The 288,358-nt window shown below is 43.4% G+C and overlaps 7 protein-coding genes and 1 pseudogene across 26 annotated transcripts in view; 5 read left to right on the top strand and 3 right to left on the bottom strand.

The window, feature by feature from the left end:
- The window catches only part of CNOT4 (CCR4-NOT transcription complex subunit 4), a 141,726-nt gene extending 35,557 nt beyond the window's left edge, over positions 1-106,169 (top strand). Inside the window, exons 2-12 of one of the 6 annotated variants that reach the window (XM_081243816.1) lie at positions 26,822-27,087; positions 40,441-40,638; positions 47,549-47,635; positions 48,383-48,484; positions 49,231-49,356; positions 52,324-52,448; positions 70,884-70,941; positions 72,763-73,012; positions 73,894-74,394; positions 103,895-104,107; positions 104,792-106,169. In XM_081243816.1, coding sequence (XP_081099942.1) covers positions 26,914-27,087; positions 40,441-40,638; positions 47,549-47,635; positions 48,383-48,484; positions 49,231-49,356; positions 52,324-52,448; positions 70,884-70,941; positions 72,763-73,012; positions 73,894-74,394; positions 103,895-104,107; positions 104,792-105,093 — 2,136 coding nt within the window. In that variant the 5' untranslated portion in view covers positions 26,822-26,913 and the 3' untranslated portion in view covers positions 105,094-106,169. Of the gene's footprint in view, positions 1-26,821; positions 27,088-40,440; positions 40,639-47,548; positions 47,636-48,382; positions 48,485-49,230; positions 49,357-52,323; positions 52,458-70,883; positions 70,942-72,762; positions 73,013-73,893; positions 74,395-79,585; positions 81,753-103,894; positions 104,108-104,791 lie in introns of those variants that run through there. The other 5 variants (XM_081243815.1, XM_081243818.1, XM_081243817.1 and 2 more) reach the window with 5 other exon arrangements.
- Positions 106,170-137,912: 31,743 nt separating this feature from the next.
- LOC308622250 (solute carrier family 23 member 2-like) lies at positions 137,913-189,265 on the top strand. Of its 5 annotated transcripts, none has more exons than XM_081243557.1 (12): positions 137,913-138,036; positions 143,986-144,132; positions 146,919-147,076; positions 165,195-165,354; positions 173,473-173,618; positions 174,541-174,661; positions 175,754-175,910; positions 176,738-176,991; positions 185,151-185,315; positions 185,713-185,821; positions 186,984-187,079; positions 188,361-189,265. In XM_081243557.1, exons 1-12 carry the CDS (start codon positions 137,995-137,997, stop codon positions 188,618-188,620), a joined length of 1,815 nt encoding a protein of 604 aa, XP_081099683.1. In that variant the 5' UTR covers positions 137,913-137,994; the 3' UTR covers positions 188,621-189,265. The 5 variants fall into 5 exon arrangements, with proteins under 5 accessions (XP_081099683.1, XP_081099681.1, XP_081099682.1 ...); XM_081243555.1 differs by having other exon boundaries at positions 173,437-173,618; XM_081243556.1 differs by having other exon boundaries at positions 137,915-138,036; positions 143,989-144,132; positions 173,437-173,618.
- A 227-nt stretch (positions 189,266-189,492) lies between these two features.
- On the bottom strand, positions 189,493-209,159 carry STRA8 (stimulated by retinoic acid 8; the record flags this gene model as incomplete). Its single annotated transcript, XM_081243675.1, has 9 exons — positions 189,493-190,517; positions 193,470-193,581; positions 195,226-195,299; positions 199,769-200,054; positions 200,879-201,088; positions 203,899-203,983; positions 204,637-204,712; positions 208,641-208,865; positions 209,115-209,159. 9 exons carry the CDS (start codon positions 209,157-209,159, stop codon positions 190,443-190,445), a joined length of 1,188 nt encoding a protein of 395 aa, XP_081099801.1. The 3' UTR covers positions 189,493-190,442.
- On the top strand, positions 201,506-258,291 carry WDR91 (WD repeat domain 91). Of its 6 annotated transcripts, XM_081243811.1 has the most exons (21): positions 201,506-201,592; positions 202,858-202,998; positions 203,421-203,497; positions 203,692-203,778; positions 204,674-204,853; positions 205,577-206,392; positions 210,297-210,387; positions 232,414-232,593; positions 233,608-233,815; positions 235,554-235,636; positions 236,866-236,996; positions 238,113-238,278; positions 245,378-245,533; positions 247,954-248,147; positions 248,758-248,908; positions 250,160-250,254; positions 250,386-250,554; positions 252,553-252,661; positions 253,473-253,585; positions 254,854-255,051; positions 257,519-258,289. In XM_081243811.1, exons 7-21 carry the CDS (start codon positions 210,385-210,387, stop codon positions 257,681-257,683), a joined length of 2,121 nt encoding a protein of 706 aa, XP_081099937.1. In that variant the 5' UTR covers positions 201,506-201,592; positions 202,858-202,998; positions 203,421-203,497; positions 203,692-203,778; positions 204,674-204,853; positions 205,577-206,392; positions 210,297-210,384; the 3' UTR covers positions 257,684-258,289. The 6 variants fall into 6 exon arrangements, with proteins under 6 accessions (XP_081099937.1, XP_081099936.1, XP_081099940.1 ...); XM_081243810.1 differs by lacking the exon at positions 204,674-204,853 and having other exon boundaries at positions 202,858-203,026; XM_081243814.1 differs by lacking the exons at positions 201,506-201,592; positions 202,858-202,998; positions 203,421-203,497; positions 203,692-203,778; positions 204,674-204,853 and having other exon boundaries at positions 206,281-206,392; positions 257,519-258,291.
- On the top strand, positions 218,468-219,393 carry LOC308622780 (protein S100-A10-like; annotated as a pseudogene). The gene has a single exon. The product of its transcript is annotated as a protein S100-A10-like (transcript).
- On the bottom strand, positions 226,053-226,404 carry LOC308622779 (BET1 homolog; the record flags this gene model as incomplete). Its single annotated transcript, XM_081244407.1, has 1 exon — positions 226,053-226,404. Exon 1 carries the CDS (start codon positions 226,368-226,370, stop codon positions 226,053-226,055), a length of 318 nt encoding a protein of 105 aa, XP_081100533.1. The 5' UTR covers positions 226,371-226,404.
- A 3,956-nt stretch (positions 258,292-262,247) lies between the features above and the next one.
- CYREN (cell cycle regulator of NHEJ) lies at positions 262,248-266,512 on the top strand. Of its 5 annotated transcripts, none has more exons than XM_081243823.1 (4): positions 262,248-262,408; positions 263,534-263,795; positions 264,755-264,830; positions 265,704-266,512. In XM_081243823.1, exons 2-4 carry the CDS (start codon positions 263,662-263,664, stop codon positions 265,953-265,955), a joined length of 462 nt encoding a protein of 153 aa, XP_081099949.1. In that variant the 5' UTR covers positions 262,248-262,408; positions 263,534-263,661; the 3' UTR covers positions 265,956-266,512. The 5 variants fall into 5 exon arrangements, with proteins under 5 accessions (XP_081099949.1, XP_081099948.1, XP_081099952.1 ...); XM_081243822.1 differs by having other exon boundaries at positions 262,248-262,458; XM_081243826.1 differs by having other exon boundaries at positions 262,248-262,458; positions 265,707-266,511.
- Positions 266,513-266,918: 406 nt separating this feature from the next.
- Positions 266,919-282,207, bottom strand: TMEM140 (transmembrane protein 140). Its single transcript, XM_081243821.1, has 2 exons — positions 281,501-282,207; positions 266,919-268,130 (listed from the first exon to the last, which is right to left on the bottom strand). Exon 2 carries the CDS (start codon positions 268,092-268,094, stop codon positions 267,534-267,536), a length of 561 nt encoding a protein of 186 aa, XP_081099947.1. The 5' UTR covers positions 268,095-268,130; positions 281,501-282,207; the 3' UTR covers positions 266,919-267,533.
- Positions 282,208-288,358: the final 6,151 nt, after the last annotated feature.

The following is a 288,358-nucleotide window of genomic DNA, read 5'->3' as shown; positions in this document are numbered from 1 at the left end:
GTCCCTAAGTGGAATAATTTTGTGACTGGCTTCTTGTACTTAGCATAATGCTTCTGAGATTGTGCATGTCATATCTATCAGCAGTTCCTTTTTACTGCTGAGTAGTATTGTAGTATTCCATTGAATAAATACACCACAGTTTGTTTATCCATTCATATGTTGGTGGACATTTGGGTTGTTTTCAGTTTGGCTACTGTGAATAAAGCTGTTTATGAACATTCATGTATAAGCTCTTATGGACATGTGTTTTCATTTTTTCTTGGGTAAATATCTAGAATTGGAATTGCTAGGTTATATGGTAAGTGTCTGATTAAAAACTGTTTTCCCAAGGCCAGCGTTTAGAGGGGAATGGAAGTGAGAGACACCTTAAAAGGCTATACCATGGGGCTTCCCTGGTGGTGCAGTGGGTGGGAGTCTGCCTGCCGATGCGGGGGGCACAGGTTCGTGCCCCGGTCCGGGAGGATCCCGCGTGCCGTGGAGCGGCTGGGCCCGTGAGCCGTGGCCACTGGGCCTGCGCGTCCAGGGCCTGTGCTCCGCGGCGGGAGGGGCCGCAGTGGTGAGAGGCCCGCAGTACTGCAAAAAAAAAAAAGGCTATACCATGAATGACCTTCGAGGTCATATTAAAGAAGATTTATCCCAAGTACAGTATAAAGCCATGGAAGGATTTAAGAGGAGAGAGTAAAATTATCAAGTGTATAATTTTACTCTGACTGCTCTTCGAAGAGTGGATTAAAGGTGAGGCTAAAGAAGGAAGATCTTGTGAAGAGGACTCTTTTATTGCAAATGACATAAAACTTGACCCAAACTGGCTTAAACACAAGGAGAATATTTTGGGTCACATAAATGAGATAGCCCAGGTAGTATCATCAAAACTTTGAATATTAAATATGTGTCTGAGTTAAAAATTTATATTTCAATAGCCCTCATATCACTGAACTCTAGACAGGGTTATTCAAGTGACCCCCATGCTTAGGAAAGTGCATTGTGTATATTAGATGCTCAGTAAATATTTTAATGAATGAATGAATGTTCTTGGGCGTCTCTGAGTCATATTGAGAGTCATTCTTAAAACCTCTTGGGGGGCTTCCCTGGTGGCACAGTGGTTGGGAGTCCGCCTGCCGATGCAGGGGACACGGGTTCGTGCCCCGGTCCGGGAAGATCCCACATGCCGCGGAGCGGCTGGGCCCGTGAGCCATGGCCGCTGAGCCTGCGCGTCCGGAGCCTGTGCTCCGCAACGGGAGAGGCCACAGCATGAGAGGCCCGCGTACCGCAAAAAAAAAAAAAAAAAAAAAAACACCTCTTTCTCTTCCTTTCTCTAACATCTAGTCTATCCTCCTGCCAGAATATTTCTCAAACTTGTTCACTTTTCTCAGTCTCTACTGTAACTATATTCTTTTTTCTTCTGCCTCTCTCTCGAGTATCTTCATGGTCTTTATATGCATCCCTTTCTCCACTGCAGTCTCTACAAGGTTGGAATCACTCTGGTCTTGGTCCTGTGTCCTCATTTCTTTCTCTCTGCCCTTCCCTGGGTATAAGGTAGATTTTTTAAAAAGGAAGGTTAAAGGTGTGGTATTTGGAGTAAGGCATGGGGTTTTAAGTGATTGTGATATACAGTGAACTACATACTGATTTGCTTTAAGGAGAAAGTAGAAAATATACCAGTGGTTATTATAAAACTTCAGGGAAGGAATAGATATGTAAAATTTGAAGGAAAATTTCTAGTAGAGTTCTTTCTGGTTTGCTTGAGAATTGGGAAAATATATTATTTCTTTGCTTTCAGTCTATAAATTAAATATACAAAATAAAATCTTAATGTACATATCAAGTAATCTGTAACCATTTTATTTTTCCAAGCCAATAAATTACTTTAAAATCTGTAAAGGAGATGAAGAAAAAAATGTGTGTGGCATAAATCAGTTAAAGTACCAGCATTTATACTTTCTTTTTGCTCTTGACTTCATCCTTACCACTCCACCCTTTATTTTCCTCAGACATTCAGATTTTCTGGAAAGTTTACATCTTTACATCACAGACTGTTAACTAAAAAGGGTTGACTCATAGTGATGATGGGGAAAATCACGGCAGCATGGAGTAGACAGAATTGCACAGTAGTTTGCACAGCTATGTTTAGAACATAGCTGATTTATTTTTAAATCTGGAAGAACCTGAAATTTGCCTGTGTAAATAGAGTAAAGGTCATTGAGTGTATAATAAATTTATTAGTCATTAATTTTTCTCCCCCAAGAAACAACAGCTTCATTATGATTATCAACATCATCATCATCTTCTTCAGTGCCTAGCACTGTATCTGACACATAGTAGGTACATAGGATTTGCTGCTTTAAAAGTGATGAACTTCAGTTCCCTGGAAAATTCACAGATGGTGAAAGATAAAGTAAACACTGCTAAAAATGCTCAGTTCTAGAAATGGAAATGTATTTTAGGGAGGAGTAAGAATTTGGTCTAAATATCTAGTCTATATAAAGTTCTTTTTTTTAAATGTGAATTTATTTCTTGTCATTTATCTTTTTTCTAGACATTTAAATATAGCATGTAAACCTGCCCCAACCAGTGATCATTGTATTGTAGTAATATGACTTTTTTCAAGTGTATTTTTCTGAAAAACTTTGTTCTTAAAAACTAAAAAATTTAACTTTAGTCACACAAGCTATGAATTTTTAGAAAAATTCAAACTGTGCAAATAAAGCAAAGTCCCTCTTAATTGAACCCCACTGCCCTCTGCCCATCCAGATCACTTAGATAGCTAACTCCTCTGGTCAGTTGGGCATTTATACTTCTGAGATTTTATACATACACACACTTAAAAAAATGTTTAAAATTATAGTTTCCCTTAAGTGAGTTTTAGGAAGCTTTCTGCACTTTCTCATCTGGTTTTATTACATATATGATACAGCACTTTTAGTTTATGTAACCAAGTCCTATCCTTTTATTTAAAATTAATTTACTAAAACTAGAGAGCAGCAGCCTAGAAAATAAGCCAGACTTATCTAAGAATCTGCTTTAGTAGACAAGCTGTCTTCCATATCATCTTTGGTAATTTATGCCATCACTAGCAATCCTAATGTATTAGATACAGTGTGTATACAAAGAAGTAGCCACAGTTGGGAGTACAGTGTTTGTTGGCAGTAGCCTTTCAAAGAGTATCTTCTGAATATTTGATAAAAGTAGTTGAAGAGTCATGAACATTAGCAAAACCACTGATTCTGATAAGCACCTTTAAAATTGTTCATCTGTGAACAAACTGTGGCCTGCAGACCAAATCCTGTCCACGGACTGTTTTTGTAAGGTCCATGAGCTAAGAATGGTTTTTAACATTTTTAAAAGTTTGTAAAAACAAAACAAAACAAAAAAAGAATATGCAATAAAGATTGTATGTGACCCTCAATGCCTAAAATATTTACTATCTGGCCTTTGAAGAAAACAATTGTCGATAGCTGAACAGAATCATAGAGAAGGCTCTAAATGGTCATAAAGAACCATTTTAAGCCATTCAGATTTACAGTACAAATAATAGAAATGAAGAAAGTAAACACAGATGGACTGTTTGTTACAATATTGTTCACAGTAATAAAAAATTGGAAACAAATTTTTAGTAATGGGACTGATTAAATAAATTACAGGACATCTGTGTAGAAAAATATTACACATTGAGTGACATCACCCATGACTTATGCAAGGGAAGATATGAATTGCATTAAGCAGTGGGCTAGATTCCAGAACAGTGTGCAGCATGATCCTCCCCCTTTCAAAACACACAGACATTTATAATATGTACTTGAGGTGGGTAGGTACAGAAAACTTTATATACTAGAAAATTGGATTGTGGGTAACTTACACATTTTTTTTTGAATTGTTGCAGTTTTGTAACTGCTAATTATTTTATAGTGAAATTAAATAATTGACTTTTTGGTATAGATAAAAATTAAACTTGAATAGAGTTTTAAGTCACAAAGAGAAGAGATAATATATTAATATGTAACATAGTATTAGAAGTATGGATACTCTGTTGAAACTTAGAAGTCTTTGGACAAATGAAAGAAAATAGAACTGCTGTCAAAATCCTCTTAATATATTATCCTTGGACAGTCAGTAGGCTGAACATGTAATAATGGCATTTCAATGGGCTATTCAAAGAAAATAATACAATTTTGAGGTATATTCCTAACAGTTTGAGGGACTGTGTATCATAGAGAACACTCCCTTCCACAAAAGATTTGTTGGTGTCCCTTTCAGAGATAAAATTTTGATTTAGACCATGAAATTTAGATTAAAATGGCACTTCTTTCCTTCACCTCCCTTTCCTTCTTTTCCTTTGCAGAGTATATAATTGAGGGACAGTTCATATAAAAGTAAACATTTGACCTTTTACATATGTATGCACACTTGTCTCCGACACCTAGATCATTATATGGAACATTTACAGTCACTTTAGATAGTTCACTTTTGCCTCTTTCCAGTCAGTATCACTGTTCCCACTAAGAAGCAAGCATTCTGACTTTTGATTAGCTTTGCCTCTTCTCAGACTTTGTGTAATGAAACCTTGTACTCCTTTGTGCTTGGCTCCTTGCTCTCGACATAATATTTTTGAGATTTATCAAAGTAGTTATTTGTATTAGTAGTATCTTTTCTGTTGAGAAGTAGTATTCCACTGTATGAATATAGCACAGTTTATCCACTCTTCTGTTGATGGACATTTGAATCATTTCCTGTTTTTGTTGGGGAGGGAGGGGAAGCTATTATGAATAATGCTGCTGTGAACATTCTTGTACAAATCTTTTTGTAGGCATATGCACTCATTTCACTTGAATATATACCTAGGAGAGGATTTTCTGGGTTATAGGGTAGGTGTGTGTTTAACTTTATTAAAAACTGCGTTTCCAGAAATAGTTGTCCCATTTTATGCTCTAATCAAAATATGGCAGTTTTTTAAAAATTAATTAATTAATTAAAAAAATTTTTTTGGCTGTGTTGGGTCTTTGCTGCACATGGGCTTTTCTCTAGTTGTGGCGAGCAGGGACTACTCTTTTGTTGTGGTGCGCGGACTTCTCTTGTTGCAGAGCACGGGCTCTAGGCGCGTGGGCTTCAGTAGTTGTGGCACTTGGGCTCAGTAGTTGTGGCTCGCAGGCTCTAGAGCGCAGGCTCAGTAGTTGTGGTGCACAGGCTTAGTTGCTCTGTGGCACGTGGGATCTTCCCGCACCAGGGCTCAAACCCGTGTCCCCTGAATTGGCAGGCGGATTCTTAACCACTGCACCACCAGGGAAACCCAAAACATGGCAGTTCTAGTTGCTTCATGTCATCACTAACACTTGGAATTGATTATAGCTATTCTGGTGATTGTGCAGTGATGTCTCAACGTAGTTTTAATTTGCTTTTCTCTGATGACCAGTGGTGTTGAACATATTAAGTGCTTATTGACCATTTGTGTAAATTGTATTATCTTTTATTATTGATTTGTAGGAGTTCTTTATGTATTTTGGGAGTGGATTCTTTGTTAGATGTGTTGTGAATGTTTTCTTGCAATATTAGCTTCTCTTTTCATTTCATTATTGGCATCTTTTGATGTGCAGAAGGCTTTAATTTTGATGAAGTCTGTTTTATCAATTAAAATTTTTATGGTTATTGCCTTTTGTGTGCTGAGAAATCTTTCCCCTGCCCCAAAGTCATGAAGATATTCTCCTAAATATTCCTCTAAAAGCTTTATGTATATTCTTATTTACTTTTTTTTTTTTTTTTTTTTTTCTTCTTTTTGCGGTATGCGGGCCTCTCACTGCTGTGGCCTCTCCCGTTGCGGAGCACAGGCTCCGGACGCGCAGGCCCAGCGGCCATGGCTCACGGGCCCAGCCGCTCCGCGGCACATGGGATCCTCCCAGACCGGGGCACGAACCCGTATCCCCTGCATCGGCAGGCGGACTCTCAACCACTGCGCCACCAGGGAGGCCCCTTATTTACTTTTTAATTGAATTATTTGTTCCTTTATTTTTTGTAGGGATTTTTCATACAGTTGAGATACGAGTCTTTTATCAGCAATATATATCAATAGCTTGGCATTCAAATTTAAATCTGTGATTCACCTGAAATTAATTATGTATATGATGTTAGGTAGAGGTTCACTTTTTTCCCACATTGGTATTCAGTTTCTTCAATATCATATATGGAAAACACCTATCTTTCTCCATTGAATTTTATTGGTGTCTGTCCAAAAATTATCACGAATGCCAACACTGTTTTTACTTACTGTAACTTCACACTGAGTTTTGAAATCTGGTTGTGTAAGTTCTCCAGCTTTGTTCTTCTTCAAGATTGCTTGAGTATTTTAGTTCCTTTACATTTCCATGTAAATTTTAGAATCAGCTTGCCAATTTCTGTTTTTAAAAAGTCCATTTGGATTTAGATTTTAATTGCATTGAATATATACATTAACTTGAAGACAACTGATATCTTAAGAATATCATGTCTTCCAATTCACAAACATTGTGTATCTCTCCTTTTATTGAGGTCTTCTTTCATTTCTCTCTGTAGTATTTTGTGATTTAATGTAGATGTGTTTCACATCTCTTGGTATATTTATTCCTGAGTAATGTTTTATTTAGTTCTATTAATAAGTGATGTTGTGGTTTTACTTTATATCTCTATTGTATGTTACTGGTATTTAGAAATACAATAGATGTTTGTGTATTCCTTTTGTATCCAGCGGTCTTGCTAAATTCACTTAGTAGTTCAAGTAATTTTTCTATTCCTTTGGATCTTCTATGTATGAAGTTACATCATTTGCAAATAAAGACTGCTTTTAGTTTAACAATATTTGTTTGTTTACTTTTCTTGTCTTGCTGTACTGGCTAGGACTTCTAGTAAAATGTTTGAATAGGTAAGTTGAGAACAGACTGTCTTGACTTGTTTTTGACTTCAGGGAAAGTGTTCAGTGTTTCACCATTAGGTATGATGTTAGCTGTAGGCTTTTTATAGATACTTTATCACATTGAGGAAGTTTCCTTTTATTTCTAATTTGCTGAGAATTTTTATCATGAATAGATGTTAAATTTTCTTACTTTTCTATGTCTTTTGAGGTGATCATGATTCTTTTCTATTTGGTTAATGTGGTGAATTCCACTGACTTTTTTGGTGTGTGTGTGAACTCTTAATGTTTACTTCACAAGTATTGTTTGTAGTTTTTAAATACCTTTTTGTCTTATACTTTATAAGACATTTAAAATATACATATGAATGAATAAATGAGGATGAATGTAATGGGGTCATTAGAGCCCACTGATAATTCAAGGTTTATATCCAAGCAGCTTTATTCTGATTCCGTGTTCATCAAGCAACTTCATCTTCACATGAACTTGCTCATTGAGGCTGTAGGTTGTGCAGGCCAATCTTCACACCTGGTCTGCTTGACATTATATTCTGTTCTTCAGTGTCACTGGCATCCTGGTATACTCTCCTTGGCAGTTTGTACACTTATCCACTGACTAATTTTTGAATGTTAAATTAATTTTGCATCCCTGGGATAATCACAGTCATGATATATTTCCTTTAATATATTTGCTATATTTTGTTTGTTAAGTTTTAAAGAAAAAAATTTTTTTGGTCTATGTTCATGAAGATTCTTGTTCAGTAATTTTCTTGTCATGTTTTTGTCAGGTTATAACAGTGTGCTGCCTCATAAAATGCCTTGGGAAGTGTTTTCCTATTCCACTCTTCTCTAAAAGAGTTTGTCTAAGTTTGGTATTACTTATTTTTTAAATATTTTGAGGATTCACCCATGAAGCCATCTGGGGAGGTTTTAAAATATATATTAAATTACATTAACCTTTAGAGGACAATCTAGATTTTCTATTTCCTCTTGGGTGAGTTTTATTTATTTATTTATTATTTTTGGCCATGCCCCGCGGCTTGTGGGATCTTCGTTCACTGACCAGGGATCAAACCTGTGCCCCCTGCAGTGGAAGCGTGGGGTCTTAACCATTGGACTGCCAGGGAAGTCCCTTGGGTCAGTTTTAGAAACTTGTGTATTTACAGAATCTAGGCATTTCCTTTTATGCTTTTACTTCTTCTTATGGTATCTGTAATAATGTTCCCATTTCATTATGATACTGGTAATACATGTTAGTCTTCTACATTTTGTTTTTAATTGTTCTTTACATATAATAATATTGCTTAATTTAAAAGTTTTATATAGCATTGACTACAACTTCTGGAATAATGTTAATAGTAATGATAGCATCCTACCTTATTCCTGATTTTAGTGAGAATCCCTTTAACATTTCATCATTAGAATGTATTGGGGTAGATATCCATTATCACATTATAGAATAATCTTTTTATTCCTATTAAGAGAGTTCATAAGGACAAGATAGTGAGTTTTATTAAGTGACTTTTTAGTATTTCTGGAGGTGGACAGTTTTTTTGTTTTGACCTTTTTTTTTTTTTTTTTTTTTTTTTGTGGTACGCGGGGCTCTCACTGTCATGGCCTCTCCCGTTGCAGAGCACAGGCTCTGGACGCGCAGGCTCAGCGGCCATGGCTCACGGGCCCAGCTGCTCCGCGGCGTGTGGGATCTTCCCGGACCGGGGCACGAACCCGTGTCCCCTGCATCGGCAGGCGGACTCTCAACCACTGCGCCACCAGGGAAGCCCTGTTTTGACCTTTTGAGGTGATAAATAATTCCCTATTATGAAGTCCTTGCACTGCTGGGAAAACTCTACTTAGTTTAATATTGTTGAATTCGGTTTTGCTAATATTGTACTTAGGACTTTTGTATATATGTTTTCATGAGAATGATCTGTTGTTTTCTTTACTCAGATTTTGATAGTAAGCTTATGGTATAGTTCCCTCTTGTCTGTTTTTCCTCTCCTTTTCTCCTTCCCTCCCCATTTTATCGAACTTCATCCTTCCCTACAATTACACCTACAGAGCACTTTATACTTGTTCCTTACTGTAAGGCTAATTTGCTTATTAGTCTCTGTTTAGGAGACATAATCTTATAAAGCTAATTTTGCTACTTGAGCAATTTTTTTTCACCTAGTAGGTTGTAGTCTAGGTTGCTACTCAGAAGCTTCAAGCTAGTTCTTCTCTGATTCTTAGTTCGATGTAGATTTCTGCTTGGTTAATGTATTCTTATACATTTCTGTTGCTTTAAAGCAGAATTTTCTTTTTTAAAAACAATTCTTATTTTGTGCATTAAAGCTTCTAGAAGCATTGTAGGTGTTCCAAACAGTTTACTGTAATTTGCCTCGTCCCCCAAATTGGTGGATAAGTGCTGAAGTTCTAGCCATTATCAAAAGTTAGACCCTTTCACAGGTTATAAATGTAGTAACAGAGTTTACAGTTATCTACAGCAGTTTATTATGCATGCATATTATTGATATTACCAGCTTGATTCTTAAACTTTCCCCTTAATAGGTATACTGTGATTTTTACAATAATTGGAAGGTAATGGTTGCATACTTCTATATAATGACTACAACTCTATTGCAAAAATGATTGGAGGTGGATTGTAACTAAATGGTGACTTAATTTTAATGTTCTATTTTGATTATTTTCTTTTTTATTCCCTCTTTCTCCTTGCATCCCTCACCACTGTTATTCATATAAACTGTTTTCTCTTTAATAAAACCCAGCTGCTTCCTTTGTGATGCTAAACTCAGTAGGCTACCTTTGGCTATTCTCCTTTCTTGTTAAAACATAACTTAGACTCTAGTAATTTTTTTATCTCACTTCCATACCTTTACTTTCTTTGCTCTTGCATTTTTCGGTATTCATATTTTATTTTCATTATTACTCCTTTTTGCACCCCCAACAGAATTTCTTCCTTCTATGAAATATGAAACTTCACCCAATTCTAAACTTCTAGATAATTTTCTCACTCTTTGTATTTTTATATACAGATAGTATGAGTTTTTAGAATTTTACTGGGGCCCTCAACATCAGGAACATTTTGTAAACGTTTAGTAAGTGTTGGTTAACATCACTAGGGACAGTTTTACTTAATGCTTCAACATGTATTGTTGAGAATGATCTTGGTTTCATTGTAGTTGTCATGTGGTAGGTAAGTATTTCATGTCAGTATTTCTCAGTTACTGTATTTATTTCCTGAATTTTGTCTAATTGAAAAACAAGGCTGTGTCCCCGAATTATTTCAAGTTTGTGAAATTTTATAGTTACGAGTATAAAGACGCAGAAAGAATTTTTTTTTTTTTTTTTTGTGGTACGCGGGCCTCTCACTGTTGTGGCCTCTCCCGTTGCGGAGCACAGGCTCCGGACGCGCAGGCTCAGCGGCCATGAGGACCGCTGAGCCTGCGCGTCCGGAGCCTGTGCTCCGCAACGGGAGAGGCCACAACAGTGAGAGGCCCACATGCAGCCAAAAAAAAAAAAAAAAAAAAAAATAAGGCTAGTAGTTTCTTTTTCACATTATGCTAGGGCCAACTCAGCAGGACATGTAAAAGTAAATGCTTAGAGTGGAGAGAAATCATTTGCCTAATAAAATATGAAAAAGATTTCCTCAGGGAGAAGGTTGAGAGAAATAGATTTGAAAGCAGTCCAAGACTTAGACTCATAGACTCATGTTCAAATTTGTGAGGTTTCCATGTTAGTTTAGAGCAGGAGTCCATGATGCTTATTTTTGTAAGGTCTAAGGGAATGGTTTTTAAATTTTCAGGTGGTTGAAAAAATTAAGAAGAGTATTTTGTGATATGGGAAAATTAGATGAAATTCAGATTTTAGTGTCCATAAATAAAGTTTTATTGGAACACAGTCACACTCATTTATTTAAGTATTGTCTGTAACCGCCTTTGCATTTCAGCATCAGAGTTGAGTAACTGCAAGTGTGTATGGCTCACAAAGTGTAAAATATTTAGCATTTAGCCTTTGACAAAAAATATTTGCTGACCCCTAGTTTAGCAATTCTGGGAGTATTCATATGTAAGCTTGATTCCTGTATTTGTTTAGCATTAATGTTTAAAATTCATTTTTTTCCATTTAAAAGGCACTTTTAAACCAGATTATCTCATATCTTTCCTGTCTACTGTACCCTTCTACGTCTCACCCAGACAAAAAATTGAAAGGATGTACTTCCTTATTAGTCGGTGCATGACATGAAGTGGGAACACCAAAGTGCTGGCAGGATAAAAGAACTTAGGGATGGTTGAATTGGAAATGATCTCATGGTGGAAGAGGAGCATTTGATTGGCACCATGTGATCTGGGATCAGAATTGAGGAGCTGGTAGAATCTAGATTTGGGTAAAGAAAAGGTCACACTTAACCATGCTAATAAACATTATTATTTTTTTATTTTTTAATTCTGAGAGGATGATACTGGCCCTTGCACTTCAGTTTTGTATTTCTCCTTGGATTAATTTTTTTCTATCTTATCTGTTACTACTGGTATATTGTAAATTGATATACAGAAGCCTCTCTAAAAGAACTAATTTAATAGGTCCAGAGTGACTTGGAGGGTTTTAAGCTTTTGGTAGCTGGATGCATTTGTTTCAGATAGTCTCTGGGTCAGTTCTTAAAAACTCTATAAAATAGGCATACACTTCTACCAGGCACTTTCCCCCAAATAGATCTGTTCTTTTTCCTGAATTGAAAATACATTGATGTAGGCAACTACTTCTGTTGACAACCTGCCCAAGTATGGCAGAGAATTAATTGGCACATTAATTAGTCTCTGCTTTGATTTTATACAGATTTGATTTTATCTTATTAATAAGACCTTCATCAGGCCTTTAATTTTTTATACTCCTAGCCTTCTTCTGAGAGAGCATTAAGTTAATAGGAAACACATTAATGCTAATTCTCTAATTATACATTTAAAAGTTTTTTCATCTCATCACTTGTTTCTTTTTATTTGTCAATAGTACCTAGTTTTTAACTAATTTAAAATAGCTTTTCCCATTGTAAATATAAATGTTTATTTTCTAAAAATTGGGAAATAGAAGAAAATAAAAGGAAGAAAAGAAGCTACTTATAACTGCTCTACTAAGTGATAAAAGTCTGGTACTTTGGTATATTTCTTTTGAGTCACTCTTCCATATCTCCCTCCACCTCTCCCAGTTGTGGGAACCTATTATTTGCTCTACATTTGCCCATGGTACAATGTTGAACACAATAGACACAATCTTTAAACGGAAAGAATTCAAAGTTTAATGTCCTTAAAGTTATTTTTAAAAATTAATTTGTTGTTATAGAGAAATACATAAATATAGTCTGTCTTTACAAAAGTCATAGACAAGGCTCAACTTTCCAATCCATCCCATTTTCTTCATTGTTTCATAGGTGTAGCCACTATTATCACCTTGTGTTTAATTTTTTTCTGTGATTTTGCATATAAAATTATATATTTTCCTCAACTTATTATGGGATTATATTCCAGTAAGTTGAAAATCTTGTCAGTCAAAAGTGCATTTAGTACATCTAACATGCCGAACATTATAGCATAGCCTAGCTTACCTTAAATGTGCTCAGAACACTTATATTAGCATACAGTTGGGCAAAAACACCTAACAAAACCTTTTTTATAATAAAGTGTTGAATATCTCATGTAATTTATTGAATACTGTACTGAAAGCGAGAAACAGAATGGTTATCTGGGTACAGAATGGTTTAAGTGTATCGGTTGTTTACCCTTCTGATGGTGTGGCTAACTGGGACACGTGGCTGACTGGGAGTTGCGGCTCACTGCCGCTACCCAGCATCACAGGAGAGTATTGTACTGCATATCGCTAGCCTGGGATAAGATCAGAATTCAGAATTCGAAGTATGTTTTGTCTTCTCCGAACACATATCGCTTTTGCATCACGATAAAGTTGCAAGTTGAACAATCATAAGTTGAAGACCATCTGTATGTTTGTATATAAAGAAAACATATGGTTTCTTTTTTAATGTAAAAACTCGTATAGTACCTGCAATTAGCTTTTTTCATTCAGTATGTTTGTATGTACAGATCTACCTTAGTCTTTTAAATTGCTGTAGTATTTCATTTTGTTGATATGCCATAAGTTTGCCATTTCCTATTGATGGACTTCTTTTGTGTGTGTGGCCTCACTGTGGCATGCGGAATCTTAGTTCCCTGACAAGGGGTCAAACCCGTGCCCCCTGCAGTGGAAGCACGGAGTCCTAACCACTGGACCGCCAGGGAATTCCTTGATGGACATTTAGGTTTCCAGTTTTTTTTGCTGTTACAAACAGTGCTGGAACTATTTGTACATGGTGCCTCATTAAAATGTGCACTGGTTTCTCTAAAAAAGATAAAAGGAAGTGCAATTAGTAGATCTCAGAGAATATGTGGTTATCCTTGAAATTTTACTATTTGTATTGCTCTTAAAGTTGGATCTTATAGCAGTTTATCTTATATCAGTCCTCTCTCAACTGGCATGTTATTGTTGTTTAATGTTTTATTTTATCCTTGTTAAATCCAACAAGTTATATTATTTTATACAGAAATAGAATATTCTATAGAAATATTCAATTTACATATATTTTTACTATATTCTTTCCTCACCATCTTCTTTAATCTCTGACTGTTCTTCTGAGATCATTTTCCTTCTTCCTGAAGAATATCTTCACAAATTCCTTTAATGGATGTCTCTTACTGGTAAACTGTCTCTATTTTTGTTTATTTGTTTTGATTTTAATTTAGCCTTATTTTAAAATCAGTTATTTTTATCATGGAAAATTTTAAGCATATGTGAAAGTAGACCAAATAGTGTGATTAAACCCAATTATTTCCATCCCTCAGTTTCTGTAGTTACGGACTTTTGCTATTCTAATTTCATCACTTCCCCATTCTGTGCTCCTTTCCTGCTAAGATATCATACCATGAAGTCTGTAAATACTTTAGAATGTATCTCCTCTAGAGGAGCTTTTTAACAAAATAAACACAATACTACTATCATATTTAACTAATGTCTTCTAATCATGTGAAAAGCTCGATTATCTCAAAAAATGTTGTTTTATCATTTACTTTCATTCTTAAGGGTTATTGTTTTCAAGGAGCACAACTGTAGGTTGACAGTAATTTTCTCTCAGAATCTTGAATATTGTCTTTGCCTTCTGGCTTCACTTGTTGCTATTGAGAAATCTGCTGTAAAGTCTAATTATCATTTCATTGGGTGAAGGGTTCTTTTTAAATGTTTGCTTTTGAGATTCTTGTTGCCTTTAGTGTTCTGCAGTTTTACTGTCTTGTGTCTGGGTGTGAATTTATTGATCTCACTTGGGTATGTTGTGCTTTCTGGGGCAGGGGGTTATTTTTAACCATTCTGGGAAAATTGCAGCTATTATCTTTTCCTTGTAAGACTTTGAAAAAAGTAAGAACTGTATATTCGGAAACATAAAACATGTACATGTAAAACATGTAGACTTTAATTATATAAAAAACATCTTTGTAACCATTTCCCAGGTCTAAAATAGAATATTTCATTGAAGGTGAGTCAAAGAAGGTGAGCAAAGTCAAATCCCATGCTCTTGGATTGGAGGAATTAATATTGTTAAAATGGCCATACTACCCAAAGCAATCTACAGATTAATGTGATCCCTATCAAAAATACCCATGATGTTTTCCACAGAACTAGAACAAATAATCCTAAAATTTACATGCAGCCATAAAAGACTCAGAATTCCCAAAAGCAGGAGGCATTACCCTCCCAGACTTTGAACAATACTACAAAGCTACAGTAATCAAAACAGTGTGGTATTAGCACAAAAACAGACATGTGGATCAGTGGAACAGAATAGAGAGCCCAGAATAAACCACACACCTATGGTCAATTAGTCTTGGACAAAGGAGGCAAGAATTTACAATGGAAAAAGACAATCTCTTCAACAAGTTGTGTTGGAAAAGTTGGACAGCCACATGTAAATCAGTGAAGTTAGAACATACCTTCATACCATACACAAAAATAAATTCAAAATGGCCTAAAGACTTAAATATAAGGCATGACACCATAAAAATCCAAGAAGAAAACGTAGGCAAAACATCCTCTGACATAAATCGTACCAATGTTTTCTTAGGTCAGTCTCCCAAGGCAATAGAAACAAAAGCAAAAATAAACAAATGGGACCTAATCAAACTTACAAGCTTCTGTACAGCAAAAGACAACATAAACAAAATAAAAAGACAACCTACAGACTGGGAGAAAATGTTTGCAAATGATGCGACTGACAGGGCTTAATTTCCAAAATATAAAAACAGCTCACATATCTCAAAAACAACAACAACAAAACAACCCAATTGAAAAATGGGCACAAGACCTAAATAGACATTTTTCCAAAGAAGGCATACCCATGACCAACAGGCACATGAAAGGATCCTCAACATCGCTAATTATTAGAGAAATGCAAATCAGAACTACAATGAGGTACCACCTCACACTGGTCAGAATAGCCATCATTAAAAAGTCTTGGGTTTCCCTGGTGGCGCAGTGGTTGAGAGTCCGCCTGCCGATGCAGGGGACACGGGTTCGTGCCCCTATCCCGGAAGATCCCACATGCCGCGGAGCGGCTGGGCCCGCGAGCCATGGCCGCGGAGCCTGTGTGTCCGGAGCCTGTGCTCCGCAACGGGAGAGGCCACAGCAGTGAGAGGCCCGCGTACAGCAAAAAAAAAAAAAAAAAAAAAAAAGTCTATGAACAAGTGTTGGAGAGGATTTAGAGAAAGGGAATCCTCCTACACTGTTGGTAGTAATGTAAGTTGGTGCAGCCACTATGGAAAACAATAAGAAGGTTCCTCAAGAAACTAAAAATAGAGTTGCCTTATGGTCCAGCAGTCCCACTCCTGGGCATATATTTGGACAAAATTATAATTCAGAAAGATACATGCACCCCCTATGTTCACAACAGCACTATTTACAATAGCCAAGACATGGAAACAACCTAAATGTCCATCAACAGATGAATGGATAAAGAAGGTGTGGTACATATATATATACACAATGGAATATACTAAGCCATAACAAAGAATGAAATAATGCCATTTGCAGCAACATGGATGCAGCTAGAGGTTGTCATACTAAGTGAAGTAAGTCAGAAAGAGAAAGACATACCATATGATATCACTTGTATGTGGAATCTAAAATATGACACAAATGAGCCCATCTACAAAACAAATAGACTTGCAGACATAGAGAACAGCCTTGTGGTTGCTGAGGGAGAGGGGAGTGGGGGAGGGATGGATTGGGAGTTTGGGATTAGCAGATGCAAACGGTTACATATAGAATGGATAAACAACAAGGTCCTACTGTATAACACAGGGAACTATATTCAATATCCTGTGATAAACCATAATGGGAAAGAATATAAAAAAGAATGTATACATATGTATAACTGAATCACTTTGCTGAACAGCAGAAACTAACAACATTGTAAATCAACTATACTTGAATAAAAAAATAGAATATTTCAAGTACTTCAGAACACATACACCCCATCCCCCGCCAAGCATACACACGTCTTCCTGTTCACCTCTTCATAACCCTCTCCCTTTCACCCAGAGGCAATCGCTGTCCTGACTTTTTATCACCTTATGTGCACCTCTAAAAGTTTTCTTTTATCTGTTGAAATTTGTATGAGCATGGTTATATTCTACTTCTTGCTTCCTTGTTCAGTACTGTATTTCTGGGATTCATCTTTGTTGTGTAGCTATAGTTCTTCATTTTTATACCATTGTTTCTTCAAATATGTTTCTTCTTTTCCTTTTCTCTCCTTCTGGTATTCCCATGATGTGTATGTTGACGTGCTTAATGGTGTTTTACATTTCTCTGAAGCTCTGTTCATTTTTCTTCATTTTTTCCCCTCTCTGTTCTTTGGATTGCTTAATCTCTATTGATCTATCTTCTCTTTCACCAATTCATTCTTCTGCCAGTCTACATGTACAGGCTTTGAGCCCCTCTAGTGACTTTTTAATTTCAGTCATTGTACTTCTAACTCCAGAATTTCCATTAAAAAAATAGCATCTATCTCTTTATTGAAATTCTCTATTTGATGTGACATTGTCATTATATATTACTTCTTTAATTATGGTTCCCTTTAGTTTTTTGAACATACTTAAAATGGCTCCTTTGAAGTCTTTGTCTGTTAAATCCAACATCTGGTGGCTCTCACAGGCAGTTTCTGTTGCCTGTTTTTTTCCTGGCGTACGGGCTATACTTTCTTGTTTCTTTGCACAGTTGTAATTTCTGGTTGGAAACTGGACATTTTATATAATATTATAGCAAGTCTGGGTACTAGTCTCCTCCTGCCCTTCCCAGGGTTTGTTATTCTTATTTGCTTATTTGTTTAGTGACTGGGTGGATTAATTTAGTGAAGTCTGTTTCCCTCTTGCAGTGTTAAGCATCTGTTGGTGTCCCTGGGGTGTGCAGATTTGGGTATGTCCACATGCATCCTGGAATGATACTGTTTTGGACAGGGCCCTCTTCCACTGTCTCTTTCATTGACCACACCCAGATGTTAAACTCCGCAAATTGCCCTCTGACTGCTCAACAATGCCCTAGGACATAAATTGCTTCTCAGCCTGATTGAAAAAGAATATTGAGCTCACTTGAAGGCATAGTTCTTGAGGTCAGACCTTGAAATTTGTTCTGACCCCAGGAGGGTTCATACCAGCAGTTAAGAACCTGATTCTCCTTATTCTTTCCTGTAAAGTAGCTGGTTTACAGTTCAGCCTGTGTCTGACTCTCCTCCCAGTTGTCTTTCACTACAACCTTCATGATTCTGAGATTGTGCTTAGGTTTGGACTTCAGACACCATTACAAATGAAGCCAGTTTTTGGCGAAGAGATTCAGAGCTGTTTTAAGACCTGCTTTACCTTCATGTTAAAATCTCTGGCTAAGCTCTGGCATTGAGTAGGGGAGGCAGTGGTGCACTTTTTTCTCTGTGTGACACTCCCAGTTTAGTAACTGAGCACTCATTGGAGGGGTATACAGTAACCTCAAGTCTTATCTTGCCTTTCCTGGTGCAGGACCTCAGCTTTATGAAGTAGGTGGTTGGAGGGCGGTCTGGGTCATAGTATTTTCAACATGCAGCAGCAGCATAGGTCTTCTTTCCCATGAGTGGCAGTTGGGTGGAAGAGGGGAGCCCTCATCTATCGGCTGCACTTGACGTGGAACTTTAGCTTCAGCATCAGGTAGCTTTGGGCAGGATGAGAGATGCTAATGTCCTGCCCCTCCTAGGAAGATGGCTCTCTGAGTGGTAACCCTGTGTTCTTGGCAGCGCCAGCCTGGAGTGAAGTTTGAGGCTCACTGAACTGAGAAGAGGGAGGGAAGGAGAGAGGGAACAGTTTTTAGTCAGATACCACATAGTATTGTTGTTTTTCCTGAGTTTTAGTAGATTTTCTTGAATACGCATTTCTTCATTTGCCTTATGCTCTTAGCATCATTTCTGGATAGTTTAAATGATTGGTTTTAAATAGTTTTCAGCAGTTTTGCTGGGGAATGAGCTCACGGAGCTCCTTACACTGTCACGCTGGAAGTGGAACCCAGGGAGATCTTTTGAAAATATAAGTCAAATCCACGCCATTTCTCTCTCTAAAACTCTCGGGTCCTCTTCATGTATTTCGCAAAGAAAGCCAAAGCTATTCCAATGGCCGATGATGAACCCTTGCCAGTTCCTGGACCTTCACGTCGCTCTGACCTTATCTCAAATTGTTCTTCCCCTCGCTTATTCTACTCTAACCACTCTGAATTTGCTGTTCTTCAAGCATTTCAGGCAGTTTCCCTTCTTGGGGTCTCTCTACTGATTTTTTCCTTGCCTGGTCTGTTCTCAGTGTATGCATGGCTTACTCAGGTTCCTCTGTTAAATGTTACCTTTTCAATGAAATCTACTCCAACTGGCCCATTTAAATTGCAGCCTGACTCTGGTACCTTCTCTCACCTTTTATCATACTTAATTTACTGACTTACTATGATTTTTATTTAGATTTTTAATTAGAACAGGAAACAAAGGTAGAGATATTTGCCTGTTAGGGTCACTAAAGTATCCCAAAAACCTAGACTAGAATTTGAAACAAGGGCTTAATAACTATTTATTGAATCACTGAGTGAATGAAGGTAAAAACGAACTTTTAGATGGCAAAAACCTTCAGTGGTCAGCCATCTAAGTTTTCTAATAAAGTTAAAACTTTTTACCTAGAGAGAATAATAAGTAATGTTATTGGTATACTGGGTACAATTAGAATAACCAGTTAACTTTCTTGATTAGAGAGCCTAAATGTATTTTTTTTTAAACTCTCTCCCCCTTTAAAAGACTAATCATTGTTAAGTTCTGCCTACTATGCTTTTCATAGTAGAGATCTTTACCAAATTGGCTTGAATTAGATATTTTTACTTGAACCATTTTAAATGTGTTTGAAAACATTTTTATTTAAAGGAAAGTTGTCACAAGCCTTTTTTCTTTAAAATTGATTTTTCACAAAATGATCATCTTCAATTTTTTTTATACATTTATATTTTCATAGTGTTAGGTTTTTGAAAATATATTTGTATGCAGCAGTTGCGTTTCTTTATGGCTTTGATTTAAATGGTTTGTCATCTTTGTTGTCTTTGTACAGCTGATAAATCGGTGGATTTTGTTGAACAACTCTCCCAAATCAACATCACATTGCTCTAACTATGCAAATGAATACTACATGCAAATTAGAAATTACTTTTTTTAGTAGTGTTACATCATAAGAAAATAGAAAAGCCTTTGCCTTTTCAGTGAGGTGTTCACAAAAGTCTATTACTATGTCTAATGTGCATTTGCTACATGTAGACTTGTAAAGATTAGCACAGTTTTGTTCAGTGACTCTTACAATATGTGCGTACACATTTATGGATGAATGAATAGGTACTTCCCTTTCCTTCACTCCCTTCCTTCCTCCATCCCTTCTTTCTTGTTTTCCTTCCATTTGACACATGTTTGTTAAGTGTTTGCTCTCTGCCAGAACTCTTCTAGGATTTTTGGATACGCTAACAAGTGAAACAATCTCTGTCCTCATGGAGGTTGCTTTCTATTGGAAAAACATTGTTTGTCTCCTTCCACCCGTATCTACCCCTTCTCCTGAAAAAGATACTTAGGGGATATGATATATTATGTGAGATGACTTGTATGCTGATTTTTATTTACATCTTAAGAATATAAAGTACAGGGAATTCCCTGGCGGTCCAGCGGTTAGGACTTGGTGCTTTCACTGCCAGGGGCTGGGTTCAGTTCCTGGCTGGGGAACTAAGATCCCACAAGCCACGCAGTGGCCAAAAAAAAAAAAAAAGAATATAAAGTACAAATAAGTTACTAAATAAAGAACAAATTGGTGGGGAGGTAGAAAGCAGCCCCACATAATCGATTTTTTTGTATAACTGCAGCTTAACCTTTTATGAGAGAGACTTTAAATTCTTAGGTAGATTTTTTTTCTATGAGAAAATGTCTAAATGAGATGTTTATTTCTATGGGAAAATGAATAAGCTTTCCTGCCTTCCTAACTTGGGTATATAGGCAGTCTTAAGTTCCATTGTAAATGTACATTCATGGTATATGTATACTGGTATTTTGGTATTTAATTTAAACAGGCGAAGAGGTGTTGGTGCTGATATTTAGTCAGTTGACTTACCTTGCTCTTTCACTTGCAAACTGTTCATAGCTACTGTTCAATCTGTTTTTGCCTTTGTGTAGTTTATATGAGTAACATGCTTTGTGAAGTATATGCCTAATACAGAAACAGTGAACAACCGTTGGAGCATTATTTCCTACTTTTGAAGAGTGTTGTCAGTCAAAACTGACATATAACAAATAATTCATTCCTCCTTTTATTTATTATTCATTCATCAAATACGTGAGTGCTTACTATTTACCCCCAGTCATGTTGTAGCTGCCTGGTATATCATCGTAAATGTGATGCACCAGTTAACTTCTTTCCTGGAGCTTCCATTCTATTGAGAATGGACTGATTGTTAAAGAAACAAGAATTTCTAGTTATAAAACATTGGCTAAGTAAAATATAAGCTGTGTGGTGTTGTATGTAAATTTATTATAGGTTTTTAAAAAATGTTATTTTATAGTTATATGTATATATTGAATTTATGGTTTTTATGGAAACTTAAGATGCTTTTCTAGTTACCATTCCAAGTGTGTGTGTGTATATTTCATATCTATAAATAGCTTTTCTCTTATGTGTAATTATAGTGTACATATAATTTGGGGTGTATAATGTATTCAGGAATGTAATTTCTATGTAACTATTCAGTGGAATTGCATCATACACACATTTAACTTATCACAAATTCACTGCCACATTGGCAGAAAATTAAAGGATTAATTAAATAAAGCAACCAAATACTTAAGTTTTTTCGAAAGTGCTGTTTATTACATATTTCATTTAAGTGTGTATAGTTATATTTTCATTTTTAATTTTGTAAAATATTTGTAACGTAAAACTTGTCATTTTAAGTATTTTTAAGCGTACAATTCAGTGGCATTAAGTACATTCACAGTGTTGCATAACCATCACCACTTTCTATTTCTAAAATCCTTTTATCATCCCAAATGGAAACTCTGTACTTACTAAACAAAAACTTCCCATTCTCCCTCCCCCTCCCAGCCTCTGTTCTGCTTTCTGTGTCAATGAATTGCCTATTCTAGTTACCTTGTATCAGTGGAATCATACAGTTTTTGTGTTTTGTGACTGGCTTATTTTACTTAACATAATGTTTTTAAGGTTCATCCACATTGTACCATGTATCAGAATTTCATTCTTTTTATGGCTGAATAACATTTCATTGTATGTATACACTATCTTTTGTTTATCCATTCATCTGTTGATGGACACGTGGGTTGTATTGTGAATAATTCTGCTATGAATATTTGTGTACAAGTATCTGTTCAAATCCTTCCTTTCAGTTCTTTTGGTATATCCCCAAAAGTGGAATTGCTGGATCAGATGCTAATTCCATGTTTAACTTTTTTTTTTTTTTTTTTGCGGTACACGGGCCTCTCACTGTTGTGGCCTCTCCCAGCACAGGCTCCGGACACGCAGGCTCAGTGGCCATGGCTCACTGGCCCAGCCGCTCCGCGGCGTGTGGGATCTTCCCGGACTGGGGCATGAACCCGTGTCCCCTGCATCGGCAGGCAGACTCTCAACCACTGCACCACCAGGGAAGCCCCCATGTTTAACTTTTTGAGGAACCACCAAACTGTTTTCCATAGCAGCTGCAGTTCTTGACATTTTATAGTGGTTTTTTTCTTTTCTTTTAATTTTTATTGGAGTTTAGTTGATTTACAATGTGTCAGTTTCAGGTGTATAGCAAAGTGAATCTGTTATACATATACATATACCCATTCTTTTTTAGATACTTTTCCCATATAGGCCATTACAGAGTAATGAGTAGAGTTTCCTATGCTATACAGTAGTGGCCCAATGTTTTTTTTTTTTTTTTAACATCTTTATTGGAGTATAATTGCTTTACAATGTTGTGTTAGCTTCTGCTGTATAACAAAGTGAATCAGCTATATGTATACATATATCCCCATATCTCCTGCCTCTTGAGGCTCCCTCCCACCCTCCCTATCCCACTATAGTGTATTTTATACAAATCTTTTAAACAGGGTCCTAAGTACGAAACCATGTATACAGCACTTTATGAGTGATAAGGAACTTTTGAGCATGATTTTGAGTGTATGATTTTTATTTTGTACACTTACTACATGGGAGGTTTTTGGTGATGCAGGAGCATTTTTATGTATGTCGGAATTTGTACTGTGTTGTCTGTTTACAATAGCCAGGACATGGAACCAACCTAAATGTCCATCCACAGATGAATGGATAAAGAAGATGTGGCACATATATATAGTGGAATATTACTCAGCCATAAAAAGAAATGAAATTGAGTTATTTGTAGTGAGGTGGATGGACCTAGAGTCTGTCATACAGAATGAAGTAAGTCAGAAAGAGAAAAACAAATACCGTATGCTAACCCATATATATGGAATCTAAAAAAAGAAAAAAAGGTACTGATGAACCTAGTTGCAGGGCAGGAATAAAGAGGTAGACATAGAGAATGGACTTGAGGACACGGGATGGGAGGGGGAAGCTGGGGCGAAGTGAGAGTAGCATGGACATACATACACGACCGGATGTACAAGAGTTGGCTGGTGGGAAGCAGCAGCACAGCACAGGGAGATCGGCTCTCTGCTCTGCGATGACCTAGAGGGATGGGATAGGGAGGCTGGAAGGGAGGCTCAAGAGGGAGGGGATATGGGGACATGTGTATGCATATGGCTGATTCGCTTTGTTGTGCAACAGAAACTAACACAGTATTGTGAAGCAATTATACTCCAGTAAGGATCTATTAAAAAAAAAAATGACCGCTTAGAGTTGAGCCCAAGAAAAGTCTGCCCCAACCAACACATGCTTGCTACCCTGCTCTGTCTCTGGCTCACTCTTAACCTGAAGTGGAGGACTTCCCTTCCCCCAGCTCATTGTGATCCCTCCACACCCCCCCATTTCTGAGATTTGTAAGTAATAAATCTTGTTACTTAAAAAAAAAAGAATGTATACTGTGTTGTGTTATTAGTTGCAGGTGATATAGAGAACAAGAACTTAGATAATGAAGTAGAGATTTCCTGTAGAATTTAAATTTTTGAAAAAGTAATGTCACTTTTACTTTCAGGACATTTGCACTATATACCGAAGAATATGCAACTGAGCCTTCAGTAATCATAACTTCTGTCTTACCATATTGGAAAGGACATGGGCTTTGAAATTGGCAGTCTTACTTTTGCATTGTCTTTAACACCCCTCATTTTATTTATTTGTTTGTTTGTTTTTGAATTTTTATTAGAGTATAGTTGATTTAGTGTTGTGTTTCTGCTGTACAGCAAAGTGGATCAGTTACTCAGTTATACATATACATATATCCACTCTTTTTTAGATTCTTTTCCCATATAGGTCATTACAGAGTATTGAGTAGAGTTCCCTGTGCTATACAGTAGGTCCTTATTAGTTATCTATTTTATACATAGTAGTGTGTATATGTCAATTCCAATCTCCCAATTTATCCCTCTCCCCCTTTTCCCCCTGGTAACCATAAGATTAAACCCCTCATTTTATATATGAGGAAACTGATAGTGGCAAAACTGGGTCTGCAGACCAGGATTCCTGAATTGTTTATAAATACGTATACCATTTTTTTCTTTTTAAAAAACTTATATTTTGAAATAATTATAGGTTCATAAGAAGATATTTCATTTTATTTTTCTTCTAATTATTAACAAAAGTCAGATTGAATTTTCCTAAAAGAGATGAAAATAATTTCTTTTTTTAAGTTTGGCCATTTGAATTGCAAAAATGTTTGTTGTAGCAATACAGATAATACAGATTTTCAAAATAAAATTAGTATCTCCATTTTGTCTTTTGTGATATGGATAACGTTTTGGTGTATAACCTTCAATGTGCTTTATTTTCTTCGAGAAACAAATCAAATATATACACATAGAGTTTTTATATTTACGTGGAAGTAATTATATATTTACGTTAGTCTCCAGTTTACTTTTACAAATTAAAAAATCCTATATAATAGACATCTTCTGATTCAACACACATCAACCTTATGGCTATATCATTATTTACTTAATGATTTGCCAACTGATGGATAGTTAACATTGTTTGCAGTTTTCTACTCTTATGAACAATGCTGCAAAACATATAGCAAAGTACTTGGTGCACATGTGTGAGTATTTATGTAGGATAAAGTCTAAGGTGCTTTAAGGGAGTGGTTAAAAGCACAGATGTGGGGCTAATTCCTGGAATGAATCCAGGCCGCACCACTTAATAGCTGTGCAATTTAAGGCAAGGTACTCTTTGTGCTCCCATTTCGCTTTGTAAAGAGGAACTTAGATCAGTTGATAATCTCCACTTTGCTGGGAGACTAACTTTGACAGGCTGGTGGGGGAAAAATGCTACCTCACTGTTTACTAAAGAGGTTGATCACCTTTTCATATGTTGTAATCATTTGTAATTCTTTTGTGAACTACTCATCATATTCTGTTCTCATTTTTTCTTTTGACTTGTTTGCTTTTTAAAAATTGCTTGTAAGATTTCTTTATATATTCTGGATAGTGACTCTTGTATACAGTGAATATATACTTTACTCTTGCTTGCTTTACTCTGTTGCTTTAATTTGTCTGTTTTTTTCTTTTCACATTGCTAAGTTGATCATATCTATCTTTTATGAATTTCTGTTTCTGCTTAGGAAGACTTTCTGTATCCCAAGATTTTTTAAAATTCTATTTTCTTCTAACACTTTAATAGTTTATTTCAATGTATAGCTCTTTAGACAGATCATATGGGATTTATTTTGATTGCAGTATGAGATAGCTATATACTGTTTCTTTCTTAAAATGGATAGACCAGGATCCTGTTACTGCTTTTAAATTGGGTCCATCCTTGCCATGTTGATTTGTTATGTCCCCCACACCTTTTTAAAATAAATTTATTTATTTATTTTTGGCTGCATTGTGTCTTCGTTGCTGTGCATGGGCTTTCTCTAGTTGTGATGATCAGGGGCTACTCTTCATTGCGGTGCATGGGCTTCTCATTGCGGTGGCTTCTCTTGTTGCAGAGCACAGGCTCTAGGCGCATGGGCTTCAGTAGTTGTGGCTCACGGGCTCTAGAGCGCAGGCTCAGTAGCTGTGGCACACGGGCTCGGTTGCTCTGCAGCATGTAGGATCTTCTCAGACCAGGGCTCGAACCCATGTCCTCTGCATTGGCAGGTGGATTCTCAACTACTGCACCACCAGGGAAGCCGTTGTTATGTCCCTTTTATCAAATATTAAAATCTCATTAATTCATCGTTCTGTTTATAGATTCTCTATTTAGTTTCTTTGATCCTTTGTCTGTTTTTGTACCAATATCAAATTATTTGTTACTGTAGCTTTGTAGTACAGTTCAGTATCTGATAGTGCAGATCCCCACATTTCTTCCACAAAAGTTTCAAAGCACGTCTCATGCATTTACTCTTTCATGTAAACTTTAGAATTAGTTTGTCAAATTATGTAAACAAAATATCTCCGTTATTTTGACATAGCGTTTTAATTTAATGGTGACTTTAGCCTGAAAATTTTCAATTCTCCATAATCTAAAAAGATAAATTATTTAATTTTTAAAAAAACTTTGAGGCATGGAGGTCTATTTGTTCTCTTCCCCCTTTCTGTAGGCTTTTTGTAGCATTTCTATAATAAAAGAATATTTTAATTTTATTTAATACATGTGTATTTTCCCAGAAGTGAATTTTTCATTGGCATATTAATACATATTTAATTGTAAACAGTTAGGTTCTATGGCATATTTTTTTCAGGTCTTATGTTTTCTGTGGTAATGGTTTGATATTAACATGTAATTACAGGTAACTGAAACTGCTCTTCTTCATTAGTTTTATTTTGTAAATTAGGAGACATTTTAGACTACTATAATACTCTTTTAGTTATGTGGCAGTATTACTACTAGCTTTTAGGTGAAAGATAAGACAGTTTAGAGTATGTTTTAAGGTGAAGATGTTTCTGTATAGTATTTATTCCCCTAAAATATACTGTGATTAGTACTGGTTAGTATTAAATGTTTTAGCTAAAAAAAGGAAGTTCTTTTCTGTTTCTGTTGAATCAAAAAATTTAACAACCTCACGCCTTTTATCTTGACATGAAGAATATACAGAATTCCATCTTCTGAGATAGCAAAAATTGATCTGATTAACATTTTTCAAATTTTTTATGAAATTTGGTTCTTGATCATTGAATATGCCATTTTTTTCAGTAGTAAGCAGTATATTTTGTTTTTTCTTATGCAGGTCTTTGAAGTTCTACAGTTTAGTTCCTAGCGCTGAACCTCCTTCTCCCTTAAATTATTATAAACTTTTGCTGCTGTTTAATAAACGTGAAGATGTCTCGCAGTCCTGATGTGAAGGAAGACCCTGTGGAATGTCCTCTTTGCATGGAGCCCTTGGAGATAGATGATATCAACTTTTTCCCTTGCACCTGTGGCTACCAGATTTGCCGATTTTGTTGGCATCGAATTCGCACTGATGAAAATGGGCTTTGTCCTGCATGCAGAAAGGTAAATACTCCAAAATAACTTTGTGTTTAGTTTTTTTCCCCATGCCTATGAGTAAGTAGATTTAAAAGAATCTACAAACCTCAGATGAGATAATGTGTAGCATTGTATTTTTAAGATTTAATGAAGTGGAAAGAACACGGCCCTGAGAGTCAGTCTCGGCTTTATTGTTAACTAAGTATATGACCTTGGTGAAGTCACATAACCTCTCTGGTTGGCCTTAGTTTTCTTATCTGAGGAGATTGACAAGATTGGTGGTGCTGGCTGTTTAATAGGATTAGGAGTAGAGAGAGGCAGTAGATTTAGATAGGATGGTGTGAAATTGGAAAAACACAATCAGTATTACATCTGAGGGGAAATTTGCTTTAGTTTTCTAGTACAAAAGAGTAGAGAAGTTTTGATGTTTACTAAAAAAGATCATGAGTTAAAATGAAAAGAGAAATACTGGTTTAGAAGGTAATACTTACTCATTTGTTGGTGCTTATGACAATCCTAGGCTGATGGTGCTATCCCTATTGTATGCTTAAGGAAACTAGGCCTTTTAAGTAACTTATCGAAGGCATCAACTAATGGGTAGTAGGTTTGGGGGTCAAATGCAGGTTCTTTGAATCCTTTCTAAATCTAAAATATCTATGATTTTTAAAATAGTATTCTGGGTTTTGTTGTTTTTATAAGCAGATACAGCAGTTACAGTGTAGTAAGTGACCTATTAGGGTGAGTAGGATTGCTGCATCTCTGTTTTGAAGGACTTTGTTACCACCTTAAGGATTAATGCAAATAGCTGTTTTTTGCCTTATCCTTAATGTCTGTTTGTATGATTTAAACTTTTTTTTGTTTACCCATTCAAAGAGCTCTTGGTTCATTATTACCACATTTTGAGAATTGGAAATGTGTTTTAGATACCTAGATTAGTAAAAAAAATAATATCTCAGAAGGCAATGCATTGTCCAGTTTTTTTTTTTTTTTTTAAATCTAGTGGGCAGTTAACGTATATTATATGAATGAAAAAAGGTGAGCTCTACTTAAATGTTAATTAATGTAGTTTATATATATATATATATATAAGTTAGATAACAGTAGGTGTTTATAATGTATATATATATCTTTTTATATAGTTCATATACTTTAAGAATGTGAATGGAAAGGTAAATGAACATGATAACATTAGCTTTTTAAATCTGTGTTAATGAATTTTAAAACATTCAGTTGTATTTTAAAAATCAGTTCCCCATCATTCCATTAGAGGACAATTGTATTGAACTATTATGTTGAAAGTGGTGACTTTCAGGATAACCTAAGACTATTTGAGGAAATGGCAAAGAAATTCATTTCAGTTTTAAGGGATTACCTAGAATCACCTCAAATCCTTAGAAAGTGGAGCAAAAAATAGAAAAAAAATTAAGATTAAAAACTAAATAGAGTGACTTCAGCAAAGCTGGTTGTTAGTAAAAGGGTTCCTTTCTGGGAGGACTTAGTGTGAGGAATCTGGAGGGCAGAAGCCATTGGGATCAATTTAAAGAAAAAGTGTTAACTCAAAGCATATTCAGGAGAAGACTGTTGAAAAAAGGTAATAATAGTGGTGCTTCAAGATCCTAGGAAAACTGTCAGTGTGGTTGGTTGAGTACAGAGGCATTGGAGCAACAGTCCAATTTTATGCCAGGTAGCAGATACAGATGCCCTCTAGTTGGAACACTGATTATAAATTTAGGTCAGAGCCTTAAAGGGGATAGAAATACCCTGGAGGAACTAGGACCTCCTATGCTCAGAAGATGAACTATTAACATACCCCTTTGAGCTGTTTTTCCTCTCTGTGGTCACAAAAAAACATCCTGCAGCAAACAGAAATAGCATTTTATAGACTGGTGGACAGTGCTTACATGTGCAACAACCAAGAATCAATAGGTATTTCAGGAAAGCCAACATTATGGAAGGGAAGCACAAAAATCAGTATATAGAAGAATCTAACATAAGTAAGCAAACAGAAAGAAACTTTTCAAGTGTCATTGGTACCTCTCAAAGAGGTAAGAGAGAATGACATATTCATGTAGAAGGAACACTTTTTAAAAAAAAACAGATCTTCAAAATAAACAATCTTGTAGATAGGTTGAAGAAAAGAATGAACACAGTTCGAGAGCAAATTAGCAAGTTGGAAGATTGTGCTGAGTATTTTTTTGTGGGATATAGTGCAGAAAGATAAAAAATAGAAAGCATGAAAGAAAAGTTAAGCAATGTAAAAGAGAGATCTACTGGTTCTAATCTCTGCTAAGAGAAGTTTTAGAAGCAGTGAGCTAAGAATGGATCAGAAGAAATAATGAAAGAACTAATAGAAGAAAATTACTATGAAAAGCAGATGTCCTCAGATTAGAAGGGTTCTGTAAGTATGAAGCAAGATGACTGAAAAATATCAACATCTATTTACATAATTGGGAGATTTTAGAATATCTTGAATAAAGACAAAGTTCTGAAAGTCCATGAGAGAAAAATACATAGATTACAAAGGAACAAGAATAAAACGGATGCCAGTGTTTTTGTTTTACAACCATAGAAAAGAGAACACAAATGAAAAATTTGTTTTTCCAAATTTTTGAGTGAAAATAAGTTTTAATGAAGAATTCTCAATTTCATTCAGATTTGAAAGCATAATAAAACATTTTACAGACATGCAAAGATTAATCAGATTTAATATCCACTATCCAATACAAGGAGAAGAGTTGAGGATGACTGCAAGATTTTGAACTGAGCAACTAGAAGTAGAATGGCCATTAACTGACATGGGGAAGACTGCATCTTCTAGGAATAGGGTTTTTGAGAAGATCAGGAACTCGGTTTTAAACATGTTAAGTTTGAGATTCCTATTAGAGAGGAGATATTGACTAGACAGGTGAATATTCAAGTTTGGTTTGGGCATGGAGATATAAATTTGGGAGTTAATCAATATATAGAATTTTTTTTTTTTTTTTTGCGGTACGCGGGCCTCTCACTGTTGTGGCCTCTCCCGCTGCAGAGCACAGGCTCCGGACGCACAGGCTCAGCGGCCATGGCTCACGGGCCCAGCCACTCCGCAGCACGTGGGATCTTCCCGGACCAGGGCACGAACCCGTGTCCCCTGCATCGGCAGGCAGACTCTCAACCACTGCACCACCAGGGAAGCCCAGAATATTTTTATAAATTAATGACACTGGGTGAAATCACAGAGAGGGTCAGTGGAAAAAATGAGAGATTGTCTAAGGATGAACACCAAGGCTCTCCAACATTTATAGAAGGAAAAGAAAAAAAAAATCCAGATTAAAGAAATATGAGACAGCCTCCTTTTGGGTCTCCAAGTTAGAATCTTTAGCTGAGGCACTTATTGTTAATAGTCAGACCAGGAGTTTTTTTTGTTTTTGTCTTTGTTTTTTAATTTCTTGTTGGCTTAATATCCACTTAATATCCACAACTCTTAGAACCTCTCCTTAGTTTCTTAACTACCAGACTTTGCTCATACCTGTCTCATGGCATGAGTCACGGAAGGCAGACAGTGCAGGACACACAAAGTCTTGGAATCTGGCTTAGCTTTGCTAGAGAGTGCTGAACACACATAATTATGAAGCTGCCCATCTCAGTCAGGGACCAGCAAATCTTTACATCTCTGGAGCCCAGCCTCAGTGGTTGTGTTAACACAGAAGGAAACCACAAGTGTTTCTGGAGAGGACCATGAAGCTACAATTTAGATACAGCCCAACCCTGCAGGGAGAAGCCTGTAGAAGGCGTTCTGTGAGATGTCAAATTGAGATGATTTAAATAAACTTGGAGATGCAGGTGGCGCTAGTTGAAGCCAGCTCCTTATTTTGGCTCACAAGATCAAACCTGTCTGTTTGCAGAAAGGGCCTCTTTTGTTTTAATAGCTTTGAAAAGCAGAGAGAGAGGCAGGTTTTAAAAACATATGAAGTTGGGCTTCCCTGGTGACGCAGTGGTTGAGAGTCCGCCTGCTGATGCAGGGGACACGGGTTCGTGCCCCAGTCCGGGAAGATCCCACATGCCGCGGAGCGGCTGGGCCCGTGAGCCATGGCCGCTGAGCCTGCGCGTCCGGAGCCTGTGCTCCACAACAGGAGAGGCCACAACAGTGAGAGGCCCGTGTACTGCAAAAAAAACCCCAAAAAATAACCATATGAAGTTGAATGTTTCTCTTTGGTCCTAGTGGCTGAGCCTAGTGGGGTCAAAAGGACCTTAGTGCTTGCCTAAACAGGTGCAGGTCATTCCTTAGACTGCCTTTGCATGTCTTTTTAGTACAGCATGTCTGAGAAAAATATCTGGTGGAAACAGCAGATGTGGGAACATGGGTGGTTTACTGATGTAGCACCATACAACATTGGCTCACATGGAAATTAGAGACTGGCCAAGGAAATGAAAACTTCAACAAGGGTATTATTTTTACCTCAGAAATAATAGAAGATATTGAATCCATGAAACAAGAACAGTATGGTATAAAAAATTCAGTGAATAAGAAACAGTTATTGAAAATTAAAATATGATAGCAGAAATAACTCAAGCAAAGAGTTAGAAGATGAAGTTGAGATGATCTCTTAACAAGTAGTGCAAAAAGGCAAAGGAGAATGTTTGAGAGAAGAGATAACTTTTATTTGAGGATCAGTCCAGGAGGTCACATAACAAATAAGTTAGTATTCTTGAAAGAGATCACAATGATACAGAGGAAAATTGTCTTCAATAATATATGATTGAAGAATATTCCCAGAACCAAAGGACATATTTTCAGATTAAAAAGGCACCGAAGAATACAAAAACATTAATTCAAAAAGATATATGCACTGTTATGTTCCTTGTGGTATTATTTACAGTAACAAGATATGAAAACAACCTAAGTGTCCATCAATGGATGAACTGATAAAAAAGATGTGTATTCCACACACTGGAATACTACTCAGCCATCAAAAAGGTGGAATCTTGCCATTTGTGACAGCATGGATGGACCTTGAAGGGTCCATGCTAAGTGAAATAAGTCAGATGGAGAAAGACAAATACTGTATGATTTCACTCATATGTGGAATATACAAACAAAACAAAATAAATGAACAAACCAAATAAAAACAAACACATAGATACAGAGAACAGAGTAGTGGTTACCAGAGGGGAAGGGGCGGGGGGGTGGAAGGTGAAATAGATAAAGGACATCAACTGTTTGGTGACAGATAGAAACTAAATCTTTGGTGGTGAGCATGCTGTAGGGCACCCAGAAGTAGAAATATAATGTTGTACACATGAAACTTACAGAAGGTTATAAACCAGTGTTACCTCAAAAAACAAACAAACAAAAAAAAAAACAAACCACCAAAAAAGCAAAAATGCCCATCAAGTGCCAGGCACAAACTTTTATTTTTAAGTGTCAAAATACCAAAGAGAAAGAACTTCTACAAGTTTCCGAAGAGGAAGAAGTAGGTTGCACATGAAAGATCAGGAATCAGTCATTTCAGACTTTTCTAAATCAAGTCTTAAAGCTAGAAGACACTTCTGAAGGAAATTTATTTTCATTTTAGAACTCTGTATCTGCTTGACTGTTAATTAAGTATGAGGGAGTTATGAAAAGACATTTTCAGACCTGAAAGTTCTCAAAAATATTTTACCTTCTGTGCATTCTTTCTCAGGAATTTAGTAAAGGATATGCCCCATCAATATAAAGGAATGAAGAAGAGAAAAAAAATACATAGGATAGTGGAAATAGGTAATCAAACATAGGCAAGAAGCAGTGGGATTTCTTGGATGATGGGGAAAGATGAAAGATGTGACCTGTAGAGGGCAGTTAATCCAGAATGTGGCAAATCAGAAAGCTCCAAGAGGAATATCTACAAAAAGATCAAAATGAAAGAATACTTGGTGTTTTTAAAGAGAAATGTCTTGTGAAGCCATTTCAACAATTGGAGGAAATTTGATGGTTGAATTGGTAATAAACACATGGAGATCTAATCAGACAAAACACAGTTATTAACTCTATGGGAAACAAAAACTTGTACAGAAAAAGTAATCATATTATGCTGCAATGGCTCAGATATGAAGCAGGGGTTGAAATTTATTTTTTTTTCCATACAGATATCCTGTTGTTACTGCATCTTTTGTAGAAAAGACCACCCCTTTACTTTTTTTTTTTTTTTTTTTTTGTGGTACGCGGGCTTCTCACTGTTGTGGCCTCTCCCGTTGCGTAGCACAGGCTCCGGACGCGCAGGCTCAGCGGCCATGGCTCACGGGCCCAGCCGCTCCGTGGCATGTGGGATCTTCCCGGAGTGGGGCATGAACCCATGTCCCCTGCATCGGCAGGCGGACTCTCAACCACTGCACCACCAGGGAAGCCCCCCCTTTACTTTTGAATGGTTTTGGACTCTCATGAAAATCAGTTGCTCATAAATGTGTCAGTCTATTTCTAGAGTCTGTATCTCATCCACTGATGATTATGTCTCTCTTTTTGTCAATACCATACTGTCTTGACTACTCTAAATCTTCAAATCTGTTATAATAAAAACTTTCAAATTTGTTATTCTTTTTAGAATTTATTCTGTGTATCTGAACCTTAGCCTTTCCACAAATAAGTTTTTTAATTAGCTTGTCATTTTGTACAAAAAGCCTACTGGAATTTTGGTTGAGATTGCATTGAATAAGCAGGTCAATTTGAGGAAAAATGACATCTTGAAAATGTTAACTCATATAGGTCATGAATAAGTTTTATCTTTCCATTTTTCTAGGTTTTAAACATTTCAGAAACAATGTTCTGTAGTTTTCATGTACAGAGTACAGCATGTTTTGTTATATTTGCCTATAACTATTTTTTTTTAGGGGGGATTTTTTTTGGATTGGTTTTTTTTTTTTTTTGGCCATGCCACGCAGCATGTGGTATCCCAGCTCCCTCACCAGGGATCAAACCTGTGCCCCCTGCAGTGGAAGGGTGGTATCCCAACCACTGGACCACCAGGGAAGTCCCTGTGTTTTTTGAGCTTTGGCACATGATACTGTTTTTAAAATTCCATTTTCCAGTTATTCATTGTCATTATGTAGAATAATTGATTTTTGTTAAATAGATTCATTAGGATTTTCTAAATAGATGATCACATCTTCTGTGGATAAAGACAGTTTTATTTCTTTCCAACCTTTATTTCTTTAAATTGTTTTTCTTGCCTTATTGCAGTGGGTAAGCCCTATACTATAACCTTGGATAAAAGTGGGACAAACACATATCCTTGTTTGTTCCCAATCCTAGTAAGAAGACGTTGAGTATTTCACTATGAAGTATGTCACTGTTTTTTTGTAGGTGGTCCTTATCAGGTTGAGGAAGTTTGCTTTTATTCTTTGCCTACAGAGAGTTTTTATCACGAGTGGGTGTTGCATTTTATCCAATGCCTTTTCTGCTTCTGTTGAGATGATCGTGTGTTATCTCCTTTGTTCTGTAGAAACAGTGATTTAGGTTGATTTTTTTAATCAACTTTCCCTCCCAAGGGTAAATCTCATATGGTCATGATGTATTATCCTTTTTATTTTCAATTTGCTAATATTTTCAGGAGGAGTTTTGCATCTGTGTCATGAGAGGTATTTATCTGTGGCTTTCTTTTATGTTGTTTTTAGATTTGGCACCAAAGAAATACTGGTTTCAGGAAATGTTTCCTCCTCTATATTCTGAAAGAGTACATGTGACTGGTGTTCTTTTTTATTTCCCCCCTAAATTCATTGTTTACACTCACTCTATCGGAGTGTCTTCAGGAGGGCTGATATGAAAACTGACTACCACAGGATTCCTGTATGTAGATTTCTGGAATTCTTTTTGTACTGGTTCCCCCTCTGTGGTATTTTGACCCATAAATTTCAGTTGCCTCAATCTCTTCAAATTTTGAACACTGTCCCCCTCTGCTCATTGTGACCGTTGGACCCAGTGCCAAGGTCCAGTAAGTGCCAGAAGAGCAGAAAACTGGGACACTTGTGGTTTTCATCTGTCTTCTTTCTTTTCTCTCAGAGGTCATAGACCTGCTGTTCACTGTCTGTTGTTTGGTGTCTGAAAACAGTTATTTCATATATTTTGTCTAGTTTTCCAGTTGTTTATGCTGGTATCCCTAGTCTTTTACCCATCTAATCTGCCATGGCTGGAGGTCGAAGTGTATAAATAATATTTGAACTTCATAATAATGTAATTGTGACCCTTGACCTAACCAAAATTAGGATGGACGGTTGGAAAGTGGGCTTGGAATGTATGGTTAGGCTGGCTGAAAGAAATCTAAATCTTCAATTTGCATAATGTAATATTTAATACTGAAAAATCAGGAAGTAGCAATACAAGCATGTTATTTAATGATGTGGTAGTGAACGACAAAAGAATCATCCAAGAGAATAAACAGTTTATTTTTAGGGAGAGGCAACTGTTGAGGGGGAGTAAGGATATGGGGGACTCTGCTCTTTTTCCTAATAAAACTTGTAGAACTGTTTGACTAGGAACACAGATAAGAAAAATACCAGTGAAACTAGGGGAAAAAAGATAGAGTGGACAAATGGAAATCATAGGAAAGAAAGTATAATAGCAATGATATTAGTTAGTCATAATCAGATTCAAGATTGAACACATTTAAAAAAGATAAAGAAGATATTTTTCTTCCTGATGAAAGGTCCCCTAAAGTCACGAAACTTTTATTTACTTAACAGAGCTAAGAAGTATATTGAGCTGATGTAAATACCAGGAGAAACTGCACCCACATGCATAATGGAGAGACTTCTAATTTCTGTATTTTAGAAAAATATGAAGTACACAATAAAAAGGAAATGGAAAATTTGATTAACACAGTTAGCAAGCATGTGTGTGTTTGTGCATGCACATAACTCTGTACAAATAAATTTGTACAAAGCTTTAAAATACAGGTATAGTGGGCAAAAAAATTGACTGTTAGGCCACAATGGATATATTAATCAGTTCCAGAAAGTAGAACTCACTTGTGTATTTCTATTTATTCTTCTTGGGGTTTGTAGGGCTTCTTGAACCTGTGGATTTGGTGAGTTTCATTAGTTCTGGAAAAAATTAAGCTGTTATCTCTTCAGCTGTTGCATTTATTCTCTCTCCTCTCTTTCTGAGACTCTGATTAAATATTTTCCAGATCTTTTCACTATCTGCCATGTCTTTTAATCTCTTTTCTGTTTCTTTCTTTTTCTTCCTTTCATGCATTAATGGATGATCTCTTCTGATCAATCAGAATTTTTTTTTTTTAGGTCTAGTCTACTGAGTTTTTAAATTTTGCCATTGTGTTTTCCATTTCTAGAAGTAACGTTTGTTCTTTTTTTTATTATTATTATTATTTTTTGCGGTACGCGGGCCTCTCACTGCTGTGGCCTCTCCCGTTGCGGAGCACAGGCTCCGGACGCGCAGGCTCAGCGGCCATGGCTTACGGGCCCAGCTGCTCCGCGGCATGTGGGATCTTCCCAGACCAGGGCACGAACCCGTGTCCCCTGCATCTGCAGGTGGACTCTCAACCACTGCGCCACCAGGGAAGCCCCGTTTGTTCTTTTTTGATACTTGATTTTTTAAAAAGCTTTTTATACCATGCAGATATTTTCAAGTTTGTCATATATTTGTTTAAACAGATTAGAATTATTGTTTTAAAATCTGTCCAGTAATTCCAGAAGCTGAAGTCTTGTGAGGGATGTTTCTGTTGTTTGTTGTTTTATTTCTTTATGTGATTTGTTGTCTGTATCTGCTTCATGGTTGTCATTGAATTATTTTTAGGGTTCTCCAAGGCCCCAGATGAATTTGCCCTCTGATAGAGAGGCTTTGATTTGGCTTCTGCTGGATCCTGTAAACATTGCCATTAGGGATGCCTTAAGCGTATAGGTCTTTGCTCTGGCCAACCATAAAGGTCTTTTGTTCTCCTGAGTGCACATCTTCCCTGGGATTGGTTTCAACTTCTCTAGGATGGGTTTCTTCTACACCCTTTTCCTTTCTTCTTATCTTGTACTGACCTCTGTGTATTTTGTACTTACCCTAAGACAAAATGAGTTCTTTGAGGGTGGGCTGGGTCTCAGCTTAACGTGGGAGTGATCTCCCCCAAAATTCTTCACCTTGATTTGGCCTTGGACTTTTAATGCTGTCCCTCTTCCCCCATTTGTACCTCTCTCCCATTTGTTGTTACTCAGACTTTCTGCTTATCTCTCTGGGTTTTGACTTTTATCCAAAAATTGTCTTGGGACTTCCCCACTGCAGATCATTATTGTTTTTAAGATGTTGGTTAGAAAAAAGTCTTATACAGTATTTTTCGTTGTCTTTAGCAAGAGGAAGAGATAAAGCTGTAAATGCATTAATTAGGAAATGAAGAACAAAAATAGATGAACTTATTTCCAGGTTAAGAAACCAGAAAAAGAATAAACATTGCGACAGTGGAAAGTAGGGATTGAGTAGAATTTAGTGAAATAGGAAAAAAGCAATATTTCAGTAAAGGTTAGAGCTGGTTCTTTGAAACAACAAATAAAATAAAGTCCTGGTAAGTCTGATCAGAAAATAAAACAGAAGACATATGTAAATACACATGTAAATTATGAATAAAAGTGGAAACATAACTACACATTTTTATTTTTTTGGCATTTATATTACTTTGCATCATCTTTTATCAGGATTTTACAGTGTCAGAGACTGTTAGCAAAGAAAAAAACCGGAGTGCTTGTCAAATCCTTCATGTTTTCAGAAGAGTTAAAAGTTACATCAGTGTTTTTCAGACTATCTCTGATGCAAAACCAGATTTTTTGTATCCCCCCTGCCCCAGTCTGTTGGTGACTGATACAGGGTCCTATTAAGCATGCCTAGTACCCAGCTTGTGTCATGTGATTTACCACCTAAGTTCGATAACAACCACACAGATAACTATCTTATTCTTCAGAGCCCACTGATGATGTACTTGAATGTTGTGGCAACGTTAAGTTGCTATAAAAGTTTCCAAACGCTTTTTCTCAATTTTTATACTTCTCTTCTCATGGACTGGTAAGATTCAGTGCATGGATTAGACTTTGAAATGGAACTAGGAACAATCTATATGCTTGATCCACTCAGGGAGTAGACTGTCACCACTATAGATGTTAGTGAAGGGCCACAGCTTTCAAATAAACTTAATGATAAACACTCCAAAAGGAGCTACCCAGAAATCCTGTGGTAGAAAATAGCGTTTCCATGTGCAAATGAAAATTTTAAATGATCTTGTGGAAAGATATTTTAATTGGTTTGTATGTAGTTCATTTTTATACTTGTGCCCATATAGCTTTGAATAGCTTCATGGGATTAAAATCATCCAGGCAGATAGATTAGGATTTGAAAGGAGATAATATAGGTACAGAAGGGTGAGTGGAGAGAGAGAAAAGATTTAAATTGGGAAGATTACATCATTGATTGAAGAATTTAATTTATTGTAATAGATCCATAACCATTTGATTCCTCAAATTAAAATGTAAGAACACTTTGAAGTAAGTTTTTTTTTTTTTAAAGACGGTAGCCAATTCTTTTTATTTATTTATTTATTTTTGGTTGCTTTGGGTCTTCGTTGCTGCACGTGGTCTTCCTCTAGTTGCGGCGAGCAGGGACGACTCTCTGTTGCGGTGCGCGGACTTCTCATTGCGGTGGCTTCTCTTGCTGCGGAGCACGGGCTGTAGGCGCACGGGCTTCAGTATTTGTGGCACGCGGGCTCAGTAGTTATGGCTTGCGGGCTCTAGAGCGCAGGCTCAGTAGTTGTGGTGCATGGGCTTAGTTGCTCCGCAGCATCTGGGATCTTCCTGGACCAGGGCTCGAATCCCTGTCTCCTGCATTGGCAGGCGGATTCTTAACCACTGCGCTACTAGGGAAGTCCCCCACTTTTTTTCTTGACGGCAGGATTTCTGTTAATCCCCACTTCTGATATTCTGATAGGCAGTTTCCCATTTCTGAGATCTCTTCACATTCAGCTTTTAGATATTATTATTTAGTGTGTTCCATCTTCCATTTATTATTAACTGTTTTTTGTAGTAGTACAGTTGTCCCTTGGTATCTGCACAGGATCATTTCCAGGAACACCACACCCCACCCCTGCAGATACCAAAGTTCCTGGATGCTCAGGTCCCTTATATAAAACAGTGTAGTATTTGGGTATAACTTACGCACATCCTCCCATATACTTTAAATCATCTCTAGGTTACATATAATATCTAATACAACATAAATGCTGTATAAGTAGTTGTAAATACAGTGTAAATGCTACGTAAACAGTGGCTGGGTGCATGGCAAATTCAAGTTTTTTTTTTTTTGGAACTTTCTGGAATTTTTTACCCCCAAATATTTTCAGTCCATGGTTGGTTGAATCTGAGGATGTGGAACCTGCAGATATGGAGGGCTAGCTGTTATAATAACTGACTTATTGAATAGTTCTGTGCAGAACACAATTTTAATTACTTTATAAGTGTGTTGTCTTTCTTAATTCTCACAGAAACCCTCTGAATAAAGTACTCTGATTCCCATTTTACAGAATAGAAGACTGAGGCAGACAGATTACATAACTTTGCCAAGGTCTCTTGGTAAAGAATGATCCAAGATTCAAAGCCAGTCCGTGTGAGTCCACAGCTCTTATTCAGGCCATCAGTAGTCTTGGCATTAGCAGTAGGAATGAAAAAATTATAATGATGAGAGAGGAAACCATTGTAAGAGTGTAATTACTAGTATTTATTGAGGGATTACTGTGTGCCAGTTACACATAATAATTGCTTTATGAATGTTATTTTTACACCAGCCTTTAAGATTATTTTCATTTTACTTATGAGGATATGGAGGCATAGAGTTTAATTGACTTGCCTAAGACCACGTGGGTAATAAGTGTTGAAGCTAAGTTCAAACTCCTGGGCCAGAGGATCTATGTATTGCTGTTTATTTGCTCATCTGTGTCCGTAGACTGGGAATGTATTAAAGAATAAGTACTTAATTAATCTCCAAGCACATAGTAAGTTTTCATTAAATATTTGTTGATTGTAATACATAAACCCATATTTAGATGAGAGAACTTATACTCTTTGCCTCTTACACAGTACCTTAGAAGCTTAATTTTCCTCTAAACTGTGTGCTAGGCATTGTAGGGAATACCAGGATTGTTGTTTTAAATTTTAGAACCTTTGGTGATGTTTCAAATTTCAGCACAAAAAGTGGTTTAAATAGTATTTTAAAACAATTCTATATAACATTTAACTTTTATTAAATAAAAACTGAAAAGATTCAGAAAAAGGGAGTTGTAACAAAGGGAGATGTGATGTGCATACACATCATCCAGAATTTGATAATTGTTATTCATACAGTTTTCTGTTTATTTAATGCTAACTTCTGTATTTGTTTTATGCCTACAGCCATATCCAGAAGACCCAGCAGTTTATAAACCACTCTCCCAGGAAGAACTGCAAAGGATAAAGAATGAGAAAAAACAGAAACAAAATGAAAGAAAACAGAAAATATCAGAAAATCGCAAACATTTGGCTAGTGTACGTGTTGTACAAAAAAACCTCGTCTTTGTTGTAGGTCTGTCTCAGCGCCTAGCAGACCCAGAGGTAAGTCTTCTTCTCTTTTCTTTCTCAACTTGGCATTTTTTCTTTTTGTTTATTTGGAAATAATAGCTGACTCTGCCCAATTTCAGGATTTACCTGAAAATATTAAAACTTAGGAGAAAATGGGAAATATTTTTTTAATGATCACTAAGAAACCAATGACCAGTTGTGATCTTAGGCAAGTGTATTAATCTTCCTTGGCTCATTTTCTTCAGTTGTAAAACTAGGCAGTTGAACTAGATCTCTAAAGTCTCCTTTAGTGCTAATAACCTGTGAAAGTTGGATAATGGTTCTGTTTTGCTCTTAAGGCTAATGTGACATGACTACTCTGTTTGTTTCCTCTTTTCTGTAGCTGTATTAAGGACCAACAGTGGAGATGCAGTTTCATGAACCCACCAAAGATCCGTATTTTTTTTTTTTAAATCGTGCCCAAGTAGTGAACCTTGGTTATAGAACAGTGATAGAACTGTTGCTATACTGTATCATCATTCTTTACTCATTCATTTTAAGCCAGTTTTGGGGAAAGAGGGAGAATTTGATGAAGGGAAACTATGGACCAGGTTCTTTGTCATTCGTTTGGAGGCAGGGGAGGTCTTAACCCTTTTGTTTATTACTTAACTCTTTTCTCTCCTTCCTCCACCAGCCTTATTAGAATAATGTTGAACTCATAACTTTCCTTGATGCCCATGGATGCACATCTGCTAACTTTTAGTTTCTGATATACCAGGAGGTGCTGACTAGATTGTTGGGAAGGCAGATAGAAACTGATTGGCAGCCAGAATGTTGGAGAGAGCCGAATTTGGGGGATCTGTCAAAAGTACTCCTTGAGAAGGGTTTGAAGTAATGCTCATGATGGTTGCAATCAGAGGGAGGATTATAGTGAATATGATTAGGGAGGTGGGAATCTTTGAACTTGGCTAAGTGGGCTAAAGGCCCCAGAAGGAGGAAATTTAAGGTGCCTATACATTGATTTTGTACAAATCAGTTTAGAGACAATAAAAAATATTTATTGCTGATAAGTTTACTATGTATTGAGGCTGTGAAGGGCTTCATGATCAGTAGAGGAGAAAAATCAGGGTGACCTTACTAAGAAGGCTTTATCATTGGTAATAAATGTGGAGGCAGCTCAAGGATTACTAGGACCTAGGTCCAGCTCAAGAATTACTAGGACCTGGGTCCATTAGTGGGCTGCATGATCTTCCAGAGACGTTCTTTCCAAAGTCAGAGGGTTCATAGTGGAGAAGACTTCTTTAATAAGAGATGATAAGGAGAGTGCTCATTTTAGGTCTATGGCTTAACTTCAGCAGCCACTTCTCCCTTTTTCCTAAATCTAGTACTTAACTCCCCAGACAGGCAGAATCCCACTTCACCCTTGAACACTGCCACAACTTTGTCCCAACGCTTCTGTCTCCCTCTTTCAACACTACTTTTTTTTTCCAACCAGAGAGCATTTCTTGCCTCTGCAAGTTTTTTATTTACCTACCTCTATTTATTCCTACTATTTTTTTTTTTTTTTTTTTTTTTTGCTGCACCATGCAGCTTGTGAGATCTCAGCTCCTTGACCAGGGAATGAACCTGGGCCACGGCAGTGAAAGCGCAGAATCCTAACCACTAGGCGACCAGGGAATTTCCTGCTACTCCAGTAAATTAATGGAACTTTTATTTTGATTTTATAACTCTTGGATATGGATGTACTTGATTTTCTTAATACAAAATCCAGTCACCTGTGGTACTGGAGGCATACAGAGCACCACCCAAAGGCTGGATAAAATTAAGCCATAGTCTCAGTCTGATGTTTGGATTATAGGTTTCCTACCTCATCTTTGGAATCTATGGCTTGTTTTTACTTATGTACAGAGATTTCTTATTTTCATTTCAAATAACATGATGTTAGTAAGATTAATCTGAAGAACTATTACACAGAAAGAAATTAACCTAGGGGGTGACTAGTGAGAGAGAACATTTTATCATGAGTCTAAATATACTTAAAAATCACTGTCCTGGGCCTCCCTGGTGGCGCAGTGGTTGAGAGTCCGCCTGCGGATGCAGGGGATACGGGTTCGTGCCCCGGTCTGGGAGGATCCCATATGCCGCGGAGCGGCTGGGCTCGTGAGCCATGGCCGCTGGGCCTGCGCGTCCGGAGCCTGTGCTCCGCAACGGGAGAGGCCACAACAGTGAGAGGCCCGCATACCGTAAAAAAAAAAAAAAAAAAAAAAAAAAAAAATCACTGTCCTGGTTTTATACTTTTGAAATCATTGTTGCTTGGTGAGAGGACAGTGAATTTTCTTAAACATTAGTTTCTCTCTCTTATTTCTCTTGAAAGCCTAGGAAGACCAGAGATTAGTGTTTTAGTTATTAAATCCTACTACTTCTAAATATTATCTTTAAAATTTTTCTTAATGTAACTGTCTAACCCTTTCAGATTGGAAAAATTAAAGTCAGCTTCATTAGAAAACTCGAAGTTTCAAATTGTTAGGGTAACTTTTGAGACAAAGAAGATCCCTGTGATTTACTTATTTTGGGATGATGACAGTTTGATATTTGACTGAATTCTGATTAGCAAAACAGGAACATTTAGGAAAATTTAAAGCTTGTTTTGAAAATAATTTTTGTACATCTGAAAACTTCATACCAAGATTGATAGTCAAATGTATTCATTTATCGCTCAATAGAAAAAAAAACTATCGTAGAAGATATGGTAATTAGAGGTAATGATTAGAGGTAATCATCTCCTAAATCCTAAAAATTTATATTGTCAGAACCTAATTCATTCATTCTGTAAATTAACTCTTGAATACTTACAATCTGTTAGGTACTTTGATGTTGGTGATGAAGTGGTTTAGCAAGCAGACAGTCTCTACACGTACAAGTTTACAGACAGTGGAGAAGACAGAATTAAGTACTTGTAAGCATGCCGAGCATTTATAAACAGGGAAGTACAGGGCTTTTTGAGAACATGTAACAGTGGGGAATTTAGCTAGTACAGAGATCCACAAAAAGCCTCCCTGAGGAAAGGATGATTAAAAATCATTAGGGATTAGCTGGGCAGCGAATAAGGACAAGGATGTTTCAGGTTCGTGACTGCGTGAAAGAGCAGCTTGTTTGAGGAACTGAAAGACTTTAAAGACACAACCATTTCATTTTACAAACGGGAAACCGAGGCCCAAGGAAGTTGAGTGACTTGCCTAGGATCACTCAGCTATTTCATAGCAGAGCCAGGGCTAGAAACCACCCCCATCCTCCCCACCTCCCTGGTCTTAGAGCTCCTATTCCAATGTATTTTACACCAGTGAATGGTCTGTTGTTCCTCCATCCGTCCATTTATCCATCCATCCTTCCATCTGCTTACCACATTTTTTATTTTCTCTGTGGTGGTCATGAACACTTGACTGTGTTCCCAAAGAATAAATAGGAAGACATTTTACACATTAGGTATGCCATTGGGAATTTATAATTTTATCATGTGGCCTTTTATATGGTAATTAGTACTAAAGTTGGCTCACTGTGAAGTAAATATAGGACATTAAATATATGGGTAATGTGGTGATATGCAAGGTGTTCCGCCTACTACCCATACTCTTTACCTTTTTTATTTACTAGAGTATTGTTTTGCTCATTGACTTATGTTTCAGACAGAATCTGTAATGTGCAACTTAATATAGAACGTCTAAATTATTTAAATTTCCCTTGCCTGGGCAAACCATTCCTTATCAGCCATAGGCCATTTTCTAATACATTAAGGCCCACCAGTGTTTTATATCCATGTTATTCTTTTTTTTTTTTTTAAGGTTTAGATCTGTATTTATTTATTTATTTGGCTGTGTTGGGTCTTAGTTGCAGCGTGTGGGCTTAGTTGCCCTGCAGCATGTGGGATCTTAGTTCCCTGACCAGGGATTGAACCCACATCCCCTGCATTGGAAGGTGGATTCTTAATCACTGGACCACAAGGGAAGTCCCCCATGTTACTTTTTTTGTTCAATACTAAGACAGTTTAATTTTTCAATAAGCATTTATTGAGTACCTACAGTGTGCCAGGCATTGTGTAAGACATTGAACATAAACCAGTAAAAAGGTAGCCCCTGTTTATTTATAAAAGCAGCAGTACAGTATGAGGAGTGCTGTGTGCTGTGGAGGCACAAGAGATGGTACCTGACCTTGGGGGGAAGATGTGTACTCTCCTGCTATCTCTGGGGTAAAGTGCTTCAGGTACAGGAATTATACAAATGCTTCTGGATGAGAAAGAGCTCAGTCTGCAAATGATTTGTTTGGCTGGAAAATTAGAGTGAAATGGTGAGAGAGGAGGCTGACAAGGTAAGTGGTAAGGGATAATGAAGGGCTTTTAAAACATGCTAACAAGTTTGCACTTTATCTTAAAGGCAATGGGAAGCTATTAACTATTCTTAAGAACAGAATGACATGGCTAGATTTGTGCTTTGAAAATATTATTCTGGCTGCTCAGTGTACTTATGTACAAATCTTATGTTGTTATGAAGGTGTTACTCAAATACTGGCCAGAATTTATTTCCATAAGCCAGCTTTTACCCTTTTCAGACCCAGTACCCACTTTTTTTAAAACTAATATTTTATAACACCCTTTAAGTTTCATGCAATGACTTCTTGATAATATCTGTCTGTGTAGATACATAATTTGAAAAAAGTGAAGGAGAAATTAAAAATTATAAAAAGACTGTTTCTGCATGTAAATACTTGGGTAGCTCTGCTCTAGAACCTTGCTACTCAAGGTGTGGCCACTGGGCTGGTAGCATTAGTATCACCTGGGAGCTTAATTATGCGGACTCTCAGGGTCTGAAATATGTATTTTAACTAAATTCTCAAATGACTTGTATGCGTATATAAGTTTGTAAAGTACTTTTTTTCCAGTATGTTATAAAACAGGTGCTTGCATCTGTTTGTAGAATCACTGTGAATATGACAACTACAAAGGCAGATTGTTACGGGTGTATGTATTGGCACCTCAGGTACCATGAAGTGCCGATGATGTTATTTTTCTGAAGCAATTCTTAGTAAAATTTCAAACAAAGCACTTGTGGTTGTCCCTTAATTACACACTATTTGCTTTTAAATTCAACATATGTCCGAACTGTGGGGAACTACTTTATGTTTATAATTTGTTTCTAGGTTCACTTAATTGTAAACAGGCCTCTCAGCTAGATGAATGTCTTGTAGAACATTCAAGTGGTGCAGGACAATTCTTTGTGGTGCAGGGCTAGCCTGAGCGCTGCTGTCAGCTTTCCCTGGCTCCCATCCACTGAACACGAATAGTGTCTCCCAGTTATTTTGACAACCTCCCCTAATAAAAGCTCCCGCAGAGTTCCAAAATGTTCCAGCTTCCCTTGGTGCTGCCTTTATTGAGAACTACTGCCGTAAACTTGGATATGATATGAGCTGCTGATGCAGCACAACTTGTAACCAGCCTGAATCCTTTGAAGCAGGTATTTTGGCTGAGGCCTTTTGCTGAGTTGGTATGCATCAAGCTGGAATATTGAATACAGTTCTATACTCCACTGGCCAGAAAGCTTTTCAAGATATACTCTTCCCTAACCCTCTATTCTAAGCCTTTTTTTGTGAACAACCCAAGAGTTATTGCCTTTACCACACTTACCGCCATATCCCTCGGGGGATTTGGGTAGAAGACAGATTGAAAGCCAATGTAGTCACTTCAGCTTCTAATCCATTAAAATTGGCTGTAGAAAACAGAAGGCCTAAACCCTATACTTATAAAAACCTGAAATAAAATAAGGTAAAAAAATATATAAATCAAGTTGAAAACTGTTAAGAATTAATGACACCCCAATCACGGACTGTTTCACAAAGCTTTGGTTCTGTCAGGTGCAGAACATACTAGCTAAGTTGCAAGTATGTGAGAATATTATCAAGAGTATAAGAGTATTTGGAAAGGATACTTTGCACACACTTGAACAGACATGTGCATAAAGCTTTCATTGAAAGAGAGCTTGCTATTTGGAGAGATTGTAGGAACAGTAGGTCTATAGATGAATTCTAGGAAAAGAACAAAATTTAATTTTGAGGAGGTTGCAAATCATAGGAGAGGTTTTTGTATCAGGTTAGCCAAGGTTAAGTAAGGTTTAGAGAAGCTAAGTGAATGCATATAGTGATCCCATAGTAAAGGAGATGACACAAGTATGAGGGAAAATGACCACCAAGAAGTAACCAGGTAGTAGAGAAAATAGTGTATAAATCTGTTTTCCCAGTTTTTTTTTTCATCCATCACCTCACATTTGTTATTTATTAGGAAAAAGAGAGAAAAAAAAACAGGAGACAGTTGAGAAATGGTGAAATTGACATAAGGAAAATTTATTGACACACACAGAGTAATAAATCATAAAGCATAAAAGTTTGAGGAACATTCTGTTACCATATTTGGAATGCGTAACTTATAAACAATGCTTTAATATATAAAATATTATATACAATAGATTTATGAGTAAAGACTGTCTCTACTGGTGTCTGTTCTTGAGTTTCTGTTTCTGTTTAATACATAATCTTGGTCATTGTTCTGAGAATTACTTGCTTATAATGATCATCTATTAATGAAAATGTGGTTAAGATATTTGATCTGTTTTGTGTTTAAGAATACTGTGAAGCTAAAATCCCTTAGATTGTTGGTGTAGATATTAGAATGTAATAGATAATACTGAACTTAGTAAGTCTCAGTTTCTATTCAGTGGGTCAATAAAGAATAGCTTTTAGACTTTGTTGATGATTTCCTGTAGGTTAACCACACAAATTGTAATTAGGAAGTAGTCACATTTACTAGAAAACTTTAAAAATTATTTTATTTTCACTGAAGAGGGATGGTGTATGTCCCCATTAAAAGGATAAAGTTGATGAAATGGGGACAGTTTATACCTTATTTCTTCTTCTTTTATAGGTTTTAAAACGACCAGAATATTTTGGGAAGTTTGGTAAAATACATAAAGTTGTCATCAATAATAGCACATCATATGCAGGCTCACAGGTAACTAATTATAGGGATTTTTGCCTTTCCTCCCTATGGTCTGGGCTTGACCTGGGCTGCTCAGAAGGAAAACTTGCTTTCTGTGATTAGCAAGCTTAAGGGTCAAAGATTTAAGCAGTGTAGTGACCTCTGTTGGTGGGGTGGGGGAATTTTTGGTGCTTATTGGACCTTTTCAGGACTTAACAGTGAATTGATAGTAATAAGACGGAAATAGTAAAACAAAGATCTAGTGATGGTTTGAAGGGGAGGGGGAATTGAGTATATTATCAGGCAGTTAAATTATATAATGATTTCTAATTAATAATGTTTTCAGATATTGTGAACTTAATACAGCGTCTTTGTTATGCTGGTATTAGCAGATAGAATACTCCTACAGATTGCATTTATTTTGGGGAGAACATAGTTTGACACTGTCTTCAAATCTTATTTTTTTTTAATCTAACTTTCAAAGTTTGTTTTTTGTAACCTTGACAAGCCTGTCAGATGACTTTTTAAAAAAATAAATTTTATTCATATTTATTTTAGTTTACTTAAAATCAGATAAAATTCATTAAGTATGATTGTCTTAAGATGAACTAGTATATGGTTTAATCAAAGCTACTACTACTTCTAATCATTTGTCATTATTATTAATGAAAGTAGTAGTAAAGGCCTTTAGAATTCCTTAGGCAGGTTGTAAGATAATTTTGTTGTTGTTGTTAAGTTTTTGTTGAATTTGATACTAATAACAGTGGGTTTTCACTTTAGGGTCCAAGCGCCAGTGCTTACGTAACCTATATCCGGTCGGAAGATGCTCTCAGAGCCATACAGTGTGTCAACAATGTGGTGGTAGATGGCAGAACACTTAAGGTAATACGGTCCTCTTGATTTTTTTTTTTTTTTAAGGGGGAAGGGATAACATGTATTAAGTAGAGAAGAGCATAGCTTTTACATATTACATGAAGGGAGTCTAATTTGAAGATTGCTTCTTAGGCATCCATTCCAACCTATGACAGCTAATTTGTTTATAGCTGACCTATGTAGGGTCCTGTTTTACCAGCTAAGAGTAAACGCATTCATTATTAGGGGCTAATCTTTAAAAATCTCCTTATATTTACACATATTTTATTTTGTGAAAATGGATTTATTACTCTCCTTGTCAGAAATAGATAATTGTTCTGATTTGTTGTCCTTAAATATTTGGGCATTGATCAGTTCAGGTTTGCATGAAGGGTCCCACCAAGCAATGCTTTTAAGTAAGTGGAAGAAGGATGGCATAATTAGAAAAAGGAATTTGCCTTACGTGCCTATAACCACCTAAAACATGGAACAGATTTTGTCTTTCTACTCTTCTGACCTCTAGGGAAATGATCTGGGTGCTCAAGCTCTGGAAACCATAGGCCGAGATTTTTTTTTTTAGTTCTTTTAAATGATCATCATCTTTAATAAAGCCTGCTAATAATAGTTTAGTTCTCTAGTATTCACAGCCATACTTTGTTTTGTTGTGCCTGTGCCTCATTTTAGGTAAAATGAAAACACTAAATATGGAAATTTTCATTGTGGTGTCAGTTCACATTTTGGGTCTTTTTCCTCCCGCTTTCCTCCTCTTGCTGCAGGCATCTCTAGGTACAACAAAATACTGCAGTTACTTCTTAAAGAATATGCAGTGTCCAAAGCCTGACTGCATGTACCTACATGAATTGGGGGACGAGGCGGCCAGCTTCACAAAAGAGGAAATGCAGGTAGTAAAGTAATGTGAATTATCAACTTTGCAGAAAAGGAAGTATTTTTCTTTATAAGTTAAAATTACAAAAGCAAAAACTAAGAATTTTCTTTTTCTTTAAACTGGTATTACTTTAAAGTAGCATTTTCCAGGGCTTCCCTGGTGGCGCAGTGGTTGAGAGTCCGCCTGCCAATGCAGGGGACACAGGGTCGTGCCCTGGTCCGGGAAGATCCCACATGCCGCGGAGTGGCTGGGCCCGTGAGCCATGGCTGCTGAGCCTGTGTGTCCGGAGCACCGCAACAGGAGAGGCCACAACAGTGAGAGGCCCGCGTACCGCAAAAAAAAAAAAAAAAAAAAAAAAAGGAGCATTTTCCAAATACGTAGTGTTCCATGGAATATCAGTTCTGCAGGATATTGTTACAATAAAAGTGGGTCTGTGGTCCACTAAGTTTGAAAATGCTTGATTAATGAAGATAAATAGATTCCCCCACCCCCACCCCAGCAACACTTCTTAGAGTCTTTAATATGCTAATACATAGCCCAGAGGGGTATGTAGAACCAGGACTTAATTGACCAAGGAAAGCATTTTGGTAAATGCTACTTTAGGGGGAATGTCAGCAAAATGAAAGCTAAGTGGGATATTGTAATTATGAGGTTCCCCCACCCCATCTCTACTCTTCACAGAGCATGCTAGAAAATAATACTCTATTAGATGCTGCTGAAAAGCTAACATTATTTTTATAAAATGATTCTTCCCATGAAAGTATCCAGTGAGTCAGTGTCCTGTAAAGGGTGAATTGAAGGCTTATTTTCCTGTGTTCTTTTTTACATTTCCTGTTCTCCTGTCTCCTTTCAATTTGTAGTATAAACATGCCTTTACAAGTAAAAATGTTGACCATACGGCATATTAAATGAGGATTATGCCAAAGCACAATACTGCACTTCCCTGTTATAGGTGAGGACTTCAGATTGTTGCTGTGGACTTTTGCAGGAATACTTCTCATTTAGAAGGTGGGGGGCATTGATTACTGCCTTTCATTCTCCAAGTCAAACTAGAGACAGTCTAGGAGGGGCTCCTTTCAGAGCAGATTGTTAAATGAAATGAAATATTACCTTTTTTGACTTGGAGTTACTACAGATTAAATCCCATTATAATAAATACATTGGGATTTCTTGACAGTATGTATTGTCTTTATGATCTAAAAACAGTGTTAAAATAAGTTCTCTGTGATACTTAACGGGGATGGATGACTTACTTATTTCTTGCTTATCCAATAAATGTATCTTGATTTTTTTCTTCTTTTGGATGAAGTCTAAGGTTGAACCATTTCATGCTGAATTTTGACTAGTGGGAACTGTGCTTTACCTATGGGTACTATTACAATGAAAATCTCTGTCAAGGAATTTCTAAGCCCCAGTTGATCTCACTGAAGTATTATTGAAGAGTAAAAGGAAATGGATGGACAGTCCCTTAGAATTTATTTGTAATGGGATTTAACCTGTCTCTATGAACTGCCCCTGTTAAATCATTTGAATACCAATTTGAGCTCTTTGTGGCTAACGAAAGCCATAATATCTCCTGAAGTATTGCTTGCAGAAAGAATTTTCAGGGCTTTTTATGTTTTAAAGATGTAAAATCCACATCTAAACTGTGTTTTTTCTTAACAATTTAAAATTCATTTCATATTGTTGTCCTGAATTCATCTTGCTCTTCTTTATCTTAGTTCAGAATTACTTTGGTTTCCTCGTTAAAACACTTCGTCAATGTAGAAAGGAAACGAGCAAATTATATCATGGCAGAAACCAGATCCTTCCTTGTTACTGCATAACTCAAAATTTAGTACCATATGAAATATTTATAGACCCAGGTGAACAGGCAAGAGCCCTCTCAGAACAGGGAACAATGCATTGTGCAATATATATGATACAGTTGTGCTCAATTTGATGATACTGCCCTTGTTTTTATTGTTTTGATTTTGCTTTGATCTGTTCTGTTCTGGTTTTGGTTTTCCCATAACATCTATTTAGACCACACTTTTAAAATAATTAACAACCCTGAAGGTAAGTAAAAAATGTCATTGCAGTCGTAATATACATGTAGATAGTAAAAAGTTATTCAGAGTAATTTCATTGTATTGTAATTTATTTTTTGTATGTGCCTAGTTTCTACAGTCAGTCTTTGTCTGATTTATTCCATCACATTTGTGACACTGCCTTCTGATAGACAGCTACCAACTCCAGTAAATACAGAGTTGTCTTTGTTGTGTATAGAGCAGAGATTGGCAAACTTTTTATGTAAAGGGCCAGTTAGTAAATATTTTAGGTTTTCTGGGCATATGATCTCTGCAGCAACTACTCAACTTTGCTGTTGTAACACGAAAGAGGTCATAGATAACACATGAATGAATGAGCATGAGTGTTCCAGTAAAACTTTATTTATAAAAACAAAGTGGCTGGCTCTAAATTGCCATCCTCTGGTCTAAAGTTTAAAATATATTAATTTTTATGTAAAAACAAATTAATGTGCTAATTAGTGTTAGGATAATGAAAAATATAGTAAAACTCTTCATCTGTGTGTTACTTCTCAATCTTCTAAAAAGAGAGACTGATTTTTTAGTGATTTTCAGAAAATTCTGTAATGACCTGTTAGAAGACTTAATTCTTATGTGAAAGATGGGGAAGTAAGTTTAAAAGGGCCCCTCTAGTTTTTTAAACTAGCAAAAATGTTGTCTGTTAATATTCTTTTCTCCACATAAAGTGGGTGATGAAATGCCTTAGTTAATGGAATATGTCTCATGTAGTTTTGTTGCAAGAACTTTCATTGGTCTAGAAGTTCTGTGACATTTTCCTCACAGGTTTCTCTGACGCCATGACAAATCCTTATGTGTTTTATTTAGAATAGCTTTAGTAATTCATAAAGTACATCAGCATTTTATACCAGCCACTTTGTGAGTCCCACTGCAGTTTTAATTTCTTCTTCCACTAGGCGGGTAAACACCAAGAATATGAACAGAAGCTACTTCAAGAATTATATAAATTAAACCCCAATTTTCTTCAACTGTCTACGGGTTCAGTTGATAAGAATAAGAACAAAGTGACACCACTGCAGAGGTATGATACGTAAGTACCGATATTAGTGTAATCAGATACCTTGCCTTCATGTCTGTCAATCTTCTCTTTTCATTCTACATCTTTTTCAGGCAGGATCCTTCTTGACAGTGTCTGTCATTTGTGCAGAATTGTTGTACTATATAGGAAATGTTGAGTCACAATTTCTGGGTTTGAATATTTGCTGCCTGCTGCTCCCTGGTAATACTGCAGATGAGCCTCTTGATGCTTCCCCTTTGCATTGATTTGCAGACTACCCTGAGCCCTGGGAACACTCTCCTTGATAAAAAGGAAATTAAGAGATGTGGGTTATTTAAAAGGCTCTTGTCACCTAACTGGGGTTTCCCTCCCGATGTAATGAGAGGGAAAACACTGTAAAAGGGACAGTGGGCGTTATCTGAAGCATTTTTTGTTGGGGATAGAAGTATTCACGGTTGTCTAGTCTCAGGAATCACCAAAGTCTTATGTCCTCTGAGTGAGGAGGGTATCCCATATTCAGATCTTCTTCATCTTGGAGACAACTTATTTTTGCGTAGACCTATATTCTGTTGATGTTTAAACAAATTTATAATTTTATGTATTGAGTCTTATTCTGACATGGTGATCTTCACATCTTGGATTGTATTTGGTTATGGCCTGTGAGAAAATGGTATGATTAATAAAACAATAATTTGGGGGTTATACTTTATTCTGAATGTACCTTAAGTTTGATGTGTCAGGATCTTTTTTTTTTTTTTGATTTGTTAAGTCTGACTTTTGTAAAGTGAATTCATTTAAAGTAAATAGCTGTAATTAATTTAAATAGGTCGATTTCTTTTTTAAAAAATTTATTCCAAAGTTAAATTCATTTAAGTGATGTTTTAAATGTCTGGTTATTACATAGTCCCATTGTAGTCCCATGTTTATTTAGCACTAAAATAATGTAAGGGCCATTTTTTAAACATAGCTAATAATAACTACATGGATTGTTATCAGAGTCAGTTTCTTCAAAACTTATTCTTGTATTTAAATTCTTGAAGTCCTTGTTAAGTTTATTCACTTAGATAGTAAAGATTATTTATAAAGGCAATTCAAATTTAAATACTTCCTGTTTATTTGCACACACATATGTACATGTGTATATAAATATATGAGGCCATAGAGCAAAACATAAAATTACTATATAATAAACTATGTGAAATTTGTTTTATCAAAGCTAAGAATAAACGCTAAGGTTAAAATCTTTTTGGGTTGATGAGCTTTGACCCTTTCCGTTGATCTTTTTGTCCCCACCCCATATGTTTATTTTATTATGAACCTATGCTATTATTTACCTCATTGGTTGCTAACTCTGTAGTGCATTATATAAGAATGAGGTTATTGCAGTAAAAATTTATTTCAGATGCTTTTAAATACACATCTTTATTCTCATTAAAACTGTTGTCATTCTAATTGAAGTCATATTCTGGGTTTACAGCCCCTAGAGAATTCAGAGCAGAAACGTAAAATTTAGATGATCTCTTTGCTACATTTGTTATTCCCTGAATATAAAAGTAATGTTTCTATTGAAGGAAATCTGAAAAATATACAAAAGCATAAAGAAGAAAGTAAAAATTGTATGTGATCTCAATACTCAGACGTTTTCACTGAAAATGATTTGATGTATCTTCCTTGCAGTGTATATTTCCTTGTAGTCCTTTTCCTTCCTGTGAATGTATATATACACAAAACACATTGGTTTGTTACATTTTAAAACTTAATACCCATTATTATGGATATTTTCCCATGTTATGAAAGCAATTTTCATGACTGTGTAGTATTCCATTATATGTGAGTATTTAAAATTTATTAAACCAGTCTCCTGCTGATGTATATTATCTTACTTTCATTTTGGTGCTATTATTTATAACACTGTGATGAACATTTTTTCATGTAAACATTTTGGTTATAGTTTTGATGCTCTTAGAACTGCTGAGTCAATGATTGTGAGTACCTGTTTCCTTGAATTGAGTATTTTTTTCTGCACATTTACCAATTTGATAAACAAAAAATCTCATTTTGATTTATAGTTGATTAATATAGTGAACTTATGCATTGTGAATTCATATCTCTTTGCCATGTTTTATTGGTATTTAAGTGTTTTCTGTGCAGTATATAAACTGGCTTCCCCCATTAGTTGACCAAGTCTGTTTGTTTCAAAATACTTGAGTTTATAGATCAATTTTGGGAGAATTTATATTCTACAGTATAACATTGAGTCCTCTCAATCATTAGTGTGGTATATCTCTCTATTTAAGTCTTTTGTCTCTCAGGAAAGATTTTTTTTGGTCTTTTCCCTGCATTTTTAAATCGGATCTCCTACCATCATCTCTTCCTATTTGAGAATCCCTAGGCTAAAAATTAAAGAACAGTGTTAGAGAGTGGTGCTAGCAGGCATCCTGTTGCATTACTTTTATAGAGATCTCTCCAGTGTTTTATTCACTCTTAAATATGATTTTAACCATTTATTTGAGATAAATTTTTAATCACAATGCGAAAGTACCTTGCTATTTTTAATTTATTGGGCTTTTCTCTTTAGATTGGAAGTGAAAATTGGAATTTACCAAATGTCTTTTTAGCGTTTTAACAGTAGTTAGCTTTCTTGAAATTATTTTTTTTGTGATCCCTTATTAATAGATTTACTAATATTTTATTGACTTTGCCTTCATATAAAGTGTAGTCAGAGCACATTTGTAACTGTTTCAGTAACAAGAAAGGAGTGTCATAGCAGCCACAAGTTGTAGAGAAAAAAAAGAAGAAAAAGGGGGATTTAAAACAGTATTCCCATTTGATAACTTTGCCCAAAACCAGTGCAACTGAACCTCAGCTGGGACCAGAATAAATTTTGACATAGTTACCTTTGCTTTTCATAAGTACATGATATAGGAAGGTTTTGGGGGGAGGGAGAAAGGTTGTTTTTTGTTTGTTTAATGCAAGTCCCCCAAATTTATTAAGGACAGTTAATGGCCCAGGTTACAGAGAGTTGTGGGTTTGTTGTTTTGGTTTTTTTGGCAGCTCCTATAGCTTGTTTTCTTTCCATGCCAACCCCTGTAAGAGAGTAAGTTTGACTGTCAGTATTACTGAAAGTCTGCTTTGGTCTTCATTTCTACGTTGCCACCATACAAGGTACAGTGGTAGGGATGAATTTGTAGATAAGTTTTCTTCTTCCCACAGGGAAGAACTGCCAAGTTAGAAAGATGAGCAGTACAACTCTTTCTATGGTCCTACCCTACAGAGAACATTTTTCTTATTCAAGATAAATTGAGAATTAGACTTTCCAAGGACACAAAGAAAAAGAATGTTCCTTTTCCTCTTTTCTTGGCATTCCTGTGTAGTGAGTAGCAGTTTTAGAAGAACTGCAAGAAAGCAAAACTTGGAACTTTATAGATTGACATTAAACTTAAAATGTACTTTTTTCATTTGTAATTAATCCAGAGTACAAATATTAAAATTATCATAGCTACTAATCGTCACTGAACCCTGACATGGTCCCCTGGTACGCATTAATGTTAGTAAGTGAAATTTTCTATAATATGTCTTATTCCTATCTCACTTAAATGCATAATAAATTAGAGGGTGTGTGTCATTTGTTCTTCACACACACATCCCCATTATTATGAGTTTGAGAGTGTATCAGTCAGATTGAGTATTGACTGTAGATATGCTGTTTTTCTATATTAGTAAGTTACTTTGAAATGATGAATACAAATGTAAAGAATGGGGAGTAAGGGAGCCATGCAGTAGTGATGCTTATGGACTGGATATTTTGTTTTTAAGTTTGGGGCTTTGAGATACCTTTATTTACATTGAGGCACTATTTGTGCACCAACTGAAGACTGAGACAAGAATAGTAGTAGCTAGATGGCTGCTCTATGCCCAGGACAGTGCACAGGCCTCCCTACAAGTGTTTGGGGGACAGATTATGGGGTGTGCAGATCACTCAAGGTAAGTGGTTCTGACTTGATGTTGTGGCTCCAAGAAGCCACCGTTGAAGGACTCGAGATGTTCAGCTTTAGGTTTAGGTAGAAAGAGGGTTGAACAGAAATTTGGTGTCTTCTGTGTTCATTTAATCTCCTCAGTAGTCCTGTGTGGTAGACATCATTGGTATTTTACTACTGGCAAGAATACTAAGTCTCAGAGAGTTCAGATAATTTACCGGTATCCTACACAAATAAGTGATAGACCAGATTCTGACCTAAAGTCTCTGTCAGTTTTAAGCCCAAGCTCATTCTCCCACTCTGCCATTTCTTAGTCTAGAATAGGTGAAATTTAAGACTCTAACATGAATTAAAAACTCTGACATGAATCAAACTAAATCAATTAAATGAAACTATGCCATAACTGTATGTAGTTTGACCTTAAAGATCTCTGGTACTTAAGGCTTAAATATAGTGGATGTACTATAAATTCCAAGGAAGGTTAAGCAAAATCTTCCCTAAACCACAGATTGGTGGCAGTAGAGGATAAGCTAAAGAAAAGATGAATGGAAAACTTCTATAGAAATTTGTCAGTTTTTATCACATTGAAGGAAAAGGTTCATCCTTAAAAAATATATACAGCTATATTTTTATTGAAAGTCAAATATAATCTCTGATAGACGGAAGCCATAGCCAGAGTGCCTTATTTATTTAGCAGAATGGGGGTAGTCACTGCGTGAATCCTGTTCTTCTGTCCTAACATCATGTGGTGAATCCCTGAGATTTAGAAAGGATATGGTCCAGAGGCTTGTACAAAATAGTCTCAGTAGAGCATGTTAAATCACGCATAGGCTTCTGAGTATCTGTGAACTCTGAAATTTTATGTAAAATGTGTGTGTGTTTGTGTGTGTGTGTAAATTTTTCTGGAGGAGGAGCAGTGTAAAGCAGTAATTCTCAAAGTATGGCCAAGCGCCATGAAAGGTAGCCTACATTTTTTTTGTAAAATGGATCCCCAGAAAGGCATTCCCATTTTTGAAATAGGTAAATGGTTTGCAGTTCCCTACTTTTATTTTTGTATAAAACTAAGGGCTGCTTACTAGTAAATTAAGTAGATAGTAAAGTTTGCTAAAATTGGATATTTACATTAAAATTCGTGAATTATGAGATTTTTCTGAACTTATTTCTCAGTCTTTCCTTATTTTTCTTAAATTTTATTCCCATGATGTATTTGGATATATAAAGTTACTGCACATGTACACATACATACTTGGAAAACTAGTAAGTCAACTCTGGTATCTTGCTCCACCTAAGTAGAATATTTTCAAAAAGGATAGAGAGCTACTGGTATTTTTTCCAGAGGGTGGGTGTAATGAGTGAGGGGAAGTGGGGGGGAAGGGTTATGTTGGGAGGGATGGGAGGAAAGGGTTAGAGATAGAGTTTTTGATGCCCTTATTTCTTAGAATAGAAGAAAAGGCACATCAAATGAGCAATTGTGTGTTTAAATTCAACTTAGTATCTTTTAAAGATCAAACTTTATTACTGAAATACAAAATTATAATGAATAGATGGAGATTTTTCTGTTGTTTTTGAAAGCTTGCCACAGTCTTATGATATGTTTAGGATGGTGGATGTCCACCTTTCAGTTTTAATATTAAGGATAATTAATTTTTTGTGCTTACTAGTAATCAGAACATTTATATTCATTCATATTTGGTATGTCCTGGAGTTATGAGAAAATTCCAATTAGAATCATATTTGCCAACTACAGTTAGTCTAGGTTTATTGAGGCATTTTTTTCTTGCCATGTTAATCGTGTCATGTTACTTAAGATGTGGCCATATTTTAGTAGCAAAGTGATATTTTCAATGTTAATGTATATTTGAAGCCCCTGTATCAAAATAAATTCTATAAAAGCAAGCTTCCTGTCTATAACTTAAATTCGTCCTTTGCAGTAGCAAATGTTTATCTCAGTTATTTAAGACTCTGGTGAGCATGAAAAATTAAAATGAATTCTTCTCAATAAATACGGGAATATTTAGGAGCGGTGTGAATACGTACTTGGGTATATAGTAACATGACAGAAATTTGGAAATGTCCATTATATTGACATCTGGCTTAAATTTTACTTTATATTCAAAATGCAACAAAAATTAGTACAACCATGACTACTATTTTTATCTTGTGAATGTGAGAAACAAGGGAACTAGACTTCCTCAGTATTTTTCCTATCCCACTCCCAGTTCTTAAAAATGATTTTTTCTTTGATTCTTCTACTATGTGACTACTTGTTTTATGTTGAAAATTTTAGAAAGCAGCCAAGAAGACTATATTTAGGAATTTGGTGCTGTCGCCACCAAGGAAATAAAAGGAAATCAAACTCAAAACTGCCCAAAGGGCCAGTTAGAAGGTAGCAGAATTGGCTGAGCATCTGAAGATCCAAACAGAGGCACAGCTGTGTCACACTACCTGCTTCAGAGAGTTGTGAATTTTGGTTTCTTTACCTGTAAAACAGAGTATTTAAATTTGATATTAATGATTGCTTCTGGCTCTAAAGTCTAATAACTTCAGAGACTTTGAGGAGACTTGATGCCTTTTCACTGTGTTCCTTTTGCACTAGTGCAGTGATCATCAGACACCAGGTATCTCAATTTGGACTAACTGAATCAGAATCTCCAAGGACAGAATCTAGATAGATATATACTCTATACTTTCAATAGATAAATATAAATATTTATATTTTGAAAAGCTCCATAGCACCAGATCCCAACTGTTGGGTTCGTTGGAAAATATTTAATCCTGAGAAATCTGTAATTTCACCATAGGTTTCAGAACTATTTAGGACTAGAACTTAAAAATTTTTAATGAGACTGTATGGAAACACATTTACAAATTTTAATCTGCAGGGATTTATACACACAGCATTAACTTCTGGAAATAATATCTTGATTGTGTTATGAACCCTAACTACCTATTAGAATTTCTCAGTCCCACTTGAAGCCAGTGCTTTTCAGTCAACTCTGTGGTTCAGGTGTCTCAATTTCTCTTTCCCTTCGTATTATTACTGGACAGCGATGATTCCAAGGCCAACATGCTATTCTTCCACTTCTTAAACCAATTGAAGTATAAGTGTGGATGCAGCCAGGACCTTGCATGTTTGTTACTACAGCACAACTTGCAAAAATTCTGTTGGGACATTCTGGCCTTTCCTCGGGGCCATACCTAATTGGCTGAGACAATCTTTGATCTCTTTAATTCTGATCCAGGCTCAGAGGGCTCATTCGGAGCAAGGAGAGGCAGACCTCGAAGCACCTGTGGAAAGCCAGCAGCATGAGATTGAATCCTGGACCCTAGAATTAAGGGCTATGATGGAGAAGCTGGTGAAATCCATCAGCCAACTGAAAGACCAGCAGGATGTCTTCTGCTTCCGATGTAAGACCCAGACCCCAGTGAGAATACCCTCTTTGGGCGCCCATCAGACCAGACAGCAGCAGCTTTTGCAGGAAATTCTCAGTGAACTGGACTAAAGGAGAAAGGAGGTGCTAGATGCCTCCAAAGCACTGCTAGGCCAATTAATCACCCTAATGAAGGTCCAGCAGCAAAACACCTGCATTGGAGCCCTCCGGACGATGGGTTGGATCAGCTGGAGAAGTGTTCACAGCTGGAGCAAAGTTGTTGTTTCACCTGAATCAGCTGCTGAAGGAACTCAGTTGCCTGGTTAGCTATCAGGATGACCTTCTGACTAAAGGGGTGGACCTGTGGAAGGCCCCATACACGGAGTTGCTTTTAGATCTGTTCCTGGCCTTTGTGGTAGAAACCCAGCCCTATGTTTCCTAAACTCCCCATTGACCCCTCATCCTCAAGACGGGGAGGAAGTTCACTGTCCAGATGAGGCAGCTGATGAGATTCCAGGAAGACAGTGGGTCACTGACTGCAAAAGTCTCCACTGACTGTAAGCTTCATCAATTACAGTCATCCCTCAGTATTCACGGGGATCAGTCCCTTAGGATTACAAAATCCTCGGATGCTCAAGTCCCTTATATAAACTGGTGTAGCATTTGCACATAACCTACACACATCCTCCTGTGTACTTTAAGTCATCTCTGGATTGCTTATGATACCTGATATAATGTATATGCTAAGTAAATAGTTGCTGGCACAAGAGAAATTCAAGTTTGCTTTTTGGAACTTTCTGAAATGTTTTCTCCTCTGAATATTCTTGAATCTGAGGATGTGGAACCCATGGATGTTGAGGGCCAACTGTACAGAGTTTCCAGAAGTTCAGCATTCTGACTTCAAACCAGAAAACTTTGTCCCCCAAGAAGGAGTAGAGTCAGGCTTTAATTTGGGACTCTGGCTGCCTGACTGGTGGAGCCGTGTTCAGGTGGTTCTGGAAAGGGCAATGATAGGGGACTGCTGGGTGCAACAGGAACCACACATTTATCAGCTTCATGGTCGGATATACCTACCAGGATCTGAAGCAGGAGCTGAAGACAGATACCCTCTGTGTCGTGATTATTTCTAACATGAAGCTACTCTTGATTGCCTGGTCCTTGGTTCTCGGGTTCAGTCTGGTCAGCTCACATCCCTAGAATCGGCAGTTCTTTTCCAACACCGCCAGGAATGCCAGCTGCTGAAGACCATCTCTAGTACCTTTCTGTTGCACTTAAGTGAATCACTGGGAGGGGGTATTACCTGTTCTTGGTTGAACGATGATGAAGTGCAGCCTTGCACCAGGAGATACTGCAGTCATTCATGCTAACTGAAGTCATCCACCACTACCAACCTCTTACTGAGGTGGACTTACCCGAGAACCTGCTGTACTTCCTCTACTCCTGAAGCCCCAGGGATGAGGCTTTTGGGTGCTACTACCAGGAGAGAGTTAACCTTCAGGAACAGAGGAAATAACCTGAAACATAGGCTCATTGTGGTCTCTAACAGACAAGTGGATGAGCTAGAACAACCACTAGAGCCAGAACTTGAGTCATTAGAGCTGGAGCCCACACTGGCACAGGGGGCCAGAGCTAAGCCTGGAGTTAGAGCCACTGCTTGAGCAGGGCTGGATCTGGGACCAGCACTGGAGCCCACACTAGGCATGGTATCACAAAGAGTGCCAGAACCAAACCCAGGACCAGTACTAAAGCTGGAGCCTGTTCTAGAGCCATTCCTAGGGAACCCCAGGAAACAGGTCTCTATCTTCATTAGTAAATGTGATATTTATTAAAGTTTGCTTTCCTTTCTTAACCATCTTGGCATGATAATGGGTGGATGGATGTTGAATGTAACACAACAAATGTGTTAGTATGACAGAGCTTAATGAAGAAGGAATTTGGACACCTGATGCCAGGAGAGTTGCGAGAACTCTGACCTGTTAGTGGTAGCTTTGAGATATGTGTTTTCTGTTCAGCCATCAGAGTGCAAGAAGTTCACATTTATTGCAATTAGACTTCAAAAATACACTTTTTCTTTCTTTTGGGTTTGTACATGCATTTGCAGGGAGTCCCCCATCTTTATTTGCCATTTTTGCACTTATAGTTGCACTTACTATGGCAGGTTTAATTTTAATTGACCTTTTACCTAAAAAATAAAACTTTCTAGTTATATCCTTATTCCTAAAGCTCTCATTTATTATTCCTTGAATTTGTTAATTATTCTTAAAATAAATTGAAGAATATACTAAAACTGAATGGAACTTAAGCTTACTAATATCTTGCCCTGATCCTGATTTTTCAGCAGCTGTCTTTGGATTGATGACAGTGATCTAGAAATTTTGATCTAGAGATCTTTGATAAAACCTTCCCAGGTAAAGCGTTAAGTGTTAATGAATCAGTGCTTATGAAACTGCAGTTGGCATGGTGGAAAAGATGATATAAGTTATCCTAATTAGTTGTAATCCAGAAACAGTCTCAAGATTTAATTCTGAATGTCATAATATTTTCATATATTGCCCTTGACATTAGCAAGATTGACCTCATCTATATTGAAAATTATTTAGTGCTTTTTAATGGTGGCGACTGAGGAGGTGAACCAAGATCAAGACACTGAAGTTCTTCCTATGTAATAGCTTGATTTCATCCTTCTGTTTCTGTGACTACTCCTTCCTCTCAACTTGAAGCCTGTATTCCCTTATTATAAGAATAGTGCAAATTCGGGGAAGGTGGCAGAGTAGGTAGCACCAGGAATCACTCTCTCCACCTGGACAACAGTTGAACTTGTATAATCTGTCTGATATAACTATTTTGGAACTCTGAGGTCTTTTGAAGGCTTGCAACTTCCAGGGAGAGACTTGGCAGTTAACTTCGGTCAATTTCAGCTCTTAGCACAATAGCAGCTACCCCTCCCCCACCCCCAGCCACACGACAGCGCTATGTACATGTTCCTGGAGCAGCTTGCATATAGCTTGTGGGAGACAGGGTGGAGAAAGAGGACCGTGTTCTCAAATATTGAGGATCTCTGCTATGACTGCTGATTATTGCTTCCGATCACAGGTGCAGATGAAGAGGCAGGCAGTCATTGTTGCACCTTCCCCAAGTTGGAAGTGCCTTCCTCTCTGAAGTGATTTCAGGGGATTTAAAGGACTGACACCCTCCTGCCATACTCCTTTAATTTTTGCTTTTTCCCCTTTTGGGAGCCAGACACTAAGACCTAGGACATTCAAAAACAACCATATATAATGGGGAAAGTTAGAAAGTGACTGCATGTCCAGGGAAGGCTCAGACCTGAGAAGACCTTAAGTTTACACCTAAGACCGATTCTCAGCACAGAGACAGCCCATAACAACCAAAAAAGGAAAAAACAAACAAAACAACAACCAGTAACAAAAAGAGCAAACACTGGGGAAGGGGAAGAATCTGATTTCCAGAGGTACCACATTACTAGATAGATTTCAAATGGCCAGTGTTAAACAAAAAATCAGACGGCATACAAAGAAACAGAAAAGAATGGTCCATTCGAAAGAAAATAAAGCAACAGAAACCATCCCTGGAGAAAAGACCTAATGGCAGATATACAGCAACTATATATATATATATATATATATATATATATATATATATATATATTATATAAAGCAACTCTCTTAAAGATTCTTAAAGAATTAAAGGAAAATGTGGAGAAAGTCAAGAAAGTGATGTGTGAACAAAAAAGGAAACATCAATAAAAGGTAGAGGGACTTCCCAGGTGGTCCAGTGGTTAAGAATCCGCCTTCCAGTGCAGGGGACATGGGTTTGATCCCTGGTCGGGGAGCTAAGATCCCACGTGCCGTGGGGCAACTAAGCCCACGTGCTCTAGAGCCTGCATGCCACAACTAGAGAGCCTGCGTGCCACAACTAAGACCCGATGCAGTCAAATAAATAAATATTTTTTAAAATAAATAAAAGGTAGAAATTTTTAAAAGAAACTAAAAAATTCTGGAGCTGAAAAGTATAATAATTGAAATGAAAAATATTCTAGAGGAGTCAAATGCAGATTTGAGCAGTCAGGAGAAAGAATCAGCAAACTTGAAGATAGGGTGATGGAAATTATCTACTCTGAGGAACACACACACACACACAAAGATTGAGGAAAGGTCAACAGAGACTAAGGGACCTGTAGGACTCCAAGTGGACCAGCAGATGCATTACTGGAGTTCCAGGGAGACGAGAGAAAGATGCAGAGAGAATATTTGAAGAGATAATGACCGAAAACCTCCCCAATTTGCTAAATGTAAACATCCAAGAAGCTTAACAAATTCTAATTAAGGTGAATTCAGAGATCCACAGTGAGACACTGAGACATGATAATCAGGACAAAGGAGAGAATCTTGCAAGCAGCAGAAGAAAATCATCACATAGAAGTGTATCTTCAGTAAGATTATCAGGAGATTTCTCATTAGAAACTTTGGAGGCCAGAAGGCAGTGGGCTGATAGATTCAGAGTGCTAAAAGGAAAAAAATACATATATACACCAGCCAAGAATCTTCTGTCCAGCAAAACTGTCCTCAAAGGGTGAGGGAGAAATTAAGACATTCCCAAATAAACAAAAGCTGAGGGAGTTCAGGACCTCTAGATCTGTCCTGCAAGAAATGCTCAAGGAGTCTTGCAAGATGAAATGAAAGGACACTGGATGGCAACCCAAAGCGGTATGGAGAAATAAAGATCTCAAAGTAAATAAGTGAGCTATTATGAAAGCTAGTGTTATTATAACAATGGTTTGTCACTATACTTTTTTCTTCCTATATGACTTGAGGTTAGTACATTTAAGGTCCAGTACTTCAGTGTAAAAGCTAGTATTACTGAAACTTCGGTTTGTGACTTCAAATCTTGTTTTCTACATAATTTAAGAAACTGCATTTAAAAGAATTATTGGGGGCACACAATGTATGAAGGTGTAATTTTGTGACATCAGTAACCAAAAGGGATAGGGATGAAGCTGTGAAAGAGCAGAAATTTTGTATATTATGAAAGTTAAGTTCGTATAAATTTAAGTAGACTGTTGTGACTTTAGAATATTAAGTGTATTTCCCATGATAACAACAAAGAAAGGAGCTCTAGAATATACACAAAAGGAAATGAGAAAGGAATTTAAACATTTCACTACAGAAAAATCAAACATAAAAGAAATGGGGAGTGTGGAGGAAGCTATAAGGCATATAGAAAACAAATAGCATGATGACATAATAACTCCGTATCACTAGTTATGTTAAATGTAAATGGGTTCAGTTCTCCAATCAAAAGACAGAGATTGGCAGAATGGATAAAAATACACTATCCAACTATATGCTGTCTACAAGAGACTCACATTAGACCCCAAAACACAAACAGCTTGAAAGTGAAAGGATGGGAAAAGATATTCCGTGCAAATAGGAACCAAAAAAGATCAGGGGTGGCTATACTAATATCAGACATAATAGACTTTAAATAAAACAGGATTATATGAGACAAAGAAGGACATTATACATTAATAAAAGTTTCATTACAGCAAGAAGATAGGACAGTGATAAACATTTACACACCCAATGACCATCAAAATATATGAAGCAAAAACTGACAATATTGAAGGGAGAAATAGTTCTGCAGTCATAGCTGGAGACTTCAGTATCCCACTCACAATAATGGATAGAACAACCAGACAAAGCATAAGGAGAGGATTTAAACAACACAAACTAACTAGATCTAACAGACATATACAGAACACTGTACCCAACAATAGAGTACACATTCTTCTCAAGTGCACGTGGGACGTTTTCCAGGATAGACCATATGTTAGGCCATAAATTAAATTCAGTAGATTTAAAAAGATAAACATACCAAGTATCTTTTCTGACCACAATAGGATGAAATTAGAAATCATTAACAAAAGGAAATCTAGAAAATTGTGGAAATTAAACAACACTTTTAAACAACTAATGGGTCAAAAAAGAAATGACCAGGAAATTAGAAAATACTTAAATGAATGAAAATGAAAGCACAACATACCAAAACTTCTGGGAAGCAACAAAAGTGGTGCTAAGGGGGAAATTTATAGCTATAAGTGCTATTATTACATTAAAAAAAATAAGAAAGATCCCAAGTCAACAATCTAACCTCACAGTTTAAGGAACTATAAAAAGAACAAATAGGCCCAAAGCAAGCAGAAGGAAGGAAATAATAAAGATTCAAGCAGAGATAAATGAAATAGAGAATAGAAAAACAGTAAAGAAAATCAATGGAACCAAAAGTTGGTTCTTCAGAAATATCAACAAAACTGACAAACCTTTAGCTAGGTGAACTAAGAAAAAAAGAGACAGCTCAAATTACTAATATAAGAAATTAAAGTGGGAACATTACTACAGATTCTACAAAAAATAAAAAGGATTATAAGAGAGTACTGTGAACAGTTGTACGCCAACAAATTGGATCACCTAGATGAAAGAGACAGATTCCCAGAAACATAAAACCTACCAAGACTATGTTACAAAGAAAGAAAATATATGAATAAATGTATAACCAGTTAGGAGATTGAATTAGTAATCAAATATCTCCCAACAAAGAAAGGTCCTGGACCTAATGGCTCCACTGGTGAATTCTACCAAATATTTAAAGGAGAACTAATACCAATCCTTCTCAAGTTTTTCAAAAATTGAAGAGAAGGGAATGATTCCTAACTCATTCTTTGAGGCCAACATTCCCTGATAACGGAAGCCAGACAAAGACACTGTAAAAAAAGCAAACTTTAAACACCTAATGAACATTGATGCCTATATCTTTAACAGAACACGAGCATACAGAATTCAGCACATTAAAAGGATTATGCACCAAGATCAAGTGTGGTTTATTCCTAGAACGAAAGGATGGTCTAACGTGTGAAACTTGAGCAGTGCAATATGCCACATCAACAGAATGTAGGATAAAAACCACAGGATCCTCTCAATAGATGCAGAAAAAGCATTTGACAAAATTAAACACTCTCATGACAAAAACAATTAACCTAGGAACAGAAGGAAGCTACTTCAGCATAGTAAGAGCCATATATGAAAAACCACAGTGGTTTTTCAATGGTGGAAGGACTGAAAGCTTTTCCTCTGAGGTGAGGAGCAAGGCAGGGATGCCTGCTGTCACTACTTCTGTTCAACACAGTATTGTATTTTCTAGCCATAGCAATTAGCCAAGAAAAAGAAGAGGCATTTAAATTTGAAAAGAATAAGTAAAATTATCTCTTTTTGCAGATGGTATGGTTTTATATATAGAAAATCCTAAAGATCATACACACACACACACACACACCTGTTAGAACTAATAAGTGAATTCAACAGTGTAGCAAGATACAGAGTCAACACGCAAAAATCATTTGCATTTCTGTACATGAACAATGGACAATCTGAAAAGAAATTACAAAAGCAATTTCATTCACAGTAGGATCAAAAGAATAAAATACTTAGGAATTAACCAAGGAAGTGAAAGACCTGTACAAAAAAAACTATGAAACATTGCTGAAAGAAATTTAAAAAGCCACGTAAATAAATGAAAACAGCATCTCATGTTCATGGATTGGAATACTTAATATTAAAAAGTCAGTTCTACCCAAAGCAATCTACAGATTCAATCCCAATCATGTCAAAAATCCCAGTTACATTTTTTTTTTTTTTTTTTTTTTTGCGGTACGCGGGCCTCACACTGCTGTGGCCTCTCCCGTTGCGGAGCACAGGCTCCGGACGCGCAGGCTCAGCGGCCATGGCTCACAGGCCCAGCCGCTCCTGGGCATGTGGGATCTTTCCGGACCGGGGCACGAACCGTGTCCCCCGCATCGGCAGGCGGACTCTCAACCACTGCGCCACCAGGGAAGCCCCCAGTTACATTTTTTGCAGGTAAAAAATCCATCCTAAAATTCATATAGAATCTCAAAGGACTCCAAATAGCCAATATAATCTTGAACAAGAAGAATAAAACTGGAGGACCCACAATCCCTGATTTCAAAACTTATACAAAGCTGCAGTAATCAAAATAGTGTGGGATCAACATAAAGATAGATGTATAGACCAGTGAAATAGACAGCCCATAAATATTAACTGTCACAAATATGGCCAAATGACTTTTGACAAGGGTACCAAGCCCAGACTACTGGGGAAAGGACAATCTTTTCAACAGATGGTGCTGGGAAAACTGGGTATCTACATGCAGAAGAATGAAGTTGGATCCTTACCTAACACCGTATTCAAAAATTAATTCAAAATGGATCAAGCACCTAAGTTTAAGACCTAAAACACCCCCCCCAAAAAAACCTTAAGAGAAAGTATAGGACAAAAGCTTCATGACATTGAATTTGGCAGTGATTTCTTGGATATGACACCAAAGGCACAGGTAACAAAAGAAAAAATAGACAAATTGGACTTCATGAAAACTTTAAAATATTTGTAAGTCGAAAGACACTATCCACAAGCTACAGAATGGGAAAAAATATTTGCAAATTATATATCTGATAAGGATTATTAACCAGAATATGTCGAGAGCTCCTAAAACTCAACAACAAAAAAATCAAATAACCCAGTTCAGAAATGGGCAAAGGACTTGAATAGACATTTCTCCAAAGAAGATATGTTAATGGCCAATAAGCATATGAAAAGATGCACAACATCACTAATCATTAGGGATATGCAGCTCAAAACTACAATGAGACATCTCCTCATACCCATTCTCCTCACACCCGTTAGCATAGCCACTATCAAAAAAGCAGAAAACAAATGTTTGAAAGAATGTGGGGATATTGGAGTCCTTGTGCACTGTTGGTGAGAATGTAAAATGGTACAGCTGTAGTGGAAGATAGTATGGCAGTTCCTCAAAAAATTAAAAGTAAAATTACCATATGATCCACCAATTCCACTTCTTTATACACATGTAAAAGAATTGAAAGCAGTGTATCGAAGCGCTATTTGTACACTTATGTCATAGCCCCATTACTCACAGTAGTTTAAATGTAGAAGCAATCTCAGTGTCCATGGACAGATGAATGGACAAGCAAAATGTGGTACATATATACAATGTAATATTCAGTTTTAAAAAGGAAGGAAATTCTGCAATATGTTACAACATGGATGAACTTCGAGAACATTATTGTTTATGGAATAAGCTAGTCACAAAAAAGACAAATACTCTGATTCCACTTATATACAAGGCATTTAGAATAGTCAAAGGCATCTAAACAGAAAGTATATGGTAGATGCTGGAAGGAGGGGAAAATGGGGAGTTGTTGTTTAGTGGGTATAGAATTTCATTTTCATAAGATTAAAAGAGTTATGTGGGTGGATGCTGGTGATAGTTGTACAACAAGGTGTGTGTATTTAATACCACTGAAGTGTACACTTAAAAATGGTTAAGATGGTAAATTTTATACTAAGTGTATTTTACCACAGTAAATTTTTAAAAAATATTGCAAGTTTATCTCAGATTATCTGAATTATATTCCAGCCTGTTCTTCATGCTATCACCAAATTAATCTTTCTAAAACACTACTTTATTTATTACATAACATTTCTGTGCTCAAAAAAATCTCCATTGGCCTCTGGTGTCTTATCTTTCTATCCTTATCTCCCATTGTTAAAATCATCCTATATGTTAGCTAAACTACTTACCTTTCTCTCAGCCTTTTCTATGACCTTTTGATTCTTGAAACACTTGCTCTTCCTACCTTTAATGCCGTTTTTTCCCCTTTCCCTTCCTCCTCCCAATGTGCAAATCTTTTTAAGGACCTAGTTAAATTTGAACTTCCCTAGGAGACTTTTCCTAATTGCCCCACTTGGGGTGGCTCCTCTTTCTTCTAAAGATCTATGGCATTTAGTGTTTAAACAGTTCATTTAATAGTTGACACTGGCTGATATTTGTTGGTGTGTACCTGTCTTGTTTCCCCAACTGCCTCTAAATTAAGTGGGCTCAGTGCTGTATCTTAAAATTATTTGTATTACCCACTTGACAATAATATGAATTGATTTATTGATATACGGTGTATAATAAGAAGTAAAGATGCTCTTCAAGTAAATTTCAGACTTATCAATCAGATTCAAGAGCATCTGGCAGTGTTTCTGCAGAAGATACACTTGGTATTCAGGTTGCGTTCTTGTTAAATTTTTCTAGAACAATTAAATGTGGTACCAGTTAGTTGTCTATTTGTAAGGTGACTTTGTATATGTTTCCAGGCAATAAAATAATTTTGAGAAATTTGGAATCTTAAAGTTTTTTGCTATAATATTGTATCAGAAATAAGTATTAGTATATGGGTACTAATACTTATCTTTTGTTCATGTGCTGGGTTAAAGTTAGTTGTAGAAATGACTTGCTAGGTCAGTGTTACAATGTTTATAAAGATTTTTGTTTTTAAGTCAGATGAGTTAAAATGGACTTGAAGTTAGCAAATCTGTGTTACTTTACTGTGATACTGCATTTTCTCTTGTGGAAGTCAAGTGTTACTGTTTTAGTTTGAGGCAGTAGTTTGCACAAAAGTTTCCTTCTGTTACTCTCCTGTGTGTGTGTGTGTACACTTACATATGCCTTCTCTAGGGTTATGATTAGGATACTGAAGTATTAAAAAAAGGTATTGCCTTTAAGAAATGTAATGAAAGCAACATATATTTATAGGCTGTGATAATATTGGAATACATTTCTGATAAAAAAAAAAAGAAATGTAGATAACATTTCAGTAACTTTTACGCCCTCCATTAAGCTCCTAGAAAAATAGGTGAGTATTATTTCAAGAATTTTAATAGGGAATGTGTTTATCATGGGCACAAAACTAAATAATGGATTAGTGTCCATTTTAGGCAATACTTTTTTTTCATAAGCTATTGTTTCACCCGTTGTTTTTTGAGAATCTAATTAAACTGTAAATTGCTCAAGGATAGAGATTTTATCTTATACTTCTTTGTGTCCCCAGCATCTAACCTAATGTCTTACATCAGAGTGCTTCAGTAAATGTTAAGATGATAAAATGTCTATTTTTCTGGCTTTGGTTGTGGGGAATAAATGTACTCTGATTTGATTTGATTTTTTCCTTTTTACAGCCCCATTGACAAACCTTCCGATTCTCTCAGCATAGGGAATGGTGATAATTCCCAGCAGGTAAGATTTTGATACTGTATTCCTTCATTTATCTGCCGTCTGCTGAAACAAGACATTCTATGCAAATGAATTTTCTAGATAGTGAAAAATACTTTAAATACTGAAACAATTTAAGAACACTTTTAGTGGACATCTTTGTTAAATGTATTATAATTAGCCCTCTTTTTCTCCACAGAATAGAGCATAATTTAGCCCTTTCTTGATGACTCAGAATTATCATTATGACCATATGTTATTGTACTGTGTGCTAATACATTAGTGTCCTTGGAGTCCCTGATATTCTTGGTCTTTTTGACCCTACATGAAATGGTCCCAGACTAACATGCCTTCTGCATTCTTGATTTTGAGTTGTTTCTCTGCCCCATGCTCCCCTTGTCCCTTGCTGTCAACTTTAATTTTCTTTTCTTTTTTAAAAAATTTTATTGAAGTATAGTTGATTTACAATGTTGTGTTAATTTCTGCTGTACAGTACAGTGACTGTGGTTTATCACAGGATACTGAATATAGTTCCCTGTGCTATACAGTAGGACCTTGTTGTTTATCCATCCTATAGATAATAGTTGGCATCTGCTAATCCCAAACCTACTTTAATTTTCTATTTCTCTCAGTGAACTTGCCCCCAAGTTTTCCCCCTTCCCTCAAATGACTTTTGGCTTTGAAATGATAAACCAAATAGTTAAGTTCAAAGTTGCATCCACTATGATACAGAATGAGGTCCTGATCTTTAGAGCATGCTTTGTATCATCTTGTCTAGTTGTTAGCTTTTCACTACTTAAGTTTCTGTACACCTCTTACTTTGGTTTAAAAAAAAAAAAGTGTAGTTCTAATCTCTTCTGTAAAGAACAGCCAGTTCCCCACAGTGTGAGAAACTTAGATATCTAAAATACATTGTTTTTCTCTTGTTGTTCACAGTTTCCATGAAAGAATTAGAAAATCTGTATATCCCCTTGTATATTTTAAGTTAACATTAAATTTTTTTCATAATAAGTTAAAAATAGCTGCAAAGGATGTAATTTCCAGCTTATTATAAATTTTGGTATTTTTAGATAAACATGCTACATTGGGTTTTAATAAGTATCTGAGAGATTTAAGTATCAGAATGTTTTGTTACTCCCTCATCCATTTACACAGGCTATTCTTTAACAATCAGAAATTTTACATCATTACTTGAACTCATTTTTAAATTTTCACTGGCATTACAGAATTTTTTCCTTTTTTTTTTTTTGCGGTACGCGGGCCTCTCACTGTTGTGGCCTCTCCCGTTGCGGGGCACAGGCTCCGGATGCGCAGGCTCAGCGGCCATGGCTCAGGGGCCTAGCTGCTCCATGGCATGTGGATCTTCCCGGACCGGGGCACGAACCCGTGTCCCCTGCATCGGCAGGCAGACTCTCAACCACTGCGCCACCAGGGAAGCCCCAGAATTTTTCCTTAATGCAATATAGTTTATGCTTGTCATCACTAATCTTAATATTTCTAATAAAGTTTTGTTTGGCTCCCAGAAAGTTTTCACACTTGGGCAAAATACTATAGTTAGATCCCAGAGAGTGAGAAATAGTATTGTCTTTGTAAAGTAAGAGAAATTAAGTTGTAAAAGGAGAGGATACTGGCTGTGTCTTTTCAGGAGGGTCAGTTTTATAAAAGAGTACATATGTAAGTTGATGGATTTTTTTGAAAATTTATGCTCTCATAAAAAAGTCTTTAAGTACCCCAGTTTTTGAAAGTCACTATTCTAATACCTTTCATTGCAAGCCTTTTAAACTATGGTTTATTACATTGTATAAACTTATATTGATTATTCTTTTCTTTTTCCATTTTATTTAGATATCTAACAGTGAGACACCTTCACCACCACCTGGTTTATCAAAATCCAATCCAGTCATCCCCATCAGTTCATCCAATCACAGTGCACGGTCTCCTTTTGAAGGGGCAGTAACTGAGTCACAGTCATTATTCTCAGACAATTTTCGTCATCCCAACCCTATCCCAAGTGGGCTTCCTCCTTTCCCCAGTTCCCCACAGGCATCCAGTGACTGGCCTACAGCACCAGAACCACAGAGCCTCTTCACATCAGGTATATAACAATACTATGTGTGTTAGTAATTATACTCAGACTAAAATGAGACCTTTGCTGGATGTGTTTTTATCCCTTTTTTGTCCACTCCCTTTTTCATAAAAATGTAAACTTTTAAATGGCAAGGAATTGGATGGTTAGGTAAGTAGTTCTGTGACCTAGAACTTACCATGTTAACAGACAAATTTCTCCAGAAATCAAGGGTTAGATCATTTTTCCAATAATCAAATGCTTATTCCTCTAGGAAGTATTAAGGGCTTACAATTTTTAATTAGATTTGTGTTTGTATAGTTATATTTTTAAAAATGTTTCCCCAGCTGACAAAGAAGTATGTTAGTTAATTTTTAAAGTTACATTTTGAGACATTTCCAATTTCATTCATTGTAAGTTCTCATTAATGTGAAGGATAACACAAAATCAAGACAATTTAAAAATATAAAGATTAAATGGATACTTTTTTCATTAAGTTATAGTAGTAGTATGTAAAGCATATATTCAAAATTATATGTCTTTGATAAATACATTTCAAAAATAAACTTTACTAATTGGATTCTGTTATATTTATTACTTTATTTCATTTAAATGACTTACTTTGGGTTTTGATGATGAATAGTTGAGAGTATAATTTGGGTTTCAAGTAGTACTTTGTTTTCTTTGATGAGCAAAATCAGTCTGTATTGTTCAGTTTTTGAAGTCAGTAACTTATGGATGAAATCATTGCTAGAAGTATCTGAGGCCTTTTGTAATTTTACAATCGTAATGTTCTAAGAAATTATGTAGATTTTGCACATATTTGCCTTTGTGTTATAGTATGATGTTGCACTAGTGTGGAAGTGAGCTATATATTTTAAATTCATCACTCATTTTTTTTTTCCCACCAGAAACAATCCCAGTATCGTCTTCTACAGACTGGCAAGCAGCATTTGGCTTTGGTTCTTCTAAACAACCAGAGGATGACTTGGGTTTTGATCCCTTTGATGTCACTCGAAAAGCCTTAGCAGACCTGATTGAAAAGGAACTGTCAGTCCAAGACCAACCTTCCCTTTCGCCCACATCTCTTCAGAACTCCTCTTCACACACTACAACCGCCAAAGGTCCGGGCTCTGGATTCCTGCATCCTGCTGCACCTACAAATGCCAACTCGAGTCTCAATAGTACCTTTTCAGTCTTGCCACAGAGGTTCCCTCAATTTCAGCAGCACCGAGCGGTTTATAATTCATTCAGTTTTCCAGGCCAGGCAGCCCGCTATCCTTGGATGGCCTTTCCACGCAATAGCATCATGCACTTGAACCACACAGCAAATCCCACCTCAAATAGTAATTTCTTGGACTTGAATCTCCCGCCACAGCACAACACAGGTCTGGGAGGGATCCCTATAGCAGGTAGGTTCATTTATAGCCTTTGAGAATTTGTGAATAACTCATGCCGTCAGGTTGTTGGGTGGGCAGGGAGGGAACTTCTGAATAACAGAAAGTATTTATCATCAGTCTTGGAAATTTCAATGGGAAAAATTCTTTATCATAATCTAAAAAAATTTTAATTGGATGGATGCCTTGTAATAGTGAGCTTTATAAGGATGGTGGAGTATTATACCTACTTATTGCTTGGAAGCACTTTACTTAATAGAATAGTTACCAGACTTTCTTATGGCATATAAATGCAAAAAGACAAAGAAAAAAAATGGGCTCTGAAATTATGGTGCCATAAAGTCCAACACCATGGTAAAAATTCTGATTATACATTCTAAAAGTAAACTGGTTCAAAAAAAATTTTTAGAGATGGTAATTAGTGAGAGCATGAGGGATAAAGCCACTCTCTTAACTCCTTTTGACAACTTACTTATTTTGACTGATAAACACATACAAACACACACATACACACACACACACATCAAAACTGTGCTATATGTTAATAAAGGACTTCATATTTGAGAACTCTCATTATTAGTGTTTCACAGACATATGTGTATAAGTATACCTTCTGTGAAAAAGAAATTGTTCAAGGAGAGATACTTTTCCTTTTGGTCTGTCATGTTTTTATTTCTGGGGTAAATACTAGGTTCCTGTAAGTGATGCCAGAATACTTCTGGTTTTGTGCTGCTACCCTTGAAGATTTCAGAACTTTTGGCTTTTAAGGTCCCATATGATATTTATTAGATCAAGTGACCTCTATATCTAAAGGAATCTTTCTTATTAATAGTTTTTCAAAATTTAATTTGGGCTTTAGATATGACTGGTAAAAGAGTTTGTTCTCTCCTGATTCTCTCAAGTAGAATAGAATAGTCTTTCACTCTGTTATATAACTTATAAAATTTATTTTTATCCCTTTTCATGGCCTTTGTGATATGACATGGCATAGCATTATTGTAATAATGTGCTGTTACCAGCAAAGTGTTCGTTCTCTTGTTTTTAGCAAGGTTGATAGATAAATTTACAGAGATCCATCAAAATTCTTTGGCTCTATTCTCTTTGTGACCAACAACATTTCATCTTCAAGACAAGTAGTTGGGTTAAGAGAGTATGGTTTGTGGCTGTTGATACAGTGAAGTTAATTTACACATAAGCATGATAGCACCTAATGTAGTGGTTTGCACATTGGTGGGACTCATGTTATTTGTTCATTTGATATGGTAGTTAGTAGGTAATCGAGAGTGACATTTTTCAGTCCTCTTCTACATGACATTCACTTGTGAAACACTAAGTGTTTAGTTCCTGGTACTCTTTTTTTTTTTTTTTTTTTTTTTTTTTTGCGGTAGGCGGGCCTCTCACTGTTGTGGCCTCTCCCCTTGCAGAGCACAGGCTCCGGACGCGCAGGCTCAGCAGCCATGGCTCACGGGCCCAGCCGCTCTGCGGCATGTGGGATCTTCCCAGACCGGGGCACGAACCCGTGTCCCCTGCATCGGCAGGCGGACTCTCAACCACTGCGCCACCAGGGAAGCCCTGGTACTCTTTTTTTCATCCATTGTAGACAGCATATTAGAACATAATTGTGTTTTGTTTTGCTTTGTTTCAACCATTTAGAAATGTGGCATTTAAATTACTAGTAGTGTATCTCATACCATTATAACACTAAAAGTTAAAGTTCCCCTAAATATTCTAAACATTTAACAATAAAATATTAAACCAATACTATAAATATTTGGGTATCTGTTTGCCCAACAGTGAACTGGGCCATGTGGATAATACAGAACAAGTGTAAAATATGGCTGCTATTTCCAGGTACTGTACAGTGTAGTTGACGAGATAAAATAAGACTGTGTATGAAAGTGGTAACCATATGATACTGGAATCCAAAACACATCAGTGGAGCCTGTAAATTGTTGGGGAGGCTTCATTGAAGAAGTAGGAATTGATCTGAATCCTGGATTTGGGTTAGCAGGAGGGAAAGGAAAAAACCTTTTATGTTGATGGAAACTCCTGAATGAAAGCATAGAGGCAGAATTTAGTATGTCATTACATTAAGAAGCATTAGAACTGCCTTCTATACCAGGAGGTCCTTCATATATTTTATACATAGAATGGATGAGAGGACGGAGAGCTCTGACGGTGAGGCAAAACAGTATGGACTTGATCTGATAGGAAGGAGGATGCCTTTGTGGAACTAGTTCTTAGCTGTCTTCATTGTGTACTTTTATTTGACTTATTACATGACCATCTTCAAAAATTATCTGTTCTTCTGATTTCATAGTTATCATATTGTCCATTAGTACAAAATGAGCAGTTTTAAACCAAATATTTCAAGCCAGTATATATTCTGGAAATGCCACAGGGGTGATGAGTAATCACTGATTTTTGAGTGTAGTTGTCCTCATGTTAGTCATTTGAAATCTTCTTCTAAAGTAGGTGCTTTATGAAAAAAATGTGGCATTAAATTCTGGTCCTATCTTGGTGGGCTTTTCTTTTAGCGTATACTCAACCATAGAGCATAAAATACATTTTTTTCCCAGAAATTCTAAGAATGAAGTCACCGACTATAGGTTCTGAATCATTGTTGTATTTTGTGGGAGGTGGGGAGAGTTTGTTATTTCAGATTTTCAGTTTTTGACTATGCATACTAGCTTGGTATTTAAATGGTGACTTATGATTAAGCTTATTATTGTTAGATTACTTTTAAGGCTCTCACGACTAGAGAAATTTTAGTTTTAATGTACCAAAATATTTTAAATTGTTATCAAGAGTTATAGAATCCTTCCATGGCTTATAAATATTTGGCAAATACCTCAGAAAGCTGAATGTGCTGAGCCTCAAAACAGAATAGTTTTATAATTGTAGCCAGATGATTGAGGATTTTCAGTAACAGAAATGACAAACTAAAATTCTGAAAAACTGTGTACATCTTAACTGTGAATTATTTGAAGCAATTTAATAGGTAGGCAATATCTGCCTCCCACCCCTAGCTGTAACTCAGTTGTACTTACTTGAGTTGAACTACTGAAAAAGGCCTAACTCTGTATTCTGCAGTGAGTATCATGGTATCTTACACAGGGTAGCTGTTAAGTGCTTCATAGTGGAGAGTACATACTGTTTTAGTGAGGCCTGCCTCTTTAAGATATACTTAGGCAATATTCAATATTGGAAAAGGCATGTATATTTATTCTTTAGATATGTAGAGCAGAATGAGGTTCCTGACCTTTAGGAGTAAATACTCAGAGATGTCAGTCTTCTGTGTATCATACAGAAACTATGTCTATATTTATTATATATTTGTATTTAAATTTTAAGTTTTGGTTTGTTTCAGTTAATTATTTAAAATTGATACACTGAAACCTATCATGGGAAGGACAGTTGCCAGAGGTTTGACAGAAACATGGTTTCCATTTCTTCTGCCAAATTGAAATCATTTTTGTGTTTAAAATTAGTTATTTCCATAATTAAGTGAAATCTTTTTAGTAGCATTTTCTTGGCTGCATATTCAGTTTGCTAAATTTAGAAGGATTTTTGGAATAAATATTCTTGAGGGAAAACTTTGATCAGTGGGCAGTAATAGTGAAGTCCATTCAGACCTTTTTTATTATTGGAACCATGTGCTTTTGTTTTAAAAAGTGACTTTTCTTGTCCTAAAAAGTGACCTACCTTGTTCAACTCCTTCATTTTAGGAATGGCAAAGCTGTGTTCTGGAAAGGTTAAATAATTTGTTAAAAGTCACACATTCAATTAGTAGTAGAATTAGGATAAGAACCCAGATCTCAGATTTAGTAACTAAAATGGTTTTTCATTACAACATTGATGTTCTCCTTCATAAATGAAAATTACTGGCATTTACTTTAACATGGCTTTCTTCCCATAGTAAGTGACTTTTGCTCTCACACACTTGGGAGGTCCCTTTTTATCAACAGTGTCTATTCATGAGACAATTGGCCCATCTCAGGAATATGACCTGTAGTTACAAAATAGAATGAATTTCACTGACTTGATGAAAATGAATCTCTTGCTTAGTTCTTATGAGTACCACGTTCTCACCAAGAACTCTAGTCTAAAATTTCCTTTACACAGCCTCCTTGCTATGTATTTGGGATTTATAGAATCTTTGCCAATTTACTGAAAAACTATGAAATAACCTGTTCTAAAGACTGAAAGTCTTTATCTTCATGTTATCAGTTAAGCTGTCTTTCCAAGTGTAACTTTGCAGATTTGTCTTTCAAAGGACTCCCTGCCAAGATGTTTTTATTCCATAATGCTAAAAATTATTTGGAAAACAAATAATAGTCTAAGTCTGTAAACATTGTTGTTTCAGAATATACCTAGAAAAATATTTGAAACTGTTTAGGATTAGATTTTTGTTCATGTTTTTGTTCACTTGAATTTTACTTAAGAGAGGGCATTTAAAAAACAAAATTCTTAGTTTCTGAATTAGCTGTTTTAACAGTGACTTGATTGAATTTTGAGTCACGTGTGAAACAAGTCACTTGTAGTCATTATCAATTATAATTGGGAGAACTGATCTCATTTCATGTACAGTTCTCTGACCTAGAAGTAGTCATCTCACTTTCAGTCAATTGGATCATTGTATTGTTAGCATTTTACTATTTGCTGATTACTTCAATAGTGCACATTGAATTTTCAGATGCTATATGGTAATTTGCTAAATTAATATTTATATCTTTTTATTTCTTTTTTCTAAACATAATTACTGCTTTTAAAACATGGATTTGTCATTTTTCCCTTTTAAAAAATCACATTTTCACTTCTGTGAATTTAATTTTAATTTTTTCACAAAATACTGCTTACTATTAGGAGTGTCTAAATATATAAGGGGTCCAGTTGGCTTGGAAAAGAATGGCTTTCCTGGTCTCTTTTTTTTTTTCCTTTTTGTATATTTATAATTCTAAATCTATTATATTTGTTCTTAAATCTGACATAGTGTTAAATTTAAGGGTGTGATTGGAGTATAACTACTTTCTAGGTACTTGATAAGTTTATATTTTAAAATTCATGTCTTGTTTCACACCCGCATTCCAGCCATTACGCATGTATTTTATATATGTATCAGTATTCCAAATATTGAAGTCATTTTTAAAGGGACTGTTAACAAATCTAGTCACCCATAACTAGACCATGACTGACTTTTCCACAGGGGAAGAAGAGGTGAAGGTTTCGACCATGCCACTGTCAGCCTCTTCCCATTCATTACAACAAGGACAGCAGCCTACAAGTCTCCACACTACTGTGGCCTGACAACAGAACTGAGAGGAGAGGATTAGACTCTGGGGTGCTTGCATGGGCAACCGGATTTTTGCATGATTCCTTTCTGATTTTGCATTTAATGTATACACCCAAAAGAGCCAATATAAACGTTCCTCATGCCTACAACTAGTGTGTTACCTCATAGTTGCTAAAGTATTTCTTCATTAGGCCTTTAACACAATTTATTAGCATAATAATTTTGGCATTGTTTCTCATGAGTGATACTATTTTTTAACTCACACAAATAAACTTGTAGTACTAATTAAGATCCCAGATGAGATTAGCTAGAATTGTTATTTTGGCTCTATTATTGAAAATATTCAAAGATAATGGTAGTTCCTTGTTTTCTGATTTGTGAAAAAATGGTAATATCCTAATATATTCATGAAAATTTGAAAATTAAGAAGATAATGTCTTGCATTCTTTGAATACTTGAGAAGAAAGAATACATATAAAACAAAATTGGTGGTGTCATTTAATGCTCAGAAGGATGTTGTCAGCAATTGTTTGTAGTTGTATGGATTTATCCTATATTATGCATTACATGTTTAGAAACTGTCTTTGTTCTCTCTCATTTGCACATTTGCACTTTCTTTTTGAATGGTTGTTAATTATATAGAGACGCTTAAGAGATAATTATTATAGACTAAATGCAATATAATCTCTTTTCTAATGCACTGCCTAGTATACCGGGAAATGCCTCAGAAACAGAATTTCAACTTACAGTTGATTTATCAGAAACTTGAATATGGGGTAAATATTGTATGTGAGAAGCAACCATAGTAGTGTAAAATTTTTATTGGAAAAACGGTAGTTCTGTGGGATATTTGTTTGGAAATTTCATTGTTTCACAATTGAAGTGTGATAATAAAACTATATTACAAGTACCTGACCAGAATGAGACTAAGGTTGAAGAGAAGAGATTGGGGATCCTCTAAAATTAGGCCACGTAAGTTGTCATAGGTAATTTTAGTTAATCACAGAGAATAGTGGTGTACTTTATTAGGATATAATGTTGAAGTGATGTTTTTGGATAATAGACAATTTCTTGAAATAGTTCTAAAGCTGATAATGAAAGAAAATAAACTGAATTCAGTTCTGAGAATTAGACAAAAGCTGGTTCAGAAAACATGACTATGTTCTGCTGAAATTAAGCATCTGGGAAAAAAGAGGAAAGTCAGATCTCTTCTTGAGATTTTAAAAAAACATTGTGATATAAAAGATACGCCTTAATTTAAAAAAAATATTAAAAGAGTAGCATGAATACCAAAAAAGGAAGCCTAGAGATTTAAAATAATAATAATGATAATAATGAAATACCTTGCTAGGAGTGATACTTAATATCATGTTGGAGTTGGAGTTTTCAGGGTTACCTCTCTATGTAAACTTTCTATTAGATATAATACACAAGTTAAATGGCTTTGTACTGAGATATAGTGGGTAAACTAAAATCTATTCTTAGATATCCTTCAATTTGGTTAGCTGAGGGTGTAGAAACAACTAATTATCTAGCCATTTTAATTATTTTTGTAAAATTCTGCATAAATGACAATCTCTAACTTCTGTTTAGAAGTGACTTCAGACAGTGTTATGAGAAATTTAGAAAATACAAATAAAATATTGTAGATTTGTTAGCCTTTTAGCATGTGTTGAATATGAAGTCTTTTAGTATGTGTTGATTATGGTTTCATTTTTGCTGTAAGAGGCCAAGACATCCACTTAATGTCTCCTGTGGTGCTGAGGCTCCTTGGCTTTGTGAACAAACTTGGGCTCCCTGTAATAGGGCTTACTAGCGCGTAGTTTTCTCCAGCCTTCAGTGCAAGCCTTTCATCACTCGGATCTTCTTACAAAAACATGAGGTGGTTAGCTCCCATTTACTTACTGTTTTGAGAGATTTACCTGTTAAACAAGGCTTTTTTCCTGTGGTAGCTTTCTCTGTCCTCTCTCATTCCTGGCCATTGCCACAAAACTGTCAGGTAGTTTAACCAGACTTGCTAGAGCCCAGGAGTGTCTTTCTGCTTGCTTCCCCTTCTGCCCCCGCCCCCACTTTCCACATACACCCCATAATCAGAAAAATGCTTTCTTGGGTAATTAGGCTTCAACTTAGATATTTCCACAGAGACTAGCTAAAGATTATCATTTAACTAACTGTAATTCCAAGACTTTGTAAGCCTAAACAAATAAGCTTCGCTGTTTTGCTTACTTAATATATATATTATGGTTTTAAAAAGTGAAGTCTTTAAATCAGTCAGAATTAATTATACTAAAACACAGAAAAAGTTACACAACATGTGAAAGAAAGTACTGCTTCACTTAGCAAGTAAATTGATGAAACCAAATGACGGTAAAGAATGAGAAATTCTAAAAACTTCAAATTAGTTTTTGATAAATTCCTGCCTGATTGATCTGTCATACACAAGGGAAACTTTATATGCTTTTATATCCTTAACTTTTAAAAAACCATTTCAGAGCAGCAGTTCTTAGTGCCAGTGTGTAGGATATAGACCTGGGTTGAATGATTTTGATCTTTTGATGAATGTCAAGTGCCTCTTTTTAATTTCTTAAAGATTCCATTAGAAAATATTTTCTGATTAATAATACTTTCCTTTTCATTCTGCTGTTGCATTTTGTTTTTACAGGTGGTGCTTTTGTATACTGTCCTCTTATTTCAACAAAGCATTAATATTTGAGTGCCTATTCTTTGTAGTGACTTGAGCTAGATCTTGAGGGATACAAGGCTGAATAAAGTATAGATCCTATTATCAAGGATAACAGTCTAGTGACAGTTTTATTTCAATTATTTCTATAGGGTCAGCTCTTGATATATTTTAACCACAGGAACAGCCAGAGCAGTCCAGACTCATTTCATTATTCATGGCTCTGACAGTGGCAACAAAGGGTATTGAGTACTGATATTTGAAATTTTAAAATATATGATAATTTGGAGAGAGTGAAAAAAATTTTAACGGGAGAGACATACATTCATTATTCTAATTTAAGTATTTCTCAGTCATGTGTGTGTGCTCATGTCTTACTCTTAGTGTTGTGGCGATTAAGTACAGCTTCCTCTAAATATGTCCTTTTAAAGAAAACTTTAATGCATTGTGTGCACATTTTTACTGACATGGCTCCTATTTATACAGTATTCCAAGCACCTTCAAGACTGACAGAGCTCTCCTCTGCTGTGATACACGTACATAGGGAGCTACTCCCACAGAGGCCTTACCTCAGAAAGCCAAGAGAAAGGAACGAATTGCAGGTGCATTGAAATCTTACGAAATGAAGACCACCATGTTATTTATGCATATATAAAAACGGGGGGACATTTTATCCTATATTGAGTTGTAAGGTTTTAGATTCTTTTGTTTATTTGATCATGAAGCTTTCCCATATCTGCTTAAGAGATGTATATCATACAATTGAGAGCACAATAACTTAAAAATGTTTTTTTCTTTTAAAGAGGTAATATCACAAAATGATGATATATATGTCTTTTTCTACAAAGTATAACCAAGTCAATTATCTGGTTTCAAGCTAGTCCTTCTGCCATTAGTGCTATGGCTCTTCTCTCAGTCTTTTTATTTGAATATCTACTACGTTGCCTCCTTGTGCTGAATAAATGGTAGTAGTATATGTAGGTGTTCACACATGAAATGTTTAGTGAGCTAATCAGACACTTTGCTGATACAAAAGTAAAAATAGGAGTTAGAGAAGTTACTGTGAGCAGATTCAGGGAAAGGCTTCATAAAAAGTGTGGGGCTTTTTGCTTTTGAAGGATGGCTTGAAATTAAATGATGGAAGTGGAAAATACAGTAAAGGCAACATATTGAACAAAGAATCGGGAACAGAGATTAGCATGGTCTGCTAAGGGTCAAGAGGGAAGGATAGTAAGGAGATGGACTCGTCTGAGGTATTACAGGTCATATAGGAAGGTGGGATAAGTGTGCAAAAGCCTTGAAAACTAGGAAGAAGAGTTTAGTCTTGATGTGGATGTGGTCAGTGTTAGAGAACTACGTGTTCTTTGGCAAAGATGTAACTTGATTGTAGCACTTAAGAAGATTAATTCTGTAATTCGTTTGCTTGAAATTAGGACCAGTTAGAAAGCAGTTCCAGTATGTCATTGCAAATAAGATGGCCTGGGCTGGAATAGTAATAACTAGTAGGATTGGAGAGGAAATTATGAATTAGAAGTCAGAAAGAATGAGATCTAGGAAAAGGGCTTTGGGTTTGGCCAAGTCTCTAGTGACCTTTAAAAATGTTACTTTCAGGGGCTTCCCTTGTGGCACAGTGGTGGAGAGTCCGCCTGCCGATGCAGGGGACACGGGTTTGTGCCCCAGTCCGGGAGGATCCCACATGCTGCGGAGCGGCTGGGCCCGCGAGCCATGGCCGCTGAGCCTGCGGGTCCGGAGCCTGTGCTCCGCAACAGGAGAGGCCACAACAGTGAAAGGCCCGCGTACTGCAAAAAAAAAAAAAAAAAAAAAAGTTACTTTCATAAAAAGATACAGATGGAAAGCAGATTTCTAGGATTCATGAGGAAATGTCAAGGATATGGATACAGCAGTCATTGACTGAAGGCGTTTGGCAACAAAGGGGAAGAGAAAAACAAGATGCTAATTAGATGGGTGGTAGATCTTAGAAGGCATTGCTTTAAGATAAGGGAGATAGCTAAATATTTAAAGGCAGAGCATATAGAGTCAATTGAGAGGATACCATAGATAGTGTGGAAGAGAAGATAGGCTAACCAGTAGAGTAACACATTTCTGTAGGTGCTGGGAGGAGATAAACTCCTGAGACGGAGTTAGGTTATGGGTTTAACTTAAAAGAGATGGGATATATGTCCCTTTGTTATTTGTAAAAACAATCAGAAAATCTAGGAGAGAGAATGTGAGATTAGAGAAAATGAGAATAGATGAAGGTGCTCATATCAGTAATTATTGAATGCATATTGTGTGAGAAAATGGGGGTGAAAGAGTGGAGTTGGGAACCTATTTAAAAAAAAGAAATTAAATAAGTCTGTGAGAATAAGCCTAGAAGTGCATTGGAAAGAAATTTAAGAACTGCTGAGTCAAGATAAGAATCAAATTTAAAATTTTAGTGTCCAGATATATATGGTTTTGTATGTTCCAGTGATTCAACACAAAGCATCAGGAGTGGACAAAGCAAATCTGAGAGTTTGGTTAGAGGGTGAAGAAGGAAAGGACACAAAGGTATTTAAGAAGACAAAACTGATATAATCTTGTGATCAGGAAGAGTCCAGTAAGGCAGGAACTATCCAGTGGTGCGAGTGTGTTGAAGGGAGTTCATTGATTTTAGGTTTTGACGAGGACAGAGAACAGGTTTAGTATTGTTAAGGGAAGGACAGATTAGGAGACTGTGGTCAGTGTGACGACCACTCAGCGCTAAATGACGAGTGAGAACCAGAGGAAGGATGGTAGATAGATGTCTAACATTAGGGCTAGAGGTTGGAAAGAAGGCAAGCTTTCGTTACCCCTGTGATCTTTTCTCTCCCTGCTTTCCCTCCAGTCATTTTTTGAGAGTAGGAAGTCAGACTGTGTGAGAGAGAATTGCAGAAAGCATGGTATTGCCTGGGGAAACCTGGATCACGTTTCCTATAAGTTGAAGGTGATTCAAAGGAAAACGTCCCACAGTGGAGTAAACATTGCTTCCTCAAAGCACAGTAGAAGGATGTTAACTCAGAGTGCAAGGGAATGCCTGGGAAAAGCCAGAGATGAGATTGGATGGGTGTACGTATGCCCAGTGAGTGTGTTACTTATGACACGGAAGGTTTAGACAGAGGGGGTAGGTGTGCCATATGATGAGTCTGGTAGCTTGAGGAGCCCGTAGTACAGGTGTGAACTAGTTTCTCCCAAGCTTAAATGCAAACTGGAAAGAATCAGCTTTCCACCTACATAGGGAAAGTATCTCTTCTTAGTTGGACTAGGTCATTCTGCTTTAATTTTATGACAAATTGGAATTAAAAGCAGTAGATTGGTGAAAGTGGAGAGAACTTAAGAATTTTATTATAACAGGTTATAAAAATATTTTGACAACTTTCCCCAAAAGAGAATGTGCTTTGTAAATAGACACAAACCTACAAGTTATTGAACTCAGAGATGGAGATATAAATATATAATTTTTTTTTTCTCATTCAGTTAATAGCAAACATGCCTAGTTTGGAAGCATCCTTAATTTCCTGACTAAATTAAAATCCTGCCTGAAGTCCTACTAAAATATTTTAAATTCACTGGACTTGTTCCGTATATGTCAGCTAAGATATCACCTGTGACATTTAAAAATGATAATGCTTCAAAGTATAAGTTATTGCTGAAGAATGCTAAGTTTGTGGAACCATGTTGATGGATTGAGAAGCCGCTGCTCCTTGGATCTCCTTACTGCCCTGTGATTTATTAGTCTTAGCAACCTTGTATTGCTAGGCATATTAGACCACAGCTTCTTTAACCAGGAGCTTTTTCTAAAGAATCACTCTTGGGAATTCAAGATTCATTAAGGTGAATCTACTCTGTTCTGGTGCTTTGGAGAGTATACCCTGGGTTTGAGTTATATAAAAATCTAGTTTATACCTATCAGGTACCTAGAATTGAAGGCAAGCTTAAGTAATATAAGCTGCTTGAGAATTGGACAGAAGTACCTAGAAGTTCCATGAACCAGCTGGAAATTATTGTACTTGAGAACCAATCTATTTACTCCAGCTCCCTTCACACCAGCCTTCATAAGGCAACTATTGACTTGACTTTGTTCTTAGCCCGCCTCACATTTTATGGTTATTTTCGAGGTTCCTGGAAGCTCCAATCCAACCCCTAAGAACATACTGTGCTTAGAACAGTTTTGTTGTTCCATCTCCAGTTTGGTCCTAAGACCCACTATTGTGTAACACCCCAAAAGGTTTTTTTTCCCCTCCATATAATTTCTAAAGCCTTTAAAGCACCCAGTACCTTTTTTTTTTTTTTTTTTTTTGGTGAAATTCACATAACATACAATTAACTACTTTAAAGTGAAAATTTTGGTGGCCCAGTAGGACTGTTCTTTAATTATCTTAGTGTTAAAATTGAATAAATAACCCACTGTGGCTGTGAGAATTTTGGCCTGTCCTTGTTGGGGCTGTGTGGTAACAGCTGCATCTAGACTCGGTTAAAAACGTTTAAAGCAACTGTCTGAATAGTTCTTAAGTGGTAATAATAGTCCTTCTGTCTTCATGACATTTGATTAGCACATCAACTAAGAGAAAGCTTTCTTAGCAAAGGAAATAAATAAGCCTGGCTCTGTGTCTGGGGGTGAGGTTGAGTGTTGTGTGTGTGCATGTACATTTGTTTATATATAGTAATTTTCATTTAAATCCTCCACTTAGTGAATGTGGCAGATGAAAAAATCTCAGACCATCTCTCTGTGACTTTCTCTAAAGGTTTTTTTTTTTTTTTTTAAGAAATTAAGATCCTGTTTAAATGCAGCAGGGTTACAGTACAGGTGCCCACTTCACCCCTGGTCATGCTTTATCTGAACAAATATTTTCACTTCCACTACTAAACATATCCATCCCATGTCATACCCTTTTGGAAAACCTAAGGAAAGGATAAGAAGAAGAAAAAGATGTTTTAGAATCATGAAATTTCAGAGCTATGAAACATACAGTCTTCAACAATCCACTTTTAAAGACCAAATAATAATAACACTATTAATAAACAAGGCTCAGAAGCATTGTGATTGCCCATAATCACATTCTAACCACAGTCTTATGTTTTCCTAGCCCTCACCATGTGAATATGCTTTTGTATATGTAATTCAAGGAGAAAAAAACTTCAAGAATATATCTCTTCTCTAAACTTTGTTGTGTCTTACAGTTTATTTTAGTAGTTCTCACAAGTCAAGGGCTTTCAACTGTGAATATCAGTGCGAGTAATGAATTGAAGACTTTCAGATTGTGTATCTGCTGGCAACTGTTATTACAGATCCTGTAAGTTGTTAAAACAGCCTTCTGTTAAATGTGGCCCAATGATCTTGGAGCAATTTAGTGGGGGGAAATTGTAACCTTGCAGGTACTCTTAATGTAGACTTAAAGTACAAATATCAGAACCAAAATAAACAGTAAAACAGGTGGAATTAAATTTACCCAGCATTTTTCTGCAGTGCCAAAGAGCATTTAAGGATCAACATGCATGACCACTAGACTGGTGATATCTCTAATATTACAGACTGAAAAAAATGCTTATAGTAATGGCACCAAGATGTACTACACCCACACTAAAGGGGTGATTTTAGAATCATCTTTGAAGAGCTACTATATGCTACACTATGTAAAATGATAGCATATCTGCTGATTTTTTTTTCAATCAAGGAGGTTGTTGTTTTCAGCATAATGAAAAAGAGGGAAAGCTCCACAAGGATTTAAAGATGATAATACCATCATCATCTCCAAGAAGAAATGCAGGAATGCTGACTGCAATCAACTTTTGTAGCCTAGTGATGTTTCCTAATATGGTGAGATCTCTTCCCAAGGACTATACTAGCATTTATACTCTGTTATCAGTCTTGCGTACTGAAATAATGTGTCTACAGAGCAGAACATAGTGATCTGGAACATTACCGGGATGTTTTTAAACATTGTCGTTTTATATGTTGGCATTTGCAAGAAGACTGACACCCTGAAACCATTCATTTTTTTCCTTTACTACATCTATAAATTGAGTATTCACCTTAAGGTAAAAGGAGGCCCTGGGTTATGACTTCATCAACAAAGTAGGAAGGTTTCTTATTGGCCTTAAGCTGAGTGTTGGCCTACATACCATTGTTGCACTTACGTTTTCTCTATTAAAATACGTTTTCATGAAGTTTGTGATTATGGATTACTGATACATATATACCCTATTCCCTCATCCCTCACTTAGGGTATGATTTGCTACCAGGTATGGGTTTTTTGGGTTTGTTTTTTGTTTTTGTTTTTACATCTAAACTATTAACATTCACTAATTAACCTAACAGTGGCCTTCCCCAGCCCCTGAGTCACAAATAAGAATGACGTTTCTTGAGTCTTAGTGTAGTCAATGCTGCAAAACCTCACCTGTATTTTAAATGGTAGGTGATTGGAATGAAGCTTATTACTAAAATAAGCAAAGATCTTACATAATTTCCACATAAATACCTAGAGCCCTGCAACCTTTGTTTTAGAACGTGCTTTCAGGTTTTAATTCCTGACCGGCTGGAGTCTTATTCTGATTGTTTGTACTCACCTCTCTATCCAGTTTCTTTTTCTTTCTTTGGACAAAGAAGAAATTGTTTCTATCTCTGTGTAACTTAACCACAATTAGAGGGGGCGGTCTTGACTAGATCTTAATGTGCACTACCTGTGTGCTTACCCTACAGGATCCCTGACAGGCCTGAATTTTCCCATTTCAAAGGAGAAGAAAGTGCGCTGTCAGGCTGCTGTTTACTCAGAGTCTCTGGTCATTTATCTCCCAATTTCCTTCCCAGTAACTGGTCTTATTTCCAAACTAGCTTTTGAGTTTACGCGATCATATTATTTTTTTCTTCTCTCTTTTAAATCAAAACAGCACATGTAAGCAGAAAGCACAGTCTGGGTTTGGAGTAGATTGAGTAACAAGTGTCAAATTGGTAGACTTTTGACATCGTAAGATTGGTGTTATTCACTTTCTCCTACCTCTAAGTTATTCTAGCTCTTTAAAAATACATTCTAGACAAAACTACTAAAATTAAGTGTTTCACAAATATGTGTGATTTTTAATAGAACTAATTTTTTTTCAAAATGTTCTAGTTCAGTATAAACCTGGATATGGTGAAATAGGAATTGTAGTTTCTAATTTATATTTAAGATTGTATTCATATGATCTTCCTTCCCTCGTTCCTTCCTGCTTTCCTTTTTTCTACCCTGATTGAGATTTGGTTCTGTCAAGACCATCTCTGGCATTCTTTTGCATTGAACTATATAATAAATCATAGCGAAGGATGAACACTGAAATAAGTATATTTCAAAAATGATTTTTTTTTTTTTTTTTTTTTTTGCGGTACACGGGCCTCTCACTGTTGTGGCCTCTCACGTTGCGGAGCACAGGCTCCGGACGCGCAGGCTCAGCAGCCATGGCTCACAGGCCCAGCCGCTCCGCGGCATGTGGGATCTTCCCGGAACGGGGCACGAACCCGTGTCCCCTGCATCAGCAGGCGGACTCTCAACCACTGCGCCAGCAGGGAAGCCCTCAAAAATGATTTTTAAAATAAGGCCCCTTAGTGAACTGATGGTAAGCATATAGCTCTTTAAACTCATCAGCATATAGGCCTTTTGAAATGCTTTCCTCCACAGGAGTATCATCTTTTGTAGGTCTGGAAAGGATGCAGTCTTATGCTAAGTCTTTCTAAATTGAGGCATAATTTGAAAATAGGAAGCAAAAAATTTCTGTATTTTCCCCAGTATAAGAATAAATAGTAAGGAGGAATAAGAAGCAAAATAGTCTTATTTTTTTTTAAATCATGCATTTCACATAGCTAAAAAATAAGTAAATTTCAAATTTGCATTCTTGTTTTGAAAAATCAAATGTTTATTTATAAAACAACCTCAAAACAAACTTTAACAAATATCTCTGGTTTGTGAAAATAGTGAGAGAGAAAGATGTATGCTTGGTCTGTTGGGTTGGAAATGTTTATTACCGTGACTATACCCATATCTATGTTATTTAGTTTCAGGATAATGAGGAATTTACTTCGTTTCCTAAAAATAATCTTTTTTCTAAAATTAAGAAACAAAGCAAATGATTATTTTAATGCCTAAAAAGATACTTTCTAAAAATAAAGCTCAGAGTTGGGTTTTGAAGAATTTGTCAATTAAAATCATGTTTCAGAGCATGGATAATTTTAGTCTTCTTTTTGGGGGATTTTTATGTCTTTGATATAAACCCTTAAGATAGGAGCCATCTTTCAGAAAAAGATGAGACTGATCTTCACTGTCAAAAGTGAGCTGTGTAATCAAATGGAGTAAAAACTGGCTATATGTTTTTTAATAACTTTTAGAAAATTTAGAAATCTTTTAATTTGGAAAATTATGAACATCAGAAACCTTAGGAGTTTCAGTAGACATATAACCATATGGGGATTTGCAGCATAGGCAGCAAAATACTTTGGTCTTAGTGCAAGTTCCTCTTCAGGCCTGAAGAGGAACTTACACTCTCATAAAAATATTTTATTGGCACTAAACGATCAAAAGCTATCACTGCTTTGTTCAGAATAGCCAAACTGCAGTGATCCGTTGAAGAAATACAAAACAAGCAGAGCAGCAAGACTTCTAGGAAGCTGCTGCAAAGTGTTATAGCATCAAGCCCCAGAGAAAATAATACAGAGTAGATATTCGATAAATGTTTGTTGAATGAAAACTCATGGTTGAGAGAGTAATGTTAGTGTCTGATTATTATTTCTGGAGGTCTGCAAAGCCTGGATCTGGATCTGCTTTGTGTTAAATCTGGACTTCTGGAGACCTTAATTAGATTCGTTTCCACATGAATTATCTCACCTCTGGGTTGAACTGTGGCCTTCAGTTCAGTGTTAAGATTCCCCTCACCACTCCATGATCAGTCCTTCTCTTCTATCTTCTTTACCTCTGAACTCTGGAAATTCAGCTCTTGACTGATCCTTATTTTCCCAAGGATCACACACTGCTCCCTCCCTTCACACACACAACCTTTAAAAATTTCACCTAACCAATACTTTTCTTACCTCCAATTTCTCATTTGTGATACTCACAAATATATATATATATATATACACACACACATGTATACACATACATATACATACATATGTATACACACAATTCAGAAAGTCTTTCTAAATAAATACCTTATTTTCCAGAACTCTCTGTGTGGGTAATGAAGAGCTGTTTGGGGAACTTAATACTTTCCTAAGTAGGGAGCTCTCTTTAGGGAACTTATAATTGTTAAAGAATTTGTTCTCTTGGCTAAATCTTTTTCCCATTTATACTTTTGTCAAATATGTGAAGGCAGTTTCCGCTTGTCTAGTAACTACTAGACCTGGATGAAACATCCTTAGTCCTTTTAACCTTTTCACACCTAACATGGTTTCTAGTTCTCTCTGTAGCCCACTTCTCCTCTACACATATTTTGGCATGACACAATGAATGCCTTTTTTTAAAATAAATTTATTTATTTTATTTGTTTATTTTTGGCTGCGTTGGGTCTTCATGGCTGCACGCGGGCTTCCTCTAGTTGTGACCAGGGGCTACTCTTCGTTTAGATGCACATGCTTCTCACTGCGGTGGCTTCTCGTTGCGGAGCACAGGCTCTAAGTGTGCGGGCTTCAGTAGTTGTGGTGCACGGGCTCAGTAGTTGTGGCACACAGGCTTAGTTGCTCCGCGGCATGTGCGATCTCCCCGGACCAGAGCTCAAACCCATGTCCCCTGCAATGGCAGGCAGATTCTTAACCACTGCACCATCAGGGAAGTCCCTGAATGCCTTTCTTAAAATATGAATCTCACACTTTAATAATCCAGACGTGATTAGATAATCTCCTTTTTCATTAACACTGTTCTTATTACTAAAGTTCGTATATTCCTTTAGAGTTTACAGAGTCTTTTTATAAAAATATCCTGTGGGGGGCCTCCCTGATGGCGCAGTGGTTGAGAGTCCACCTGCTGATGCAGGGGACAGGGGTTCGTGCCCCGATCTGGGAAGATCCCACATGCCGCAGAGCGGCTAGGCCCGTGAACCATGGCCGCTGAGCCTGCGCGGCCAGAGCCTGTGCTCCACAACGGGAGAGGCCACAACAGTGAAAGGCCCACGTACCGCAAAAAATATGTATATATATATATATCCTGTGGGGTTATTAACCCTAGTTTGTAAATGAGAAAACTGAGGCTCAGACTGGTTATCATTTGTGATTTGCTCAGTGTCATACAATTGCTAATTTAGACATTTCACATCAATTTACATGGTCTTAATGTTACCTCTTTAGAAGTTCCATTACCCAATTGTTATATCAAATGATATAAGTAAAACCACTAAACCTTTTTTCATACACATGACTGATTAGATCTCTTCCGTCCTACACTTTGCTAATGAATTTTTAAAAATCTGTATGTATACATGTTAAATTTTATGTGTTTGGATTTGGTGTAGTTAGAGTGTATCCTGTTGTATATCACCATCTTACAAGTTTATCATATGAAAGACTACATGATTATAAAGTGATAGATAAATGTTACTAGTAACAGTAATAACATTTGTGTGAAGATTTTAAGAATTTTAATTTAAGAATAGGTATAATTTTAATTATTGATTCTGTCCTCTCTAGAATTAGTTTTCTGTTTGCATATTTAAATAAACTTTGTAGGTTTTGTTAAATATAATAAAAAGCATGGAGTCAAAGATAAGCCAAGCACTATCTCAGGAACTTTCAGGCTAACAGTAACTGTGACAGTTCATCTAAACACCGCTGTCATCCATGCTGTACTTTACTCTCATATACCAAAAGGTTACCACTAGAAAACTTTACAAAAACTGCTGAATTCAACATCTATTGTAGTTATGACAATCCTAGAAAGCCTGTCCAAAGGATAAATTACTTTGATATGGTTGGTTCTTTATGGAAATGCATTTTGGCTTTCATTGATCACTCTATTCCATTTGCTTTATGGGATTGATGTGTCAGTGGGATGGAAGTGGAGTTTAGCTGCAAAGTTTTTGAGTTTGGGCAGACAATAGAAGAAGAAGGGAAATGGACCATAGCATTTAGAAGGAGGACATTTCCAGTAGAAAACAATTGTCAGTAGAAGCTGCCTCCATGACTGCTGTTCCACCTCAAAGTTAAACTTCCTGTGTATTTCATTTGGAAAGGAGCTGAGGTTTTAGCCAAAATGCTATATATTATTTCTCACAAAAAATGCCTGCAAACGTAAGCAATAGAGCAGTGCTTGCTAAACCTATCATATTCATTTCTAAAGAAATCATCCAGCTTCTAATCTGTTTCAGAATTTTCCCAAGAACTCATTTTATAATTACGTAGCTTCTAGAGTCTGCCTTTTCTTCCTTACCCGGCACTTCGCTTTCTTTTTTTCCTGGCTGCGTCGGGTCTTCATTGCTGTGCACGGGCTTTTTCTAGTTGCAGTGAGCAGGCTTCTCATTTTGGTGGCTTCTCTTATTAAACAGCACAGGATCTAGGCACGCGGGCTCAATAGTTGTGGCATGTGGGCCCTAGAGTGCACAGGCTTCAGTAGTTGTGGCACATGGGCTCAGTAGTTGTGGCACAGGGGCTTAGGTGCTCTGCGGCATGTGGGATCTTCCAGGACCAGGGATCGTACCCGTGTCCCCTGCAATGGCAGGTGGATTCTTAACCACTGCACCACCAAGGAAGTCCCGGAACTTCTCTTAACAGTGGTTTTGTGATGACATCTGTGAGGATTAATATCCCTGGAATAGAATCCATTTTGCACCTGGAAATTTTAAACTTACTTAAATTGAATAGATGTTCTTTTACTGTCTTTGCATCTCTTCTGACTTACAGTTCTCTCTCCACATTGTTTAATCTGTCATTTCTGGTTTGAGGATCATGCTGTTTTATAAAGAAGATGGAAGGAAGCAAAATGAAGATGGAACTACATAGATCTGGCTTTTCTCAGGACTTAGCATTATGACAGGCTGAGCAGTGGCTTTTCCTAATTTTCTCCTGTTCCAAACTTAGCTTTTTTATGCCTTCAGCGTTTTTCACAAGCTTCAGATCATTATGGATTCTGATTTTAATCCTCAAGGATTATGATACTCTTATCTACAGGTAGGTTACATAACTATCCAGCTTTTCTAAGCTTTCTTTTCACATCTTATCCCATGAGATTCTCCCTGCACAAGAACTGGTTTCTTTAGATTTCGCCCCAATTTCTTTTCCTTATTAGAATTATTTATTGCATAGCCAGAATGTTCATATTTTAGCATCTTCTGTGGCCTATGAATCACTGTCTCCTGTAACCAGGGGACCATCCTGACCTACCTTTCCTTTTTTTTCTTAAATCTTTGGAAAGATGTTTTCTCAAAAAAACCTGGAAGCAAATGTTCAAGGCTGTTCATTTAGGAAACATTAAATACCTCTTGAGGTTCAGGTTCAGGAACTATTCGCTATATACATAGAGGATTAAATCAAGGCCCTTTCCTGGAGGAGCTCACAGTCTAGGCGAAAGAACTAATATATAAACAGGTGAATGCAATACACTGTGGTGATTGCAAAAGTAGCCAGGATGCCAGCCATCCAAGAACTCAATCTAGTTAGTCTCATTCCTTCTTAAAGTCCTAAAATTACGTCACATACTCTTAGGGCTTCTATTTTTTTAAAAAATAAATTTATTTATTTATTTGGCTGCATTGGGTCTTCACTGCTATGCGCGGGCTTTCTCTAGTTGCAGTGAGCGGGGTCTACTCTTCGTTGCGGCGCGTGAGCTCATTGTGGTGGCTTCTCTCGTTGTGGAGCATGGGCTCTAGGCACGTGGGCTTCAGTAGTTGTGGCATGCAGACTCAGCAGCTGTGACTTGCGGGCTCCAGAGTGCAGGCTCAACAGTTGTGGCACATGGGTTTAGTTGCTCTGCAACATGTGGGATCTTCCCGGACCAGGGCTCAAACCCGTGTCCCCTGCATTGGCAGGCGGATTCCCAACCACTGTGCCACCAGGGAAGTCCTTAGGGCTTCTATTATATTCACAATAGCCAGCCTGTTCTTTGTTGGTCAGAAGTCCAGAATAAAATTTTTCCCCCTTGTTTCCAACTTGGGAAAGAGGGGTGGTCAGGAGGTGAATTTTCTCAGGTTTATTTTCTTCTGGTAGATTTAATTCTCAGAGATGTCAGGGTGGTTGACATCCTCTGTGTCTCTGCAGTTTTATAATTCAGTGAAATCATATTCTGGTGGATCTGTGTATCTTCTCCTGGATGATAAGTTCCCTCAGTCGTCCTTGGATGTCCTCACGAGGCTTTTGTTCATAGTTCTCAGTTTTGTGCTCACTTAAATGCTTTCCTCCAAGCTTCCAATTTGAAATTTTATAGATTTCTTATAATCGATTTTTGTCCCTCCCCATCGTTTAGTTCTGTTTCTTGGTTCTATCTAATCCAGATTATAATGCTTCTAAGAATGTATTTATCTTCTGCATTAACTTTTAAGTTTACTTTTTCTTCATTCGATGTACAGCTTTATATAACTTTTTTCCATAGGTATTTTTTCCTGTTTTTTTTTTAATAGATTTTACTTCCTTAGATCCTTCATAAAGCAAACATCGAGATGTTTTCCTGGTTCTCATTAGATGGTCTGATTCTTCCCCCAAAACAAACATAGATCCTCGTAGGAACATTCTAGAAGAGAAAAGTACACATTGTGTAAAACACATCTCCGTATATCGTGCAGGGTTCCTACTATATTTTGTGATTAGCTGCTTCTCCTGCTCTCTCTGTATGGAATGCCGTTTCCCTTTTCCATATCAGCTTCTCTTCCCTTGAGCTTCTCCAGTCATCATTTATCCTGCATGCAGAATGGCAGAATTGTTCGTTTTCTTCTTTGTGCCCCACAGGACTTTGTTCATACAAGAACAACACTTACTATCACATGGTGTAGTTGTTTAAATGTGTCTGACCTCCCCTTCTCTTCGCCCATGAGTCCTGCCAGGACACGGACTAGTTGGTAGTGTGCTCAGTGGTGAGAACCAACACTTTGGAGTCAGAATGGATATGATTACTGACTTCAGCACTTTTGAACTATATATCCTTTGGCAAATTCTTTAAAGTACCAGAATCTGCTTAGTCTCCCCATTTGTAAAATGAAACTACTACTTACTTAGTTCATTGGATTGTTGGTACTAAGGTAATCAAGTGCATCAGGTGCATAGTGAGTGAATGAATAGTGTCTAGGGTAGAAAAATGGATAGAATATAGCTAATAGGCCTGTTTACTATCCTGTACACATAATATTAGAATATCTTTTTTAGAAAGCATTCCTTATTTATTTTGGTGCATTGGATTTTAAAAATTATATTTGCTTGTGTTTTGGCATCTCAAGCAGTATTGAAAACATGTCATTTTAGTGGCCTCTTTTTTCAGAGAGGCCTTTTGGGCCCCCAAATTTAGCTCATTCCTGCCGTCAGAAAGATTTGCATCTTTTTTGAGAGAACAGCTTGATTCGTAGCATTATACAGATGTGAAATAAATAGGCTTTTTTGGGGAAGGTGGTTTTTCAGCTCCTCTCAAGTTGGATCTTGGACTCAGCAGATATCTTGAAACCCATCAAGTTTCTAAGACACTGAGCTGCATGCTCAAGTATCTATAAAATAGCCTATTGCAGGCCTTTCATTAGAGTTGTGAGCGAAGATGTGAGTACACATAAGGGTGTACATACTGGATGTCACAGCACAGTGTGCTGCCACATGAGTATGGTTCAGACCACAATGCTCACCCAGAAGGATCTGAGTGGAAGACCTGGACTTTTGGAAGATGGAGTAAAAATTAGTCAAAGAGATTGGGAAAGCATTCTAGACAAAGAGAAAGGCAGGAAGGAAAGACAGAGTCCAGAAAGCCTAAATCATATTTAGCTAATCCTCAAGGCCTCTCTTTTCCTGTTTATGTCATTTCTCCTTCCTTCTGCTAGTGGGAATAAAATTCGACTGTGTTTTGTTAATACTTTGTTCAAGTTCTTCTGTTCTCAGAACTCTTTTTCATTGAGTTCTTAAAATTTTTCACATAGTTTAATCTCTACTTTCAGATCTATTAAACCCTTAAGATTTTGTGCCCCAGCACATCTGCTCTGCAGTAGTGGTCTATCTTGCTTTTTATAATAAAGCATAATCCTAGAAATTTGAGGGTCAGTTCTTTTTGTTTAAGTAGAATAACATTTTTTTCATAAACAAACTGATTTTACAAATCTGTTTGAAAGCATTCATATTTTAGTTAATAAATTGAAATGATTTTTGTGACTGTCCTAAAGAACAACATGCCTATGTCATGAAGGCTTTAAGTTCTGATAGGAGAAATTTTGTGTGCTCTTTAAAGTTTGGTTTTACATATAGGACAAGCGTAATTCATTTATATTTGAGTTGCTTAGAGATATGTTGAAGTTTGAGAAAGTTTAGGCTTTCTTGAAATCATATACTGGTAGAGATGGACTCTGTCCCCAAACTCACAGGAATTAGTATCTAACAGGGCTGGGGGCAGAGTGGGGACTGTAGTGAGGGGTAGAGTGGCTGACAGGCTGTACTGTGTGTCCTTCTAAAAATGCATGAATATTTGAGATTCTAACTGGTAAGAATTAACCATAATGGGAACTAGATTTCTGATGGACAACCCCTTGTACCAAGAAAGATTTGTTTCACTAAGGAACCTACCTATTGGAAGTAGCCTCTGGCTTTGAACTGTAAAGGACAACGGTGAAGAAAAGGAAGATAAAAGCTTGTGAGGAAAAAAAAGATCAGATTGAAGACTGAGGCTTTGGGAAGTAGCTATGAGATAAGGATTAAAAACTGATGAACAGAAGAAACTCTTTTAGGAATAATTTGTGACTGGAACGCTCAGTGACTACTTCCCAGTTGGCGTAGACCCCTACCAGAAATATAACTTGAAATGAGAGATCTCTGGTCCTAGGGACTGCAGTCGGGAATGGAGTAGCTTAAGGATCAGGGCCAAATATGTGAGCCAGTTGTCCCTGCCCAAACATGAAAGTGGACAAATTGGTGGATTTGTGACTGTAGTTACATCTAGCTAGTTTAATTAATAAGACCTATGTGTTTATAATAAAAAGACCTAGTGGAGGGGGTACCAAAAAGAAGGTAGAGGCAAAATTCCAAGCGGAGACAGAATCCCGACCTGGTGGTGTCAACTGTATTAGAGGAAACAAAAACTTGGAAGAGCCTTTTGTTTTAGGGTTCCCCTTAAGTGTGCTTTATTTCACCATGTTGTCATTATACATAGATCTTCTGTCTTCCTTCTTAGCAGATCTTGTTTTTCAAATGGAATCTTATGTGCTACTCTAAAATGGAAGTAGATGAAATCAGGAGGTGGGGGGGATGTGTTGTCTTACCACCCTGTCCCCTTCCTCCCCAGTGGCTCCTGAGGTGGTTTTGCAGTCCGTGAAACCAATTTGAAAATTGTTCTTTTAGGTGAAGATTTTATGCAAGCCAGAAAAACTCATTGGCTTGTCACCAGTGACAATTTATCATAAGGAGCAGATTTTCCACAGTCTTGTTCTCTGTAGCAAAGTTTTACATGTTATAACAATATATTGCAGTTAATCTGAGGAAATCCACTTGGCCACTATAATGTGTGCTCTTGCCTAAGCCATTCATCTTTTCCTGCTTTATGATTTTCTGTGAAAGGCCTGATGTCAGACACAGCTTAATTTTATTTTGTAATATAATCATTGCTTATAAAACGTGTATGTGTATTTCCTAGTAAGTAGTTAGACTAGTTTAGTGTTATGTAAAAATACCAAAGATAGTTTTAACCTCTCTTGGGGTTTTCAGGCTCAGGGCATCTACGAATTTTAACTCCATGAATGAAAGACTGCAACTCTTGTTTACCCACCAGCACATTTCCACACGTGTGCCTAACTAGCCTCTCTTTTTACTAAACTTTCATAGCCTTTATTAATCATGTACAACCCCATGACATTTCTTCTGTTGGTTTTTCAGGTTGTGGTTATTGAGTTTTTTCCCATATTTGCATTGTCTCACCATCTAGACTTGAAGCTCCTTGAGAACAGGAGTCATGGCTTAAGGGCTTTGTCCTTAGACACTGTAGGCATTCAGTAAATAGTTGCTTTGACTTTTATCTTGGCAGCTTTAACACATACATTTTTTGTTGTTGCCACTGTTGCTAAAATCTAGACTTGTCAGCTGCTTAGTGAGCGATGATTGACTTCTTATGGACTGGGTGTTAGGCTACCAGCAAACTAGCAGAATTTTAACCATAATTTCTTCTTTAATAAAATGTGTTCTGTGCTAGGTAAACTGAAGTATACTGGTACTTCTTACACAATGAATTATGAGAGTGTGGTATATGGCATCTTGAAAGTACTTTAAATTCTGTCTTTGAGTTCTACTCTGAAAAATAAAACTACTACAAACAACTTCACCCGCTCTCCTGCCCTCAAATTATTTAGAACCGAAAACAGTGGTTTTGTACATATTTGGAAATTATAAATTAAAATTAATTTTTTAACATCATAAAACTTTTAAACATATTAGCAATCCTTTAAAAATATACAGTCCTTCCCTAATGTATTACACTACTACTAATTAAATACTTTAAAAATAAAATTAGTATCATTTAGCATAAAGTATGTTCAGTGACTTGATTTTCATTGTAGTTTGCTTATGGAAAGTTTAAAGGGCTTTCTATGTCTTCTTTGTCTTTGAACTGTGTTGGTGGTGAGAAGGCTTGTTAGTTAGATTGACTACACAGTACCCCTGTGAGAATACCGGGTATTATCTCTCCATTGCTAGGAGGAGACTGTTGTGCCCAGAGCCAGTTCCTGGCAAGTGAGAAATATTCTTACCTTGGCTTTTTGGAAACTACTATCTATTCAGTATTGAGTATTAGAAAAAAATTGTTGTTAGGCACCTATCAAGAAATAAATGGTCTTCAAATTGCTTTCCCTTCTCTTATTTTATCCTTACGAGAGAAGAAGGCAGATGTTATTCTTACTTATGAAGCATACTAAGAGACTTACTTACATGCTCAAGGTTATATTAATTACAAGACTTACATGCTCAAGGTTATATTAATTACGGTTGCCTTATACAGTCCATCTGCTATTTTCAGCCCAGTGTTCTCCATTAGACCTACGGACTTGTACATAGTGAATCGTATGCCAGTGTGAAGTCCTATGTATATAAAGGGAAATGAAGTTGCATCAGGTTGCATCCAGGTGTCCTGTCCTGGTACTATTTAAAAGGAAATGTGTATTCGAGTGGAATTATTTAGAGCCCTAGAAACAAAGGAATCAGCTTCCTTTGTGTCAGTGGTTATCAGCCAGGGATGATTTTGCGCCCGCCCCCCCATTAGCCATTTGGCAATGTCGAGACATTTTTCATTGTCAGAATTGGGGGTGGGGGGTAGTTGTGCGCACATTGCTGGCATCCAGCGGTGCTGCTAAACATCTTACAGCACAGAACAGCCCCCTCATGATGAGGAGTGAATTATGTAGTCCAAAATGTCAGTAGTGCTGAGGTTAATCAACCCTGCTGTGTGTATTGCAAGGAATGGAATTACCAGAAGCCCTCTCAGCCAAAACAAATTTGGGTCAGAGGTGGGGTGGGAGGGTGGGCAGGGAGGTAGAGGAGGTGATTTCAAGTATGGCTATTGAAATTTTCATGGGGTTAGGATTTATCTGATTTCCTTTTTCTTGCCCCTTCTTTGTGCCAACACTTGGCATAGCAGTAGTAGAGAAAACAGTGAAGAAAACTTCTTTTCTTCTTGTAAACTACTTAGAATAGTGGTCCCATTCCCAGAGCTAATGAGTCAGTCCACTTCCTAGTGACACTCACAACTCCACTGTAAACCAGTCCTCTATGATATCAGGCTCCCAAGATGTCTAGGCACATGACTTTGTTTTTGGCAAGATTGTGAGAATTATAAACTAGCTAATTTATTCCCCAAGGTATCTTATAAGCGTAGTTCACCTGGGAGGATCTAAGTTTCTCACTGTTTCTATATCATGTGCCGTCTGTGAATGTCTTTGGCTAACACACTCTTGCTTGATTTTATTAGCCTAAAATCAGATAAACAAATATCTTTTTTTTAAATAGATGTTATTTTTTTAGAGCAGTGTTAAGTTCACAGCAAAATTGAGTGGAGAGTACAGAGAGTTCCCATATATCCCCTGCCTGTGAACAAATGTCTTTCGATTTTATTGCAATACTGATTTTCAGATAAACTTTATATAAATGCAAATGTTATTCTGTTAATGCAAAGTTCCTTAGTTCCAGTTCTCACTAACTGTAAAGCAAAAGTAAGGAGAAAATGGGTTTTACTAAGTTATGGGTTTTTTTCTTTTTCCCTGTGCAGTGAAAGAGGGAACCTCAAATCATCTGCATGGGCTTCTTATTGACTTTGGCTACCTAAAGTTCAAGAGCATTAATCTTCCTTAAAATTTTCCCATGTAGTGGTACATCACCTTTTTATATCAGGGAGATTTTATTTCCCTCCTGTGAAGTTTTCCTTGTTTAGAGTTCAAGTTTTTGGTTAATTGAAAACAAGTTAAGTTATTCAGTCTGACAGTGTGACTACTTTAAAGGTTAGAATGTAGCCACCGAACCTTCCTGTAATTGAGGGTATTCTAGGACTTTATTAGTGTCATCTTGTTAATGCCTCATGCAGCTGGAGTGGACTAGGGGGTGGGGGGAATTGATGATTGTGTTGTTGATTAGAATTTTTCTCCCCTGGCTGCAAATTCCAGTTTGTTCCTTTAGCGAAATATTTCTCCTACTAGTCATGGCTGATGGACATACTATAATGTTTCCGTGTTTCTTTTTTGCTTCCTTTTCATCATGGGTCTCACAAGCCCCTGGGATTTGCCTTAAACATTTAACCTATTAAAAAGCCAATTAATTGTCTATACAAATATAAAGTAAATAGTCTATACAAGAGTGAGAGCTCGGTGTTACTAAAAAAGAAACAACTCAGGGTTTGGGTTTCAGGTCTTGACGGTACAAGTCATGTGACATGTGCAAATTATTCTAGAGTCTATTTCTTTATCTGTTAAATGCACACTTTTCCCCCTGCTCTGCCTACCTCACAACATGAGGATCAAATGAAATAATAATGGACTATAAGAGTGCTTTGTGAATTGTACAACACAATGCAAATGTCAGATAGGATGCAAATAGAAAGGTAAGCTTTAGGAAATTACACTGATTGTGAATTGGAATTCGGTTTGAAGAATTTATTTTCCTTTCTATTGACTAGTCTGTAGAGTGTAGATTGTCTTTTCTTCATCTAAGTAAATTCAGAGATGATTTGTTACATTTGGTTGTAGTTTTTTGTCTTTTTATAAATAACATCAATAGGGTTAAAAGCTTCACTTGCTGAAATGTTATAATTTGGCATAGGTTAGTGATTGGTGCAAAGGAAACATTATAAAAAGAAAACTCTGAATTCACCAAATAGCATAGACTGTACCTGATAGAATATCGTTGTCATCGTCGTCATCATCATCATCATCATCAGTGGTGGTTGCTCATCAATTCTGTAGAACCAGAAATAATTTTCTATGCTCTTCTCAAAAACCACAGTTAGTAGTTTGACCTACCGTCCTATTTTCAATAAAGCAATTATTCTAAGTAGTAGTTACACTTTATGCTTCCCCTCCCCTCCCCCCAGCCAGTTAGTTATATATCATGTGGATTCTGGATGGTAGTAGATCAAGTGAGTTTAGTCACAATTTATGAAAGCCTTTTTATCTTGATAGTATTTTATCATATTTGGTGCTATTTGTAAATAGAACCAGAGGACTCCAGGACTTGTGTTTTAAATGGTGGGTAGAACTGTAAGTATAGAGTGGGCAGACTGCTGGAAATGATTCCATCTAAAAGGTAGCTTCGCCCCTGTCTCCTTGGCCTTTGTGACTAATGGAAAAATACTCTTTTCAAATTCAAAAGCCTATTCATTACTGCCTTTCTCCTCTGAAATACATGATCAGTTTTATAATCAGGAAGAACTTAATTATTTTTCTTTTTCTATTGGCTTATGTTTATTCTTCATAAAATGACTTTTCTTTCATTTAATGGGCTCAGAATACACTCCTATATTGAACTTTACAGGCTTGCTTTTTTTTATAGCGTAAATCAGCTCAGCTGGCTAAATGCCCCACTAACTGAAACTTTATAATGTAGCTGGAACTAAATTGTGCTCTGGAGCATTGAGTCTTTAAACTGGATTATTGACTTACAAATGAAAATGGTAAAGAGTCTGTAAGAAGGACAAGGATCCCTCTCCTGATCCTTGAGCAACTTTTTCCTCACTTATTTCAGGGGCTCTGAGCTCATGAGCAAAATCCTAACCAAGTTTATCTTGCTAGGACAACTCATTTTAAAGGCTCAATAAAGAAAGAATAATTCTTCTCCCGCTTAACCACTAAAGAACAACATATGTTTCTAACGTCAGCTTTTTATTTTTTTTTTTTATCTTTCATTTTTTTGTTGGTAAATCTCCCAGACAACAGCAGTTCTGTAGAGAGTTTAAATATGAAGGAATGGCAGGACGGGCTAAGGGCACTTCTACCCAACATTAACATCAACTTTGGTGGACTGCCCAATTCTTCTTCCCCCTCCAACGCCAGCCACAGTGCACCAACGTCCAACACTGCCACCACCGACAGCCCGAGTTGGGACAGCCCTGGCAGCTGGACAGACCCAGCCATCATCACAGGTAACTTTCTCACTCCTTCAGCTCCACTGACTGCCATCAGTTTGGTTTTTAGCACAGATTAACTAAAAACAAGAGGTCTCTTCAACGTAATCTTCCCAAAGCCACAAGTGTGTGGTAGCTTGTTTCGTTCTCCGGGGTCATGTAGCCTCAGTTAATTCTGTTGGCCTAGTTGTGTAACAAGGCATTTGGTACCTAGGTTGCTTCTTTTGGTGTAAGTAGGTGCTAACATCTGACAGAATGTGTGTATTTTGTAGGTCTCAAAGTATGAAAGGATCTGACTTATCCTCTCAAAGGAACATACTCCACTTTAAAAAATAAAGCTCTCTATTATAAGGCTATCTTGTTTATGTATCCCTATTAGAGAAAGAGAAGCACAATTGGGAAATAACATCATGCAATCCTGGGGATTCATTTTGGCAACTCTGCCTGTGTGACACTGGGGGATGATGTCTGTATAGTTGAAGAGGAGGGCATGGGTTTGTGTGACAATAAATCGTGGTCATTGTGGGTGGGGAATAAAAGGAACATAAGATTAAGAAGGTCTTATTTGGAAGGAGTTTAAAATTGTAATTCTTTGTTTCTTTTTGGAGAAACTAAGCGCCTTAAAATTTTTTGTTTGTTGAAATTCTTATGCTTTCTGCACAAACTCACCATTTTCCTTCTTGTTTTCTTTTCTCTCCTTAGGTATTCCAGCATCTTCAGGAAACAGTTTAGACTCTCTTCAAGATGACAATCCTCCACACTGGCTAAAATCCCTTCAGGCCCTCACAGAGGTGGACGGCCCCAGTGCTGCTCCATCACAAACCCACCACAGCGCCCCCTTCAGCACACAGATCCCTTTGCACAGAGCCAGTTGGAATCCCTACCCTCCTCCTTCAAATCCTTCCAGCTTTCACTCGCCACCCCCAGGCTTTCAGACAGCCTTCAGACCCCCCAGCAAAACCCCCACAGATTTGTTACAGAGTTCAACACTGGACCGCCATTAGGGAAAGAGGAGAATTCATTAGAAAATGCAGGATTTGTCCCACCCTGTTTTCGCCCTCTCAGCCGACCCACAGCTCCCTTCTCATCTCTTATGTTCTGAAGAATCCAGTTCCTGATCAGTTTCGTTTCTCCCTAACCCCAGATGCAATGCGATCGCAGGGTCATTACCATCATTTTTTTATTGTAAAAGTTTCTGTTGATCCAGCATTTGAGTGACACTGTTGAATGTTTTCTAAAAATGCCTTTTTAAGGAGGAAAGAAAAGAAATCAAAGGGCAGTCTCGATACTTAGAAAATTACTGTTTGTCTGTTGCGCATAATAATGACATAATCTGCTTAGCAGAAAATGATGATTAATCTATAGGGAAGGTGAAGTAAATGCATTATCAACTGCAGAAGTTTGAAAACCAGGTTGATTGAAATGAGATGGCTAAATGCATGGGGGAAAGCAGTGGTCCTGGCATCCATCTTGTATTCAGCTTATCACTATTGCAGGGAAAATGCTTTTAATTTAATTTTTAATTCTTTTGGCAAGTTGATGGAGAGGACTTGATTGTGTTGTTAAGCAAAAGAATTTATCGGAAGTTGATGGAGAGACAAATTGATCTGCGGTAGTAACTGGCCTATTGCTAAAGAGTTTATAAGGAGGGGAGAAGTGATTTTTTAAAGGAGAAAAAATTTTGGCTTTAGATTTAAAGTAAATTCAAATGTTTTAAAGAAAAAAACTATTCACAGATTTAATACCTATGCATAATATAAGTGCTGAAATATAAGTGATTTCTTCAATCTTTCTCCTCTGTCAGAATCTTTTTTTCTTTTTACCTTAAATTCACCTGACTAAGGGCACTCTGAGATAGCGCTGCTCTGGGGCCATCTGATCACCATCAGGAGCAAATCTCTGACACCTCGCCTGCAGCTTTTACTTAACCCTGTAGTTTCTGGATATTTGTGCAGTATTGAAAAGACAGGAGAAAAGAAAACAGAAACCTGGTTATAACCTAATGCTAAAACTAAAAAAAGAAAATGTACCTCTTTCTTCAGAATTAAAACTAAAATCTTAAATAAAACAGAAAACTTGATGATGACCCTTGGGTTGTTCTTGTTTTTGTTTTTCCATTTTATTGCATGTGAATTTGAAACATTTTGTGGTGACAGTCGTCAGGTGTTTCCGTTGATTTTACATCTTCAGCAATAGAGAGGATGGGTTAGAAGAAGAAATCAGAAAAAAATTCATTTTACTGTCGGTCGTTGCCATCTTTGAAGGTCAGCCCATCTTATCCTCAAGAATTCCTCTTCCGGTGGCTTTCAGTAGAAGATGCTTCTTTGTGCTGTTGTGTTGTGCAGACCAGAGCTTCCCAACTGAGAAGCCTCATGGGCCACGAAGGATCAGATAGGCTGGGTTGTGCTGAGATGTTGGTTGTCTCAGGGAGACCTGGCAGCCCCAGCAGTCAGGGTGCCATACAATTAGCAGCACATGTGAGTGCCACGACGGGAAAGAGATCAGGAAACACTGATAGAGGAAACCCACAGAGAAATCTTTCCTGACCAGCCATTCTAGGGAGTACCTAATGATGGAGAGATGGTCACACCACTAATCAAAAGAGGGTACAAGGTTGCTAGGAATCTGTATGATCTGGGTTACATTCAGAAGTCCAAAGCTGAAGTTGGCATATTTCCAGCTACATCCATTAAGGGGATCTTTGTAGGATGAACTAAGTAGATCTTTTAAATTTTACATTCTGTGCTTTCAGAATGATTTTCTCCTCCTCACATTTACTCTGTACTTCAATTTGCTACCAAAAACAAATTTTTAACATAGTTTTTGAAAAATGTAAAGCAGATTGTCTCAAATAAATGTCTGTATAGACTGTAGGCTTTCTCTGGTCTGTAAGCTTTGCTTCAGTCACCTGAATCTTCACATTGTACTGGAAAGTGGTGGCCCAACACACAAGCAATATCAGGTAGTAGTGAATTGTAATCAAGGCTTTGGGGGATTGTAGGGGGCGGTTTGGATATTCCTGACATTGGTATATCAACAAAAATGTGAAGGGAGGGAAATTCTATTTTGCATGGCTGTGCTGTGATTGTGCGTATGTTTAATGAATCATACAGAAGACTTTATAAAATATGTAAATATCATTTACAGAATAATAAAACAATAAAAACCAGTGTGCCTACCACCCAAGTTAAAAATAGAACCTATAATATCTTGAAAGACCTCCTATCTGTCCCTTTCCAATTTTATTTCCTTTTCTTTCCTTACCATCCACAAATCACCATTATCTTGATTTCTGTGCTGATCTTTCTTTAGAGTTTTGCCACTTAACATATGTACCCCTGGATAATGCATTGCTTTGTTTTAAAAAGCTAAGTAGCAAATTAAAACTTAGCTGAGTAAGGGAAGGGCAGTATTGTCACTATCAGATCAAGGCTCTTAAGAGAAGATAAATTGAACAGATTCTTTAGGTCATAGTTTGGCTTTAGTTTCTCTGATAATTTATAAAAGCCAATTCTGGGGAAGACAGTGTGCAAGGTCGTGAATGAATCCTGGAAAAGAGGGTCCAGTACAGTCGGGGCATCCGACAGGGCTGTTGTGAGCCCGATCCTGGATGTCTGGCAGAGTGGTCTGCTCTCTGTTTCCTGTGTCTAAGCTCTCCGGGGCTTCCCTCAGTCCTCTGGAGTTGATCAAAGCCCAACCCATGGGAGTGGGGTGGTTTAAAATAAGCTGATCAATTCACCAGAGTGTGGAGGGGAGAACAGAAATTTCATTAGGTTTGGTCAAAATCAGATAAGTACAGAAAAGAACCTGGACCAAACTGACTTAGGCAGCCTGCTGGTATTAACAGCAGTGGGAATCTTGGTACTGACAACCCTCAATGTCTGTCTCTTGTCTCACAGTACTCAGATCTGGTGCACAGCTGATATTCCTAGTATTTCCTTTCACCTCTCTCCTTTCTTGGAGTCTGTATTTCTATATGCCATTTCTTAGTCTTTTTTTTTTTTCTTCTCTAATTTTGTTGAAGTGCATCCTCCAGTAACTTCTTAAGAAATGCATGTGGGAAATAAATATTTTAGTAATCTGCATATACAAAAACATTCTGTTTCAGCTGATAGTTTGGTGGATAGACGATTCTAAGTTGTAGATATTTTTTCCTTTAGAATTTTGAAGGCATTACTCTATTGTCTTCTTGCTTCCAGTATTGCTGTTAAAAAGAAATCCAAAGCCACTCTGATCCTTTATAGGTAATCCTTTTGTCTCCCTCTCTGGGAGCCTGTATAAATTGTTTTCTGTGTTCCTTGGTTTGGGTCTATTTTAATTCATTGTGCTGAACACAGTGGATACACACTAGGTTTTTAAAATCTGTTGACTCATGTCCTTCAATTCTGGGAAATTTTCTTGACTTATTTCACCAGTGAATTTCTTGCAATTATTTTCACTGTTCTCCATTTCTAAAAATCCCATTATTCTGGACTTTCTCCTATTCTTTTATCCAGTTTGCCATCTTTGTCTTTTGCTCTTCTTTCTAGGAAGTTTTATCTCAACTTTGTTTATATTTATAGTTTTATTCTCCTTGCATTGTTTCTATTTCTTCAAGTTGGTTTTATCTGTTTGTTTTGCTTTGATCTCTATCTTCCATATTAAGAGACTTCTCAGATCCCTGGTAGTCCTTGATACCTGCTCTTGAATAAGACTAAAAAGCTGAAAGGAAGTTTTGTAAACATGAAGGCATGCCAACTTTGAACTTCACTGTTGGAAGATCTGGATGGGCTCTGTGTTGGGGAAGCCCTAATGTCAATGTCTTTGGGCTTTTTCTCCTCCTGGACTGGTCAGATTCCATAGAGAAGAGTCTTATACTGGCCGGCCTAGAGGGTGAGGGTCTGACTGCCAGAGCTGTCGCGGTAGTCTCTGTATTCAGTATGAATATATTTACTTCATCCCTGTTTTCAGTCCTTTTCTCAGAGATTGTCTCCAAATATCTGCCCACTTAGGAGAAGTGTGGTTGCACTATGGTGTGGAGTTGGGGAATGAATTTAAGGAACTAACTTCTTAAAACAGCTTTCTCAGTAATCTTTATTTTAGCCCCACCCTGCAGATTTTATCCTTGGTTCTAGGGGTACCTGGCACTGTCAGTTTATGTGCCCTTGAGGATTCTGTGGTGTGAATTGTGTTGGATCTCAGCTTTCCCTGCTGTTAGCTTGAAGCTTCTCAGATCAGCCAAGTGACGCTCAACCCGCTGCTTTCTCGGTCAGCGCATTTTGTTCTGTCGTCTGCTCTCAGGGTTTCCCTGCTTTTTTCTTTATTCTATTTTTAAGTTAAGTATGTAGGTTTAAACTACCACCTTAGTGCAGATTTGTGCTCTGGTTTTATAAGCTAATAGGCATAGTTTGTCGGGCAGTAAAGTAGGGGGAGCTTCTTGCTATTGACCAATGAGCCCTATCCCTTGGTTTGAATAGCACCTGCCCACGTGTTTGTTTTGTCGAAGTGGTTTCTCTCCTTTTAACATCCTCTTTTCCAATGAAGCTCTTTTGATTTACAATCAATAGTTTGCTTTCCAAAAGCTCATCATACAGGGTATTATATTAATGGTTAAATTTTTGGTCGAGATGTTGAAGGCAACTTTTACTGCAGTCTTAGGGGAGGTTGCAAGTCAGATGGCTGTGGGTCATTTTCTAGGCTACATTGAGTTAGAGCAATTCCAGAAACTGTGGAAGAGGAAAGAATAGCCTATCCTTAACTCTGTATGAATTGTATTTTGTGAACAGGTAATAAGTGTCAACAGTGTGTTTCCACCAGGATTATGCTGTGATGACCAATACAGAGCTGAATGCAGTTAATGATCTCCACCAACGCTTGCCCAAATTTGAAGACATGGCATACACTGCACTTGGAATTGGAGTTTTCTATCAAGTTTTTACCAACATCATTTGATTTAAGGTCCTTATTATATTTAGGGTATGTAAACTTTCAAGAGCTGACAGCTTATGTACCTTAAACGTAATCGTGAGACATATCCTTTGTCACATGTGGCTATTTCCGCTCAAGTGTTCTATCCAAGTGAAAGATGACTGAGCACATTAGCATGAATTCTCTAAAAAACCAAATACTTATTTCGTCACAAAAATCAGTACTTACTTCTTTGTGCTTAACGCATTATTAACTTAGTCTAGACATAGCCTTTAGACATGCAGGCAGTTTCCTACCAGGAAGAGCCGCCTTTGAAAATTCATTTCTAAAATTGTTTCTGAACAAATTGATTTAAAGAAATGAGTACATGATTAGAAAAAAATCCCTTTAAAGGGTAAGGTAATTATTTCTATTGGTGGTAACCCAAATAATTTGGAAAAGAACAGAACATAAACGTAGGCCCAAATGTTCAAGGCACATCTAATAAGAATTGGTCATTTTAAAGAATATATTCTGCATTTGATCCATTTCTGAGGGAAACTGAGTGTGTTAAGCAGCTGTTTGTAAGTGGAGTCCTTGCACTTCCTTCCACAGCTTCCCTTCAGAGTCTATGGAAGTAGGTGTATAAAACCAACAGAGGTTAATAGGCCAAATAGTACTTTTTTTGTGTAGGCTGGGTGCTTTTAAAACTCTAAGGCTCATAAATAACTCATAGGAGAATTTAAAGAAACAATGATCTGTGGCTTTTTTGTTTTCAGCTTTAGTATTTGCAAAACTGAAATACAATTGATAAAATGCCTGAGGTCCAGAAGATTACATATAGTCCAGAAGATTTTTTTTTAATGTTGTTTCAGTGGTGTAAATTCCTTGGCTTTTATCAGTCTCCATAATATGCAAAAAGTAGGTAAATAGGCCCAAAAAAGTTGGGTTTTATCCTGGGTCACAGATTTAATAGCAGAGCTAAAGCTAGTTGTTAACCATTCTCAGACACATTTATCCATAACTTTGGTCATACTCCTTTTCTGTTGCAAAGCTCCAAGTGCTTTGCCACCTCTCTTGTTTACAAGAAATGACTAAGATGAGGGTGAAATTATCTGTTTCCCCCTTATTTTAGCTAACTGGTGGTAGAAGAAAGAGTATGAAGAGGTACTGCTTGCCCCAAATCATAGAGTGTGAGTCGAAGGTTAGTTGGGAAATAGAACCCTTAGGGACTTCTTGACTATTTTGTGCTTATATTGACTGTTGTTTACATTGAATTAGATGACCAAGTTAGCTAGTATCTTCTGGATTTTGTGCAGATAAGGAACAAGGGACAAGGTAATTGTCTTCAAATATTTGAAGGACAGTTATGTAGGAGAGGAAAAAGCATGAAGGACACAAGTGGGACTAAGATGTGAAAGGGAAGTTTGAGTTTAATTTAGTCTAACATTTTTTCCAAACACCTGCTTTGGGCTGGGCATTATGCCCGGTGCTTCAGGAGGTACAAAGATAAGATGATTCCTGCTCTCTTACTCTGAAAAAGTTTGGATAATCAACTCTAAAACTAAGACTGGATGTAAATGTCTGAAGTACAAAATGTCAAAATAGCTCAAAGAAGTGAGAGCTTTGGATAAGCTGAGACTTGGGTGAGGGGACAGCCTGAGCAAAGAAAGCCCTCGTGATGAGCTTGCATAGGGCATATTTGGGGATTGCATCTCAGGTTGGAAGGAACCTGGGTTTGTGCAGGGCACTTTTGAGAGAGAAGGCCTGAGGGTGTACTAGGCACTGCTTTTGTTGAAAATGGGCCACTGGGAGTTTCTGTTTCAGGAGAGAGACATGATAGGATTGTGCTTTATAAACACACAGCCCTAGGCAGGAATGGTGAAGATGGGAGGGACACTGAGGTGGGGTTCTTTAGGTTAATGAGAAACCCCAAGAATCTGGGGTTTGACCTCAAAGGGACTGTTGATGAACCCCTGAAATTTTCTGCAAAATACTGTATGTGCATGTGTGTTTCATCAAAACATAAAAAAGCCCATGATGCAATAAAAGGTCTAGCTAGTAAACTAGAGAAATAGTCCAGGTGAATGTTACTGGTTGATAAGGGGGGTGAGAAAGAGAAGCGGAAATCATTCAAAAGATATTTCAGAATCTTGAATTTTTGCAAGTTACAGGTAAAGGATTTTTTTTTTAAGATATTTCAGAAATGTGTTTAGGTTTCTCCTAGATCCTCCACTGGACTATAAGCTCCGAGAGCAGGGAACTCATCTACCTGTTAACCATTCTAGTCCCAGCACTTAGCAAAGGGCTGGCATATTGTAGCCTCTCAATAAATGTTTACCTGAATGAGCGTGAAATGTAGTGTGCCTGTGGTTTTCAGCCAGATAACTGGAATAAATAACTGTATTGTGCTTAAAAGAACTGTGGACTCAAGAAAAGGAAGTAGATTAAAAGGAAGGCGATTCCTTTTTTAAAAAAATTAATTAATTTATTTAGTTATTATTTTTGGCTGCATTGCGTCTTCGTTGCTGCATGCTGGCTTTCTCTAGTTGTGGCGAGCGGGGGCTACTCTTTGATGCAGTGTGCGGGCTTCTCATTGCAGTGGCTTCTCTTGTTGCGGAGCACGGGCTCTAGGCGCGTGAGCTTCAGTAGTTGTGGCATGCAGGCTCAGTAGTTGTGGCTCGCGGGCTCTAGAGCGCAGGCTCAGTAGTTGTGGCCCATGGGCTTAGTCGCTCCGTGACATGTGGGATCTTCGCGGACCAGAGATTGAACCCGTGTCTCCTGCATTGGCAGGCGGATTCTTAACCACTGCGCCATCAGGGAAGTCCCTAAAAGGAAGGTGATTCTTATTGAATTTGTTGAGTTAGAGGTTTCAGCAGGTCATCCAGGTGGACGTGTCCAGGAAATAATTGGAAATTTGGATGTGGAGCTTAGGAGAAAGGCTAAAAGTAAATATATATATATATATATATATATATATATATATATATATATATATATATATAGTTTTGGAGTCATCTTTACAGTGGAGAGAAGTGAGATAGAAATCTTGGGAAAAATAGAGATTAGTGGTCTGACATGAAGGAGAACTGAGTGTATGGTGTTGATGTAGGACCATTACTAGGCAAGACTTATTCAAAATGGCATCCTGTATCAAGGTTTCATCAGGAAATCAGGGATGTTACAACCACTGGAAGGGCTGGGAGAGGAAAGATCAGGAGGACCTTGCTGGCTTTCAGGAGATCTGGAAGCGCTGTGGCCCCAGGAAAGCCTTCACCAAGGAGGTTTCTCTCAGCTGCCTGCAGCGCCAACTTGGTTCTCTGGGAAGTAGCTACCAAAACCCCACGTTTGCCAGTGGCCACCCACCGGCCCACAGCTGCCAATTCTAGGAGTTAGACTTCTTCTTTCTCACCTTACAAATTTCACTTTTTAAATTAATTTATTTATTTTTGCTGTGTTGCGTCTTCATTTCTGTGCGAGAGCTTTCTCTATTGTGGCAAGCGGGGGCCACTCTTCATCGCGGTGTGCGGGCCTCTCACTATCGCAGCCTCTCTTGCTGCGGAGCACAGGCTCCAGACGAGCAGGCTCAGTAGTTGTGGCTCACGGGCCTAGTTGCTTCGCGGCATGTGGGATCCTCCCAGACCAGGGCTCGAACCCATGTCCCCTGCATTAGCAGGCAGATTCTCAACCACTGCACCACCAGGGAAGCCCACAAATTTCACTTTTGTGCCTCTTATCTGCAGGGTCTAACCTGGGATCCTGTTGGAGGGAACCTGAGAACTGTGATGCGGAAGGGAGGGTAGCAGGATGTAGGGTTGGTGATTAATTGTCAACAGACAAGCTAGCACCCGCGGTTTAGAGCATCTAAAATGGGTTATGTCACTTCCCTTCAAAACTCTCCAAAACCCCCCACCCCCAATACCTTCATAGTGAAGTTTAAGTTTTGCTAGTGTGGTACCCAGGGCCTTCTCCCCGACAGACAGTGATACTCTCTGTTTCATGTGACTGTCTGTCTGTTCCACGCATTTCTGTTCTCTCAACCTGGAATGGAGAACACCAGTCTTATCCTCACCCTGGTAATCTCCTTGAAGATGTCTCTCAAATTTAGGTGGTCCTACTCCTGTTGTACCTCTTGTATGAAGAAGGGATGTTTTGTTTCTTTCTGTCCGCGTGTTCCCAGGGCTTAGCATACTGCCTGCCATCCTGTTTGAATAAGTGAGGGAAGGAAGGAAATTTTGGGTGGTGGGGTACTAGTAAATTTTACGGGTAGGCGATCAGTAATGATCTTCCAAGAACTGGTTTTAATCCAGAGGAGGTACTGAAAGCCTGTGGCAGTAGGTTGAAGAATGAAGGATGAATAAGAATGAAAGGATTAGAGATAATGTGTGGCAAAGATGTTTGATGAAGAGATGGTGACAACACAATCTGAGAGGCAAAAGCAGAGTAAAGGTAGCTTCCTGCCCGCCCCCGCCCCGCCCGTCCCCAGGAAACCATAAGCATGTTAGAAGTCAGAGAAGACAAAACTACTGGGAAAAGTAAATTTGAACAAGAATACCAAATTGAATCAAGAGCACGTGTGGAGGTTTACTCTTAGGAAGAGGGATGCTTTTTCCTCCAAGATAGTAGCAAATAAGACAGAGGGTTTTGAGGTAAATACAAGAAATCTTAAGGGAATCCATAAACTCAGAATAAAGAGGAGACCGGAGGTAGAATCAGGATTTGGAGCTTAAGAACATACAAAATGTGCAACTAGCACTTTGGAAAATGTAGCAGGAAGGCAGGAGAATGTATTTAAAAAAAAAAAAGTGGTAAACAAGTAGCAAGGGCCTAGTTGAGGTTAGCATATATCTGAAATAGACCCAATCAGAATAATTTGATGTCACCCCAAAATACTTATCAGTCTTACAGCAAAGAAAGGAAAAGAGGTGGTGGAGAGTACCAGGAGTTTTAATAAATAGACGTGGCAAAAAAATCCTGGGTTTGGGGCTTTGGGAGGGGTGAAGGTATCAAAGCGCTCTCACCACCAGGTTTGGGCCCACAGAAGGCTGACAGTAGGGGGTGCTCTTGGACCATGCTTCAGTCACCTGGGACAGGGCTTGGTGTTCATGAAGCTGTGCACACAAACTAAACAGCCTGTTCTCGGGGCAGAGCCGTGTGGGGGAATGCCACACCAACTCAGAAGTTGGACCTCTCTATGATCTCTAAAGATTCTTCCAAAATTCAAGATTTTATGATTATTTTGGGATGGCTGTAGAAGTTGGCAATGTCCAGAATTCAAAATTAAGTGTGAAATTTAATAGACTACACACAGAATTTTAAAAATAAAATACACAATAGCCGAATTTCATATATTGATTTTCTTCCAAGGATATCTTTATTCTCTTGTTAATAATACCCCCATCATCTTTTTTTTTTTTCCACTCTAAACATTTCTTGAGTTCAGAGGTACTAGGCTGTGATTTGCTGTAGGGATACAGTTGGGAATAAAGCAGACATGATTCCCTCTTTCTTAGACCTCCTACTTGGGTGGTAGAGATGACCATTAAACAAACAGTCCAGCAGTGAACATACAGTCATGTCAAAAATGCAGAAGAGGGACTTCCCTGGCAGTCCAGTGGTTAGGACTCCACGCTTCCACTGCCAGGGGCCCATGTTTGATCCCCGGTCGGAGAACCAATATCCTGCATGCCACATGGTGCAGCCAAAAAAAAAAAAAAAAAAAAATGCAGAAGAATATGTTTATAACCCTGGGATAAGGAAAGCATTTATAAGCAAAATATAAGACCCAAAGGAAAGATAATGATTCATTTACTAAGCATAAATTTAAGACTTTTATAAAACAAACACCATAAACAAAATTAGATCAACAATAGACTAGGGGAAAATCGTTGCCACCTATGTATTAATAACTGTAATCTAGCTGCAAGACCCCTGATATGAGACAGCAAAAAGTGTTACTGCTTACTCCATGGCCTTGGGAAGACTACTGCTGGCCTCTTCACCTACACATCAAGATCATTGTACTCGTGTGGCTGTGAGGCTCGGAAGAAATATTGTAAATAAGCGTGTTTTGAAAACGAAATGCGGTACAAATGCAAAGAACGAGTGTGTGATGATTTGCTGCAAAAGAGCTTTCTTCTCCTGAAATACTGCTGTCAAGCCTCAGGCTGGTGGCTGGGAACATGGGCATAAGCTAATGGCCGCGTGGATTTCTTCAGTGTCAGGTCGAGGAACCCCTAGACAGCCCCCCGCAGGCCACATTGCACCAGGGATGTCACTCCCCCTGGGAATGGCATCCACAATTTCCCTTCAAGAAGACCTTCAGTTCAAGGGGCTTTTAGGTTTGAATTCTGCTACCAACCTTCCTGGGGGAAAGCCACTGCTTTGGGTTTGATTGCCTCAGACTATCAAGATGACAGCTATGAGTAATTACCCTGACTATATTTGACACTTAAAGAGCTACAACTCGTAACCAGCTCTTGTGATAACAACTGTTATCCCAGTTTTTCATGTTGGAAGCCGATGCTCCTATACGGTATATGGCAGGGTATCTAAAGTGTATTTTGGAATCCTGTATCGAAGAAGCCTTTTAGGGACCACCTAATGTGTCCTTATATATCAAAGAAGGCTGAATTTTAACCCAGCATAGATGGATGAATATTTTGTTTATTTATCCCTCGAACATACGTTTTACTGAGTACGCCCCAGCTAGAGTGCTAAGATGAAAGGATATGTTCCCGACCACTAAGAAAATCACAGGCTCAAAGGGGAGACTGACATCAATATTTCTTAAAGCTTTTTGATTGAGAAATATAAGGCATAATAGATAGAAAGTACATAAAACCTAGATGTGCAAAGTAATTTAGTAACATGGTGGAGGGAGGGATTGGTTCAGTCCTGGAAGGTCAGGGCCAGTTTCCTACGGGAAGAAAAACAGAAGCTGGGCTTCAAAGGATGAGCAGAGTTTGCTAAGTGAAGACCCAAGTTTTGAGGGAGGACCCAGAGGATGGAGGGGATATAGCATTCTGAGCAGAGGAGGTAACAGGTACAAGCCAGTGAGAAGGGCATGGGAGGGCTTACCAGGTAACGTGGGAGTAGCAAGAAGTGAAGCTGGAAAGGTAGGTTTCGGCCATATTTTGCAAGGCCTTGACCACCATGCTGAGGAGTGTGGACTTTCTTTTGGAGTCACTGTGGAAGAGTCAGTCTTCTCATACCTTAGAAAGGTAACTTGGATTGTACTATACCAAAAGGGTGGGAGGAAAAGAAAAACTAGACCTAATAAAACCAGTTAAAAAACTATTGAGAATAAGCCAGACACAAAAGAACAAGTACTACATGGTTCCACTTATATGAGGTACCTAAAATAATCAGAACTATAGAGAAAGTAGAATATTGGTTACCAGGGGCTGGGGGGAAGTGGAACGAGGAGTTTCCATTCAATGGGTCCAGAGCTTCAGTTTGGGATGATGGGAAGCTTCTAGGGATGGATAGCACAACAGTGCGAATGTACTTAGTGCCACTGAATTGTACACTCAGAAAGGGTTAAAATGGTAAATTTTATGTTATGTATATTTTACTGTAATAAAAAACAAAGCTATTGCATTCGTCCTGGCAAGAAAGTGCACATGAGTCTGAATTGAATAATGAGTTTAAAGAGGAAAAGAATAATTAAATTTTCCCCCCAATAAGAGTGATTTAAGTTTAAAAGACATTTCTGAGAGATAATTGGAAGGACTTGTGTCTGGATGAAAAGGTCAAGGAAAAAGGGGTCAGAGATAATAGAGGTCTTTGGTTTATACACAACTGTGCACATACTGGCTGAAGAGGAAGAGAAGGATGAGTTTGATTCTGTGGGATGTAATCTACAGTGGTTAAAAATATATGCGTACGAGCGCACGCACACACACACACACACACACACACAACTGGAGCTTAGGGAAGAAGACAGAGTTAGAGAAAACAATTCAAGAGTTGGCAGTATGTGGGTAGTGTGGAACTGAAATCATTCAGGGAGGAGTGAGGGGAAAAAAAGAGAGAGAGAGAGCGCCATAAGCAGGATCACGGAGAACATAACTAGTGGGACTAAGAGGAAATAAAGAGAAAAGAAGAATCAAAAAAGCAATGGTTTGGGGCTTCCCTGGTGACGTGGTGGTTAAGAATCCGCCTGCCAATGCAGGGGACACGGGTTCGAGCCCTGGTCCGGGAAGCTCCCACATGCCACGGAACAAATAAGCCCATGCGCCACAACTACTGAGCCTGCGCTCTAGAGCCCTCAAGGCACAACTACTGAAGCCCGCATGCCACAACTACTGAAGCCTGTGCGCCTAGAGTCCGTGCTCTGCAACAAGAGAAGCCACTGCAGTGAGAAGCCCGCACACCACAACGAAGAGTAGCCCACGCTCACCGCAATTAGAGAAAGCCCATGCACAGCAACGAAGACCCAATGCAGCCAAAAATAAGTAAATAAAATAAATAAATTTATTTTTTAAAATGGTTTTATAGAAGCAAAGAGAAAAGAGTGTCATGGTCAATAATGTCAAATGTGATGGAGGTTAGTTAGGATGAAGACTGAACGCAGTTGGCAGATTGGAAATTTGTGGCCACCGATGACCTTTTCCAGGTATAAGTTATAAGTCATTTTGCTTTTCCAGATAGTGATCATAGTGAGGTAAGAGGTGAATGGGGTGTGAGGAAATGGAAGTAGTCAGTGGAGACTAATTTTTTTTTAATGTGTGAGATTCTTCATCCCCTTTGCAAATAACACTATTAATCTTCATTCTTAATCTCTTTATGTGTTCATGCTTATAATTTCAACTAAAGCTCAGTCTTATTTATCATTGGTTGTCCCTGTCTTCAGTGGGACCTCATATCTCAGCCCCTCTCCACTTAAATGTGGGATTCTTAAACTAAAGAAGGGAAAAGAACACAAAGTTGAATCTTCTTTTGTAATTATAAATGATACTGTGAAGATGGCTTCTATTTCAGCGGGAGGTACCTTTCTGTCTTTAGAGAATCCCTTCAATAATGTAATGATTCTCTCCCCTTTGTAGATGAGGATGATTTTCTGTTTATTATTGTTTTTAAAATGTATTTCTTTTATTGAGTAACACTGGCTTACAACATTATATAAGCTTCATGTGTACAACATTGTATCTCTACTGTTATATACCCTACAGTGTGCTCACCACCAAAAATTTAGTTTCCTTTAGTCATCATACAGCTGACCCCCTTTACCCCTTTCCTCAGCCTCTTCCCCCCGGTAACCACTGCTCTGTTTGGTTTGGTTTGGTTTGTTCATTTATTTTGTTTTTGTTTGTTTGTTTTTTATATTCCACATATGAGTGGAATCATGTGGTATTTGACTTTCTCCATCTGACTTATTTCACTTTGCATAATATCTTCAAGGTCCAGAGGATGATTTTCTTGACTCTCAACCAGGACTTAGACTTTGTCTGTCTAGCAGCTGCGACACATATTGTTGACATGAGATAAGCTGGGTGCTAGAAAACCTGGATCCTACTTCTGTTTAGCCTCTAACCTGTGTGATATTGCATAAGTTATAAGTCATTTTGCTTTTCCAGAAAGCAGTTTTCTCATCTATCAAATGAGGGGTTTGGATTAAGTGATTTTGAAAATTCTTCCCTGTTCTAATACATTCCCAGTCAGTTACCTTTGTGACTGTGGCACCCAGCTGCCAGATGATTGGCCAGCGTCAGGGGTGCTGTGTCTGATAGGGGAATAGGGCAAGACTGCTGGTCCACAGTGGGACGTGGTTATTGCAACTCACTGTCACTGGTGTCACTTAGTCCTCTTCCCTGCAGGGCTCTGAGACCTCGTGGCTTACCTGGCTTCTGGCCTTTTTAGTCCAATCTACTAAGCCCCTCTCCTGGGCTGGCTTCTCAGGGCCATGGCATTGGTTGATGGAGCTGATGTGGAAACTCTGGGGCAGGGGAGATGGGAAAGGATACAGGGCTAAATTGCCCTAAGGAAGTGAGGCGAGATTCCCCAGGTGCCTCATATAGGCAGCATTCCCTTCCTGTGTGATCTGTAGTGGCCACATTCAAGTTGCGCATGAGGACAGACTGGCCAAGGGGCGGCGGGGCGGGGGGGGGGTCCCTAGTACAAGCCCCTAAAAATAGTGGCAGTAAGGTTTCACTCAAGAACAGCGACAGTATCAGTAAATTCATTAAGAAATCCACCAGTAATGATGAGAAAGCTGGCACATCTCCCCTTCAGATCAACACTGATCAAGATGAGCCTCGCCGGTGTTTGTGGGTGGGGCTGAGAGAACAGCTCCCTGGAGCAGGCTTCACGTCAGGCAGCCAGGAAAATCGACTTCTCCCTGGTGCCTCTGCTCTCAGATCAGAGGACATTTCAGTGGAAAACGATGTAGGATTTCCACTTTAGTAACCAACTGGTTTGCATCATGCCTTTTACTTTTAATTTAGCCTGTCTAGGTTTTATGATGTTTCATTTTGAATCTGGTCCTTTTACATGTATACTGTTAGTCGTTAGGTTTTTGATGAACTAAGGGAAGGGCAGTTGCCTTCTCAGTGCACTGATGGCAGGAGAAAGGTCTGGGTGTGGGGGGCAGTTGCCAGGGAGTTGAGCGAGTAGGTAGGAAAGATGGGAGGAGTGGTGGTATGCTCCTTCCTCATGTGGGCAGCTGGTCCTTGAGCCAGCTCTGCTGAGAGGAGAGGTTACCTCTCCCATCTGGGTCTGGTGCTTAAGGGCAGGGAGCACATAACAAGCCTTTCCTGTGGGTTCTGGTCCTGCATGTCCAACTGCTGGCTGGCTGGCTATTTCCACTCGGATGTCCACTGTCCCTTCATACCCAACGTACATGAAACCTGGTTCCATTTTCCCCCAACCTGTTCTCCCTCCCTACCCTGTTTGTGGGATTCGTTTGTCAGCCCTGGAGAGGGATGAGGGAGAAGCTGTGGGCTGGGAGTGGACCAGGATTCTGGTTTCAGTCTTGCACGTGGCTGGGTGTCTCTGAGCAGACTCACACCCTTTCAGAGCTGGGACACACTGGTGTAGCATCGTCTATGGAAGCTGCATGCCAGTTATGCCCAATCACCCTGTAGCATGTTGTTATCAAGACTTCAGTCGTAATTGATCATGAGAGCAAACTCTGTTCACAAAGGCCCACCTTTCCTCTCCTGTTACTGATCCTTTCTATCGGAGTCATTATCTAGTGTCTGTGCCAGATATTTCCCGTTTGCCCTTCTAGACCCTCAGCTCACCCTTCTTCCACCCTATACTTGGCCCAGGGAGGCTGACCTGTGCCTTCTGGCTTGGGTTGGGTTTTGCCCATGGGGAGCACCCCTAGGAAATTGGAGAGAAGAAGGAGAGCAAGGCCATGACCCTAGTCTCCTGGCCTCCTCCCGTGGGGCACCCTGGCCTTGTTGTAGCTCTCAGCCAAAGGCCCCTGCATGTCTCCAATCATCCTTTTCAACAGGACTTTCTCCTCCTGGGTTTCAATTCCTCTTCCTTCCCCTTGTCCTTGGGCCCAAGGGTGGAAACGGTTCCTCCACTGTTGCTACTCCTGGGTTACTACAGATCCATTGTGGTTGCCTTATATCCTATCTCCATCTTTGCAGGTGATCTAATGTGATCGTTTCCTCTGTTTCCTGGTGGGAGTCTGGCTGATGGAGTTTTGACGAACAGGGATGAGAAGGAGGACCTGGAAAGGGAACAGAGGGCACCGTTTCCGAGGCTCACAAGTCCACCTGCTGGTCGCTTGTTGGTAGAGAGAGTGAGTGGCTGACCTGCCCTGCCCAGTACCCGCCTCGGCCCTGGCTGGAGGGGCCCTCTCGGCCCTCCTCTAGGTATGCCGTCTCCCCAGGGGGCAGGAGTCTGTGGGACCAAGGGGACAGGACAGCCTGGAGGCACATACTCTTGTTCCCAGATCCTGGCCTTCCTGCCCAAATGACCACTAGCAGAGCCTGTGCAGGACTCCCTGCCAGCTGTGCAGCCCTCGTCCAACCGAGGGGTGGCTGAGGGCGATTGCTCATGAGGCAGGGTGGGCAGAGCTTGGATGTAAGATGGAGCGTCCACCCCAGGCCGTCAAGGTGTGGGATGGGGGGGAGGTGAGGAAAGCCAGGGCTTGGGCTGTGAGCTGAGGCCTGCTCTGTTCACCCGTGCTACTGCATTTGAGCACAGAAGCCCAGGAGTCAGAGAATTCTAAATGCAAACCAGCTCCCAGGTTGTTATGAAGGTGCACGTGTCAGGGTGGGATGACAGAAATGATTTATTCACAGTTTGTCAGCTTGATTTGTAACTTTCCAATACGTAGACATATAGTATGTAGGCTCCTTTTGTGCGTGTGCCCTGGGCCCTGCAGATGTTAAGGGTGTGGGGTCTTCACAGCCATGCTGTCCCCAGTTGCCCCTAGTCAATGGTAGGCAGGCAGTCTTCTTTCTAAAGATTTGTAGGGACAGAGTGTATCCAGTTCCCTATTGATCCTCACAGCCTTCTTAGGACATTTTCTTCCTTAAGTCTAGTTCCCTTAAGGAACAGGATATGATGAGTTAGAAGGACCTTTCTGGGACTTCCCTGGTGGCACAGTGGTTAAGAATCCGCCTGCCAATGAAGGGGACACGGGTTTGATCCCTTGTCCGGGAAGATCCCACATGCCGCGGAGCAGTTAAGCCCATGTGCCACAACTGCTGAGCCTGCGCTCTAGAGCCCACGTGCCACAACTACTGAAGCCCGTGCACCTAGAGCCCGTGCTCCGCAACAAGAGAAGCCACTGCAATGAGAAACCTGTGCGCCGCAACAAAGAGTAGCCTCCGCTCGCCACAACTAGAGGAAGCCCGCGCGCAACAACGAAGACCCAATGCAGCCAAAAATAAATAAATAAAAATAAAATTTAAAAAAAAGAAGAAGGACCTCTCTGTTGACACAGTGAAGGCTGCTGACAGGGGCAGAGCTTGCAGCCAGAGTCGCGGGCTGGGGTCCTGTACTTTCCAGCCATCCTAGAAGAGGTCTGGATTGGGCCTCGCGGGGGATGGAGAAGGCAGGGCAGATGGCTGTGAGGGAGCGACAGTTCCCATCTCCTGCCTCACTCATCGCAAAACCCGGAGGGATGCCTCCATCCAAGGTGGTCGGCATCTTGCTGCTGCTCCTCCCGGCTCTCCCGGGGATCCCAGGCTCAGGGGCCCTCGTGGAGGTATGTCTTCTGAGGCCTGAGCAGCAGGGCGGGCCGCTTGGCCCCTGAAGCAGGTGGCTGCATGTCGGAGCTGCCGGTAGGGCCCCTGGTACTGCGGTAGGGCCCCTGGTACGGGCGGGGACCCTCCCTGCTGGCACTCTCTGCTTGCAGCAGTTCCCTGCAGCCACGATGCCCCCAGCTCTACTGTCTTCCTATCATACCTACCACATCCTCTGCAAAATCTGAACAGGGAGACGGGCGTGAGCAAGGAGGAGTGTGGGAGACCTTGTTCCCCTGCTTCCTCGGGGCCATCCACCCGCAGGGTCAGCACAGGCGAAGACAGCGGAGCCAGCCAGGTGAGCGCCCACGACCGAGGCACTCACTGCCCCGTGGAAGCCATCCTCAGAGGGCTCAGGAGTTCCACGAGAGCTGAGGGCCCTGATGTGTCCCCCTGGCATGGAGAGAGTTCACCGTGTGCTGGTGTGCTGCGTGCTCACCCTCTGGAACTCCAGACTGCACCACTGTCCCCAGGGACAGGTCAGCACAGTGCAGCCTGTTAGCTGACACCCCACTCAGCATCAGAGCCCAGAGAGTGGCCTGAGCCTGCCTTGATGATGTCCGAGCTGAAAGGAGGAGGGCAGCGGCCTGGGTCCTAGGGGTCCTTAGAGAGGCGCCGAGGAACTGCTGGAATTAAGAGAACTGATGCCAAAGAGAGCAGCCCTCCAGTCCCGCAGAAAACATATTTCGGGGCAGAAAACCCCACAGGCATTTCTATCACAGAACATCCCAAATGATCTCCGTGAAGTCACTCGACAGTTCCCACCGTCCCCAAGTTGGTATATGGATCTGTTTCATCTTCCCTTGGGCATCCTAGAGTTGAGTGAAGCAATTCCCTTATCTCTATGGCAGGAAACAATTATGGAAGAAAGTGTGTTATCAAGTGTAAAATCAGCCAAAGTGCCATCCACTGGAACCATGACATGGTTTCGCCCCACAGAACCATCCTGTGAATGGCAACGGGGGCCGCTCCAAGGGGATGTGGGGGGCAATGGACAGAGAGGGCAGGCGTGGAACCTCTGTGCCTTCAGCACCAGCCCCCCCGGTTCTCCCACTGCACAGCCCCCCACAGCATCCCTCCCAGCCCAGCCTCCTTTACGAAGCCCTCCCTGACCGAACAAGATCCGGCACAAATGCAACCCTCCCCGCAGGACGTGTTTCTTTGTTCCCTCCCAAAACCATTTTGTTGGATTCGAATCATCTCTTTTATTCTCTAAAGGGCTAAGTGCCCCATCTGGGTTCCCAGAGCGGTCATTGGTCTGGGAACACGTTCTAAGCTAATTATTGGAGGCATGGTGACAGTTCGGGGGGCCAGGCTGGTCACTTTTCAGTGTTGGGGAGCAGGGTGCTGTGTTGCATTAAAACAACTAACTTTCAGGTTCAGGAAATAACGGGGTCAGGGCTTCACTGAGGGGAAGGGTATCTTGTGAGGGCTGGTGTTTGCCATTTCTGAGACAGGAGGGAAGGTAAGACCTGAGCGACAGGTGCATCAGGAGGCTCTTATTACAAGGGTTGTCCTGGCCTGGGTCTAGGTTTATTCAAATGCTTCTGCCGTGACTTGATCATTTTATGCCAAGATTATTACACTGTACTTCTAACTCGCCAGCTTCTGAGCCTCCACATACACTTATACAGTGTATGGTCTAAGCCTAAAACATTTTTTTTTCGGCCACGCAGCATGTGGCATCTTAGTTTCCTGACCAGGGACTGAACCCACGTCCCCTGCAGTGGAAGCGCAGAGTCCTAACCACTGGACCGCCAGGAAAGTCCCTGAGCCTAAAAATATAACATGCTTGCCCCAAACAGCCACCGCTGAACCCACCATTACGATGCCTTTTGATTTCTACCTGCCTTGCTCCACCATTTCAAGTTTATCATTCTTCACCTGCCCCCATCCTCCAAACACACACCCACAGTACCCACCAGAGCCCTCTGGTCAATGAGGGTGTCCTGGCCACTGCAGTCACTTTTACCAGACTGTCTTAGAAGAAGTATGCTTGACCTGGTGGCCCAGGACCTCTTAGACCCCTTCTGGGGACTTCTGAGCCTACCCCCCAAATTCTTCTGAGTGTCAGCCCAGCGAGTGGAGTTGCTCAGGAAACTCGTTCACATCCCCTGCAGCAACCAGAGCGGCTTTTGGACTTTGCCAGGACACAAGACACAGGGGAGATAAAGGTCCAGCCCTTTCATGATCCTGGGAAAGAGAAAACCCCAAACCGAAACCAGACAGTATCAGAAGGGTATGTAGACTTATGCAGATGTGTGCAAGTTTCCTGCAAAGAAAATTCCGTGAGACACGGAACTGACTAGACCTCTGAGCTCAGCGTTGGGGGACTCACTCCTCAGTCGCCCTGACAGAACGACCCCCCTCCCACCCCCCACTCCTGTTTATAGTTTTCAGAGCTATTGACGCAATCCCTTAATATCTTCCTTCTCCACAAATCCAAGTCACTAAGCCTGATTGTGCTGCTTTTTTTTCTTTTCTTTTTCTTTTTCCTGCGGGATATTAGTTCCCTGACCTGAGACTGAACCCACGCCCTCGGCAGTGAGAGCACCGCCAGGAAATTCCTCTGCTTTGATAGCAGCTGTATCCGCCCCCTACTTCCCAGTTCTCTACATGCTTTGCTCCAGCCCAGAGCAGATCTGGGGGAGGGAAGGAGACGGATTTCAGCAAGGACTGACCTTTACGACTGTCCAGTTTGATCCCAGATCAAAAGCCAGGTGACTAAGGAGCAGGTGACTCAAGCCGCAGGGACGTTCCTGGGCTCTAAGCCAGCTTGTAGCCACTTTCTTCTGAGCTCTCTGGCACCTCTCTCCTTCTACCTCCACTCCAACATCAGTCTATTTTTTCCCACCAAACTGCAAATCTTGTTTCAGAAGGGCGGCAAGGAAATGTTTTATTTAGGACTCTCACTCCTCTCTCCCAGAAGCCTTCCATGGTCCTTCTCCATGAGCCGTTTTCATGGAAGAACGGACTTTTGGGGTCATTACAAAAGGAATGGGAACAAAGGTAGCACCCCCAAGGAGCTGCTCTGGTGAGCAGTGAGACTGTGAGACACTTAAAACCTCTCCATCTAGTATTGCATTAACTATAGTTTCTTGTTTCCCCGCATTTGGGGCTCACTGGCCAGAGGAAGACGGCCCTTCTCAGGGCTAGCCAACTCTTAGAGATAAGCAAATGACTCACTTGTGAGTGTGCCTTTCATACGCTAACCATCCAATCCAGAGCGTACCCTCAGCCACCTCCTTCATCGGCCAAGCCACCATCCATCCCCCTGCCCTAATCCTCCCAGGGCAAGATACCACACAAGTGGTGACAGCACCTAAGCCCCAGAGCCCCCCAGCATTATTCACACTAACCAACCTTTAGCCTGTTCAGCTACTTACCCTCCCTCACTCATTCCCTCCTGCAAAAAACACAAGACAGGCCTTTGCCCAAGCTTTCCCCTCCCTCATTCTGCCCCGTGACTGACTCAGGTGCTTCTCTGTGTGGCCCTACGTGGTGGGCCATGCCCCGCTTCTTGGGAACTGTGAGTAACAAACTACCTTTTCAATGGCAGTCATCTCCTAACCTGTCGGCCTCCTCTTACCTGAATGAAAGCAAAGTCCCAGGTACATCTTAAAACCAGCATGCAGGCCAAAGACCTTGGTGAAGCTATGCCCCTCTCTGAGGGGCTGTGTCATCCTCTGAAATGGAGATGAGATTTCTAAAGTTCTAGAGAAAACCCGGCCCAGTTCCTCCCCCCTGTAACAGCAGCATCTCATGCCCTGGGGGGCTCCTCGACCAGTAGTCCATCTCATGGTGTCAATCCTGGGCTCAGGTAGACAAGACCGGCACCTGTGCTTTCAGGCATCCCCTATGGTTTTGTAGCCAGAACCTGTGGACTGTGGAAGGGGAGGTGTTGGAGTCCACCTCCTTGTGGACAAAGACCTGGCCCAAGAGTTCACAGCCACAAGTTATTGACTGAGACATATTGAACAGGCCTGGATAATGGGATTCAATCCAACTGCTCTTCATGGAGGACCTACTGTGTGTGCCAGACACTCTGACGGGGAGCAATGGGGCTTGGAGGAGCCAATCCTGAAGGACATCATAGGCCAGGCTAAGTGTTCATTTGACTGTATCTGCGGGGCACGGGCGAGTAAGAGAGAGTTTTAAAAAGGAGAATGACATGACTAGATTTATGTTTGAAGAGTTGATGTAATGAAGTTGGCTTAGATGAAATGAATATACTTGCTACCATTGAAGAACTGGACACACATGCGATATATTTATTGTAGAAGATGAATTTGGTAGAACTTGGGAAGACTTGCATATGGTGAACTGAGCTCTGGCTTGGGTATTGGTGGATGCTGGCGTCATTCACTGAGATGAGGCGTGTGGACCAAGCAGGTTCCCTCCTTCTCTGGACCTTAGTTTCTTCTATAGTTCCTTTCAGCTTTCATAATCTAGAACTCTACTTCCCAGAAAGAAGAAGTTGGAGGCAAAAAAGGGAGAAGCAATGTTCACACTAGTGGGCCCTGAAATCAGCCTTTGAACATCTTGCCAGGCTGGCATTCAGTGGAGGACTGAGTTCACGTGGGTCTTGGTCAGAGCTGGGCAGAAACCACCCATGACGGCCACCTTGTGTGCCTCTCAGGAGAAGCATCTTTAATGTGTAGCCCAAGCTCCACTGCTACTCAGCTCCCTTAGAAATGATCGACGAGAAGACGGATACCACGTGCAAAAAGTATTTAGGTCAAACACCTATTGAGAGAAATTGAGCAAAGAAAAACGCCCAGAGGCCAGAGCCACTCTCTTCTTGTAAAGCCAGTCACAAGGGAATTCCACACATGCCAGATTGTCTTACTCTGTCTGGGCTGTAATAATAGAAATACCATAGACCAAATGGCTTTAACAACAGTTCTGGAGGCTAAGTCCAAGATCAAGGCGCTGGCAGTTTCAGTGTCTGGTGAGGACCGACTTCCTGGTTCATAGACGGCCACCTTCTTGCTGTGTCCTCACATGGCAGAAGGGGTGAGGGAACTCTCTGGTGTCTCTTTTATAAGGGCATTAATCCCACTTATGAGGGCTCCATCCCTATGACCTAATCACCTCCCAAATGCCCCACTTCCAAATACCATCACATTGGGCATTAGGATTTAACATATGAATTTGGGGGGAGGACAAACATTCAGCGTATAGCACAGATCTTAGAAGGTCTCCGGCCCTGGGCTCCCACAACTGCTGCAGCTGGTTCACAAAGAGGAGCCGGTGCCCACACTCAAGTGGGGAAGACATACAGGAGCTGGGTTGGGTCCTCAGACCTGGGCTCCCACCCCCTCTGCTGCCATCCACCCCTGGATAGCAGAGGAACTACGATGGAGCCCAGTGCCAGGACACCACTGTCTCCAGTACAACATAGGGGATGGTGTGATGGAGGGTCAACCACGGGCCCCCTCCATGATAACTAGTCCCTGATTTGAGCACGGAGGTGGCGTGTGGGGAAGACAAACACTGACTCTGCTTTGCCCGTGGCCCACACAGCCACAGTTGCTACTCCTGGAGAAATGTTCTACTTATGCAGAGGCTCAGCCTTCCTTTCTCCTTACGGTGTCCATAACAAGTATGAATTTCAATCAGAAAAATGCAGGTGGGCCAAAAGTAGAAAACACTCATTTTTATTGTGATCCTCCATTCTACTGGGATGGCAGATGTTTAACCTTTGGATTGGGGTTTCCCCCTTTCCTGGAGTTTGTGGCTAAATTCGGGAGCACATTGGGAGTGCCAAGGCTTTAGGGAAGGCCCCATTTGGCCCAGAGTCACCTGTGCTCTCAGGTGTCCCCGGAGGTGTCTATTGTCTCTCTGGTCCATGTTCTTCAGTTCACATATGTCCCCGTGAGAAGGCTCTTGTCATTTCAGGCCCATCAGCCATCATGATCACCTCTGATTCTCTGATGCTCTGGCTCGAGGATCCAGGAATCGTTCAGCTGCTTCAGTGACCTGGGAGGGTGGAGTGTGGGTCCCTGCCACTTGGACCTGCCATGCAGATGGTCCCTTCTGGGTCTTGCTGTCCTCTTGCTGGACTCTCCCTCAGAAAGTGGGGCTCAGCCACCTCTTGAAGACACCCTCCAAGGCTCTGACTTTCTCCATTTCCCCTCATCATTGACCCCCTCAACTACCTGCAGGGTGAAATCCTTCCCTTTATAAATAGTGATTTTTTTTTTGACCCGAGGAATCTAGCACTATTATTATTTCCAAAACTTCATTCTTCCACAGCATCTTCCTAATAAGTCTTATGTCCCAACAAAGAAGGGGTTGGGGGAGCAGACACTGGTTCTGCCCCGCACAAACTGTGCCTGGCTCTGTGGGTGAGCCACTCCCCAGGGTCTCTCAGGACAGCTGGCTGAGACTGGATCCTGGGCAAAGAGCTCTCCTACCCCTCCTGGCACCGTGCCCACCCCTCCTCCTCTCCTTCCCACCCAGGGGCCCAGCAGAACTTGTCTTGAATCTGGATAAGCCTCTGAGTGTCTCACCTGAAGGGGGTGCTTTATTCCCTGGGGTCTCTGCCTCAAAGGCAGCAAGTAGACATGGGCTGCTTCCTGTCCCCAGTCTCCAGCCGCATCTGCTTCTTCCAGCCATTGTCCCTGGGCCTCAGCTGGCTGCCATCGCAGGGGTATGGGGTCAGCTGGGGCTAGGATCGTGTGGGACCCTCATGGCTCCTGCCTCTGTGCCCCTGGTCTCCTGAGACCTTCCCAAGCACACACCTCACTTCCACACTTTTAGCTGAGAGTTCATGAGCCTATGGGTCAAGTTGCCCTTGAAATGGCAGAAACTCCTGGAAGCACAGACGAAAAGGACCCTCACAGGCCCTACATTCTGAAGAGCTGCCTTGGAACCCTGCCTCATTTGCTCCAGCTTTGCTGTGGGTTCAGAATCCTCCCCTGTACTCAGTTTCTGCATTGGGTCCGGCCCCTACCATTGGGTGGGCACCGAGGGCCCCTCCAGTAAAGCGCCCCTCTTCCCGCCTGATGGCCGGTGACACCTGCCTGGTACCAGCCAGTGCCACGTTCTGGTAAACACCCCTCTGCCCTAGAGACCTCTTGGAATGGCCCCTTCCCTCTGCAGGAAGAGGGTTAGTTCTTTTAGAAATCCCAAGTCTGGCATAGGGGGCTTAGCCTGCATCCTCCATGCCCCTCTTCTTCTAGTCTTTTCCTGTGAATCAGGATTGAATCTGGTCCTCAGCCTCTAACAGTCTGCGTCACCCCCTCCCTTTGTCCTGCCGTTGTCCCTGGATCTGCTCAAGCCATTTAGTGTTCTGTGGGACCCTCCCCCTCTTGCAACCTGGGGAGTCACCCTGAACCCTGTCCTTGAGAGGCTCCACGTTGCTGCGTGTGATTCTATCCGGCTCCCCACGGCCGTGAATGGTGCTCCTTCGGGTCTGTGATCAGTCGCCTCTGCCTGAGGAGCCTCAGCCAGCGGGGGAGTTCCCACACTGGAGGGTAGGACTCTCCGTCTGGAAAATCAAAGGGTGCAAGAAATTAACTGTGTGGTTCTAAAACTGTATCAGTTCAGGGTTCCTGCCTGCCTGCCTTCGAGCTGTGTCATCTAGAATAGGTGGAGAGTGGGGAGAGGAGAACATCTGCACAGAAAACACGCATTAATAGTGCAGAACCAGGGTGTACCAGCTACAGTAAACTTCTGTTTCTTGGGGAAGGGGGGAGAGCAGCAGATAATCCCCTTCCAGGTGTGTGCTTAGTGGCGGGTAGAGGTGGAACGCGCTTCTGCGTGGCAGGAGCATAGGAGCAGGCCCACCCCACTGTTGTATTGCCTACTGACCACGTGGCCGGTTCACTTGCTGCAATAGCACAGAACTTGCGTGGGAAGACTTGCTGGGCTCCCCCACCCAGGATGCTCCCTATCGTGGTGACGGTGCCAAGTGGCCGCCTCCTTCCTGCATCCTCCTCCTGCCTTGCTTCCCTTTCCTTTGGAAAAACTGCCCCTTCCCCATTCTATGCCTCCCAGAGAGCTGCCAGCTGCAGGACCCCACCTCCACCCTAATGCCATGGGCTGCCTGCAGGGGTGGGCACATAACCCAGGCGGGCCCAATCAGATTCCGTCTCCTGCACAAGGAAGAGACGGTGGATGGGGCTGAGTTACCTGAAGGTAATACCCTGAAAGAGAAAGTCCGTGTTCCTTCTGCTCTGACCCTAGACCCACTACTGCTATCCTTCCCAACTCCTGGTTGGTCAACTCTTCATTCATTGAGCTACCAGTGCTCTTCAAATAACTGCCCATTTTTTGCTTAAGTTGGTCAAAGTCAGTTTCTGTTGCTTGCAACTAAGAACGCTAACTCATAGCCTTTGATTTACACCTACCAGGCATCCTCTGATTTCCCAGATCCTCTAACGGCCAGGCAGTAGCAGGGTGAGTTATGAGTTGCCAAGAAGGGCTCTGGAATATTGCCCTCTGGAATATGTGGGTCACGAGGTGACCCAAGAAGGCTGCAGAATGGTGCTCAGTCCTGGGGAACAGGTCAGTTAGGGCACTTCAAGCTGATGGAGTCTGAAAACCCAGGACCTCTCATGCCAGAGGTGTCTCTGCATGAGAACCCATCTGACTTTCATTGGTCTCTGCCCATCCAGCCCCACCCTCTTCTCCAAGTCTCATTGACCCGGCAGCGGGGGTAGCAGAGGGTGCCGTAGGAAGAGCTGGAATGATAAAGACACCAAAGCTGGCTGCAGGGCAAGGGGCAGCTTGGAGCAGCAGCTAAATTTTGGCAACCTGTTTTCTAACTTTGGAATCTGCCTGGTTGTATTAGAGTAATGGTGTTCAACCCCACTCTCCAAAAGCTGGTTTCAGGTTTTGGTTTTACAGTCAGCAGCCCCCAGGTCAGTACCATCTCATCCAGGAGTCCAGCCCTGTCTCCTGGGACCCCACCTGGATATTCTTCCCTGGGCCTGGCTTGCCCAGCAGAAGGACATGGACACAGAGAGACAGAGACAAGCTGAAGGGTTAGCAGAAGCATTTAGTTACACAAGAACAGAGAAAAAAGATTATAACTGGCAAGTTGCCTGATATGTTCCTGTTAAGCCAGAACATGTGACTCTTGCTGTCCAGCAGCCCTGGAGTCATACCTGGGCTCTGGAAGAGTGAACTCAAAGGAAAGCTCGTAGTATGTTGAGCTTTGGAAGAGAAAAGCAAAGACTGATATCAACTGAAGAAGGGAAAATAGGGCAGATACACACTACAGTATATAAAATAAACAACAAGGACCTACTATGTAGCACAGGGAACTATATTCGATATCTTGTAATAACCTATAATGGAAAAGAATCTGAAAATGATATATAAAAAAAGAAGAGAAAATAGGATTTTTTAAAAAGATTTATTTTTGGCTGCATTGGGTCTTCGTTGCTGTATGCGGGCTTTTCTCTAGTTGCATCGAGTGGGGGCTACTCTTGTTGCAGAGCACGGGCTCTAGGCGAGTGGGCTTCAGTAATTGTGGCACGCAGGCTCAGTAGTTGTGGCTCGCGGGCTTAGTTGCTCCGCGGCATGTGGGATCTTCCCGGACCAGGGCTCAAACGTGTGTCCCCTGCATTGGCAGGCAGATTCTTAACCACTGTGCCACCAGGGAAGTCCAGAAAATAAGATTTTAAAAAAGTTCTTAGTTATACTTTGTTTAAATTTATTTATTTAAATCATACCTCCACTGTATAATTATAGATGAAAAAGTATATGCTGAAGATGTTTAAAGTTTTTGGACTGGTGTCCCAGAGCAAGAATCCACAAACTTCTTCTATAAAGGGCCAGATAATAAATTATTTTAGGCTTTCTGGCTTGTCACAACTATTCAACGCTGCCCTTGTTACACAAAAGCTGCGATAGAGAATCTATAAATGAATGGGCGTGGATGTGTTCCAAGAAAACTCCATTTACACAAATGGGCCACGGGCCAGGTTTGGCCTATGAGTCATAGTTTGCCAATCCCTGCATTATAAACGGGGATTTAATTAAGCATGAGTATGGGAATTATTTAGACCAGGAGGTCATAAATTAAAAGGCACAATCCACTTGAGGCAGCTTTCCCAAGCTGCACGTATCAAAATTTGAAGTAAATAAGTTTGCAAATACAAACCTAAAATTCTACACCTTCAATTTCTGTTAAAACAAGTCAGAGCTTGATAAAGATTTAGAAACCCCCAACCTCCACGACTAATGTTGGTTTCTTGGCCTTTCACATCAAGAGTATAAGATTAACGAATTAGGTTTTCATTTGAATGAAGCATCTCAGAGACAAGTAGTATTTAAATTGTTTCCTCAGTACTCTCTTGGGTTGTTTTTGTCACATTTTAGACAATTGCTTCTGTTGTGTAGAAACATGTTGAGGTGGTCAGCATTGGAATCGATGTTTAAGTTATTTTTAATGCCCTTGAAATTTAACAATCATTGTTGGTGAAGGGTAAATAGTTGGCAAATATTGTATAAGTTATTCTAGAACCAGTCTAGGACTGGAGATAAAAGTATAAGTTGTGGATTGGTTTTTTGGTTGCAAATGACAGAAAACACAAATCAAATTTGGTTAAGCCAAAAAGAGAACTTTTTAGCAGAGGTGTATGGCTTGATGTATAGATTCAAATATCACTGGGACCTGGTCTATGTATCATGAGATGGCTGTCAGCAGCTACAGACCAGCATCCTTTAGGTTCAGGTTTAGTGAGAGAGAGAGAATGCCTCTCTCCCCAGAGTCCCAGCAAAGTTCCATTGCATCTATTGTCTCTGGTTGGTTGCCATGACCATTGCTAATCCAAGGCTGTGGCCAGGAGTTTGCAGTGCTCCAGCTGGCCCCTCACCCTCATGCAGGACACCACGGGGCAGAGTAAACTCTGCCTGAAGCCCATGGACTGGTTGCTGTGCGTCAGGATGGTTCCCAAGAGGAAAATGAGGGGAGGCTAAATGGATTCTCAATGGCAAAACCAAGAGGTGCACCCTGAGTTTAGCTTGACCTTCTGAGAAACCCTGCTGGCCTCCTTCATTCTTGCTGTCAGGTGTGACTTGCCCCATGGCTGTCTCTTGGCAGATTCCCTCCTATGACAGCCAACAGCCTATTTAGCTGCCCTCAACGGTGAAAAGGTCCAGGTCAAGCCTCCCTGTGTAGCTTAATCCACACAAAGATGGTGCTTTATGGTGGGGCCATTATACATTACATATGGAGAGGTCCAGTGCCTTTCTCCTCCCAGAGTGGCTGGGGCCTGAGGAACTGCCTCAGATTTGGGATTAGAAGTTTATGTGTGTAAATGTAATGGAAGAGTTTTAACTCTTTCATGTGTTTGAGGAAAGATCATGGGTTCCCAGAGAGACTCCACATTCTTAAAACCAATTTCTCTCATTGCGAGAGCTAATTATTAGAACTAGATTTCCGTAACTTGAAACACAGCATCATAAATAATAATCACATGTGAATGTGTTGGGTGTGTGTGGCGCACCTCAGGCTGGCGTGTGTATGGGGTAGCAGAATCATTCCAGCTGGGGAGGGAGGGCAGGACCACCAGCTGGGGCAGCTGAGACCGTGGGAGAGTTGCGGGTACCACCGTGGCTTTGGGGTGAGAAATGGTAGCAGAAGCTGAAACCGCACAACTCAGATGGGACTTGAACCCAGCTAAAACCCAGATTGGGACTTGCACCCACTGTCTTTTAATTAAAATCACACACCTGGTCTCAGGACCTACTGAAGTTCAGGTTCTTTATGTCTCAGTGCAGAAGGAATTCAGTGAGAGACAAAGCGATAGGTAAGAAGTGGATTTATTTAGAGAGATACACGTTCCATAGAATGCGGACAGTCTCAAAAGGCAAGAGTGGCCTCAGGGCATGGGGTCATCTCGGAAAGTGAGAACAGCCATGGGAGAAACACACTCCACAAACAGAGCGTGGGCCGTCTCAGAAGGCGAGAAGCCCCGAAATATGGAGTGGTTAGTTTTTATGGGCTAGGTATTTTATAGGCTAATGAGAGGGAGGATTATTTCAACTATCTTGGAGAAGGGGTGGGGATTTCCAGGAAATGGACCACCGCCCACTTTTTAGCCTTTTATGGTCGGCCTCAGAACTGCCATGGCGCCTGTGGGTGTGTCATTAGCATATTAATATATTATAATGAGCGTATAGCGAGGCTCAAGGGCTACTGGGAGTCGAATCTTCAGCCATCTTGGACCTAGTAGGTTCTAGCCAGTTTATGTCATACCCTTAAGGGCTACGTCATTTGTCTAAAGGCTGTCCCTCCTGTTTCAAAGCCGGGCCTGGCCGGTGATGAGTGGAGGGACTAGTCTGTGGAAGTGACTTTTTTTGTTTTTTGGCTGAGGCGCGCGGCTTGCGGGATCTTATTTCCCTGACCAGGGACGAAACCCGGGCCCTAGGCAGTGAAATTGCCGAGTCCTAACCCCCTGGACCGCTAGGGAATTCCCTGGAAGTGACTTCTAAGGCGTGGAAGGTGGAAGAAAAGGAAAGGAACTGGCTTGGCTCCGCCGCCGAGCTGCTGAGCAAGGTGGGGGCAGCAGCAGTGACCGCAAGCCAAAGGCTGAACGCTGGGAGGACCTGTACAAAGAACCGTGTGAGACATAGTGTCAGGCTCAGAAGAGAGAACCTGAGGATAAAGAGGGAGGAAGGCTCTGAACACACTGTACAGGCAGCCAAACGAAGGGGTGACAGGAGACCATCTTTCTGCTTTGCCTCAGTTGTGTAGCTAACCCCGCACCATTTTGTCGCACGTTAGAAAGGGGTTTAATTGTACACCCCGGCCAACGGCAGGGAGAGGAAAGGGCGAAGTGGAGTGAGGAAGGACCTTCAGTGTGGGGAGGGCAGAGTCTGAGAAGCCCCCTCCTTCCGTGCCGTCCCAGAAGGTGACGGGGAAAAGAGATGTCCAGCGTGACCCCAACTTTGCCTGTGCCCACAGGTCTGTGAGGGTAGGGGGGCTGGGGGTAGTGCAGGCAGTACCCCCTCGGACCCCTGCACCGCCCCCCCGCCCAGCCTGGCCTTCCTGGAGCAACAGCTAAAGCTTGTTGGTCTTCACTGTCCACGTGAATGTTGGTACCTGGTCTCTCTCCTTACCTCCTGCCTCACCCGCCCTGGGAACTGCACACTTAGTGTGCCCAGGGGACCCCGACAGCTGCAGGACCCATGCCGCCTGGAGCCGAGCAGCCTCACTTTCCCTTCTCAGGTGAACTTGGAGCCCCTGGTGCCTTTTGTAGAGGATCTGTGTTTCCTTTCCAGGTAGCATGGGGAAGCCCCTCTGGCCACACTCCCTGGACCGTCTCCTCTGAGCCTCACCCTGTGCATCTTCAGAACCAGGGCGCTTGCCTGTCTCCATTGGGCATCTCCTTGAGCCCCGTGGGCTGTGGAACAAGACTGTCTGGGTTTGAATCTCGGCTCCTGTATTTGCAATGAATCTTGGGCAAATAGCTTAACCCATCGACACCCAAATTTCTTAATCTTAAAAAACCTGAATTTACAGGATTTTTAATCCTGTAAAATAAGGATGTGAATGCTAGTTTCTTGTGAACATTAAGTAAGATTTTAAAAAGGCAGGGGGGCTGGTGACGCAGTGGTTGAGGGTCTGCCTGCCGATGCGGGGGACACGGGTTCGTGCCCCGGTCCGGGAAGATCCCACATGCCACGGAGCGGCTGGACCCGTGAGCCATGGCCGCTGAGCCTGCGCGTCCGGAACCTGTGCTCCGCAACGGGAGAGGCCACAACAGTGAGAGGCCCGCGTACCGCAAAAAAAAAAAAAAAAAAAAAGGTGTAGTGCAGTGCAAAGTTAAGTATTCAGTAATTAGTGACCTTTGACTCTCTTCTTCTAACCTTGGTTTTTCTGTCACAGCCTAAGTCCACTCTGTCCCCTTCCTTGTCAGACTTCTCATTGTTGTGTTTTTCAGGGCTTCCTCTTGGACCGATTCCCATCAACGTCTACGTGTGTCCCCCTGTGTGTTTCCCGAAACTTGAGACCCAGTGCCACCCATTCCAGAACATTCCATCCTTATGAATAGCAGGTATTTGCTTGCACTGGACTTCATAGAGTGAGGTTTATTGAGAGTTTTGGAGGAGCGTTTTAGTGCCCTGTGCAGGATAAGAGCAAGACTATGCCTTCCCGGACTTGTCTCTCTGAAAGGGGGGTTATTAGAAGTTTCTGGGTATTAGGGAGACAAGCACCCAAGGATTAGAAGCATTTTTTTCCTCCGTCTCTCACCTGAGGCCTTTGCTCCCGCCATGAGCCTTAGTGGCCTCTCCCAGGTCAGCAGTAATACCTTTCCCTCACTAGTGACTGCATTAGTACATCTCAGGGGCCAGGCTACTTGCGCTACTTTTGCAATGCTTTCATTCCGGCTCAGCCAGTCACTAGAAATCAGCTTTAGAAAACAGAAAAGCCTCTATGTTCAGCCCAGAGCCTCACCCTCATCCCCCTCATCTCCTGCCCCTGGAAACCTGGCTTCCGGAAAGTGCTCTCCTGCCGCATCCCAACAGGCTGCACCCTGATTTGTTTCCTTGGTACCAAGAGGGATCATTAACTTCTCCTGCAATTAACCATACTTATCAAATTGTGAAACATTCCCTGCCACTGAAGGCACCTTTGTCCCCTGCAGTGTGACCGGAGAGGGCTGGAGGGGGAGTCTGTTGCAGACCAGCAGGTGGGGCTTGGAGGCCCCACCCTCCCCGGAGCTGGCCCAGATCCTCGACTTTCTCTGATTATTTTGGCAGGCGGTGAGAAGTTAACCTTCCTCTCCTGGAGCGGCTTCTTTTTTGTTCTGAGAGGAAGCCAACAGGAGAAGACCCTAAGCGGCCATGAACTCTGCCGTCACCAGCTGTGAGCACCCCAAGCCCTTGGTGAGCGCTGGTAGAAGAGAGGGAAACATAAGGGGTGGGGTGGGGTAGCAGAAAGGAGGAAAGATGCCTGGAGGGGGTCCCAGCATGAAGTCCTAATGCGGGTTCATTTTTAGTGCTAAGGACATTGACTCATGTTCTAGGTAAGACTTTGAATTATTAGAGCTGTCCTCCCAACCTCACCCTCACAGAGGCAAAGATTCCTCCCTGGGTGCCAAACTCTGTGAATGAATTACAAAGGAAGAAGGGAGAGCTGAAAAGTCCTCTTTGCTTTACTCTGTTGAATCTAAATGTTTGTTTTGTAGGTTTCTCAGCATTATGATTTCTTTGATCAGAAGCCCTTTCTGAAGCAAAACAAAGAGAAAGAGAGAGGGAAGCAGAGAGAGAGACAGAGAGAGAGAGAGAACTAACATTTACTAAATAACCAGTATGCCCCAGGCACTTTATGTACTTTGTTTTCTACCTTCAAACCAATGAAGCATGCACCTCTGTTCCCATTTTACAGATGAGGAAACTGAGGCCCAGAGAAGTAAAGTGACAGTAACCCATCTGGAGACCTCTGTAGCTCGTCCTTGAGCCCTGGTCCCACCATTCTCTCCAACCTATTTTGGCCACCTAAAACAACAGGGGGGACTGAGTGGGGACCCTCTGCCCACCGTAGCCAGAAAGAGCCTCCCCCCACCAGGCGCAGCCATAGTGTCTGTGGGACAGGTGCTACCCACGAACCTAGGCTGGGCCCTCAGAACTATCTCCTGGAGCCAGGCTGTCAGACCCTGCCCACTGCTGGTCAGCCTTCAGGTAAAGAGACCCTGACCATCTCTTCTGGAATGTTGTGGAAGACACCTGAGAGAAATCTCCTGTCTTCTCCTCAGAATTCCTTCTGTTAAAAAACAAAATTCAGGGCTTCCCTGGTGGCGCAGTGGTTGGGAGTCCGCCTGCCGATGCAGGGGCTGCGGGTTCGTGCCCCGGTCCGGGAGAGTCCCGCGTGCCACGGAGTGGCTGGGCCCATGCGCTGTGGCCGCTGGGTCTGCGCGTCCGGAGCCTGTGCTCCGCGACGAGAGAGGCCACGACGCTTAGAGACCCGCGTACCACAAAAAAAAAAAAAAAAAAAAAGAAAAAAAAATTCAACGGAGTAAATTTAAAGCTCTAATTGACTTTATTCAATGATTCATGAAACAGGCAGCATCTCATCATAGCAGATAAAAAGGAGCTTTGAGGAGCTGTACAAAATGGAAGAGTTTTATAGGCAGAAGGAGGCAGGGCAAGGAAGTTATTCTATCAAAGAGCGGATTGTTTCAGGCGAGGTCACTTTCCTGAAAGCAGGTGTCTACCAGGCAGATCAATCAGCTCACTAGTGCTGACCAGGTAATTCCAGACTGACTGGTTAAAAGTTATATTCCTGGGAGAGACTGAAACTGCAGTTAGGTGAGATATTAAGTCTTGGTTTGCTGACATGGGGCTTAGCATAAGTGACTCCATTTTGGGCCTTTTTTTTTTTTTTTTAAACACTTCTGCCACTACCTTATGGAAGCCAAAAAAAAAAAAAATCTTGGGAAATAAGTTGAAGACTCCATTTTCTGAAGGCTGTGCTGTTTCCCACCTCCTTGGCTCACCTGAGGCCAGTGGGGAGTGGAGGAGTCTGGACACATCTGACTCTTTTTCAGTGGCTTTTGTCTTGTCATTTTCTTCAAAGCCTCAGTTTCAGCACCCAGATTAAGGGGCCATTTTCTGAGATGTTTTTGGTTTTTAAGTGCATATTGCTTTGCTAGAGTCTTCTAAGGATATAAACATGGAGAAGACAGCTTCCCCACCTTGAAAGCTTATGGCCTAGCTAGGGGAAAGCGGGGTATAAAAAAGTATATCTGATACAAGGGAGAAGATGGCGAATTACATAACAGAGCGACAAGATGTGTTGGGAGTACAAGGAGGGCAATCATATCGGGTGGGGGAAGCAGAAGAGGTAAAGGAAAAGGAGGCATTGAGCTCTTTGAAGGTGGGTTTAGGGGAAGCAGGATCATGGGGATCAGGTAGGGAGCACAAGGTGAGCAAAGGCACTGAGGCAGGATAATTGAGGCCACGTTTGGAGGGATATGGACAATCCCATTGGCTAGAGTCAGCTGAATGGAAGTGTTAGGAAGCAAAGCTAGAGGGGCACATCGGGGAGTGGGAGGCTGTATGGGGGATGGATGGAGTCAGAGGGCCAAGGGATTCACTTCCCCCCCAGGCACCCTCCTTCCCACTGCTGCTCCCTCTGCAGCAGAGTCTCCTGCTGCTCTGCTGGCCTGCTCCTGAGAGCTGGCGAGCTGGCCCTGTACTCACAGGGACGCACCTGCCAGCACCTGCCCTCGACACCAAAAGAGGAGGGTTCCATTCTCCCATTTACAAGGGGACCTTGGACAAGCCTCAGTCTCCTCATTGTAACCTCACTGAGCCTCGGTCTCCTCATCCGTAAACTGGGTTGTGAGAATCAAATGAGAGGATGCATTGGAAGGTCTTTGCAAACTGTAAAGCACTATAAAATGCCAAGCCTCAGCACAATGCCTCTTTGGAGCAAGGCCTTTGGCGAAATTACAGCTCGTGTGCTGAGTTGATAGACAATTCCAACCAGGAGACTTTATGGCCCCCCTTCTCACACCAGTGCTCACTGGCAGGGAAGCTCCGTTAAGAGTTCATTCTTCCTTCAAAAAGGGATTTGTAGGCATTCTTCTGCTGCTCTAAGACTCGCAGAATTTTCCCGCCCAGGGATTCTCCTGGGATAAAGGCGCTTCCCGTATCCGGATATGCCCTGAGATGGGACTTCTTCCACCTCCTTCTCAGAAGCCCCTGCTCTAAAATACCTCTGGGATGTCACTTGTTTCTATGTGTGTCTTTAATATGCTAGTGACTCATCTCTGACACACAGGAATCTCAGGTACACTGTGTACCTGCTTTTTTTTTTTTTTGTCCCAGTGCTTTGCATAAGTGACGTAAGGTAGTTTACAACAAAAGATATATTTTGATCAGGCCCTATGCTTTCTACCAGCCGTGACTGACGGATTTCACAGAAGTCTCACACTCTTATCAGAAGAGAAGAACCAGCCGTTCTCAACGAAGACAAGTTTTTCCCCACTCTCAGTTCTAATTTTTTTTTCATGTGGGGCCTCATACAAGGTCAGTTTCCCAGAAAACTGTTTTAAGGCGATTACAGAAGTGGTTTCCATAACCTTCAGATGGTCCAAGTTGATATCTAGACAGAACTTAGAACATTCAGAGGTCATCAGGCTGAGAACACTCTTTGAGTCATTGACTCTTAATAGGAAAAAAAAAAGACCCCAAACTAACATTTCCCTCAGTCAGTGTTTCCCTCCCTATCACCTTTCTGAGAATTCCGACGGGTCCTGGGAGAAGGTATGAGGCGAGTTTGCTGCCAGCTGTACCTGCCCCAGCCCGGTGAGCTCAATCACCGGCGCACGTAACAGGCAGCCACACAGACTTCCAGTATTTTTGCAACCATCCCAGAGTTGGAAGGGGACACCGAGGCTGGGAGAGGGAAAGTGAAGTGCCTATGGCTGCCAAGCAGGGGAATGACAGACCACATCTCCCCCACTCCAAACTGTGCGCTCCACTGTTCTGTGTAGCCTACCCAGCATCAGTCAACCAACCAGCCAATCAGCCAGCTGCTCTTTCCTTCTGCCCCCCCTCTTTTCCTCAGCCTGTTCTCCCGCTCTCGCTGTCGTGCTCGCTGACTGTGCCACACCTTCACTAAAACCTCGCGATAAGTGCTCCAGACTTCCCTCCAGCAGCCTCCCGGCCATCTTTGGCTTGGCGTTGACTTCCTTAGGCAGAGCCAGCCGTCCTTCTTGTGCGACCCAAGTACCAAGTAGCATCAGTGCCTCCTTCTTTTCAGGAGTCTAAATAAGATCAGCGTGTTGTTTCCAAAGAATTCTAACCAGTTAAGTATTTATTTTTAAAAATCCGTGAGAAAAATTCTTTATGGTCATTACTTTATACGTGGGTTCATTTATTTTATAGCTCAACAGAGAGTGCTGTGAGCACTAACTGTGCTAGAGATGGAGTAGTTTTGGGACTTTATGGCCTTTTGGACGAGAAGACATATGATGGTAGTGAGGTGTGTTCTGGGCTGTAGTAAACATGCCTCTGAGGAGGGGAGGCCTCGTCTGGTCTGAGGCTGGGGTGGAGTGAAGTCAGGGAATGCTTCCTGGAACAGTTTTGGGATGCTTATTTCCAGGCATTGCTAAATAGATGAGTAGAGACAAAATCCTTACATTTAAGTTTCAGAAACTAAATGCTAGAAGGTTAATGAGCAAACATTGTTCTGAGGCCCAGGAACAATGTGACTCTGCAGAGCTGTGCTGTGGCTGGCTCAGCCCACCCACGATCAGCAAGCCTGACCACGGCCCTGGGTTCCTCCGGCTGCCTGGAGGCTCAGTGTGCTGGGCCATTTTCTCCATTGCCAGTGATGTGGGCCCTGAGTACTGGGAAAGAATTAGGATCCGATTTGCCGGTGCCCTACCCCATGGAGGAGGAGGACCGCCTCAGCTATGAAGTAGATGTTATTGACATTTCTGTTATATAGATCAGAAAAATGAGGCTTAAAAATATTAGTAATCTGCCCAAGTTTGGTAAACTATATAGCCAATAAGTTGGAGGAGAAGGTTTACGATTCAAAGTTAATTGGGGGTTAAACTGGTAGGAATGTAACTTGGCTATTGACCCTAGAGCATTCTGTATGCCCTGCACTTATTTACATTTGTGTTATATCTATTCATTCATCCATACACTCAGACTGTTCAGACTGAGCACACAGACTGTTCTAGAAGCTGGGACAAAAAGAATAAGGCACAGTGAATGCATTCTAGGAACTCACACCCCAGCAGAAGAGATGGATAAGGAAACAGTCCATTCATTATAATCAACATGCTGTGATGAGGGCTTTGGCACAAGGCTGGCCTGTAGGAGCATATGCAAGGGCAGCTACACTGTTCTGGGCCAGAATCCCCATTTACCTGCCCATTTCCTGACCGTGGAGTTGACCCCCATTCCCTCCTCCACAAAGTTTCTTCTCTGCCAGGGCTTCAGGCAAGGCACCCACCTCTCTTGATTGGCCCCAGACTGCATGTGGAGGTCTTGCTGCAGATGTATAATATAGAAAATCACTGGTCTTTTGACCTAGAAATCCCAAGCGGGCCAGCAGTTATCTCTATCCCATCACTCTTTCCTCTGGAAAGCTGTCCATCTGTCTGGTTGAAATCAGAAAGTGAAACTGAGCAGGACCCTAGGGGGCTCCTGGGCACGGAAGCCTTTCCGTGTTCCCCGTTCCTTGTTTGTAGGGAACAGACTCCAGCTTCCATGACCTTCCCTGAGTCCCAAAGGGCAGACTCAAACAGTTGCTAATCAGGGAAGGGAGGGGGATGCAGAGACAAGGGAGGAATAGCCAAGAAACCATAGTGCAGCCTTGGGACAGGGTCCTGGTTCAGCCTCAAGGGAGACACATAACTATATCTTTTGAGCTCTTTATAGAACTAAAACCCCCAATAAATGGAAGATGTTAGCATTCTTCATTCCAGATTAAAGGAACCAGAGAAGCTCTTCAAGAAGACCACCTGAGGCCAGGTTAAAAGAACCACAGAAACTCATCAGATGACCTGAGATCAGATTAAAGGAGTGCAGGCCCTGCACACACCCTAATCTTATCAGCAAATCCACCTTTGAACCGTTGCTCTAAAACTCCTCACCAAATCCTCCCAGGTTGGGACACACAGTTTTTGAGAGCCGGAGACCACTGTATCCCCCTTTGCCTAGCAAAATAATAAAGTTATTCTTTTCAAATTCACCCCAAACTCTGTCTCTGAGATTTGACTCAGTACCGGTGCACAGAGGCCGAGGTTTCGGCATCAAAAGTCCCCTTGATTCCTCTTGAAATGCTCAACTGTGTTCTTCTCTTGTTCTCAGCAGAGGGGTGATGGTGTACTCAACTCCCATGAAGGTGACCAAGGCAGGAAGAAGGATGGCCAGCCTAGGGGTCTCGGCAGTAGCCACCTGGCTTATAGCATCCTGGATATCCCACCATGGTACCTCTGCATCTTCTTGGGAGTCCAGGTAACGCCACCCGTAAGCACTGGGTCCGAAGAAGCTCTGCCTCAAAAGGCACATGAACACACACTCAGGTCAAATTGCTGATATTCTTGGCTTCCATGTTGTTGACCTCCAGGGGGCTCGAGGCTCCTCCAGTCTCTCTTTCTCTCAAGGAGTTTGGGGGTGGGGCATGGGGTTAAGGGAGGATTCTCCCCCATGCTGAGCTAATAGGTCACATCAAGGACACCAACTGGGCCATCGTGGTGTTGGTTTTTTTTTTCAAGATACCAATTATAATTTGTTTGGCAACAACTAAAAAGTTTGATAACCAATGCTTGGGGAATATTGAGAAACAAGGACTCTCAAACACTTCTGTTGGAATGTTATTTGGTGCAACTTTTCTGTGAACATGTAAAACACATATATTGTTTAACCCAGTCCCTAATGTATAAGAATTTCTCTGTAGGGAATACCCCAGTGATCCAGTGGTTAGGACCCTGTGCTTTCACTGCTGAGGGCGGGGTTCAACCCCTGGTTAGGGAACTAAGATCCTGCAAGCCGTGCGGCACGGCCAAATTAAAAAAAAAAAAAAAAAAAAGGATTTCTCTATAGATGTGCTGGCAAGACTCCTTAAAGTAAGTACAAAGATGTTCTTCTTTTGGTAATAGTAAAATCACAACAAATGAACAAACAAAACCCTAGAAACACCCCCAAAATATCCATCTTAGAGAACTGTGGCACATCCTAACAAGTAATTTTTTTATGTAGCTGTTAGAAAGAGAAAGATGTATCTACCTTGCAGTTAAAAAATGATCACCAATATATATTGAGTGAAAAAAGCCAAGTAAATAACTGTGTATAATGTGATCTTTTTGTGTGTTAAAAACTAACAAACAAAAGAGAGAACAATAGAAATAAGTATATATAGTAATTTTGCATGTTTTGAAGAATTCACAAGAAACTAATAGAGCCTTGGGAAGAGAAACTAGGAAAGGAAGGGTGGCTTTCAACTTCCGCTATTTATTTTGTAACTTTTGTAGCTTGAATTTTCTAATCTCATAGATGTGTTTCTTTTAATTTTACAAACAGTTCAATGTGGGGTACCAGGGATGGGATACACTTTTTTGTTAACTTCTTTGTGCTTTTCTACAAAATAAGAAGAGCAAATGTCATACTATTTTAAAAAATATTATTATGAGCCAATAAAATGGATAATGCAGACATTTTTATCATGAAAGGATGTTGAATTTTGTCAAATACTCTTTCTGCATCTATTGAGATGATCATATGATTTTTGTCTTTTATTTTATTAATGTGGTGTATCATATTTTTTGACTTGTGTATATTGACCATTCTTGCATCCAGGGATAAAATCCTGCTTGATCATGGTGTATAACCCTTTTAATGAGCTGTTGAATTCAGTTTGCTAGTATTTTGTTGAGAATTTTTACATCTATATCCATGAAGGATATTGGCCTGTAGTTTTCTTTTCTTGTCGTGTCCTTATCTGGCTTTGGTATCAGGGTTTATGCTGGCCTTGTAAAATGAGTTTGGGAGTGTTTCTTCCTCTTCAGGTTTTTGGAATAGTTTGGGAAGGCTTGGTGCTAATTCTTCTTTAGATGTTTGATAGAATTCACCAGTGAAACCATCTGTTCCTGGGCTTTTCTTCATTGGAAAGTTTTGATTACTGTTTCAGTCTCCTCACTACTTATTGGTCTGTACAGATTTTCTATTTATTCATGATTCAGTCTTGGTAAGTTGTGTGTTTCTAGTAATTTATCCATTTCTTCTAGGTTATCCAATTTGTTGGTGTGTAATTGTTCATACTAGTGTTTTATGGTACTTTGCATTTCTTCAGTATCATTTCTAATTTTATTTGAGTCTTCTCTCCTTTTTTCTGAGTTTAGCTAAGGGTTTGCTTATCTTAAAAAACCAGCTCTAGTTTTGCTGATTTTTTTCTATTGTTTTTCATTTCATTTATTTCTGCTTTGATAATTGTTTTTTCCTTTCTTCTTCTAACTTTGGACGTTGTTCTTCCTTTTCTACTTCCTTGAGGAATAAAGTTAGGTTGTTTATTTGAGATCTTTCTTTTTTCTTAATGTAGGCATTTATTGCTATAAACTTTCCTCTTAGAACTGCTTTTGCTGAATCCCATTAGTTTTGGTATGTTTTGTTTCCATTTTCAGTTGTCTGAAGATATTTTTTGATTTCCCTTTTGATTTCTTCTTTGACCCATTGATTATTCAGAAGTGTGATGCTTAAGTTCCACAAACTTGTGTCCAGTTTTCCTCCTGTTATTGATTTCTAGTTTCATACCATTGCAAACAGAAAAGATTCTTGGTATGGTTTCAATCTTCTTAAATTTGCTAAGGCTGTTTTGTGACCTAACATATGATCTGTCTTGGAGAATGTGCTCAGGCCTTCCTGGTCAATGGTCTTGCCCTCACCTTGTGCCTTATTTTAATAATGAGCCTCTTGCCTTGTTCTTGTTCTTAAGGCCCCCTCCTTGGTTCATGTTATATCCTCCTGTGCTGTGTCCCTGCCTTGATTTCTTACCTAGAACATCAGTTCTTGGCAGTAGGGTCCTGCCCTTGAACTCCAGACCTTCTGGCTGGGTCCCTGCTTCTTGCTGCCAGGCCTTCCTAGTTCCTTCCCACTGCTTGCCTGGATCTCGCTGCCTGTCACTGAAGGCCAGGCTCCTCTGAGACCAGAGATGGAGCTCTTGCCTCTGGCAGTAGGAGTAGGAATGAAGGTAGAGTAGGCAACTACAGCATCTCCAAGCCCATCTCCTCTCTCTGCTCTGCCCACAGCACTTCCTCACAGCCCTGGGGGGACTTGTGGCAGTTCCGCTCATCCTGGCCAAGGACCTGTGTTTGCAGCATGACCCTCTGACCCAGAGCTACCTCATCAGCACCATGTTCTTTGTCTCCGGCATTTGCACTCTCCTGCAAGTACTTTTAGGAGTCAGGTAGGTAAAACTCCTCCCCATGGATTTTGACTTTTTTTTTTTTTTAATCTTTGGCTGCATTGGGTCTTCATTGCTGCTTGTGGGCTTTCTCTAGCTGTGGTGAGTGGGGGCTACTCTTTGTTGCTGTGCACAGGCTTCTCATTGCGGTGGCTTCTCTTGATGTGGAGAATGGGCTCTAGGCTCGTGGGCTCAGTAGTTGTGGCTCATGGGCTCTAGAGCACAGGCTCAGTAGTTGTGGCCCACGGGCTTAGTTGCTCTGCAGCATGGGAGATCTTCCCAGACCAGGGCTCGAACCCGTGTCCCCTGCATTGGCAGGTGGATTCTTAACCACTGCACCACCAGGGAAGCCCTGGTTTCTTTTATCTGCCAGGGTAGCAGCAAGGTTTGCTTGGCTTGTAGCCTGAGATGAGTTACATGAGTGGCATGATAGAGGGAGCACAGGACCAGAACTAAGAGCCTGGGTTCAAGTCCTCGCTCTAACACTTACTGTCTACATTAGCCAGGATTCTTGATGAAAGTAACACAAATAGCTACAGACAATTATGCCTGAAACCTTTTACTTTTGGAAATTACAAGGCATATGGCTAGTGAACACATTGTGGGGCCTCCTCCCTGGACTTCAGAAGGAGCGGTGCAAGTGAGGGGCCCTTCACTGGTAAATCTGCTTTGACCTAATCTGTGCCAGGTCTGTGCTCAGCCCTGGAGTTGCAGAGGAAAATGAAAAACATTCCCTACTATGTGCTTCTGCCCGACCTGTCTTAAGAGAAAATGACTTGACAGGAAAAATTAATGTCCATTTATTCTTTTTTTTCCTTCCAGTTTCATTGAGATGTAATTGACAGACAGCATTGTATAAGTATATGGCATAATGATTTGACTTACATACATCAAGAAATGATTAGCACAATAAATTAAGTGAACATCCATCATCTCATATAGATACAAAATTAAAGAAACAAAAAATTTTTTTTCTTGTGATGAGAACTTTTAGGATTTACTCTTTATCATTTATTTATTCTTTATCAAGTTTCTGAATCAAACCACACAGGTGAAGGCTGATACAAGGTAGCCAATTATTTCCAGGATAGGCTGTCTGTAGACAGCATCCAGAGAATATTCATTCCTTGTGTGGTCTTCTTGCCTAAACCAAATCAAAGGCACTTTCCAAAGTGCTTCTTTTGCAGGTCATTTCCAGGAGATATGCCAACGCTTAAGTTCTCCCATTTTCTGTCGAGGAGAGGGGATTAGTGCCTGCATCTTTGTCAGGTTATTTCCCTTCTCTCTCTTCCTCCTTCTGTCACCATCTCTGAGAACCAAGATTTCTTCTAAATCCCCCACCAAGGACTCAAAGAGGTGTAGGGTTTGGTCTGGTCTCTTAGGCCCCTAAAATCTGGGACCCCTCCCACTTTTCCAGAATCAGTCCCTGGAGTGTCAGATGCTGCGGTAGCATCAGAGAGGCCTTGCAACCACCTGCCTGGATACCCAGGAGCAACCCCCCTGGCTGCCCCATGGAGAGTTACAAACACAAGGCTCTTCTGGATGGGGAAGCACCTCCTCTTAAACTGAGATGGTGTTCACTATAATTATGGAAAAACACTGATCTTGGAAACTGGGGGCCTGAATTCCAGTCCTGGCTTCTGTGCTGTGGGAACCTGCACAAGCCATTCACCCTCTCTAAGTCTCAGTGTTCTCATCTGTAACATGAGGGAGTTGAAGTATGTTATATTTGTAAGTCCCTTCCATCTCTAATATTGTGGACATCTATGATGCTGACAAAAAAGATGATACAGTACCATATTCCTACTGGAATCTCAGTACTGAGAGTGCCTGTGGGCCTAGCCTTCTGGTAAACCCTGTGAGAGACACAACAAATCAGGAGTTAGAGTTCAAAGAATCTATAGCCTAATTAAACATACAAAGAAAGAGGGAAATAAAATTAGGAAATAAAACCATGCTAATGTCCTTAAACTAAGGTGGGGACAGGAATACACTTCAGTTTGGTTCCACTCATGGAAATGGACTTCCTGCTCAGAGGCTAATGAGGACAGTAACTGCCTACGACATTAGAGATTATAAAACTAGCTGATAGGGACGGGGGGAAGATGGCGGAAGAGTAAGACGTGGAGATCACCTTCTTCCCCACAGATACACCAGAAATACATCTACACGTGGAACAACTCCTACAGAACACCTACTGAACGCTGACAGAAGACCTCAGACCTCCCAAAAGGCAAGAAACTCCCCACATACCTGGGTAGGGCAAAAGAAAAAAGAATAAACAGAGACAAAAGAATAGGGACGGGGCCTGCACCAGTGGGAGGGAGCCGTGAAGGAGGAAAGGTTTCCACACACTAGGAGGCCCCTTCGTGGGCAGAGACTGCGGGTGGCGGAGGGGGAAAGCTTCCGAGCCACCGAGGAGAGTGCAGCCACAGGGGTACGGAGGGCAAAGCGGAGAGATTCCCACACAGAGGATCGGTGTCGACCGGCACTCACCAGCCCAAGAGGCTTGTCTGCTCGGCTGCTGGGGCGGGCAGGGCTGGGAGCTGAGGCTCGGGCTTCGGTCGGATCGCAGGGAGAGGACTGGGGTTGGCGGCGTGAACACAGCCTGCAAGGGGCTAGTGCGCCACGGCTGGCCGGGAGGGAGTCTGGGAAAAAGTCTGGACCTGACGAAGAGGCAAGAGACTTTTTCTTCCCTCTTTGTTCCCTGGTCCACGAGGAGAGGGGATTAAGAGCGCTGCTTAAAGGTGCTCCAGAGACGGGCGCGAGCCGCAGCTAAAAGCGCAGACCCCAGAGCCGAGCGTGGGACGCTAAGGCTGCTGCTGCCGCCACCAAGAAGCCTGTGTGCAAGCACAGGTCACTATCCACACCCCCCTTCCCGGGAGCCTGTGCAGCCCGCCACTGCCAGGGTCCTGGGATCCAGGGACGGCTTCCCCGGGAGAATGCACCGTGCGCCTCAGGCTGGTGCAACGTCACACTGGCCTCTGCCGCCGCAGCCTCGCCCCGTATCCGTACCCCTCCCTCCCCCCGGCCTGAGTGAGCCAGAGCCCCCGAATAGGCTGCTCCTTTAACCCCGTTCTGTCTGAGGGAAGAACAGACGCCCTCAGGTGACCTACACGCAGAGGCGGGGCCAAATCCAAAGCTGAACCCCGGGAGCTGTGAGAACAAAGAAGAGAAAGGGAAATCTCTCCCAGCAGCCTCAGAAGCAGCGGATTAAAGTTCCACAATCAACTTGAGGTACCCTGCATCTGTGGAATAAATGAATAGACAACGAATCATCCCAAATTGAGGAGGTGGACTTGGAGAACAAGATTTATGATTTTTCCCCTTTTCCACTTTTTGTGAGTGTGTATGCTTCTGTGTGAGATTTTGTCTGTATAGCTTTGCTTCCACCATTTGTCCTAGGGTTCTATCTGTCCGTTTTTTTTTCTTAATAATTATTTTTTATTTTAATAACTTTATTTTATTTTACTTCTTTCTTTCTTTCCTTCCTTCCCTCCTGCCTTCCTCCCTTCCTCCTTTCTTTCTTTCCTTCTTTCTTTTCTTTCTTTCTTTCTTTCTTTCTTTCTTTCTTTCTTTCTTTCTTTCTTTCATTCTTTCTTTCTTTCTTTCTTTCTTTCTTTCTTTCTTTCTACTTTTTCTCCCTTTTATTCTGAGCCGTGTGGATGAAAGTCTCTTGGTGCTGCAGCCAGGAGTCAGTGCTGTGCCTCTGAGGTGGGAGAGCCAACTTCAGGACACTGGTCCACAAGAGACCTCCCAGCTCCACATAATATCAAATGGTGAAAATCTCCCAGAGATCTCCATCTCAACACCAGCACCCAACTTCAGTCAACGACCAGCAAGCTACAGTGCTGGACACCCTATGCCAAACAACTAGCAAGACAGGAACACAGCCCCACCCATTAGCAGAGAGGCTGCCTAAAATCTTAAGTCCACAGACACCCCAAAACACACCACCAGACGTGGACCTGACCAACAGAAAGACAAGATCCAGCCTCATCCACCAGAACACAGGCACTAGTCCCCTCCACCAGGAAGCCTACACAGCCCACTGAACCAACTTTAGCCACTGGGGACAGACACCAAAAACAACGGGAACTATGAACCTGCACCCTGCAAAAAGGAGACCCCAAACAGTAAGATAAGCAAAATGAGAAGACAGAAAAACACACAGCAGATAAAGGAGCAAGATAAAAACCCACCAGACCTAACAGTGAAGAGGAAATAGGCAGTCTACCTGAAAAAGAATTCAGAATAATGATAGTAAAGATGATCCAAAATCTTGGAAATAGAATAGACAAAATGCAAGAAACATTTAACAAGGACCTAGAAGAACTAAAGATGAAACAAGCAATGATGAACAACACAATAAGTGAAATTAAAAATACTCTAGAAGGGATCAATAGCAGAATAACTGAGGCAGAAAAACGGATAAGTGACCTGGAAGATAAAATAGTGGAAATAACTACTGCAGAGCAGAATAAAGAAAAAAGGAGGAAAAGAACTGAGGACAGTCTCAGAGACCTCTGGGACAACATTAAATGCACCAACATTCGAATTATAGGGGTTCCAGAAGAAGAAGAGAAAAAGAAAGGGACTGAGAAAATATTTGAAGAGATTATAGTTGAAAACTTCCCTAATATGGGAAAGGAAATAGTTATGTCCAGGAAGCACAGAGAGTCCCATACAGGGTAAATCCAAGGAGAAATACGTCAAGACACATATTAATCAAACTGTCAAAAATTAAGTACAAAGAAAACATATTAAAAGCAGCAAGGGAAAAACAACAAATAACACACAAGGGAATCCCCTTAAGGTTAACAGCTGATCTTTCAGCAGAAACTCTGCAAGCCAGAAGGGACTGGCAGGACATATTTAAAGTGATGAAGGAGAAAAACCTACAACCAAGATTACCCAGCAAGGATCTCATTCAGATTTGATGGAGAAATTAAAACGTTTACAGACAAGCAAAAGCTGAGAGAGTTCAGCACCACCAAACCAGCTTTACAACAAATGCTAAAGGAACTTCTCTAGGCAAGAAACACAAGAGAAGGAAAAGACCTACAATAATGAACCCAAAACAATTAAGAAAATGGGAATAGGAACATACATATCGATAATTACCTTAAATGTAAATGGACTAAATGCTCCCACCAAAAGACACAGATTAGCTGAATGGATACAAAAACAAGACCCATATATATGCTGCCTACAGGAGACCCACTTCAGACCTAGAGACACATACAGACTGAAAGTAAGGGGATGGAAAAAGATATTCCATGCAAATGGAAACCAAAAGAAAGTTGGAGTAGCAATTTTCATATCAGACAAAATACACTTTAAAATAAAGACTATTAGAAGAGACAAAGAAGGACACTACATAATGATCAAGGGATCGATCCAAGAAGAAGATAAAACAATTGTAAATATTTATGCACCCAACATAGGAGCACCTCAATACATAAGGCAAATACTAACAGCCATAAAAGGGGAAATCGACAGTAAGACATTCATAGTAGGGGACTTTAACACCCCACTTTCACCAATGGACAGATCATCCAAAATGAAAATAAATAAGGAAACACAAGCTTTTTTTTTTTTTTTTTTTTTTTTTTTTTCTTCTTTTTTCTTTTTGCGGTATGCGGGCCTCTCACTGTCGTGGCCTCTCCCGTTGCGGAGCACAGGCTCCGGACGCGCAGGCCCAGTGGCCATGGCTCACGGGCCCAGCCGCTCCGCGGCATATGGGATCCTCCCAGACTGGGGCACGAACCCGTATCCCCTGCATCCGCAGGCGGACTCTCAACCACTGCGCCACCAGGGAGGCCCAACACAAGCTTTAAATGATACATTAAACAAGATGGACTTAATTGGTATTTATAGGACATTCCATCCAAAAACAACAGAATACACATTTTTCTCAAGTGCTCATGGAACATCCTCCAGGATAGATCATATCTTGGGTCACAAATCAAGCCTTGGTAAATTTAAGAAAATTGAAATTATATCAAGTATCTTTTCCGACCACAATGCCATGAGACTAGATATCAACTACAGGAAAAGATCTGTAAAAAACACAAACACATGGAGGCTAAACAATACACTACTTAATAACGAAGTGATCACTGAAGAAATCAAAGAGGAAATTAAAAAATACCTAGAAACAAATGACAATGGAGACACGACGACCCAAAACCTATGGGATGCAGCAAAAGCAGTTCTAAGAGGGAAGTTTATAGCAATACAATCCCACCTTAAGAAACAGGAAACATCTCAAATAAACAAACTAACCTTGCACCTAAAGCAATTAGAGAAAGAAGAACAAAAAAAAAAACCCCAAAGTTAGCAGAAGGAAAGAAATTATAAAAATCAGATCAGAAATAAATGAAAAAGAAATGAAGGAAATGATAACAAAGATCAATAAAACTAAAAGCTGGTTCTTTGAGAAGATAAACAAAATTGATAAACCATTAGCCAGACTCATCAAGAAAAAAAGGGAGAAGACTCAATAGAATTCGAAATGAAAAAGGAGAAGTAACAACTGACACTGCAGAAATACAAAAGATCATGAAAGATTACTACAAGCAACTCTATGCCAACAAAATGGACAACCTGGAAGGAATGGACAAAATCTTAGAAATGCACAACCTGCCAAGACTGAATCAGGAAGAAATAGAAAATATGAACAGACCAATCACAAGCACTGAAATTGAAACTGTGATTAAAAATCTTCCAACAAACAAAAGCCCAGGACCAGATGGCTTCACAGGCAAATTCTATCAAACATTTAGAGAAGAGCTAACACCTATCCTTCTCAAACTCTTCCAATATATAGCAGAGGGAGGAACACTCCCAAACTCATTCTACAAGGCCACCATCACCTTGATACCAAAACAGACAAGGATGTCACAAAGAAAGAAAACTACAGGCCAATATCACTGATGAACATAGATGCGAAAATCCTCAACAACATACTAGCAAACAGAATCCAACAGCACATTAAAAGGATCATACACCGTGATCAAGTGGGGTTTATTCCAGGAATGCAAGGATTCTTCAATATATGCAAATCAATCAACGTGATACACCATATTAACAAATTGAAGGAGAAAAACCATATGATCATCTCAATAGATGCAGAGAAAGCTTTCGACAAAATTCAACACTCATTTATGATAAAAACCCTGCAGAAAGTAGGCATAGAGGGAACTTTCCTCAACATAATAAAGGCCATATATGACAAACCCACAGCCAACATCGTCCTCAAACACTGAAAGCATTTCCACTAAGATCAGGAACAAGACAAGGTTGTCCACTCTCACCACTCTTATTCAACATAGTTTTGGAAGTTTTAGCCACAGCAATGAGAGAAGAAAAGGAAATAAAAGGAATCCAAATTGGAAAAGAAGAAGTAAAGCTGTCACTGTTTGCAGATGACATGATACTACACATAGAGGATCCTAAGGATGCTACCAGAAAACTACTAGAGCTAATCAATTAATTTGGTAAAGTAGCAGGATACAAAATTAATGCACAGAAATATCTGGCATTCCTATATACTAATGATGAAAAATCTGAAAGTGAAATCAAGAAAACACTCCCATTTACCATTGCAACAAAAAGAATAAAATATCTAGGAATAAACCTACCTAAGGAGACAAAAGACCTGTATGCAGAAAATTATAAGACACTGATGAAAGAAATTAAAGATGATACAAATAGATGGAGAGATATACCATGTTCTTGGATTGGAAGAATCAACATTGTGAAAATGACTCTACTACCCAAAGCAATCTACAGATTCAGTGCAATCCCTATCAAACTACCACTGGCATTTTTCACAGAACTAGAACAAAAATTCCACAATTTGTATGGAAACACAAAAGACCCCAATAGCCAAAGCAATCTTGAGAACGAAAAATGGAGCTGGAGGAATCAGGCTCCCTGACTTCAGACTATACTACAAAGCTACAGTAATCAAGACAGTATGGTACTGGCACAAAAACAGAAATATAGATCAATGGAACAGGAGAGAAAGCCCAGAGATAAACCCACGCACATATGGTCACCTTATCTTTGATAAAGGAGACAGGAATGTACAGTGGAGAAAGGACAGCCTCTTCAATAAGTGGTGCTGGAAAAACTGGACAGGTACATGTAAAAGTATGAGATTAGATCACTCCCTAACACCATACACAAAAATAGGCTAAAAATGGTTTAAAGACCTAAACGGAAGGCCAGAAACTATCAAACTCTTAGAGGAAAACATAGGCAGAACACTCTGTGACATAAATCACAGCAAGATCCTTTCTGACCCACCTCCTAGAGAAATGGATAAAAACAAAAATAAACAAATGGAACCTAATAAAACTTCAAAGCTTTAGCACAGCAAAGGAAACCATAAACAAGACCAAAAGACAGCCCTCAGAATGGGAGAAAATTTTTGCAAATGAAGCAACTGACAAAGGATTAATCTCCAAAATTTACAAGCAGCTCATGCAGCTCAATAACAAAAAAACAAACAACCCAATCCAAAAATGGACAGAAGACCTAAATAGACATTTCTCCAAAGAAGATATACAGACTGCCAACAAACACATGAAAGAATGCTCAACATCATTAATCATTAGAGAAATGCAAATCAAAACTACAATGAGATATCATCTCACACCAGTCAGAATGGCCATCATCAAAAAATCTAGAAACAATAAATGCTGGAGAGGGTGTGGAGAAAAGGAAACACTCTTGCACTGTTGGTGGGAATGTGAATTGGTACAGCCACTATGGAGAACGGTATGGAGGTTCCTTAAAAAACTACAAATAGAACTACCATATGACCCAGCAATCCCACTACTGGGCATATACCCTGAGAAAACCATAATTCAAAAAAGTCATGTACCAAAATGTTCATTGCAGCTCTATTTACAATAGCCCAGAGATGGAAACAACCTAAGTGTCCATCATCGGATGAATGGAGAAAGAAGATGTGGCACATATATACAATGGAATATTACTCAGCCATAAAAAGAAATGAAATTGAGCTATTTGTAATGAGGTGGATAGACCTAGAGTCTGTCATACAGAGTGAAGTAAGTCAGAAAGAGAAAGACAAATACCGTATGCTAACACATATATATGGAATTTAAGAAAAAAAATGTCATGAAGAACCTAGGGGTAAGACAGGAATAAAGACACAGACCTACTAGAGAATGGACTTGAGGATATGGGGAGGGGGAAGGGTAAGCTGTGACAAAGCGAGAGAGTGGCATGGACATAATATACACTACCAAACGTAAAATAGATAGGTAGTGGGAAGCAGCCGCATAGCACAGGGAGATCAGCTCGGTGCTTTGTGACCACCTAGAGGGGTAGGATAGGGAGGGTGGAAGGGAGGGAGACTCAAGAGGGAAGAGATATAGGAACATATGTATATGTATAACTGATTCACTTTGTTATAAAGCAGAAACTAACACACCATTGTAAAGCAATTTTACTCCAATAAAGATGTAAAAAAGAAAAACTAGCTGATAGCCTGTGAATCAAAGACCAAGTAGATTTGATTATTGGTTATCTGATAACCAGTATTTAATTATGTACTTTTGTAGACTGCAAACAGAAATGCTGGTGCAGCAATAAGATTTCAGATCTTCATGATTAAAACCATCTTAAATAGTCAAAGGGAATGATGAGAGGCAAAAACAGCTTCCCTAATAAGAGCTAAAGAGCGTAGTGTCCATTGTGGGGTTGGCAGCTGCCCTTGGCGGAGGGGTGGCTGCCTCCCTGCTGTAAATTTAGGGGTCTTGGGTGTGTCCCCCAAGGGCCTTCCTCACTTAAGTGCTCAGTTCCAAAATTTATGTAAGGGCGTACTTCATTATCCGTTTCAAAAGAAAGCATTAAGTTTAAATGCAATCACTAGAGGAAATTATTATTGACTATGTGTAATTCTGGGTCTTAACTCCATCTCTGGAATTATTCATGATTTTTACCTGGGAATTTCTTTTTCTGGAGTGGTTTCAAGTGATATATCTCCCTTTTCATTTTCCTGGGAAAGTCTCATGTGTGGAGCAAGTACTTCTGCCCAAAGTGCATTCAAATCTGGCTTCTGTATAGTCTTGCCCGAATCAGCCTTCCTGGCATTTGTCCTTTTCTTCCATGGACCTCCCTGCGGCCGAGCCCTGATCTGTCCTAGCTCTGCATCTGTTACTGGTTCTGCAGAAAGTCCACGCCCATCGCCAGAGGTCTGCAGCCATCTTGCCCCTGCCCCATTGAAAACTAGGCTACCAGATGTGCCATCGGAGTTCTGGCTGGAACAGAAACAGTGGTGGCTGTTGGCAATAGAAGAGTGACCTGGTAGTCAGTCACATCAGAGGAGGGAGAGGGGATGATGTGTCCCAAAGAGGGGCCTGGTGCTGCTGCTTCCTCTGGGTTTAGGTTGGGGAGTTAACTATACGGAAGGTGCGGGACATCCTTTCCTACAGGGTAGCAGGTTCTTACCTGCTTGGGGTAGGAAGCTCAGTAAAAAGATGAACACTAAGTGATCGTTGTCCAATAGTGAAGGAGTTGGGGCTCTGAAGGTACCCAGGGTTTCTCACAACAGAGCGACCCTTTTAAGTTGGAGAATTCATCAGTCCCATTCGACATTCCTGAGCCTCTGCTCCCCATTCTGAACTATTTCAAAGAAAATCCCTGTGACATCACCCTTTGCCTAATCATTAGATTGACTCCAAAAGGGAACATCAAAATGATGACAGAGGTGAGGTTGGATTCCAGCACTTCAAGCTCCAGATGTCTCTGTCCCCAACTGTTGACCTCTTCCCCAGAAGCCCCTCATGCTCTACATGTCCCAACCCCAAACCCCTTCTGGGGGCTCATCCTCTCCAGGTTCCTGGGTGCCCAAGCTGTATTGCCTTACGTAGGGAAGACTTAATTCTCCCTCTCCTTTCTACCCCTGACAATTTTTGCATTAATGTTATCTTGGAGTCCTCATGTGGGTTTTTTTTTGGTTTTGTTCAAATATTTTCTCTGCTCTTCGTATTTTTAAAAAAATTTACTTATTTATTTATTTATTTTCGGCTGTGTTGGGTTTTTTTGCTATGCACAGGCTTTCTCTAGTTGTGACGAGCAAGGGCTACTCTTCGTTGCGGTGCACAGGCTTCTCATTGCAGTGGCTTCTCTTGTTGTGGAGCACGGGCTGTAGGGGCACAGGCTTCAGTAGTTGCAGCACACGGGCTCTAGGGCACGCGGGCTTCAGCAGTTGTGGCTCATGGACTTAGTTGCTCTGCGGCATGTGGGATCTTCCCCGACCAGGGATCAAACCTGTGTCCCCTGCATTGGCAGGTGGGTTCTTAACCACTGTGCCACCAGGGAAGTCCCTCATGTTTCTGTGAAGAGGAAATTTAAAAAATTTTTACCAAAGCCACGATAATTAAATTAGATAATGTATGTAAAGTGCTTAGCTCAGTGCCTGGTATGTAAAATTTATTTTTCACACCAAGAAAAGGGTATTACCATAAACACAATTTTACACCCTCCCTCCCTTTGTAAATTATTGAAAAAAATTTAAATATGGTAAAAAAAAACTCCTCCCCCTCCTTTTTAAACATACACAATACATTATAAATATCATTCCATTTCAATAAACACATTTCCACAATAGCACTTTTAGAAAAATATCACTTAGTATTCCATATTCTAGAGTACATAATATATTCTAGTTTAACCATTTCCTATTAAAGGACATTTAAGTTGTTTTGAGCTTTTCACTATCGTAATAGTGACCAACATAATTCATAATTATGAGAGATATACGTCTTATGTGTACTGATAATCATTTATCTAGTTAAAGACAGAGAAAAGACTTGAAAAAATGTTAAAGGTTATTTCTGGATGGTATACATTGTATAGGAAAGGTATATATTATATCTGTGCTGATAAAGTTTATCTAGTCAAAGATTAAAAAAAGATGAGAACAAAACGTTGATGACTATTTCTGGATTGTAGAATTAGGGTGATTTATTCTTTATATTTTTATTTACCATTAATTTTTCTTCAGCGTCCATGTGTTTCTTTATAACTAGGAGAAATAAAAACCATTTAAAAAAATTTTTTAGAAAAGTATCAGGATATGTTTTTTGAGCCACACCCTTTGAATCTTTGCCTGAGAGCAAAAGTCCAGTAGGCTGCCCATTACCATCTTGGAAGGGGGCTTGAGAGGTAAGGCTCAAGGCTACAGCCTTGAGACACCTTCCTAGATTCTTTGTCACTTCACCTGCTTTTATCTCTGTTTTTCCCAATGTGTTTCTCTGTGGAGGTCAGCATTAAAGCCGTTAAAAAAAGAAAAAAAGGAGAGTTGTGCTTGTCTTTGGGGCAGATCAGAAGGGAGGACTGGAACAATGAGGGTGGGTGTCAAAGGTACACTCAAGGCAGTGGGTAGTGATGGGTTTAAAGAAGGCAAACAGCCTTCCCCTACCAACCAGAGATCTCCCCCTTCTCCCCTTTCTTCTAGGCAGAAACAAGCACTCTCATCCCTCCAAGCTGATTATTTAGTTATTTTCCACCGTCTCTAATTAATGCACTTCTGTTTTAGCCACTATTGACTGAAGTGCCAATATGGATGACTATGATTTCATTTTCTTTCACAGCCCCTCACTCCCACCACATACAAGCATATTTTCCAACATCCTATTCTCATACCCTCCCAGCATAGTTCAATATTGAATGTACACATTATAATGACTGGGATGCTATTCAGAGCTGAATCACAAAGTGATTCCTTTCCTGCCCAACTTTTTGTTTTCCCTGAAATTAATATCTTTCTTTTTTAATATTCTTTAGTTTCTATCTATTTTTAACTCAATGATAAACTCCCTGCCTGTTGTCTAAATCTCTTCTTAATAATTTCATCACATCAGGTAGCCTATCAACTTCATCTTCTTGATGTACTACCTCCTGGGGCTCTCTGAATTGCTGAAGTCTGGAACAGTCGCTGTCTGTGCCAGGTATACATTAGATACGTCATCCTGAGATGCCTCTTTACCCTTATTCTGGGAATTCCCTTCATGTCAGTTTTCAAGTCTGGATCTCTTGTTCCCATGTCTTCCTCTTTTTTTGGTGGAACACGAATATGCAGTAGTTTCCCGAGAGAACACATGGGAGGTAAATTCTGTAAGACTCTGCATATGTGAAAATGTCTTGATTCTATTCTCATACTTGATTGATAGCTTGGCTGGGTATAGAATTTTAGGTTGGACATAATTTTTTTTTCAGAATTTTGAAAGAATTGTTCCCTTGCCTTCTAGTTTCCAATGTGGTTTTAAGAACTCCAAAGCCTTATGTGACATTCCCCCTTCTGCTGCAGAATTTTGTACAGGCCCAAGTTGTGCTGAGTCTATTTATCATTTAACTGGGAGAGATCTATTTATTTATAGTGTCTAACATACCAGATCAACTATGATCATCCTATTGCTAAATCCAATAGACAACTGTTCAACTAGGCTTGACTTTTGAGCTTCCATGTTGGTCTCTGCATCATCCAATTTTAGCAAGAATCTTGCTCAGTCACTGTAGTCAGAATCCCCACCCTCACTCTCTGATTGGTTTCCTCATTTTTCACTATCCACAGGTGATGTCTGTTCACCTTGGCCTGTTTTCAGCAAGAATCCTGTTCTTACCCCTGATGCTTCCTCTTAGTAACTTTCCATCCACTAAGCCCCATCCTGCCCCTTGGCTATAAATTCCCACTTTTCCTTGTCATATTGGGAATTGAGCCTGATCTCTCTCCCCTATTACAAAACCCCATTGTATTAGCCCCCCTTGAATGAAGTCTGCCTTAACGTCTTTAACAACCATCATGTATATCATCTTATGAAGAGTACATGAGAGCTCAGAGAGCAAGGTTGAAGCGTAACTTCCCAATACTTCCAAAAGGTTAGCTGTTTCTGTTTTATGGGCCCAAATGGAACTACTAAGAGATGAGAAAAATTCCCCACATAATCTTTAGCATAAACTGTTGAAGAAGTTTGTTCTTTCCACATGCCCTCTTATCAGTTATTCTTATAACAAACACACTTTTGCAATTTGGCCCAGTGACTCAGACTTTCTGATCAGGGCTCTGCACTTCCCAGCTGAACCCTGCCACTGGCATCTGCCCCCAGTATCATTTTCCTCTTACAGAGACAGTACAGTATTGTCCTACCCACCCTGAAGTACTCTTGGGATAATGATATGAAAATGCTATGTAGTTTTAAAATACTATGTAAGCTTAGATGTTGATAGTACCCCCACGGATACATTTCTGTGGCTTTGACAACCTAAAATATCAATCCTATCAAACTTCTAAGAGACATTCCTGAGACTGCAGATTTTGACATTTTACATGCAAGTTGTTGTTTTAAAAGAAAATGGTGGGGAGTTTTCTTCTTCAGACTTGAGTATACAGATGAGATGGTAAAGGGTGAAGGGAAGAGGAAGATGGATAAGGAAGGTCTTAGGAAACAAATCTTAGAGAACCAACCTGCAAGAAATGGGAATGCCAGACAAGAGCTTAAAAAAAAGAAGTCCATACTATAACATCTGTTATTTGAGGAAACATTAAGAAAATGTTTTGGTGTACACTACGTTTTCTAGAAGTAGCCACACATGGCAGAGGGAATACAAATGAAAATTACTCTATTTATTGAGCTCTTCTCTTTCCCAGGCATTGTGCTAATCACTTACATATATTTTATCTTCACAGCTACTTCTTGGGAGAGTAGTATTATCTTTATTTTGTCAAAGAGGACACTGAGGCTTGCAGAAACTGGGCAACATGCCTAGGTCACACAACTGATAAGGTAGAGCCAGATTCAAACACGCCTTTGGTCTACATCATGCTCTTAACTATTGTTACAGGGCAGTGGTGATAAGTAAGGAAACCCAAGCACTCATGCTGGTTAACTCTAAGACCTTGGGCTCCAAATCCCCTATCTATAAAATGACAAGGCCAGGCTGGATACGCTTCAAATGGCTCTTCTATTTCTAAAATGTTGAGTTTTAAAAATCAAAAATCTATGGTTTACAAGAGGGACGTTTAAGTCAGAAGGCATATGTATAATAATAGTGAATCATAGTCATGGGAAAATTTTAAAAATAGGAATTACCATCATGCTAGCAGATGAAATTAATTGTGAAATTAAAGCAGCACTGAGATGCACATTAAGGTCACCATGAAAGGTAAAAGATACATGAAGCAATAAAGCCTTGTAGTGGTACTGAATGCACACATCTTAAACATGTACCAGGAAAGTGCATAAAAGAAAAACTAGCAGAAATGCAAGAAATATATGTAGATCTCTCTCCCTCTCTCAAAAAGGTACCAATGAGAAGTTATGAGAAAGAAATGGGAATGCTAACAAAATGAGGTGGGGAGGGGGAGAGGAATGGATGGAAAATGGGATTGGAAGGTCTGAGTACAGAACAATGAGGGAAGAATTTATGGATACATTGTGTGAATCTAAAGGTAGCACATAAGAGTACTCTCTAGTAAATAAATGGAAAAAATTCATCTTGCTCTTGAACATAAAAGGTATTTTTAGCAATTACAAAAACATAGATGGAATTCCCTGCTAGTCCAGTGGTTGGGACTCAGTGCTTTCACTGTCGTGGCCCGGGGTTCAATCCCTGGTCGGGGAACTAAGATCCTGCAAGCTGCGAGGCGTGACCAAACCAAACCAAACCAAACCAAACAAAAAGGTAGAAAGTCCATATATCACATTATCCCAACTACATACAATAATCTTGAAAGGAACATGAACAGAGTTAGAAAAGTGCTGAACTACTTGAAAATTTTGAAGTGCTCCCTTAAAGAAGTTCTAAGTTGGGGATGAATTCCTGCATATAATAACAAAAAACATTTTTTTCAACAAAAATAAATCTCACCATCATAAAAATTGTTATAAATATATTTTGACAGTATCTAAGTTCTATGTAATGAGTAAACAGTTTATAGACAAGGAAAAACATACAAAATCACACGAATGAGTGCACATCTTTTATGACTTAATGAAATGCAAATTAACATTTGTTAGGGTTTCGTTATATGCCTGTTAAACTAAAAAAATAAAATAAAATAAAATGAGAAAACCCAATGTTCATAGGTTTTTGCAGCACTAGGCTCTGTGCTGGAGAGATGGAAAAGAAAAATAATCATCCCTGACCTCATGGAACCCAGTAATACTGAAATGACTGCAGCAATGGTGGCATAATAATGGTGGAGTGCTTGTAAGCAGAGTCATAAGGTGTTTAAAGAACCCCTGAGAGTCAGTTACTGTAAGTGATTAGTTTGTTAGTACAAGGGCTAACAGAGAAATGTGTAACTAGAATATAAGTGGTGTTTTGTCTCAGTCACCATGGTATCCCTAATACCTGGCAACCAGTGCCTCTCACAGAGCAGGTCCTCAATAAATATTTGTTGAATGAATGAAATGTGCATATGGAATTACAGCAAAAAATTAAAACACAATTCTTATATTATATACTCTGTACATATGATATGCAAATATTTCTATGTTCATTTTAAAAGCTCAAAAGGATTTTGCAGTGATATAAGTATAGCATGTTTCCCTTCTCTGTCAAGATACTTAGCTTCATAATTTCTATGCATTTAATTGAAGTATAGTTAATTTACAATGTTGTGTTAGTTTCAAGTGTACAGCAAAGTGATTCTGTTTTACAAATATATATATATGTATGTGTATATATATACATATATACTTTTTCAGATTCTTTTCCATTCTAGGTTATTATAAGATATTGAGTATAGTTCCCTGTGCTAGTGCTATACAGTAGGCCCTTGTTGTTTACCTATTTTATATATATTAGTGTACATGTTAATTCCAAACTCCTGATTTATCTCCCCCCCATAATTTTTTAATTAAAAACATTATTCACACATACCCATTCCACCACCCATATGTTCCTGCCCTGTGTGTGCCATATATTCCAATCTATTTTGGAACCTTATGGGTCTAGATTTATGAATCTAGATTACTTGTTCTCAGCCCTGGTTGATATTAGAATCACCTGGAGCTTTAAGCCCTCCCCATGCCTGGCTGCACCCTTTTGACAAGCCCACTAACTCAACTGAGGGTGATGCCCAGGCATTGCTGATTCCTACGTTCATCCAGGACAAAGGCCACTTAGGCAGCAAAACTTTATATTTTCATTAAGTAAAATGTGTTCAGTCTTTCTCAAAAATAACCCTTTAAGCTGTCTTCATGGAATCCTGAGTTCAAAAATAGCCTTCTAGTATTGTTAAGAAAAAGTACCTAAACTGGGTGTGCTATAGTGACAAATGCAAGCACGAGGCCGAGGTCCCTTTGTTCCACCCCCCACCCCAAATTCTAATATGCAGGGCAAAGAGACTAGGTGAGCCTTCATAGCTTCTGACCTTCTAGTAAGAGAGGGTTATTGGAGGTTGACTTATCAGGCTACATTCACCTTGAAGGGAGACAAGTCAGATGGGCTAGAAGTTCTGCTAGAAGTTCTCACAGAGGCCAGAGTTAGACACCGACAAGGAGGGAGAAAGACCTGGGTGGGGAATACGCCCTGATAATTGACCTCAAGCCTATTCAGTCCGGGTGATAAAAAGGAGGCTGAAGGTAGAGGTCTGGGATTGCTGTTCATTTTTGAAGAGGCAAAGGAATCTGGCCACCCAGATTCTAGGCTGTACATCTCTTGTCAGTGGGGGGAACTCCACATGTGTGAGCTGTGCTTTGATCCTGGGGTCTGGGGAAGATTCTCTGGGACTGAGGAAGAATGGCACCCACTAAACATGTTCTCTGAGCTCTGTGCTACCCCCAAATCGTTTCCCAGCACCTGACTCTCTGCTCCTGGGCTTGTATCTCCAGGACTGGGGTTAGGTCTGCTTGTCTTTCCCTCTCCACCTCTCCTACCTGTCCAAAGTCTGGCAGGGTTCATGGGCCTGACTTGGAGCTTGGCAGGAGTTCCCTGTAAACTGAGAACTGCAGGGGTCACGTGTTACCTTGAATCCAAGGTAGGACTTGGGACTAAAAGGCCTCCACTGGAGCCAGTGACAGACCAGCACTTAAAGGGCTGATTGGTAACTCTCTCCTTTCCCCTTCTCCAGGCTGCCCATTCTCCAGGGAGGAACATTTGCTTTTTTGGCACCCTCCCTGGCCATGCTGTCCCTTCCCACCTGGAAGTGCCCCATGTGGACATTCAATGCCAGCCTGGTGAACACCAGCTCCCCTGAATTCACTGAGGAATGGCAGAAGAGGATCCGAGAGGTATTGGGGTGAGGGGGATGGGGTGAGAGGAATGGAGTGGTCCTCAACAGGGGCTCCTCAGTTGATTCATTTGTTCAACATTCATTGTTCAACTCATTGCTGAGCAGGATTCCAGGCTTTAAGATACTTGGCCCTTGCTTAATTCAGTTTTATCATCCAGGGAAAGAAACTAGCGGCCTTGAAGCAGGCTCTGAAGTTTGGCCATGCTCCAGGTTGGCTTATCTAAACGATAGATAAGGAAGCCAGCACACAGGATTCTTGGCAGAGAGCATAGCCATACCCTCAGGGACAGTAGACCTGCTAGCTTCCAGACCCCAACATCCTCACCTGACCTCCTAGGTGAGGGGTCAAGGACGGCCCATGGGTGGGGTACTGTATGAGAGAGTGAAGGTCACTTGAGATTTCTAGGAAGCCCAACCAGCTTCCTCCCAGCTTGACCTTAAATATGTAGGCCTGGAGTGAGGCTAAGGACCACCTCCTCTGGAGCAGGGGCAGTTACACAAGCACCATATGGTACTGGGTTTCCAATACAAGGTAGTTCGCTCAGGCATGAATCCAGCTGTCACTTAATGTCTTCAGCACTAACTCACTAGAACTGGACCAAGGACATTCCTGAACTCAGGCCTATGGACCTAGAGCAGAGTTTGTTCCCTAGATATCCTTGGGAGTTAAGCTAAGAAGCCTTAGCCCAGCCAGGGTCCATCCTGCACCCCACCCAGTCCATGTTCAGCATCCTCACAGCCTCATGGCTGCAATAAGGGTCACATCTGCTGTATGTGAAAGACAAAGAAAGAGGGAAGACAGAGGAAACATGGTAACAAGATTCCTATTCTTACCCGGATTTGACAATTGAGAAGGAGTAGAATTGACAAAACACTCCGGTGGGGGTGAGGGGTGGGGCGGAAGGACAATGGTGTGAGTCCTAAACTGATTCCAAATACCTGAGAACCAGGAGTGCTGCTGTCTGGGGGCAGGAGAAGGTGGATGTCTCAGCTCAAGCACAGCAAATTAGCTCTTCTGCTTTTTGGTTACTTGGGGCCCTCAAAGGATTGGATGGCACTCACCCACATTGGGTAGGGCCGTCTGCTTCATTCAGTTCACCAATTCAAATGCTAACCTCTTCTGGAAACATCCTCACAGACACACCCAGAAAAAATATTTTGTCAGCTATCTGGGCATCCCTCAGCCCAGTCAAGTTGACACATAAAATTCACCATCACTGTATGTTATGTATATGTTCAACTTTAGTAAACACTAGCAAATACATTTGCAAAGTGTATGTTCCAATTTACACTCCCACCAGCAGCATGTGTGTGTTCCAGTTACTCCAAATTCTCACCAACATTTTCTCTTTTTCATTTTAGCTGCTCTGGTCAGTGCATGATGGTAAACTTGTATCATTCTTTTATGACGTTATTGAATGATTTAGAGTTGACTATAAATGTCTGTCCTCATCTTGTAGGTCTGTTTGACCACTGGGGTCATTTTTGCTCCTATGCTCACCCACATTAGCTGGTGACTAGAGGTCAATATCCCAATATAGACTTTGTTATTTATCATTATTTCCATGACTTTCATTTCATTGAGTATCATGTACATGACCTATGAATTAGTCCATGACCCATTTTCAAGTTCAAACAACAGACTGTGTCCTAACTATGCCAGCATCATAGTAGCTTTGGCTACTTTCACAATATTCATTCCTCATTGTCCATCCAGTACAGCACAGTATACTCTGGGTCTAGTTTTATTAGATGTGTTTCAGTTTGGCAGAATCAACTCTGATGCCAGCGTCCCTCATCCCAGATTGAAGACGTATCTAGAAATATGGCTAAGAGATCATTTTCTTATTTCCAACATTTTAAATGCAATGGGCAGGGCTTCCCTGGTGGCGCAGTGGTTGAGAGTCCGCCTGCTGATGCAGGGGACATGGGTTCGTGCCCCGGTCCGGGAAGACCCCACATGCTGCAGAGTGGCTGGGCCCGTGGGCCATGGCCACTGAGCCTGCGCGTCCGGAGCCTGTGCTCCACAACGGGAGAGGCCACAACAGTGAGAGGCCCGCGTACCGCAAAAAAAATAAAATAAAAATAAAATAAAATAAAACGGGCAACAGCAGCATTATTCAATCCCATAATGTGGTAACTCCAGTTCTTCCTGCAGCCATCTTTCTTTCTGCCCGCTGTGAGCCCTTCTTAACCCATTTCCTTGCTCCTGTTGGAAGAGGAGGTGCTGAGTCCTTCTCTGCTAGCCTTTAAAGAGTGGGCAGGAAAAGGCACACTGTGAAACCCTCCTTGTGTGTCCTTCCCCAAGGTACTTTCAAATGATTTAATATGTATATTGTCACTGTAGCCTCTCCACTGGGTAGGATGCATCCTGAAGAACACCAGACCTTCCAATCCGGCCCATAAATACCATCAGAATTCCAACAAGTCAAATTAAATTGATTCTTATTATTCCTATCTTAGGGAACACCACCAAATCCCTAGTCCTGGGAAAATAGGGTTTCTTTACCTTCTCATTTCCCAATCTGTCCTTTACACCCTGCTCCCCTGGTGACTCAGTGTAGTGCCCCACTTGTGGCTTGATCTTACACTATCCTACCCTGCAAAGCCTGCCCTTCTTCGTGCCTTTGTCACCCACATTTTGTTGCTTCAAGCACACGTTCTAATTTTGCAATAATTTCACTGCTTTTGGAAAGTGACATGAAATATGAAACGATCACTTGATACTGTATTTCTTGGTCCATTCCTGTCTTGTTCATGCTGTGAAAAGTGATCCTTGAGCTGTTTGATATATAAGTTGATCTTCATGCTGGTGGGCAATCTGGGTTGCTAGTCTCTTTATTGGAGCCTGGGCCAGGGCTTCAGTGGCAGGATAGGCAAAACTCAAACCAGAAACACTGTCCATACCAGTTTAAAAAAGTGTTAAAACCTCCCATGCTCTGTGGACTGTCCAGTACAGGCAGCCTGTCAGTTCTGTGATGGGCCATTTATCCTCATATTCTCCCACCAGAGGCACCTGTGCCCATTGCTGTTGGCAACGGGGATCATCCTGGGCAACGCAAGTGACTTCAGATAGAGATGGAGATTATGTAGTTTGTAAGCCCGCATATGCATGGCTTGTGGCCCGAGGTGTCATCTTGTGGGCCCTAATGACTACATTCAAAAGCATACTTCCCTCCTCTTTTTAAGACATAGGGGCATCTATGTGAACCACCAGTATTTGAGATTTGACTATAAAGTCCTGTCCCATAAAAGGTGAAATTTCAGTAGAGCCTCTATGATCCACTTGCCAGACCAAACTGCTAGTCCATTGGCCACAGCCCGAGAACCTATATAATTCTAAAGGGGTGACTCTGGGGGTTTATGTGTGTACTGTCAGTCACATCACACACAGCTTGGTCCTTTGGCTGGACTTAGACTTGCCTTCCTTCCTCCATCAAGGTCCTTCTGTTGCAATGTTACACTCTTTCAGTCTCAGTCTTTCTCGGGTGGGTGAGCAGCACCTTTAGCAAGACTCCAAGCGGTGCTTTTTTTTTTTTTAATACATTTATTTATTTATTTATTTACGGCTGCATTGGGTCTTCGTTGCTACAGGCAGGCTTTCTCTGGTTGCAGTGAGCAGGGGTTACTCTTCGTTGTGGTGCGCAGACTTCTCATTGCCGTGACTTCTCTTGTTGTGGAGCACCGGCTCTAGGTGCATGGGCTTCAGTAGTATGGCACGTGGGCTCAGTAGTCGTGGCTCATGGGCTCTAGAACGCAGGCTCAGTAGTTGTGGCACACGGGCTTAGTTGCTCCGCGGCATGTGGGATCCTCCCAGACAGGGCTCGAACCCGTGTCCCCTGCATTGGCAGGTGGATTCCTAACCACTGTGCCACCAGGGAAGTCCCCCCAAGCAGTGCTTTTTGAATTCAAAGACCCACATAGTGGGATCCAAGTCTCTGTTGTTAGAGATAGATTATCTCGCGAGGTAGTGTCCACCCAGGGGAGGGGGACTGTCACTCACTCATGGATCCTATGAACCCCTCCTTGTGTAACTGCCTTTTCTTTCCCTGAATATAACGATTTCCCTTTAATTAGCGCATTCTGTTGATGATCCCCTTCCTTATTTGAATGTCTTTCTGACATCACTCAAGATACCATTGGGATCTCTGATCTTGGAGTTATTTGGTGCCATTCAGTAGTGCTCTAATTCCAAACAGTGCCCAGTAGCAGACGAGTTAGGACTGGTCCTTCAGAGGGAGAGTAGTTGAGTAGCTGCTCTGGGCCACCTCCACACCAAATGCCCCATGTAGAGCTGAAGCACCAGGCATCTGCCAGGGTCAGTCCTCATTCAGCATGGACGGAACCACTGACGCTTCTGATATCTCAGGAGCACTGTGCTGGTCAGGATACCAGTCTCAGACCACTCTGAGCCATAACTTGTGAATTTCAGCCAGAACCTTCTGCTGTTCTTCCCTTTCAAAAACAGCCTTTCTGCATGTGGCCGTGCTCTGGTATACAGTCCAACAGTGCACCCAGATGTGGATGTACTTCAATGATCTATCAAGTTCTTGTGCTTCCTTTTTTTCTCAAGGTGGACCCAGAGTTAACAGAGGTTTTTAATGTTTAAAGAACTTTTCCATGTAGTGCCAGACCAAGATATACCTAAGGATTTCATTTGTCAAGCTGGTGGGCCCTGGATTTTTGCCAGGTCCGTTGGCCAGTCTTCAAATGCTGTGTGTTGTACCACCTTTTCCAAAGCAGGATGTATTTCTTCTTCAGTGCAGCCTAGTTTTATTATATCATCGATAGCATGAATCACAAAATACATGTGGTCTGAGGTTTTGGGGGGTTTTGTTTCTGCTGTCCCCCAGGGAGCCAATACTTGGCTTTCGTAAATCCAAATTAAAATTAAGCAAAGAATAAGAAGTGGATGGATTTTGTCAATGAAAATTTAATTAACTATCGAGTTAAGAAGAAAAAAAATGGAATTTTATTCGAGCCAAGCTGAGGATTATAAACCCAGGAAGCAGATTCTCAGGAAGTTCTGGGAACTCTTCCACCTGTTAGAAGTTGAAGGCACAGTCATATACATTTTTGAGACAAAGGATCGAACATCAAAATGACATACTGATATTTTACATAAAGTTCACCAGGGATACGTAGTCCAGATAAGCAGGTACAAAGCGAGCAGGCAGTCACCATGACCCCCTACAGAGCTGGGAGAGAACGCTATTCTTTTAAGAAATTACATTGCTAGCATCGGAAGAAAGAAAAACAATTGATCTTTATGGTTGAGCAGGCCCCTCATCTTTGAGGAGCTCTGGTTAATGTGTAATGCAGGTTCACACTGCACATTAGGGAGGGAGGAGGCCCAAACAAACACACAGAGAGAACTTTATGTTTAATTTTTTTACTTGTTCTGACTTAAAATATAAGTTTTATTTCATCAGTTTCCTTACCCTGCTCTGCTAGATGCCAGGGGCAGGATTTCCCTTCCACTTAGACCTACTGAGAACTGTAATTTTTTGTGCAAGAATCTCTTGCCTTCGTACTGTCCAAGAGGAAAGATCTGACAAGTTAATTTGTCTCTTCTCCTCCCTAAGCACTCTGCTGCTCGAATTCTTCCTGTGTTCTAATGACGTGTCTGCCTCAACACTGCAGTGGTCTGAAGCAGTTACTTTGTGTTTTGAGGACACAGTATTAGTAGTGAGAGAGGATGTTTAGGGATGTTTAGGTCATGCTGTGCCTGCACTGAGCACAGGATCCCAAGTTACAGACACAACCATGTTTTTTAAATACATTTACCATTTATTTTTGTGTTTGTGAGTCCTCTAAAGCAGGAGTCAGTAAACTATCGCTCTTGGACCAAATCCAGCCTGTAATCTGTTTTTTTACTGCCCACCAATTAAGAATGGTTTTTACATCTTAAAAAGTTGTTTAAAATTAAAAAAAGAATATGTGACAGAAACTATATGTGGCCCACAAAACCTAAAATGTTAACTATCTGGCTTTTTACAGAAAAAGTTTGCCAACCCCTGCTCTAAAGCACAGGGCCCAGGGTGGGAGTTCTCTTGCCCAGATCTAAGACTGTAGCCTCCACTATTTTTTTCCCACATTCGCCTTCAAGTGTCCAACAGTGAGTGCAAACCCAGAGTCTTATTTGTGGTATTTTAGCTCCATCTGCTGGTCCAGTGTTTTTCACCAGTGCTGTAAACAAGGGAAAGTTCTTTCAAGTTTCAATCTTCTTTTACTAATTGATGGATTGGTTTAATTCACTGGGCCAGACTATTGGAATTTAAGGTAGAGTTTCCATGTTTCACTAAGTTAAATTTGTTCACACACATCTCAAGGCTTGAAGCCACCGATGGCTAGCAGTCCAACTCTACATCACGATACCAGCCACAAATGAAAGTGAGGCAAATATAGGACCAATAGGGGTGTCATTACCTTCTGAGAGATAAGAAGTAATAGAGAGGACAAGTAAGTAATGATTATATTTTTAGAAAGTGGTGGTAACAGAAAATGTAGAAGACTCTGGGAAGAGATGGCAAGCTCAGTTTTCAACACATTAGACCAACTTAAACTTCACCTTCCAGTATTATGGTGGTTTAAAATTTTTTATATCCTTGTGTATGCTTATGTGTACGTGAAATGAATGACAGCAATGATAAAAAGGCTAGGTTGGAGAAATTAGGATTGCTCTGTTACTATAAAGCACTCACACCACTCGTGATGTGGTATAGTGTTATTTGAAAGTGAACTTGGGAGAATTCCTGGGTGGTCCAGTGGTTAGGACTGCGCTTTTACTGCCGAGGCCATGGGTTTGATCCCTGGTTGGGGACCTAATATCCGCAAGCCATGTGGTGTGGCAAGAAAAAAAAAAAAAGGGACTTGGATTAGCTGTAAATGTACATTGCAAACTCTAAAGGAAAAAAAAAGGATAATAGTTATGCTAAGAAAGGAGAGGAAAAGAAAAAGCTCAGTTAAAACCACAAAAGGCAGAAAAACAGTAGAAGACAAAAAAAACAGAAACAAAGAACAAGGGCAACAAATAGAAAATACTAATGGATGTGGTGGATATTAATCCAGCTATATCAGTAATCACTTTGCACGTCATTGGTCTAAAGGCACAGAGATTGTCAGAGTGGATCAAAACACAAGACCCAACTGTATGTTGTCCAGAAGAAACCGGCTTTAAATATAAAGACACACGTAGATTAAAAATAAATGGATGGAGAAGAATATACCACGTTAACACTGATCAAAGGAGGGCAGGAGTCAGACTTCTTTCTTTTCAGGAAGAGCAGACATCAAAGCAAGGAAAATTTTCAGGGGTAAAATGAATAACATCCATATTAGCAAAATAAAAGAGGAGAAGTAAAGTAAAAATCAGTCCAATAGATCAGGGGTTGGCAAACTACAACCCATGAGCCAAATCTGGCTAGTTGCCTGTTTTCTGTTTGTTTGTTTGTTTGTTTGTTTATAGCCCACAAGCTAAAAATGGTTTTATATTTTAAATGGTTGAAAAAAATCAAAAGAAGAATAATATTTTATGGCACATCAAAATTGTACGAAATTCAAGAATAATATTTTATGACATGTCAAAATTGTACGAAATTCAAATTTCAGTGCCTATCAGTGGAGTTTTATTAGAACACAGTCAAGTTCATTTGTTTCCATCTTGCCTGGAAAAATTTCAGCTGAGCCTGTACGGCCCACATAGCCTCAACTATTCACTCTCTGATCCTTTACAGAAAACCTTTGCCAACCTCTGCAATAGAAAGTAGGAAAACAGAGACAAATAAATCAACAAGATGTTCAATACATAACTGGGTGATGCCAGTATTACGAGTCATCACGTTATCACTGTGATCAATAGATAATCTTGAAATCTACTTCCTGAAAAACTTCACATTAGGTGAAAATGTCCAACAGACAGTTGGAAATAGAGGACTGGAGAGAGGAGTGAGGTCCGAGCTCACCTTCCCTCAGTTCCTCTGGGGTCCAACTTTGCCCCTGCACTGCCTCTGAAGGTACCACCAATCTGGGTGGCCCCGCCACAGGCTCCCAGGTGCTGAGCCCCACGCTTCCTCTTCAGCTGCAGGGAGCCATCATGGTTGCTTCCTGTGTCCAGATGCTGGTGGGCTTCTCAGGCCTCATTGGCTTCCTCATGCGCTTCATCGGCCCCTTGACCATTGCTCCGACCATCTCCCTGGTGGCCCTGCCTCTCTTCGATTCTGCGGGCAATGACGCTGGGATCCACTGGGGGATTGCTGCCATGTAAGCACCCTCTGGGGAAGGTGGGCTGTCTTTGGAGGAAGATTACCCAGTAAGAAGAGTGAGTCCTGGATATTGGCAAACTCTGGTGGTTTACAAATACTTTCACAAACATCACGATACCTTAAAAGCAGTGAAATGGCTACTTAGAATGTATCATTACTATTTCTTATGTTATTAGTCCTCACAGACAACAAGTTCATCACAGGCAGGGTATAAACTTACTTAGCGTAGGGTTCACAGACAGCTGATGCTACCCGTCCCCTGCCTCCTAGGTTTTCACTGAGCAAATATTTGTAAACCTCCAGCACCTGGGAAGAGTGCAAAGACATGGCCCCAGCTCTCAAGCATTTTGTAGCATAGTAGAGGGATAAGACTTGGGTCCAAGTGCCTGTGACACCAGGAGACAGTGATGAGAGTCACAGTGTGCCAGCTGGTTCAGGGGATGGGGTGGTGACAGTCAGCTTGCCGGGGGTGGGGGAGTGGTGTCAGGAAGGCTTCCCAGAAAAAGAGGCCTTCAGCATTTAAACAGAGCTTTGAAGGGACTTGGGGATGACCCTGGACACACTCATTCACTCTGTCTATTGTGGTCTGACCACAAGGACCCGCAGGACCACCTGGGAGAGAAGATGGTCTGACTCTGGCCTCACTGGCTTCAGTCTGGATCTGTGCAGCTGCCATGCTTATTTCTCAGGCCCCTGCCCACTGTTCCTCTTTAGCCACCAGCAGCCTCTGAAAGGGGCCCACCCACCTTTTCAGAACTGGCAGAATGCTGCCTACACTGCAGAGCAGGGCCTAGATGGGGACCCTCCCAGCACAGCCACTGCCCCATAGTCCCAGAGACACGTGATGGCACGCCTTCATGGACCCTCGCTCGTGATGAGCCCAAGTTCGCCAGGTTGGGTGTGGTTTGTTTCTGTTTCAGGACCAGCTTCCTCATCGTGCTGTTTTCTCAGTACCTGAAAAACATCGCGGTGCCTGTGCCTGTTTACGGACGAGAGAAGAAGTGTCACACCTCTAAGTTCTACCTGTTTCAGGTCTTCCCTGTAAGAAGCGCTCCCCACCCTCTGCCATTCTTAGTTGACTCAGCTGGAGGGTGAGGGCCAGCCTGTTGCTCTCCCAGATGGCCCCCAAGTCAAATGCTCTCCACCTGCAGCGGCCTCTCCTCCTCAACCTCCCTTAATTGCCCCGCGGGCGGTGGGAGGCTTGGTGTAATGCCGTCCCAGATCTTCCCTCATTGCTTCTCTCCCAGGAGTAGACAATTCGCCCCAGGTTGCTGCCCTGGGCACCACTGTGGGACAGTCTTCTCATGTCCCTGGGCCATCCTCATAGCATGGCACTGGGGGAGACAGCCAGGCTCACCGCTAAAGGTGCAAAACTAAGGGCCAAGTTGCTTAGATCAGGTTCTTTCTCATTGGCTCCTGGATAATTCAGATCCTGCTGACGATGATGGTGTCTCCTTTTTCAGAGCCTTCTCTGTTGAATTTGCTCCACTCTGTCAAGTAGGTGCCATTGCCAACCACACAAATGTGTTTTCAGGTTCAATTTATCTGTGAAATACATTCTGCGTTATAAAAAGATACTTCCACATAATGATCTCATTGATCCCTCAGCAATCCTGTAGGCCAGTGGTTCAAAAGTTCGGTATGCATAAGAATCACCTGGGGACATTGCTAAAAATGCCGATGTCAGGGGTTCTACCATCAGAGATTAAAAGTCAATATATCTGAGGACCCCACTTTAAGAAATCCTGCCTCAGGCTCTGCAGAGCAATGGTTGTAATCCCATTGTACAGATGAGGACACTGAGGCTCAGGGAATTTGATCCAGGGTCATGTGACCAGCAAGCAATAGAAAGGGAGTCAGACTGCAGTCCTTCTGCCCCAGGCTGTGTCCACTTTCCTAGACATTTCTGCCTCTACTTGACACAAGGTCTCCCCACAGTTTAGTTTCTCTATTCCTGTAATGTGTTCATTATCCACTGACACAGCGGATTCCTGTTGTCACTGGGAGGGTTTGTAACCCAACACTTCCTCATCTCAAAGAGCTTTCCCGACTCCCTCCTTTGCCCACCCTCTCTGGGAGGTGTGGGCAGGTGCAGGGGTGGGGCCCAGTATGAAGGGCGCCTCCCTCCCGCAGGTGCTGCTGGCGCTCTGCATCTCGTGGCTGCTGTGCTTTGTGCTCACAGTCACCAACGCCCTCCCCTCGGCACCTGCAGCCTACGGGTACCTGGCCCGCACAGACACCAAAGGCGACGTCCTGAGCCAGGCTCCTTGGTTCCGCTTCCCTTACCCAGGTAACGAGGCGCCGACGCCGGGGCCCATCTTGCCTGGGGCATATGCTTCCCAGGACTGCCCATGAGGCTCAGGCACCAGAGGGGGAAATGAGTAGAGCCGGGACGGGATCTCCTCCAAGGGATCTGGCAAGGAGGGACAGGCCCCACAGAGTCCATATGAGACCCCTAAGAGAGGAAGGAGACCCTTGGGTGGTCCTAAGAACGCTTTGGGGTGGTAGACCAATGGTTCCCTCTCCCAGACCTACCTCCTTCCTGGCCCGCATGCCTCATCCCCTCCTCCACATTGCTCAGGCCCCATCGACTGGGTGTGGGGAAAGCACAGAGGGATCCTGACCTCTTAGCCAACCTTTGGGTCTCCTCGTGGAACTGGTGGATCCCACACAAGGGAGGCTTGGGACTGAATTAGAACATTTCTGGGTTGCTGGTCAAGGGCATCTCCTTTCCCTGCAGTTCTTGGCTCAGGGTGTGAGAATAACCACATTCCAGTTGGAGGGGTGAGGAGGTCCTGGTCTCATGGACTTGGGCGCCAGGACCTCCCTGAGTAAGAATCCTGGAAGCCTTCAAAAGGCTTCAAGCCCTTCCTGGAAAGAGGCCCAGTTTCTGGTTCTTTTTGTGCATTGTGACCTCAAGGTCAGGGCCTCTGACCTACCCTCAGGGAGGCACGGGAGGGCAGGAGTCCGAGACAAAGCTTCAGGACAGCTGTTGGGTTGGAAGACATGTTGCCTGGTCTTTAAAGCTTTCCGGAGAACCCTCTGGCAAGGGAATTATTTGGGGTCCAGCAGCCTGTTATCTTCCGGATGAATATTCCCTCTGCACTACAATTTCAGGGCAGTGGGGCCTCCCCACCATCAGCCTGGCTGGGGTCTTTGGGATCGTCGCGGGGGTGATCTCCTCAATGGTGGAGTCAGTAGGCGATTATTATGCCTGTGCCCGCCTGGTGGGGGCACCACCCCCTCCGAAGCACGCCATCAACCGAGGCATCGGCATCGAGGGCCTGGGCTGCCTGCTGGCAGGGGCCTGGGGTACGGGGAACGGCACCACCTCCTACAGTGAGAATGTCGGCGCGCTGGGCATCACCAGGGTAAGGCTGCCGACAGTGGCCCTGGGGGTGGGGTGGTGGGTGGGCAGCCTGGGTACCTGAATCTGTCATCAGTGTCTTAGCCTCTTATTGTTGCTGCAACAAATTATCACAAACTTGATGGCTTCCAACAACCCAGGTGTATTATTTTACTGATCTGGAAGTCAGAACTCCAGTGCAGGTCTCACAGGGCTACAGTAAAGGGATTGGCAGGGCCGTGTTCCTTTCTGGAGGTTCCAGGGGAGAATCCATTTCCTTGCTTTTTCCATCATCTAGAGGCTGCCCACATTCCTTGACTATGGCCCCTTTCCTCCATCTTTAAAGCCAGCAACATGGCATCTCTCTGACCTTTCTTCCTTAGTCACGTCTCCCTTTGACCACAGCTGGGAAAGATTACCTGCTTATAAGGATGCATGTAATTAGGGTGGGCCCACCTGGATAACTCAGGCTACTCCGTCCATCTCAAAATCCTTAATCACATTGCAAAGTCCTTTTGCCATTAAGGTAACATGTTCACAGGTTTGGGCATGGACATCTTTGAGGAGCCTTTATTTTGCTTACTATACCTGACCTTCTTGGTTGTGGTCACCTCCACCTGAATGTCCCAAGGGTACCTCACACTCAGAATGGCCTCTATCATGCTCAGTCCATGCCCTCATCCTTACTTCTCCTCCCGTAAACCTTGTCTTAGGGAATTCACCCAGTCATCCTTAACTTCTCTCTGTTGTGCGCTTCTCACAGTGGATTCTATTTTCTCAGCATGCGTGCTGCTCTCCTGTCCTCTTGTCTCCATTCCCAGTATCACAGCTTTATCATCTCCCGCCTGGACATGGCAGTATCCCTAACTGTCTCTTCCCAGGATCTTGCCCATCTCTAATCTAGCTACCACATGGCTGCCCAAGGATCTTTCTAGAACCCAATTAAATTAGTCCCTGCTTAAAATCTCTTCCAGAGGCTCCCATTTTCCACAGGAAAGCCCCATAAGGTCAGCAAGAATTCTTCAAGATGGTGCTTTCTTCTTCTTTTTTTTTTTTTTGGCTGCATTGGGTCTTCGTTGCTGCACGTGGGCTTTCTCTAGTTGCGGCGAGCGGGGGCTACTCTTCGTTGTGGTGTGTGGGCTTCTCATTGCGGTGGCTTCTCCTTGCGGAGCACGGGCTCTAGGCACGCAGGCTTCAGTAGTTGTGGCTCACAGGCTCTAGGGCGCAGGCTCAGTAGTTGTGGCACACGGGCTTAGTTGCTCTGTGGCATGTGGGATCTTCCCAGACCAGGGATGGAACTCGTGTCCCTTGCATTGGCAGGTGTATTCTTAACCACTGCGCCACCAGGGAAGTCCCCAAGATGGTGCTTTCTAAGGTGACCTAGAAAAGAATATTATTACGATGTTGCTTTCCTGTATGCTTCAGTGCATAGGTACAGTGTTTCCCAGCACAAGTGAAGTGAGCTTTGGAAAGTACTCACTTTCCTCCACCCACATCCCCACCCTGTATTTTCTGATAGCTCCCTTGGACCTATCTACCTCTGTACCCTGCATGGCCTCTGGCCCATAGTGAGAGCTAAAATCTGTGAGCAAACAGCAGAGCCAGCACCCAACCCTATGGCAAGTTCTATGTGCTTGGACACTGTGGACTCTTTGACGTTTCCCCAAAGTTTCAAGACCTTCAGTACAAGTGAGAGGAACATTTTTCCACATGAGGGCCACTGACCCACACAGAAATGTGGGAATGGGCTATGTAAGTACAAAGCAGCAAATATTTTTCTTGCTGAAGGGAAGATATCTCATGCAGAACAGAAAATTATATTCAATAAACAGAACAAAAAATTTTATGATGTATCATTTCTAAATTAAGACCCTTTACAGGAGAGGGAAAGAGCAGGCAAGAAAAGATACATAGACACCAAACAGGCTACAAATCCAGCAGACCGATCAACTCTGGTCTGGACTCACACCTCCCCCTTGTGGCCCCGTGTTGCATCTGCATTCATGGGCTCTGACCTATTCTTGGTTCTCTCCTGGTCAGTCAGGAGAAATCAGGCTGAAGGCCAAAGATCTCCCATCACTTCTCTAGGGTGTCATGGCTCCCAGCCCAGATGTGAATCCTGAGACCAAAAGACGCCCAGGGCTGCATGATAAATTCTGTGGTAGTAGGATTGGGGATGACCTGCCATCTTTATGAGACCATTAGCATATCCAAAGGGTATTGGTTGAACCTGACAAGTTGATCTATTGTGCTTAGATTCATGCCTTTGTTCCCACAAAGCCATGGTTCATTGCTAGGGTTGTAAACAAAAAAAGTTATTTTGATGTGGTTAATTCCTATCACTTGTCTTCTAATGAAATAAATTAAATAAATTAGCTCTTAAACTGGAAAGAAAAATAAGCAAAGGCTGAATCTGCTACTTTATTGCTGCATTAATGGACTTCAAGTTGTTGACACTAGAGTATCTTTAAAAAATGTTTAAATTGTGGTGAAAGACACATAACATAAAATCTACCATCTTAATTATTTTTGTGTACAGTTCAGTAGTATTCAGTGTATTCACATTGCTATGCAACAGATCTCCAGAACTTTTTCATCTTGCAAAACTGAAACTACACTAGAGTATCTTTTAAGGACTGGGAGTAGAAACAAATGCATGAGAAGAGGTTCAAGAACTACCTAAACACATTCATTGATAATAGACTCATGATGGGATATTCAGACATTTGCAGCACAACTCCAGCTTTTGAGGATGAAGCTGAATGCTTCCAGGTCAGAGGTCATTTTTGTCTCACTGGTAGCTGTCGCTCAAACCCCAGATACAACCCTTGACTAGCACAACAGTCATTACTGTCCAGCGTGTGACAGCTGTGTGTGCCTGGCACTGGGATGGGATGTGGACCAGAGCCCATAATCTTCACAGCAGAGTGTTTTTTTTTTAAACCTTTGTAGAAACTTTTTATTTCCAGATCTAATAGCTGCTCTAAGCGGGTGAAACGTACTTCTTTAGCATTCCCAAACGCCTAGCTGCTTGAGAAACCCTATGCAAACCAGGTGATAACAATTAGCAGTGACTCTAGCACAACTGATCCTTGATTTTGGACCAGTTAATGCTGTATAATACCATGGGGAGGAGCCTTGTCTCTGTTTTGTATCTTAATGAACCTCCAGATAGATGAAGGAGGAATCATAGTTTACACATAATCCATGATAATTGCTTGTTGAGAAAACCTAATTTGTCCTAATTGAGAAAATGTATCAATTAATAATAATGAAGTGACTTACAGAGGGAACTTTTAAAAAAACTTATTTTATTGAAGTATAGTTGATTTACAGTGTTGTGCTAATTTCTGCTATACAACAAAGTGATTCAGTTTTATATAACATTATTTTTCATATTCTTTTCCATTATGGTTTATCACAGGATATTGAATGTAGTTCCCTGTGCTATACAGTAGGACCTTGTTGTTTATCCATTCTATATGTAATCGTTTGCATCTGCTAATCCCAAACTCCCAATCCATCCCTCCCCGACACCTGCTCCCCCTTGACAACCACAAGTCTGTTCTCTATGTCTGTGAGTCTGTTTCTCTTTGGTAGATAAGTTCATTTGTGTCCTATTTTAGATTCCACATATAAGTGATATCACAGGGTATTTGTCTTTCTCTGTCTTACTTACTTCACTTAGTATGATAATCTCTAGGTCCATCCATGTTGTTGCAAATAACGCTACCCTTTTTAATGGCTGAGTAATATTCCATTGTATATACGCACCACATCTTTATCCATCCATCTGTTAATGGACATTTAGGTTGTTTCCATGTCTTGGCTATTGTGAATAGTGCTGCTGTGAACATAAGGGTGCATATATCTTTTCAAATTAGAGTTTTGTCCAGATATATGCCTAGAAGTGGGATTGCTGGATCGTATGTCAACTCTGTTTTCAGTTTTTTGAGAAACCTCCATACTGTTTTCCATAGTGGCTTCACCAATTTACATTCCCACCAACAGTGTAGGAGGGTTCCTAGAGGGAACTTTTTGAAATGTAAATCACATCATGTCACTACCCTGCTTGACACAACTCTACTGTCTCCTTTGTCTTTGGATTTATTATTTTTAATTGTAGCAAAATACATGGAACATAAATTTAGCCTCTTAACCATTTCTAAATGTATAGTTCAGTAGAGTTAAATACATCCAAATTGTTGTGCAACCAATCTTCGAACTCTTTTCTCTTGCAAAACTGAAATCTGTACCAATTGAACAACAACTCCTTATTCCCCCCTCTCCCAGCCCCTAGCAACCACCATTCTACTTTCTGTCTCTATGAATTTGACTGCTCTAGGTACCTTATATAAGTGGACTCATACAGTATTTGTCTTTTCGTGGGTGGCTTATTTCACTTAATGTCCAAGTTTTGTCCATGTTGTGCAGGTGTCAGAATTTGTTTCCTTTTTAAGGCTGAATAATATTCCATTGCATGTATATACTACATTTTGTTTATGCTTTGTCTTTGGAATTTATTGTAACTCCTTTCCCTGGCCCTTAAAGTACTTCATGACAGAGTCCCTTCCTTGCTTTCCATCCCATCTCCTGTCTCTCACCCTGCATCACTGTGCCCCAGGCACATCAATTCCCTCCCCTAGGTTTATTGAGATACACTTGGCATATAACAGTGTGTAAATTTAGGTGTACAACGTGTTTATTTGATACACTTATATATTGCAATATGATTACCACCATTAGCTAACACCTCTATCACATTACATAATTACCATTTCTTTTTTGTGGTGAGAACATTTAAGATCTACTAAGTAACTTTGAAGTATACATTTTTGTTAACTATAATCACCATGCTGTGCATTAGGTCCCCAGAACTTGTTCATCACTGAAAGTTTGTACTCTTTGCTGAACATCCCATTTCCCCCACCCAGCAGCCCCTGGTAACCACCATTCTACTCTTTACTTCTACAAGTTTAGCTTTTTTAGAGTCCACATGTAAATGATACTATACAGTATTTGTTTTTCTCTGTTTGACTTACTTTACTTAACGTAATGCCCTCAAGGTCCATCCGTGTTGTCACAAATGGCAAGATTTCATTCTTTTTTATGACTTAATAATATTTCATTGTATATACCCCGTCTTCTTTATCCATTCATCTGTTGACAGACACTTAGATTGTTTCCATACCTTGGCTATTGTAAATAATGGTGCAATGAACATGGTGGTGGAGGGTGCATACATTTTTTTGAGTTAGTGTTTTCATTTTCTTTGGATAATCCCAGAATTGGAATTGCTGGATCATATGGTAGTTCTATTTTTAACTCTTTGAGGAATCTCCATACCATTTTTCATAGTGGCTGCACCAATTTACATTCCCACCAGCAGTGCACAGGATTCCCATTTCTCCACATCCTTGTCAGCACTTGTTACCTTGTGCCTTTTTGATGATAGCCATTCTAACAGGTGTGAGGTGACATCTCATTGTGGTTTTGATTTGCATTTCTCTGATGATTAGTGATGTTGAGCATCTTTTCATGTACCTGTTGGCCATTTGTATGTCTTCTTTGGAAAAAAAATGTCTATTCAGTTCCTCTGCCCATTTTAAAATTGTTTGTTGTTGTTATTGAATTGTATGAGTTCTTTATATATTTTAGATATTAAACACTTATCCAATATACAGTTTGCAAATATTTTCTCCCATTTAATAGGTTGCTTTTTCATTTTGTTGATTGTTTCTTTTGCTGTACAAAAGCTTTTTAGTTTAATGTAGTCCCACTTTTGGTTTTCACTTTTTTTAAAAGAAGATTTATATCTATTTATTTATTTTTGGCTGAGCTGTGTCTTAATTGCGGCATGAGGGATCTTTGTTGCAGCATGTGGACTTCTTAGTTGCGGCATGCCTGTGGGATCTAGTTCCCTGACCAGGGATCGAACCCAGGCCCCCTGCACTGGGAGCACATAGTCTTACTCACTGGATCACCAGGGAAGTTCCTGATTTTCACTATTTTTGCTTGTGCTTTTGGTGTCATATCCTAAAAAATCATTGCCAAGACCAATGTCAAGAAGCTTCCCTGTGTTTTCTTCTAGGAGTTTTGCAGTTTCCAGTTTTACATTTAAGTATTTAATCCATTTTCAGTTAAATTTTGTGAGCGGTGTTAAGATAGTGCTTCAATTTCAGTTTTCTGCATGTGGTTATCCAGTTTTCCCAACACTGTTTATTGAAGATACTATCCTTTCCCCATTGAGTTTTCATGGCTCCCTTGTCAAGTATTAGTTGACCATATATGCATGGGTTTATTTGTGGGCTCTCAGTTCTGTTCCATTGGTCTATGTGTCTATTTTTATGCCAGTACCATAGTGTTTTGATTACTATAGTTTTGCAGTATAGTTTGAAATCAGGAAGTGTGATCCCTCCAGCTTTTTTTCTATTTTTCCTTTTCAGGATTGCTTTGGATATTTGATGTCTTTTGTGGTTACATAAGCATTTTAGGGTTTTTTTCCTACTTCTGTGAAAAATGCCATTGGAAATTTGATAGGGATTGCATTGAATCTGTAGATGGTTTAGGGTAGTATGGACATTTTAACAGTATTAATTCTTCCAGTCATGACATGGGATACCTTTCCATTTATTTGTGTCTTCTTCAGTTTCTTTCATCAGTCTTATATGTTTCACCTCCTTGTTTAGATTCATTCTTAAGTACTTCATTGTCTTTGATGCTATTGTGAATGGGATTGTTTTATTTCTTTTTCAGATGTTTTATTGTTAGTGTAGAAAAATGCAGCTGATTTCTGTTATGTTGATTTTGTATCCTGCAACTTTACTGAATTCATTGATTAGTTGTAACAATTTCTTGGTAGAGTCTTTAGGATTTTCTATATATAAGATCATATCATCTGCAAATAAAGATAATTTTACTTCTCCCTTCCTGATTTGGATACCTTTTATTTCTTTATCTAACCTGATTGCTATGGCTATGACTTCCAGTAATATGTTGAATAGGAGTGGTGAGAGTTGTCACCCTTGTCTTGTTTCTGATCTTAGAAGAAAAGCTTCCAACCTTTCAGCATTGGGTATGATGTTAGTTGTGGGCTTCTTGTATATTGCCTTTATTGTGTTGAGGTGCATTCCTTCTATATTTAATTTGTTGAACGTTTTTTTTTATCCTGAAAGGATGTTGGATTTTGTCCAATGCTTTTTCTGTGTGTATTGAGATGACCATATGTTTTTATCTTTCATTCTATTAATGTGGTGTATCACATTTATTGATTTGCACATGTTGAGACATCCTTGCATCCCAGGGATAAGTCCCAGTTGATCACGGTGTATGATCCTTTTAATGTACTGTTAAATTTGGTTTGCTAACATTTTGTTGATAGTTTTTGCATCTATATTCATCAGGGATATTGGTCTGTACAGTTGACCCTTGAACAATATGGGGAGTGGGGTGGGGTTAGGGGCATCAACCCTCCTTGCAGTCGAAAATCCGTGTATAACTTATAGTTGGACCTCTGTACACGTGGTCCCTCCATATCCATGGTTCCATCATATCTGTGGTTCCACATTCACAGATTCAACTTATCATGGATTGTTTAGTACTTCAGTATTTACTGCTGGAAAAAACCTGCATATAAGTGAACCCACACAGTACTTTCTTTTCTTTTCTGTCCTTATCTGGCCTTGGTATCAAGGTAATGCTGGCCTCCTAAAATGAGATTGTGAAGTAAGTATTATTAATCCCGCCTGGTAAATTTGGAGGCTGACATTTTGAGAGGTTAGGTAACTTGCGTGAAGCTGTACAGCTAGTTAGAGGCAGAGTTGGGATTGGCTCTCAAACCCCATTCTTAAGCATTGGGCCACTCCCTCCCAAGAGAGACTTCTTGCCTCACTATAAAGTCTGCCTAGAGAAGGAGCATTGGAGTCAGGACTTGAAGACATGTATGAGAGCAGCAGAGAGGAGAGGTGAGGGCAGAGGCTGGGACCCAAGGTCACACCTTCATGCTTTTGCCAGCACCATGTGGGAGTAGAGGGGGGCCATTTCTGGGTCAGTCGATGCTGCTCCTGCGGGTCCCCTGGAGCCATTGTTTGTGTCTCCCCCAGGAGCAGGGCAGAGGCCTCCAGGGTGTGTGGCCCAGCTGGTGCTGAGCTCCTCATCTCTCCCCCATCTCCCTGAGTGCTACAGGTAGGGAGCAGGATGGTGATTGTCGCTGCGGGCTGCGTGCTGCTCCTGATGGGCCTATTTGGGAAGATCGGGGCTGCGTTTGCCACCATCCCAACCCCTGTGATCGGAGGCATGTTCCTGGTGATGTTTGGGGTCATCACTGCCGTGGGGATTTCCAACCTTCAGGTGAGGCAAGGCACCCTTAGGAAAGCAGCAGCATTGTATCTCCTGAAAGGAGCCCATGCGGATGGAGATGAATGGAACAGGGTGGGGACAAGGGAGGAGGGGAAGGGAATCCTCAGTCCCAGAAACCGCACTGGCCCCAAATGGGAGAAAGAAATAACCAGAAGCACCCAAATTTCTGAAAAACAAAACTGCATCAGTTTGAATTGGATTATCCAGACCACTCAGCTCCCAGGGTCAAGTGGGAGTCGGGACTTGGCTGAGAACGTGTGCCCTCTGAGCCCAACTTCCCCCTCCAGTCTCAAGTGGCAGGGGGTGGGCTGGCTGGGCAGGTGTTTGACTGATGTGCAATACAGGTACTGATCGTTCCGGCTCTGCCGTGGGGGCCTCTCTCCTGCAGTACGTGGACATGAACTCGTCCAGAAACATCTTTGTCTTTGGCTTCTCCATCTACTGTGGGCTTGCTGTTCCCAGCTGGGTGAACAAGAACCCGGAGAGGCTCCACACAGGTGATTCTCCATCCTCTAGACTGTGACCACTCCAGGGGCAGAGCTGGTGGGGTCCCTGGTCCCTGGGAATTCCTGTCACTTTTTTAAAAATTTAACTATAGTCGCCATGCTGTACATTACATCACCATGACTTATTTATGTCCAGTTCTATTGAGATATAATTGACATACATCACTGTATGAGTCCCAGGTATACAGCATAAAGGTTTGACATACATATATTGTGAAACAACTACCATAATAAGTCTAGTTAACACCCATCTCCTCATATAGACACAATAAAAAGAAATGGGAAAAAAATTTTTCTCCTTGTGATGAGGACTCTTAGGATCTACTCTCTTACCAACTTTTCTATATATCATACAGCAGTGTTAACCATAGTCGTCATGTTGTACATTCCATCCCTCGTACTTATTTATCTTATAACCAGAAGTGTGTACCTTTGGATCACCTTCCTCCAGTTCCTCCTCCTCACACCCCCTGCTTCTGGTAACCACAAATCTGATCTCTTTTTCTATGAGTTTTTTTTTAACAGTCTATATATAATAAGTGAGATCATACAGTACTTGTCTTTCTCTATCTGATTTATGCCAAAGCATAATGTTCTCAAGTTCCATCCATGTTGTTGCAAATAGCCAGATTTTATGGCTGAATAATATCCATTGTAAATATATACCTCATTTTTTTTTAGTCATTCATCCATTGATGAACACTTAGGTTGTTTCCATATCTTGGTTCTTGTAAATAATGCTGCAGTGAAGGTGGCTGTGCATATATCTTTTTGAGTTAGTGTTTTCATTTTCTTTGGATAAATAACCAGGAGTGGAATTACTGGGTCATATGGTAGTTCTATTTTTAATTTTTTGTGGAACCTCCATACTGTTTTCCATAGTGCTGCACTAATTTACATTCCCACCAACAGTGCACAAGGGCTCCTTTTCTCCACACCCTTGCCAACACTTCCTAGTTCTTATCTTTTTGGTAAAAGCCAAACAGGTGTGAGATGATATCTCACTGTGATTTTGATTTGCATTTCCCTGATGATTAGTGATGTTGAACACCTTTCATGTACCTACTGGCCATCTGTATATCTTCTTTGGAAAAATCTCTATTCAGATCCTCTGCCCATTTTTTAGTCCCTGTCACTTCTGTCTTCACTCTAGGGATTCTGCAGTTGGACCAGGTCATCCAGGTGCTGCTGACCACGGGCATGTTTGTTGGTGGATTTCTGGGCTTTCTACTGGACAACACCATCCCTGGTAGGGCTCACCTTTGCTCTGTAAGCTGGCAGTTTGGGTAGATGGTCAGCATTTGGGTCACCCACATTGCTTCTCTAGCCCCAATTCTCATGTAAGACTGGCCACAGCATACCCTGAGTGGGCCCTGCATCTGGGTGGGGTGTATGGGCCTGTACTAGCTTTCTAGGGCTGCCATCGCAAAATGCCACAGACTAGGAGGCTTAAACAACCGAAATGTATTTCCTCACAGTTCCAGAGGCTAGAAGTCCAAGAACAAGGTGTTGGCAGGATTGGTTTCTCCTGGGGCCTCTCTCCTTGACTTGCAGATGGATGGCCTTTCCTTCCTGTGTGTGCATCTCTGGTGTCTCTCTGTGCGTCCTAATCTCCTCTTCTTAAAAAAGATACCAGTCAGATTAAATTAGGGCCCACCCTAAAGACCTCGTCTTTACGTCTTTCACTAAATCACCACTTTAAAGATTCTATCTCCAAATACAGTCACATTCTGAGGTTTGTGGGGTTAGGGCTATAACATTTTTTTGTGTGGGGGGGGGACACAATTCAGCCCATAAAAGGACTCTAAGGTGAGAAATACACTGGAAGCAAAAAGCAAAACACATAGCCCCAGCTCTCTTAGAGCCTGCCGTCTAGTTCATTAGGGAGAGAAAGCATGTGTTCATTTATTCATATTCCCATAAAAACCACAGCAAGTACACTGTGTTCCAGGTGCTCTGTATTGAGGATACAAAGGGCTGCAAGACATGCCCCCCTGCCTTCTAGAAACTCACAGGCTAATAGGGGAGAGAGACACGACAACAGACCATTACAATACAGGGAAGTAAGTGTGATGATGAGCAAACGAAGCCCATGAGCGCTGAGGTGAAGAGTGCAGAGCTGCCCTCACTGGTGGCTTTCAGTGCTCCCTCTTGATCCTCCCACGGCCCCTTGAAAGGACCTCTGTGATAGCTCCTGCTTCGTGGTATTCCGTTTCCCACATTTCTTCTCTCCACCAAATGTTAAATGCATCTGCATTCCAGAAACACTGAAATGTAGAAAGGTCCGCTCCGGAAGATGAGGAAAGAACAGTGGTTCATAGAAGGTCGTACCCCGGAGCTCAGGGAACACCTGATGATGAGCTGAGTTGAGCTGAGCTGATTCTTGGGATGGGCTTGGAGGAGGAGGAGGAGGGGCTGCTGGCAGGTGCAGGGCACCGAGACGAGGCCTCGTGAGTGCCTGCAGGGGGCGCCAGAGGCTTCCGCCCCCTACCTCAGGGCCCAGGCTTGACTGCTTGCTGTCTCCCATTAGGAAGCCTGGAGGAGAGAGGCCTCCTGGCGTGGAATCAAATCCAGGAGAAGTCTGAGGAGACTACGAAGATCTCGGAGGTCTACAGCCTCCCCTGGGGGATCGGCACCAGGTTCTGCGCATCCTCCTGCACCCGGTGCCTCCCCTTCTGGCCCAGGCTGGCATGCGGTGGGAGAGGTGAGGTGGGGGTGAGCCAGCTGACGCTCTGCTCCCAGGACCCCTCAGAAGAGCGGCCCAAGGGCGCCACAGACACCAGGATGTGAGAACGCTCCTTCTGCACATCCCAGAGCCTTCACTATCGCCCCACCCAATGTGCTGAGCTCCCCACTCACGTATGGGGGGGACCCTGCCCTCTCGAGTACCTCTGCACCCCGCACGTGGCGGCAGCCAAATAAGTATTAGATTAAGACCATGACAAGCGTGCTTTCACCCAGTCACTTAGTCACCGAGGTCTGGCCTCAAGCTGCTTCCTTCCACTGTGCTCCGGCCCTCCCGTCTCCAGTGTAAACCAGTCCTCTTGGCAGTATTTTGATGCATCGGGAGGAAGAGGCTTTGGGTGGGGCAGGGGACGGAGATGGGGCTGGTTGCTGAAAGGTGACGGGAACAGTTCTCTTCCTCCCCAAAGAGGCTGGAGGCCCTGCCAGCCCCTGCGGGCCCTTCTCTTCCAGACGCTTCCTCTTCCAGGACCCTCCCCGCCAGGCCCCCACCATTTGTAAACACTGAAGGGCCAGCAAAGCTACAATCCCTGCACAGCCCCAGCGCCAGTCCTTGGGGTCAGGCGGTATAGTGAGGCTGTGGGCCCTGGCACTGTGGAGTCAGGACCAGGTTTGGATCCTAAGACTTAACCTGCATGTCAGGTTCTCACAGGGACATTAAACAGTCAAAGCATTTGAGAGGCCTTCAGTGGAGCGGAGCCACTGTTGTTATGATATATAAACTGTAAAGAGCCAGGCGAACCTGTTCTCTCTGCATCCTCAGTGGATTAGTCAGGATTCTCTAGAGAAACAGAGCCAATCGGGGGTGTTGGGTGTGTGTATACACATACATGTCTGCAGAGAGATATATACATGTGTACACACACACATACATACATGGGGGTGGCGGGAGGGAAGGGCGGGGAGAGAGAGAGAGAGAGATTGACTTAAGGAATGGACTCATGTGATTGTGGAGGCTGGCAAGTCCAAAGTCTGCAGGGTAGACCAGCAGGCTGGGAAGAGTTACAGCTGGAGTCTGAAGGCAGTCACTGGCAGAATTCCCTCTTCCTGGGGGAGGTCGATCTTTTGGTCTATTCAGTCCTTCAGCTGATTGGATGAGGCCCACCCACACTATGGAGGGTAATCTGCTTTACTCAAGCTCTACTGATTTAAATGTTAATCTCTTCTAAAAAAAATACCTTCATAGAAACACCTGGAATAATGTTTGACCAAATACCCGGGTACCATGGCCTAGCCACGTTGACATAAAATTAACCATCACACCCAGTGTGCAGGCCCAGGGACATTTATGCACTCTTTGCCCAGGGGCCTCACCAGAAAGCACTCAGAACACTCTGGGATCTGGCTTGGACTCCATTCAGGAGTCTTTATTATCAGAAGAAGCAGATGTAGCTGATTCTACCTTGATGTCCTGGAGCACAGGGTTGAGGTCAACACTGCTCCTGGGCTCCCAGAACATGCCGGATGTGTGGTGGGCTCCAGAACTCTCTAGAACCCATCAAAACAATGCCCTGAACCCAGGTGTGCTGCAAGTACCCGGTGTCATGGGACAGATCCTGCCTGTCCTGTTCTTGAAAGGCTCGTGGCCTGGGCCTCGGGTGCATCCGTTACCCCCTGAATAGGAGCACAGTGGGAGCAGGTGTGTGCCCTGCAGCAGGCCAGCACCTCATACCAAACAACCCTGAAAGACTGACATGGGGCCACACTCCTCTTAAATACTTTATAATAATCAGAAACTACAACCATCAAAATGCTTTCAGGACAGCCCACTCCAAAACATCCTGCAAGGCTGAGGCAGGGGCAACCTGGGCTACGAGCATTCAAAACTGGAGACTGCCCGCCCTCCTTCACCCCTCCTGCTCCCACTGCATCACAGATCTTCATCATCAAATGTCTCCATGCACCTCAACATTACCATCTCATCATCGACGGGAAGGTCTGGTTCCTGCAAAACACAGGTAGAAGAGGATTCAATTTTATTTAGGGGCTCTGGGCCTCAGGCAGAGGAGAAGGCCCCATCATCTCAGGCGTGCCCCCCTCCCTCTGTCTCTCCCCCACGTCTCTTCAGTGGTATCGTCTTCTCCAGCTTCCAGACAGGAAGTTAAGAGCAGTGGGGGGCAGGGAGTCCATTTCTATTTCACTCCACTCAATACTCTGTGATCTCCAGAATGGCTTCTCCTGGATTCAACAGAACTGACTTCTCTCCTCTCCTGGAGATTTCTGGGATCCCATAAGAGAGACGGGGGCAATCTTAAAGCTTTATCCAAATGCCCTCAACAGAGGATGGTAAATTACACCATGATGTTCCCACCAGCTGTTTCAAAAAAAAAAAAAAAGGAATGAGATCCCTCTCTATCCATAGGATAAACTATTTTAAAAGGGCAAGGTACAGAGCAATGTGTATAGTAGGCTACCATTTGTGTTTGAAAGATTATATAAATATCTGGAGAATATCTTTGGATGGCTGTACAGAAACTGGTCATGGTAATTGCCTTCAGGGAAGGGAATGCGATATAGTAAGCAAGGGACGGTGGTAGGCGAAAGACTACGTTTTCTTTGTATATCTTTTGGTAACTTTCGAACTTTAAACCATGTTCATGGGTTAGCTGTTTGGAGATAATTTTTTAAAAGAAACAGCGCTATGTCTGTTTAGCAAGGGTTTCTCAGTCCCTTAACAATGACCCCAGCCAACCTCTCTGACTCCCCATTACCTCTTCCCCTAACTGTACGTTCCTGGGTTTGTGTTCTTCCTACCTCTCCCCACCCCAGCAGAAAATCAGCCCTGTAATTTTTTAGCCCTGATGGTTAGGGGTTGATCCCCTTGGGCCCCGGGAAGCACCCCTAATCCAGCCAACCATCTTATGAATGTGGGACCTGGTCCCCAAGGTGACGGCCAGATTGGGGGTGACTCTGCAAATGAAGCCTCTCCAGCTCTGGAGAACGGTCCTCACCTGCTGTGCTCTACTGATGGGGGAGGGGCGCACAAGAGCCAGGGGATCCAAGCGGGGGGGAACAGCTGGTAGAAGGAAAATCACCCAGTCCCATTGTTCAGGGTGAGGATACAGCAAAGGTTGAGAAAAGAGGGAGTCGGAGCATAGTGGTTGCCCGGAGGCTAAGCGTCCTGGGAGGGAACCACACGCTGGAGTCTCCATCACACAGAGTGCTTGAATGTCATTCCAAATGTTCTGGTTCCTTAAGCCTCTGAGAACGGTGATGAGGCGTTTTTAAACTGCAGATTTGTGAAAGCACTAGGCTGTGAGAGGTGTTTGCTGGAACTGGGTGCTGAAATGTGTTGAGTAGTTTCCCTCTAATCCATATCCTCCTGAAACCTATTGGGAAACAGAGTCTGTGCAGATGTAAGATCAGTTAAGGATGTCAAGCTGAAATCATCTGGGTTTAGGGTGTGCCCTCAACCCAAATGGCTGGTGTCCTTACAGGATGAGAGGGACGGAGAGATACACAGCAGAAGGCCATGTGAAGACGGAGGCAGTGACTGCAGTGATGCAGCTACAAGTCAAAGGATGCTGAGGATTGCTGGGAGCCACCAGGAGCTAGGGAAAGGCAAGGAAGAATTCTTCCCTAGAGCGTTCAGAGAGAGCATGGCCCTGCCAACACCTTGATTTGGGCTTCTGGCCTCCAGAGCTATGAGAGAATAGATTTTTGTTGTTTTAAGCCACCAAGTTTGTGGTAATTTGTAACATCAGTCCTAGGAAACAAATACAGGTACTAATTAAGTTTCATCCAACCACCTCCCATGAAGCTGACAGCGGGGGACAAATGGGGAAGAGAATGCAGTTGCCCCCTTTACAAACCATCTACCAAAGCCTGAGGCCTCCTGCACGAGGACACTCTTGAACAGCCTGTTCAAAATACAGATTTCTGGGGCCGCATCTCGCAACACTGGATGGGAATCTTGGGTGTGGGGACATGAGGAGTCTGCATTTCCAATGAGCTCCCAAGGCGATTCAAGTCTGAGTACCTCTGCTTTCCATGGGTGCTCCAGCCCTGCCTGTTCTTTCTTTCCTACCATGTGTAGAGAAAGGAAGCAGGGAAAGCAAAGAGTGTCCCATCGATCCATTCTCAAAGCCTTGGTAAAGTGAAGTGACTTCACTGTGTCGAGAGAAAGGGACACAGTGGTCAGAGCCGGTGGCCAAGGGTTGGGAGGCGGAGAGCAAAGCGCAGGGAAGGGCCCTGGCTCCAAGTGGAGATTCAAAGTGGTCTTGGCAGAGGGAAATGAAGGGTCTGTGGGAAGAGGGCCCCATGGAAAAGCTGTCCGAATTATTTGAGACATTTTCATCACTATCACTTACCTTTTTTAATGAACAGCTATAGTTTTGCTAAATTTGTGAGAAGATCCATGGCTATGAACGTGAAAGGGCCTGTCCCCTTGGCAGCTCAGGTGTAACCGTCCCCCACCGTGGAAGCTTCCAGGAATGGACCTTCTAACCAAGGCCCCCCCCGCCCAGTGCATGTCCCCGTGGGCTGCACAGTCAGCTTTTTGGAAGCAGAAATTAATATCCTTCAAAAGCTGGCAGCAAATATTACCCCGGGGTCTCCGAAGACGATGAAACGGTCCGGCCTCTTAGAAAGGCATCAAGGAGTCACACAACGTGTAGGAATGCCTGCGAAGGGCCAGGCCCCTGAGGTCTGGTCCCGGCACCAAGGGACTCCCAGGCTCAGGTCTGCCCTGAAGAGCATCCTTTTGTCTCTCCCCTCCATCTCCCCGGACATCCTCCGTTTCACAGGATGCATTAGGCTGAGGTCAACCACCCGTGGAAGCACGTCCCCCCGCCGTGGTGTGAGCTGGGGGGGCTGTAGCCGGGTCTCCCCTCCAGAGCCCTTCTCGCCCTCCGAGGGGAGGTGAGCAGAGGCCTCACTGCACCCTGTTCCGTCCTACCTGTTTGAACGGAGTGTTAACACAGCACAGGCCTTTAAAAAAACTGACGATCTGCATGTAGAGCTGAAACTTCTCCTCGGTGTTTTGTGGGTTGCAGACAGCCAGCACGGAACTGACAGCAGAAAGGAGGAAGAAACAGCGAAGCTTTAGCGTCCGAACGTTCGGCCTCCGCTTGTACCCACCAAAATATCTGGGTTACGGTGGGAGCCAAGCACTTTGAAGCACGCAGCCGAGCCCTCCATGGAAGGTTTGCATGGCCCCAGTTCCAACATCATGTCTGGAAGCTGCTGGGAAAGCGAGACCACAGGGAGGCAGGCTCGCGTGCCTAGCTTAGTGTTCTGAGCGGCGGCCTGTGGAACAAGGAGCGAGATTTCCTCTCCTCCCAGGGTCGGGCTCGTACAGCAATGCCGCACGGGTCTGCTCCCACCGGTGGTCGCCCAGGCTCGCGGCGGGGCTCAGGGCACGATCAAGATCAGCCCCTTGCGATGCCTCCGCTCAGGAGGTCTAACACGGAACACGGGCCTGGCGCAGAGGGCAGGCTGCTTCCTGGGACAAGGGGAGAAGCCTGCCAACAGGACCGTGAATCAGGCCTGGACAGCTGACTTCCTGCTGGAGTGAGGTCTCACAGTCAGCGTGGGAACCCCTGGCAGCAACCCCTGCCTTTTCTAGGGAAAATAGAAAAAAAAATTTTTTTAATTGGTGGTTTTTTGTTCCATCAGTAGAATGAGGAGTTCCAAGTACACTTTGGCCACTTTTCAACAAAATCGTCTTCACAGCCCACGCCCAGCTCAGAAATAGGAGCGTCTGTCTCCAGCCAGTTTCGGCCAAATCAGACTCCACACACAGCTGGGAAGAGCCTGAGTCACCAGGGAAAAGCGCTTTGAGAAGTCTGGGCAAGTCTGGCTGGGCTGGGGGCGGTGGGGTGGGAGCACAGGAGCAAATGCTGCCCCCTGACCTGCCTGCAGGCGGCCAGGGCTCCAGGCCGTAGCCACAGGCCTCGGGGAGAACGGACATGTTCTTTGGGATCACGAGGACATGAACGTCAGCCTCACTCCCAAGGCAGAAAAACTAAACTTTCTTGCTTCTTTTTAGCCAGCTATGCAAAGGGCCTGTGCCTTCAGGCTGTGGGACCACAGCTTTCCAAAGTAGCAAGGGAATTCCCATCCTAAACTTTCTGAGAAAACACACCTGTTTTCTTTTTTTAAAACAAGCTCCTTCTTGTTTTAACATCTCCCCAGATGCTCGTCTCACTTCAGGGCGTCAGCCATCCCCTCCTCCCCTCCTTCCACATCCTTCCCATCAGCACTGCGAAAAGCAGCTTCTCCCCTTGTGCGACTCAGAGCCCAGGGCACCGGGCCTGTTTCCACGTTGGCCCCGGCTCTCTGTGGCCCAGAGCCCACCGCCCACCTCTTGGGCCAGACCGACTGCTGTCACCTGCCCATGGCCACCTCACCCCGGGGAAGAGTGCAGCACAAGCCACCTGGAGTTGGTAACCTGGTACGCCTCATCCCTGGGCCACGATGGAAGAACTCTGCTCTGAAGAAGCCCCAGACAACATCATCCCCAGGGCAATGGCACAATCCTAGGACCTACTTTGAATCACAGAAAAAAGTGGATTTCCAAGAACTTCCATGGAATTACGCTCCCTTCTGAGAGGCTGCAGGGGTGAGGCTCGTAAACACCCCAACAGGGGTGCCCATGCACACACACACTTACACACTCATATACACACACAGTCTCACACCCCCTTCTTCACCTGGAGCTAGATGTACTTGGAGCCTCGCTTTTGTCCAGGAAACTTGCCACATCGAAGGCATCTTCAAAAAGGATCTGAAAGGAAGCACAAAACTTCATGTGTCAGAAATACCCCTACACTTCGACACTTGCTCTGGGTGGCTGGGGGAGAGATGCACAGAAAGCCTCTCTGCCCCTCAGCCCCAAATGGGTGCATGTTAAAGCTGAGGCCCAAACCCAGGCTCTTTGCTTGGTGACCTTTCCAGAGGATGAGTATTAAGTTCTTGCCCACCCAGAACAAACTGCCAACCCGAGAGGTGGCTGAGAGATGGGGAAGCACCGGGGACCGTGGTCTCCTCCTTTTAAAGAAAGCAGGAGCTCAGGTGCCAAATGCAACAGCCAGAGGTGAGCCTCAGTTTACACTGGAAAGGGCTCATTTACACCTCCCGAGGGGCAGAGACTGTCTGAGCCCAGGATCCACAATCTAGCGGTTTCATGCCAGGGCAGCTGAACAGAGGTTAAGGGGGCTCTGGGGTTAAGCTGCAGGAAAGCCGACTGCCAGCCCTGCCACTCACTAAGCTGCGACTTAATTTCCTAGATCCCAAAGGGAATCACAACAGTGCCTACCCATAGGGATGCTGCAAGAATTAAATGATGTATGGGAAGCACCTGGCACATTAATAATGGCTCAAATATACTAGCTATTATTGAATACTATGTGCTTTGTAAAAGAAACACAGGTTCATCTCGGAAATTTTGGAAAATAGAAACAAAGTTAAAATCACTGAGAAACAGTCCCACCCAGAGATGTCCATTGTTGACATACTGATCTGTTTCCTCCAGTCATTTCCCGGCGCATATTATAGCATATGTTTCCAATTTTGGAATCTTGCTATTTAGAAAGTTCTCAGTTCTGTTTTTTAAAAATTTGTTGACAAATATTAAATATTCCACGGGAACATGATATACACTTAGCATTGCAGGATTTAGTAAATAAAGATACAGGATGGGGCTTCCCTGGTGGCGCAGTGGTTCAGAGTCTGCCTGCCGATGCAGGGGACACGGGTTCGTGCCCCGGTCCGGGAAGATCCCACATGCCGCGGAGCGGCTAGGCCCGTGAGTCATGGCTGCTGAGCCTGAGCGTCCGGAGCCTGTGCTCCGCAACGGGAGAGGCCACAACAGTGAGAGGCCCGTGTACCGCAAAAAAAAAAAAAAAAAAAAAAAAAAAGATACAGGATGCTTGGTTAAATTTGAATTTTACATAAAGAATGAATAATTTCTTGGCATACAAGTGTCCCAAGTATTGCATGGACGGTCATATGAAAATTTTAACTAGCTGTGCTTTTTACCCCTTCTATATGGGAGTCAAGAGGGCATTCTCTGATCCTAGTTGGCAGGTTCTAGCAGGTTCCCCAGGGTCTCCTCCCCTCTTACCTGGGGACACATTGCTCTTGGTCTGGAGGCCTTCTGTCTGCCCTTTGTGTCTTTTTTTCTTTAAGTTTTTTTTTTTTTTTTTGATGTGGATCATTTTTAAAGTCTTTATTGAATTTGTTACAATATTGCTTCTGTTGTATGTTTTGGTCTTTTGGTGGCAGGGCATGTGGGATCTTAGTTCCCCAACCAGGGATTGAATCCGACCCACTGCATTGGAAGGTGAAGTCTTAACCACTGGACTACCAGGGAAGTTCCCCACTTCATGTCTTCTTACAATTCACTTTCCCGGAACTGAATTCCCTGGGACTCTGGAATTGTGAATTGTCCTCCTGGCTTTCTGGACATTTTCTGGTGTCCTTCTTTTTGACATCCCTTTGGTCACCTCAAAGACGATTTGGGAAGGGGTCACTGAAAGGCCTGGGCTCCTGTGTCCATCAGCACAGAAGCCCATTGTCTCTGTGGTCCTCCCCAGCAGGCCTGAGGCAGGGACGCAGGACCTAAATTCCTTCCCTCAAATCAATCAGCCCATCACAATCACAGGCCACATACCATCCTCACCTGTGCAAACCCCCTCACAAGCCAGCTCTTGGGGGCAGCATGGCCAGGCTCTGAGGTCCTTCTGGGGCACCCAGCACACTTACGGGGCTGCACCTCTCAGAAGTGAGGGGCATTGTCCACCTGATCCCGAGTCCAGGGGTTGGCCCCAAACGCAACTGTTCCACAGCAGAACCTCTCAGGTGGACCAGGAGCTGCAGAGGTTTCACTGCAACTAATTTAGAAGCCACAGCAGGAGTAACTGGCTCTGTCCCTACCCTGGGCCTAACTGTTATCTGTTCCACTCACCTTGTCACTCAGCCCTGGGCTGGCCCAAGCCTGGGGACAGCGATGCAGGCAGAGCCCTGCTCTGGGCACGGTTAAGAGACTCTGCTGCCAGTTTCCCTCAACACCAGAAGAATGTGAGCCCTTAGCCCTTCCTGAAAAAGCCCAGACAAGCTGCTTCCGTGATTTGGAGACACTGGATTCTGGGGTTTTTCTCTTTGGGTCTGCTCCTCCTTGAGGAAAGGTTTGTGCTGCAAACACCTGTGCAGTCAGCTTACAGCTTGACAGAATTTTCATGCATTTGACATACGTTTTCTTTTGCCTTCTTTGTTGTGGGACCCCAGGGCCAGGCACTTTGAGGCTACAAAGACATCTACCCTGGCTGATGCTTGCCTTGGATTGAGGTCTTTGGGGGCTGGTTGGCCCTGCTTTGGCCATTATGGAGGAGAGCTCACAGCCTCTCATGGTGGACCCAACATTCGTGGATAGGCAGATCAGAAGTCATAGTCCAGTGGAGTGGCGAATGGGGGATGGGGAGGGGGCATGGGTGGTAGCGGTTGACTGTGGCACATCCGCCCTGCGAATTCCCTCGACTAACACCCGCGGTCATCAGTCAACCTGGGGTGCTTGTTCAAAATGAGATTCTGAGCCACCCCCTCGGGGACTCGGATTCAGTGGGTCTGGGGTACTAGCCAGGCACCTGCCCTTTTTTTTTTTTTTTAAAGATGTATTTATTTGGCTGCCTTGGGTCTTAGTTGCGGCACGTGGGATCTTCGTTGTGGCAATGTGGGATCTTTAGTTGAAGCATGTGGGATCTTTAGTTGAAGCATGTAGGATCTACTTCCCTGATCAGGGATAGAACCCGGGCCCGCTGCCTTGGGAGCACAGAGTCTTAGCTTCTGGACCATCAGGGAAGTCCCCAGGCACCTGCCTTTTAACTAAACTCCACTTGGGAAACATCAGGGGAGATCACAGAGGGTAGAGCATAAATAGGTGACCAAAGGGCAGAGACTTGAAAAACTCTGTGATGAAGGATACAATGCTTGAAGCAGGAACTATGTGCCCTGGACAAGTCCTGCCACATGCTAGGCCTTGTCTGTGAACTGGAAAGACTGGACAAGGTGACCACTGCTCTCCAGGCCTGGGCCCTGGTGGCTGGGAAACCTCCCAGAGAATGGGGCCTCCAGGGCTGGCCCCCAGCATTAGAGGCACTTGGAGGAGGTTCTCTGGCTCTAAGACTCCCCAGAGAGACACTGGACGTCCCCTCCAAGGGACCACCCGTGGAGGAGTATTTGGAAAGTTAGGGTAAAGCAGGGGGTGGGGTCGACGGAAGCTAAATGTCCCGCAAAGCACTAGACAGGCGTGGAGAGCAAAGGACTGCCCTCCCTGTTAGACGAGGGAGGGCAGATGCAGCCGCAAGTGGTAGCAGCAGCCTTCTGAGGCTGTCCTAATTCTGGAAGAGCAGCTGAGGGGCCCAGTTTGATCTCAGCGCTGAGCTGACCGCTAACCTAACGCCACCCAACGCTCTGCATGGCTCACCACGGCTGTTCTTGCTGCTTGAACGCCGAGAAGCACATTCATAGCAGAGGCGTGGCTGCCTCCTCTGCGTACCGCAATGCTCTTTGGGGTGGGAGCTGACCTGCTCTCAGGGGTTGGGCCTGATTGGTCCTATCTCGATTACTCATTGGCTCAGTAATCTGGCAATCTGGCCAATTCCGGCCAGTGAGAGGGCAGGAGAGGTATGGTGCAAATTTCTGGGAAAGTTCTTCCTTGACCCTTAAGAAAGAGGGGCAGGGAATCTCTTCTCCTACCTGATGTAGAAAAGGAATAACAACTTGATTGCTACCAGCTGCCGTTCCACAGTCACCACACGGGGTGGGGGAAGTGGGGTGGGCGGGGAAGGTGAGATGCCGGCCTTGAGACAGGCAGAGCAGGCAGACGGGAGGAGCCGAGTCGGCGGCGATGTCGCAGGGAGACGAAGCGGAAGTCCTCCTGCCTCGGGCCCTCCCTGGGTGTGCCGGGTACATTTCCTCTTGGTTTAAAGAGCGAGTAACTGGAAGCCGAAAGAATCCTAGTGCATACAACCTTCTAAACCTTCTTTTCTGTAATCCCCATGGAAAGACCAGGAAAGTAGCAGGGGAAAAATAACTGTGGTTCTGTGGTTGCGTATATGATGTCGGGAAAATCAGAAACTTACCGCGCGCGCCAGAATCCAAACAGCACCTCCAAGTTACTGTCTGACCCGGGCAGCTCCCTGGCGTCTCCAGGCAAAGGTGATGCCCACCCTCCACCCCACCCGTCGGTCCGCTCACCTCCTCGGGGGTGGAGACGAGCGAGCAGCTGGCCCCCTGGCTTTCCACTCCGCTGTCCTTCACGCTGCCCTCGGCACAGGCCGGCTCCTGACAGGCCCCCGCGAGGCCCAGGAGGCCGCTGTGCTTCTGCGCCCAGGCCTGCTCGAGGCTGGCCTTCCTCTCCTCGGAGAGGGTCTGCCACATGTGGGAGATGGCCGCAGACACGATGGGGAGGGTCCCCTCCTGCGAGGAGACGATCCCGTTCTCGGTCAGAAGGTCCATCGTCTGCTTGTAAAAGTTGAGGTACCTGCAACAGAAAGGGCAGCAATTCCCGGACCTGAAGCCGGTGGCCCGGGGTCCCGCCCAGGCCGGCTCCTCGGGATCCCGTGCTGGCGGGGAGAGGGGAAGCGTGCACAGCACGCAGGCCTTGACCTCGCTGTGCTTCACCGGGGACTCAGCCTCACTAGCCGCCGCCTGCCCTGCCACTTGCAGCGTAGAAGCTACCTGGGGGGCCATGGAAGACTTAGCTTTGTGCTTCGGGGGTCCCTCCCCAAGTCCTCCCAGCGCCCCCTGTGGAGCTCTCTGCCGGACAAAAGAGAGGACGAGAGACAGGGCAGGCTCAGCTCTCCCCGCAAGGGAAAACTGCTTCAAGTTTAGAGCCCAGATATGTGCAGATATGATATGACCTCGCTTTAATTTGGAAGCTGTGGAGCGAGCCTCCTTCTACTGGGCCCGCCCCTCCCACATGGACGTGGAGGGCCTCAGGTCTGTGGAGGAGCGGTGAGGGACAGGGGGAATCTGAGCCATCCATCCACTGCCTTTCTTACTCCAAGATTAATTAGTAAGGCTGCTGAAGCAGACCTGTGGTGTGTGTGCAGCAGTGGGGGTGGCTTTAGCTCTCATATCCCACCCACAGGCCCCCCAAAGTCACCCCAAATAAAGTCAGTCTAAGGAAACACAGTTCACGTGCTATGCAGATGTGGCTTCAGGACTATTTCTCTGGCTCCTCTGCCAACCTCATCCCTGAGCCCCCGCCACGTGGAAATCCTGGAGCTTCCATGACTCGGGGCCTGCAGGACGCCCCAGGTGGAGCACCTGTCCCCTTCCCCCCAGGGGCCCAGCTCTTCACACCGTTCAAATTCCAAGAGGTCTGGCAGCAAGGTGACTGGGGAGTTTAAGAGCTCCACGTTTTTCTCCTCTGCCTCTTCCTCCTCTTCCTCGTCCTCCTCCTCCTCCTCGTCCTCCTCCTCCTCCTCTTCTTCCTCCTTAACCTCCTTCCTGACTGCCTCGATTGGGCACCAGGTGTCGGAACCTTTCTGATGAACTGTATTTAACATCAGACTGGGGAGGAAATGGAGACAAGGTAATCCCTCATGAACATCAAGACTGAAATTCTTGACACAGTTTTAGCATATATAGACTAAGGGGAAAAAAAAACCTATATGATCATCTCAATAGGTGCAGAAAAGCACTTGGCAAAATTCAACATCCATTCATGATGAAAACTCTCAGCAAACTAGGAATAGAAGGGAATTTCCTCAGCCTAATAAAAGGCATCTACAAAAAACCTACAGCTAACATCATACTTAACAGTAAAAGACTGTTTCTCTGCTAAGATCAGGAATAAGACAAGGATGTCCTCTCTTACCACTTCTATTCAAAATTGTGCTGGAGATTATAGCCTGTCCAATGAGGTGAACCAAAGAAATAAAAGGTGTACAGATTGGAAAGAAGAAATAAAACTGTCTTTATTTGCAGACAATGTGATTATCTATGTAGAAGATCCCAAAGAATCTACAAATATGTGACCAGAACTAAGAAGGAAGCAAGGTTGCAGAATACAAGGTCAGTATACAAAAACCAATAGTATTTCTATATACTAGCAATGAATAATTGGAAATTGAAATTTTTAAAAGTACCATTTACAATAGCACCAAAAACCGTGGTTAAATACTTAGGTTTAAACTAAAAGCTCCATCTAGAAAAGAAAAAAATGAATAAGTTGGGCTTTATAACGTTTTTAATTCTGCTCTTCAGAAGACAGTTTTAAGAGACTGAAACAACATGACACAATTTGGAAAACCAGACTTGTACCCAGAATCTCTTTATACTGATAGGAATAATCCCCAAGGTATCAGGTTGAGTTAAAAAGCAAGTGTGCCAGAAGAAAACATAGGAGAAGTCCCAACCTCTCTTTCTCTCTCTCTAATCTCAGAGTGGAGGAAGTCTTTCTGACTATTCACCCAACATCAGGTGCCATTATAGATGGACAGATTAGACTTCATTTTTGCATGGACAAAACAAAAAACAGAAACATTGAAAGCAAAATAGGAAAACAACCAACCAAGGTACAAATGTTTGTAATCCATATACTAGAAAGAGGGCTAATTTCTTATGATACATAAAGCCTTTCTACCACTAAATTAGAAAAAGACCACCAACCCAACAGGAAAATGGGTAAAGAATAGGTTAAAAAAAGCTCCCAGGAAATACAGATGATCCTGAACAAAGGCACTTAAGTTCACTCATAATTTAATTAATTAATTAAAATATGATAATTATAAAATGTAATTAATCTATTCCTCTGCTGGTACCATAGTTTTAATTATTGTAGGCTTATAATAATTCTAGCGAAAAAAATCCTCCCTAATTAATATGATTCTGAAAGAAATTTAGTCATCCACATGTGGACAAGTGATACAAGTATTAATAAGATTTTAGTATGTGATAGTGGTCGTATGTTAAATCAGGAAGGAGAGGATGGCTTATGTAATAAATGTGGTGGGGTCAGTAGCTAACATCTGCCTCACTGAGATCATCTCCCAGGCTGATTTCCAGGTGGGGCTAGTCTGGTTTCTAAAATGTGGCCAGAAACACCCTGCCGCGTACACTCAACACAACACACACAGACACAGACACACACACACACACAGACACACACACACACACACACACCATTCTTGCCTCCACCCCCCGGCGACCAAAGCAGTGCAGAGTGTGATTATAGGTGATCGTGTCCTTCTAATACTTTTCTGTATTCTCACGTTGTCTACAATGTGAATTTAATTTAATTTAATAATCTATCATTTCCCCCTGATTATTTCCCTTAGGATATAATACACATTTATTGTTTAAAAAATTGGAAAATACAGAAAAGCACGGAGAAGAAAATAAAATTCATCAGTAGTAACCCCACCGAAAAAAGAGGAAACAGCATCACTTCACCTCGGCAGGCTCAGGAGGTTCTGACAGTAAGCAGTTCGCAGTCCCCTTTTCAGAGTGAGTAAAATTGTTTATACACGTACTCCTGTGCCTCCTCAGAGGCCAGCTTGAATGTACACTGTGCTGGGCACGCCCTGGGGCTACCAGAGGTGATGAGGGCCCGACCATTGTCCCCAAAGTCCAGGCCGCTCTCGAAGCAGCTGTGCAGGATGGTGGTACAGAGCCTGGGTCATCCTTTGAGAGCACAGCAAAGACTAAGTCTACAAAGTACACATCAAAAAGTGCGAGAGTTAAATGTTCAAAATGAGATCATAAAAGTACGAGAAAGACATTGCATCAGCCTCTCTTGTCTGACTGGGACCTTATAAAGGAGGTTCCCCTTTCAGCATCTGTGACACCTGGGTGAACTACTTTTCCTTTCCTCTCTGAAGTTCAGTTTGGTTTTTCTTAGGTTCCTCCGAAGCTTGGAAAGTAGGCAGAGATTTGGATTTTCATTATTTTCATATATATCCTCAATAAAGCCATTAGGTGAGTTTCTTTAAAAGCTATAACACGGTATGAATACTATGATCTCATTTCTCTACAAAATAATGAGCAAAATGAAAAAAACCAGGATATTCTTTAAGATTAACATTGATTTTCTTTGAGTGGTGAGGTAATATGTATTTTAATTTTCTTTTTTGGGCATTTCTGTCTTTTTGACATTTTCTGTGAATAAGTAGGATTTTCATAATCGGGAAGAAATCCAGTGCGTGTGATTCGAATAAAATAGAAAATAAATCTCTCCAGCACAAGACTGTTCTAAACAGGTAAGCAGCACCTCTTCCTCGGTTCTGCGTTCTGGAGGGGAAAGGTGGGCTGTGGAGCTGTAGCAGCACTGTGGTAGTAGAACAGCAGATTCTAGGTCTCCTGGTGCTTGGATGTCTTACCTGGGATTTCTGCAGTACATGCTGGCATATTCTTCCTTGACCTCCTCTAAGCTGTTTACATTCCCATCCTCCAGGTTGAAGGATTCTATGAGGGAAGTAGAGGTCAAGGGTCACACACGATAAAGGTGGGACTTTGTCCAGTCTCTCCTGCCTTTCTGGCCTGGGTGGACCCTGGGTGGTCGCTGAGCCCACCCAGGTTCAGTGTTAGGGAGTCAAGAGCCCAGTTTCACCTCTCCTTTTAGGTGTGGGGGGAGAGCACTAGAACAGGGGAAGAGTTTCTTGAACTGGACTTTCTCAGTCAAGACATGGAAAGTATCCCTTTCAGAATTCGGCGTTCACTAGCTTATGAAACCCAAATTCCCAGCCAGCCATGTCTCCCAGCCTGAGTGCAAGGAAGGGAGACAGCTTCTGCCCTTTGCTTTTGAGTTGGACACGCCCCAGTCCACTTCTCTGGCCTCTCTGACCTGAGGAGGTCAGGCACCCTTCAATAGCACCTAGGAAGGAACTCATCGTGCTCACACAGCCCGCTGATGTCTGTCTGTCCTGCCAGACGCTAAGCTCCCTGAGGACAGGAGCATGGATCTCACCGTACCCCTGGCCCAGGTGCAGTGCCTGGCACACAGTAGGCTCTCAATAAATATATGTTCACTTGGCTTAACCCAATCTCCCTGTTTTCAATAGAAAGACAAGCCAGCCCTTCCCTGGGAGGTAGAGGGGTGGCAGGTAGGGATCTCTTACCTTTCTGCCTCAGCAGGTTAGCCAAGGTTTGTTCCAGGTCCTGAATATGATTCTTCGCCTTATTCAAAACCTGCCACTGAGGACAGAGACAGACAGTGCAGAAAAGCCAGGCTCCCACCACAGGGAAGGTTTTGCGGACACAGGAGCCCCTTTCCCGGCCTGAGGCCACCCTCCCTCGGGGGCAAAGCCCCAGTCCTTGACGCTGTGGACAGAAAAGGTAGGAAGTTTGTTCTGATCCACAGAAGGCATGACATTTACTTTGTATTCTGGAAATGGTTCTCACAGAAATACCAAAGTATTTGGAAACAATTAAGCTGAGCTCAGCAGACAACTAGGGTTGCTCACTACTATATACGCTACATGAAGTCGGCGTGGACGGTGACGGCACAGGTGGCCTGATGGATAGAGCTCCAGGCGGCACGAAGGCCCATTAACTTCTGCTCGCTTGTCCCAGCGTGCGACCGGCAGGTTAACATTAAACGTGCTAATACTGTTTGTTTGCTGAATGCGTACACTCTAGTTGATCTAAACTTTTTTTTTTTTTTTTTTTGCGGTACGCGGGCCTCTCACTGTTGTGGCCCCTCCCATTGCGGAGCACAGGCTCTGGATGCGCAGGCTCAGCGGCCATGGCTCACGGGCCCAGCCGCTCCGCGGCATGTGGGATCTTCCCGGACCGGGGCACGAACCCTTGTCCCCTGCATGGGCAGGCGGACTCTCAACCACTGCGCCACCAGGGAAGCCCGATCTAAACATTTATCAAGCGCTCTGTCAACTTGAACTCTGAATTTCCTCTTCTGCAAGAGTAGAATCACAAGCGTTTCTGCCCTCCCTCCCTCCCTCCCTCCCTTCCTCTTGTACTGTATGTAATATTACTACAGTCAAAATGGTAACCGCAAGGTTATTCAAAAATGAGAAACGCTAAATATTGTTTATTATGCAGACACCCGATGCCTGTCAGGAGTCCCACACCTTCATCAGGAATGTATGAGGGCGACGCTGTGTGCTTAGCCCGGGGACACAAGACAGCCCTGCTTTCAGGCCGCTGACATTCTAACAGGGAAGATGAGCATGGAAACGACCACTCAACGCACAAAACACAAAACAACTGCGTGTAACAGGCGCTAGAATTCAGTAAGCGCCGCAAAGGACTGTGGGAACGCACGGCAGCGGGAGGAGGGACCCATCTAACTGGAGGGCTCGATGGAGCCGGGCTTCCGGGCAGCTGAGCTTAGCTGAGCCCCGGAGTATGCGTGGACTCTGAAGGGCTGGGGGACGCAGGCCTCGCTCAGGGAGCTGCGGAAAGAAAGGAGATGGGGAGGCGGTGGGAGAGGACGCCATAGCAGCCAGGGGCCCACAGCCCAGGGGCTGCCTTTCTAGACTCCCGCTGCCCTGGCTGGTGCACAAGAAGGCTTGAGGGCAGCTCAAAGCACAGCGCTCTGAAGACCCAAAAGACAGCGAGAGGAGAACAGAGTGGACTACAGGATCTCCTTTAGAGCAGGGGCCACCTGCTGTCCTACACCATCTGCTGCCCCCGTCCCACCCCGGCTTCAGGATTATACCGTTGGGTCAGCAAGGACTCCGTCCCCTCTTCGGACACGAGGGGCTGACAGGTGACCCGAACCTCAGGCTTGTTCTTAGGGTGAGGCGAGGACTTTCTAGTCCTCTGGTCCAGGCTGGTCACCTGTGTCCGCACAGCCGGGCCACCCCACGCTCACCTCGCAGTCTCACTACGTCAACTGGACCAGCACAGAGCCAGGTAAGCCGGGTGCAATTCATTGAAATTCTGTTTCTAGAACGGTTTGGGCAGGCTGATTTTCTTAGGACCTTTGTCTGGGTTGAATTGTGTTCCCCTCAAAAAGATACGTTGAAGTCCTAACCCCCAAACTTGTGAGTGTGGCCTTATTTGGAAATAGGGTCTTTCTAGAGGTAATCAAGTTAAAAAGAGGTCATTAGGGTGGGCCCTAATCCAGTATGACCGGTGTCCTTATAAAAAGGGGAAATTTGGATGCAGAGACAGACACACACAGAGGGAAGACAATATGAAGACACAGGGAGAAGACGGCCATGTAACTGGAGTGATGGCTCTGTAGGCCAGGGAATGCCAAGGATTGCCAGCAAATGCCAGAAGCCAGAAGAGGCAAGGAAGTCTTCTCCCCTAGAGCTGTCAGAGGGAGCACGGCCCTGTGGACACCTTGATTTTGGACTTCTAGAGGCCAGACCTCTGAGACAATACATTTCTGTTGTTTTAAGCCACCTGGTGTGTGGTATTTTGTTTTGGCAGCCACGGACAACTAGTAACACCCTGCTACCACACATACGTGCATCTCACTCTTGTAGAGCAAATCCTTTCTCCATGGACATTACAAATGCAAAATTCAGGGTTGTCCCTCCAGCACGAAAGAGAAAGAAGGAGAGGACAGAAGACGTCTGATTTCCAGTCTGCCCTCTGGCTGTGCCGTTCCAGGCAAACTGTCTAGCTTTCTGGAGCCTCACTTTCCTAAGTGATACTCCTAAGTGATACTAACATTCTAAACCACATATGACCATGCTCTGTTTTTCAAGCTACTATATTGCTGAACTCCACAGCAGGCCTCAGGAAGCCATGACTGTTGTCCCTGTTTAACAGGTGTGTTAACTGAAGCTTAGCGAGTAACCTGCCTCACGTGGACCGAGGCCAGTTAACAGCCAGGCTCTCAACCACCACATCGTGAGGTGTGAGTTTTAGGGGCTGCAAAGGGTTTTCCTCTAGATTCACTTCCACTCCTTACTTACCTGTTCTTTCTTCAGCTGTGCTGCAGTCTGTGCACACTTCTTCACTGGACAATGACCGGGACTTTGGGGTTTTTGTCACCCAGGGGACACAGAGCAGAGCTGTGCTGGACAAGCTCTTTGCTGAGAGGCCCAGATGTGGACTCTCTCTCCCCACCCTCACCTGAGTCCCGAGCCCCTGAGCCTGGCTCAGCCAGGAAGTAGCCCTCCCCATACCTCTCCTGCCACAACCCATAGCCTTCCAGAGGAGCACGTGGGACCTCTGTTGATATTCTTCCAGCCCCACTTGGAGCCCTGCACAAGGGCGCTCTGGGCACCTTCCTCTAATTTCCACAGAGGCCCTGGCCCTGTGCCCACTGAGGGGCTCTTCTGTGTGTCTGCCCTCAGCAAGGCTCTGGTGCCAGCTCCGGAAGCAGGATGCTCCCGCCCGTCAAATGGTCCCTCTCCAGAAGTGCAGCTCTGCACCAGCCCAGAGGGAAACCCGTTGTCTGGAAGCAGTTGCAGGGCATTGGGCTGGTCCAGAGAGATGGACGGGGAAAGAGGGCCAGGTCTGGAGCCCCCAACCAGCTGACAGGTCCTGTCTGGACTCCAGTTCCCTCCTCTTTTAAAAGAGGAGGCTGTCGGGGAACTCGCCCCTGTCGGAGACCTCCTAAATGCTTCCTGCAGTGATACCCACTCCATTCTCCCACCACCACCCAAACCCACCCAAACCTTCTGTGCTCCACCAGAGGCACTGATGAGCAATGAACAAGCTGCATAAGGAGAAAGGCAAAATTAAGATCAGGAAAAGATAAATGCCTACCTAGAGAGCCCTGTCGCCTAGGGAAAGACCTGGTTGATGCATGAAAACTGAGAGGCACACACGGGCACGTACTGGGGGATGTGCTTCGGGGTATATGTGTGTGCTTGGGCTGGGGACATAGGGTCTGGGCAGCTGCTAGAGGCTCACCACTGCCCGTGAGAGGGATGGGCATTGCAGTCACTGGCTCACCGGGCCTCTCGGGCCGTCACTTCCCCTCCGAGGCCAGGCTTGTCTGCAGCAGGTAGGTAAGGCCCGGCTCTCAGGCTTTACCCACATGCAGCAGCAGAGAGAGCGCCATGAGGGGTCCGCAGCTGACTGCTGACCCACCCGGGCCGCAGCTCTTGGGGGCGGGAGCTCCAGGCCAGTCCCCATCTCGGCTCCACAGTCCCTCCATGCGTGGGACCTTTTCCTCCCTACCCTAAGGTCCCCGTACCTTTGAGGCTGTGAGATCAGAGTGGGAGTAAACGGTCTTCCTGAGGCTGTGGAAGAGCCCTGCCAGGGTGGCTCGGTGGCGGGCCTGAGACAGGCGTCTGCGGGCCACCCGCGGCTCGACCTTCTTCAGCTGTGCCAGGGGCCGGGGCGTTGCTCTGCCGCTGGGCTTGTTGTCTTCCTCAGAGGTCTCCATGAGAAGCTGCAATGTACAAGGCTTTGTTTGGCCCTAAATAACAAAGATACAACATTAAAGAAAAAGGAAAGTGGATTGAAGCAGAAAGAAAGGGAAACAGCTCCCAAGTAAAAGGTCCCAAACCAATGAGTCTAATCGATGACAGATACACAATAAATAACAGATGATACAAAATGTTATTGAAGCTCGACTCCTAAAACACAAGGCACTCATATCTGACTTACAGTTGAAGGGCACAGCTGCTTTACGCCAGGAAGTTTCCAGGACCTTGCAGGTACTCACCAGACACTTGTTAATTGACCACAGCGGCCAAGGAGAGCAAGCCATACCGAGACCGCATTCTTTACAGTGTGTCAGAGGTGGAACAAGTATGTCCCACCCTTTTTTTTTTTTTTGGTGGTACGCGGGCCTCTCACTGTTGTGGCCTCTCCCATTGCGGAGCACAGGCTCCGGACGCGCAGGCTCAGCGGCCATGGCTCACGGGCCCAGCCGCTCCGTGGCATGTGGGATCTTCCCGGACCGGGGCACGAACCCGCGTCCCCTGCATCGGCAAGCGGACTCTCAACCACTGCGCCACCAGGGAAGCCCTGTCCCACCCTTTGAGGTCTTTCCTACTGTGAGAAGGCACCCCTCTTTGACTTGGGAAGTTGTTACACAGGTGTATGTAGTATACGAAAAAAATCCATCAAGGTGTATTCTTTAGATTTGTGAACTTTTCCGCATGTATACTATACCTAAAAAAGAAGAGAACGCACTCTTCTACGTGTGAAAGCAAAAAGGTACGTGACGGCAGAGAAGTGGAAGCTGGTTTGTCTTGAACTGCTTCCAGTGGGTTCTGAAATGATGATTATGTTGTCCTTGGTCACATCTAACTTTACAAATCAGGAGCCCTCCTCTAAGAGAGGCAGTTCTAAGGCTGATAATGTAACGATTTTAATAAAAGATTGAGCCATGGATGAGCAATTTGAACAGGGGGCTGCATTGTCATCACCTCTATACTCGCAGGAGGTACGCAGCACTGAGGTTTGAGTGAATTAGGATGGGAGTTCTCCGCGGGGTCCACTCTCCCCTGAGCACAGTTCTGCTGGGCAGAGACAGTGCATGACCTGGGTCGGTTTTGATGTATGTCAGCTACCTGGCGAGACCGATGAAAATACACATGCCCAGGCCCTGCCTCAGAAACACTGGATCTGCATCTCCTGGGGTGGCCCGGGCGTCTGTGTAGGTGACATGCTGCCCGGATGATTCTGATGCTTTCCCGGATGAGCCACCACTGGGGCACAGACAAGCAGCCCCTCTCTCAAAGCACCTCAGCTGACAGCAGCTGGGAGCAAAATCTCCTTCGAAGAGGGAATATCAGGGAAGGAGGTGGAAGAAAGCTTTCTCACTAAGTTCTAGGGGGAGAACTGGCCACAGAGACCATGAACCCAATGAAGTAATGTGGGATTTTAAAACATCTTCTAGGTCTGACAGCAAGTCTCCTGTCGCCAATGTGGTCTTCACTAAGGTGTCCACTTTCCCTCGGTTTGCTTCTCAGAACAGTGGTGGGAAGATGGTAAGTAGGTGCCATTTTTGTTGCCTGCGCTGGTCCCTTTCAGCTCCTGTAACGTGCCATCGGTGTGGGGAGGACAGCCACAGAATCACAAAGGCCCATCCAGCCCAAGGGCTAGGTTACATCAGAGGCCACACTTTTATAGTCTCCAATTTCCAGACATCAACAAATCTTTAATACGGAGCAAAGTAAAACAGTGAAGGTTTTGAACTACAGACAGAAAATCAAGAAACTTTTGAACCGAAGAACATAGGTCTTCTTTACCTGTTTAAATTAAAGAGAAGTGCATGTGCCTGGACACCAGGGAATTTAGGTCGACAAATGGAGGAAAAAAGACCAGGGTCCTCCCAGCATCTCAAATTCTCTAGTAGTCTAGGAATATGAATACCAAAGGCCTTTGGGCTTGTGGGGAGTCTGGAGCTCTCCCAGTGCCCATGCTGACAATTTGGGTTTCCTCCCAGGCTTCTGCCCAAACACATTCCTCGGGAAATACCTGGATGGCTCTGGGGACTGTTGAGTCACTGAATAAGGGTGCAGCCCTCTGCCTCTCCCACAGCCGGCAGACACTCCCTTTACTTGCTGCCTCTGAGGGCAGCCTTCTATGCCTGCCGCTGGGGTGAGGATGGCACCAGAGCATCTGCCCAGCTGCCGGGAGCTGTGGCCTCCATCTCAGCCTGCCTGCCTTGGGCGCCCCAGGTCAGGAGCTGGGAGATGGGAACACCGCAGTAAAAGATGGGAGACGATCCTTCCACTCTGCTTTCAGTGGGGAATCAAGCCAAGGATCTAATCAAGATGTTAACCTTCATTAGACCTTGTGCAATTTTAAATATCCGATTCCTAGATGCTCCATCGTGCTCTCCACTAGGCATGATTTGCTATGATCCCCCAAAGCCATTCTATCCAAGGTATCGTTATTGACTTGCACTGTGGACCCAGCAGGAGCTTAGGTGGATATTTTTCACACAGAGCCTCTTGTTGCAATAATACAGATGGAACTGTCCCATCTGCATGTGTGATCTGTGTGAAGGGGTCCTCGCCCAGGACAAGTACCACAGAAGTCATGTTCTTGGATGGGGGAGGGGAGGGCAGGACCCTCCTCCGCCTTCTTGCAAGCTTGGCTCTTTTGCTAGGAATGGGGGAATTAATGGTAAAAATGAGATCAGTAAGTGATCTTTTATTTAGAAACAGAGCAAAACAAAAACAAACCTTTCCTCCTAAAGGTCCTACGCAGATACAAAGTGTGTTAGGGAAACCGCCCCCAGCAGTATATGTTACTGCCCTGCCCACCAACCCCTATTCTGTGGCCCATTCTCTTTCCTCCTACCGAGAATGCCTCCCTGCCCCCAGTTTCTCCCTCTCTAGAGTCAGCTTGTCCTTCAGTTCCCAGTTTAAGTCCCAATTTCTCTGAGAAGTTTTTCAGCCCCACTCCACACAGATTTCTCATTTCAATCTTGTTTTGCCAACAAATCGGTACGATCCTTCATCAGGATCCATGTATCCAGTATCTAAAGTGTCCTTCCTGGGGTGCATCAGAATAGCAATAAGACAGGATAGCATTCAGAGAAAACCCTGGGGGCAGGAAATCAGAGCGAGTTCAACCCTGACCCAAAAGACCTCTCTGGATCCTAAGCATTTACAATCTCATGAATTCAGCTCTTGACAAGATTCACAGTGAGAAGCACATATTTGAGAAGCTGGAAAAGAAAAAGCCTTTGCAGGGGATCCTGGCCCATTGCCATGTGAGACAGGTGGGGAGGGATTATACAGGGGCAAGAACCTGGGTATCCTATTCTGGCTCAGGAAACGGGGCATGTTTGGAGGGTGAGTGTGAATGTCCGGGCATCTGAAAGGTGTAAGAATTGGGGGAACTCAGTACGAGGATAGTAGGTGGAAGGAAGCTAGTCCTACAAATCCACGGTGGGTAGGATGATGCAGGGATGCTCCCAGAGATGGTACCCGGCCAATGAGATGAACCAGTGTGGGAAAAGGCAGGATGGATTATAGATTGGCTCAAGACCTGGGTTGTAACTCTTTGTTAGCCAGCAGTGTGACTTTTTATGAGCCAAGAAACCTGAAATCTTAATTTCTTTATCTGGATAAAGGAGGTGAAAAAGTCCTTAACTAGATTATAGTTTAAACGTTCCACCCCTGGAAGGTCATTGTCACAATTCTGTGACTATCCGGAACAAGGGCAAGTAGCACAAGCTGCTCATTTTCCAACAGAAGTGGAGGAAGGAGCGTACAACAGCATGGGAAGCTGCATGGGAAGGAATTCTGGGGACTGCAGCTCCGTAAACAAATGTTTACTGGGCAATTTGTGCAAAGCCCATTCATTCTGAGGGAAACTGAGGCCAAAAATAATATTAGGCATTTCAGAATGGCCATAACTCTGATATCTTTTCCTTTCTAAAAACTTTTTACTGTGCTCAATTCTGTTCATTAGATCAGCCTGCTAAGCATAACCTTCAGTCGCACAGTTAGAAGACAGCTTCACTGATGCATTCTTCTAAAAAGGCATTTTGTGAAGGTTCATACTATCATGCCATAATTTTTATCACCTCTCATGTATAAAGCAAAGTATACTTTCACTACCAAAGACTTTCCAATTAAAACACCACTTAGTACCCATTTAGAGCTGACTTTTTTTTTTTTTTGGTACGCGGGCCTCTCACTGTTGTGGCCTCTCCCATTGCGGAGCACAGGCTCCCGACGCGCAGGCTCAGCGGCCATGGCTCACGGGCCCAGCCGCTCCATGGCATGTGGGATCTTCCCGGACCGGGGCACAAACCCGTGTCCCCTGCATCGGCAGGCGGACTCTCAACCACTGCACCACCAGGGAAGCCCAAGAGCTGACATTTTAAAAAACTCCCTAGGCTGAACTTTCAAAAACTATGACTTCACCTTCTCCAAGGTTCAGAGTAACTTTCAATCATTTTTAAGCATCAGTCTGCAAAACATATGAGTGTGATCCAGTCTCATTAGCAAACCCTAAGCAAACGCATACAAGATACTGGATAATGTTTTGCAACCCACCAGCAGCTTCCTTTTGTTCCCTATGCTTATCAGATCATGTAAAAAAAAACATCCAGGGGCTTCCCTGGTGGCGCAGTGGTTGAGAGTCCGCCTGCCGATGCAGGGGACACGGGTTCGTGCCCCGGTCCGGGAAGATCCCACATGCCGCGGAGCGGCTAGGCCCGTGAGCCATGGCCGCTGAGCCTGCGCGACCGGAGCCTGTGCTCCACAACGGGAGAGGCCACAACAGTGAGAGGCCCGCGTACCGCAAAAAAAAAAAAAAAAAAAGAAAAAACATCCAAAATCAGTCTCAGAAATATGTAGGGTGTCAAGATGACATGTACAAACGCTCCTATTAAAGTCTGGACCCAGACCTAAATGTTCACCTGTTTGGATCCAGGGGCTTGAATCAATTGTATGTACATAAACACCCACAAGGACAAGTGCACCTTTATGGAGCAGCCAGCCGGCCGGCGGTGAGAAGGTCAGTCCTGCCCCTCCACAGCGTTGAGTCGACTCTCACCCTCGGAGGGAGATGGGCACCCAGGCACACGACGTCCCCACTCCCGGAACACGTGGGCCGCCGGAAGGCTTGACAGCGGTGGCAGCGGTCACGGTCCTCGTGTGCCAACCAGAGCGGGGACCGTGTCTCCACCCGGGCCAGACAGACCCAGCACCTCGGCACAGGCGCAGGGACCAATCGCAGTGTTGTCCCCGGGCTCACAGCCAATGGGGACGCGCGGTGGCCAGCCAATGAGGGTGCAGGCAGTGGAAGAAAGTGTAACATTTTGTCTGAAGGCGGCACAAGAAGGGGGGAGAGAGGGGGAGGGGCAGGGCTGAACTTCTCACCTTTGCCTGATGGCTCCTTTCCAAGCGGAGGCCCACGGGGCAGGGAGGAGATACCTGTGTCACCTCAGGTGCCCCAAACGGCTTGTATGTGCCCACAGAGAACTGAACGGTTGTCCTCCGACTGGGTCTGCTCACCTGACCTGGAGCCCCAGTATCTTCATCCCTCAGACGGGGCTCTGACACCTGCCTTACGGGGTTATCCTGAGACTTAGAAAGGAGGAGGTCAATAAAGAGTCTAGAGCAGAGGCTCTGTCTCAGGGGAAAAGATGAGAGCGTGCAGGGGTGAGGAAATAGACGCAGAAAAGGGGGAACCCGGGAATGATGTTATAAACTAGGGAAGAAATGGGGGCGGGGCTTAAGAGGCGCTGGCAGAAGAGGCCTTTAAAAGGTGGGCTCAAAATAGCAAGAAGAATAGAGAAAAGGTGCTGACTCTTTGAGACAAGAGGAAACAGATATTCTTCCAGCTTAGGGAAAAAAATTCATTTTCCCCCAAATATAGATAGATTCATGTGCCTAGGTTTCTTTTTTTTTTTTTAACATCTTTATTGGAGTATAATTGCTTTACAATGGTCTGTTAGTTTCTGCTTTAAAACAAAGTGAATCAGTTATACATATGTTCCCGTATCTCTTCCCTCTTAGGCTTCTTTTTGCTTGAATTCTTGCACCCCTGAATGTTTCAGGATGTGGTGTTCCCATGCCTTCAGTTTTACCCTAGGAAGCAACAGCCAGGCCAGGTGCCCCTTGCTGCTCTCTGACCTGGGGCAAGCTGCTTCACCTCAGGGCAAGGGTGAACCTGAGGTCACACAGCCTCGCTGAAGCAACCTGGGCCTGGTGGCGCTCAGATTGGGGTTCTGATCCAGGATGCACCTCAAAGTGGCCGTGAGGATCACAAATGAGTTCTACATAAAGCAGACAAATAGGGCACCTGGCATGCGGCGGACACTCCTGAAATTCAGCTTCGGGTTTTGGTGGAACATTAAATTAAACGTTGTGTTATGTAGAAAGAAACTGCCACATGGAAAGCACCCAGTAGGAGCAAATTCTCCTTCTCCTTTTCAAGGTGAATGTAAAATGTTCCTTTTAAAATCAAATTCTGCCTATGTTGAGGTCCTATCCCTGCTGGCTGTCCATGACCCAGGGTCACGGAGGGTCCCTGAGGAACGGCTTTTCTCCCCTCCCCCACTCCCTGGTTTCTCTTCCCTGGGAGCAGAGGGCATTCAGGAGTCTGTGTACCTCTGTCTTGCAGAGCCTTACGTTTGCGCCGAGAGGGCACGCAGAGGTCCAGGAACCAACCTGCCTAGCCTTCATCTAGTCACCCCCTCCCCCCATCAACCACCACCCCACACTCATCTGCCTCACTGGATGAGGCCCACTGGGGAGCAGATCTGCACCCAGAAGAAATGCAGTCCTGGGGTGGGATGTTGCTAAGAGGGTTCCTTACCTGCCGCAGCCTGATTTCTTTATGGAGAATGAAGATCTCTAGTCCACTTCAGTCAACCTTCCCCGCAGCTGTGAGGCAGGAGGCTCTGCTCATGAAGCCTGGGACCTCCGGGTGGCCTCTCACCAGCTTTGGATACAATCAGAGTTCTCCACAGCAACAGCCAGGCACACCCCATCACCTTTTGACCCTGACCCCTCCCTCTCAGGACCAGAGACCCTGCCCTGTACACGCCTCCTCATGGTAACATAGATCCTGCCCCCAATGCCAGACCCCTAGGTAGCATAGGTTCTGCCCTGAAATACCCCTGCCCTCCACCAGTCTGAGAGCACTTCCTCCCCTCAGATCCAGCTCCACACCTGTCCCGACGGGGAGCTAACATTCTTGCATTAATGCCAACCCAGTATGGCCACCTGTGTTCTGTGTCCTCGGCCTTAACTTTCTGGTTGGAGAAACAGCCTTTTTCACTTGTTCTCCATTGTTGGGGATGATGTATTTAAGATCACTTAAAAATAAAAATGGAGGAACTGTGGTTCAGGCGTATCCAATGGAGCTAGGTGGCCATTGTGGATGTGGTTTCAGACACATTCTTGCATCAACTCCTGAATTTTCTGAACTGTCTCAAACTCAAGGACATCATCAGCTGTTTTCAAAACAATATCTGCTAGCAGCTGCCAGTTGCAACCTTATGGTCTCAGGGTCTCCCCTTGTAACTATGCAACCATTTTGGGCTCCAACCAATCCGTGCTTAACAAGCACCCTTACTTCGTGCCAGCTCCAGTCCTGATTCTTGGCAAACAACTTATGTAATTTTATGGGTTTTGCATATATAAGCCTCCTTCCTTTTGTGGTCCGGTGGAACACAATTCAAGTGCTCTTTGAATCTGTGTCTCCTGGGCTACAGTCCTCATTTTGGCTCACGTGAAACTCTCCTCTATCCCTTATTATAAATTGTTTATTGATTATTTACATCAACATTGTTTTCCGTCCATTTCATGTGATGAAGGGCGGGGGGTCTCAGACTCTATCTCCTCCAAACAAAATAAGAGTGATGGATCGTGTATTGAGCACCTACTATGTTCCTCATCCTTGTGGATGACCTTGTGAAGAGTCTTCTCTTGCTCACTTTATAGATGGGGAAGCCAGCTCAGAGAAGGGCAGGGACCTGCCTAAGGTTTAAACTCCTGAAGTTCTCTCTGGTCTTCTGCTCACCACGCCTCCTTGGGTGGCATTTAGTGAAAGGAATATTAACTATCTTTGACCAGAGAGAAATTTGCACCATTTTGTAAGTTTCAGAGCAAAAGACCCTCAGCTGTGAACTGAGGTCTGTGGACAGCAGCTTATAGGGAAGGATGAGGAAGGCAGAGATCCATGGAGAGGTACATTCTCTGACTCCAGTTATGAGCTCCCAGCACTTCTGCTAAGAGGAACCTTGGATGCAATCTCAGATGGGCTTTTGCCCTCCATTTCCTTTGCACAAGGCCAGATTCTGGCTTCCAGGAGAGGCTGGGAATATAGTAGGCTCCTTTATGGGGAGCAGGTATTGCTGGGTCAGCATGGCTGGGCACTTTCTGCTGTAGAAGAGCAGATATATGACTACCAAGACATGTCCCAGGGTGAGAGGACCCATCCTCCCCTGACCTCCAGAGTAAAACTCCCAAAGGCTCAGGGCCTGTCATCATGACTCAGCACCAAGGGACCTCCTTCTGGGGTTTCTGTTTTAAGGGTTAATGTATATGAAAGTGTTTTGAAATGTAGAAAGAGCTATACAAATACTGATATAGAAAGTTGAGGCTTGAAACTATAAAATTCCTAGAAGAAGACACATGGGAAAATCTTCATAACATTGGTTTTGGCAACGATTTCATGGATATGACACTGAAAGAACAGGTAACGAAAGCCAAAATAGACATCAAACTAAAAGCCTTCTGCACAGCAAAGGAAACACTCAACAGGGTAAAAATGCACCCAGAGAATGGGAGAAAGTATTTGCAAATCTTATGTCTCATAAGGGGTAATATCCAAAATATGTAAGGAACTCCTATTACCCAACAGCAAAAAAAATAACCTTTTTAATAAATGGGCAAAGGACTTGAACTGAGGTTTTTGAAAAGAAGACATACAAATGGCCAACAGCTATATGAAAAGGTGCTCAGCACCACTAATCATCAGGGAAATGCAAACCAAAACCACAATGAGATATCACATCATACCTGTTAGAATGGCCATTATCAAACAAACAAAGTCTGGCAAGGATGTAGAGAAATTGGAACCCTGTGCACTGTTTCTGGGGATGTAAAATGGTGCAGCTATTAGGGAAAACAATATGGCGGTTTCTAAAACAATTAAAAATAGAACTAACATATGATCCAGCAATCCCACTTCTAGGTATTTATCTGAAAGAACTGAAAGCAGGATCTTAAAAAGATGTCTGCATGCATGTTCATTTCAGCATTATGCACAATAGCCAAGAGGTAGAAGCAACCTAAATGTCCATCGACAGATGAATGAAGAAAATGCGGTATATACATACAGTGGAATATCACTCAGTCATAAAAAAGATGGATAAACCTTGAGGACATTATGCTAAGTGAAACAAACCAGTCACAGAATGAGAAATACTGCATGATTCTACTTATATGAGGTATCTAGAGTAATCAACCTCATAGAAACAGAGAATAGAGTGGTGGTTGCCAGGAGCTGGGGGAGTTGCCATAGGGAAATGGGAAATTGCTGTTTAATGGGTAGAGAGTTTCAGTCACGGATGAAAAATTTCTAGAAATCCCTGTACAACATTGTGCATATAGTTAATGATATGGTACTGTACACTTATGAATTTGTTGAGGGTAAATCTCATTTTATGTGTGTGTGTGTGTGTGTGTGTTTACCACAAATGAAAAAAAGAAGAGGCTAAGTGATTTACTCAGAATTCAAAAGCTAATCAATGTGGTCTCATTTTGTTTTTTTCCCATTATTATAGTATAACTCATGAAACTTTGTGGTCAAATATATTCTTTACTCATTCAATAATTTTTTTTTTTTTTTTTGGCCACACTGCATGGCATGCGGGATCTTAGTTCCCTGACCAGGGATCAAATCTGCACCCCCTGCAGTGGAAGCGTGGTGCCCTAACCACTGGACTGCCAGGGAATTCCCCATTAAAGAAATATTTATTGCATGTCCACTATGTGCCAAACATTGTTTTAGGTGCTGGAGATATGACCATGAACAAAACAGACATAAATGCTGATCCTTGTTGAATTTTAATTCTAGTGCTGGGAAGATTTAAAAAAAAAAAGACAAACGTGTTTATAGTATATTAGAAGGTGATAAACTAAGCCCGCATCCCAGCTAGCCAAGTGACCCCTCCAGACCTTGCGCTAAGGTTTCACCAGACCTCACTGAAATGCCATGTCAAATGGAACATGCCATGGAAACCATGATGCTCACGTTTCACAAATTTGCTGGGGATAAAGTCTACTTTACAAAGGAGGACCTGAGGATACTCGTGGAAAAGGAGTTCCCTGGATTTTTGGAAAATCAAAATATTGAAGGACCTGGACCAGTAGTAAGATGGTTCAGTGGGCTTCCAGAGCTTCTTTTTGCTAAATTCTGAGCTCACTATTGCGTGCGATGACTATTTTGTGGTACACGTGAAGCAGAAGGGAAAGAAGAAGGCAGCATGGAGCCATTACTCCCTCCATGATTAGAGTCCTCCCACTGGGGCGCTTAAGGAATCTGTCCCATAGCTTCCCCCTGTATAAGGATTTCATGAGCAGATAGGGCCCCTTAGAAAATGTACAAATAAAATCCAACTCCCATTTGACAAGCAGAGAAAGCAGAGTCAGTTAAAGCCAGATAAGCTTTTTTTAAAAAATAAATTTATTTATTTAGTTATGGCTGCATTGGGTCTTCGTTGCTGGGTGCACGCTTTCTCTAGTTGTGGCGAGCGGGGGTTACTCTTTATTGCTGTGCACGGGCTTCTCATTGCAGTGGCTTCTCTTGTTGTGGAGCACGGGCTTGCAGGCGCGCAGGCTTCAGTAGTTGTGGCTTGCAGGCTCTAGAGCACAGGCTCAGTACTTGTGGCACATGGGCTTTGTTGCTCCGCGACATGTGAGATCTTCCTGGGCCAGGGATCGAACCCGTGTCCCCTGCATTGGCAGGCGGATTCTTAACCACTGTGCCATCAGGGAAGTCCCAGATAAGCTTTTGATTTTTATATTGGTCACATCCTCTTGCCCTCAATAAACAACTTCCTTTTTTTCTTCCTAAAAAGATGGTGATATGATAAATGCTAAGAAGGAAAATAAAGCAGGGGAGGGAGATAGGGAGTACAGGGGGAGGCGGTCCACTTTAAATAGGTAGAGCGCATAGCAAATGCAAAACCCCTTGGGCAGGATTGTGTCAAGCGCAGAGCAAGGCATCCCTGTGGCTGGAGCAGAGAGAGAGAGTGAGTGAGGAGGAGGAGGAGGAGAGATGAGGTTAGAGGAGCAAAGGGCAGGGGGCAGGGCTTTCCTGGGACCTCTCTGGCTGCTGTATCAAGAAGAGGCAGTGAGGAAGTGATGGGGGAAGCCTGGAGGCGAGTTAAGCCCTTACAATAACACAGGTGAGAAAATATGAGAGCTGGTGGTGGACGAGGTTAGAAATCACTAGATACTGAAGACAAAGCCCACAGAATATCCTGATGGGTTGATGGTGGGAGGACACCACAGAAAGAGGGGAGTCAAAGGTGGCTCCCTGGTTTTGAGCCTGGAGAGCTGGAAGGATGAAATGAAAGGAAGAGGAAGACCATGGGTCAGGCAGGTTCAGTTCTTGTAAATCAAATCATTGGTCAACTCCTTTATTCACTTGCTACATAAAATGAATTTTAATTATACAAAGCATACACATTCCCCGTGTAAAAATGAAAACATTTGAGCCCACCTTGGTCTTCTCTCCACCTATATAGATTTAACTACTGTTATTTGTTTGGTATGAATGCTCCCAGATCCTTTGCTAGATGTTTACGTACCTACAGATATTCCCTCGGAAAATATAGTTTTGTGACTTCTGGAACGAAAGAACTTTACATAAATACATCACTCTGCAACTTGCTGTTTTCATCCAGTAATATGAGTTGGAAATGAGTTCATATTTGTACATAGAGATCTACCTCATTTGTTTTCATGGCTGCATAATATTCCTTATGTTAGACAACTTTAAAGGAATGGTGAATTCATTTGAAAGTGGAGAAAACTTTTGCAAGGTGTATCAGTCAGGGTTCTTCAGAGAATCAGAATATATTTATACAGGGGCGGAGAGGGGTGTGGGGGACAGGCAGGGGAAGCTGCCCTAATTATTGCAGAATGTAGAAACAGGATTGCAGAGAGCAAGGAGTTGTTTTTAGGAAAAGTGGCAACAGAGATGGGATTCCCCCATGCTGTCCTCAACTCAATGTTTGCGAAGGCATATTTCTTATCAACCTAGGAGATGTGAATTGTTCCAGCAGTGAAAGTGAATGATTTTATAGACTCATAAATTCATGGATTCCTGCTGCTGGCAGTCTCATGCCATTATTGGCAGTTTACTGCCCCGTGCAAATGGGGACTTTGCTGCCACGTGGGGTGGAAGGCGGAGGGCTGGAGGCAGGCAGGTTCTCACTCTAATCTGAGCTGCTCCTCAAGAGATATGATCTTGGGACTTCCCTGGTGGCACAGTAGTTAAAAACCCGCCTGCCAATGCAGGGGATGCGGGTTCGAGCCCTGGTCTAGGAAGATCCCACATGCTGTGGAGCCACTAAGCCTGTGCGCCACAACTACTGAGCCTGTGCTCCAGAGCTCCCGAGCCACAACTACTGAGCCCACGTGCCACAACTGCTGAAACCCGCGCACCTAGAGCCTGTGCTCTGCAACAAGAGAAGCCACCGCAATGAGAAACCTGCGCACTGCAACAAAGAGTAGCCCCTGCTCTCAGCAGCTAGAGAAAGCCCACGTTCAGCACCGAAGACCCAACACAGCCAAAAATAAATAAAAGTAAAAATAAAAAAATGTATTTAAAAAAAAAGGAGAGATGTGGTCTGGGAGAAGGTGGATCACTTTCAATCTTTGGGATAATCTTAGAGATAATCTCTAAACAGACAGACCAAGGTTCGCAGCAGGTGCCTTATACCAGCATGAGGCCCATGGACTGTAAGAGCTGGAAGGACCCCAGGGTTCTTCTTAACCCAAGGTCTTTATGTTGCAGCTGAGGAAGCTGGACAACTTGATCATCAGAGTTCAGGTGTAAGGTCCTATCTTTTGTTCTGAAAACTGAATTGTATAAGCATAGAATTGGGAATTCCTAGTTTAGCATCAATTTATATTTAAAAGTTTTGGGTGGATCGTTGATAAAAGCTTTGTGTGAGTCGGCACTAAGATATGGTTATGAAAAATGAACATACTATATTTAAAGATAGTCATTATATTTATAAAATAAAATTAATACATGTTCATGGTAGGGGAATTTGAAAAATATTAAAAAGTATATAGACAAAGTCAGAAATCACCCATAAAATCCAACATCTCTACTATCTAAAGCCAATAACTGTAAATATTTTGTGTGTACGTATAGGTCAAAAATATTATATAAGGCAATCATGTTGCATCTACAATTCTGTATTGCACTTAAAATTAAACTTTTTATTTTGGAGTAATTGTAGATTCACATGCAGTTGTAAGAAATAATACAGAGATCCCACGTACACTCTACCAAGTTTTCCCCAATGGTAACATCTTGGAAAAACTATAGTACAATATCACAACCAGCACATTGACATTTATAATCCACTGATGTTATTCAGATGTCCCTCTTTTACTTATACACATTTGTGAGTGTGTGTGTGTTTAGTTCTCTACAGTTTTATCACATGTGTAGTTTCATGTATCCACAACCACAGTGAAACCCAGAATAGTTCCAGTACCACAAGGAGTTCTCATTTTGCCCTTTTGTAATCACACCCCTTTACTCTCATACCCACTCACTCATTCCTGACCCCTGGCAACCACTAATCTGTTCTCCATGTCTAAATTTTGTCTTTTCAAAGATGTTATATAAATGAATCATAACTGTCTTTTGAGATATATATATATATATATATATATATATATATATAAAACCTTTTAGAATTGTTTTTTTCCACTCAGCATAATTTCCTTGAGATCTGTCCAGTTGTGTATCACTAATTCACTTCTCTTTATTGCTGAGTACTATTCTGTGGTATGGATGTACCAATTTGTTTAACTAGAGGAGGTGAGGTAGGTCAGCCATGTTGCCTGTTGTCCCTGTTTATTTAATTTATTTATTTATTTATTTTTTTTTATTTTTTTTTTTTGCGGTACGCGGGCCTCCCACCGCTGTGGCCTCTCCCGTCGCGGAGCACAGGCTCCGGACGCGCAGGCTCAGCGGCCACGGCTCACGGGCCCAGCCGCTCCGCAGCACGTGGGATCCTCCCAGACCGGGGCACGAACCCGTGTCCCCTGCATCGGCAGGCGGACTCTCAACCACTGCGCCACCAGGGAAGCCCTTGTACAAGTTTTTATGTAAAGATATGGTTTCACTTCTCTGGGACAGATGTCCAAGAGCGTGATGACTGGGTCATGTACTAATTGTGTGTTTAATTTATAAGAAACTGCCTAAAATTTTTTTTGAAGTGTGAATCACATTTTTTTTTTTTTTCTTTTGGCCATGCCACGCAGCTTGCAGGATCTTAGTTCTCAGACCAGGGACTGAATCCGCGCCCCCTGCAGTGAAACCGCAGAGTCCTAACCACTGGACTACCAGGGAAGTCCCTGAATCACACATTTTTAACATGTAGTGTGAATATTTCTCTAAGTAATAAAGTAGGCTTTGCAAAAAAGATTTTAAATGACAACATTATATTGCATGGGATGGGTATAGCATAATTTATTTAAGCTTTTCCCTAAGGTTGAACATTTTGGTTGTTTCAGATTTCTCTTTCCCTGTAGAAATCATGATTAGACGCCTGCATGTGCAGTTGGTGTGAAGAACAGGCCGGCTGGAACTGTTCTTGCCGTGCCCAGTGATGAGAAGGTTCTGAAAGATTGACTTGTGCTAACTTCACTGCACAGGGGCCTGAGGGAGACATCAGAATGCCACCCTTTATGTCGTTAAAAAAACCATCGCACACACAGGGAGTGTGCATGGTAGCACTGGCTTAAACGACATCCCCTTTGGCCTGTGTTGGAAGGTTAACATAATTGTAAACTCCTTTTTAGTTTACCAGGAGAAAGACACCAGAATACCACAACTCTTCCTGTGGTCAAGTGCCAGGGTGATCAGATGGTCCCCTGGTGAGCTTGGAACCAGGAAAAGGGTGGACTACCTCTAATGGCCCCATTTTTGTGGTCTGGTGCCTCCTTCTCATCTTGGGAATGGTCTTGGCATAGAACAGAACTCAGGGCATCTGCTGGCCGAGATGCACACGAGGGCTTCAGTGGGCTCTGCCCATGGTCACTCTCTTGATTGCTGCATGTCTGTGTGCAAAACCTCTTCTGATGGACACAGTATTTATTTTGTGAATTGATGCCCTCAATCAAGTCCTGTGAGCCAGTAGCTTTTCTCTCTCCTTCCATGGACTTTGTCTTTGGTTTTTGATCCATTTTGGGTGGATTCTGCCCTTCAGCACTCAGTGGGAAATGCAGTTTCCTCATTCCTAAGTTCTTGGAGGATACTTCACTGTAGCCTCTGGGTACTTACAGCTTCTACTATTGTAAATAACTTTCATTATTACAAATAACTTGCACTCTTACAAACAACCCATTCTACATGCATCTTGTCTTTTTAAAATTATTTCTTTAAGGGAAATTTTAGAAGCATAGTCATTGGGTTCAAGAGTATGAACATTTTTTTTGTTGGTGGCGGTGATCATTTATAATGCCATCCCTAGGAAAGTATAATAGCTCATTCTGGAGCTTTGTGAGAACGCCCACTTCATTTTATGTTTATCAATACTGGCCAGTAGATGTTTTAATGCAAATTTGGTAAGTGAAAAGGGCATCCGTTTTAATTTGTATGTCATTAATTGTCATCGATTTTCAATGGGCTGAGAGCTAGCGTGTAAACAGCCTGCCCCCTAAGGCAAGGCCAAGGGTTATCAGCAGGGCTGGGCCACTTCCAGTTTTCAGAAGTGCTCAGAATTTTGTATGGCACTGACCACAGTAAGAAAAGATTTCTCTGCTGAAGGCAATGGCAATGGGAGCTCCGTACTGAGCGTGTAACTTGGAGTCCCAGGCAGTACAGTCAAGTGGGCTTCATTCATTCATTAATTCAACAAACAGCTCTCGAGTACCTCCTTTCAAGGGACTATGCTAGGAATTGGAGGATCAGCCAGACACACTCTCTGCTCTCAGGAGTTTATAATCAAGGAGATGAGACAGACAGATAGTTACAAAGCAATGTGATAAGCACAAACAGGGTGCTAAGCCATAGGAACAGAGAGAGGGAAACACCAAGTGCAACCTGAGGGGTGAGGGCCAGGGATGACTAGGTGGAGTCTTTTTTTTTTTTTTTTTTACTTTTCTTGAACATTTTATTTCCATTCAGAGCTTAGCAATTACTTTAGCTTCACATTATTCTGTCATAAATGATAACCAAATGGCCTAAGTAGCTAAAATCATAAAACTATTATAAGCTAAGTCAATGGTATATATATATATAAAGTTAATATAAAATGACAACTATATGGGTACACATTTGTTTTGAACCTTACTAGAAATATGCCAAAATAACAAGTTTTATTAAAGAATGAGGTCCTTGGGCAGAGGCGGAAGAAGAGTCACATCATCAAAAATTATTAGGAAAACTGTAGGTAAAAAGACATCAGCCTACAATTTTAACCAAATAGAGGAGGAAAGGAGAGTACATCCTCAGGGGCGATGGCAGTTCAGGAAAATACATTTACCGTCCATCACAAACTTTCTCACCACCTCAAGAGCTCAGCACAAGGCTTTCCAGGCATTGTTATTTTCCCACTAAGTTTCTTTGTGTGGAACATAAACCTACATTTATGGTAACAACAGGATATCATACTGCTATTTAACCTGACAGCAAAAAACAGGAAAAAATCTTATTAGGGCCAGACTGACCTCGGACCACCTCAATACCCCTGAAAATAGGGGCGAAAAAATGAATCATGAAGAAACAGTATTCAAAGAGCACTGTATTATCTAATGTGACTTATAAAACAAGTAAAATCCAGTCATCTTTGATGGAAAAAGCCATAGTATTATGTGAAATTTAGGAATGTTTTGATGCTGATTTTTTACTGAAGTGGTACTCCAAGCCGTTAAGTTGGAACAAATTCCAAACTCACAGTTACTCGCATCACCTCAGTTTAATCATCCACAGCATCATATAACACAGCAGCTTTGTTCAGGCTCCCTCTGGATAAAATCTTCAGTTTTCCCACGGTTTTACCTAGAAATCCAGTTGTAGAATCAAACTGTGAATCCATTTCAGCTAATAATTTATTTTGATGTTTAACTTCATGGCCTATTTCAATGGAAAGAGATTTTATAGCAGTTACTTTGTTTCTCAGACTTTCCGTGAGTCTCTCATTTTCTTCTTCACAGGCACTATACCCACTATTAGGGTAGCCATAGTTCCCATAGTTGCCAGGAGGTACTCCTTCACCCAGGCCTGCACGCCTCATCCTGCCAGAGGAGCAGGGGAAAAGGCGGGCAGAGGGATGGTAGAAGAGGCCAGGGGCCACCCGGACCGCGGCCTCAGTACCAGGGCCTGGCCAAACACCAACTTCTTCCCCTAAAGCGCCACGACAATGTAGTCTCTAGGTTGAGTCTTAAAGGATAGGAGTTCAAGGGCACAATCACAGGCAGAGTCAGGCAAAGGATTGGGTGAAAAGAAATCTCAGAAATTGTAGGTTAAACAAAGGGCAGCCCAGAACATCAAGATTAGAAGTAAGGGCAAGAGGTGAAATTCTAAGGTGCCCCAGAACCTTAGAGAGCTCCAGGTGCCCTTATACCTCTGATCTGTTATCTGTGGTACCCAGGGTTAAATTGATTGATCCCTGCCCCAGGCAGAATGCTCCAGCCATTAAAGAGACCCTGTATGGTGAGTCTGAGCTCCAATACTCTTCAGAAGTGGGGTGTATTTGTCCTCATTCAGCCACGTGGCTTGTCTCACAAGTTGACTGATTCAGTGATGCTGCTGTGAGCACTGGTGGACTTGGAATCAGAAACGTCAACTTGAGACCTTGAATAAATCATTTAGTCTCCCTGAATCTCAGGGTTTTTTTTTATTTCTAAGATGAGGAGAAAAAGACTTCATAGGGCTGCAAGAGGTTCAAATAAAATAAGGTATGTAAAAGTGTTTTGCAGCTACAAATATTATGGTTATTACTATTACTATTAAGCTTAAAATAGTCATTTATTCATGGAAGCTCTGTTAATTGGCAGCTGATCCCTTCTATCCTCCTCTCAGACATATGTGTTCCTAAGAATCCCCTGGAACTTGGTCCAGCTGCAGATTCCCAGGCACCATCCCAAGCAATTCTGATTGAGTGGGTCTGGGTTGGTCCCGTGAGTTTGTAATTTAACAAGACCTTGAAGTAATTATGATGCAGGTGGTGACACAATCACACGCTGGAGAAACAGGAACTGAGTTCTACTGGGTTGGCCAAAAAGTTCGTTCAGTTAATGAATACGTCGTTCGATAAAGTTCTTGGTGAAAGTGAAAAACATGCCTTTTATTTTTACTTAAAACTGAATGAACTTGTTGGCCAGCCCAATACAGTCGAATGTAGCAGGACTAAAGCCTCCTTCACCCTTCTGAACTGAGTCTCCAAAAATGCTTCTGAACGCAACTGGTACAATTAAGTTTGAGATGCCTGTAGGATACCCAAGTGGAAACGTCCCCAGGTATTTGGGTAGCAGCTCAGGAGAAAGGTCTGGGTTGGAGGTAAGATTTGGGAGTCATCAGTGTACAGGTAACAGCTGAAGCCTTCATGAGGGTGGGGTAGGATAGCCGTGCTTCAGGTCGCAGCACTGCTTACTGTTTATGGGTCCCCGTTTGTTTTAGCTTCTACCAAAAATGGATGTCCCATGGTCTCCTCTTCCGGAGTTCTCTCGGCCCACAAATGGCACGATCATCCACCCAGGTGCCCAAGCCAGAAACCTGCCAATCACTTACTATCTCTTCTCCTCACTCACCTTAGCTAATTAATCACCAAGTTGAGCTGATTCCACGCCTCCGTAATTCTCAAATCCTACCCCTGCCCCTGCAATCTTCATCCCCACTGCCACCAGTCTAGTCTCATCTCTTGCTTGGAGTGCCACAGGCTCCTAGCTGACCCCCGTCTTCCTTCCAGCCCTGTTCCCATCCGATCCAGCCTCCACTCTGAAGCCAGAGTGTGTGTGCTTCAGTCATCCGGCTCCTCCAACCAGCCAGAGCTAGTCCTGAGGGCAGACACCCTGGTCTTGCATATAATTGTGTCCCTGACACCTAGCACAGTGCCTGGCATCTAGTAAGTGTTCATTAAATGTTTACCCCTCGTCCCATCCCCATGCTCCGTGTCCTCCCTTATCTCCCAACTGGAAGCCTCAAGGGCAAAGAGAGATTATTAGACTGGAAGAAAAGATAACTTGTGGTTCACCTTGTGGGCACCCGCATACTTTTCTTTGTATAATGGAATTGCTGTGGGCCCCAATAGCACCTGCTTAAACGAACATCAGTCTACCTGTTACTTTCATAGCAAGTGCCAGAGCATAAGCAGTAAAGGCTTAATCAGACATGCTGGAGCTAATGAGTGAGCTGGAGAATCTAGTGCCTTCTCCGGTTACATAAAGACAACTCAGTTAAATGTCTCCAAAACTTTTTAAAGAGAGAGTAAAATGGTAGGAAGGGAAGATGGGGGAAGAGGAATGCTTTGGACAGGAAACCGGTCAGAAGCCCACAGAGCCTACACACTGGAGTGACCCAAGAGTTTACATTCCCTCTAACTGGGCTGTCCTGCTTGAATGTGGTGGCTCCACACTGAATTTGTCCTCATTTATAATTCAGTAAATTTTTATTGAGCCTGTACTATAAGCCAGACACTGCTTTAGGCAATGGGGATATAGTAACAAACAATTCAGACAAAAATCTCCGTTCTCATGAAGCTTGTATTTTTGAGGGGGGAGGGGGACAGACAACAAGTAAGAAAAATATCTAGTTTGTTGGATGGTGATAAGTGCTATGGAGAAAGACAGAGCAAGGCAAGGGGGCTAGGAATTCTGGAGGTATAGAACTGCTATTTTGTACAGGATGATCAGACCTTTCTGAGAAGGTGACATTAGTGCAAACGTGTGCAGCCTCCTTTGTGTGTTTGCTCAAATGAGCTATCCATATGGGTATCTGGGAGAAGGCATGCCTGGTAGAGGAAAGACCTCCTACTAAGGCCCAGAGGAGCTGCATTTTGTTGATCAGAAAACCAGTCTTAGTTGGTTTTATAGGCTCTGGTCAGAAATTGCCATGGCAGTTGGAGGTGCAGGAGGTGGGAGCTGTGGCTTCAGCTTCAGGCGCCTTTAGGGGAATCTGATTCACAACTTTCCTGTAGGGGGAGGTTTGGGCATTGGCTGCTTGTCAGGATTTCCCAAGTTCACTTTTGAAGATCTGAGATCCCAGTCAAAATAGGATTTGCCTGGGTCCTCAGTCATCACAGAGGCGACTCTTCTTGCCTGCCCTGTGCGGCAAGACTGTTCGCCTGGGGTATGCTTACACCTTTGGAGTCAGGTAAAGCAGGCAGAGTGGAACAGGTCTCTACCTTGTCTTGCCACGGGTTTTGCTTTTTTTATCTTTTCAAGTTTCTCTAGTGCAGATCAGAACGCCTTTGGGGCTAAATTTCCATGCAGTAGGATTGGAGGATCTGAGCAGAGTGGCAGTAATGATTCTGAGTAGTATTTTGACAAATACACAAAGTCATACCATTAGAGGGAAGGAGAAGGGAACAAACCTTGCAATTTACTGATGGGCTATTCACTGTGCTAAGCGTTTTCCATACTGAAACATTAGCTAAATACATTTTCATTATTACTCTGGAAGGTAGGTGGAAAGTGAGGCTCAAAGATATTGACTATTCCCCTGCTTACAAAAATATATGCACTTTATAAAAATGTCAAACAAAAATCCATAAAAAATAGGAAGCGAAAGTCCCTCAGAGTCTCACCTCTTAGAGGAAACAACTACAGGAGGTTAGTGTTCAGTCTTCCTGAATTTTAAAAATGTACACACAAGCACATACGCATACCTTTTTTTTTGCCCAGCAAGAAACTGGGACTATATTATACATATTGTTCTGAAACTTGCCTTTTTTCTCAGAACAGTGTGCCTTGGTTATCTTGCTGTGTTAATAAATCTTATTAATGAAAGCAGACTTTTGGGGGAGTTAGAGCTCTCTGATAACACAACACCTGGTTGTGTGACTTCACACAAGTCACTTTGCCTCTTAGGACTACAGTTTCCCCCATTTGTAAAACGAGGGCAGGCAGATCACAGAGGATTCCGCGAGGTAATGCCAACGAGCAGGGCACCTCAGCCCCTCGCCCGCCTCGTGACTATCTGGGATAATCTCCAAGGTCCAGCCCTACTTGACTTGGACGGCAGCCGCCACTTTCAATAACTCAGATGACAAAGCCGCTGCCAGCGGTGCCAGAAAACCCCGGCGGGCACTGCTTCTTTCATTCGCTCTTGGAGCTGGGTGATGGTGTCGCGGGGCGGGGCCTGGGCGGGGCCACAGACGCGCGGCGAGCGGTGCGTGCGGGCTGGTAGGCCGGCCGCGGCGTGACGTGATCAGCGACCGCGCCCGGCCCCGCCCCGGGCGGCCTAGGCCCCGCCCCTCCGCCCCTGGTCCGCCGCGGCCCCTCACGGCGCTGGCGCAGAGATGGCGGAGGCAGTGGAGCGCACAGACGAGCTGGTCCGCGAGTACCTGCTCTTCCGCGGCTTCACGCACACGCTGCGGCAGCTGGACGCCGAGATCAAGGCGGACAAGGAGAAGGGGTTCCGGGTGAGGGGCCGGCGGGCGCGGCGCGGGCAGAGGCGGCCCCGAGGGGGCACGAAGCTGGCTCTCCCCCAGCACTGCCCTCCGGGGCGGGAGCGGCGCTGTCACCGCGCCAGGGGGACCGTCGACATCAGCGCGTCCGGCATTCGCTTGACAGATGCGGAACTGAGGCCCTGAGAGAGGACGTGACTTGCCTGAAGTTACCCAGCGAGTTAGGAGCATCGCCGAGGCTGGAGCCCAGGTGCCCTGACTCCTGGTCCGGGGCTCCCTTCTCCACCCCAGCCTCTCAGCAGGTGCTGGCCAGTCATTGGTCAGGATGGCGATGAGGTTTTAGGAGCTAACGTGGGGTAGATGGTTGGGGTTTTGGCAGCAGAAGTATTCTGAAGTTGGCTTCCAGTGGCATTGGGAACAAAGGGTTCTGCAGCCCAACATGTTAGCTGGGTTCAAGTATCTGTTTGTTTGAAACGGCTTTATCAGTGACTCATTGGCAGTTTTGCTTCACGATTGAGGAAGACCTTGTGCATTTGAAAACATACTTCCCCTGCTCAGACATGATTTTCTGTTGAGAAGTTCTTGGAATTTATATGTGTGTGATTTGTGTGTATATTTGCTGGCTTCAGTTGGTGTTGGCAGGTGAGGCAGTGAGCTAGCAGCAAGAACACTGGAGGGGAGTTAGGAGGCCTGGGTTCTTGTCTTGCCGAAGTTAGTGGCTACTTGGTGGTGGCAAAAGCAAATCATTTCAGCTGTCCAAGCCTCAGTGTTCCTGATCTATAAAATGAGTGTGTTGGAATGGTATCAATATTCAAAAGCCTTTCCATCTTGTGTACTCTGGTATGATTGCTCCTCACAAGGAGGTGACTCCTTTGGCTGACACTGAGCAGCTGCCAGGACTTTGGTAGTGCTTTGAGGACTTGAAGGAGACAGTACATCTCACCATGAGCCTTGGAATCCTGGAATGGAGGAGTTAGGAGGAGGGGCATGGAGATTGTCTCACTCTGTCTTTTTTGCTTTTTGAAATCTTAGGTAACTGAGACCAGAGAGTTGAAGTGACATTGCCAAGGTGGCTGAGTAAGTCAGAGGCAGATCCAGGCCCTCGACCCAGATCTCCTTCTTCCTGGGCCAGGAAGCTTTTACACCTGCAATTTCCATGCTTGGTAGAGGGTCAAAACACATAACTACATCAGGAAAAAAACCTAAAAGCTATTACGTTACTGTGTTTTGAAAGTTTTATAGATTGCTAACTTAAAGAAAAAAAAATTTTTTTTTTTTTTAGGTGTTGGGGGTAGGAGTTTATTAATTAATTAATTTATTTTTGGCTGTGCCGGGTCTTCGTTTCTGTGCGAGGGCTTTCTCTAGTTGTGGCAAGCGGGGGCCACTCTTCATCGCCGTGCACGGGCCTCTCACTGTCGCGGCCTCTCTTGTTGCGGAGCACAGGTCCAGGCACGCAGGCTCAGTAGTTGTGGCTCACGGGCCCAGTTGCTCCGCGGCATGTGGGATCCTCCCAGACCAGGGCTCGAACCCGTGTCCCCTGCATTAGCAGGCAGATTCTCAACCACTGCGCCACCAGGGAAGCCCAAGGAAAAAAAATTTTTAACATCCAGAAGCCACAGCAAGAGGAAAAAGCTGTCTTAACTCTGTGGAATGAGGAGAGAATTCCCTTCCGTCCTTCAATGCCTTCTCCATCTCATCTTTTTCTCACCAGGTGGACAAGATTGTGGACCAGCTGCAGCAGTTAATGCAAGTGTATGACTTGGCTGCCCTTCGGGATTATTGGAACTACCTAGAACGTCGGCTCTTCAGCCGCTTGGAGGATATGTACAGACCCACCATCAACAAGCTGAAAACCAGCCTGTTCCGCTTTTATCTCGTCTACACAATCCAGGTGCTTTTGGTTTAGGGATTTCTTGGTGGAGAGAGTTCTTTGATCCAGAGATAGATTTTCTTTTAACACCTAGGGACAGCTCTCTCTGTTACTCCTGGGAGAAGGTGAAACAGTCACAGTGCAAATTATTTTTGACTGTTTTCCTACTTCTTTTCTCCTTCTCGTCTGTAGATGATTGGACTTGTCTTCCTCATTCCTATTTCCCCTCTTGTTTTAAGCACGTAAGCCTGGGGGATGTTTTGAAGAATATAAGTAGCTGGGTTAAAGTTTGAGTAATAAAGATTATGGCTGACCTGGGGGAGTAAATCACTTAGATTATTTGAAAATCAACTAGGAATTAATTTTTAGAATGGTATTTATCATCAGGACTTTATTTTATTTTACTTATTAATTTTTGAAGATTTTGTTTGTTTGTTTGTTTTCTTTTGCGGTACACGGGCCTCTCACTGTTGTGGCCTCTCCTGTTGCGGAGCACAGGCTCCGGATGCGCAGGCTCAGCGGCTATGGCTCACGGGCCCAGCCGCTCCGCGGCATGTGGGCTCTTACCAGACCGGGGCACCCACATTCCCTGCATCGGCAGGCGGACTCTCAACCACTGCGCCACCAGGGAAGCCCTGAAGATTTTTTGATGTGGACCATTTTTAAAGTCTTTATTGAGTTTGTTACAATATTGCTTCTATTTTATGTTTTGGTTTTTTGGCCCCAAAGCATGTGGGATCTTTGCTCCCCGACCAGGGATGGAACCCACACCCCCTGCATTGGAAGGCGAAGTCTTAACCACTGGACGGCCAGGGAGGTCCCTCAGGAGTTTAGTTTAAACCAGCTTCTTTGAAGTTACAAGGAACTTGAGAAAAGTGTGATGGTTCTCTTGATTTTATAGAGTTTATAGATCATGTTTGGCCACTTACCCAGCAGGCCGATGTTCAGAGGCTGTCTGCTGTGCGGTGGTGAAGAATCTTACCTCTGGACTCCTGTCTCTCCCCCTTCCTTGCTCCCTCCACTGTGTCTTGGCAGACAAACAGAAGTGACAAGGCTCAGGAGTTCTTTGCAAAGCAGGCCGTGGAGCTCCAGAACCAGGCTGAGTGGAAGGACTGGTTTGTCCTTCCCTTCCTGCCATCCCCGGACACCAACCCCATCTTTGCCACCTACTTTTCTCGCCAGTGGGCCGACACCTTCATCGTGTCCCTGCACAACTTCCTGAGCGTCCTGTTTCAGTGCATGCATATCCTCTCCGCTGCCCGGGGCTGGGGGCCCAGGCTGAGGCAGCCCGACAGCGTGATCAGTGGCCGCTGCTCTTAATGCAATCGTTTCTTCTACACAATGCCCAAGGATCACTGTCATGTGTCACGTGAGGGGGCTGGACAGATGGTGGTTATTTTGATCAGTAGGCCGGAGATCGTAGGTCGGGAATTGTCATCATTATTACAGTTGTTCAGCAGCTCTGCTGCTGAATAATGGACATGTGTGGGTGGGGACTGTCCTAGCAGTGGGGGGATAGGAGCCCTCAAATAGGGCCTCTCTCAGCAAACGCAGGGGTCAGTGCAGAGCTGCTTTGCAGCGAAACCGGCCAACCTCGAGAGCACCCTTTGTGCACGCCCTGTGCCCCCCAGGATTCACTTGCCTTTGTTGGGATTCGGTAGCAGGTGAGAACACTTCTAGGGCCGGAACTTCCTCCCTGTGTTAGTGCCTGGGTCACTGTCTTTATAATGACCTTAGGGTCCCTTGACTTGTCAGAGGACAGAGCAGCTTTAAGAACATAGGTGTGGATATTTAAGAGAGGATGTAACTACTTTACAGCCTGACCTATTTACCATTTTGTCGTGGAAAGCCCAGGACATCCTCCTCGTCACTCTTGCTCTCTAGCAGGAATTCCACGGGAGGAGAAGGGAGTCTGGTTGGAATGGGGCTGTCTGGTGGGTCACTGATAAACTGGACGTGCGGAGGCCTATCCACCATCTCCTTTTGGCTCTGGGAGGAACGTCTTCTGGTGGAGGTAGGAAGGGAGTGTTTCCTTTTGTGCTGTGGTGAGTGTGAGTTACGCCCTTGCCAGGTTGGCCTTTTCTCTCCCCCTGCTGCTGCTCTTCATCCCCAGGGCTTTCAGACAAAGCTAACAGGGGGCCCAGCCCAGAGGTGGTTACGGCTTGACACCCGCGGGCCCTCTAGGGAAGTGTGCTTCCCCGGTACTGAGGCCCTGCCTGCTTTGTGCTCCTCTGGACTGAAGCTGTTTGAGGTGGTCAGGAAAAACAGACACCCTGACCTAGAATGTGGGTGCTCATAGGGTGGCAATCTGCAGAAAGCTTGCTTCTCAAGTCTGAACCTCTGCCAGAGAGGCTCAACCTGCGGAGGGGAAAGGCGAGTGGCCAGCTGCTGGGCTGGCTTTTTGCTCAATGTCACTAAAGCTTAGGCTGGCTGTGAAGCCCGCAGGATACTAGCCCTTTACTGCTGGCATTTGGGAGAAAGCGTCAGGTTTGGACTTATGTCCTCTCTGTGGGCTAGCCAGGCAGGTTGTCATGTGTCCGTGAGTCTCTCTGAAGGAAGTCAGGCCAGGCCCCGTGTCAAGGGAGAGACTATTCATAAAGCTGTGAAGAGCCCACAGCACAGAGTTTTTACTCTGTGTCATGTTCAAAGGTGTTGGTGTGGTGTCAAGAGTTTGGGAAGGGCTTTTAATCGTTTTGCAGGCAGGCTTATTTATTTTTGTTGTATTGAATTGTTTTATTGCAGAGTTTGTGATAGAATATATTTTTTGATTTGAATTTTATTTTTATTTTTTGATTTGAATTTTATTTTAGAATATATATTTTAATTGGCTATTTTCCCCAGCTTTGTTGGAGTATAATTGACAATTAAGAATTGTATATATTTAGGTATAAAACTTGATGGTTCGGGGTATGTACACATTGTGACATAATCACCACAGTCAAATTGATTAAGAGGCAGGTTTATTCTTTAACTTGGTGCACCGGTTCCCGTGATCCTGAACTTCGATGCAGAGTGCCAGCGGACCAACCAGGTTCAGGAAGAAAATGAAGTTCTGCGCCAGAAGGTTAGTTTACTCAGTGCTTGCTCCTTGGGAAGTACTTCTGCTTTTCATGTGTAAAATTAGGTAGTAGCCATAGAGGGCTGATTTCAGTAGAGGAAAGCACTGATCTCAGATGAAAGTGAGTCACCAGAAAGGCAGTGTTGGGGATTTGGGGGCCACGTGACAAGTCTTTGAAAACCAGAGGTGAGGTTCATGTTGTAAGTCACGTAGCGCGAACAACACAGTAACAGGAGTGAACTTTTTATTTATTTATTTATTTATTTATTTATTTATTTATTTATTTATTTTTTGGCGGTACGCGGGCCTCTCACTGCTGCGGCCTCTCCCATTGCGGAGCACAGGCTCCGGACGCGCAGGCCCAGCGGCCACGGCCCACGGGCCCAGCCGCTCCGCGGCATGCGGGATCCTCCCAGACCGGGGCACGAACCCGTGTCCCCTGCATCGGCAGGCGGACTCCCAACCACTGCGCCACCAGGGAAGCCCAGGAGTGAACTTTTAAGAGGAAAAAGACTCTATGCATTGATGTCACCTTACATCTAACCTGCTTCCCACCCCTAGTCCTTTTCCACCTGTCCCCACGTCTGTATTGTTTACGGCCCAGAAATGATTTAATTGTTCTCAGCTAAGCTAAACTAGGTTTCTCTAGTTTGGTAAAATGATAGCTCCAGGGGACCCACATTTGCCTTTACATTTTGCCTGAGGAGCCTTTCTCTAACCTTGAGATTGACACATCTTCAGAAAAGGGAGGATTTTTTAGAAAAAGGAAGGTTATAAGCTGTTTAGGTTTGGGGGTTTAAGATTCTTGGGTTTGGGGGTGTGTGTATAATTTTCTTCAGGCAGAAGGTCAAAAATGCTGACCTTCATTTCAAATTTCTTTTTTCCATTTGAGTTCCAAAGTCTGATTTTGTAGATTCCAAAGAGCAAAGCATGATTGGGTGGAACTATTTTTCTCACTGAATTCAGGAAGAAGCGAGTCAAATGATAAAAAGAAAAAAAAAAAAGTGGGTTTTGTATATCTAACGGTTTTTAGTTTTCTCGCCTCCCTGTAGTCAAGTACCAGCAGCCTCACCCATTTTTCCAGTCTGCAGAGAGTGAGAGAGGCACTCCGAGGTTGAGGGCGGGTGGCCTTTGAGCCAGTGTGCTTGGGTTTCGGATGTGACGTGAGTCTAATCTTCCTCAGGGGAGGGAAGGCTGGGTGAGATCCCCATCTTACTCGTCCCACCTCTACGCAGCTGTTTGCACTGCAAGCCGAAATCCACCGACTGAAGAAAGAGGAGCAACAGCCAGAAGAGGAAGCGGCCTTAGTCCAGCACAAATTGCCTTCTTATGTCTCCAACATGGACCGCCTGGGGGACTCGGAACTGTGAGTGTGTGCTGCGCCCACTCCGCGCCTCGGTCCCCTGTGCTCTCCCCTCCTCCTGGTGATGACGTGGAATTGCCAGGAGCCTCCCGGGTGCTCACTGTTCTTGTCTGAGCTTTCTGAGTAAGGTCCCCTGGTCCTCTAGTTGTCCCCTACCTCCCAGCCTCTAGGCCTGTTCTTCCAGGGGCCTGCACGTCCAGATATGTGCAGCCTGGGTTAATAATCGCACCCGCTTTCGTGAAGCCCTGGGAAGTTTCTGTGCCCTGAAAGGAGCGCCTCTTGGATGACACGATTGCCAACCACAGGTTGGATGCATTTCTCCGTAGAAGCATGCTCTTGTCCCAGGGTTGGGAAAGGTAGGCAGGTTGGAAGAGAGGTATTTGAGCAACCTTAAAAAAAAACAGCTAGTTACAGCCGAAAACCCAGGCGATGAGAATAATAGCAGTTGAAGAGACGTAGGCGCCACAGGTCACAGAATTAGCGATTGGTGAGTCAGGATGCAAACCCAGGCAGTCAGATTCCAAACCTGCATGTGGCCAAGTACTGCAGCAGATGAAACTGCTCTAGTTTCTGAGCTAGCGCCCTCCGATGGAAATAAAGTGCAAGCCAAAAATCAAACTTAAAAATTTTTAGTAGCTATGTTAAAAAAAGGAAAAACAAGCTCATTTTAATGATATATTTTACTGAGCCCAACTTTCTCAAAATATCGTTTGAACATGTAATGAATATAAACAAAGTATTCATGAGATATTTAACATTCTTTTGCATGCTCAGTCTTGAATCCCAGTGTGGATTTTACGCCTCCAGCACATCTCCATTTGGACTAAAGACATTTCAGGTGCTCAGTGCCCCGTGTGACCAGTGGCTATTAGACAGCGCTGCTCTGAGCTTTACCACGGCCCTCAAAGAAGAGCCGCAGCCTTCACCATTGTGCCAGTTAGGCTGCCGGCTCCCTTCGTACGAGAATAGCACCAAGCATCACGCCGCCTTAAGGCCCAGGCGTGCGAACCTGGCCAAGGCCCTGGTCACTGGCAGCGTCCATAGCCTGGGAGGTCTGTGCTCCGGGTTCTCCCAGGTCCCCCCTCCAGCGCTACGACCTTGTGCTGTCTGCTTGTCCAGAGCCATGGTGTGCAGCCAGAGGAACGCTTCCCTCTCCCAGTCGCCTCGCGTGGGCTTCCTGTCCTCTCTGCTGCCTCAGAGTAAGAAGAGCCCCTCAAGGTTGTTGCCTGCCCAGGCCCCCGCTCAGGCTCAGAGCTCGGCCAAGAAGGAGTCCTTTGGCGGCCAGGTTAGTGCAAGTCCTGCCTTTCTAACTCTCGCCAGGAGGCCTCCGACATCCCACTCGTCAGGTGGAGACTTGTCCACCCTCCCTTAGGACCTGCAGGTGGAGAGTGGATGGTGACAAGAGGAAGTATGCTCTGAAGGGCCCCTTCCCGTTTCTCATAAATGTCCCCTAACTCATGAGCGCTTATGACTGCGATTTGTTTCCTCAAGTGTGGATTCAAGCAATTCTGGACTTTTAGATTTTTGGTGATATAAAGTAGCTTGTTGATAAAGACTAAATTAAAGTTACTTCTAAATCCAGTGTAGTATTTCTTTTACAAGTTGTTATTTCCTGATTCTGCAAGGGAGTTTTGCTATTTTTCACTTTTTAGAAGCTTGCAAGAGAATTTCTTTTATGCCAGCATATGTCCAAAATTGAGGAGTTTTCCAAGCAGAGATGGTCAGAATTCATTGCTTTCAGAAGTGCTGGCCAGAGTGAAACTTTAACAGACCCATAGTTATGCCTTATTGCTCGGGTAGGGACTGTTTCCCTTTTAATATATTTTTATTAGTCGCAGATACAGTAAGTTGTCATCATCTCTGCCTTCCTCTCCTGCCACCCTTGGCTTGAGTACAGGTGCAAGTAATGCAGCAGCGTGGGGCTGCTTGGGGAGAAAGGGGTCCTCCCCAAGGCTGCCATTGGGATGTCGGGGCTTTTAGCACAGCACTCGGGTTTAGTACTGTTGTTGAAGTGCAGACATTGCGCAGGACACCAGGGAAGAAAGCATGGGCTTTGCAGTCAGGCAACTGTACCTTGTTTATCATCCTTGCTCAGATTGCTTAAACTCATCCCACTTCACTTGGGATGATGATAACAACGGCATTCACTCCCTAGGGGCAGGGTTATTTGAGCTGATATGAGAGCCCTTGGTATATGCAGTGCCTGGCAGGTTATAAGCGCGCAATACATTTTAGTTGTAGTTTTTGTAGCTGGGAAGGTATTGGCCTCCTGGGTACCTAAGTCAGTTCTGAGACCTAAAGTGGCAGCAATGCAAAATGACTGCAGCCTTAGCATCCAGGGGGTTTGGGGCATCAAAAATCAGTCATGGTTATTCTACGACTGTTTTTCTGAAGTTCAAACCTTAAAAATTAGAACTGCAGTTTTGTAGAATGTGGTTGAGTAAGTTTTACGGTTTGCTTTGCAAATCTGTTTCACTGTGCAAGATTTTGTAAGTGTAGTAGATGACGTATGGAATGCTACGTCCCTTAAAATGTACATGAAATGATGAAATTCAATTTCATTAACTTAAAAGAAAATACGGAGACGGGGTCTTTGGGCTTAAGCCCGTGGCCTTATGTTTACGTGTTCAGGCGCTAAGGTGTCCTATGGTGAGGGTGAAATGGGATTGGAAATTTTTTGTATGGTTCTTGTTCAGGAGACAAAGGTAAGAGTGTGTAATTTGCAAAAAACATGCCTTCCTTTACCTCTGAAATATATTCAAACAAAGCTTGGGTCACTGCGGGGCATGTTAACAGAGCAGAGGCAGCCTTCTTTCCACTTCCTGAATGGAGTCGATAAATGTCTGCAATCTGAAAAATCCAGTGGTTGGGTCACTTGTTTTTTTTACTGATATATTAGACGCAGCAGTGACGTTTCAGTTCTAAAGATAACTAGCATATTTGAGGTTCAAGAAAAAGCACAGAATTTTAGAGTTGGAGAAAGCTTAAAGGTCACTTGGCCCACCCTCCTACTGAGAGAGGGCACGTCCTGTGACTGATTGCCTCCTGTGCTGGGGAGGTCACTGCTTGTACATGAGGGACGTTGGCCTGTTTGAAAGTTGTTAGTTGAAACCTCTATGATTTTTACTCACTGATCTTAGCTTTGCCTTCGAGCTATGAGAATGAGGCTTCTGGTTAGGACAACCCTTCCTGTCTTTTCCAGGCTAAGTACTATGTTCATTCCTTCCTTTCTGCCCAACTGTTTACCCATGTGGCATGATTTCTAGACCCCTCACCATTCTGGTTCTCTTCTTCTAGGGGGGACATTCTAATTTTTAAATTCCTCTATACAATCGATGGCCAAATTTGAGTTTACAATTCAAGATGCTGTCTTACCAATACCAAATGCAGTTAGCTGTGTGATCACTTCCTGTGATTTTAATGCTATACTGCTTTTAACGCAATAGAAAGTGACATTGGTTTTTTAATCAGCCACGTGGCTTCGTTAGTGCATACTTAGCTTGTAGTCTTTTCTTCACTACTACCATGCCAGAGAGCCTTCTTTCTTTTTTACTCTTAATAAGCAAGCAAAACAACATGAGTTGTGTTATTAAATTAGCAATACAGGGACTTCTCTGGTGGCGCAGTGGTTGAGAATCCGCCTGCCAATGCAGGGGACACGGGTTCGAGCCCTGCTCCGGGAAGATCCCACATGCCACGGAGCAGCTACACCCGTACACCGCAACTACTGAGCCTGTGCTCTAGAGCCCGCGAGCCACAGCTACTGAGCCTGTGTGCCACAACTACTGAAGCCTGCACTCCGCAACGAGAGAAGCCACTGCAATGAGAAGGACATGCACCGCAACAAAGAGTAGCCCCCGCCTGCCGCAACTAGAGAAAGCCTGCGCACAGCAAAGAAGACCCAACACAGCCAAAAATAAATAAATAAAAAATAAATTTATAAAAAAAATTAGCAATACATAAAATGATAGGCTTTCCTATTTTAAATATTATTTATACATAGCATTGTAAGTTTCAGTCACAGCATTTTACCCACTTGTGATCAGTCACTGTAACTGTTGTTGTTATCACTGAAAAGTTCATAAAATTATAGATGTAGAGTCTCTGGCGATACACTCTCTGTGCTTTCACTATGAACCCGGAGGCAAAATTTTAGAAACACATGGAAGTAGCTGTAAAACCACAATTCCTAAGCTCTTCTGGGATCTCTGTGACAGAAGCCCCTGTGGGCAGCTCCTCAGCAGGCTCTCCCACTGCAGTTTTACCCCATCCTCCCCTCCAGTTATAATTCCACTCCTTCCATAACTACTCAGTCCGTCGTGAGGGGGAATTACGGTTATTACAGAGATAACCTCTAATTGGCTGTAATGCAAAGAAAGCAAAGCGACCACAGACTTCTGTATTTGTAACTCTTATTAGTATCAAACTACCTCATAGCTCCCGTGACATCAGCCGTAAGAATGCTGCCCTTGGGGGCATCTTAGCAGGATGGGGAAAAGGGAGCCCTCTTCCCCGTCTTTCATTCTGTAATTTCTGTGTTACTAGGGCCTGTCTTCATTTTGCTTCAGGTGAGCCTAAATTACTGGAACTTGTTCTCTGTTCCATTTGGATGACTGCCTGGTAAGCTCTATTCAGGCCACCGAAAATGAATTTAGATCCTTCCCTAGAGTGAGAAGCAAGAAGGTCAAATGATAAAACATAGGTTAAGATACCTCTCCTGAACTGTAGGAGACAGGTAGATTATGGTAGAATATGACAATACAATTTGGACTGTTGGAATGTTATCTGAATCCAGTAGTTAAGATTTTTATGAGGTTTGCTCGTAAAACAAAGTAAAACTTTCAATTACCGGTTGTACCACAGTGGACATTTACTTAAGTTATATGCATTTGTAGCTTAACATAGATAGGTGTTTGGTGGATGGCTGCATTCATCAGCTTTTAGCATACTATTGTTTTTGTTGATGTTTACCCTTCTTTCGTAAATAACTTAGATATAGTTTAAGGAGAAGCTCTCTCTAAGCAGGATCTGATAGGTCACACTTAGGTCTATAGCTCTTTTGGTATAAACTACCCTATCATTATAAGGACAGTTCTTCTTAATTTATTGCAGTGCCTTATGTTAATTGCCTGTGTGAATTTTCATTTCGGAGTACTGTCCAGCCCCCAACCTAATGATAAACTGGACAGCTTCCTTGCCATCTTGACTTGACAGGGAAGCATTGCTTTTGTTCCTCTTAATGTTGTAATGTATTTGCTGGGGAAGGGTTACAAGTGGCTTTTGTGTCAGCTAGACGAATTTGAAGTCTATCCTAAGCCTCTCTATTCCATCAGTTTGGGCCAATTGAATTGAGCACCCTTAAAACCACGTGTTGCAAAAGGAAAAAAACACCACTTATCAGGTGTAGCAGGTGAGTAAGGAAAGACAGGTGTGCCACCAAGTACCTGTCCCTGCTCTGCAGCCTTCCCAGCCTTTGGTTCCAAGGTGAGATACCCCTGTGGTCTGTGTACTTTCTTTGGGAATGCATGCAATATTAAAGGGGTTCTTTTCCTTCTCAAATATCCAGTTTAAAGATCTCTTGGTCAGGCTGATAAATCTGTGAAACCTGAATCATAGTTCTGCCAGGCTGTTCGAGACTTCCTTGCTTGCCAGGGTCCCACTATTTTGGAAAACAGCCGTCAACCCTGGAAACTGATCTTCCTCCTCCTCTCAGTACTGTTTTTATAGCTAGCTGTGGAGTTCCCATAGCCGCCTTTGAAGTCCAGAAAACATGGCCTCTGCTGTCAGTCCTTCTTTTGTCTTGTCTATCAAGATGTTCGAGCTTTTGGAGACGTGTTTTGGAATTCTTCATTTCTAATTTTATTTGAGTTCTCTGTTTTTCTTGGTAAATCGAGCTAAAGTTTTGTCTATTTTGTTTAACTTTCAGAAAACCAGCCCTTAGTTTCACTGATCATTTCTGTTGACTTTTTAGTCTATTTCACTGTTTTCCACTCTGATCATTGTTATTTCCTTCCTTCTACTAACTTTGGGCTTCATGTATTCTTCTTTTCCTAGTTCCTTGAGGTGTAAAGTTAGGTTGTTTACTTGAGGTCTTTCTTCTTCTTTTTTTTTTTTTTTTTCGGTACGCGGGCCTCTCACTGTCGTGGCCTCTCCCGTTGCGGAGCACAGGCTCCGGACGCGCAGGCTCAGCGGCCATGGCTCACGGGCCCAGCCGCTCCGCGGCATGTGGGATCTTCCCGGACCGGGGCACGAACCCGTGTCCCCTGCATCAGCAGGTGGACCCTCAACCACTGCGCCACCAGGGAAGCCTGACAAATGTTATATCCTTTTGTTGGAGTGACCCCATTATCATTATATAATAGCCTTCTTTGTCTCTTGTTACAGTCTTTGGCTTCAAGTCTATTTTGTCTGATATAAGTATAGCCTCCCCTGTGGAATTCTTTAGTCTGAGCAGTTTGCCCTCTGGATCAGCAGATACAGGGAGGAATTAATAGATTTGTGTAATGAAGGTTGGCATCCTTGGATCTCCTCCAAGGGAGTGAACCACCCCCGACCCCAGTACCCACCCCGGGACCGTGTGAGGGACCATGGTTACCTCAGGACCACCTCTTACTTTTGGGAAGGTAACAGGAGTCATCTCCCACTTTCCAAAACTGTGGGGCCTATTCAGTGTTCCATGGACCATGGGATACTTCTCAAGAATGGCTGGAAGCACCCAGAGAAGGGCCTTATCTTGGTTCTTATTTTGCTCCAGGATTATGACATCTCTTCTTATCTTTTCTACTCAGTGCCACTTTCTTCCATGGGCTCCCATCATGGTGTTTCTTTCTTCAGGTTTCTCACAGTTTGGGGCTGTTGTCAGGTCTGGGTGTAAATTCCGGTTCTGTCAGGTTCTCCCTGTGTAACCTCTCCAAGCATCTGCTCCCCATGTTAAAATAATGCCTCATCTTTAAGGGAATATTTGTAAGGTTCTTAGCATGGCAGCTTACATATGGTAAATGCTCAATGAGTAATGATGTTATTATTGTTGTTGGTTTTCTTCTTAGGTTATTTTTAAAAAATCTTAACTAAGAACTTTACTTTTCCCCAAATAAGTCAGAATTCAGAGAATCAAATACTCTTTCTAGAGAAAACATCTGTTACAAGCACAAGTAGATACCAATGGAGGGCACCTCAGTCAGAAAACCAAAAATAACCAATCCTGTGTAGCTCAGCCACAGTTAGGCTCCAGGTAAACTAATAGCCTTTAAAATTTCCTTTCTTAACTGTTCACATGACTCCAGGGTCCCAAGGAACGTATGTTAATCATTTTAAGTTGTTTAGTGTTAACATAAAAAATAACCAGTAGAAGAACTAGAAGCCCACAAATAGACTTTGGTTGAGTTTATTCTCTTTACTTAGGACTTGTGTACAAATGATTTGTGAGGAGGTTGGTCTCAAACCAGAGTGGCTGTTTGCATCCTATCCCTTTGCTAAGAGTGTTAAAAAAAAAAAAAAAAAAAAAAGGCGTGTGTTGGGGGTGGTAGGAGTGTGACCATCACAATTTGTGGGAATAAGGGTGGAAAAAAAGAAACCAGCCAGATAATTTGGGAAGGTGATGAGGTGGCAGTTCCTTTTTAAAAAGCTCTAGATTAGGAATCTTCAGTCTCTATAGGAGTGGGAATTACTGAGTTCATTTGCTGTAACCTTGGTTGACTTTATCTCTCTTGCTATGAAAAGGAGCCAGAAGATGCCAATTTCTCTCTTGTCCAATTTATCTTGCTCAAAAGACCTTGAGTTTCCAACAATTTCTGTTAAGACTTTCTGGTTGCCTAGTAATCATTTCCAAATACCTCAATATTTGTTAACATTGGCTGGTTTAGTCATGCACTTGGCCCAAAACAAGAGGATACTGTGTTCCTTTTTCCCTCCAGAGGGGTGATTTTATTTTGCATAATTTTTTTGCTGTATTGCCCAAACATATAATTGCTTGTAAGTCTTTCTAACACCCAACGTAGAGCCTGATCTGCCTCATAATTGTCACTTAGTAAGTGCTAAGCTAAATAAAGTTAACTGTTCCAGTTAGATCAAGGAGATACATATGTATTACCTCCAGGTGATAGGTGTGGCGGGTGGAGAAGTGAGTGCTGGGGACCTGTCCTCTCAGGATGGGGGAGTGGGGAACAGAAAGGAGGAGGTCCAGCCTGCTTATGTTTTGCCCTTGACTTTGCTCATGGGCTGACATAGTAACATTTTAACTACCTCTCAGCATGGCCAGGGAGGAACCTTACCCAGGAGTAAGGGGAGAGTCCACTCCTTGCTCCCTGTTCTCCTCCTGGCCCAGGTGTCATGGCCTGGGCCCAGGTAGGAAGAGACTTTTCACAGCCTGGTGTCTCGTCCTCCAGAGCACCAAGGGTAGGGAGCCAGCATGTGCACCCAAGGACGGGAAGAGCCTCTTCAGCGGGCTGGCCACTGGGGAGTCCAGCTGGTCACAGCACCGCCAGCGGCGCCTGCAGGACCATGGCAAGGAACGGAAGGAGCTCTTCTCCATGACTTTGCAGGTATGGCTCGGCCTTGGTGTCTCATGACCGCCTGCAGGGACACCACGCGGCTATGTGGTGGAGGGCCATGGAAAATGGGAGGGGCCGTGTAGGGCCTGCTCTTACCTCTCTTGATTTCTTCTGCTGTGTAGAGTGTGGTTTTGCCTAACTGGGTTTAATTGCTTGCACTTTGGTTGTTTTGTTCCAAAACCACCTGGGTCTCTCCAGTGATCCCTCTTCCCGATGGAGTGTTTCCCTAAACAGGGGCCATAAAATGCCGGCCTCTGAAAATGTTCCCAGAAGGTGAGCTCTGTGAATAATTGGTTTGGGACCCCTTGCATGCTCTGTCCTTCCCTTAGGTTAACTGTGTGTTAGCATGTCACGGGCGCTCAGAGTCGGTGGGAGAGAGACCTGTTTCCCTTGGTTTAACCCAGCATCTCCCAGACTTGCTCAATCACAGGATCACTTTCTCCTGCACTCCCTGCTGGAGCCGCTGCCCCGAGAGCCACGTGTCCACACAGCGTCGTGCTGCGGCCCAGGGCCCTTGCCGCGCAAGCTCAGGGACTCCTCTCACTAGTGAATATGGGTTGGGGTCTGCTCTTCCTGGTGGTATAAGCTGCTTCTGTTTCGGTCAAATACTCTGGATTGAAGGGAAAGGGATTTACTGCCTAAGTCACCTTGTTGACCATTTATCTCCTAATTGAGGCTACTTGCCTGTTTTAAAGGCATTTTTGGCGTTAGCAGCCCTGTGCTGGTTCTGGTTCGATAGCATAGACCCTTATGGCTCGGATCTCAAATCCTTCTGTGCTGTAGGATTAGAGGCGCACCCGAGCTCAGCCACTTCTGTAAGGTACTGTTTCTCTGTCTATTCCATTCCATTCCATACCATACCATACCATACCATACCATACCATACCATACCATTCCATACCATACCATACCATACCATACCATACCATACCATACCATACCATACCATACCATACCATACCATACCATACCATACCATTCCATACCATACCATACCATACCATACCATACCATACCATACCATACCATACCATACCATACCATTCCATACCATTCCATACCATACCATTCCATTCCATACCATACCATACCATACCATACCATACCATACCATACCATACCATACCATACCATACCATTCCGTACCGTACCGTACCGTACCGTACCGTACCGTACCGTACCATACCATACCATACCATACCATACCATACCATACCATACCGTTTCTCTGTTTATTCTATTCCTATTCTATTCCTATTCCTATTCTATTCCTATTCCTATTCTATTCCTATTCTATTCTATTCTATTCTATTCTATTCTATTCTATTCTATTCTATTCTATACTATTCCATTCCATTCCATTCCATACCATACTGTTTCTCTGTTTATTCTATTCCTATTCTATTCCTATTCCTATTCTATTCCTATTCTATTCTATTCTATTTCTATTCCATTCCATTCCATTCCATTCCATCCCATCCCATCCCATTCCATCCCATTCCATCCCGTCCCGTCCCGTCCCATTCTGTTCCATTCTATTTTTGCTGTAGAACTGCTCCTTCTGGGACCCCAAGGAGTGCTTAGGTCACGCGGGTGGTAGAGAGTGCCCTGGCTGGCGCCCCCTGGCCTGGGTTATGTCTGCGTGAGCAGATAGTAATCGTGATGGCCAACACTTGCTGTCCCAGGGAGGCAGAGATGGGTGGCTGCCGCCCTCTCGGGTGGCAGGGTGTGTGGGGTGCCATTTGGTGCCCCGCCTAGCTCTGGCTCTGCTGCTGTGCTCGGGTTTATCTCTGTGCCTGGCCCGTCGCCCCAGTCTCTCAGTACCTCTCTCCCAGGAGGAGGTGCTGGTTGACATGGCAGCGCACTGGCGAGGGGCCATGCTTGCCTCTGACTGACCCGGCTTCACATCAGCATCCTACCCCGGGCCAGCTCTTGATCTTAGACAAGTTATTTAACTTCTGCTTTCAGTCTTACTTTCCAGAGCTGTAAAGTGGGGTTAATAATAGGATCAGAAATGGTTGGGGGGAGCATTAAATGAGACAATCAATCATACTCATGTGGTGCCTGGAATGCAGTAGGCACTCACTCACTCACTGATTCTTGTTATCATTGGCCTGGTCTGTCGAGGTGGTGCGTGTCCCGAGTCTCGTCAGCTGTAGCCGGGAGCCTGTGGCCCACACTCCCTCCACGGGGCCTGTGAGAGGAGCAGGGCCTCTAGGAAGGGGCCGCCAGCAGAGCAGGCTCTTGTAGTTCAGAGCTCTTTCCTCTAGACCCCGAGACCACCAGGATCCTCCCCCGAGGGCTGTGGCCTGCGTCCCAGACATCTCGCAGTGTGTCCCCAGACATACTGCACCGGCTGGGCCCGGTGCAGACCCCTCGCAGCTGACTTGTGCCCCCTTTGCTTGGTGCAGTGTGCAGAGAAGAAGCCCGAAGCTGGTGGCCCGGAGGCAGAGCCCTGCCCGGAGCTCCACGTGGAGGTGCTGGAGACCCTGGCGCGGGCTCCCGCCGCAGGCCCTGAGGGTGGGGGGGTCCGGCCCGAGCAGCCGTTCATCGTGCTGGGGCAGGAGGAGTACGGAGAGCACCACTCCTCCATCATGCACTGCAGGTGGGTGTCGGGCCGGCCGGCCGGGGCCAGGGCCCTCTGGGGGAAAGGCTGATGGCGTGGGGTTTGGGCTCCCCAGGAAGCCTCGGTTTTCAGGCTGTGCGTGTGAAGGTGTGGCAAGCGGGATGATGAGAGGTAACAGATGCGGAGGGTGGGATGGCCCCGAGGGACCGTGGTCACCCCTGAACTGTCAGAGGAGGGCTGGACAGCTGCCGCTGGGGTCCTGCCGAGAGCTGCCGTTGGCCGGGTCAGCCTCTCCACTCCTGATCCTGGGGTGTAACGCCCAGAGGGTAGGTGATCCCTTGCTCTGATGGATGTGATGGGCTCCGGAGCCGTGATGCAGGAGGCTCTCAGTCTCTAGAGACCACGAGTGCTGAGGGTGGGGCTGTGTGCATCTTGCCCACAGGGCTCAGCACATGATATTGAATAAATGCTTTGTAAGTAGTTCTCAGACGAACGAACGAATATTTCTAGAAGTAGGTCACGCCCGTCCTTGGAGTGTGGGCATTTGAGTCTCAGCAGGAGAGTCAGAAAAGCAATCCTCTGGGTGCGCTGAAGAGGACAGCGGACTAAGGCAAGGATGCTCACAGCGTCCCCCCTTCTCTCCTCTTAGAGTGGACTGCTCAGGGAGGAGGGTCGCCAGCTTAGACGTAGACGGGGTCATCAAGGTGTGGTCCTTCAACCCTATCATGCAGACCAAGGCGTCCTCCATTTCCAAGTCGCCGCTGCTCTCTTTAGAGTGGGCCACCAAGCGGGACAGGCTGGTGAGTGGTCTTGCTTGTTGCTGGACCTGTGGTCTAAGTGAAGAACTCTCCAGGGCTCTCCCCAGTGGCTCCAGCACCACTGGTTGGGGCCTCCAAGACAAGCCACTCCCTTCTCTCTCTCACTGGGAAGGCAGGGACCACACATCCAGGACTGTCCCAGCAGGCTCCTATCTGGAGGTTACTGGATTAACAGGAATTGGAATTAAGCTGCAGTGGGACCCTGTTCGATGGCAGAGGCCGCCTTCCTGCGTGCGGTGGTCTGGCTTGCTTTTCATCTTCCCGCAGAGAGACCGGCTCCCTGCCTGTTCTCCCCCACCAGCTCCTGCCATCCCTGCACATTTCTGACAGCGTACCACGAGCGTTCTCAGCTGCGCCCCCTCCTGCTGAGACCCCCTCCCCGGCCAGGCCGGAGGGGGTGTGTCCTATCCTGGGGTTCCCACAGTGGTGTTAGCATATTTGACATAGCGTTTGTAGTTAAGGAGATAAAGTTGATTTATAGTGGGTTTTTTTTTTTCACCGTATTCCATTTTGTAGGGGATCATACCCAGCAGCCCAAGGAGCAGACCTTGTTTTTTAATAATTTTTGACAACTGCAGGAATTATCCTTACGGCACTAGGATCTCGGGGCTTGCCCTGTACCAGTGTCAGTTTGCTAGGTGAATGCTGAGGCCGTATTCTAGGGAATATTCCTGGGGGACACCCCCAGATCTGCTTCTGGTGCTTTCTTCTGGCGGTCCTCGTTATTGTCTTTGAAGTTTTCACCAAATAAATCACAAGGATAGCCTCCTCTGTTTTTTTCTGGAGGCCTTTGTAGGCCCAGAGCCAGAGCTGTCCCCAGGATGCACAGATGGGGCTGTCACCCAGCCCAGTGACCAGCTGGGGCCGCTGCCCAGGGAGGTGGTGGTGGATCCAGAGCCAGAGGGCAGGACTGGGACAGCTGGGATTTAAACTGGAAGACGGGGTGAGCAGAGGGTCTCATTTCCAGCTCTACCTGAGGTAGCAATAGAGCTTCTATTCCACACATTCCTTTTGTGGTTTTGCTTCTGTTCAAGGTCACCTGTGACGTCTTTAAGTTTTAAATGAGGTCCTTTGTAGCCGGGTTTTCCCCCTGAACTAGCTGGAGAAGTGGAGGCGGGCCTCACCCCACAGCCTGGCCCACTGCACAGGGGTGGGCCTGGCCCCCCAGTGGGCCTCCCTGAGCGGGCCTGACCCAGAGCTGTCATTTGCTTCTCCCTCCCCCTCTCCTTCCAGCTCCTGCTGGGCAGCGGTGTGGGGACGGTGCGCCTCTATGACACGGAAGCCAAGAAGAACCTCTGTGAAATCAGCATCAACGATGATATGCCCAGGTGCGCTGGAGGCCACTCCCTCAACTGCTGTGCTCCGCGGGCCTACCTTGGCCTTGGCCGAGCCTCCGAGCCCCGCTCCCCCCCGCTCTGTGGACGGGCGGAGCACTGACCCAGCCCCACGTGTGTTGCAGGATCCTGTCTCTCGCGTGTAGCCCCAGCGGGGCCTCTTTCGTCTGTTCAGCTGCAGCTCCGAGCCTTGCTGCCCAGGTGGACTTGTCTGCACCAGACATCGGCAGCAAGGGCACTAACCAGGTTCCTGGCAAGCTACTGCTGTGGGACACGAAAACCATGAAGCAGCAGGTGCGGGCCTGCCCCGTGGTCTCCCTGGGGCTGGTCACACTCCCGGGCAGGCACACAGCCTGTGCTGCCCTCTGTTTCTGAGGTCTCTTCCCTCTTTGCTTTGGGCTCGTCAAGATTTTGATTTGTGAGGAGGTTTCAACATTTAAGTGTTGAAAAGCAGTAATACTCCAGTGGGGCAGATTGCCAGCAACTGAAGTCGTTCAGCATCATGCCACAAATTTAGGATTCACACACAGCCTCTTATCGGGGCCTTTTGGCTTATTTAAAATTTTTTAATTTAATTTTTTTTAATATTTAAAGTTTTTTTTCTTTATTGGAGCAGTTTTAGGCTCACAGTAGAATTGAGAGGAAGTTTCAGGGATCCCCCATATACCCCCTGCCCACACACGCACAGCCTCTCCTGCTGTCAGCATCCCCCACCAGAGGGGCACATTTGTTATAGCTGATGCGCCTACACTGACCATCATAATCACCCAAAGCCCATGGTTATATCAGGGTTCAGTCTTAGTGGTGTACATTCTAAGGGTTGGGACAGATGTGTAATGCCACGTAGCCACCATTACAGTGTCACAGAGGGTATTTCCACTGCCCTGAAATTGCCCTGTGCTTCATGTAGTCTTCTCCCCTGCCCCCAGCCCCTGGCAACCGTGGATCTTTACACTGTCTCCATAGTTTTGCTTTTTCCAGAATATCATATGGCTGGAATCAGACAGCCTTTTCAGATTGGCCTCTTTCACTTAGTATTCCGCATTCAAGTGGTTTATTTTTCAGGAGACAACTAGAGTCCCCTTCTGACTGCCTCTTAACTTACAATTGCATAAAAATTTCAGCAGCAGCTAGAAGCAGTGAGGACACATGCGTATTCTTAAGAAATGACAGTCTTGAGAAAGCTTGCTCACAGGGCCTGAGGCTCACCTTCCCCAGGAGGGGGTGATGCCTTCCCACCCAGAACAGCAGCAGATGCTTACGGCTGTGACCCTGAATCCTGAGGGCTTCAGTGCTGTTTACACTCACCTGTTTAAAAGGCAGTGGTGTTTCTTGGGAGAATCAGTTTCGGTCAGGCCCTTACGTGCAGCAGTGTGTTTCCTGCTGGTACTGGACACTTGAAGTGTCCCTGTCTTGTTGGTGGCTGGGTCCTGAGTTCTCTTTGTGCCTTTCTGCGCCTTCCTGTTCCCAGTTGGAAGCCTCGCAGGCCTCTCCAGCCAGTCAGGACCACCCTGCCACGTCAGTTCTCGCTCTCTAGCTCCCTCGTCCTGGCAGATGCGTCCCACTGAGAAGCCAGGTGCCTTTCTGGAGCCAGCCTTCTCCCTCACCCTGAAGTCAGTCCAGGAGCAGACATTGTCAGTTCCACCTCCAAAACCTGTTTCCAGTCTGAACACTTCTCTCCGTTTCCGGGGACATGCCCGCTAGCACCCCTCAGCTGGACAGCTGCTGGACAGCGCCCCCACGGCGCCCGCCTGCCACACTGCGCCTGGGGGATGGGCAGACACGGAGGCACGTCCTGCCCATTCCCGCTCCTCCGGGTTTCCCATCCACACCCCCTGGAGCCCTGCCTGGTCTGGCCCTCCCTGCATGCTGCCCCTCTCGAGAGCGTTCCTACCTCACTCCATCCGGCTGACGTCTGTCCTCCAGTGTCTCGTAGGTGCTCCCGTTTATACCCACCCAGTCTGGTTAGGTCCTTTTTAATCTTGTTAGTTTGTGCTAAGAACTTATCGTGATTTGTAATTTTATGTTCACTTGCTATTTTTCAACTTTTCGTTAAATATTGAATACATAGAAGAGAATGTTGAAATCATAGGTGTACGGAATAATGAGAAGAACCGTAAAATGAGCACCTTCCTACCATCACGGTTTAAAAGTGGGACATTACCGACACTTTTTATGCCCTGGTGTGCCCTTCCTCAATCTTGATCTCCTTCCCCCTTTCAAACAGAACCTGTCCTGAAATTTGGTTTATTACCGTCTTACATTTTAAAGTTTAGTTTGTCCCTTTTCTAGCTCCAGTTCTCGCTGGATCCGGAGCCCATCGCCATCAACTGCACAGCCTTCAATCACAATGGCAACCTGTTGGTCACGGGGGCAGCTGATGGTGTCATCCGGCTGTTCGGTAGGCAAGCATGCTCACGCCATCCTGGTCCCCTCCTCAAATGCCCCAGGGAAGAGAGTTGGATTTTTGTCAGCTGGACTGGAGGCTATTGCAAAACCCCAGTTCAAGATGCTTGTAATAGAACTTAACTTGGTCAGAGTCTGCTGTTTTCAGGACCCCCTAATTACCTTGCACGTGGTCCATGTCCGTGGACACGGGGGTGTGGGGTGGGGGGGTGGAGCTTAGCCGTCCTCCAGTCCTGAGCTGTTGGATCTGAGTCCTCATGGCCCAAGTGAGATCCAAGAGGATACGAGAGAGTAATGCCGTCCTGTCCTCTTGGTGTGACCACTTCATTGTCCCTGTGAGAGCGGTAGAACGGTGTGCGTCAGAGTCATTGGCGTGCTGTTTAAAGCTCTTCTCACCAGGCCTGTTTCAGGAGACCAGAGTCAGAGGGTCTGGGGAGGCCCTGGGGACTGTATCTTTAACTGATTTCCAGGGCTTCCTGGTGGGAGGTTACAGCGCCCTCCCAGGAAGGACTTAATGTGTCCTCCTAGACTTACAGGCTCCCCAGATGAGCTCAGGCTCCACCCAGGGATTCCTGAACCTGACTTTTGACCCAGTGAAAGAAGCTTCCATTTAAGATTGGTTAGCAGAAGACTAGGCGCAGTGGAGGAGAGAACTGGTAAAATGAAGCTCCCGGTGCCCACTCTTCACCAAGGGTCAGCTCTGTGACTCCTGTCGGGGCAGAGGGAGGGTGAGAGGTACCTCCTGCTGCGGGCAGATGTCTCCCCAGGGCCTGGGCGGGAATCCTAGTGGCCTCTCGTTGCCTCAGATATGCAGCAGCACGAGTGTGCTATGAGCTGGAAGGCCCACTGCGGGGAGGTCTGCTCTGTGGAGTTCAGCTACGATGAGAACACCGTGTACAGCATCGGCGAGGACGGGAAGGTAGGTGGGAAGGGATTTGGGTCAGGAAGCTCCCTTCCTCTGGCTTCGGCATCGGAGATTCTAGAGAGCACCAGAATAGCATGACGGGCTGGGTTCCAGTCCCGACCGTACTTTTTACGAGCTCTGTGACCTTGGGCCTCTGCCTCCGTTTTGTCATCTGTAAAACAGAGGTGAAAATAGTAACCAGTCTCACAGGGTCTTTGTGGGGTTTCAATGAGTTCAGTGGGAGTTGACTGCTCTTATGAAAGGGGAAGACCTACATCCTTCCTCCTGGTTGTAGCAAAAAAGACTCATCTCCCTGACCCACCTGACTCAGTGGGCTCCCAGGGGTGCCAGGACGTACTTCAGTGAGCTTGGTCATTGGGTGGTCACAGCATGGATATGTAGAGCTTGCTGGGGCTGGGGGCTGCAGACAGTTTCGCCCAAACAGAGTCAAGAAATGTAAAAAGGAAGCTGGGGAAAAAAGTAAAAATAAGTGCCCCCTTTAGATTCTCCCTGGAAAGATTCATTAGGATCCTTGGAAAGGGAGCTGGGGCAGGCAGAGCTGGGAGAAAGACTAGCTTTTCATGGTTCCCTCCTGTACCTTTTGGATTGTATACTGTCCGCCTGTATTATCCAGTGAAGACAGTAATTACAAAATGAATGCTTCATTTGAAAACTATGAGAAGGGGTTTTTAAATCAAAGCTCTACTTCCTATTTATTTGAGTAGGATTCTCAGTTAAGCGGTGGTCACACCCCGGTAGCCTGTCCCTTGGGTGGGCTAAAGGGCTGTTTGCACTACAAAACATGAAGCTCAGCTTATACCTCATTGCTCGTGTTGCATTGATAGCACTGCTGAGAAACTGGAAGTGTATTTGGAACTTGTCCTATTTTTAAGAAAAATCTAGTTGGGTTCTAACCCTGACAGTAATATTAATAATGAAAACAACAACAACAGTAATAATAACAATCACTGGAGCATTGCCCTTGCTTGAGAGATGGGAATCCAGGCGAAGGCTGTTGCCTGCCTTTTCCCTTTCCTGGAGTCAGGCCAGAGAGAAAGTTCAGGCTTTGACATGAAGTGGCTGACTCTTTCTAGATTTTCTTCCCTTAAGAAAATGCTTAAATTGTGTTGGGAAGAGTCGGGACTGGGTGGTCATCTCACTACCTTTCCTGGGGCCTGTGGACCCACCTCCTCTTTCCTGGGGCCTGTCCTCTCTCCTCCCCCCGGACCTGGGCTCTGTTGCCGGCCCACTGAGAGTGCCGTGCTTGTGCTTTGCGGTTGCAGTTCATCCAGTGGAACATCCACAAGAGCGGCCTGAAGGTGTCCGAGTACGGCCTCCCCACTGACGCCACCGGCCCCTTCGTGCTGTCGGGTTACAGCGGCTACAAGCAGGTCCAGGTCCCCCGGGGCCGACTCTTTGCCTTTGACTCGGAAGGGAATTACATGCTGACATGCTCTGCCACAGGGGGCGTCATCTACAAGGTACCTGGCGGGCGGTGGCAGGGAGGTTCCTCCTCGGAGGTCTGGGCCCGGTTGAGTTCGAGCCTCTGTCCCTGTCTCTGTCCCAATCTCTGTCCCTCACCGATGGCCGTGGAGAAGCCTTTGACCCGGGGTGGACAGCGCCTGGGCCTCCCGGCTGCAGGCCGGCTCGAGGGAGCAGGCGGGAGTGGGCACGAGTGTGGCATGTCCGTCCTCTCTGCTCACCCGTCACTGTCCTTGGACGAGACTCTCCCTTTTCTGCCTCCCTCCTTGGGAATAATACCAACTATAGAAAACCTCAAGAGCTAGGGAGAAGGGCTGTAGGTTGGTTTGGGGGGACATACCCCAAACAGGAGGGTGCCTAGGTGGTCTGTTCCAGGTACTCTAATCTGGTGTAGGTTTATTGTTTATGGGAGGTCCTGTGGGTCAAGGACGTTACAATCCGTGGCTGGGACAGAAATCCGGGGGGTGTGGTTTGTCACATGGGATGTTAGCTGTCCACTCAGTTTATCTGCTTATTTTAATTCTCATGTCACAGCCTCTCTGGTTCGTGTACTTTTTTTTGGATGTATGATTGAACGAAATTATAAATCTCTCCTATTTTACTAGTGCTACCAAGTAGACTAGGGATGAGGATTTGTGTCGTGGCCTAAATAAGCACATGGTCTGGTTCCGCGTCGCCACGTGGATTCAGTTGTAAGCCTCAGTGTTAGCTCTCTGCCTGGCGGTGTTTTGTCTGCAGGTAGAGTCATGGAGTGGGATGCTCTTTCTCTGGGGCTCCCTGAGCTCGCCTCGCGTGGCTCACAGCCGGCGGGCAGCTGGTGCTCTGGACAGCAGCTGCCTGCGGGCGTGTCCTTGGCCCTGGGCAGTGCGCACAGGAGACGGAGAGTGTGGCCCCTCTCTCCTGGGGCTCACGCTCAAGTTAGAACGAGACGCGAGCACCAACAGTGATGACAGTACAGAGCTGAGGGCCCCCAGGGGAGGAAGCCGGGTGGGGGCCGAGTCCTCAGGGAGGACTGGGCAGGGGGGCTGTCTGTGGATTTGAGGCCTTTGGAGGAGGAGGAGTTGGGAGGATGTGGAGGAAGGCAGGCTTTGGGGCTCCACAGGGCAGAGGGGAGCAAGGGCACACGGTGGGGTGAGGGGGAAGGGGGCTGCTGAAGTTGGAAGTAAGGAGGCTTCTGGACTGTTGACCTTGAGTGTGGCACCGGGAAGCCTGGGTTTACTGTCACCCAGGCTCCTCTTTTGCGCAGATGGTGATGATTTGGGTGGCTCTTGCCCTCTCCTTAAAAATTAGTTCCACACTTTATTTTTACTTATTTATTTAAATATATACATTTAAAAATCTTTTAAAAGTTTTATTGAGTTACAGTTGGCAAAAAGTGTATATATTTAAGGTGTACAGTGTGATGGTTTCATATAAAGCTCCCTAATTTCTTGTAATTGCTATCAGGAGATATTGTAAAAAGTTTTCTGTTTACAAGCCTAATTTTATTTTATTATTTAGATTTAGTTGAGTTTCAGGTGGGCTCTCCTTTGCTCTCTGTATGACTGTGTGTTGTGTATGTATGTGTGTATATTATTTTATTTTGGATCGTGCAGGCTTTATCATTTGTTCTGATCAGTTCATGTGGTTTGCAGTCAGACTTTCTCTATAACCAATTAACGGGTTGAAAGATGTTCCTCTGTCATTTAAAAAATGTCAAAAATGGGGTCTAATTATTTAAGGAATATAATGACCTTCAGGTCCCATTTTTACAATCTATAAGCAATTCATGATTGTTAAAGACGTTTTCTCCGTGAAGGCTGAATACTTCCTCTCTCTTGCTCATGGATGTTACATGTAGCTGGATTGATAGCCTGCTCCCGGTTTCCCTTCCTTATTACCTTCTGACCCCTCACACCTGTGCACATGAGTCCCGGACCACAGGTGCTGGTAGCACAGAGGAGAGCTGTGTTTGTGCCCTGACCCAGGGCCTCCGATGCCAGCACTGCTCTCTGGGTGTGTGCTGGCCGCACAGCAGGGAATCACCAAGACCCTGCCCTCCTGCCCTCCTGCCCTCCTGCCGCTGGTGTTCCCTGGGGGAAGCAAATGTAAAAGAGAGAGGCAGATACATGATATGAGGCTGGGAGCAGTAGATGGTGCTGGAAGAGAACACTGGGCACGAGCAGGAGACATGGCTCATAGCAGGTTAAAGGTGGCAGGGAAAATTGTTTCTTTCAGAGCATATTAGGGACTTATTTTCCACTTCAGCTGAAGGAGTAACTGTAGTCGGGAAAGTGAAGATATTTCGTGGTCCAAGCAACGAACCTGAGACTTTCTGGAAAGGGGGACCTGTGTGCCCGGGCATGTTCTCCGCTTGGGGTGGCAGCCCCCAGGCTCGAGGCAGCTTGGCCACCGAAAGTGCATAAAGTGGATGTGTTTGTGAGCAGTGCCTGATGATGCAACCTCGTCTCTCCTGTCCCTTTGCAGCTGGGCGGGGAGGAGAAGGTTCTGGAGAGCTGTTTGAGCCTGGGCGGCCACCGTGCCCCTGTGGTCACCGTGGACTGGAGCACAGCCGTGGACTGCGGGACCTGCCTCACTGCCTCCATGGACGGCAAGATCAAGCTGACCACCCTCCTGGCCCATAAAGTCTGATGGGGCCCGCCCCAGGGGCCACCCACGGAAGCAGTATTATCCTGGGAGACAGGCAGAGACGGCTCAGGAAGACGGGGCGCTCCCCTTCCGGCTCCCTGCCAGGGTGGGGAGTCTTCAGGGAGAGACTGCCCAGGGGGCTCAGGCACTGTCCAGCCGCCTGACGAGAACGGGAGCCATGTAGAACTGTGGCACGTGTTCCCCAGACATCGGCATGCTGGCCTCTGCCAGGAGCAGGCTCCAGATGGTGGGAGGAAAGCTCAGGAAGCAGGAGAAACATTGTGATGGCTTCTCTGTTGGCCTAGAAGAGATTGAAAGTATTTTGTATATATTCAATCAGTTTTCTTTTTTAAAAAAAGAATGTTCTTGTGGTCACCTGGTGTCCCTTTCTGGAATGTATGCGTGCAGCAGAGCATCTCCCTTCACCCTTTGCCCTGGCGATGGTCATTGTGAGCTTTGGCCCCACGCCCCAGCTCTTACCTCACCAGCCATGGGGCTGACCTTTATTGGAGGTTTGCTTGTTGCTTTGCCACGGAAGTAGGACGTCCTCTCTCTACTGCTCCGTTGGCTAACCGTTTGTGCCGTTCCCGTTTCTTTGGGCTCATGTCAAGGAGGCCATGGTGTCTACTTTTCCGAGAGTTGGCAGCTTTTGTTAGGACAAGTGCAGGGTCTGAGGCATCTGCCCCTCTCCACCTGGGTGGCTGTGGTTTCCCAGGACCTGTCATTGTGGTTCCTCCCATTCTTTCAACTTCACTTCCCCAAGTTTGAACAAAGCCGGCCACCGGCGCCCTCTGCTGGTGAGTGGCCAGAGGACAGGAGCAAGTCGGCCAGGTGCCGGCCTGGAACCTAGGGTTCACGCCATCTGTGTGTGTCCACAGCCTGGCCCTTTACTCCCTGGCTGGGGTGGGACCTTGAAAAGGCAGATGCCCTCACAGGGTGGAGAGGAACAAGAAAATGACTCCGTTCTCCCGCTTGCATTTCCACCTGAGGCGGTGGGATTTCAGGCCTGGACCTCGGGCTCTGACACTTGACAGGGGCAGTTTGTCACCAAGCTGCTCAGAATAGTTGTTGCAGAGGCTCCAGCCTAGATCCTGGGTGCAGGTCTGGTGTGGGAGTGCTTCCAGTTACCTACTTTTGGAAAATCATGAAGAGATAGGTACTAAAGCTTTGGCTCTGATCTGCTGGGAGTTGGGAGGAAAGCAGAGAGGTGTTTATGTGGCTCAATTATGAGATAACACCAGAGACTTGGTGATAAGTAGTTACTTACACATTGTTACCCACTTCCACCTGGTAATCCTCCTTCAAATGAGCAAACTCAAGACTTTTCCATTTATAATTTTTCCCATCTTCTGCACTGAAGCAGCAACCTTATTGATCTCTCCCAGTGATTCTGTAGGACATTTAAAAAGTGGTCATGTGTTTCATTTGAGTGAGAGAATTCATTGTTTAGCTTTTTCTCTCTCCATCTCGAAGTTTCTGTCTTATTGCCCATTCTCTCCTCTCAATACGGTCTCCACAGTTTGCTGAAATGTCTTTAAGGTTTGTAGAAAACACGTGAAGAGCTGTCTCTTCTCTCATTTCCTTTATGCTCTGGGTTGGATACCTGTCTCCCTCTTGTTTTGAGCTTGGCTCATAGCTGATGTGACTGAGGCTCCACCAGGAGGGACTGAGGTGGGGCTTCCGCATCACTTTGAAGCTGCCTAAAAACACAAAACCAAAACACCATTAACCTCTCTGACCCTTTGAAATTAGCAAGTACGATATGTGCAGCGGGCCACCCTGTCCCCTCCTGGCCTCTCTCTGACCTCCACCCCATCCTGAGTGCTTGTCAGCATGCATTCATCCTGGTGTTCCTCCCGTCCCACCTCCTCGCCCCTCCAAGATGAGCTCTCATCCTCCGATAACTCATGTCAAAACTTAAATGCAGGGACTCCCCTGGTGGCGCAGTGGTTAAGAATCTGCCTGCCAATGCCGGGCACACCCAGTTCAAGCCCTTGTCTTGACCTCTAGGAAGATCCCACATGCCGCGGAGCAACTAAGCCCGTGTGCCACAACTACTGAGCCTGCGCTCTAGAGCCTGCAAACCACAACTACCAAAGCCCGCACACTTACAGCCCGTGCTCCGTGACAGGAGAGGCTACCACAATGAGATGCCTGCGCACCACAACGAAGAGTAGCCCCGGCTCGCCACAACTAGAGAAAGCCCACGCGCAGCAATGAAGAGCCAACACAGCCAAAAAAAAAAAAAAAAAAATTCACCTCTCCTTCACAATACCTGCTTGACATCTACCTGGGAATGCCAGCAAGGCTTCTCCACTAGCTTGGGCAAGGGCAACTAGATGAAAACCATCAAGCCAGTCCAGCCACAGGCCCCCAAGCCTGTGCAGGTGTAGCCCTGGCTCTGGGCTGGGCTGCAGGAGAACAGTGAGGTGCATTCCCCTCGTCGTTGGGACCTGTCTGCGCTTGCCTGCTTCTGCTCCAAGACCTCAGACTCCCTGAATTCAGCATTCAAAATGCTTCAGGAGGGCTTCCCTGGTGGCGCAGTGGTTGAGAGTCCGCCTGCCGATGCAGGGGACACAGGTTCATGCCCCGGTCCGGGAAGATCCCACATGCCGCGGAGCGGCTGGGCCCGTGAGCCATGGCCGCTGAGCCTGCGCGTCCGGAGCCTGTGCTCCGCAACGGGAGAGACCACAACAGTGAGAGGCCTGCGTACCGCAAAAAAAAAAAAAAGCTTCAGGAGCTGATTCCCACCCATTCAAATCCCACAGATGGGGTTTCTCATCCCTATTTGGCCTTTCACACAGAAAGTTTTTATGCAGATGGGTTTCCTGCTCCTCAGACCCCATTTTTCGGCTGGCTATGGGAGAAGGTTTTTGAGAAAAAGGTGGAGGGAGTGGTTCTCGTAATGGCAAGTGTTCTCTGTTCCTTTATTAAAACAAAATGATGCATCTCCACCCATTAGACTTGGATTTGTCCTGGCTCACAGACTGAGGGAGCGGAGGACCCTAGAGGTCGGTGATTTTGGAACCTTTAGGGAATCAGAGGAGAAGCAAGTCCTGCCTGGAAGGGTTGGACTCCTGAAGAGGCTGGAGGCAGAGCCCAGGTTCACCTCGCAGCTAAATTACCCCAATGCACAGCAGGTTGGTTTTGTGACTTGAACTCATTGATTTACTCCTTAAGCCTTGATTGATTTAAACTTTCCTGGACCAGCCTACTTCCTTAGGATTGAGGATTAGTATGGGGTGAAAGTGCTTTGCAGAATACAAAGGCACACACAGTTGTAAGTGAGAACTCCTGGCTCTGGATTCTCCAAGCTCTGGATCACACTCCCCTGTCCTGCACCTGTAGCATATGGAAAGTAATTATTCTATTATTAGCTGATTTGTTGTAAGTCACATTTCAAATGGCTGTCTTGATAATTTTGCATTTTGGGGGATAGATGGTTGGTTCTGATCATCCTTTTGCCTCAAAATGTGATAGAAGTTTCACCTTGTGCACTTGTGCTTGTGTTTTTTAGTGATGTGTGCCACCTGGGTTGTTTTTTGTGCGTGTCTTTTAAGCTACTTCAACCTGTGTGATTTTAAGTTAAACTAGATGCTAACTCCACGTGTAAACTGCGGTGCTCAGCACCACGCTGAAAGCAAAGCAGTGGAGCAGCCCTGTTCACAGAGAGAACACCTCTGGCCAATTTGAAATGTAAACAGAATCTTTAATTTCCCTTCCTGTACCCGGGGGGCTCACCTTGCACCCCCTTGCCTGGGAGTGCATGCCTCCAGCAGGGAGCACTCCGCCTCTGCCGTTCCCCAGCAGAGCTTTCAAAAATGCAGATCCCCTCCTCCCCTCTCCCTAATTTATGGTGGGGGGCGAGGGCTGGGAATTGACACTTTAACAGAGTCTACCCAGCAAGCCTCAAATGGAGCCACGTTTGGGGACTGTTAAAGAAAAAATATTGTTAAAAATTATTTATGACACTTGTTAAAGACAAGTAAGGCAAACTTTATTTGAGGGGGCTACTCAGTAGGGTTTTACAGTGGGGACAAAGTTGGGCTCAACTCCCAATACAAGGAAAAGTGGCAGGGTGGGGGGTCGGTGGATGGATGATTATTAACAGGAAACATAAGGGGTAAGAGGCGATTCTGGCTAAATTGACCTAACAGGATTCTTGCTGAGGGCGGCCGGGTGATTAGACACCACCTGGAAGATGGTGGCGGGTGAGGATCAGACGCGGGGGATGGGTGGACTTTGGTTAAATCAACTTAGCAGTATTCTTGCTAAAAACGGACAATTTGGAGATGCACACGGAAGTCCAAAAGGCAGGGCCTAGTTGAGAAGAGTTCAGAGGAGCCTGACCTGGATGTGGTCAAGGAGAGACTGTCAGGACCCGGGACAGCGGGGCTGGCGTCTCCCATCAGCTGGGGAGTCAGGGCTCCACCGCCGAGGGCGCAGACAACGCGATCTGCCGACAGGGGGCGCGCCCGGGCCTCCGCTCCCGCGGGCGGCCGGAAGCCGGAAGTGCGGGGACGCGGCCGAGCCGGGGGAAGCGTCACGGTGCGCGCGGCGCCGGTGCGCGCGGCGCCGGGGCCCGGCCGGCCCGCAGTACTCCGAACTCCCTACTATCGCCCAGAGTCAGACTCCCGGGCCCGCCCCGGAAGCCAAGAAGGGGGCGCAGGCCCGGAGGCAGGAAGCCCTGCTGGAGGAGCGCCGGGAACGCGGGCGGCGCTGTTGCCGGTGAGGCCCTGCGTGGTTGTCATGCGTCCCCCCTCGCCCTCCTCCTGCAGGTCGGCACCGGTCTGGTCGCGCCAGGACGGCGCGGGGTCCCCGAGGGCTGCGGCGGCTGAGAATCGGGAGCTCTGGGCTAGGCATGCGCCCGCGGGGCCGCGCCGGGGCGTCCCAGGCCCTCACCCACCCCCAGCCGGCGGAGTCTGAAGGACCCGGGCGCGTGTCCCGGCCGGCCATTTCAAACTTTTTTGTGACTTTGTGCATACTGCTCAGTCTCAGTTCCTTATCTGTAAAATAGGCTTCGGAATATCTATCTCACGGTCAAATCAATGTATGCACCGACCGCCGCGCTGTGTTTGTGCCGGGCGGTTAGCGGTGCTCGTTAGATGTGGGAATGAGTATTAGCACCGCTTTAATTTAGGCAGAAGGCGCCCGCAGCTGCCTTCAGGTTTAACCGCTAAGTGGAGGGTGGAGCCCTGCATCCTTTGAGTCACAGGGTCGGGGCTGAGCTTTAGGAGGAGGGGCTGAGGTGGAATCCTGTGCGGGTGGGGAGAGGCCCAGTAAGATGAGACACTCCCCCCAGCCCGGCGCCCCAGCTTCTGGATTCCTGACCCTACTGCTGGCTGAAATCTGACCGGTCAGAAGTATCTTTGGTGTAAGGGAGTGGGTGTTGGCCGGTGAAACCTCATTGTGAATCAAAATGGCCTTGGAATTTCTTAAAACCGCTCCCAGAAGAGGGAATGAGAAGTCTGTGGTTGGGAGAAACAGAGGAGAGATCTTTGAGAGGTGTCTTAAGGGTAGGATAGTCTGGGCACTCTGGGGACCGTGAGCCTCTGGGGTGGAGAGGAGCAGGGGCACCTCCCTCTCTCTTTCCTCCTGAGAGGGTGTTCATCCCACTCCTCCCGTGTGGAATGGCTCAGTGCAGAGGCTCCTGGAGGCGTTGGGCCTGGCTGCCGGTGGGACCCCTGGGCCCTGCGTGGAGGGCTGCTTCTCCCTGAGCCCCTCGCCTGCCTCTTCATGCCCTGTGAACGGCACATCTGCGTCTCCTGGGCCCTGCCCTGACCAGTAATTTCGGCTGATGCCTGGGAGTGTTCTCGCTTATTAGAATTCACTGGTCTTTGTTCTTCTTTGTAGGAATTAAAGCTGGACTCCCACTCAGGACAAACAGACCTATAGTTCCTGGTGTGATGAGAGAGTGGGATTTGCTGTCCTGAAGTCATTAAGCTTGGGCCCTGGTTCCTCGTCATGAGAGGAAGAGGGAGATGGAAGACTTAAAATCTGAGAATAAAAAAAGGGTGCTTCCCGCATGGATGACAGCCCAGGTGGCTGACAAGAGGACGGTGCAGGTGAAGACCCCCAAGAGGAGAACAGCCACGGTGCCAGTGGCTGCAGCAAGGTGGGGCGGCTTCTGGTCCTCCTGGGGAGTTAGGACAGGGGGAGGGATTTGGGGCATCACAGCTGCCGGGGCCGAGTCTTCCCGTGTTGGCAGAACAGTGAGGCGGGGTGTTTCAGTCCACAGACCTCTCATCAGCTCTCGGGGGGTGCACAGGAAGTGAGCCATGCCCTCCCAGACTGGCACCAGCTTCTGCCTCTCTTGGTGAATCTCCACCGCCAGACCCTCACTTGTCAGCTCCCAGATAGCGGCTCCCCCTCTCGGGTCACACACACCAGCCAAGCTCTCAGACGCCAGTTGTCCAAATTGCCAGCCTCTTCTCTTGCCACAGAAATTGTGACCATCCACTGGGCAAGATGAGTGACGAGGTGGTCCAGTCTCCCTGCGGGTAGATCTTCAGGGACAGGTGGACAGGCTGCAGGTTGCTATGCCGGCCTGAGATCAGAGGCTGTGGGGTGGGTTAGTTGAATGGTGGTAATGGCGGGGGTTTCTGGGCTGCCAGGGAGGGTATGCCCCTGCCCTCTCCCCTCGTGGTCCCAGGCGCTCACTGTCCCTCTCTGCCCTTCCCTTTCTAAGTTTTCTTCGTTGGCCAGCCGTGATTTCTGGTCTGTGCCACCCTCCTTTACTGTGTTCATGCACTGCGGTGGGAGGGGGGTGGGTTGTGTCTTGGCTCGTTCAATCTGCTCGCATCCACCGTGTGCGTGAGTTTGACTCTCAGAAGCCGGCCGTCATACCCTGTTTCCAGATCCTCAGGGGAGCGGGTGGAGGCTGGGAAGCCCCACACTGTTGCCCCGAGAACCCCCTGTGCCAGTCACTGGTTACAAGGATGCAGAAGCCACGTTGGTGCCCTGGGGAAGCTGCTGCTCCCAGCCCTGGGGGGCAGGCCCTGAGACGCAGCTCTTGCTCTCATTCTCTCCTCCTGGTGATTCCGTGCCATCTCTAGCTTTGTGCTTTTCTTTCAGACTTCCTGCCACGAGGACTGTGTACTGCATGAATGAAGCTGAAATCGTAGACGTTGCTCTGGGGATCCTGATTGAGGTAAAGTCAGCTGTGTCTTTTCTTATGACCAGAAACTCTTGGTGGGCAGAAACTAGACCAGGGCCTGGTTCATGCTAATAAAAGAGGCGCCCTGCCTGCTGGGGTGGCCAGGAGCCCGCTCATCCGCAGCCCACTCCCTGGTTGGTGGGCACCCGCTTGGGGCTGGAGACCTGGGAGGGCGCAGCTGTGCGAGGGAGGGCAGCCCTCTCTGTTTGGGCGACTCTGTGCTGGTGGCGTGTGGACGGGACAGAAGTCCGTAACTGCTCATGTCCTCTGGAGGGTCTCAGTCGGGCGAGGTGACTTCTGAGCACCGTACGGAGCACCACGCCGCTGAGTGTCTTGGCTTCCGGAAGCGAATGATAACTGTCCCACTTTAGAGTTGTACTTGATAGTTGATAGTACTTGATAGTACTTGATAGTTGCTCAGGGACTTCTATATATTCCTATCGCATTTATTCCTTGCAATAACCTGCTGATAGATATTATCATTAGTTACAATAAGTGATTTGGTGCCAGTAGGGAGAGGCTAAGGCCCACACTCAGGGTTCGTCTCCTGCACTCCTTGCATTCTGTCACCCTGCCTTTCCACGTACATTTATTTCTAGTTTTCTTTCCTGCGGCGCTGTTCCTCAGGCCCCTGCCGCTGCTCTCCCAAGCTGGTCTCTACTTCTGCGCCATCTGAGAAGGGGTGGCGGGGAGGGGAGGGGTCGGGTGAAGGGAGGGAGGGGCCACCTGTGATCTGGGGACGGGGCCTGACTCGTCCCGTGCTGGCTTCACAGTTGCTTCTGGGCATGTTCTGCGTCACTGACAGATAAACCAGCACGTTAGGGAAGTAAAACCCCGTCTGTTTTGCCTGCCATTGCTTCTACTCAGCAGGGCCGAAAACAGGAAAAGCCGTTGGAACAGCTGCCTCTGGCAGGCGCTGATAAGCCAGAGCAGTCCCTGGCCAGCTCAGCGCCGTCGTCCCCGAGTCCCCGCGGGAGCAGAAGTGAGGACAGCGAGGACGAGGACTGTGGGGAAGACGGCCCTCCTCCGGGGCCTGCGGGTTCTGACTCGGCCTGCGGCAGTGGCCTCGAGGAGGACCAGGACGCGCTAAAATACGTCAGAGAGATATTTTTCAGCTAAGGGACAAACTTCCGGGACTTTCTGCCCAGAGTGGCTGAAGGAAGCAGGGTTTCCCTCTTGGCCTGGGCGCTGCCCTCAGACTGTCACGGCTTCTGCTCGCAGCTTTGCGCCTCTCTGGGCTGCGCAGATTCACCTTGGGAAGTGAGGAATCGGAATGAGCTCCCGTTAGAAATCCTCCCTGCACTGTGCTCCTCGCTCAGAGGGTCTGGGATCCCCACAGTCTGTTGTGTTGAGTTACCTGGTTCCAGGGAGATGAGGCTGTGGTGGTCAACTTACTGGAACCAAAGAGTCAACCTAATAATGTTTAAAGAAAAACAAGTATGACTGCTAAGTACACTGGAATTCCTACTGTTTGGCCTCCCTAAGGACGAAGCCTATTTCAAAAATAGCCTCCATCGCGAGGCAGTCGATCAGCTGTGAGCCCTTGCTCGTCCAGCCCTGAACCAGACATCCTGCCACAGTGCTGGACTCCGTCTAGGAGCCTGAGGCTCAGCGTACAGACTGGGAAGCCTCCTGACCAATCAGGCCTCCTCCCCCTGAGCTGCTACCTTTCTTCCACTTGCTGGCCTCGGCCTTGATCCCTGGACAGTTGGAAAGCAAGAGTGGGACAGGAACCCAAAGGAGACACCAAGGACAAGACATCACACTAGAGTCCGTGTTTCTGCTTCTGTATTCAGTATGGCTTTTGACAGGCATAGGATGAGGCAATCACGTGCTGTACAGGTTTTCAATATATAGGTGCTGAAAAATACACAAAGTTCCCCAGTGCATGAGTTGTGCTTGTATCTGTTCTGGGCCAGCGGTGAGAGGTGAGGGGATGCAGCATTCACGTGGATGTGGAACCGTTCAGTCCTGTTCACCTTCTTCTGACCAGGGACCCGGTGTCTTCGGCTCCTGAACTCCCAGGTCACGTGCTGGGAGTGATCTGCCCGCTGACCCCCTGCTCTGTCGGGCTTCAGGCCCGGGAGCCTTTTCAGAGGAACCTTCAAAGCCACCAAGGCTGCTCTTTGTGCCCATGTGTTCTGTCTTCGGTGAATCCCTCAGATTATTCCTGGGCCTTGGGGAGCGTTGTCAGAGTGGAGGGGCTCATCGCGTTCTACCCGCCTTGGATGGAGACAGGGAGCTCGCCAGGCAGGGCCCCCAGGGACCCTGAGGTGTTTCTTCATAAACCCTCACTGGGTTCCAGTCTGGCATTTGGCAACTTGTCCTGGAAATCTGGCCCCATGACAGGAAGCTTTATCTCCCCATTGTTCTGAGGATAAAGTAAGAATGGCTTGCTCAGATCAGTTAGTTAAAGCAGGAATTCTTGTGACAATGAGCTGTGTGGTTTTAGGGTGTCCTTGGGAACCTTACAAGTCCCAAAGGACACACAACCCTACACTAAGAAGCCGAGGGAGCCCTTGCTGCCTGTTCTTGACGTCGGGTGCCCTACCCTCTCCGCGGCGGGTCTCGTCTGCTAGATCTTGAGATCAGCATTAGCTATGAAACAGGATGGCTGAGAAGACACAGCAGCCCGTGAATTCTCTGGCACCTTTTCTGAGCATAGTTCAAACAGAACCCTTGCAATCATGTAAGCCTTTAGACAGAGCGAGCAGCTCTCAAGTTCTTGTCCTTTGCCCTCTGAGGGAACACGACTGTGGCCATAAGCAAGAGGATGAGTAAGCCCTGGGCAACACCCAGAGCTAGCAACCCAGGCCCCAGGAGGGAGAGCTGGAGCCACTTCCATGTGTAGGTGAGGAAGAGGCCCAGGCCGCTGGCCAGCAGCATGGAGGACGTGGCCAGGAAGCCCACGGCCAGCTGCCACTCTCCCTCGTTACTGTTGCACCAGGCCAGGAGGAGAGGCAGGGGGACGAAGAGGGTGAGGACCAGGGCCCCGTACACGCCAAGCCTGGCCAGGGCCAGGCCAACTCGAGGCACCCCCAGGGCCTCCAGCTCAGGGAACTGGTGACACTGTAGGGCTCCAGTGCCCTCGTTCCAAAGACAGAAGTTGTAGAAGCCAATTCTGAGGTTGGGCAAGTCGATAAGGTTGCCGGCCTTCCAGAGGAGAGCAAAGAACAGCAGGAAGATCACTGTGACTGTGAGTGTCATGATTCCCAGGAACAGCAGTTGGTTACTCCGCCTTGACCTTAGGACAGGCATCTTCTCCTGCACTTCGCAGGGCGCCTTCCTGGGTACCTGCAGGAAGTCAGGCCGTGAGTGTCCGGTTCTCCCTGTCTCCCTCCCAGTTTCTTCTCAAGCTCATGCTCTCCCTTCTGGAATTCCATAAAAACCTGTGGCAAACTCCCTTCAAGACAGCCAAACCACAACCAAGACATCTGGGGTAACCTCCAGGCGGGCTCCAGGGGCTAAGTCCTCAGCTGCCTCTCTGGGCTGAGATCAGGAGGAAGGGCCCTCCTGGCAGCTTTGAGGGCGGGAAAGATTGTAACTGCCCTTTGGCGTGAGACTTTGCTGAATCTGATTTTTCCTTAGGATTAATATCTAAAACTGCAATCACTGGGTCAAGGGTAGCAATATTTTTTAGTGATTTTACTGCATTTTGCCAAATTGATCTACAGGAAACTTGCCTTCTCTAGTCCCTCCATAGTATATAGTATCGATATATATAGGATGTACCTTCGTCATCTTTTTGGAGAAATCTTTTCACCAAGTTTTTAATCAGAAGGACTTCTCCAAATTGGCCTCTCAAACAGTAGTCTGCATACTATGCCTTTATATTTGTAAATTTGCCAATATGGAACAAAACAGCCATTTCCATCCTGAAGTGCGTAGGGGCATAGGGTCAGAACACAGAGTGGTGTCCTGCAGTGCACCCGGCCAGGGCTGCCCGTGGTGTGGGCAGTGCAGGGAGTGGTGGCCAGTGGTGGCCTTGGAGAGAGGCCCAGAGGCATCCCTGGAGATCAGTTTCTGGAGGGACCCCTTGAGAGGCGCAGCCCCTCACCTTTTCCAGAGCTGGCTGGAGGGTCTGCCTGACCACTCCCACACTTGTCCTGCGCGTGGGAAAACAAAGCGCGGTGAGAGGGGGCAGGATGTGGAACAGACTGAGGGGGAGGGCAGCGTCAGTCCACGCGGGCTGCTACAGCAAATTACCGTGGACGGGGTGGCTTGTCAACAACAGAGGTTTCTTTCTCTCAGTTCTGGTGGCAAGTTCAAAATCAGGGCACCGGCTGATTCGGAGTGTGGTAAGTGCTCAACTTTTTCTGCGTCCTCACATGGTGGAAGGGACCAGGAACTCTCTGGGGCCTCTTTTTTAAGGGCACCGATCCCATGCTAATCACCTCCCAAAGGACCCACTTACAAATACTGTCTCGTTGGGGGTTAGGTTTCAACATACGAATTTTGGGGGGACACATGTTCAGTCTGCAGTAGGTGGCTGATGAGAATACAGATTTATCATTGACTCCTTTGGCAGAGACAGAAAGATTTATCAGGTATAAAAAGGGTGTGTTTAGTCCACGGTATTAGATTGGTACGGTAAGAAGTTTTAACCAGTGCAGCCCACAGGATGGGAAAAATTCCCAACAGGAACATAGTTTGCACGGTTTCACATATTAACAAATGTTTGTAAAAGCCTGTATCTCCATTTTTAATGGATTTAGGTATTTCGGGGTGTAGGATGGATTTCCAGGACTGGAATCCGGATTTACACCATTGTGCAATGGGAAATAAGATTTGACTTGCCTCCATGGTCCAGGTTGGGAGTTGGGGTGCCTTTGTGTAAATGCTCCCTCTTACTTCTCCTATTTCAAGCCTGTTACACTTGAGCTAAGAAAAAAATATATATATTATTAAGCTTAATGCAAAAAGATTCCTGGGGCTTCTCAGAGGAGACTGCCTGAGCCACGTCACGCAGCAGCTCCCCAGGCACCCAGGGCCTTTGTTTCTGACTTCCTCTTCTCTCTCGAGGTTTTCAACAGAGAGTGAGACAAAATAAATTGGAGCTAGGAAGCCCATGAGCAGTCGTGTGGAGAAGGCGGTAGTCCCTGATTTACTTCCTCTCACCCCTTTATGCACATAGAATTCAGTCCCAACTCCTATGCCTGGTACGTGAGGCTCACCACGATCTGGTACGGCTTAGAACTTGAACTTGGGTTCTCCAGTGAGGCCCAGCTCCCTTTGGTCTTCCCTCCTTGCTTTGCTTTGTCCGGCACCTGCCCACTGTCCCCGTTCCCGACTGCCCACCCGCTCAGGCACTCCACCTCCTCAAGTCCTACCCTGTTCTCTGCCTCTCTGAGTCCTACTAATTTTTCACCAGCTTTCTCAGACTACTTCAGCCCACACTCTGATATAGCTGAAGGCCAAGATTATGCTCCCACTAGCTGTTTTATCCCAGAATGGTGCGTGATACACAGTAGGAACTCTTTTTTTTTTTTTTGAATGAATGAAAATGACATGTAGCATCCTTTAGGTCCTGCATGTGCTTATCTAACAAAATGGCAAAGCTTCTTGAGGTGAGGGGCCGTGTTTTACGTCTCATATATACTCAGTGCTGGGATGGCTCCCCCGTGCTTCCTGTTGGGATGTGGACAGAGAGGTTGGGGGCTAGTCCTAGCTTCTTTTTTCTAAACAACTTCCCAGTAAAACAACATGGTTATTTGGTTGGAAAACCCTAAGGTACTCTTCTCTGCCTTGCTAAGAGCTTACCTTGTTTTGTTTTGTTTTGGCTTTTAACAATCCTAGTATTCATGTTGTCACCACAATGAGCTTTTTCATTCCCTTTAGATGATAAGCCTGTGCTTCCTTCAGAGGGCAGAAGGGGACACTGCTGAGTCACTGTTGCTATTTTTAGGTGAAGTTTTCCTGTTTATAATAAAGTAATGCATGTTGGTTGTAGAAAACTAGAAAAATGCACGAAATTATGGAGACAAGACTAAAAATCGTCTATAACTTCAAGGTTGTAGAAGTAACCACTCAACGACACATTTCTTTCTATAATGTTGTTTTACACAGCTGGGACCACGTAAATATATGTGCTTGTATCCCTCTTTGTAAACATCATTATAGCATTAATATTTCCCTTTGTCACTAGAAGTGTTTCCTAAACAATATTTTTAACGGCTGCATTAGCTGTTCTATTGTGTATGGTTTATATATTCTTACGATGTTGTTTTATAATATTAAAAATAATGCCGCGGTGACTATGTTTGTGAATCAGTTTATCCTTCCACCAGCAGTTTAAGAGAGTACTTATCTCATCTTATCCTCCCAGATTGAATTTTCTTGTCTTTTCATCTTTGATAACGAAAAATGACACAGCATTGCTATACTGTTTCTTTTTAATGAGCAAGGTTTAACGTTTTTTAAGTGTTTGTTGACCGGCTCTGTTTTTTTCTCTTGGGAGTGCTGTCATTTTTTTTTTTTTTTTCTTTCTATCATTTTCAGTTTTGGTTTCTGTTTGTCAGTGTATATGAGCTCTTTATAAATAAAGGCTGCTAGCCTTTTGCCGTCACAACGGTCATCGTAAAGCATAACCCTTTTGTGGCAGTGGGGCCCCTGGACCAAGACATAGATCTTGACTCTGAGTGAGTGTGTGGAGTGTGTTCACGCTTGTCACCGGAGAGCCCAGGGCAGCAGAGTCCCAGTTAGAGAAGCAGAAGGAGGACACTCCCAGACAGTGCATTCGAGGCAGTTTGTTTGCTTTTGTTTTTTAGTTTAAGTACCTCTGAAGTTTTCACATTGATGGGATGATGGCTGAAAGAGGCACAGACATAGTATCCTGATCTTCTAAGTTATGTTCTTGCCCCCTTCATGTTAAAAGAGTGAAACTTTCATGAGGTCGTGTCTGAGGGAGGATTGGCGCTCTGGCAGATTGTCGCACTGAAAATCCCTCTGGCCGCCCACGCCCCGAGTATAGGACACCCGGCAGGCAGAGAACGGGTGACCAGAGAGCTTTTCCCAGCATAGGTTTCACCCCTGGCCTGTCCCTTGACTGTAAGGGACACTTGAGAAGGGCTGATGGAGCGGGGAGGCCGGCTCTTGCCACCGACACTGGCTTGTTTACTTCAGGTGGCTGAAGGTCTACCACGTGCTCTCTTGAGTTCCAGAGTCAAAGTGGACTTTGACTGCTTTGCTTTGACAGCGAACTGCTGCCCGTAGACCTTTATTTCCGTTTTAGAGAAGGTCTGTAGCTCCAGTCTCCAGCTCCCAAACACTTCTTTCTTTTGTGCTAAAATATCTATCAGCTTAATCATTATGTGGCTGCTGTATACAGATGTTGATCATACACTTATTTATAACTTCTGATTTGTTACTGCTCTAATCATGACTTCACATATTACATTTTCATCTTATCCCAACATACGAGATTCCCCACAAAACTCCTTTCTCTACATTGACTTAGCAAAAATATCCACTCCCAAATCATCCACCTCATTCTGTTTTGTCAGTTCATTCTTCCTGCCTGAACGTCTAATGATATTCAGTAACAAGACTTTATATACAGCTGGGGCTTATTTAGTTTCTCGCCATTTTGCCCGAGTTCACCATCTGCATGCCTCTGTCCCGAATGGTGCCCCCGAGGGTAGCCTCCTGGAGCACCCTGCACTGTCGCTCATATCAGGGCACCGCTTGTCCACCACCGGGAGATTCTGCTCCGTTCATCAAGTGTTTAATGAGCCCTTATAGGTGCCCATCGGAGAGGAAGGCAAGTTCCTGTAAGTGTCCCCTTCAGTCCGAGCTCCCCCTCCAGAGGGCTCCAGAGGGTGGGGATGAGACTCTCGAACGTTTGAATTCCTCGGCCAGGGAATGATACAGTGTGCTGTGCCCGCAGGTGTGTAAATGTCCTGGAACTTGTTAACAAGGGTGACTCGTGATGCCAAGGGCGCCCACTTTCCAGGGACAACATTAACAATAACTTGGCCTTCTCCTGCTTCTTTGGGATCAGGACTCCCCAGTGCTGTTAGTGCCCATGTCACCTCCTGGACCTCTTCCCCCGTTATTCCTGCTCTCCACTCCCTCCCCCAGCTTCTGCCACGTTGGCTCCTTTCGCATTTTCCAAAAACTTGAGGCAAGCTCGGGACTTTGCACTTGCATTCCTCGCCTGGGGTGCTCTTCTGTTATCACGTGTCTGCCTCCCTTGGGTCTCTGCTCAAAGGTCCCTTTCTCAGTGGCGCCATCCCTGGTCGGCATTTTGAAGCCGTAGCAGCCCCTCCGCGGCACCGCTCCCCCTGCGGTCCTTCCCTGCTCTTCCTCCTTGCCGTTTTCCACCATCTAACGTGCTAAATGTTTTCTTTTGTCTTCCACCTACAACCCTCAGTAGAATGTAAACTTCATGTGGGCAAGGAATTTTTTTTTTTTTTTTTTGCGGTACACGGGCCTCTCACTGTTGTGGCCTCTCCCGTTGCGGAGCACAGGCTCCGGACGCGCAGGCTCAGTGGCCATGGCTCACGGGCCCAGCCGCTCGGCGGCATGTGGGATCTTCCCGGACCGGGGCACGAACCCGTGTCCCCTGCATCAGCAGGCGGACTCTCAACCACTGCGCCACCAGGGAAGCCCCTGGGCAAGGAATTTTATCTGTTAGGCAAATCAGACAAAAATCTATGGCTGCCCGTCTCTCTCAAAATCTGCCTTTAACTGTTATATCCGCAACACCAGGACTACCTGGCACATTATGGGCACGCAGTAAGTATCCACTGGGTGACCTCTGAATGGTTTCGTGAACGTCAGCCATGGCACATAGAGCTTCGTAAATGCCTCCTTCTATTTTTTTTTTGCGGTACGCGGGCCTCTCACTGTCGGGGCCTCTCCCGTTGCGGAGCACAGGCTCCGGACGCGCACGCTCAGCGGCCATGGCTCACGGGCCCAGCCGCTCCGCTGCATGTGGGATCCTCCCGGACCGGGGCACGAACCTGTGTCCCCTGCATCGGCAGGCGGACTCTCAACCACTGCGCCACCAGGGAAGCCCTCCTTCTATTTTTTTGACCTGAATCTCTGTCCTATTTCTCCTCCTTCTCTGTTTTTTATTCTTCCCGTTCCCTAAATGTAAGTTTCCTCAAGCTTGTCCCCTTTCTCAGACCTGTATGTGAGCCTGTAGCTAGCTTCAGGCGTTGGACACTGTGAGGCCCCTTGCAAAGAGGGACTCAGGTGTGGTGAGGCCCCGCCCCGCCCCAGCAGGAGCAGTTGCTGCCATGACCTGGCAAAACTTGGATGTTATAATTTTGCTGTCAGACACTACACAGTTTGCAAGTTTTGTGGAACAGAAGCTTGAAAGAAAAACGGATGGGTTTTTAGTTTATCAGCTACAGATTCGTCTCCCGGCCTTCCTTCTCATTAATGACTTAAGAAAGCTATCGGGGACCTTAGAGGGCAGAACTTGCTTTGAGAAGTCTTTGTGATCACTGGAGGTGTCTAAGAAGGAATCTAGTTTGACTGAGGGCTTATTAATGATTAAATACTGACCTCAAAATCTTTTTGAGCATTTACTCTGTGCCAGGCCCTGTACTAAGCACTTAGCAGGTATTCTTAAGTTTTCACTATGAGAGCACATTTAATGTTATTATCTTCACTTTCCAGAGGAGAAGACTGAGGCTTAGTGAGGCTCAGTAACTTCCCCAAGTGAGCCTGGTCAGGCCTGTCGGGCAGAATTGTGAAATCACTGTAAGAACCTGAGCCTTGTCTCCCGAGGTCTGGCCCTCACATGCATCATCCTCTTTAATCTTCACGGCCACAGTGTGTGGACATCGCATTATTCTCCTCTTGTATGGGGGTGACACTGAGCTTAGACTTTGAAGCTGTGTGTCCTGGGTTCAAATCCCTGCTCTACCATTTACTAGCTACCTGAATGTCTCTCTGCCCAGTTTTCTCATCTGCAAAATGGGTATAACAATAGAACTTGTTTTGTAAATGTTATGGAAATTAAGTGAGGTGATTTATGTGCAGCATGTGGAACATTACCTAGTATTACTTAAATTATTATTATCATAGAGAGGAAACTGAGGCTCAGAGAAGTGATATTCTTGAGGAGACACTAGTACTGGAGTTCAGAACAGAGCTTCCCTGGAGGACCTGGACTCCAGGAAGCTGGCCTCACTGGTGGCTGGCGCCGACGACTCTGGGATGGTGTGAGGGATGTGGTGGTGAAGAGTGTGGACCTTAGCGCCAGACCACCGCAGTTCAGGCTGCTGTCCTGTTGCTCATAGCGCGTGACCTTGGGCATTCATAGTGCGTGACCTTGGGTATGTCGGAGTCTACATCCCCGCCCTTAACGCGCCTGCGGGGCCTGTCCCTGGGGGCTGTTGTGAGACTGAAGTGAGTTAATTTGCTCTGCACAGGTGGACTGCTGCCTGCTCTGGTGCCACGGTGGAGGCTGGGGTCCAGGGGAGACAGGGGACACGAGGGAGGAGCAGGGCAGGGGCGGAGGGTGGGGCTGCGAGGTGACTGGGGGGGAGCGCAGCCCAGGGAAGAAAATATGAGCAGAAGAAGGTCAGCAAAACAGACTCTGACAGAGGAGAGAGCCGGCTTGTCAGAGGGGCCTCCAGCCCGGGGGAAAATCCATCCAGCTGAGCTCACTGGGCACCAGTGTGCTTGTGGCTTGGGTGTGGCTCCTGACGAAAATAAAAAGGGAAGAAGAAAGGGAAATGTGTCGTATTTGCTTTGGCAGAAACGTGAGCTCAGGTTCTTACTTTTGAAAACAAGGCCACAGCGCAGTTTCCCAAATGTTGTAAGATGGAAGCAGCAGCCTGGGTTTCAGATGCCGCGTGGACGGCCGGGCCAGCAGTGGCTTTTTATGGAACACTGTGACGTCTGGATTTACTTAATTTTTCCATGTAAATAAAAACAGCTTTGCCAGCAGAAACACGATGACACCGTGAGACTGCAGCGTGGAGTCAGCGCACTCGCCGCCCCCTCCGCCTCCAGCAAGCTACTGCAGTAGACTGTCTCAGCGGCTCCATTAATATTAACTGGCTGTTTGTCCAGTTGTTTTGCTGCTCATTAGCCCTGCTAGTAAGCAGATGATCCAGCTGGGAGCAAAGGTCAGAAAAAAATTTAGCGCGGTGTGTGTGGGGGGAATCCTTAAAAATGAGCAAACGCCTGCACCTTGGGACCCATCCTCGCTTGGTTTTTACTGGGGGGACTTCGCAGTGCAGTTTACGGGGGGGCCAAGGTTCACAGGCCCCAAGGCAGAGTTTGAAGACAGATAACAGTACCAGCAAAGAGTGGACGGCCTTGGCTGTCACCCTCGATTGTGCTGCTCCTGCCCTCTGTCCTGCACTCATGTGGAGAGCCCCTGCCCCCCTTCTGCTGATGAGGCCAGGGTTTCCTCTTGTGACTCCAGCGATGATACATGTTGGACGGTTGCCTGAGTCACAGGCCCTGGGGAATCAGTAACATGCGGGGCAAAGCAGGGGCTTGCCTTCCTTGAGCTTGCCCTCTGGTTGGGGAGACAAACACCAAACATGTATTTTTAAAAAGATAATTATAATTTTTGAAGAGGTTTGGGAGGCAAATAAACGGGGTGATGTGAAGGAGAGAACCTGGTAGAAGGAAGTGATGGGTCTCCATTGGAGGGTCAGGGAAGGCCTGTCTGTGAAGGAGACATTTGATTTGAGGCCTGAGGGGTGTGAAAGAGCCAGGGGAAGCGCCTTCTAGAAACGGAGTGCAGTGGTTATAAATACCGGCTTGGGAGAGGAACAGACCAGGGGCTGGGTGACAGCCCAGTGACTGAGGGGACAGGATGAGGCTGGACTGGTGAGCGGACCCAGGTCCCTGAGGACCTTGGAGGCCAGGGTGAGAGGTTTGGATTATATCCTCACTAGGTGCTTCATTAACTCAAGCCCCTGCTCCCCCAGACCTAAGGCGCGAGGCCCCAGGTGGCGGGGCTGAAGGTGCGGAGAGTTCCTGAGCTGGGGTTGGAGCAGTGCCAGGCGTTGTCTCTGGCGGTTCTGCCCACTAGCCCTGCTGTAAAACTAGTGAACGCAGTTTGCCCCCAGCAGTCAGAAGGAAAGAAGAGGAAGGAGAGAATGATAGACGGTCACTTAGACTCAGACCTTCAGTTTTGCAGAAGTTATTTTGAGAGTTGGCCGGAAAGGAGGCTAAGCTTTCTCAGACTTCACCTCCATCCCCCCCCCACAGGAGGATGTGGTTCTTACCTGGAGAGTTTGTAACGCATATGAAATGGCTTTGTAACTCACTAAAATAACTCAAAGAAAGCAAATCACAGGCAAACGGAGCAACAGGTGCTATGGGGCCTCTCCCAGCATCCCTCAGAAAGCGCATCTTTCCCTGGTCACTCTTAGGCGGGTGCTGACCGAGGCCTTATGCTTGCTGGTGGGCGGGATGCTGCAGGAAGGGGCCGGGGTCGCTGCTCCTTTGTGTTCTCTGCTCTGCCAGGGTCTCGGCTGTTAGCACCTCCACCTCCCTCCTGCTGCTGAGTGGGCAGGGGATCTGTGTCCTCACAGAAGAGCTGGGGGTCAGGGGCGTCCCCTCCCAAAGTCTATTCAAGTCTAGACTTGGGGCTGATCAAGTTAAGTTGTACATTGGGACTCAGAAAATGAGGCGGCCCTAGTGGCCCAGCCCAGGTCCCAAATCCAAACCCAAGTCAGCCTGCCTGGGAAACACCTGTCAAGGAACCCTAACATACACCAATCACAGTCTTCCAGCAGCCTGGGCCAGCTCACCTTCCCCAGGAAATAGGACCTGCCAGCCACGAGGTCGAGGCTTCAGCATAAGCCACGTTGCCTCTTCTAATGTTCTGTCCCACATCCCTAGAAAGACTGCTCCACCGCTTGCGAGGCGCCGTGCTCCCTGGATCTGTGGACCGTTTTCCCTTGAACGAAGGAATGCGTAAACTCATTACTAAATTCTTTCAGTTCTGTCATGTTGACAGGGCTGAGACCGCTGAGGTGGTGTGAGCCCAGGGGTATAGAAGAAAGCCCTGCAAAAAGTCTCAGTTTCTGCGAGAACATACTGTGCGTGCGTGTGAAGATTAAACTTCCAAAGATATTTATTATATTAATTAATTCACCTTAAGCTGTAGTTGACTTGAAGAGGCCTAAGGCAGGCTAGAGTCACTGAGGTCATTGCAGTGTCCAGCTCCCGGGTAGAGATAACTGAGGGGAATGTGGGCTTAATAGAACAGAATGGCAGGGGTACTGGATGGACAGCTCAGAGAGCAGAATGTCTCAGAAAAGCCATGTATCTGAAGTTAATACACCATAAAATTGGTGTTATAATTCAGTGGAAGACAGGGTTTTCCACTGACTAATGCTGAAGCAATTGATTATTTAAAACAAAAGAAAACTATTTTAGGGCCTCATCTCACTCCACATCCCAAAATAAATCTCACATGGATCCAATAGTGAAGTGTAAGGAACAAACAGACAAAAGAAGAAAAAAGATCTAGAAAAAAGTAAATATTTGATTTATGAATGAGAAAGAACGCTCTGAGCTTAAAAGCAAATTGAAACTACAAAGAAAAAAGCAGTACAGATTTAACTATTAAAATATACATTTCTGTACAACAAAATGTAAAATTAAAAGTCAGTGATCATGGAGGGCTTCCCTAGCGGCACAGTGGTTAGGAATCTGCCTGCCAATGCAGGGGACACGGGTTCGAGACCTGGTCCGAGAAGATCCCACATGTCACAGAGCAACTAAGCCCGTGCGCCACAGCTACTGAGCCTGCACTCCAGAGCCCGCGAGCCACAACTACTGAGCCCTTGCACCACGACTACAGAAGCCCACACACCTAGAGCCTGTGCTCCGCCACAAGAGAAGCCACCGCACCGCAATGAAGAGTAGCCCCCGCTCGTCTCAACTAGAGAAAGCCGGAGCACAGCAAAGAAGACTCAATGCAGCCACCCCCCCGCAAAAAAAGTCAGTGAGTGTGGAAAAATATCTGCAACAAACATGAACTGGTTAATATACCTAATATAACAAATGTTCATGCAAACAGATAAGAAGAACATTAATCTCCATAAAAATGGACAAGGCATATGAAGAGAGATTTCACATAAGAAGGAATGCAAAATAGTTAACTGTAAAAAACTCTTTTGTTTATTTGTACCCTCCACCAAATGTGTGAGGGTTTTTCCCCACCAAGGAATTCTCTGTGACACCTGGATGTCCTATAATTTAACTTAATTCTGACACTATCTACCTGGAGATAGCATCAGATCCCACAGGTTAAGGGGTCAGTGCCACAAGCCGAGCACTGCCCCCGCCCCCAGTGCAAGTCTAGGATAACTTCGAGTTTCCCATGACCCCCTCCTTGGGTTTGATTAATTTGCTAGAGTGGCTCACACAGAACTCAGGAAAACAGCCTACTTACTAGAATACTCATTCATCATAGAAGGATACAACTCAGGAACAGCCACCCAGAAGATGCACAGGGCAAAGGGTGGGGGGAAGGGTCGTGGAGCTTCCATGCCCTCTCTAGGCCTGTCACCCTCCTGGCATCTCCGTGTGTCTACCAACCCAGATGCTCTTGAACCCTGTACTTCAGGGATTTTTATGGAGGTTTCATTACGTAGGTATGATTGATTGAATCATTGGCCACTGGTGATTGAACTCAGGCTCCAGCCACTCTCACCTCCCTAGAGGCTGGGGGCTGGGGTGGTGGTTTCCCCTGGCAGCCGGCCCCATCCTTAGCGACTTGCCAAAAGTCGAGTCATTAGCAACTCAGAGGTGGTTGAAAAGGGTTTGTAATGAATTAAAAAAAGACACCTTTACCTCTATTATCACTAAGGACGTTCCAAGGGTTTTAGGAGCTCTGTGCCAGAAATGGGGACAGAGACCAAACACATATTTCTTATTATAAAACACTATCACATTAACTAACATGAAAAAAACGTCTATACCTCATGTAATGTAATCAAAGATATGCCAAGTAAAATAACCTATAAGTTTCCCTATTAAAACTGCAGCTAGGGGCTTCCCTGGTGGCTCAGTGGTTGAGAGTCTGCCTGCCAGTGCAGGGGACACGGGTTCGAGCCCTGGTCTGGGAGGATCCCACGTGCCGCGGAGCAACTGGGCACGTGAGCCACAAGTACTGAGTCTGCGCGTCTGGAGCCTGGGCTGCACAACAAGAGAGGCCGCGACCGTGGGGCCTGCGCACCGCGATGAAGAGTTGCCCCCGCTTGCCACGACTGGAGAAGGCCCTCGCGCAGAAACGGGGACCCAACACAGCCAAAAATAAATGAATGAATAAATAAATTAAAACTGCAGCTAAAAACACTGATACCAAGAGTGCAGTAAAACTGACATTTTCATATAATGATGGTGGATGTGAAAATTCTTAGAAACATTCTGGGAGGCAGTATGGCAAAAGGCACTAAAAACCCTAAAAATCATCATACCTTTTGGCCAAGTAATTCCACTTACGAGTCTACCCTAAGGCAGCAATCAGAAATGCAATCAATGATTTATATACAGGAATGTTCATCACAGTATTACTTTGGCAAAAAATGAGAAGCAACTTGAATGCCCAACATTAGAATCAAATTATGACATATCAAGATACTAAAACTCTATGCAGCCTTTAGAAGAACCAGGTCTGAAATCACGCTTTATAGTATGACTGCAAGAAAGAGACTAAGGAATTGTTCTAAAATGTTAATGTTTGCCCTGATATCTCTGGGCATTATGGGTAAGAGTTCCTTTCTTTTTGCATTAAAAATATTTCCAGAGTCATGTGTTATATTTATGTAAAAGTGAAATTTAGAAAACGAACAATCTTAGTGATTAGATAAAGCAGGGGGTTAGCTGGAAAGAGAGTTGAGAAAGGGGAATATACGAAATCAAAAGGAGAACGTCGTATGCCCGGATTCGGGACTTTGGGAGAGATGGGGTTTAGGAAGAAGATACTGAAAAATGCATTTCAGCTGTCACGAGGGAGGGAGGAAGGATGAGTCACATACATACGTGTATTTATCTCTTCCCAAAGAGCCTTTGATTTTACAGGTGAGGAAGCATATTGGAAATTATTAGGGAAATAGCCCACGTTAAAAAAAAAATCTTTTAAGATCTGCAGCAACTGAACTAAAATCCCACCATGCATTTCCATCAGGGTGTGAAAAGCAATGTAGTCTAATACCATAGGGTCTGAAAATCTCTTAGACCCTCTTGTCTTCTGAGTCAAGAACACAGGTCTTTCTGACAATCTTAGTCCCCAGTGCGTATTTTAAGAACTCATGGTGTTTCCTGTAACTACCAGTTTAGCTACTGCGAGTCAGTGATCTGCTTTTGTTTGGTGGCCTATTTCTGATGAAGAACCCACTTCATGCGTCACAAACCGTTATTTGTACAGACTCGGTGCAAGACCCTGCTGCCCACAGTTGTCCCCTGCATTTCTAACCAGTTATACTGGCATTACCTGCACCACTTCTGAGGCCAGAGTCGCACAGGGTGATGCTGCAGGGAGCAGGGAGAAGGAGGGAAGAGCAGAGCTCACGAAGGTGGGTCTGTATCCGGGGGGAAGGTCCCCAGACCCTGACTGCCAGTCGTGTCCCCGGGCCCATGGCTAGAACGCAGGGTCTGAGAGGAAAGCTGACTTGTCTTGCAGAGAGGCAGGCTTCTGGGCGAGCTGTGGGGCATGTAGGGTAGGTACTTACCAAAAAGATGCAGAACCCCCAAAACACTCATAAAGAGGAGGAGCAGGAAATCAGGTTCGCTTGATTCTTCTCTCTCGCTGCCTCCTAATGTCAGGTTCCAGAAACGAGGCCGGTGGGGACGGGAATGATGCAGCCCCGAGCATAAGCCCCGAGCTTATGACCGGCTGGCAGGCGCAGTTGTGCCTAAGTAAACAGCTCTCTGAACTTTGTCACATTTGTGCTGACTGATGACACTATCCCCTGATTTCACTTTCATTTCTTGCCGGTGGCTCCTGACTTTTCAGAAAGTAAGATGTAAACAACATTGTTGTTCCCCAAACCGGCCACTTTACCCACACCTGAACCAACCAACCAATAGACTTAAAGAGGCAGGTAAGTGTCTTGATTATATCACACCACAATTCCAGAAAGGAAACTGGCCAAGACACTCTCAAAACTCCTAATGTTTTAAACCAAGGCAAATACAACCTAGACTCTTACTCAGAAGGGACCCTCCAGATCATCTGGTCTGAGATCCCAGACCCAGGTCACCACTGGGGAAGCAGTTAGGCATCTGTCCTCTCCTTTTCAGAAATCAGCTTTGTAGGATGACTGGGCATCCCTGGACACAAATCCTTGTCGTCCTAGTGTCCTCACCAGGGTGTTTAGGCCCATGCTGGAACAGCTGGAATATCTTATTTCAAAATAAGAGCAGAACGGAGCTTTTATTTTTGTAATCATAGGGGCTCCTAGCCAGAGTTTAAAAATTGCTTTCTACGCTCACATGACCAGCTGGAAATTCCAATTTGGGGTTAAGCTCGGTTAAGTCAGTAGACAGCTACCGAGTAATATTGCTGAATCCTCCAGGGTTCCTCTTCCCCTCCCTGGCCTTCCCTCAAAGGAGTTCTTTGAACTGCTACATTTTTTTCTCCTTTGTAGTTCTTTTAAACTCAAACCCTAGAAAGAGGTGATGTAGGTGCTGTGATCTAATAGGAAGGAAGAACAGAAACTCTGGGATCAAGGAGCTCTGCTACAGATTAGTGAATTATTTAACCTCTCTGAGCATCAGGGTCTCATGTGTAAAATGGAAACAATACCTACTTTGCATGGCTGTTGTGGAAATTAGAGATAATGCATGAAGGTTCTTAGTACAGTTCTGGGCACACAGTAATGGTAGCTGTTATTAAAAGCAGAATTTCTGAATATCTTGTCTAGCCTTCATAATAATGCCTTCAAGGCAGAGATAAAATTAATTTTTTGGTACTGGTATAAACTAGTCACGCTGAAACCTGAACACTGGTGAATGAAGTGACACAATATAGAAGAGATAAAAGTATACATTTAAGAATTTTATTTGAAGTTAGAATGCACATAGTTTTTAAAGAGTCAAGAATTCATCAAAGTTTGTTATAGAAAACAGTAGTCCCACACTAGCACCTTCTTCTTCTCCAGGGTAAGCGCCTCATCTGTTTTACCTGATTCTTTAGGTATTTACCTCTGCTCTGTAAGTAACAGGCTGATAATGGTACTTCTTGATTTTTCAGTTTCCGGCATAATCTTTTGACTCTCAACTATAGAAGATGAAGATGTAGCTTTCTTCTTCCTGACGCATGTTCCACAAGTCCTAATTCCCTCTTCCAAATTGGTTATTATTTTGTTTAAATTGGTACTCAGTATCTACAATATTATAACTATGTAAATACAATATATAGTAGCTGAGCCACACAGAAAATGATGATTTCTTTTCCTTTCCTGCATAATTTTTTGTCTTTTTCTGGAGATGATACTCGCCCTAACTTTTTGTTTGTTTGCTTGGTTTTCTGTGTACTTAACACTAACCCAACCCTTAAATCTTCATAATTTATTTTTTCAAGGAATTTGTAGGCATGGTACTTGATGTCTTCCCAAGATAGTCTCCCCCGGAGCCTTCCCAACAAGTCTGGGCTGATACACAGCTGTCATCCTGGCATTTCATTTCACTACCACCATCCTGGGGTTCTCATTGCCTCTGTCCAATGTTGGATCTCATATTTCCTGTGTCAGAAGCTTTTCTTGATCTATTCTTTTTTTTTTTTTTTTTTTTTTTTTTTTTGGCTGTACGCGGGCCTCTCACTGTTGTGGCCTCTCCCGTTGTGGAGCACAGGCTCCGGACACGCAGGCTCAGCGGCCATGGCTCACGGGCCCAGCTGCTCCGCGGCATGTGGGATCTTCCCGGACCGGGGCACAAACCCGTGTCCCCTGCCCTGGCAGGCGGACTCTCAACCACTGCGCCACCAGGGAAGCCCTCTATTCTTAAGTTTGATCAAAGCTAGAAGAGTATAGAATTTTAGGTTAAAAATAATTTGCCTTTATAATTTTGAAAGTCTTGTTCCATACCATCTAGCTTTCACTAGAAGTTGAGAAGTTTAAAGCCATTCTGCTTTCTAGCTTCCAAAATGGCCTCCTCTCCTAGTCTCATCCTTGTAGCTTTATCTTAAAAGATAAAATTGTTATTTTAGTAGGTTTTTGAGAAGGAGCATGTGTGTTCTTCTCAAAAGGATAAAAAAAAAGGATAAATATGTGTCTAAATATGTGTCCAGTATGCCAGTTTTTACTGAAAGTCTAATTTTTTTTTTTTTTAAACCCTTGGAGGGCTCTTTTTAGCCGTCTCTTTCACTGGTTCCCTCTGACAACATAGTGGTCCTCTAGTAGAGTTTGTCGCTCTTATCAAGCTACTAGCCTCCTCTTAATTGCTAACCACCCAAATCTCTGTTGTTTTCGACAGCACCCTCAGGCTTGAACTTCTCCACATTCTGTTCCAAACAAATCAGTATAGGTAGGGAGAACTTCAGAGCTCTTAGTTCTTATGGAATGCCTCTCCTCCTGGGGCAAACTGTCTGAGCCACAGCTGTGGAGCTGGGTGGGGGTGGAGGCAGCGATCCACTTCTTCTAGAGCGACACCTCTGCTTTTTGAGTGTGGTGCTGGGTGGGGCGGTAGCTGCTGGTCTTTTTACCCTGCATGGAACCTCCACCCTATGAACAAGCTTGGGCAAAGGTGACTGGGACTCCAGCTTCTTGGCCTGCTGAACCTGGGGAAGAGCCTTTGTCTTGTCCTCCACTCAGCCCTCTGGTTGGGTAGAGGACAGGTGGCTCTGACCTCTTGGCTGTACTTGCCTGGAATTTAGCCTCTGAAATAAAGGTAGGGGCATGAGAAATGCTAGCAGCCTGCCTTGCCTGGGGAGATACCATAGCCCTTGACTGGGAGCTGTGGGAGTGCTATTCCTGTGTCCTTGGTCACACGCTTGGGAGAGTGGAATTTCCCTCATACTGAACTGGGATGAAGGGAGAAATGGGTTGTGGCTTAAGTGCCACAAACTCTCACTACTCTTACTGAGATTTGTTAGATTTTCTTGAATAAATGTTTCTTCACTTGTTGTGTGCCCTTAGGACAACTTCTAAAGACTTACTTTTTTAAAAAAAACCAGTTTTGGTATTCTCACTGGGGAGTGGATGGAGGATTTTCTCAGGGTGTGGTTCTAGAACTGGATTTGTGCCCCTTTATTGTTTTTTAAAGGGAAAAGTTTTAACTTCATATAATCTAAAGACATTTAGCCAGCAAAGAGTATCATGAACAAATCCGAAATGACAAATTTCAGAAAATTACAAAATAAGAAACAAATGTTTGTAAATTTCAAGTCCCTTAAATTAATCTGTGAACTTAGAACGTAACTAATAAAAATACTGATAGGTTTAACTGGGAATATCTTCGTTGTTGTTTAGGTTTTTGTTTTCTTGAAGCTAAGAAAATGAATAAAAATTTATTGAGGTAAATATTAAGCTACTTTTATAGACTTTTTTCAGACTTCTTTTTTTTTTTTTTTTGCCTGAGGCGCACGGCATGTGGGATCTTAGTTCCCTGACCAGGGATCAAACCCACGCCCCCTGCAGTGGAGCGTGGAGTCTTAACCACTGGACAACCCGGGAAGTCCTATAGACTTCTAATAGATACATTGTAATAGTCTTTTTTTCCCCTTTGTTTCAAGTATCTCCACCTAGTTTTGTAAAACATTGATGATGGTTTAAATAATAGTAAAAATACAGTACTATATCTTCTAATTCTAGGGTACCTAATGAAATGGAAATAATGTATCACAATTAAATTAAAACCATATATTTTAAAAACACTCTTAGGAATCATAGTTCTATCAAACAATAAAAAAAACAAAGAACGAATTACATAACAGCAGTTAAACTAAATAGAGGTAAATTGAAATTACTTTTAAAGAGAGAAAAACAAAACAAAACACCAGATGTCCTGCAGTGCGTGTGGATGTTGTGGAGTTGGCTGCTTTGAAATCTGAACTGACCCTGCATGGGACCCTGGATCCCTTATGGTGACCTCATGGCTTAACTCTCCTCCTTCCTTTGAAAAGGGAGAAGTTGTCATCATCTGTATGATCTTCTCTAAAGAGAGCAGGTAAACTGATCACTTGCAGTACAGTTTCAGTAAGAGAGTTTAAGGGATCCCTTTATCATTTACAGCCTGTTTTATTCCTGTGTAATACTTTTTCAAGCATTTTTCTATGTCTGGTTCTTCAGTGCCCACACTCTTTCTGTCCCTCATCTTCTTGGGAAGGCAGGGTTAGGTTTTCCTACAGATGAGTGTTTTCATCCAGACCATCCATTATTTCCCTTTAAAGTTCTACATTTTTTCTGAGATGCCTTTGGCATTAATTGGTTGGGACTGGAAGGATTTCGATTCCTTTCTGACTGGTCGTGTATGTTCTTGAAGATGAGCCATTAGCACACCATGACGTGAGAGTTAAGGAACTTCGCTTTTTGATTCATTTTGAGAGGTCTGCTGTGTCCTCAAGAGGTGGACCCTTCCACATTTCTATTAAGCGTTGCCTAACACAGACTTTGTACCCTTAGAGGACTGGCCTCTATGAAAGGCAATTTGAGGGCTTCGTAGTTTTGTGTAAACTCTTTCATCTTTTCACTGACAGAACAGTCTTCCTTACCCAGGGCAGAAAAGCTTTTGACTAGCTCTTTACTCCTCCTTACAGTATGTTGGCTTCTTACTAAAACAATAAATCGTAGCAGCACATACTGAAGGAAACCCAAAGGGCTTTGCCTCAAGTAGTCAAATAACACTATCAGAGCGCACTGCTTCAGGAGCTGCTGGACAGCTAGTTCTGTGGCTGTCTGAAGGTCCTCCATGGCTCCAAAGACACTGATGCTGGGTCTCTGGCCATCAGTATGCCATGGACCACAACTGCCTGCTTCTACCCCTGTGGAGTGTTGTACTTCCACAACAAACAAGTACCTGGCAACCAGGCCAGACCATCGGTGGGGCAGGGCAAGTGAGGCCTGGCTGAATGAAATGGTACACTCTTTGTTCCGTGCACTGCCGCACACATAGAAAGTGGGGTTTGTACCGTGCATTGGGGAAAATGTAAAAGGCTGACTGTAGCCAGAGGAGACTAACCCATGAGCTCTGGCCACGCTGGGCCCCAACTGATGTTGCATCAAACTAGGGGGTTAGAGCGGTGTCATGCTGAAACCCATTGTGTGAACCCAAGCACGTCAGGGCATAATGGTGAGTCATGCTGAGGCAGAGGGCTCACATGCCCCCGTTCCTGGGTGCGGCTCCTTCCCCTGGTTTGGAGTTTCTTTCTGTAGCCTTGAAGACGGATCCTGCCTACAGAGGTTCCAGGGATCTCTCTTCTCTGTAGGCTCGCTTGAGCCTGTGTTGGTCAGTGCAGACAGGCTGGGTCAGAGAAATGAAGAGCCTCCCCAGGGGTATTTCCTCACTGATCTGGAGTTCAATTACAGGAACTCAGGAGACATCAAGAAGAACTGTCGATGTCTTCACATTTCATGTGTTTTCAGTGGAGTCTTGTCGTAGTTCATTCCAAGTGTTCTCAGGAGGGGTGACTCTTTTACCCAGGTGCCTTCCTTCATGCGGCCCTGCCATCTGGGCACAAGTCATTTTCAGAACTGTGGTTACCTCTGTAGAGGGAGTACTTCATTCTATCAGCTGACTTTGCTATCTTTTATTTCTTTAAACAAAATCTCACTCTCCTAATATCTCTCTAGTAGATTCAGGCCCAGAGCCTCTTTTGTCCATCACGCAGGACTCAGACATGAACAGTTCTTTCCACACAAACTTTTCCCAAAGAAGAAAGGATAGAACAATCTGCAGAGACTGGTCTGGGAATCCTGGAGGGTGCCAGGGTTTGGGCCAGTGGTCTACCTAGGAATGTGGAGAATATAGGCTCTTAGCAGGCTTGGAGGTGAGGGGTGAAGATGGCCAAATGCTTGATGAAATACTTGTTTCTTTGTTTATAGTTTATTTGAAAGAGAAATTGCCAATTAGGAGTTTATAACATGTTTCTGAAAGTAAAGAATTCAGCTATGATAGTATAGAAGGAGATCTTTGTGTGGAAAAAATGACTTAAGTACCCCTTTTATATGCAGAAAGTATGCTCACCCTTCCGGGATAAAAACGAAATATAACTTTTTTTGGTGATGTTGGGCAGATCGTCCTTATCTTAAAGCCTAATTATAAAAGAACAATTTAATGATGTCAGGATGAAAGCTCCAGAGTTAGTGTGTGTCTTTTTTTCCTATTATAAAGCCCTTCTGCCTGGGTCAGTAGCATCAGTGCCAACTCAGTTACCCAGGCTCCATGAGGCATCACTGCTGTCATGTGTGGAGAACCAAAGGTGACACAGAATCTGGGTCATGTCTGCAAAGAGGATGGGGTCACAGCACGTACTCAGCCCTCCTATCACAGTGGTCTCCGATTTTAAAGGATTTTTTTTTGGGGGGGCTGGACATGGAATTCAGGTTTGTCAAATACCACACTGTTTTGATTAATGTAGCTTTATAGGTAAG

This window comes from Mesoplodon bidens, assembly GCF_964165515.1.
Source record: "Mesoplodon bidens genome assembly, chromosome: 9".
NCBI lineage: Eukaryota > Metazoa > Chordata > Mammalia > Artiodactyla > Ziphiidae > Mesoplodon > Mesoplodon bidens.
Note: the sequence above shows the minus strand (reverse complement) of the source record. Positions and strands in the feature narration are given on the sequence as shown.

What these genes read in the sequence shown, in the direction of transcription:
- LOC308622250 (XM_081243555.1), top strand. Translation starts at nt 137,995, where the DNA reads ATGAACTCTGCCGTCACCAGCTGTGAGCACCCCAAGCCCTTG. An exon ending in GGCAGAAGAGGATCCGAGAG is followed by an intron (nt 165,355 to 173,436) that starts GTATTGGGGTGA and finishes CTTCCTCTTCAG; the next exon opens with CTGCAGGGAGCCATCATGGT. An exon ending in CACTGGGGGATTGCTGCCAT is followed by an intron (nt 173,619 to 174,540) that starts GTAAGCACCCTC and finishes TTTCTGTTTCAG; the next exon opens with GACCAGCTTCCTCATCGTGC.
- WDR91 (XM_081243809.1), top strand. Translation starts at nt 230,595, where the DNA reads ATGGCGGAGGCAGTGGAGCGCACAGACGAGCTGGTCCGCGAGTACCTG. An exon ending in TCTTCTCCATGACTTTGCAG is followed by an intron (nt 245,534 to 247,953) that starts GTATGGCTCGGC and finishes TGCTTGGTGCAG; the next exon opens with TGTGCAGAGAAGAAGCCCGA. An exon ending in CCACCAAGCGGGACAGGCTG is followed by an intron (nt 248,909 to 250,159) that starts GTGAGTGGTCTT and finishes CTCTCCTTCCAG; the next exon opens with CTCCTGCTGGGCAGCGGTGT.
- CYREN (XM_081243823.1), top strand. Translation starts at nt 263,662, where the DNA reads ATGGAAGACTTAAAATCTGAGAATAAAAAAAGGGTGCTTCCCGCATGG. An exon ending in GTGCCAGTGGCTGCAGCAAG is followed by an intron (nt 263,796 to 264,754) that starts GTGGGGCGGCTT and finishes CTTTTCTTTCAG; the next exon opens with ACTTCCTGCCACGAGGACTG. An exon ending in CTCTGGGGATCCTGATTGAG is followed by an intron (nt 264,831 to 265,703) that starts GTAAAGTCAGCT and finishes GCTTCTACTCAG; the next exon opens with CAGGGCCGAAAACAGGAAAA.
- TMEM140 (XM_081243821.1), bottom strand. Translation starts at nt 268,094, where the DNA reads ATGCCTGTCCTAAGGTCAAGGCGGAGTAACCAACTGCTGTTCCTGGGA.